The sequence below is a fragment of the Mobula birostris genome, chromosome 6 (assembly GCF_030028105.1).
Source record: "Mobula birostris isolate sMobBir1 chromosome 6, sMobBir1.hap1, whole genome shotgun sequence".
Taxonomy (NCBI): domain Eukaryota; kingdom Metazoa; phylum Chordata; class Chondrichthyes; order Myliobatiformes; family Myliobatidae; genus Mobula; species Mobula birostris.
In genome coordinates this window covers 179641190-179929547 of record NC_092375.1, presented here as the reverse complement: position 1 = coordinate 179929547, position 288358 = coordinate 179641190, and the positions used below count along the sequence as shown (strand labels likewise).

Here is a 288358-nt window from a genome sequence, read left to right as displayed (position 1 = left end):
GAACTATAGTCAGTAGAGCCAATGCGCTCCCTGACTACTACTTCAGTTACTTGCCCTATCTCATTCCCTAAGCAGAGGTTCACTAATGCACTCTCCTTAGCAGGGCACTCGAAATACTGATTAAGAAACTTTCCTGCACGCATTTCACAAATTACGCTCCATCCAGGCCTTTAATATTTTGGATTGCCTAGTCAATTCCAGGGAAATTAGTATCTCCTACTAATAGAACCCTATTAATTCTGTAAGTTTCTCTGCACACCTGCCACTCAAGTTCCTGCTGCCTATTTGGCGCACATGTGGGGGGTGGGGTGGGGTAGGAGATACAAATATGCCTCTCCAGAGTGGCCCTCTCCTTCGTGTTTCTAAATTCTACTTACATGTCATCACTGGTTGATCCCCCTAGAACATCATCTCAAAGTACTACTATTACCTCCCCCTTAACAAAAAGCTACACCCCTTCTTGCTTCCCGGAATCTCTGTCACATTTGTAGTATCTGTATCCTGGAATATTGAGCTGCCAGACCTGCTATTACCTCTTGGTCATGTTTCTCTTTTGCTGTTCGTTTCCATGGATGCTGCCGGACCTGTTGAGTTCCTTCAGTGTGTCGTGCGTGTTGTTTCAATCTGAGTCTCAGCCTGGAAAGGGTCCTGACTGTGGTAAAAACGTCATGTGTGGTCCCAGTACCCAAGAGGGGCCAACTGAATGACTACCAATGGTCCGGTGGCCCTGACCTCACACATCATGAACACCCTAGAGAGGCTAGTCCTGGCTCACCTCTGACCCCTGGTCAGATAAGCCCTCAATCCCCTGCTGTTTGCCTTCCAGGAGCACATTGGAGTCAACAATGCTGTTGAGCAGTGCCAACTCCCACCTGGATAAGCAGGGCAGCACTGTGAGGATCATTTTTTTTTATTTCTCTAGTGTCTTCAATACCATACAGCCCTCATTGCTGGGGGAAAGGCTCCGTTCAATGCAGGTTGGCACTTCCATTGTATCCTGAATGATGGACTACCTGACTGGCAGAACATAATCTGTGCAGCTTCAGAGCTGTATGTCAGACATAGGTATAAGCCCCACAGGGGACTGTACTGGCTCCCTTCCTGTTTATCCTGTATAACTCGGACTTTCGATATGACACTGAGTCATGGACTTTCGGAAGACCAGGTCCTGCACTGCTCCCTGTTACTGTTGACGGTGAGGACGTGGATGTGGTGAGGACCTACAGGTACCTGGAAGTGCACTGGGATGACAGACTTGAGTGGAGCACCAACACAGAGGCTGTGTACAAGAAGGGCCAGAGTCATCTCTGCTTCCTGAGGAGACTGAGGTCCTTTGGAGTATGCAGGCCTCTCCTTCACATGTTCTACCAGTCTGTTGTCACCAGTACAATCTTCTATGCAGTGATGCCAACTAGCTCAATAAACTGATTAGAAAGGCTGGCTCTGTTATAGGAACCAAACTGGACACACTGGAAGCTGTGGTAGAACAAAGAACCCGCAGAAAATCCTAGCAATTCTGGACAATGTTTCTCACCCTCTGCATGCCACTTTGGCTGAACAGAGGAGCACACTTAGTAATAGACTGACAACTGCGCTGCTTCAAAGAGTGCTATATGAGGTCATTCTTACCCTCAGACATTAGACTCTACAATGAGTCAACCAATAGCCAAGGAAGTGATGACCCCCTCCTGTTAGACTGTTTGTAGTAATTTATTTTTAATTCTTTCTTACTTCTCTTCTAATATTTGTATATCTGTGTACTTGTAATGCTACTGTGACACTTTGGGATCAATGAAGTATCTATCTATCAACCAAAATTGCGCTTGCATGCACTACTTGTCCTTGCAGCTCATTCATCACTTCCACGACCCCCTCATGTTCCCCTTAAAACGTTTTACCTTTCACCCTTAACCCATGACCTCTAGTTGCAATTCCACACAAATGTAGTGGAAAAAGCCTGCTTGCATTTACTCTATCTATACCCCTCATAATTTTGTATACCTCCATCAAATCTCCTCTCAAAATTTCATCTCCCACTTACATACAGGTACACTTTTGCCAGAAAACAGCCTGTCCCAATCCACACTTGCCAGATAATTTCTGATACCATCAAAATTGGTCTTTATCCAATTTGGCATCTCAACCCGTGGACTAGACATAATGTTTGCATATTTACTTTAAAACTAGTGGCATTATGGTCACTAGATACAAAGTGTTCCCCTACACAAACTTCTGTCACCTTTCCTGTCTCGTTGCCGAAGAGTAGATCCAGTATTGGACACTCTCTCATTGGGACTTCTACATACTGATTAAGGAAACTTTCCTGAATGCATTTGACGAACTCTATCCCATCTAGTCCTTTGACAGTATGGGAGTCCCAGTCAATATGTGTGAAGTTCAAATCACCTACTCAACAACATTATGTTTCTTGCAACGGTCTGCAATCTCACTGCAAATTTGTTCCTCTAAATCCTGCCAACTGTTGGGACATCTGTAATATAGCCCATTAATGTGGTCATACCTTTTTTATTTCTCAGTTCCATGCATAACGCCTCACTAGACGCGTTCTCCAGTCTCTCCTGATAGAGAACTACAGTGACATTTTCCCTGACTATTAATGCCATTTCTCCTCCTTTAATCCCCCCACCACTTTGTCACAGCAGAAACGACAGAACCCCGTAATACTGAGCTATCAATCCTGCCCCTTCTCTCACTAATGGCTACAATATCATAATTCCAGGTGTTGATCCATGTGGAAATATCCTGGACCCGACATACTGATGCAACTACAAAGAAGGTCTGGCAGTGGCTATATTTCATTAGGAGTTTGTGGAAGATTGGTATGTCACCAAAGGCACTTGCAGATTTCTACCGTGCAGAACATTTTAGCTGGGTGCATCACCATCTGGTATGGAGAAGCCACTGTACAAGATTGGAAAAAGCTGCAGGAAGTTACATCATGGGTACTGGCCAACCCAGCATCCAGGACACCTTCAGAAGGTAATAACTCAAAAAAGCAGCATCCGTCATTAAGGACCCCCCACTACCCAGGACATGCCCTCTTCTCATTGCTACCATTGAAAAGGAGGTACAGGAGCCCAAAGACTCATGCTCAGCATTTAAGAAATAGCTTCTTCCACTCCACATCAGATTTAGAACATAGAACATAGAAATTTACAGCACATTATAGGCCCTTTGGCCCACAATGTTGTGCGAACCTGTAACCTACTCTAGAACCTACCTAGAATTACCCTACCACATAGACCTCTATTTTTCTAAACTCCATGTACCTATCTTTAAAGAGTCTCTTTAAAGATCCTATTGTATCTGCCTTCACCACCGTCTCTGGTAGTGCATTCCACACACCCACCACCCTCTGCGTGAAAAACTTACTCCTGATATCGCCCCTGTACCTACTTCCAAGCACCTTAAAACTATGCCCCTTGTGTTAGTCATTTCAGCCCTGGGGAAAAAACTTCTGACTACTTCTGAATGGACAACGAACCCATGAACACTACCTCAGTACTTTTTCCCTCCCTTTTTGCTTTACTTATTTAATTAAATTCTCTTTTTTCTTATATATGTGTAAACATAAATTTGCCAGATCAAATAGCCACAGCACAAAAAGATCGTTACTTACATTTTCACCAGTTTATTTCTTCTATCCCCAGCCAGCGAGTGAGCTTGGTCCCGACATCAGGGGAGAAGCGTTCTTATCCCTCTGGCTGTTCAACAAGTTCACTGCCTGACATCAGAATTGTTACAAGTTATAAGGCCACCAATTCAAAAGAACACTCAGGTTGATACAAAAAAACAATCAGTTCAATAGACATCCCAGCTACTCAAACAGAGCAAAATTTAATAACTTAGATAAAAGACTCCACTGAAATTTAAATTTTAATTGATAAAGGAATGTCCTGTCATGGTCCGGTCTGTGAAGTCCGCATTCCGGTTCACGGTCCAGTCCATGGACTCAGGACTCCGGGTCTTCCAGCTGTCCCTTGCTTGAGTTAATCACAGGCACCTGATTCCCATCTTTGGGCTTGCAATATAAGTAGCCTTGGGAGTGAGTGTGGACTGCTGGTTTGTCTTGTTAGTTCTCCTTGGAGAAATCTGCTGATGGAAGGTTAGTGAAACAATTTGTGATTGCTAGGCCTGGTTGGAGGACCACTGCTTCATGGAGCCTTGTTGCCATTTGTTGGAGTGGTTTTTGTGGTATGGATTTGGCTACCCCAGAGCAGAGATGGAACTGTCTGTTGTTCTTTGGTGTTTGTCTCTTCTTGTCCTTGCCTCTGTGGGGTAAGTCAGGCTGTCTTGCTGTTGCCCTGTGGGGTGTATTGTCCTTGCCTCTTGGGTAAGTTTGGCTGTACTGTTACCCAACAGATGGACCTGTCCCACCTTGGTGTGGAGAAGTTGATTCCCAGCTTGTCAAAGGATTAAGCCCTGGCTCTATGTTGATGTTTAGTTCCCAGTCTGTCTGAGCTCCAAGTACCCGAGCCTTGATGATCCTGCAGCCAAGCTCCAAGTACCCGAGCCTTGATGATCCTGCAGCCAAGCTCCAAGTACCCGAGCCTTGATGATCCTGCAGCCAAGCTCCAAGTACCCGAGCCTTGATGATCCTGCAGCCAAGCTCCAAGTACCCGAGCCTTGATGATCCTGCAGCCAAGCTCCAAGTACCCGAGCCTTGATGATCCTGCAGCCAAGCTCCAAGTACCCGAGCCTTGATGATCCTGCAGCCAAGCTCCAAGTACCCGAGCCTTGATGATCCTGCAGCCAAGCTCCAAGTACCCGAGCCTTGATGATCCTGCAGCCAAGCTCCAAGTACCCGAGCCTTGATGATCCTGCAGCCAAGCTCCAAGTACCCGAGCCTTGATGATCCTGCAGCCAAGCTCCAAGTACCCGAGCCTTGATGATCCTGCAGCCAAGCTCCAAGTACCCGAGCCTTGATGATCCTGCAGCCAAGCTTGACCCAAGACCCCAGCCTCAAACCATGTCATGTCCTTGCCTGGTTCTGGGGTCTGAGCCTGAGGCAAGACCCAGGTTCTGGGTCCTTGTCCAATCTTGGGCTCGGAGTCCAAGCCTTGTCTCCTAGTCCTGGTCCTGCTTTCCCTAGCCCAAGTCTGCATTCTTGTCCCTGCTCCTGGTCTGAATCCTGTCATGTCCCTACTCTAGTCAAGTCCTGTTCCTTGTACTTCAGTGTCTGTGTCTTGCATTTGGGTCTGTTCCCAGTACCCCCTTGTGACATGTCCTGTCTTAAGCTCCATCAGCAACTGCCTTTTGTCCAAACAAAAAGGTGTGAAAAGTCAGAACATTTTTTCTTTACAAATCTTTTTATTGTTATATTATACAAAAGAAACAACATGAATACATTGAAGTAACAACACTTACAATATCTCAAAGACATTATCTTAAAGATTGGGGGGAAAAAAACTTGTGATAACAAAAAAACTTAAGCAGAAAAAGTGAGGGGGACAAAAAGAGCCCATTAGTTGTATAACCCTGGAGCCATGCATCATACAAAAGCTTCTAAAAATAAACATCAAATTGCCAGCAAGAAAAGAAAATGCACCAAAAAATTTACAATTAGATTGTGGAAAAAAAATCTATCAATTTGCTCAAATGATAATAACAAGCAAATGAGCCCCATCTTTTCTCAATCAAATAAAGGTTCAACTAATTTTCTCCAAACTAAGACATAGCATCACTTGAGAGAACCATTGTGACAAAGTGGGAACTGATGTATCCTTCCACTTCAACAAAATGGCCCTCCGAGCTATCAATGTAACAAATGCAATAACATGTTGGTCAGACACTGAAATACCATGAATATTTTGAGGAATTATTCCAAAAAGCACAGTTAATTTATTAGGGTTGTAGATTAATTTTAAGTGCTTTAGAAACTGTTGAAAAAACCGACTTCCAGAACTGTTCCAATATAGAACAACAACAAAACATGTGTCAGTGTAGCTATCTCAGTTTTACATCTATCACAATGACTATCAATATTAGAAAAGATTTTAGAAAGTCTCTCCTTTGTCAAATGTTAACGATGTACAATTTTTAAATTGAATCAATGAATGGCTAGCACAAATTGAAGAGTTAACCAACTTCAAAATCCACATCCAATCCTCCATGAAAGTCAAATTGAGTTCCTTTTCCCTATCCTGTTTAATCTTAGATAAAGGATGTTTATCCCATTGTAATAATAAATTATAAATTCTTCCAATAGAACCCTTGATCAAAGGATTTGTACTCATAATAGTATCTAACAGGTCAGCCTCCAATATGTAAGGAAAATTACTTAAATATTTTTGTAAAAAAAATGTCTAACTTGAAGGTATTGCAGAAAGTGGGAGTATGAAAGAATATTTCTCAATTAAATCCAAAAAAATTAATACCTTTATTTTACCAAAGTAAAAAAATTTGGATCACTCAAAGGAGGCTTAAAGTAATTTCAATAAATTAAACTACAAAGTTTAAATTTTGAGATTTTTATATAAAAAAAATTGCAGAACTGGAGCCAAATTTGTAAAGAATACTTAATCACAGGATATAGGTTTAAATTAACAACTTTAGCTAATTGCATAGGTAAAGCAGCTCCCAATAACGAGGTTAAATAAAACTGTTTTACAACTTTCAGTTCCAGGTCTACCCAAATTGGCCAATCACTCTTATCAACCCAATATAACCAAAAAGACATGTATCGCACATTAACAGCCCAATAATATATTGTGTATGTACATCTATTGATGCTTCTGGACACATCTTCAGTGATGTTCCTGGAATCATTGGGTGTTTCAGGTCTCTCAACATCATACAACCTCCTCCAGGTGACCCAGCCAGGGCTGATCAGACCCCAGCTTGTGTCCAGATGGCTAGCTACTTATGACTCCATGGCTCCCCTCTTTTGAGCCACAGCCATCTTGAGGCCCTCTCTGCTGCATCGGTGCTACTGCGGATGGCTCTCCTCTTCCTCTCTCCCTCGATGCCCAAAATGCTGAAGGCTCTAACTAAAGAATGGGCTACGAATCTCCTACAACTGACCTCCACTGGGAGACACCTCGCTCTCCATCCAGCCTGCTGACAGTTGCTGACCAGTCCTGCGTACTTGGAGAGCTTCCTTTCAAAGGCCTCCTCCAAGCGATCTTCCCATGGGACTGTCAGCTCCAGCAGCACCATTTGCTTAGTAGACTCAGACACTAGGACAACGTCTGGTCGCAGGGTGGTGGCTGCGATATGGTTGGGGAACTTCAGCTGCCGTTCAAGGTCCACCAACAGCTGCCAGCCCCTTGCAGAGGTCAGAATGCCTGCAGATGTTCTTTTGGCAGGTATTGGCCGCTCCCCAGCTCTGACAAAGGCAATGGTCTGCTTGGAGGGTCGGGACCACTTCACCCACTCAACTCCTGTGCTTCACCGATGGGCTTCAGGACCTGATCATGCCTCCACCTGTACCGTCCCTCACCAAGTGCCCTTGCACAGCCGCTGAGGATGTGCTGCAGGGTTCCTCGCCTGGAGAACAGTGGGCATGCAGATGTTGGATTAGGCAAAGCAAGACCTCCATCCTTTTTTAATTTTTGTCAGTGACATTTACTAATTCTTGGTCTTCTATTATTCCAAATAAAAGATAAAATAATAGAATCAATCTGATCAAAAAAACTTTAGTCAAAAAAAAAAATCAGGAATATTCTGAAATATAAAAATTTTGGTAAAATCATCATTTTAACTATATGAATATGACTAACAAGTGAAAATGTAAGTGGACTCCATCTACTAAACAAATACTTCATAGAGTCTACTAAAGGAACAAAATTGACTTTATAAAGGTCCTTATTTTTTTAGTAGTTTGTACTAACTAAACTTCTAAAAGAATCTGTGACTTTAAAAGGAGTATTATCATATATAGACAATCATTTAAAGGAAACAATTCACTTTTACTAAATTTATTTTATCTTGTAAAACCTCCAAATTCATTAAATAATTTTAGCAAGGCAGGAATAGATTCGTCAGGATTAGATACGTAAACCAATAAATCAGTGTAAAGAGATCTTATGCATGTTCTCATTCACAAAAATCTCATGGATATTTTTAGCCTCAAGAAGAGCAATAGCAAGGGGTTCTAATATTAAATTAAACAACAAAGGACTTAATGGACAGCCTTGCCTTGTCCCTGTGAAAACTGGGGGGGGGGGGGGGGGGAAAGGAGACCTGCAATTGTTACTGACAACAGTAGCAATAGGGGCTTTATATATCATTTTAATCCAATTATTAAAATTAGCACCAAAGCCAATTTTCTCAAACATTAAATAAATATTTCCATTCGACTCGATCAAACACTTTTTCAGCATCCAAAGATACAACACGTTGTGGGGTTTTAAGAGGACGAATATATAATGTTAAATAGTCTCTGAACATTTGAAAAAGAATAGCAACCCTTTATAAAGCCTGTTTGATCTTTAAAAATAATTTTACCCAAAATATTCTCCAACCGATTGGCCATTATCTTTGACAGAATCTTAGCGTCGACATTCAGTAATGAAATAGGTCTATATGAAGCACAGTCAGTGGGATCTTTATCTTTTTTAAGAATTAAAGCCTCATTAAAAAGTAGAGGGTAAGTCACCTTTCACAAAAGAATCTTTAAACATTTCCAATATATACAGAGAAAACAACTTTCCAAATTTTTTATAAATTTCTGCAGGATAACCAAGTCCTGGGGACTTACCAGATTGCATTGAAAAAATAGCTTTATGAATTTCGGCTTGTGATTTGAGCATCATGAATTTTTTGATCCTCAGCCGAGATTTTAGGAAAAACAATCTTTCGTTTAAAAAAAAAAGCATTCATTTCAGAGGAATCTAACAGATATTGAGATTTATAAAGTTCAGCATAAAAATCTTATTTCTTCATATTCCTGAGCCAAGGTACCATCTTTCCTATGAATTTTTATGATTTGCCTTTTGGCTGCAGCCATTTTTAATTGAGATGCAAGCAGTTTATTATTTTTATCTCCAAACATATAAAATTGACTCTAACTTAAGCAAATATCCTTCAATAGGATAAGTTAATAACAGGTTATATTGTGATTGAAGTTCCACCCTTTGTTTAAATAAATCAATATTGGGGGAAATTGCATAGATATTATCTAAATCTTTAATTGTTTTAATTCTATCTAATTCTGCTTTAGTCTGTTTTTTAAATTTAGCTGAATAAGAAATCTGACGATGTAAAAATGCTTTAAATGTATCCCATATAATTTAGACATACCCCCTATATCATTACAAAGAAAAAATAACTTATCTGGGTTTCACTGAACCTGACAAAGTCAGAATTTTGCAGTAATGTCTGAGACATGCAGCATGGTGGGCGGACAAGAATGACATCATCAAATTCAAAAGACAACTCAGGTGCATGATCAGATATAGCAATAGTGTCATATTCACAATTTTTAACATTAGGCAAGAAGTGGGGATTGATTATAATATAATTGATCCTCAAATATTTTTTATAAACATGTGAGAAGAAAGAATATTCTGTTATCAGGATGGAGATACCTTCACAAATCAATCAACCCAAAATCAATCAAAAAGGAATTAATAAATGACGTGGATCGATTTGGAAGTCGCTGATTGGTTGAGTTCTTATCAATCATAGGATTTAAGCAGCAGTTAAAATTCCTGCCTATTATCAGCTTATATTCATTTAAATCAGGCAGTAAAGCAAATACCTTATTTTCAAAAAAAAAAGATCATCTAAGTTAGGACCATACAAATTAACCAAAACAACTTTTCTGTTACAGATCGTTCCTTTAACAATTAAAAATCTACCATTAGAATCTGATTCAATATTCTCTTGAATAAATATATTAGATTTAATAAAATAGACATGCCTTTTGTCTTACTCCAAGTAGAGTGGAATTGCAAACCATTCCACCATGCAAAAAATGTATCTTGATCTCCTGCCCTGATGTGTCTCGAGCAAAAATTATCAGGTTGGAATGGGTTAATATTTTTGTCTTTTTTCATTTAATAGAATGATTCCAACCATGTACATTCCAACTTATTATATTAATGTTTAAATACCATACTATAATTTTATTCTACTTTATACATGCGCAGAGCACATACCAATATGGGATGATCAAAATTGGCAGTGATGAGGAATACAACCACATTAAAAAAAAAACATGTATGCTCCAGAACCACCCAATGGGGGGAAAAAACTCCTAACTCTAAACCCACCCACCCACCCACACCCAGAAGCCCGAAAAAGGCAAGCAATCTATGATAGAGTTCAAAGCTACTGACTGCTCTGTTTTCTTTCCCTCCCCCCAGTTAGTAAAGGAAGTAGTGACCTTGTTAAAAAAAAGACAGTCTCAGCAAAGAAAGGTATTTACATTCCATCATCTAATAAACAAGAACCAAAATAATGTTATCTCTTAGAGAAAAACCAGTGTCATCTTTAAGCTTAATATTAATTCCCTAAAAAAACTTTAAATTCCATTATAAAATGTTATAATAAAACAGAAAAAAAAGTATTTGGCCCAGCTGAATTTTCAAAAATACTATAATAATATAAGTAATTAAACCCTCATATATCCCTATTAGTAGGAAAAATAACTATCAATTAGCTGATTTTAAAAGAAACAAACCAAGTATTAAATTAAAGGAACAAATCCGCTTATCTTCTTTCAGTCAAATATTCAAATGATCATTTAGACAGTCATACTTGAGCCGTACGTTGTCTTTCCAAAGGAAAACCAACAATATGCAATAATGAACAACTCTCCTTGTCTTTAATTGGTCTCTCAATGAAATATACAAATGACCTTCATAAATCTTCTTTCCAAAATGAGTAATATACAGATAGTTCATTCAGCAGCAGCGTCAGTAACAGCGGTGGGTATAGCCTGAACAGTGTAGCTTTTGGATCAAAAAAAAGTACAAGGAGGAGAATTAGCAGGAAAAACTTAGTCTTGTTGGGTACCTCAGAGGGAAAGTTTTTTTTTATCATATGCCTGTTTCATTACCAGGGAAAATTTTGATCTTTGTTCCATTATCTTTCTTGGGTAATCTTCGTAAAATCGGAACTCGGACTCCATAAATCTAAAAATTCTGTTTTCTTGCCTGTTGCATTATTTGATCTTTAATTTTAAAGTGATGAAAGCAAACCAGAACAGATCTTGGTTTACTAGAATCCTTCAATTTCAAAGTAAACACCCTGTGTGCCCTTTCTGTAGCAGGCAGCTTTGATAAAATGGTACGAAATAAAGTGTGGAAAAGCTTACCAAAGAAAGCAATTAAAGCTCCATCTTCAGCTCCTCCTTGCAGCCCAACAATTCGTATATTCTTTTGGCAAGACCTAGTTTCCAGGTCTGTGATCTTATTTTGATATCTTTCCAAACGAGTTGTAGCTTGACAACTTTTGTTTAATTATCTTCAATTCCTCTTCATGTGTAATGACTTGAGTTTCCAGGTCTTTAAGTTTTCCCAGAAATGACTTCATTTCATTACTATTCTTTTCCAGCTGGTCTTTAATTGATCCATTCTGATCCTTAATTGAATTCAGTGTCTGAATGATATCTTCAGCCCACGATGGCATTTCATCAGATCTTTTGCACCTTTCCTTTCCCATTACCTTTATCACTAGATTCAGGTAAATTCTTCCCACTTCTCGTAGACATAGACGTATTGTTCCCCCTCAAGAATCAGCACATAAAAATTTTAAATTCAAAGTTTAAACTGGGGGGAGAGAAAAAACTAAGAGCAGCACAAAATTACTGCTACTCCATTTGCAGACAGGGGTTGTCCTCCAGGAGAATGTCTTTTGTGGAAAACTTAACAACTTTATGTGGAAAAAGTCAGGAGGTGTCTTCTGTGGAGAACTTAACAACTTTATCATATGCTTATGTAATTTATGGTTTTATTATCATGTATTGCAATGTACTGCTACCATACAGCAACAGATTTCCTGACATGTGATGTTAAACATGATTCTGATTCTGACATTGGCCAGGCTAGTACAAGGTCTTTATTACTTGGGATGTAGGATAATTAGAGTAATTAGGATAATTAGGGGTGACTGATAGAAATCTCTAAAATTATGAGAAACATGGATGAGGAAGACGGTCAGTCTTTTCTCCAGAGTAAGGGACTCCAAACTAAGAGGTATAGAGTTAGAGTAGGAAGGGGAAAGATGGTCAAAATGGCGCCAGTGAGCAACGATCCCTTGGGCAACATCTTCCAGATAGCTGATCTCTTCAATTGTTTCACTTTTTCAACAACTTCTGCTTGTTCTTTATGACTTGATTGTGTCATGGAACCTGTTGGAACTTGTGATGTGCCGTTTGGAACTTGATCGAACGATCTAGCTCTCTGCTGTGTCTGAAGAGCTGCCTCGTGGAGAAGATCAGAGACAGGGTCTCAAAATGGACTGAGAACACGAGCTGACTCCCGGAAAAGACTAGAGGCAGGGTACAGAGTCTTGAACGACTCCACTTCAAAGCGTTTGAAGAAGATTGAAACATCGAGGCAAATAGGGTGGGGGGGGGGGGGTGGCAGTCAGCGATTACTCAATGACCACCAGGGCAACAACCATCAGCAGATGGGTCAACAGCATTCATACCCAGCATATGGACTCTTCATATTCTTTGTCCATAACTAATAAAAGATGAATATGAAAAAACATATTACTTTATATAGTATATAGTCTTTATAAATATATGCCTTGCAAATTATCCCATTAGTAGTGCTAAATGTACCATATTGTCATGTTGGCATATAGAACTTCAAAATTCATTACCATTAATTTAAACTGAATTTGCTTTCGGAGGCATGATACAACCCAGCAAGGAACTACATGATTACTAGGCAATAGTTAATAAATTTTACATCAGCAAATTCAACATTTCATACATTTAAAGAATATCAATATTTATAACTAAAAACCTACACCATAAAGAAACTTTACTGATGACAATGGTTATTCTTAAAATGTTTCCTAGTTTACGTACCAAAGGACAAAAGTCAACTAAATAAATAAAGGCATCCGTTAGTCTTGCAAGACCATGGATCTGCACGTGGTAAGTCTTCACTCTCCAGGGCCCAGGCAAGGTTGTATGAAGACCAGCAGTTGCCCATGCTGCAAGTCTCCCCTCTCCATGACACCAATGTTGTCCAAGGGAAGGGCATTAGGACCCATACAGCTTAAGTCAACTAAAGCATTGGTATTCTTAAATGTTCTGCACATTCCACCAAGAGGACCACAGCCTTGTCATGCTTTGGAGGCTTATGTGCCTTAATCTGGAAAGCTATGTTGTCAGGGCTCTATGGTAGGGTCACCCATGCCAAAGCCAAATAGGTCAAAGGGTAGAGGCCAGTCCACTGATCCTCCAGGTTCAGGGGTTCATCTCGGGGCTAACAATCCTGACTGGTCAAAAACACAATTGTTACAGAAACAGCAATGAGGAATCCTTCTACATCTGAGAGTGATGATATTCCTGAGTCTCCACCTGGGACTTGCATGACTGACAGCTGTGAAAATCGAGAGGAAGTTGAAGGAAGCCTGAGCTCCACCAGAGATGGAGGACCTTTGTTGCTATCTTAAATGCCAGAGGCATAATGGACAGCAAGTAGAAGTAAGTACATTCTACGTGATACATGGAGTGAATCTACCTACAATAGAAAATGAAAGGGAGCAAAGTAATTGAAATCAGCTTGTATATATTATGCATTCTTTACATTTATTTTTCAAATAATTGCCTGTAATTGACTGTTCCAATAACTGTTCCAGCTGCTATCATTTGAAAAACGGTACCGCAGCTTTAAAACCAGGACCAACAGGCTCTGGGACAGCTTCTTCCACCAGGCCATCAGACTGATTAATTCACACTGATATAATTGTGTTTCTAAGCAATATTGACTGTTCTGTTGTATATCTTATTGTACATACTATTTATTACAAATGACAATAATTTGCATACTTTCAGACAGATGTAGCGTAAAGATTTTTACTCATATATGTGAAGGTTGTAAGAAATAGTCATTTCAATTCACCTGGAGGGATCAAATAAAGCAGTGATGTGGGGTTTCACAGGTGGAAGAAAAAAATGAGAATTCCTTCCACAGTTGAGGCTTATGATTCCTGGTTGGGGCAAGTGTCCATCTATATTATAGTTTGTTAAGACAAAAATGCCAGTTACAAGTTTCATTTGTATATTGCATATTGCCTCAAAAGTAAATCAATAAAAGTTAAAGTAATAACTTAACTGCTGCTGCAAAGAAAAGTTCTAAGAAAATCTATTATCAAAGTAGATATAGGTCACCATATACAACAGTGAGATTCATTTTTGTGGGTATACTGAAAAATCCATAATAGAATCATAACCTTAATAGAATCAGTGAAAGACCGCATGAACTTGAGTATTCAACCAGTGTGCAAAAGACAGCAAACTGCAAACACAATAATAAATAAATGAGCAATAAATATTGAGAACATGAGATGAAGAAGCATATATTCTAACAGGTTGTATTGTTAAGAATTTTTAATCTACAAAATATTGTAGACAAATATTCTAAAATCACCTTATGTCCAAAATGCAGCCAACCTTTTGGACACAAGATGCCTGGCAGATAACGGTCAATGGTGTGAACCTCCAGCGGTGATATATTGGGATATTTACATTTAAAGAAAAGGAATACAGCCCAGGCCTTGTGTTTGGTGTTTACTCTGTTACCTTGTTTCTTGTGTTTGTTTAGTCAGTTAATTTGCTTTTTAAAAAATCTTTTGTGTTTATTGTGTCTTAATCTGTTACTTATTTCCCAATCTAATCGGTTTAGGGATAACTCATTTTATACTGGCCATATGAAATTTGGTAGAAATTTGGGCAACTTTATTCCTGATATGAAATCCCATATTTCAGAGGAAATTGAGCATCTGCAGAGTAATTCCAGTAGTAATACTGTTTTTGTGTTTTCTAAATACCTAGTGACTAATCAGAAGCAAGTGCATTTGTATCTTCCTGCATTTAGAATGGAATAGTAGTGGATGCTGACTTTTGTGGGAGATACTGTGATATATTCCTGTGGATGGCATTTGAATTTGCACACCGGACCAATGGTTCAGATCACTGAATTTGTATGAAGACTCCTTACAACATCACAGAAGAGATGCTACTCATACAGATCCCTTTGACAACAAAGAAAAGACTGTTGGGGAAATTATCTGGCTCTTTGGGTTTTGGCTTTGTTTGGGGGAGCCAGGAGGGAGTAGTCTATTTCAGTCAACCTCAACCCAGAGTATAGTAACAGCCTTAAGGGACTTGAATCTTAATCGCCCTGGTGGAGTGAGTGCTTTAAGGGCTGGTATTTCCCTACGTACCATTTATATAATTGGAATGTCCTGACTCCTAAAGTGATTTCCCCACCTGACAGTGTTGGTGTAGCTGGCATATTGAGTACTGGTACAAGGTACAAGATGGATGGCAAGTGTGAGCAGGAACAGTATGCTGGGGCGGCCGTGTCTCTGCCAAAAGGTGCTGTGAAGCTGGGCACTTGTTGGACACTGAATGGCACCTACTGGATGTGCAGTTCCTGACCTACCCCTTGTTCCCACTGAGTGGTGCAGTTGAAATGTAAAGCTGTATGTATGCCACCTCAATACCCTGGATGAGCACCATAGAAAACCTACAGCACAATACAGGCCCTTCTGCCCACAAAGCTGTGCCAAACATGTCCTTACCCTAGAACTACCTAGGCTTGCCTATCACCCTCTAGTTTTCTAAGCTCCATGTACCTATCCAGGAGTCTCTTAAAAGACCCTATCGTTTCTGCCTCCACCACGGCTGCTGGCAGCCCATTCCACGCACTCACCGCTCTGTGTTTTAATTTTTAAAAAAAACTTGCCCCGGCATCTCCTCTGTACCTGCTTCCAAGCACCTTAAAACTGTGCCCTCTCATGCTAGCCATTTGAGCCCTAGGAACAAGCCTCTAACTACCGACACATTAGTCAGAGTCTGGTTGGTGAGAGGGCTATTACAAAGGAAGGATGTTCAAATGATAACAGGTATTCTGCAGATACTGGAAATTCAAGCAACACTTTTCGATGATTAAGTTCCCTGGCCCCCACTGCTTTATTGTCACCATGGATGTCCAGTCCCTATATACTTCCATCCCCCATCAGGAAGGTCTCAAAGCTCTACGCTTTTTGGATTCCAGATCTAATCAGTTCCCCTCTACCACCACTCTGCTCCGTCTAGTGGAATTAGTCCTTACTCTTACTAATTTCTCCTTTGGCTCCTCCCACTTCCTCCAAACTAAAGGTGTAGCTATGGGCACCCATATGGGTCCTAGCTATGCCTGCCTTTATGTTGGCTTTGTGGAACAATCTATGTTCCGTGCCTATTCTGGTATCTGTCCCCCACTTTTCCTTTGCTACATCGATGACTGCACTGGCGCTGCTTCCTGCACACATGCTGAGCTCGTTGACTTTATTAACTTTGCCTCCAACTTTCACCCTGCCCACAAGTTTACCTGGTCCATTTCTGACACCTCCCTCCCCTTTCTAGATCTTTGTCTCTATCTCTGGAGACAGCTTATCCACTGATGTCTACTATAAGCCTACTGACTCTCACTGCTATCTGGACTATTCCTCTTCTCACCTTGTTTCTTGCAAAAATGCCATCCCCTTCTCGCAATTCCTCCATCTCTGCCACATCTGCTCTCAGGATGAGGCTTTTCATTCCAGGACGAGGGAGATGTCCTCCTTTTTTAAAGAAAGGGGGCTTCCCTTCCTCCACCATCAACTCCGCTCTCAAACGCATCTCCCCCATTTCATGCACATCTGCTCTCTCTCCATCCTCCTGCCACCCCACTAGGAATAGGGTTCCCCTGGTCCTCATCTACTACCCCACCAGCCTCCGGGTCCAACATATTCTCCGTAACTTCCGCCACCTCCAAAGGGATCCCACCACTAAGCACATCTTTCCCTCCACCCCCCCCCCTCTGCTTTCTGCAGGGATCGTTCCCTATGCGACTCCCTTGTCCATTTGTTTCTCCCCCCCCCCCCCCCCCCATCCCTCCCCACTGATCTCTCTCCTGGCACTTATCCTTGTAAGTGGAACAAGTGCTACACATGCCCTTACACTTCCTCCCTTACCACCATTCAGGGCCCCAGACAGTCCTTCCAGGTGAGGCGACACTTCACCTGGGAGTTGGCTGGGGTGATATACTGCATCCGGTGCTCCCGATGTGGCCTTCTATATATTGGCGAGACCAGACGCAGACTGGGAGACCGCTTTGCTGAACACCCACTCTGTCCACCAGAGAAAGCAGGATCTCCCAGTGGCCACACATTTTAATTCCACATCCCATTCCCATTCTGACATGTCTATCCACTGCCTCCTCTACTGTAAAGATGAAGCCACACTCAGGTTGGAGGAACAACACCCTATATTCCATCTGGGTAGCCTCCAACCTGATGGCATGAACATCGACTTCTCTAACTTCTGCTAATGCCCCACCTCCCCCTCGTACCCCATCCGTTATTTATTTTTTTACACATTCTTTCTCTCACTCTCCTTTTTCTCCCTCTGTCCCTCTGACTATACCCCTTGTCCATCCTCTGAGTTCCCCCCTCCCCCTGTCTTTCTCCCTAGGCCTCCTGTCCCATGATCCTCTCATATCCCCTTTGCCAATCACCTGTCCAGCTTTTGGCTCCATCCCTCCCCCTCCTGTCTTCTCCTATCATTTTGTATCTCCCCCTCCCCCTCCCACTTTCAAATCTCTTACTAACTCTTCCTTCAGTTAGCCCTGACGAAGGGTCTTGGCCTGAAACGTCGACTGTACCTCTTCCTAGAGATGCTGCCTGGCCTGCTGCGTTCACCAGCAACTTTGATGTGTGATGTTCGAATGATAGTCCTTCTCAGTGTGACATGGCCAGACTGTCCCAGGACTGATTTTGATGTTCAGGATTTGCTTGCTCAGAAGGAAGGTGGCATTCGTACCAGTATTGGTCATGAACACCACCTACCTGCCTGATGGGATGGTGAACATCACTCACCTGGTTGGTCATACCTCAAATTCAGTGTGTAAGATTAAGTGGGGGACCATCTCATTGACTAATACACTCCAGGGTTGGGCTGGTGTCCTTTTGGGGCACAGGAAGGCTGGTGGACTACTGAAGTATACTGGGAGCTGACTATTGAGTTTACAGTATGGTTAGAAACATAGAAAATCTACAGCACAATACAGGTCCTTTGGCCCACAAAGCTGTGCCAAACATGTCCTTACCCTAGAACTACCTAAGCTTACCTATAGCCCTTTATTTTTCTAAACTCCATGTATCCATCCAGAAGTCTCTTAAAAGACCCTATCGTTTCCACCTCCACCACTGCTGCCGGCAGCCCATTCCACGCACTTACCGCTCTGTGTTTTTTTAATTTAAAAAAAAAAAAAAAAAAAAAAAAAAAAATTACCCCTCATTTCCTCTACCTACTCCCAAGCACCTTAAAAATATGCCCCCTCGTACTAGCCATTTCAGTGCTGGGAAAAAGCTGCTGAATATCCACATGATCAATGCCTCTCATTATCTTGTACACCTCTGTCAGCTCACCTTTCATCCTTCGTCACTCCAAGGAGAAAAGGCCGACTTCATTCAATCTATTCTCATAAGGCATGCTCCCCAATCCAGGCAACATCCTTGTAAGTCTCTTCTGCCCCCTTTCTATGGTTTCCATATCCTTCCTATAGTGAGGTGACTGGAAGTGAGCACAGTACTCCAAGTGGGGTCTGACCAGAGTCCTATATAGCTGCAACATTACCTCTCGGCTCTTGAACTCAATGCCACGATTGATGAAGGCCAGTGCTCCATATGCCGCCTTAACCACAGTCAACTTGCACAGCAGCTTTGAGTGTCCGATGGACTCTGACCCCAAGGTCCCTCTGAGCCTCCACACTGTCAAGAGTCTTATCATTAATACTATATTCTGCCATCATATTTGACCTACCAAAATGAACCACTTCACACTTATCTGGGTTGAACTCCATCTGCCACTCCTCAGCCCAGTTTTGCATCCTATCAATGTCCCGTTGTAACCTCTGACAGCCCTCCACACTATCCACAACACCCCCACCGTTTGTGTCATCAGCAAATTTACTAACCCATCCCTCCACTTCCTCATCCAGGTCATTTATAAAAATCAGAGTAGGGGTCCCAGAACAGATCCCTGAGGCACACCACTGGTCACCGACCTCCATGCAGAATATGACCCGTCTACAACCACTCTTTGCCTTCTGTGGGCAAGCCAGTTCTGGATCGACAAAGCAGTGTCCCCCTGGATCCCATGCCTCTTCACTTTCTCAATAAGCCTTACATGGGGTACCTTATCAAATGCCTTGCTAAAATCCATACACACTACATCTACTGCTCAACTTTCATCAATGTGTTTAGTCACATCATCAAAAACTTCAATCAGGCTCGTAAGGCACGACCTGCCTTTGACAAAGCCATGCTGACTATTCCTAATCATATTATGCCTGTCCAAATGTTCATAAATCCTGCCTCTCAGGATCTTCTCCATCAACTTACCAACCAGTGAAGTAAGACTTGCTGGTCTATAATTTCCTGGGCTATCCCTTCTCCCTTTCTTGAATAAGGGAACAACATTCACAACCTTCCAGTCCTCCAAAACCTCTCCCGTCCTCATTGATGTTGCAAAGATCATTGCCAGAGGCTCAGCAATCTCCTCCCTCGCTTCCTACAGTAGCCTGGAGTACATCCCGTCCAGTTCCGGTGACTTATCCAACTTGATGTTTTCCAAAAGCTCCAGCACATCATCTTTCATAATATCTACATGCTCAAGCTTTTCAGTCCACTGCAAGTCATCCCTACAATTGCCAAGATCCTTTTCCATAGTGAATACTGAAGCAAAGTATTCATTAAGTACCTCTGCTATTTCCTCTGGTTCCATAAATGCTTTCCAACTGTCACACTTGATTGGTCCTATTCTCTCATGTCTTATCCTCTTGCTCTTCACATACTTGTAGAATGCCTTGGGGTTTTCCTTAATCTTGTCCGCTGAGGCCTTCTCATGGCCCCTTCTGGCTCTCCTAATTTCATTCTTCAGCTCCTTCCTGCTAGCCTTATCTTCTAGATCTCTATCATTACCTAGTTTTTTAACCTGTCGTAAGCTCTTCTTTTGTTCTTGACTAGATTTACAACAATCTTTGTACACCACTGTTCCTGTACCTTACCATCCTTTCCCTGTCTCATTGTCGTGGCAGGCTGAAACCCCATGCAAATATCCCCTGAACATTTGCCACATTTCTTCTGTATGTTCCCCTGAGAACATCTGTTTCCAATTTATGCTTCTAAGTTCCTGCTTGATAGCCTCATATTTCCCCTTACTCCAGTTAAACATTTCCCTAACTTGTCTGTTCCTATCCCTCTCCAATGCTATGGTAAAGGAGATAGAATTGTGATTACTATCTCCAAAATGATCTCCCACTGAGACCTGACACCTGACCAGGTTCATTTCCCAATACCAGATCAAGTACAGTCTCTCCTCTTGTAGGCTTATCTACATATTGTGTCAAGAAACCTTCCTGAACACACTGAACAAACTCTACCCCCTCTAAACCCCTCACTCCAGGGAAATGCCAATCAATATTTGGGAAATTAAAATCTCCCACCACAGCAACCCTGTTAATATTACTACTTTCCAGAGTCTGTCTTCCTATCTGCACCTCGATGTCCCTATTACTATTGGGTGGTCTTAAAACAAAAAACACCCAGTAGAGTTATTGACCTCTTCCTCTAACTTCCACCCACAGAGACTCAGTAGACAATCCCTCCATGACTTCCTCCTTTTCTGCAGCCGTGACACTATCTCTGATCAACAGTGCCATGCCCCCACCTCTTTTGCCTCCCTCAGTATCTTTTCTGAAACATCTAAAGTCTGGCACTTGAAGTAGCCATTCCTGCCCCTGCACCATCCAAGTCTCTGTAACGGCCACAACATCATAGCTCCAAGTACTGCTCCGCACTCTAAGCTCATCAGCTTTATTCATAATACTCCTCGCATTAAAGTAGACACATCTCAAACCATCGGTCTGAGTGCGTCCCTTCTCTATCACCTGCCTATCCTCCCCTTCTCACTGTCTCCAAGCCTTCTCTATTTGTGAGCCAACCTCACTTCAGTTCGGTTATTGTACTCTTGTGTTTTATGCACAATTTAGTTGGGAGTTTGTAAGAGTCATACTGGTCTGAGGGTTGGATCATCACATTCACAACTTTTGAAGGGGCAAGTGTCCTGTGAGGGTGTGCCTTATTCTGATTATTGAATGTGGCTTCCATTGTGATGGGTTGGTATAGAAGCTACAGCTGCTTTTCCCATTGGATAGCTGCCTGGTGTCCAGTTTCAGATATCCTGGGTTAATGAAACAGCACATGGAAGGGGTTTGCTCTCTTCTTCCTTTGTTTAAGGCAAGGAAGCACATGACAGTTGAGAAGGTATGCTCTGCTGGCACTTTTAACTAAGTATGTTTGTTGAACATTCAGCCTTGTGTCTATAACTTGAAGAACGTAAAGATTTGGTTCAATTTTTATTGTTCGTAAATAAATGATGAATATACCTATCTGCAGAGAGTGCTTTCAATTGTGAACCTGATTGACAATACATCCACAAAACAGCTTATTCTTTTCTCATGTCTTTCTTTCCTTTTCAAGGTGGCTAGGGTTCTGTTTGAGTCTGATCTACAGCTTTAGCTCAAACTACGGTTCTCCATGTGTGGTGGGTCCTCATGTAGGATGGGCATGTGGTTTGATGTATCAATGTCTCCAGGAGCAGTCTGGAAGACGTGCACCTTTGGGGTGCAACCCTGTAGGTGACTAAATTCTTCCCTGATATCGCTGGCTGAAGAGTCGTGGCGGGCTGAAACATCAAGACTGCAGGCGGTGTGTGTGGCCATTAGAAAAAGGCCCCTGTACTGGAGCAACCATCTCTCTTGTTCTCTTTTTGATGGTGAGTGAGAGCCTGACAGTTCTTGAGTCAGGAGGTTTGAAGAAGCAACACTGAAGATTATAACATCAGAACAGTGAGCTGCTTGTCCCCACTCTCGTTGCAGGAGTGATTGCTCTCTCCCTCGCTAGCGAGGGACAGAGGCTGTCTGACACTGAAGTGTTGGGTTATGGACTATAGATCAAGGTCTCTCTGGGGAGGCTATTGCAACTGCTTACATGATGTAGGGGAGGATCAGTGTTTTTGCTGTTGCAAGTCAGGGAAGGGGGGGTTCAATACTTTGCCTCATGTGTGAGGGGGAAGGGGCCTCTGGGGTTCTGATGTTTCTGTTCATTCTTGTGGCTGTCTGTGGAGAGTAGGACTTTCAGGTTGTACACTGTATACATTCTGATAATAAACAACCATTTGAAGTGGATGAACAGCAACTCAGTGGCTTCTGTATAAACCTACACACAATTTTGAAAATGGAGCTTTCAAGTGTTAAAATCTTAAATAAACTTGACATTTCCTGTAGTTAGACTACGTTTGTAAGATTAATTAAACGATTCCTTTCTTCAGGTCTATGGAACACAAATTTTGTTGACACATGACATGCAGTGCCACCCCTTGATGCTTTAAACTCCACGCATAATAAAAATACATAATGATTATCTTTACTGCTAAATGAAGCAGTGTATGATTTTTTTACAACCCAAGCAGTGAGATGTTTTTACAGGAAATATCTCACACCTACTTGGAACCAGCAGATGCTTGTAAGAACATATGATGTCAGATTATACATTTCAAAATCCTGGTGTACACATCAGTATTTGAATAGCAAATGGTTGGGCCAGTTGGCATTGGTTTCACCCTGCTTACATTTTTTCCTCCTGTTATTTGAGTGAACACAGACTATTCAGTGATAATAATGGTAAATATTGTGCGTGGTTTAGCACCTCCAAGAATATATTAGTAAAATTGTTATTTATGTTTATTGTTGAGATTTTTAAATTGTTTACCTGTTCCAGCTTGTTCAGAATGTCAGATACAGTATACCAGCAGAGAAATCTTCAAATGATAGAAGAAGCAGCAGAGATGTAATGTAGTGAAAGATTTGGCATGATTAAAAAGATGCATCTTATGTTCTGAAACTGTGGTGTGCAGGACTTCCTCTTTAACGGCATTATGAGACTATAAATAGCTTTGCAAGCTATAACAAAAAGTGCATATTTTGCAAGCAATCAATAACAAAGAAATGTATTTTTATATTTGACTTCATTCTTGATTGGTCAGGACATGAAGGGATATGGAGAGAAGGCAGGCGATTGGGGCAGACAGGAAAAATGGATCAGCCAAATGGCCTAATTCTGCTCCAAAACCTTATGGTCTTATAAACATTTATTTCAGGTAGTTCCAACTTAGTTCCTGCTAGTTTTGAAATTTCAAGGATTATTGCTCAACACTGAAAACCTCTCAGTAATTGGGAGTATGTAAAGAATCATGGCTAGAGTGTGCTCCTTTATGATGGTTCTCCAGAAAAAGAAAAAAAAATATTCAGCATACTAAGGATTTGCCAGTAAGTAGAAACACAGTAAAAGATAGAATATTAATGACAGGAACAAACATAACAGGCCAACTAACAAAAGATATCAATTCATGTAAATTTCTTTCCATTTGTCTTGATGAGAGCACTATTGTTAGATAATCACCTAGGCCAGCCAATATTGCTGAATTTTGTGATGAAATATGCAGTGCTAGTTAATTGGGTAACATTATTTTAATATACTACAAATGCTGAAACATGTAAGGCAGCAATAAATGAATTGTCTGGTCACCACTTTCAAAAATGGTTTCTGTGACAGTCAGTAAAGAGGAAAGGCTCAATCTGTTTGCAAAGTACTGTATTTTAGACACCACTAATAGGCTTTCATTGCAGAATACATGAGGCAGCTTTATTTGCTAAAGCTGGCCTTAAGGAATTTGAATAAGTGATGAAAATTATAACCAAGGTATTTCATTTTTTTTTGGCCTGGATCTGCTTTGTGAAAGCAATTTGGGAATTTATAAACACAAGAAATTCTGCAGTTGCTGAAGATCCAAAGCAACATGCCCAAAATGCTGGAGGAATTCAGCAGGTCAGGCAGCATCCATAGAACTGAACAAACAGTCAATGTTTCAGGCTGAGACTCTCCTTCAGGACTGGAAAGGAAGGGGGAAGTGCCCAGAATAAGTGTTGGAGGAGGGGAAGGACAAGCCAGAAGTTGATAGGTGAAGCCAGGTGGGTGGGAAAGGTAGAGCTGGAGAGGAAGGAATCAGAGGAGGGAAGAGTGGACCATAGGAGAAAGGAATGGAGGAAGGGCACCAGGGGGAGGTGATGGGTAGGTGAGAAGTAAGAGGCCTCAGTGCACAATAGAAGAAGAGGGGAGGAGAGTAAACTTTATTTTAACCAGAAGGAGGAATTAATATTCATGCCATCAGGTTGGAGGTGACCTAGATGGACTATAAGGTGTTGTTCTTCCACCTTGAGGGTGGATTCATCACGGCACAAGAGGTCATGGACCAATATGTAGGAATGTGATTGGGAATGGAATTAAAGTGACTGAATGCTGCAAAGTTCCACTTTTGGTGGACGGAGTGGAAGTGCTTGAAAAGGAGGTCCCCAATTTACTATGGGTCTTACCAATGTAGATATCGCATCGGGAGCATTGGATACAATAGACAACTGCAGTGGATTTGCAAGTGAAGTATTGCCTCACCTGGATGGACAGTTCGAGGTTCTGAATGGAGGTGAGGCAGGAGGTAAATGGGCAGGTGTCGCATTTTGGCCGCTGGCACGGATAAGTGCCGGGGGGGGGGGGGGGGGGGTGATTGAGGGGATATGAATGGACAACAGTTATGGAGGGAGCAATCCCTATGGAAAGTGGGGAGAGGGGGTGATGTAAACATGTGCTTAGTAGTAGGATCCCTTTGGAAATGTGAAAGATGTGGAGAATGATGTGTTGGATATGGAGGCTTATGGGTTGATGGGTAAAGACAAGGGGAACTCTTATTACTCTTAAGGTGGTGGAGAGTTGGGCTGAGCGTGGATGTCTGGTAAATGGAGGAGATGGAGGTGAGGACAGCATCAATGGTAAAGGAGGGAAAACCTGGTTCTTTGAAGAAGGACATTCCTGATGTCCTGGAAAGGAAAGCCTTATCTTGGGAACAGGTGTGACCAAGACAATAGAACTGAGAAAAGGGAATAGCATTTTTTCAGGAGACAGGGTGGGAATCAGTAGGTTTATCAAAGATGTTGGTCAACAGTTTGTCTCCAGAGACAGAGATATTGAGAAAGGGGAAGGGGGTGTCTGAAATGGACCAAGTGAATTTAAGGGCAAGGTGGAAGTTGGAGGCAAAATTGACAATTTTAGCATGAGTGCATGAAGCAGCACTAGTGCGTAGGAAAAGCTGGAGAGTATTATTGGGGAAGGCTCGGAACATGTTCTCCATAGCCGATGAGGCAGGCTTAGCTGGAGCCCATGCAGGTGCTCATGGCTTGCCCTGGAGTTTTTAGAAAGTGGACGAGCTGAAGGAGAAATTGTTGAGGGTGAGGACCAGTTCTGCCAGATGGAGGAGGGTGGTGGTGTTGGAGGAGAAATTGGTTGGTTCTTGAGAAAAAAGTGGGGATAGTCATGTATAGGGACTATACATCCATGCTGAAAATGAGACGGTCAGGACCAGGGAATTGGAAGTTAGTGAGGAGACTGAGAGCATGAGAAGTGTCATGGATGTAGGTAGAAAGGGACTGAACCAAGGAGGTTAGAATGGAGTTGAGGTATGAGGACATGAGTTCAGTGAGGCAGGAGCAGGCAGAGGCAATGGGTCCAAATAGTCAATCAGGTTGATCTTGGTAGAAAGTAGATGTGAGCAGTGTGGGAACTGAGTTTGGTGGCAGTGGATGGGAGTTCTCCAGAGTTAGGTCATTAATGGTGTTGGAGGGAGTTTACTGATGAGGTGAGGTCCTCTTCAAGAAGTAGGTATGAGGAGATGTTTGAGAGTTGCCAGTTGGCCTCAGCAAGATAGAGGTCAGTGTGCCACTCAATAACAGTATCTCCTTTATCTGCGGGTTTGATGCTAAGGTTGAGGTTGGTGCAAAGAGTGGAGAGCTGAGCATTCAGAGGGGGCTAAGGTTAGAGGAGGAGAGAGGAGTGCTAAAGTTAAACCAGTTGATGTTTTAACAGCAATTAGAGATGAAATTTAGGAATTTACTGAGCAAGGTGAATTCGATGTACATAGGGCTATTTATGTCTAACAATGTTCATTGGCTGAGTAGAGGTTCTTTCCTTAAGTGATATGTTGAATACTTTGATGAAATTCATCTATTTTTTGATGAATAGAAAGTTTTTTTTGTCAAGAATTGTATGACATAGTGTGGATATGAATACTGATGTCTTTTTGCAGATTTCTTCACATTTGAGCACAAATTGTAGGAATCTAATGAAACACTAGATATTTAATAATATAAAAGCTTTGAAATGAAACTGGAAGTGTTTATACATGCTGAAAATAGCACTTTTCAATATTTCCCAAACCTAAAAAAAGATATGGCAGATATTGAAATTCCTGAGAAGTCAGACATTCAGCTTTCCATGCAATTTTTGATCATCATTGGTTCAACTAATGAACAATTTTCTGTAAGTTTCACTGAGTTTGGGTCATTTGAGGAAACTGCAACATTGATAGTGTGCAGACTGTGCAACATTATACAAACTGAATTAGGAAACATTGCAGTAGATTGATTTGGATAACTTCAAAATGCAATTAATTGATTTATTTAAAAAAAAAAACAGATCAATTTGCAGGCAAAAATTTGTCAACTTAAGAGCTAAAGTAAAAAATATTGAAAGAGGTTGATTAGTGACTGGATCTAGGCATAAAAATCCAGGCAATGAGGTTCACAAACTCTGGAGCTCCATACCTGAAAAATCTTAATGGTAATATTGAGATGTGTGCATGAAACATGTGAGCTTCAGTAATGAACTTGATCAAGTCTAATCATCACAGTAGACTTACTGATGAACTAGTGTTTCATCCATAGCTCTAAAACAACAAATACAAGCCAGGTATGAAATATTTGTCATTGTTAGTGCAGCAACAAAAGTCTTATTCAGAGTAAGGTATGCACAATGACAATACTATTTAGAAATGATGCTATTTCTCAATTATCCACTTAAAAGCTTAACATTAATAAATTCTGAACAGGTTTTCTAATACGCTTTTATTTCCAACTGTCTGTTATAATGTTATTAATAGTAAAAACAATACACAAGTAACATAACTTTAAAAAGTTCAATTGTTTCTAATCCATTAATCACTGATGATCTCTGCTCAAAATTACAATGACACATGAAAGAACAGTTTTGAAAATTATTGCCAATTTTGACACACTTTGAAAAAGGTTCACCATCCCCATACATGTGTGTACACACAACTTTGCTATAGGGGTGAAATTGTCCTCATTTTTTTTTTCCAAATCATTATGACATGATATTTTAATGCATTTGTCCTTGTCTCTGGAATCAACTACATCTAGAACAAAAACATCAAATAAAGAACAATAACAGGAATTCTGCAGATGCTGGAAATTCAAGCAACACAAGTTGCTGGTGAACGCAGCAGGCCAGGCAGCATTTCTAGGAAGAGGTGCAGTCGACGTTTCAGGACGAAGGGTCTCTGCCTGAAATGTCGACTGCACCTCTTCCTAGATATAAAGAACAATATCTTGTTTAAGCTCTCACATTCCTCAGTCATTTCCTAGAGCACACCCTACTATAATTTCACAAGGAATTGGACAAACGTCTTTCTAACGAGTTGAATGCTTGTATCTGAATTACTGAAAAGAAAGTTTGAAATGTGGGAAACTTTGTTCGGGCAACTCAAGAAAAAAAAAAAAGTCCAAAACTAATGAATAAACAGTTTTTGTAGCCTGTGTAGTTATTACTTGGGATTAGTTACAATGAAGGAAAGCCATATAGAAGCATCTGTAGATTTGTTAGCAACGTTACTATTGCAGAGTGACTTTGAGCAATTCAATCCTGATGAAGGATCTCAGCCCAAAATATGGACTGTTTATTCCTCTCCATAGATGCTGTCTGGTCTGCTGACTTCCTCCAGCATTTTGTGTGATTTTTTTTTTGTTGATCGTTTAAGAATGCAAATGTATAAGTATGCTAAAATTACTAACATTTGAGTACGCTTAAATACGGTTATACTGCTTATTTCATATCATTAATTTTAGTTTCAACAGTTTTTTATCATTATCAGATTGTTCACCTTTGGTTTCTTAATAAAGGATCAAACATACTTTCTTCCACATAAATCTTTGCTACTCTTGGAGTGTGTCACACTGTATTCACACCCCACTTCCTACCCCATAATCAGACTCTTGAATGGTTTTGATTTGTTTTCAAATAACTGCTACAGTAGGCATTTGTAAACTGGTGTACTTGTATTATGAATAACTGTCCATGGATTGAAACCTGAGATATGCCTCTAGGCATAGCTTACCTTTCAGAAAATGTTTGTTATATGTATCTTTCAACCACAAACTGTTTGACAATTCTCTGCAATTATAAATCGTTTGAATTACTATTACTGTTTGAATAAATAGAACTGTATGCATATAGCAAGCAGAAAGCTTTTTTTATGGACATGGAAAATTACAACAAACTTAACCTTACAGCTACAAAATCTTTCATTTACATATGAAAGATGGAGAAGAAAACAATAGTATTTTTCAACTAGTAAAACCTACAGCTATACTGCAGATGTAATCTGGTTAGGTAGCATGTTTAACACCAATGGTAGTAAAGACTAAGCTCACTTGAAGACAAAGTGAGGAGCATTTATTTAAAAAATCTAAATCAAAAACCAGAGGACCATTTATTAAAAATACTACCTTGTAATAAACAATCCAGGAGTTTCTTTTAGATATCTTTTAAAATATCCACTTTGTATTTTAAAATCTAGTTTTGGTGATCATTTAAGATTATAATGGTGCTAAATATATGAAAAAGTTAAGTCTGTACCTTTTAAGGATTTCCAAGGAAAAGGCATAAACTACCTTTTTTCCTGTTAATTTTATAAATGTCAAATATGTTTTACTAAGTAAGTGTTATTTATTGCCTCTAAGCATCATTTGTCACACTCTATGAATTTCATTTGAAGTAACGAGCAGAAATATATAGGCAGGGAATTGTTAAGTACCAAATCAAAAACTGAATTTATCATTTCCCACACAGTGCTTCTCAGCAAATTTATGGTATTAACCTCTACTTAATTTGGGTAGATAATGTAATCATGAAGTCTGAGGAATACTTTACACTTTCAGAAGAAATTTGGATTATTTTCATCCTTTAATCTTAAACAACTTAGCATCTGCACCACTCACCCGTCCCCAACCATTTTCCCTGATCCCCATCTTGAGCATCAGCTTGTTCATTTTCTTCTGTTGCACAATGTCATTCACAATTATATGTTGATTGTTAGTGTAGAGAGCAAGTCTTAGAAGATCAATGAAGTAACATTACTGCTTTGGGACCACAATCTTTGTACTTTTGCATTTGCCACTGCATGCATTTAAACCATTAGTCATAGAAAATATTACATTAGAATTGAATTAACTTCATTACTTACATCCTTCAAATACAAGGAATAAAAATCTTTGCACATTTGAATGGAGACATAACAATGTACAATTATAGTAATTTATAAATATTATGTATGACAAGATAGTCAATATAACATAGAAATACAGTTGCATCAGTACAAATTAAGCAATCCGATGGCCCGGTTGAAGAAGCTGTCCCGGAGCCTGTTGGTCCTGGCTTTCATGCTGTGGTACCATTGCCCGGATGGTAGCAGCTGGAACAGTTTGTGGTTGTGGTGACTCGGATCTCCAATGATCCTCCAGGCCCTTTTTATGCCCCTGTCCTTGTAAATGTCCTGAATAGTGGGAGGTTCACATCTACAGATGTGCTGCAGAATCTTGTGATTGAGGGAAAGTACAGTTCTCATACCAGACAGTGATGTAGCCAGTCAGGATGCTCTCAATTATGCCCCTGTAGAAAGTTCTTAGGATCTGGGGGCCCATACCAAATTTCTTCAACCATTTGAGGTGAAAGGCGCTGTTGTGCCTTTTTCACCACACAGCCGGTATGTACAGACCATGTGAGATCCTCGGTGATGTTTATGCTGAGGAACTTAGAGCTGTTCACCCTCTTAACCCCAGGTCCATTGATGTCTATAGGGGTTAGCCTGTCTCTATTCCTCCTGTAGTCCACAACCAGCTCCTTTGTTTTTGTGACATTGAGGGAGAGGTTGCTTTCTTGACACCACTGTGGCAGGGTAATGACTTCCTCTCTGTTGGCTGCCTCATTATTATTTGAGATTAGGCCAATCAGTGTAGTGTCAGCAAATTTGATTAGCAGAGTGGAGCTGTGGGTGGCAACAGTCATGGGTATTCAGAGTAGAGGGGGGGGGGCTTAGTACACAGCCCTGAGGGACACCTGTGTTAAGAGTCAGAGGGGCAGAGGTGAGGGAGCCACTGTTACCACCTGCCAGTGATCTGACTGGAAGTCCAGGATCCAGTTACACAAGGCAGGGTAAAGTCCAAGATTTCTGAGCTTCTTGTCGAGCCTGGAGGGAATTAGTGTTGAATGCTGAACTGTAGTCCAAGAACAGCATTCTCACAAGCATCCCTCTTCAGATGTGTAAGGATGGTGTGTAGAGCTGTGACTATTGTGTCATCTGTCAATCAGTTGTGTTGGTAGGCAAATTGTAGGAGGTTGTGTGGGTGGTAGCATGCTGCAGATGTAGTCCTTGACAACCAAATTATTGAGGTGAGCGGGACAGGACGCCAGACATTCAGACATTACCTTGGTCTTTTTAGGTACAGGGACAATGGTGGATGTTTTGAAGCAGGAGGGCACTCTACACTGGTATAGAGATTAAAAATGTCTGTAAACACACCTGCTAGTTGTGCCATGCACATCCCAAGTACTTGCCCTGTGATGCCATCTGGTCGCACAGTCTAGCGACTGTCCACCCATTGGAAACACCTGCATACTTCAGCCTCTGAGATGACCAAGAAGGTTAGCTAGATTGTGCTAGTCATAGCATGACTTAGCATATCCTTGTATCTTTTCCGTATGGAATGGGACATTTTGAAGGTGGGGACTTCAGAAAGCAAGATGATTGCCTGACATCTTTTAGATTATGAAGACACTTGGTCCTTGTTTATTGTCACTTAGAAATGCATGCATTAAGAAATGATACAATGTTCCTCCAGCGTGATAGCACAAAAAAGACAAACCAAAGACTAACACTGACAAGACCACATAATTATAACAGTTACTGCAGTGCAAAGCAATACCATAATTTGATAGAGCAGACCACGGGAATGGTTTTTTTAAAAAAAAAAAAAAAAGTCTCAAAGTTCTGACAGACTCCTGATGGTCCCTGATAGCAGGCGGCTGAAAGGAGAAACACTCTCTGCCATAAACCTCCAGGCACCGACAACCGTCGATGCATTGGAAGCACCCAACCACAGCCGACTCCAAGTCCGTCCGAAAACATTGAGCCTCTGACCAGCCCTTCAGCACCGAGCACCATCTCTGCCGAGTGCTTTGACCCTGTCCCGGCCGCTGATCTACAAGCAAAGCTGAGGATTTGGGGCCTTCCCCTCCAGAGATTCTGGATCACAGCAAAAATGGCATTTCAGAAGTTTCTCCAGATGTTTTTTCCACTCTCTCATCTGTCTCCATCAAATCAGGATTGTGCACAGCACCCTACTTGACAGATTACAGATATTCATCACCGGAGTGGCTGCGCAAGCTGCGTCGCGCCGCCATCTTCTCCTCTTCCTCCAGTACATTCAGTATAGACTTGATTTATTGAATGGTAATTATCACAGGAAGATGCCCAATTCTCATAATTATGGAAAGCAATGTTCATATGTGGATCTACAAAACTGAATTAGCTGCTTATTTAGTATGTCACTGAACTGGATGTATTTCATGGTCACCTTCATACTGCTGCATTACAGAGAATACATTAAAATGGTTTGATGGCATCCCAGTATTCAATCTGGGATGCAGAAGAGCTCACCACAAATCATCTTTCAACTCCTTCCCGTGCTGCTCTGAGATCCTCAGATGGCACTTGGTTTTTGATTGATTGTGAAGAGTCCCTTGGAGCAGTTTGTCAAACAGGTATATGCTAAAATGTTTCAAAGATCATGCATTGATAGCAACAATTAGTGATGCACTTCTTTAGTGGACACAAGTATACGCTTTAGTAATGATTTTAAATTATTAAATGCATCTGAAGCCCAAATGACAAATCTCAAATTTAGTGGTTCTGAAAATATGCACAGTAAATAACTGAGTTTTGCAGAGGAGGATGATGCAATATTGGATATTTTATCTGTCCTGGGCCCAGCAGGTAAGTGCAACGACGAAGAAAGCACGGCAGCACCTCTACTTCCTCAGGAGTTTGCAAAGATTTGGTATGACATCTAAAACTTTTTGACAGATTTCTATAGATGTGTAGTGGAGAGCATATTGACTGGCTGCATTACAGCCTGGTATGGAATCACCAATGCCCTTGAGTGGAAAACCCTACAAATGTAGTGGATAAGGCCCAGTCCATCATGGGTAAAGCCCTTCCCACCAATGAACACACTTGCGTGAACCATTGTTGCAGGAAAGCAGTATCCATCATCAGGGACATCCACCACCCAGGGAATTATTTCCTTTCACTGCTGCCGTCAGGAAGAAGGTACAGGAGCATCGGGACTGACATCAGCAGGTTCAGGAACAGTTATTACTCTTTCACAGGGCTCTTGAACAAAGGGGACAACTTCACTTGCCCCATCATTGAAATGTTCTCACAACCTATGGACTCACTCCCAAGGACTCTTCATCTCATGTTTTCAATATTTATTGCTTATTTTTTTTTTTGTATTTGCAGTTTGGAAAAGAGTACAGTTGATGTTTCTAACAGAGACCCTTCATCAGGACTGGAGAAAAAGAGGAGTTTGAGTTAGAAGGTAGGGGGAAGGGAGGAAGAAACACAAGATGATAGGTGAAACCAGGAGGGAGGAGGGGTGAAGTAAAGAGCTGAGAAGTTGATTGGTAAAGGGGACTAAGGGCAGGAGAAGGGGGAATCTGAAAGGAGAGGACAGAAGGCTATGGAAGAAAGTGGGGGGGGGGGGAGGAGCACCAGAGGGAGGTGATGGGCACATAAGGAGAAAAGGTGAGAGAGGGAAAGGGGAATGAGGAATGGTGGGGGGGAGGCATTACCAGAAGTTCAAGAAATCGATGTTCAAATCCATTATGTAAGCTTTATATATAAATATATTATGTATACTTCATTTTGGCCAAAGTTCCTGTGTAGGCTTTGAAACATTTTGCTGCCTTTAAAGGATTTGGATTAGATTAGATTAGATTGAGGACACTCAGTCCTTGTTTATTATCATTTAGAAATGCATGCATTAAAAAATGATACAATGTTCCTCCAGAATGATATCACAAGACACACCAAGACTAAAGCTGACAAAACCACATAATTATAAAATATAGTTACAACAGTGTAAAGCAATACCATAATTTGATAAAGAGTAGATCATGGGCACGGTTATATTAAAAAAAAAAAAAAAGTCTCAAAGTTCTGATAGTCTCATCTCACGTAGAAGGGAGAAGCTCTCCCTGCCAAGAACCTCCAAGCGCCACAAACCTGCCAATGCCGCACCATTGGAAGCACCCGACCGCAGCCGACTGAGTCCGTCTGAAAACTTCGAGCCTCCGACACTGAGCACCATCCTCTGCTGAGCGCTTTGACTCCACCCTGGCTGCCAAGCAACAAACAAAGACAAGGGCTCGGGGCCTTCCCCCTCCAGAGATTCTGGATTACACAGTGGCAGCGAAGCAGACATTCAGAAGTTTCACCAGATGTTCCTCTGTGCTCTCACATCTGTCTCCATCAAATCAGCATAACAGACATCACCACCAGAGTGGCTGCTGTGAGCTGCATCATGCTGCCATCTTCTCCTCAGAGTTTAATAAGTGTGTGATGAATGGTCATATGAATAGCTGATGCATATCACAAGTCCTGATTATGCAACCACTGAAGCCAGGCAGACAATCTCTGAATTGTCTTGTAAAGACACTGCCCAGACGGCAGCAAAGGAAAACCACTTCTGTAGAAAAATTTGCCAAGAACAATTATGGCTATGGAAAGACCATGATTGCCTGCGTCATATGATGTGACACGATGATATAAATGAAATTAGTTTTGAATCTGAAATAGGAGAGACAAAGAACAACAGAGCTGTGAAGCATTTGAATAATGATTGACACATTCTGGGAGTGAATTGCTTTTTTGTATTTGTAAGAGGATTTTATAAAAGATTTTCTTGAAAATCAGAAAACTTAAAATCGTAACTCCAGAATAGGCAACAGGTCTGAAAATCTATGGAGAGAGAGAAATAGAATCGATCAGTATTTTCACCATTTCTTGTTTTGTCAAATACAGTTATTGTAAAAATGTCAAATGATTTCTCCCAATCCTGAAGAAAGGTCTCAGACCAAAATGCAGACTATCTATTCATTTCCATAGATGTTACCTGACCTACTGAGTTCCTCCAGCATTTTGTGTGTTGCTTAGGATTTCCAGCGCCTGCAGACTTCCTTATGTTTAACACTGTTTGGGAATCTTCACTTTTTAAAAGATTCTAATATGAAATTAATTATGGTAAACAATAAAAAATTGTTAACTACATTCTGAGAAAGACAAAATAAGATTATAATTAAAAATAAAGCAAAATTATACTTTGTTTAAAATCTACTGAACCTGGGATAGAAGTGTTGAAAGCAGAGGAGTAGAAAGAAATCAGAATAGAGATTTACATGAAAAATGTAGAGATGACATGACATATTATGAAATAAAGTATAAAGTTAGGATGGTCCTGTGAAGAGAAAACTAAAAGTTCATCTTTTGACCTAATGCTCTTAATAAAATATTATTAACCTGATGTGTCAGTCCTGTTTCTTTACAGTCTGATCTGATTATATATAAAATAGGAGAATCCTATCTGCAGGCTGAGAATAAATGGAGAAGACATAAAATAAGTACAAAACTTTTGCTGCTTAGGAAGCTGAATGACACCAGATGGCAGGTGCGACATGGACATCAAAAGAAGAATAGGGATGGCAAAACCTTTATGAGAATGAAGAGTATACTGACAACACTAAACTAGGCATGAAATGTTACGTTTATCCAGTTATGTTATATGGTTCACAATGTCGGACAATATCTAGTAACATGAGGAAACGAATTGAAACAGCAGAGATGTGGTTTTTGAGGAGGATGCAAAGAATATCATGGATGAAATGAATATCTAATGATGTCATGAACAGAACAAACACAAAGAAATGTATGAGATCATGAAAAGGCAATGTAACTTCATTGGACATGTGATTAGGAAAGAGGAGTTAGAATGCATGGTAATTATGGAAAAGATTGAAGGGAAGAAAGCAAGAGGAAGACAAAGACAAATGATGATGGAAACAGTAGCCAGAGAACTGGAAATGAATGCCAATGATTTGATCCACTTGACCCGAAACAGGAGTGTGTGGGCCATGGCAGCCAAAGCTCACACTGGGCATGGCAGCTGATAATAATGATGATTATATTTCCAAAAAGACCATTGAAGGAAATCTTCCAGCTTGGCAGATTCACTGTCACATGCTGTGTAGCCTTGCCAAAGTCCATTTCTTTGCTAGTTTGAAATGACAGCAGTGTGTTCCAGAATGTTGCCATATAGAGACAAACAGGGCAGCATAAGCATTAATAGAATATCCTGGCTCTTCAGCTTACAAACCTGCTGATTAGTCTTGTGCCATGTTTACCCTAGTGCAAACAGAATATTTGTTCATGTTTATGACTGTTTGGGACACATTTGGCACATATTTCTGTTCTCTTCCCTCAGAATACCAAATGGGAAATGCAACAGTGCCCAAATTCTATCTATCTATTTACTTATTGATTGATTGAGAGACAGAGTGGAAAGGGCCCTTCTGGCCCTTCAAGCCACACTGCCCAGCAATCCCCTGATTTAATCCTAGCCTAATCTCAGGGCAATTTATGATGACCAATTACTGTACCAACTGGTATGTCTTTGGATTGTGGGAAGAAACCGGAGCACGCAGAGGAAACCTGCGCAGTCACAAGGACAATGTACAAACTCCTTACAGGCAGCAGCGGGAATTGAACCAGGGTCTCCGGTACTGTAAAGCATTGTGCTAACCACTATGCTACTTTACCATCCTCACAACTGGGACAGCTTTGCTGATAACTCTGGTTGTTGTGGTAGTTAGTTATTATGTGGCATCTATGGAAGTGGAATCAACATTCTATTAGAAAAGCATCTTATAGACAGCTTGCCCCTGAAGCTTCTGACAATGATGAGAATATTCTCATTTTTGCCTTTGAAAGGAAAGGTGGAAATTGAACAAGTGAGTAGATTGTATTTATAGGCAAAAATGTCTTGTTGAATTAATGTGGTGATATAAATGTTCAACAATATCGGTCATTTAATCATGAGTATGCTGAATTTGTTGTTATATTGTGCACTCAGTACATGGATAACAAATATTTTTGAGGCTAAATAGCAGCAAGTGATTAGTCTATAGTTTTTACCAAATGATTCAGTGCTTCTATTTTTTTGTACTGTAGCAAATTGTCCAGTTTCAGTTCTGAGGTTTGATGACTTTTCACATAGGTATCTGTGCAGATGGATATATCTCGCGTTTGGTATGTCTGATGCGTCTCCATTATGTGCATTGATTCAAAATGGGAATTAGTTTTGGGTAGTGCAGGCAGTGCCAGAACATGTTGCAATTTCTGTTGTTCAGTCAATGATTGAATTCCCTTGATGTCCTACCGAATCAAGAGAAGATACTCTAAAATTTGGATTAATTAGAAAGAGGGTAAATACTGGAACATGGAAGGAGATCTTTATTTAAATATTTAGATATAACCAGTCATTTTGAGGCCAACATGTTCTCATTAGTCAATCACTCAGCTGGTGTTGCTCCAGTAGGGAGTAATATCGAATTAGACTGACAGTAGTTTAAATATAATCATTACTAGACCAAAAAGGACTGCTACATACCATTTTGATTGTCAGTTTTGGTATCTGTTTGGCAGAGGGAATTATAGTCCTCTCCCCACCATTCCACTCTGGCCATTTGTACTAGATGTTAGGAAAGAAGACAGACGTTGTAGCCATATGTTAAATATGTCTGGAATTAAAACTTCTGAACTTAAGTTATGTATGAAGTAGGTGGTTTTGGCCTGAAACATTGACTGTACCTTTTTCCGTAGATTTTCTCTTGTTTGTAACATTACATTCATTGCTGATATTAATATGACCCTTCAGGGTTCTCAACCTTGCTTAATGGTATTGGTCCACATTCTAAAAAAGGTTTGGAACCCCTGCATGATTCAGATTGGTATTTTCAGTCTCTTCGTTCGAAAGTATATGTAGTTTTGAGGAACTTTGAGAGGAAGAGCATCACTCCAGGTTTAATTATAATGTGCAATTACATCTGAAGCAAAGCATCAAGTCAAAATATTTTAAGGTTTGCTCACTGAACACCCGCAAATATTAAAAGAAAATGGGTGAACTAACATTGCATTTATCACTTGCAATTAAAGAATTCAAATCTGACATTTCACTGCTGGTTTTGCTCTAATTTCTACATCCATAAACACAGGTGTAGTTTGTCCTTTCATCCCATATGGTGAAGATGAGCTCTTCATATATAAAGCTCAATAAACCTATTTCTGCTGAATAATTAATTCTAGTTTTAAATCCTATTAAAACATTTGAGATAATGCTTGTAAAATCTACTATTGAAATATGTCAGGAATATTATAAAGTTTGTTCATTATACACCATGCTGTATGATATGGGTAATCATGGTCTTTCCATGACCATGATTGTTCTTGGCAAATTTTTCTACAGAAGTGGCTTGCCATTGCCTTCTGGGTGGTGTTACAAGACGGGTGACCTAAGCCATTATCAATAGCTTTCAGAGTCTGTCTGAATGGCATTTGTGGTCGCATAACCAGGATGTGTGATTTACACCAGCAGCTCATACAACCATCCACCACCTGCTCCCACGGCTTCACATGAACCTGATTGTGGGGCTAAGCAGGTGCTACACCTTGGCCAAGGTTAGCAGAGGGAAGGATTGTCTTACACCTCTTTTGGTAGAGACATTATCTCCAACCCACCACTCAAGCTAATAAAGAATATTTTTATTTAGATTATGCAGATTTTTTCATTGTTTTATTGCTATCATGATTCTGATTCTGCATTAAACTGAAGATGGGCATACTGTAAATGTTGGGTGCACACCAGAAGCTACTACAAATAAATGTTGTTCAAGTGTGATTTTTTTCATGCGTAAAATGTCTGATTTGTTTATATCCAACAGCATAGATAATGTCTGCAGTTAGGCTCGATTTCTCTAGGAACAGGATGTGCTGTTCAGTTATGTTTATTTTTGCCATTTTAATTATGCCTTGCCTGAATTCTGACTTTGGTTTATCTCCAGTCTGCTCAGAGTCCTTTATCCCTGCTAACAAGTTTTTCCAAACCCCACCTTAGATTTACATTAAAGGCAGCTTTTGAGGAAAATTGTCTCACTATCTTTGGACAAACTTGGTTTCACTCTGAATTGATATGACTGCAATTTTTTTGAAGATTACACCACTTGTTCTGGAATATGACACTACAGGAAATAACTTTGTAAAACCCTGTTTAAAATGCTCCAATGCTGTAACTAAAAAATACTCCAGTCTTCTGAACTTAACCTCAAGAAATTGCTGTCATTCTGGCAAGTCTGCATTGAAAACCTCTCTACAAGTCCATTATATATAGGTTAAGACTTTATTCCTTGGAACGTAGAACATTGAGAGGAGATTTGATGGAGATATACAAAATTATGAGGGGTATAGATGGGGGAAGTGCAAGCAGGCTATTCTACTGAGGTTGGGTGGGACTCCAACTAAAGGTCATGGGTTAAAGGTGAAAATTTTAAGGAGAACATGAGGGAAAACTTTTTCAGCACAAGCTTGATTTCAACATTCAATAAAGTTTGGATAGGGACATGAATAGGGGTATAGAGAGTTATGGTCTGGGTGCAGGTCAAATGGAGTAGGCAGCTTAAATGGTTCAGCACAGCTAGATGGGCAAAAGAGCCTGTTTCTGTGTTGTACTTCTCTATGACTCTATAGCTCTATATTTATATTCTGTATAAGGGAAATCAATCAAAGACTGAACAACAGAACTTGCACCATATTCTGGCACTGTCTGCACTTGCCAAAACAAATACCCATTTTGAATCAGTGTACATAGCTTATACAGATTAGTCACACCAACCAAGAGAATTTTCCAAACATAAGCAGTACATTTATACAGTATATATTTACTGACTGGTGATCTCCTAACCTCCGTACTCCCAATGTCATTTGATAATGCTCTGCAGGAAGCATCATCTCCTCATTTTGATATCCAACCCTACTATCCAACTATTCTGTTGCCAGTCTTACTTGATTACTTGGGCCCTTTGCTCCTCCGTGGAGCACAGGCCATTGATGACCTCCCATCTCCATTGTCCAAAGTTGATGGTACGGTTGGAGTTCATCAACACTTCTGCAATCCATTGCATGCACTGGACAGAGGATTGGCTGTCACAGCTTCACCAGAGCCTCTTTGACTGGCCTTATAGTCTCCACCTCTCACGATGGGGATGTATTTGGACTTCGAGAGGCCTGTTGCCATTCTACTTTTTCTTAAAGGATGAGAATGAAATAAGATACACTGTGCGATAAGATCACCTGACAAATGGGATCACTGATTTGACTTGTTGGCCAATTGAACACAAAAGTTGTTGTATACTTTGATTTGCAATAAAATTCTGGCTTCAGTAATGAAGACGCATAGCCTGAGTATTACATGCAACCCACATCAAAGTTGCTGGTGAACGCAGCAGGCCAGGCAGCTTCTCTAGGAAGAGGTACAGTCGACGTTTCAGGCCGAGACCCTTCGTCAGGACTAACTGAAGGAAGAGCTAGTAAAAGATTTGAAAGTGGGAGGGGGAGATCCAAAATGATAGGAGAAGATAGGAGGGGGAGGGATGGAGCCAAGAGCTGGACAGGTGATTGGCAAAAGGGATATGAGAGGATCATGGGACAGGAGGCCCAGGGAGAAGAAAAAAGGGAGAGGGGGGAAAAACCCAGAGGATGGGCAAGGGGTATAGTCAGAGGGAGAAAAAGGAGAAAGAATGTGTATGTATATAAATAAATAACTGATGGGGTACGAGGGGGAGGTGGGACATTAGCAGAAGTTAGAGAAGTCAGTGTTCAGTCATTACTTACTGAGTATTATATAATGATTTTGTGACTGTATGTTGCAAATCACTCTCTATAACTTCATTTATACTTTCACTGTTGAATATATGTAAAAATGTAATCTTAATCACAGGGGGGTGGTGTGGGTGTGGTAAACCATGTATATATGTTGTAACTTGGTTACCTGTCTGGACACACACCTCTGCTGACTGCCCCTGTGGCTCCTCCCACAGAGTCCTGTATAACGGTTTTTGCCTTGCCCCTCCCCCTCAGTCTGGGGGCAGACACTCACTGTGGAGGTCGTATTGTACAGCGAATAAAAGCCTTTCAGTATTTTACCAAACCTCAGTCTTTTGGAGTAATTGAAGGTGCTTCAGTGGGTGAAGTCTGCTTTTATCAAGTGTACTGCAGAAAAATATGAAGAATTGGATATTTCAAGAGTTGTTTAATTAACAAACAATTTTTTCCAGAAGTTAATTTTCTAGAATGAATTTTTCTATTGTGTCCTGACGAAGGGTCACGGCCTGAAACGTCGACTGTACCTCTTCCTACAGATGCTGCCTGGCCTGCTGTGTTCACCAGCAACTTTGATGTGTGTTGCTTGAATTTCCAGCATCTGCAGAATTCCTGTTGTTTTTTTTCTATTGTGTACTACTTTAATTAACACATCCACTAACTGTATATTCCATTGTTTAATGACTTTGTTGAATATGAAATGTTGCAGTGTTTGTCACGTTCACTTTTACCCAGTTATCAGTCAAAGGGATCTGCAGTAATGTGCAAGAGCTTTAGGCACGTATACGGAACATAGATAAGGTGCCTAAGGTTTTTTTTACAGTACTGTATTTGTCAACATGGAGCGGGGAGCAAGTTGATAAAACAGGAGAGGGTGGAGGGGTGTGGGATAGGTGGCAGAGAAGGAATGCCAGGGGCAGAGGGTGGCATGGGTGCAGACACACCCAGTCCTGAGACACCAGGGAAGGTCATTTGATTCCAAACAACTGGTTTATTGATCATTACAGAATATCTCTCTGGTGCTTCCCACTCCCTCCCCTCTCTATTCCCCTATTCCCAACCATGATTCCCCTCTCCCTGCCCCTTCCCACTCTCAGTCTACATGAGAGACCCATTCCAGAATCAGGCTTATCATCACTCACATGTGTCCTGAAATTTGATTTTTTTTTTTTGCAGCAGCGGTACAGTGCAATACATAAAATTACTACAGTACTGTGCAAAAATCTTAGGTATCTTAGCTATATATATGTGCCTAAGGCTTTTGCACAGTACTGTACCTATTCTCATGCATTGAAAGTTTGAGAGCACTTGGTACCAAATGAACTTTTATGACACTTTTATATGATTAACCAGATGAACTTAATAATGAGCTTTTTTATCTAATGTTATCAGATTTCTATCTGCAAGGGACTGGCAGCTGTTGGTGGACCTCGAAGGGCAGCTGGAGTTCCCCAACCATATCACAGCCACCACCCTGCGACCAGACATTGTCCTAGTGTCTGAGTCTATTAAACAAGTGGAGCTGCTGGAGCTGACAGTCCCATGGGAAGATCACTTGGAAGAGGCCTTTGAAAGGAAGCTCTCCAAGTACGCAGGACTGGTCAGCAACTGTCAGCAGGCTGGATGGAGAGCGAGCTGTCTCCCAGTGGAGGTTGATTGTAGGGGATGCATAGCCCGTTCCTTAGTTAGAGCCTTCAGCATTTTGGGCATGGAGGGAGAGAGGAAGAGGACAGCCACCCGCAGTAGCACCAATGCGGCAGAGAGGGCCTCAAGATGGCTGTGGCTCAAAAGAGGGGAGGCATGGAGTCATAAGTAGCTAGCCATCTGGACACAAGCTGGGGTCTGATCAGCCCTGGCTGGGTCACCTGGAGGAGGTTGTATGATGTTGAGAGACCTGAAACACCCGATGATTCCAGGAACATCACTGAAGATGTGTCCAGAAGCATCAATAGATGTACGTACACAGTACCTGGACCTCAGAGGAAAAATATCTTGGTACTTCATTTACCCATGATTTCCTTGATATTCTTTGTATTACAGAAAACATTTCAACTTGAGTCTCTTGCATATTTTCAATTTTTTAAAACTCAAACAATTTAGACAATTGTTTACTATGCAAGGCGTAGTAAAGAAAATTTAGTGTGGCCTTGTTCTATTGAAGTTTCACTACAAATGTTTTAATAACTTAATAAATATTGTGGCTGAGAAATTACTTGGTAAATAATACATTTTTGGATTTACACACAATGTCATGTCTATCCTTCTGACTATACTATCCCCAATTACTACTACATTTCCCTTTTTCTCCCTTCTTGAATGGCTCCCTGAACTACAGTGCCACAGTCAGGTTGCTCATCCTTCCTACAGCCCCCACTCTCATCCTTCCTACAGCCCCCACTCTCATCCACACAGGGAGCAAGAATCTCAGACCTGCTGGACAAGCTCAAGGGCTGAGGCTCCTCTAGCACTGTCTCTTGGATCCCACCACCCACTTCACTCGCAGTCACACCCTCTTGCCCCTGACGACAGACCAAATTTGAGGCAGTTAATCTAATTGGTGTGACTACCTCCTGAAACAGAGAATCCAGGTAACTCTCCATCCCCCGCATTGCGTATCACAGGTGACGCAGTGGCATGATGACATAGGATGATGATGACGTCGATTCACACCTGAGAGGCCAGCGTCGGGCATTTTCATGCCTTACAAGGCGCGGTTCGAAAGGCTGTGTGGGGCGCCTCTCCTCGCACAGACATTTCGCAATATTATTTCACGAGGCCAAGTTGCGAGCTCGACATCAACCGGGCGTGGATGGAGAGCGCGCTCAGGGGCCGTCTGTCATTGGATCGAACTCGGGAACCTCCGTTCTCGAGTCCGGCGCTGATCTCACTGCGCCACCAGCCGACCAAATTCCGTTCACGTATTTTGTATGTATAACCATAATGAATTATTTAAACAAAGAATGCTTAATCAAACAATATATTTACAATATTACTCAAATAGTACTGATATATAAAACACACAACAAGAAGTTTCTCCTTACCCGGTGCTGCCACATGGCCCATGTGGTAGTTCAAGAAACCTTCGGGTTGTAGTGCTGTGCTAAGAGAATTGGGAGTGAAGCATATCTCTGTGAAACAGAGTACACAGCAGTCTCTGAAGTGCCTCTGATAAAGAAAGCATTCTTGTTTTCTAGAAACTGCACATTAGCTGGAAGGGTGCTGGAGAGGGAGGGCCTTAAGAACCTGCACTTGTCTTTTCTGAAGCTCTCCCCATAAACCATGTTTTCTGACCCAAAAGAGGCTTCCATCTGCTGTAATCGCCTTCTGGGTAGTAGTTCCAAGTACGCCCGTCCTGTCTAGGGTTTAGTGATTTAGTCATTTAGTGAATAACTTTAAAGCACGTTGTTTGCTGGAGTAGTTTCCATGGCAGTTTTCGGGTTTAACAGGTCAGATCTGGAGTATGAAGCTGTGTTGCTGTCAGCTGCCAGCAAAATGTTGCCTCTCTCCTGCACCACCTTTCAAAACAGAAAGGATCCAAAACCTTTGCCAGGTCTGGAGGACCTGGGTTATCAGGAAAGATTGAGTAGATTAGGACTTTATTCCTTAGAACATAGAAGATTGAGAGGGGATTTGATAGAGGTATACAAAATTATGAGGGGTATAGATAGAATAAATGCAAGCAGGCTTTCACTGAGGTTGGGTGGGACTACAACCGGAGGTCACGGGTTGAGGGTGAAAGGTTTAAGGGGAGCATGTAGGGAAACTTCAGAGGATTGTGAGAGTGTGGAACGAGCTGCCAGCACAAGTGGTGTATACGAGCTTGATTTCAACATTTAAGCAAAGTTTGGATCGGTACATGAATAGTAGGAGTATGGAGGACTATGTTCCCACTGTGTAAATGGTTATGGCATGGACTACGTGTGCCGAAGAGCCTCTTTCTGTGCTGTACTTCCATGATTCTTTACCATAAACCGAACTAATCTCCCAAAGCTAACAGCCTGAATACCAACCTTTCAAAAAAGCTGGTTGAATTGTCGATAATTGTCCAGGATTTCCTGTGTTTTGGAGCAGTCCCATAGGTGAGTTATTACAAAACTATTTTTGTTAGCAACATGATAAGGAACAATCATTACAAAGAAAATAGTATGCAAGTATCATGCTTAATCCATCAATTAGCCTGTTCTCAGCTTCCCAAACATTTTCTGCTGTCGGGTTTAATTGTTCAAGGCTCCGTAGGATCATTTGACCAGAGGTCAAGCTGTGTTTGCCATCATGCAAGGTGGAGAAGACCACAAGAGATCATTAGACTCCAGTACTCAATCCTGTAGCCTCGATCCTGAATGCCCCACTGGTCTTCGATAACTCACCATAATCAACAGCCATCTGAATAGTTTTTAAATGTATCTAACAATAATGGAACTTATTTGAAAAAAAGTGAATAGTTATATAAAATATATTTTATAAAATTAAATTTCAGAAAAGTAAAATAAAGACAAATTAATGTTTTTAATCAAGATCAGTAAATTTGAAAGGTTACAGGGAGAAGGAAGAAGAATGGGGTTGAAAGGGGAAATGGATCAGCCATGATAAAATGGTAGAGCAGATGATGGGCTGAATAGCCTAATTCTGCTCCTATCTCTTATGGTCTTATAGACTTTCTAACCTATACTTACATCATCATCAAATTTGTGACAGTGCAATCTGTCCCTTCATCTAAAGTAATAAAGTAGGTTGAAAATATTTGGTGAAAACAAAATTAATCCCAGTATCTCCCCACTAATTATCGCCCTCAAACCTGAAAATGACTGATACATTTATCCTAACAACCTGTTTATTAAACGGTAAGTTGGGGCACCATTGCTGCAATGGAATTAATGGCAGATCTAGCACAATCTGTCACTTATGAAGTCCTGAATCACAGTATTTGAAACTAAATGTAGAGAAGTCTGTCATTTCACAGCTAATCAAACCACTAAATACAGACAGTTCCAATTAGAAATACAGGTCATATACCTTTTTAATTTAAATTGTGGCGTCAGAAGAAACTGAGTCTACCAAAAAAACATTAAATATTATTTATGCGGTTAAGCATGATTAGGCAACCAGGAAGACAATCACACTAAGTTCCTAATGTCAGCAGACAACGTCTAGATTGGCAAGACTTGTCATGCATCCTGTTAACTTGTTGACTATTATCAACTAGTCTAGGTCGAGGTTAGGCAATTCACTACACAACTTTTAATTAATCAAACCTTGTGCATAATTGTTTCTGCACAAGCAACAAAGTAACTATGTTGACCCCAGGCCCACAGCTTAAAATATGAATTCTACTATCCTCCCTGTACCAACACTCACTAAGACCACTTCTCCGATTTATAACACCAGATCTCCCAGTGGCCAAACAATTAATCCTCTTTCTCCCAGGCCCTGGCATGGGGTTCTTTCTTGCGATAGTTAGTCTCTGGACTTCTTGTCGCTTTGCATTCGAAGCCCCTTATTCTTATACTCTTTCCTTATCTGTTCAAACACTACATTTCAATCTTGTTGGCTCGAGGTCATCTGATTGACCTGTGTCACATTCCCATTGGATCTAGTCCAAGCCAGCATCAATTTATTGCCCTCCTGCAAGTGACAACTTATAATTAATGTCTCTTTGTTCTGAATCAGCTGGCTACTAGTCTCCAGTTACTGAAGTCAGACACAGAGTCCCCTATTCATAAACCTGTGTCTCCTAGAATACCAAAGAACAACTCACAAATAACCTCTTCTTTGGAAAATTTCTCTAGTTCAGCAGATTATCAGGAGCATCACTGTGTCAACTTTAAAGCACTTTGTTTGAACGATTCCTGAGCAAAACTGGTTCACAAGACTGCTCACACAATGGAGGTTACAAAGCAGCTTCATAAAATGACAGCCTCCATTCATTCAAGCACATGGCAAGAACAATGACATCTACTTTGCCTACTTCCATTGTGCTTGACCCATCTGAGTTTGATGCTTTTTCCATATTTTAATTCCTTCATGGCCAACAAATTTACCACCTAGGAACATGTGGAAGAACTGATTGAATTTAATTTCCATCTGACAGGCAGAAATAGCTTATCAGAGTCATAGAGTCAAAGAAAAGTACTGCGCAGAAACAGGCCTTTTGAATCATCTAGTTTGTGCTGAGCCATCTAAACTGCCTGCTCCCATCGACCTGCACTGGGAGTATAGCCCTCTATATCTCTACCATCCATATATCTATCCAAACTTCCGTTGAAATCGAGCTTGCACGCACCATTTGCATTGGCAGCTCATTTCACACTCTTACGACCCTCAGAGTGAAGAAGTTTCCCCTCATGTTCCCCTTAAACTTTTCACCCTTCACTCTTAATCCATGAAATCTAGTTGTAGTCATACCCAAAGTCAGCGGAAAGAGCCTGCTTGCATTTACTCTACCTACAATCGTCATACTATTGTATCCCTCAATCAAATCTCCCCTCAATCTTCTACATTCCAAGGAATAAAGTCTTAACCTATTCAATTTTCCTTATAATTCAGGTCCTCCAGAACTGGCAACATCCTTGTAAATTTTTTCAGTACTCTTTCAACTTTATTTACATCTTTCCTATAGGTGGGTGACCAAAACTGTACACATCATTCCAAATTAGATTTCACTGATGTCTTATACAACTTCAACATAACGTCTCATCTCTTGTACTCAATACTTTAACTTATGAAGGCTAATGTGCCAAAAGCTTTATTTATGAACTGATCACCCTCTGACGCCACTTTCAATGAATTATGGACCTGTATTTCGAGATCCCTTTGTTGTACCTACTGTGTAAGACCTATCCCAGCTGGCCCTACCAAAGTGCAACTCCTCGCACTTGTTTGCATTAAGTTCCGCCTGCCATTTTGCCAGCTGGTCCAGATTCCACTGCAAGCCATGATAGTCTTCCTCACTGTCCACTACATCCCCAGTCTTATAATCACCAGCCTATAATTTCCTGACTTATTTTTAGAGCCTTTTGTAAATAGCAGAACAACATTGGCTATCCTCCAAATCTCCAGCACCTCACCTGTCACTAAGGATGATTGAACTATCTCTGCTAGGACCCTGGCAATTTCAGTAGTTGCTTCCTGCAGGATCCCAGGTAACACCTTGTCAGGCTCTGGGGATTTATCCACCCTAATTGGCCTGAAGACAGCAAATACCTCTTCCTCTGTAATCTATATAGAATCTAAGAGGGTGATGCTGTTTTGACTTACTTCTACAGACTCTGTGTCCATCTCCTGAGCAAATACAGGTGCAAAAATGCACTTAGTACCACCATAAGACAATATAGGAGCAGAAATAGGCCAGTTGGCCCATCGAGTATGCTACGCCATTTCATCATGATTGATCCATTCTTCCTCTCTGCCCCAATCTCCTGCCTTCTCCCCGTATCTCTTCATGCCCTGAAAAATCTATCAACCTCTACCTTAAAAGTACATAAAGTCTTGGCCTCCATAGTTGTCTGTGGCAACAACTTCCACAGACTCGCCACCCTCTAGCTAAAGAAATTCCTCCTCATCTCCGTTCTAAAAGGACACCCATCCATTTTGAGGCTGTGTCCTCTGATCTTAGACACCCACACCAGAGGACAATCTTCTCCACGTCCACTCTATCAAGGCCTTTCACCATTCGATAGGTTTCAATTAGGTCACCCCTCTTTCTACTAAATTCTAGTGAATACAGGCCCAGACCAATCAAATGCTCTTCATATGACAAGCCATTTAATCCTGGAACCATTTTCATGAACCTCCTTTGAACCCCCTCCAGTTTCGGCACATCCTTTCTAAGATAAGGGGCCCAAAACTGCTCACAATACTCCAAGTGAAGCTTCACCAGTGCTTTATAAAATCTCAACATTACATCATTGTTTTTATATTCTAACCCTCTTCAAATGAATGCTAACATCACATTTGCCTTCCTCACCACAGACTCGGCCTGCAAACTAACCTTTAGAGAATCCTGCACAAGGTCTCCCAAATCCCTTTTGCCTCAGATATTTGCATTTTCTCTCCATTTAGAGAATAGTTAACCCCTTCATTTCATCTACCAATGTGCATGACCATACACTTCTCGACACTGTATTCTATCTGCCATTTCTTTGCCCATTCTCCTAAACTGTTTAAGTCCTTCTGCCTATTTCCTCAAAGCTACCCTCCCTCCACATATACACGAGGAAATCTGCAGATGCTGGAATTTCAAGCAACGCACATAAAAGTTCACCAGCAACTTTTATGTGTGTTGCTCCCTCCACATATCTTCATATCATCTGCAAACTTTGCAACAAAGCCATCAATTCCATCATCCAAATCATTGACATATAAAAAAGAATCGATCACAACACAGACTCCTGTCGAACCCCACTAGTCACCAGTAGCCAACCAGAAAAGGGTCCCTTTATTCTCACTCTTTGCCTCCTGCCAATCAACCAATGCTTTATCCATGCTTGTATCTTTTCTGTAATACCATGGGCTCTTAACTTGTTAGCACCTTGTCAAATGCCTTCTGAAAATCCAAGTACGCAACATCCACCAATTATCTTTTGTCTAGTCTGCTTGTTATTTTTTCAAAGAATTCCAACGGATTTGTTAGGCAAGATTTTCCATTGAGGAAACCGTACTGAATATGGCCTATTTTATCATGTTCCTCAAGTACCGCAAAACTACATCCTTAACTATCAACATCTTCCCAACCACTGAGGTCAGACTAACCTTTTATATTCCATCTTACCTTCTTAATGACTTTTTAGTTGCCTTCTGTTGGTATTTAAAAACTTCCCAATCCTCCAACTTCCCACTAAGTTTGTTCTATTATATGCTCTTTCTTTTGCTTTTATGTTGGCTTTGACTTCCCTTGTTAGCCATAGTTGTGTCATCTTGCCTTTAGAATACTTTTTGCTCTTTGGGATGTATAAATCCAATGCCTTCTGAATTGCTTCCCGAAATTCTAGCCATTGCTGTTCTTCTTTCATCTCTGCCAGTGTTCTTTTCCAATCAATTCTAGCCACCTGCTCTTTCATGTTGCTGTAATTTCCTTCACTCCACTGTAATACAGATACATCTGACTTTAGCTTCTCCTTCTCAAATTTCAGGATGGATTTGATCATATTATGATCACTTTCCCCTAAGGGTTCTTTGACCTTAAGCTCTCTAATCAATTCCAGTTCATTGCACAACACCCAACCCAGCTTAGTGGGCTCACAAGCTGCTCTAAAAAACCATCTTGTAGGCATTCTAGAATATCCCCCTTTGGAATCTCACACCAACCTGATTTTCCCAGCCTACCTGCATCTTGAAATCCCCATGACTATTGTAACATTGTCTTTTTGGCATGCATTTTCTATCTCCTGTTGTAACTTGTAGACCACATCCTTACTACTGTTTGTGGCTCTGTATATAACTCCCATCAGGGTATTTTTACCCTTGCAGTTCCTTAGGTCTCTCCACAACAATTCAACACCTTCTGACCCTATGTCACCTCTTTCTAATGATTTAATTTCATTTTTTAACCAACAGAGCCATGCCACCCTCCCTGCCTTCCTATCTGTCTTTTCAATACAATGTGTATCCTTCAGTATTAAGCTACCAGCTGTAATCTTCTTTCAGCCATGATTCAATGTTGCCTACAACATCATATCTGCCAATCTGTAACTGTGTGCCCCCATGTCTTTTGGATCATGGATTATTATTCTGATCTCCCAAAGGACCATTTTTGTCCCTTGCAATCCTCTTGCTCTTGATTGGTATCTGAGTAGCCAGGGCATCAAAGGTTATGGTGAGAAGGCGGGGGAGTGGGATTAAATGGGAGAATGGTAAGATGGCGGAGCAGACTCAATGGGCCGAATGGCCGACTTCTGCTCCTTTGTCTTATGGTCTTATGGTCTTAACATACTTGTAGACTCCCTTAGGATTCTCCTTCACTTTGACTGTTAAGTCATAGTCATAGTCATAGTCATAGTCATACTTTATTAATCCCGGGGGAAATTGGTTTTTGTTACAGTTGCTCCGTAAATAATAATAATTAATAAAACCATAAATAGTTAAATAGTAATATGTAAATTATGCCAGTAAATTATGAAATAAGTCCAGGACCAGCCTATTGGCTCAGGATGTCTGACCCTCCAAGGGAGGAGTTGTAAAGTTTGATGGCCACAGGCAGGAATGACTTCCTGTGACGCTCTGTGTTGCATCTCGGTGGAATGAGTCTCTGGCTGAATGTACTCCTGTGCCCAGCCAGTACATTATGTAGTGGATGGGAGACATTGACCAAGATGGCATGCAACTTAGACAGCATCCTCTTTTCCCTAAGGCAACGTCATGCCTTCTTTTAGCCCTCTTGATTTCTCCCTTAAGTGTGTCTAGCATTTATTATACTCTGTAAGCACCTTATTTATTCCTACCTGTCTTTACCTGCAATTCCCCCCTATTTTTGTTTATCCAGGGTCTCAATATCACATGGTATCTTTACCTTTTATTCTGACAGGCACATACAAGCTTTGTACTCTCAAATTTTCACCTTTGAAGGCCGCCCACTTACCAAGTGCACCTTTGTTAGGAATGGGACAGGGCAGGTGACAGAAGTTTGTGTAGGTGTGCAGCCTAACAGCAAGAGATCAAAAGACCCTGCTGGACGTTGCTAATAGGGAATTAGCAAGTGAGATTCACTGATTTATTGGCAGACAGCATGGGAGCCGTGTGGCCTCGGTCGTAGCGAGGACTAATCCTAAAGCTGCAGTGTCACCTATTTACAGCCACCCAGTAGGGAGGCACCAGAGTCAGCACCCTCCGCTGGAGGCAGTATGGTGCAGCATGCAGGCTGGAGTCAGTGCTGCACCCCTGTGTTCGCTTGGCAGAAGTATTGTGTTCGTCAGCAACATTCCTTGACCCAGGAACTTGGACTATATTTTTTGTGTGACTGTACTTCGTGTTGTTCCTCACTGTACCTTGTGGCACATCAGTGGCAACCTTGCCTTTTCTTTAGCATTCGTCTATTTTTTACAAGGCCACGTTGCTGGCACAATGCTCAACCCAGCGTGGATGGAAAACATGCTAGCAGCTGGCTGGATTGTTTGACAGCTAATTGAATTTATAAATAAAGGCCAAATACTGAACGTGTTTTCTGTAAATCGGCTATTTTGTTAACTTTACACTGGAATTCGGGTGGAGATACGCCTCTACCAAAGGGCACCCTCGGGCAGGGGTAGCACCCACTTAGCCCCCTGATCAGACTCACGTGAAGCCATGGGAGAAGGTAGTGGATGGTCGTATGAGCAGCCAGCGCACATCACAAGCCCTGGTTATGTGACCACAGAAGCCAGGGAGATAATCTCTGACAACAGGAATTCTGCAGATGCTGGAAATTCAAGCAACACACATCAAAGTTGCTGGTGAACGCAGCAGGCCAGGCAGCATCTCTAGGAAGAGGTACAGTCGACGTTTCAGGCCGAGACCCTTCATCAGGACAATCTCTGAAGAGTATTGGTAATGGCTGGGATCATCTATATTGTAAAGACGCTGCCCAGAAGAAGGCAATGGCAAACCACTTCTGTAGAATATTTGCCAGGAACAACCATGGTCATAGACCATGATTACCCACATCATACATCACGGCACATAATGATGATGATGACATTGGAATTGGGATTGGTTTATGGTCACATGTACCAAGATATAGTGAAAAGCTTGTCCTGCATACTGTTCATATTGATCAGATTATTACACAATGTATTGAAGTAGAACAAATTAAAACAGTCACAATACAGAATAACGTGTCACAGCTATAGAGAAAGTGCAGTGCAGGTAAACAATAAGGTGTAGGATTATAATGAGTTAGATTGTGAGGTCCGGAGCCCAATTTAATCTAAGGAACTACTTGGAAGTCTTATAACAGTGGCATAGAAGCTGTCCTTGAGCCTGATGGGACATGTTTTCAGACTTTGTGTGCTCTGCCTGATGGAAGAAGGGTGGGTGAAGTCTTTGACTATGCTGGTTTCTCTCCTGAGGCTGCAAGGTATAGACAGAGTTCAGAGAGGGGAGGCTGATTTCTGTGAAGTGCTGAGCTGTGTCCATAGCTCTCAGTAATTTCTTGTGTTACATGAAGATCAATTTCCATACCAGATAGGATGGTAACTGCTATACATCCAAGTAGGATGCTTTCTATAATGCATTGATAAAAATTGGTAAAGGTCAATGGGGACATGCCAAATTTCTGTCATCTCCTGAGGAAGTAGAGGCATGGGTGAGCTTTCCCTGCATGATGTCTACGTGACCAAGGCAGGCTATTTATTGGTGATGTTCATTACTAGGAACTTGAAGCCCTCAACCTTCACGACCTCAATACTGTTGAGGTAGATGAGAACATGTACAACTCCTAGCCGCTTTTGGGAAGTTAATGACCAGATGTTATGTTTTGCTGACATTGGGTGACACCATGTCACTACGTTCTCTATCTCCTTCCTGCACCCTGGCCCATCGCTATTTGAGGTATGGCCCACTCCAGTGATATCAGCTGCAAACTTGTAGATGGAGTTGGAGAAGAATCCGGTCACACATTCATGAGTGTTCAGAGAGAGGGAAGGGGCCTGAGGGTGCAGGCTTGTGAAGCAGCAGAGTTTAGAATAACCAAAGCAGAGGTGTTGCTGCCTATCCCTACCGAATGCAGTCTGCTGTTCAGAAAATCAAGGGTCCGATTTCCAAAGGAGGTCTTGATTCGCAGGGTCCAGAGTTTGGTGATGGGTTTGTTTGGGATTAGTAGTCAATAAACAATAGTCTGACACAGGTGTCGATACTGTCCAGATGCTCCAGTGATGAGTGGAGGGCCAGGGAGATGGTGTGTACTGTGGACATGTTTCAGTGTGAGGCAGACTGCAGTGGGCCAAGGTTGTCTGGAAGACTGGAGTTAATATGTGCCATGACCAGCCACTCAAACTATTTCGTCATGGTAGATATCAGAGCCAATGTAGGAATATTATCTTGTTTCTCATGAGTACTGTACCAGGATGGTAGTGGTCCTCTTAAAGCAGATGGGAACCACAGATTGAAGCAGGGAGAGGGTTAAAAGTGTCTGTAAATACTCCTGCCGGCTGATCTGCACAGAATCGAAGGACACCTCCAGGGACACCATCCGGGCCAGGTGCTTTCTGTGGGTTCACCTCCAGAAGACTGATCTTATGCATGCAACATGTCTTTCTATCGATTTCTGTTCTCACAATCTGAGGTACTTCAGTGATATTGTATACATTCTGAACAAGATGAAAATGGAACAAATACAAATATATTGGAAACACTCAACTTTCCATCTGTGGAAAGAGAAACAGAGGTCGTGTTTCAGGTCCTGATGAAATATTAAATGCCACTTCACCTGAGGATTGTCAAGCCTTCTCCCGCACGCACCTCCCAGTCGCCACCCAGCTAACAGGATTCACCTGCATCCTATTTAACCCCACTCATCAAGCAAGCTGGCCTCAACCAGTGGCTTTAAACGCAAACAACAGGAATTCTGCAGATGCTGGAAATTCAAGCAACACACATCAAAGTTGCTGGTGAACGCAGCAGGCCAGGCAGCATCTGTAGGAAGAGGTGCAGTCGACGTTTCAGGCCGAGACCCTTCATCAGGACTAACTGAAGGAAGAGTGAGTAAGGGATTTGAAAGTTGGAGGGGGAGGGGGAGATCCAAAATGATAGGAGAAGACAGGAGGAGGAGGGAAAGAGCCAAGAGCTGGACAGGTGATAGGCAAAAGGGGATACGAGAGGATCATGGGACAGGAGGTCCGGGAAGAAAGACAAGGGGGGGGGGCGGGACCCAAAGGATGGGCAAGAGGTATATTCAGAGGGACAGAGGGAGAAAAAGGAGAGTGAGAGAAAGAATGTGTGCATAAAATAAGTAACAGATGGGGTACGAGGGGGAGGTGGGGCCTTAGCGGAAGTTAGAGAAGTCGATGTTCATGCCATCAGGTTGGAGGAATTAAAATGTGTGGCCACTGGGAGATCCTGCTTTCTCCGGCGGACAGAGCGTAGATGTTCAGCAAAGCGGTCTCCCAGTCTGTGTCGGGTCTCGCCAATATATAAAAGGCAACATCGGGAGCACCAGACACAGTATATCACCCCAGTCGACTCACAGGTGAAGTGTTGCCTCACCTGGAAGGACTGTTTGGGGCTCTGAATGGTGGTAAGGGAGGAAGTGTAAGGGCATGTGTAGCACTTGTTCCGCTTACATGGATAAGTGCCAGGAGGGAGATCAGTGGGATCTCCGCCACCTCCAACGGGAAGAATTAGTCCTTACTCTTAATAATTTCTCCTTTGGCTCCTCCCACTTCCTCCAAACTAAAGGTGTAGTTATGGGCACCCGTATGGGTCCTAGCTATGCCTGCCTTTTTGTTGGGTTTGTGGAACAATCTATGTTCCGTACCTATTCTGGTATCTGTCCCCCACTTTTCCTTCGCTACATCGACGACTGCATTGGCGCTGCATCCTGCGCGCATGCAGAACTCGTTGACTTTATTAACTTTGCCTCCAACTTTCACCCTGCCCTCAAGTTTACCTGGTCCATTTCTGACACCTCCCTCCCCTTTCTAGATCTTTCTGTCTCTGTCTCTGGAGACAGCTTATCCACTGATGTCTACTCTAAGCCTACTGACTCTCACAGCTATCTGGACTATTCCTCTTCTCACCCTGTCTCTTGCAAAAACGCCATCTCCTTCTCGCAATTCCTCCATCTCCGCCGCATCTGCTCTCAGGATGAGGCTTTTCATTCTAGGACGAGGGAGATGTCTTCTTTTTTTAAAGAAAGGGGCTTCCCTTCCTCCACTATCAACTCTGCTCTTAAACGAATCTCCCCCATTTCACGTACATCTGCTCTCACTCCATCCTCCCACCACCCCACTAGGAATAGGGTTCCCCTGGTCCTCACTCCGGGTCCAACATATTATTCTCCGTAACTTCCGCCACCTCCAACGAGATCCCACCACTAAGCACATCTTTCCCTCCCCCCCCCGCATTCCACAGGGATCGCTCCCTACGCAACTCCCTTGTCCATTCGTCCCCCCCATCCCTCCCCACTGACCTCCCTCCTGGCACTTATCCATGTAAGCGGAACAAGTGCTACACATGCCCTTACACTTCCTCCCTTACCACCATTCAGGGCCCTAAACAGGCCTTCCAGGTGAGGTGACACTTCACCTGAGAGTCGGCTGGGGTGATATACTGCGTCCAGTGCTCCCGATGTGGCCTTTTATATATTGGCGAGACCCGACGCAGACCAGGAGACTGCTTTGCTGAACATCTACGCTGTCCGCCAGAGAAAGCAGGATCTCCCAGTGGCCACACATTTTAATTCCACATCCCATTCCCATTCTGACATGTCTATCCACGGCCTCCTCTACTGTAAAGATGAAGCCACACTCAGGTTGGAGGAACAACACCTTATATTCCGTCTGGGTAGCCTCCAACCTGATGGCATGAACATCGACTTCTCTAACTTCCGCTAATGCCCCACCTCCCCCTCGAACCCCATCTGTTACTTATTTTTATACACACATTCTTTCTCTCACTCTCCTTTTTCTCCCTCTGTCCCTCTGAATATACCCCTTGCCCATCCTCTGGGTCCCTCCCCCCACCCCTTGTCTTTCTTCCCGGACCTCCTGTCCCATGATCCTCTCGTATCCCCTTTTGCCTATCACCTGTCCAGCTCTTGGCTCCATCCCTCCCCCTCCTGTCTTCTCCTATCATTTTGGATCTCCCCCTCCCCCTCCAACTTTCAAATCCCTTACTCACTCTTCCTTCAGTTAGTCCTGACGAAGGGTCTCGGCCTGAAACGTTGACTGCACCTCTTCCTACAGATGCTGCCTGGCCTGCTGCGTCCACCAGCAACTTTTATGTGTGTTGCTCAACCAGTGGCTCCTAGCTTTTCCTCTCCGTCTAAAATTTACCTTGTTGTCTCTTGTGCTTAGTTTCTGTTCTCTCTTGTTCTGCGGCCCCTTGTGACATGTTATTTTGTAGTCTATTATTAAAGTTATTGTTTCCTGCTACATTGTTTCCACTGCTCTGCTTTTGGGTCAAGCCTCCTCTACATTTCCTGACAAGTATTTGTAGCATTTTCTGTTTTTATTTGGAATTTGGAATTTACAGCATTTGCAGGTTTACTCTGCACATTAGAATGGGTTTTTAACCCAGGAAGGAGGAGAAGATGGCGACGCGATGGCAGCGCGCGCGGCCTCTCCAGTGAATATCTGTAATCTGTCAAGTAGGGGACCGTGCACAATTCTGATTTGATGGAGACAGATGTGAGAGTACGGAGGAACATCTGGAAAACTTCTGAAATGCCCGCCTCGCTGCCGCTGCTACTGTGTGGTAACCGGAATCTCCGGAGCAGAAGGCCCCAAAATCCTCGGCTTTGGGTGTTTCAGCGGCCGGGGTGAGGTTGAAGGCGCTCGGCAGAGGATGGCGCTCGGGAGGCTGTATCAGAGGGGCCGGTCGGAAGCTCGAATTTTTCGGATGGGTGGACTCAGTGTCGGCTGTGGTCGGCTGCTTCCAAGGCATCAGCAAGTTTACGGTACCTGGATGTTTATTGCAGGGAGTTTCTCCCCTTTGCCAGGAGACGATCGACTCGGGGACTTTGAGACTATTTTTTTACCGTGCCCATGGTTTGTTCTTCATCAAATTATGGTATTGCTTTGCACTGCTGTAACTATATGTTATAATTATGTGGTTCTGTCAGTGTTAGTCTTTGGTTTGTCCTGTTTTTCTGTGATATCACTCTGGAGAAACACTGTATCATTTCTTAATGCATGTATGCATTTCTAAATGACAATGAAAGAGGACTGAGTGTTCTCATAATCTAACAGTGCTCAGGGCTTGCTTTGTACCTCATAAGAGATGAGAGTGGCCGGACTTGATATTCAGCAACATAAGTACATCAAAGAGCACTGGACATCAAGGGTAAAACTCTCTATAGTGGGAATCAAAATTCATACCAAATAGAAAAATTCATACCTAATAGTGCTTATTTAAGGTCAATTATCACATCTCCAGAAGTACCTTTGGACAGACTGCTAGACCTGATCTTCTTCAACTGCTTCATTGATGAGCTTTCATAATTTTCTTTTGCAGCTGGAGCATCTCTGCAATGAAGTAGCCATGCCTACATGCATATGACAACGTTCAGATATAGTGTCAACACATCTACTATTGCTAGGTTTGAATCCTGAAACAGTGCCATGAAGTATCTTCAGAAAGACAACAGAAGTTTAGAAAGACTCTTTCTCAAGGGTAAATGTGGATGGGAAATGGATACTAGCCTTGTCAGTGGTTCCCAGATCCTGAAAACTGAATAAAAAAGTAAACTACAGTGGCTTCAGGTTAATTGGGACACATTGAGACTACTACACTTTGGCCCAATTAAGTATCTGCACCAGGTAGCCAAAGTTTCATGGAAATAGTTAAGAAGATATAAAAAGACAGTTGAGTAACAAATTATGCACTAAATGAAATACAGAACAAATTAGAACACTACCAATGCCACTACTGTACTACAAAAGTGTACATTAGTTCCTGATTAGTAAGCCTGAGCACCCAGAAGAAACACATGTGATCACGGGGAGAATGTACAGGCAGCAGTGGGAATTACAATTATCACATACCAGAGGAAGTAACTTTTGACCTTTTCCTCTCTGAAGCTTCATGACTTAATGAAAATTAAGATATTTATTTGGGTTGTTTGCTGAAAGGCAAGGACGTAAGTAATGCTACAAAGAAATCTGTACAAATATGTAACACACACAAAATGCTGGAGGAACTCAGCAAGTCAGGCAGCATCTATGGAAATGAATAAAAAGGGCTGAGACCCTTCTTCAGGACTGAAAAGGAAGGGGGAAGACACCAGAATAAAAAGATGGTGGTGGGGGGGGTGGGGGAGGAGGAAGGAAACCGAGAAGGGTCCAGTGATCACATTGCCATTAGTTGCAATATAATTATGGAGAAGGATAGGTCTAGACCCAGGGCTGAGATTTTTGATTGGAGAAAGGCTAACTTTAAGGAGATGTGAAAGGATTTAGAAGGAGTGTATTGGGAAGGATGTTATAGAGAAACGGAGATCATTTAAAGGTGAAATTTTGAGGGTACAGAATCTTAATGTTCCTGTTAGGTTGAAAGGAAAGGTTAAAAGTTTGAGAGAGCCATGGTTTTCAAGGGATATTGGAAACTAAGTTCAGAAAAAGAGAGATATCTACAATAAATATAGGCAGCATGGAGTAAATGAGGTACTCGAGGAATATAAAGAATGTAAAAAGAATCTTAAGAAAGAAATTAGGAAAGCTAAAAGAAGATATGAGGTTGCTTTGGCAAATAAGGTGAAGATAAATCCCAAGGGTTTCTACAGTTATATTAATAGCAAAAGGATAGTGGGGGATAAAGTTGGTCCCTTAGAGAATCAGAGTGGACAGCTATGTGTGGAGCCAAATGAGATGGGGGAGATTTTAAACAATCTCTTTGGTGTTCACTAAGGGGAAGGATATTGAATTGTGTAAGGTAAGGGAAACAGATAGGGAAGTTACGGAAACTATGATGATTAAAGAAGAGCAAGTACTGGTGCTTTTAAGGAATACTAAAGTGGATAAGTCTCCGGGTCCTGACAGGATATTCCCTATGACCTTGAGGGAAGTTAGTACGGAAATAGGAGGGGCTCTGACAGAAATATTTCAAATGTCATTAGAAACGGGGATGGTGCCGGAGGATTGACATATTGCTCATGTTGTTCCATTGTTTAAAAAGGGTTCTAAGAGTAAACCTAGCAATTATCGGCCTGTGAGTTTGACGTCAGTGGTGGGTAAATTGATGGAAAGTATTCTTAGAGATGTTATATATAATTATCTGGATAGACAGGGTCTGATTGGGAACAGTCAACATGGATTTGTGCGTGGAAGGTCATGCTTGACAAATCTTATTGAATTTTTTGAAGAGGTAACTAAGGAAGTTGACGAGGGTAAAGTGGTGGATGTTGTCTATGTGGACTTCAGTAAGGCCTTTGACAAGGTTCCACACAGAAGGTTAGTTAGGAAGGTTCAATCGTTAGGTATTAATATTGAAGTAGTAAAATGGATTCAGCAGTGGCTGGATGGGAGATGCCAGAGAGTAGTGGTGGATAACTGTTTGTCAGATTGAAGGCCAGTGACTAGTGGTGTGCCTCAGGGATCTGTACTGCGTCCAATGTTGTTTCTCATAAATATTAATGATCTGGATGGTGGGGTGGTAAATTGGATTAGTAAGTATGCAGATGATACTAAGATAGGTGGAGTTGTGGATAATGAAGTAGGTTTTCAAAGCTTACAGAGAGATTTAGGCCAGTTAGAAGAGTGGGCTGAAAGATGGCAGATGGAGTTTAATGCTGATAAATGTGAGGTGCTACATTTTGGTAGGACTAATCAAAATAGGACATTCATGGTAAATAGTAGAGAATTGAAGAATGCAGTAGAACAGAGGGATCTAGGAATAATGGTGCATAGTTCCCTGAAGGTGGAATCTCATGTGGATAGAGTGGTGAAGAAAGCTTTTGGTATGCTGGCCTTTATAAATCAGAGCATTGAGTATAGGAGTTGGGATGTAATGTTAAAATTGTACAAAGCATTGGTAAGGCCAAATCTGGAGTATTGTGTACAGTTTTGGTCACCGAATTATAGGAAAGATGTCAATAAAATTGAGAGAGTACAGAGGAGGTTTACTAAAATGTTACCTGGGTTTCATCACCTAAGTTACAGAGAAAGGTTGAATAAGTTGGCTCTTTATTCTTTGAAGCGTAGAAGTTTGAGGGGGGACTTGATAGAGGTATTTAAAATTAGGAGGGGGATAGAGTTGACGTGGATAGGCGTTTTCCATTGAGAGTAGGAGAGATTCAAACAAGAGGACATGAGTTGAGACTTAAAGGGCAAAAGTTTAGGGGTAACATGAGGGGGAACTTCTTTACCCAGAGAGTGGTAGCTGTGTGGAACGAGCTTCCAGCAGAAGTGGTTGAGGCAGGTTCGATATTGTCATTTAAAGTTAAATTGGATAGCTATATGGACAGTAAAGGAATGGAGGGTTATGGGCTGTGTGCAGGTCGGTGGGACTAGGTGAGAGTAAGTGTTCGGCATGGACTAGAAGGGCCGAGATGGCTTGTTTCCGTGCTGTAATGGTTATATGGTTATATAAGGTGATAGGCGAAGCCAGGTGGGTGGGAAAGATAAAGGGCTGAAGAAGAAGGGATGTGGAAGGAGAGGAGAGTGGACCATGGGAGAAAGGGAAGGAGGAGGAGACCCAAGGGGAGGTAATAGGCAGGTGAGTAGAGCTAAGAGGCCAGAATGGGGAATAGAAGAAGGGAGGGGGAGGGAATTTTTTGCCAGAAGGAAGAATCAATATTCATGCCATCAAGTTGGAGGCTACACAAAAAGAATACAAGGTGTTGCTCCTCCACCCTGAGGGTGGCCTCATCTTGGCACAACAGGAAGCCATGGACCGACAACAGATATGTAGTGTTTGTTTGAACAAAGTCAGCTTTGAATAATTAAATACAATAAACAATGTGAACAGAGTGAAAGTGACACAATAGCCAGTGTTACCAAATCGCCAACAAGAGAAAATCTGCAGATGCTGGAAATTCGAGCAACACACACAAAATGCTGGAGGAACTCAGGAGGCCAGGCAGCATCTGTGGGAAAAAGTACAGCCGATATTTTGGCCCGAAACATCGACTGTAATTTTTTTCCATAGATGTTCCCTGGCCTGCTGAGTTCCTTCAGCATTTTATGTGTGTTACCACATCATGTTTGATTTTTTTAAACTTCTTTTGGGCTAAATTATGATCATAATATGTGCATAACTATGATCTTACTGTTCCTTTTAGTCTGCTATCTAATTTAGCCCAAAAGAAGTTTTAAAAAAAAATCAGACATGATTTGGTAACCCCCCGCATCCCACTGGGCTCATATGAAAACTTGCCTCATTAGCCGGTTCTGCTAACAGCCATGGGATTCAGCAGTGAGAAGGCCACCCTTTATAAACAATATATGTCTAGGGTCGGTATAATTCGGGGTTCAGCCAAACGAGAATGTCATGATGTTCCAATTAAAGCAACCTTCCGAACTTCGCTTGAAATCCATCTTGAACAAATGGGCTTCCTCTTGCAAGTATTGGTCCTTCCTCCTTGGAGCCATTCATCTGCTCAAAGCACTGGGGACCTTCCTTCCCACAGCATTCTCAGCCATCTTCCTTCCTGTCCTCTTCGCGACTCCCACCAAAAAAGACCGCAAACCCCACCAGTGTCAGTGACGTGTTTCTGCGCCCAATTCTCTCTAGAACCTTTTCCCATTTCCACCATCCTGGTTGGTGGAACAGTTCCTGAGTTGAACATCATAGCCCCTTATCTTTAGCCGAAACCAAAACATTCTACCAGCAGGACACACTGTTTTTGCAGAAGCTACTAAAATGAAATATCTGCAGCATAACAGTAGAAATCTTAACCAGGGCATTGCATAACACTTGCCTTTTAGAATAAGTTTAAAACATAACCAAGGTTTCTGCTCTCACCACACTATCATGGCTTCTGTACCCTGTCAGCTCTAATCATACAGGTGGTTATATTCATCATTATCCATGAGGTCCATTGAAAGTGGTGGTGGAATTAATTTGACAGGTTTGACAAATTTTAAAGGCATCTGTGGGTCTTGCGAGACCATGGATCTGCGCCTGGAAAGTCTTCACTCTCCAGGGCGCAGGTCTGGGCAAGGTTGTATGGAAGACCAGCAGTTGCCCATGCTGCAAGTCTCCCCTCTCCACGACACCGATGTTGTCCAAGGGAAGGGCATTAGGACCCATACAGCTTGACATCGGTGTCATTGCAGATTAAGTGCCTTGCTCAAGGACACAACATGTTCCCTCGGCTGGGGCTCAAACTCACAACCTTCAGGTCGCTAGTCCAATGCTTAAACCACTTGGCCACGTGCCCACACCAGGTTTGACAAGGCCATGATAAAACATGGTCAAGAATAGATTCTCCAAAATTTGAATGAGGTCTTCATTACGCAAAGGGAGGGAGTGAAGAAGATCTAAAATGTAGAGATCTAGGAAGCACAATGGAAAGTCAGTGTAACAAGTGACTTCCCAAAGACATGGCACCTCTCTGCAAGAACTTTTATGGCGTCATAAGCTTAGTCCAGGTCATATAACATGGAATTAAGATGGCAATACTGAACATCATTTTAAAACTGCTGCATTTGTGAAGAGAAGAAAAGCTCTATGGTGATATTGGTAAAGAAGCCAATATTTAAACCTATGTACTAGCAACAAACGAGTGCCGTATTTCCAAGCTACTGTTGTGAATGGTTGGAAAGGAATCTAAGCCTATATGTTCTGTGGATCTCAAATTCAAGTTCAGTGTCATCTGACTGTGCATATATACAACCAAATGAAACAGCATTCATCAGACCATGGTGCACCCACAAAACATACATCGCACACAGCACATAAACCAAAATATTACCATAATTAAATTAATAAATTTTAACTCAAAATGCATGCAGTGCACAGCACAAGTAAACAGCTTGTTATTCTAAAGACGAGAACTCGGAGCTGGCAAGGTATTCATTAGTCTCACAACTCCAGGAAAGAAGTTGTTCACTAGTCTGGCAGTCCTAATCCTGATGCTACTGTACCTCCTTCCTGATGGTAGTGGGTCAAAGAGATTCTGGGATGGGTGGAAGGGATCCTCAACAAAGCTTTGGGCCCTTCATCTGCAATGGTCCTGGTAAAGATCAGAAACAGGGGGAGAGAGACCCCAAAGATCCTCTCGCCAGTTCTAACTGTACTCTGTACCATCTTGTGGTCCGTTGCCTTGCAGCTTCTGTACCACACACTGATGCAGCCGGACAGGACACTCTCGAGGGTGCTCCTGTAGAAAGTTGTTTGAAGGGGGACGGGGAGCCTTCCATGCCTCCATCTCCTGTAGAAAGTGTAGATACTGCTGTGCCTTCTTGGCTAGTGAGGAGTTGTTGTGGATCCAAGTTAGATCGTCCAATATGTGCACACCAAGGAACTTCGTGCTCTTCACTCCCTCCACAGCAGAGCCATTGAAGTGTAATGGAGAGTGGTCGACCTGTGCCTTCCTGAAGTCCACAATCTTTTGTCTTACCCACATTGATACTCAGGTTGTTGTCCTCACACCATTTGACAAGCCTTTCTACTCCTCTCTCTATGCCAACCCATCAATGTTGCTGATGAGGCCAACCACTGTAGCATCATCAGGAAAGTTGATGATGCAGTTTGAACTGGATCTGGCAACTCCGTTGTGAGTCAGCAGTGTGAATAGCAGGGTACTGAGCGCACAACGCTGAGTAGCACCAGTGCTCAGCGTGATCTTGCTGCCAACTCGGACTGATTTGGGTCCTTCCATCAAGAAGTCAAAGATCCAGTTACAGAGAGGTGTGTTGAACCCCAACAGGGCTAGTCTGCCCACTAGCCTCTGAGGGATAATTGTGTTCAACACCAAGATGAAGTCAATGAACATCATCCTGCCGTATGAGGAATCATTTTCTAGGAGCAACAGGACAGAGTGACTGGCCAAAGCTATGGCACCATCAGTAGAAAAGTTTGCAGTAGGTGAACTGGAAAGGGTCCAACATGGCTGGAAGTCGGGATTTTATATGATCCATTACCAGCCGCTCAAAGCACCTCATGAATGTATAGTTGAACTGTCTCTTCTGGGGGATGGTCATTGTTTGACACATGTTAGTAAATGTTGCCTGTCATTTATCAGGCTATGTCTAAAAGTTTAGTTCTTGCTGAGTGTATGAAGTGCTACATTTTTAAAGGAATGGTAGTGAACACCATACATTCATCAAGGTTGTTGTTACTGCTTGTATTGTTTTGTTGAGCATTATGGGTATGGTATGTTGGCACAGGAATACTGTGATAAGCAGAATAGCCCAGTAAAACTCTGTTGAGCATGATATGGACAAGTACTGGACACATTTCACTGTATGTTTTGATGTACATATGATAAATAAATGAATATAAATTTGACTCTGAAGTAGGTGCTGCTCAAATGGACTGAAGCTGATACCTTTCATCATTCTGGTGATAACTGACACTAGACTACATTGGGCTGTAATTTATTGAATTGGATTTGCCCTGCAGTTTCAGGACAGGCCAAATCTCGGCACGTTTCCTTGCTTATGGTTTGATATCAGTGTTGTAGTCATTACCATCAACAACTACGAGCTGGAGGTAGTTCACGAGTTTACATACCTTGGCTCCACCATCATGGACAGCCTCTCCCTAGACACCGAGATCAATAGACGGATCGGACGAGCAGCCTCAACATTCTCCAGGCTGACAAAGAGAGTCTGGGGGTACAGAAAGCTGACGACGCACACCAAGGTTGCGGTCTACAGAGCCTGCATCCTCAGCACACTGCTTTACGGCAGCGAGACCTGGAGCCTCTGCTACAGACAATAGCGGCGTCTCAACGCCTTCCACCTTCGCAGCCTGAGACGCATCCTGGACATCACGTGGACTGACCGAGTCACCAACAATGAGGTCCTGGCCCGCGCCCAGATACCCAGCCTCATCACCCTGCTCCAACGACGCCGTCTCCGCTGGCTGGGCCACGTACACCGCATGTCAGATGGGAGGATCCCGAAAGACCTGCTGTACGGGGAACTGGCCTCCGGCAAGAGAGCACAAGGGTGGCCCCATCTTCATTTCAAAGACGTTTGCAAGAGAGACATGAAGTCACTGAAAATGAACGTCGAGAGGTGGCAGGACATCGCAAGCCATCGCTCTCACTGGAGGCTGGAACTACGCAGAGGTCTAAAAAGAGGAGAAGAGGAGCTGAGGCTTGCTGCTGAAGAAAAGCGTACTCGTCGGAAAAACAGCACCAAGGCAACACTGGAGGACAGTGCCTTCAAGTGCAGCCGATGCAGCCGAGACTGTCACTCCCGTGTGGGCCTCTACAGCCACAACAGACGCTGCTCTAACACAGACTGAAGCAAGATTTTCCAGGCACAGATCTATGGTCTCGCGAGACTAACGGATGCCACCAAACAGCCATACTGAAACAGTTTGACTAAAGCAACAGCTGGTTTTAGAGAGCCAATCACCAATGCAATAGCTAGAAAGTTGCATGTTCCTGCAACCTTTGATCTCAGTTGTTCATTGATATCAGCTAGTGTGAATCAAGTTGGCTACTTCCTAACACAGTATAAATTACAAAATTATGAAGGGTATAGATTGGGTAAACACATGCATGCTTTTTCCACTAAGGTTGGGTGGGACTATACTCAGAGATCATAAGTTAAGGGTGAAAGGTGAAAATTTTTCAAGGAACATGAGGGGAAATTTCTTCATTCAGAGGGTCGTAAGAGTGTGGAACAAGCTGCCAGCGCAAGTGGTACGTATGAACTCACTTTCAACATTTCAGGGAAGTTTGGATAGGTACATAGATGGTAGGGGTATGGAGGGCTATGTTCCCGGTGCAGATCGATGGGAGTCAGCAGTTTAAATGGTTTGGCAGGGACTAAATTGGCCAAAGGGCCTGTTTCTGTGCTATGGCTCCATGATTCTAAATAATTAAAATTCCCATTAATTTTCCTCTTTATCATCTCAACCCTACAAATGCCAAAATACATAAATCAGATTCCATGTGATTCCAATGCACGCTGCTGCGTGACGTCCAAACCCCAAATGTGGCTGACACAATTTGCCTCTAAAGCAGCCAAGGAAACAATTGGGAATGGCACTGACATTCATCTGTGAGCAAATAAAAGAGGATGGCTGTTACATTATTGGTAATGTTAAGACGTAATCTATCTCCGAAAATGTTAATTTTAGTCCTCTTTCTGCAGATTCCACCTGGCTTCCTGAACAATTTCAGGGCTGATAGTTAACTTCACAATGAACTGGGAATAAGTAGGTGATGTTGTGATGTTTCTTCACATCGGTGGGTGAGAGTACCAATTTTTCAGATACCCTCTGATGTGAAACTTTCTACAGAAGCCAAGTGGGCAGGTCTGAAAGTGTTAAATCTGAAAAGCAAGGTTGATAAATTAGCAATAATCCTCTTAAAACTTTCTCTGAACACCATTTCTGGTGAAGAAACCTTTCTAGCATGTACTCAAGGCAACAGGACCATTGATTGGCACATTAAGTTGTCAGCTCTTCATGCACAGCACATTGCAGAGCTTAACAAATCATGGATTAAATTCAAAAACAGTGCTCATAATGAGCAATTAACATAGTTAAATTTGCAACCAACTTCTCCAAGTTTAGGTTGCCACAGTTTTTTGATAAGCTTAGGTTAAATCGAAAAGTTTGCAGATTCACGCTGGGTTTCAACTGATATCAGCTGTAGAATTTAACTGCTCCTCCACCTGATACAAATGCCATGGAATCTCAGATTAAAGTATCCTGCTCAGTTCTTGTTTCAGATTTCCAGCATATGCAGCTTTTTCCTTTCTCACAAAAATGCAGAAAACTAAATCTGCTGACCGGCGATTGTAAATGGACAGCATTGTTCCTTATTGTCTACCCACATGACTATTAATATCCTTATTCAATATTTAATTAACATGCTGCCTTGCCAGAAGTAAGTGATCAGCTGACATCTCTTCCACAATCCCAGTCACACGGGGAAGACCTACATGAAATGGGTGGCATAATTTTGTTAGTGTGGAATGTAAAGAGCCAATTAAATTTTGTGAATAGGTTCTGGCTTACTCATTGAAGCTTGGAGCTATTTGAGGCCTGAAGTGGGAGCTTTGTGCTGAGCGTGTGATTTTTTGCTTCTGATATGCATTATTCAGTACGTCATTAATACTCTCTGCCCATGAGGTGTTTAGAACTGGACAAATGAAGTTTCCACTCAAAGCACGGAGGTGAATATTTAACAATATTGCCCATACTTTCTGGACGAATGAGGAGGCATAAATGACCAAATTTGGTAGGCTACAGCATCCACCTGAAAAAAATAATGCAGCGTGGCTTCTACGGAAGATAAAGAATATGGAATTTGAAGGGCAGTGGAATTCTTTTAAGTGCCTTAGATAGCAATTTCCCCTCAACCAATATCACATATTATCAGGCCATTTAATTCACCACATATCCATTAGGTTCAACATTACCCAGCATCATAACACTTTAGCAGAGCTCCATTTGCTGCAAAATGCTTTGCAATTCCCTGAGGTCATGAAAATATGTATAGCAATCCAATTTCTTCCATGCAGAATCAATCGGAACTAATTAATCCTAAATCTTCTTCTTTTCCAAAACAGCTTTGTATAAACACCTTGGGCTACAGTTGGTTAGGTAAGTATGATTCTAAATGAATGTCTTCAACAATGAGGATGCTGAGGATAAGAAAAATTACTGTAAATAAACCTTTTAAAATCATGTCAACTATGACACATAAAGCATAATAACCTATCATTCATTTCACTGACAAATTGCACATCCCTATCAATAGCTACTTCCATCCTTTGCTGCTCAGTAAAATACAGAGCATTATTACAATTGAAAACACGAGAAAATCCGCAGTGGCTGGAAATCCAAGCCAGCACACACAAAATGCTGGAGGAACTCAGCAGGCCAGGCAGCAGCAATGGAAAAGAGTGAACAGTCGATGTTTCATCTGGATTGGAAAGGAAGTGAAAAAGTCAGAGTAAGCAGGTGGGGGGAGGGGAGGAAGAAGCACAAGGTGGCAGGTGATAAGTGAGACCGGGAGAAGGGGAAGGGGTGAAGTAAAGAGCTGCAAAGCTGATTGGTGAAAGAGATCAAGGGCTGGAGAAGGGTGAATCTGAGAGGAGAGGATAGAAGACCATGGAAGGAAAGGAAGGGGGAGGAGCACCAGAGGAAGATGGCGGGCAGGTAAGGAGAGAAAGTGTGAGAGGAAAACAAGAATAGGGGAGGGGGGGCAATTACCGGAAGTTTGAGAAATTGACATTCATGCCATCAGTTTGGAGACTACTCTGACGGAATATAAGGTGCTGCTCCTCCAACCTGAGTGGGGCCTCATCACTGCAGCAGAGGAGACCATGGACTGACATGTTGGAATGGGAATGGAAATCAGAATTGAAATGAATGGCTAACAGGAAATCCCACTTTTTGTGGCAGGCGGAGCAAAGGTGCTCAACAAAGCGGTCTTCCAATCAACGTCAGGTCACACTGATGTACAGGAGGGAGCACCGGATACAGTAGATGATCCCAACAGACCCACAGGTGAGTCTCACCTGGAAGGACTACTGGGGCCTAATTACTATTACAATTAGCTTCCTTACAGATATTGAGCAATGACATATTGCTTGGCTGGTATTTGCCTTAATTAGTAACAACAGACAGAGTTAATCAAGGTGAGAAATGGACACAAAGTATCTAATACTCCTGTTCAAATAAGACACAGTTCAGTTACTTCTGACCTTTGCAATTTATTGCATTTTAAATCTGACGAATTTTAAAGAGCAATCAACATACTCCCAAAGTTAAAAGTGGTAGAAGCATTCTGCTGTAAACTCCAGAATCATCTGAACATCATTATGATCATAAGTTAATTTACAACCTAGTTTCAATCTTGTAATATGAAGCAGAAATAAGGTTTGAAACGAAGTTATTTTCCAGCTGCTTCTATGAAGACGTAAATAATCAAAGTTCAAAGTCAATGTAAAATTTATTATCAGAGTGCATACAACCCAGCGATTCTTTGACCCAGAACATCAAGATGGCGCCGCGTACAGGGGCCGTGTTGCGAGCTCCATTCCAAATCTACAGTATACTACTAAATTCTACAATTTTCTTAGCATTTTCTGTTCGAATAGCTGTTAGTCACATTGGATACGATAGACTGACCCTTCTGAACTTTGGAAAGACAGCATTTACCCACTACGTGCCACCTTTCCAACACTGGGAACCCCTGCTTGCGTGATCCATGGGAGACTCATCCCTTACACCGCCAGTACCTCGGAAGAAGCTCCGGAGGTGAGGGAGAAGGGCCAGCGTCCTGGTGAGGCTGAGACAGCATGCAAATCGGCCACCACTCCCAAGCATACTCCTGGTTAATGTTCAGTCCCTGGATAGCAAGCTTTGTGAACTGAGAGTCAGATTCTCCTATCAGCAGGAAACAAAGGAATGCAACGTTTTGTGCTTCGTGGAGACCTGGCTGATGGAGGAGATACCAGACCATGCTCTCAAACCCTCTGGGTTCTCCCTGTTCCGGGCGGACAGACCAAAAAACCTCTCTGGGAAGAGTAAAGAAGGAGAGGTGTGCTTCATGGTCAACAATGTTTGGTGCAACCCCCAGAATGTGCATGTCCTCAAATCTTTTTGTTCTCCAGACCTGGAGCACCTGGTTCTGAGGTGCAGACCTTACTGGCTGCCTAGGGAGTTCATGGTTGTTACCGTCACAGCGGTGTACATTCCGCCGCAGGCTGATACTGACCTGGATCTCAAGGAACTGTACGAGACCATCAACACGCACAGGTGTGAGAAAAGGGCTCGGAGGATCATTGCGGACCCGAGTCACCCCTACCACAATCTACTCCAGCTGCTACCATCTGTGAAATGGTACTGCAGCATAAAAGCCAGGACCAGCAGGCTCCGGGACAGCTTCTTCCACCAGGCCATCAGACTGATTAACTCACGCTGATTTCAATGTATTTTTATTACACCTCTCAGCCAAGTTTTCAATCTCACTCCTGTATGCTGATTCATCATCCCCTTTGATACAGCCCATAATAGTGGTGCCATCATCAAGTTTGTATATGGTGCTGGAGCTGCACTTAGCCACAGAGTCATAGGTGTAAAGTGAATAGAGCAGGAGGCTAAGTACATGACCCTGTGGTGCTCCTGTGCTGATGGAGATTGTGGAGGAGATGCTTCTGCCAATCCAAACTGACTGGGTCTACAAGTGAGGAAATCCAGGATCCAATTGCACAAGTGGGTCTCGAGGCCCACGTCCTGGAGTTTACTGATTAGTTTTGAGGGGATAACGGTGGTAAATGTCGAGCTGCAAAGGATAAAGAGCATCCTGGTGTATGCACCTTTGCTGTCCAGATGTTCCAGTGTTCATCACGGGTAAAGACCTGTGTGTAAAGTTGTGTGAAGAGCCAACAAGATGGCATCTGCTGTAGACTTGTTGCTTCGGTAGGTGAACTGGAGTGGATCCAAGTCACCATTCGAGCAGGAGCTGATATGCTTCAACACCAGCCTCTCAAAGCACTCCATCACTGTGGATGTATGTGCCACTTAGGCAATAGTCATTTAGACAGGTTACCATGCTCTTCTTGGGCACCGGTATAATTGAAGCAGGTGGGTACCACACACTGCTGGAGCAAGAGGCTGGAGATATCTGTGAATACACCAGCCAGTTGGTTGCACAGGCCTTAAGGACTCCATGCAGACTGGATGCTTTCCTGTGATTCACTTTCTTGAAGGCAGCCTGCACATCACCTTCAACTGCTGAAACATTGGGAGACATGTGGTGCGCGATGGTTCCTCCCTGTTCTGGTGCTCAGAGAAAGCATTGAGCTCATCTGGAAGTGAAGCTCTCAAGATTTAGCTTTGTAGGAAGTTATGGCATTCAAGCCCTGCCGCAGCTGTCGATCATCCCTGGCTGATTCCAGTCCAGTCCAGTATTTGCACTTCGCCTGAGAGATGGCTTCCAGGAGATCATCCCTGCAGATCTTGCAGCATTTTTGATCTCCAGACTCGAATGCTTCTGATCCGGCTCTCAGCGAGGTCCGGATTCCATTGTTCATCCAGGGCCTCTGATTGGGGAAAGCCCTGAACAGCCGCATGTGGCCACACTCATCTACATTTGTTTTAATAAAGTCAGTAACAACCCTGGTGTAGTCACTCAGGTCCTCAGATGAGTCCTTGAACACGGTCCAGTCCACTGACTCAAGTCAATCCTGCAACCGTTCCTCAGCCTCCCACAACCACCTCTGAGTTGTCTTGATCTCTGGAGCCTTGCTCCTTAGCCTTTGTCTGCATGCAGGTAGTAGGAGAAAAACCAAAGGATTTGACCTGCCAAAATGCAGTCTTGGGAAGGAACAAATAGGCATTCCTTATCGTAGTGTAGCGGTGGTCTAGTGTGTTGGGACCCCTGGTGCAACAGGTTACATGCTGATGATAATTGGGCAGGGTTGTCCTCAAACAGGCCTGGTTAAAGTTGCCAGCTTTATTTTCAAGTGAATGCACATTCACCAACAAGATGCTTGGAAGAGATGCTTCAGCCTGGCTTGAATCCCTTCTCTCCTGCTGCTTTTTCTGCCACGACATCGACACTTAAAGCTGCCATGCTTTAACTGCTCCACATGTAACCGTCGGATGTGAGATCTGACGATGATTGACGTAATTCCTTAGTTCATTGTCAAGAGGAAATCTTCATGCTGCAGATTGAAGTGAAAGTGGGTTCAGAAGGAGCATAATTAAGCGGAAAACTGGTACAATTTTCTGCGAACAACAGGAATTATGCAGATGCTGGAAATTCAAGCAACACACATCAAAGTTGCTGGTGAACGCAGCAGGCCAGGCAGCATCTCTAGGAAGAGGCACAGTCGACGTTTCAGGCCGAGACCCTTCGTCAGGACTAACAATTTTCTGCAGCCCACAGAGAATTGCAGACATACATTATATATGTGCTTAAGATATTCTACTTAATTTTCTGCCCACCTCAACACTGTAAAATAGAAGAGTTAAATGACTTGCTCAACTTCCTGGGAGTACAGAAGAATTCTACACCTTATTTCTTAATGTACAATGTCTACCTCAATCCACCCTGATCACTAACTCAGGCCAGCCATCGCCTATACCCAATATATCCTTCCTCAAAGAATTGAGAGAGTTTATAGGAATTCAAGAGAAAGCAAAAGAACCTGACAAGATAGTTTGGATACCACAAAAAGGGAACTGAGTCCAAGAAAAGAAATTCCATAAAAACAATGCTGGCCCTTGCTTCCGTCCTTGATGCAAAGTCCTGATGATGATTCTCTGCCTGAAACATCTTCTCTTTTCTGTAGATGCTTCCTGGCCTGCAGAATTCCTCCAGCATTTTGTGTGTATAACTTTGATTTCCAGCATCTGCAGAATTTTGCAGGGGCATTGGTTATGTGGATAGCCAGAGGCTTTTTCCCAGGGCTGAAATGGCTAACACGAGAGGACATAGTTTTAAGGTGCTTGGAAATAGGTACTGAGGGGATGTCAGGGGTAAGTTTTTCACACAGAGAGTGATGGGTGTGTGGAATGCACTGCCTGCAGCGGTGGTAGAAGCGGATACAATCGTGTCTTTTAAGAGCATCTTAAATAGGTACATGGAGCTTAGAAAAATAGAGGGCTATGCACTCGAGAAATTCTAGGCAGTCTCCAGAGTAGGTTACATGTTTGGCACAACATTGTGGGCCATAGGGCCTGTAACATGCTGTAAATTTCTATGTTCTATGTTCTAAATAGCTACATACAAAACAAAGAAAACTATGGAGCCCATTCAAAGAAAACATCAAACACCCAACTCGCAAATAAAGAACAAATTGTGAAAATGGTATAAAATGAGCAAATAACACATTGAATATCAATCATCAAAACACAGAATAGGAACAGTCTAGGAATGTTCATTTTAGTCCAGTTTAGTGCTGAGTCATCCGTTGACTGCAGGCCACAGGCCCCGATCAAAATTGCACACAATAACAATAAAAAAAGGAAGGAATCCATGACCAAGTCTGCAGGAAAACACAACTGAATTCTCCACCCAATAACAGTTCTAGTCTTACTTTCCCTTTATTGTTGACCATCATTCCATTTCCACTTTTCTTCCTCATACTTAACCAGCTCATCCTTTAATGTGCTTTGTCTGTCACTCATCCATGTCTAAAAAGCATTAGCAGAAACCAACAAGTCTATTAAGGAAAGCTATGAAACATATGAAGAGAGAATCTAATGAGTGATGAGCCATATTGTTTGTTATTAATCAAATCAGATAAATAAGTCAAAAAATGAAAAAATCTCTAACTTTTGATAGGAATTAATCATGCACCTTAGAAACTATGTATCATGACTATACCTGACCATAGTGGCATTGCTTACAAGAATTTTACCCTTTGTTTGGTTCAGCAGTTGTAAAACAAAATGAGTAATTATATATTCAATTAGGGACAAAAGATTAGCAGACTCAGAATCAGAGGGAGAGCCGCACTAGCTGGTGCTTAAGCCTTTCTGAGTCAAAAGCTTGAAGACAACTCACAGCTGACTACAGCAGAGAAGAGTTATGGTAGTAGTCACTTCATCCCTTTCCTGCCACAAAGGTTAATATGGAAGGCAACCAGCCACCTGGTTCAAACTAGATCGGACTCCGTGAGGGCGTGGTATCACTTTTCAGGTGAGTTATTACCTTGGAAGTTCCCTCAATAAATGTTACTGTTCAATCATTGGTTGTACTGGAGTCAGATAAATTGCTGATATGAATGCATCTAGTTTGCTCTCTAATTCCCATCCCCACGTTCACGAAACTCAATTATAAGCCTAATGTGCAGTATTTCTTGCAAATGCAAATGTATCACATCTTCTACATTACCCTTGTCCATTCTTTCTGTTACTTCAAACAACTATAATTATCCATTTTGTAATCTAAGTCAATTCCTGCATTATGTATTCAGCTCTGATGTTTATTTTCTATTACATTTTTGTGTAGATTTCATTAATTTTCCTATAATTTAAGAGAAGGAGGCTATGATTTTTGTTTTGGTGTCCATGGAAATACTGGGTGTTCCTTTTTAAAAATATGAATGATATTGTGGAATCATAAGATTTTTGCAGCATAATATGATATTATTATTCCTGCTAAGTTTCCATTTGTTAGCCCCATTTTCCCTGCTCTTTCCCATCACCTTTCAAATTTGTCTCTTTTAAGCATTTGTCCAAAGCATTAAATAAATCTGTTTCCACCACTGCTGCACAGTAAATTCCAGAAATCAATTACTTAAAAATGTTTGCTTCCCATGCCCTTGTACTTCTGCCGTAATTTTTATATCTATGTACCCTGCCCTTGGGACAGGGGAAATGTTTGCCCCTGTCTATCCTATATAAACCATCCACAGTCTTGCACATACGTATGTCAGATATCTTCTCAAACTTTATTTTACTCCAGGTAGAATGATGCCAGTTTCTTGGAACCATTCCAGTTTTATTTTCTTGTATCTCTCCAGGAGCTTCAAAACCATTCTAGAGTTAGGTGATTAGAATTAGACACATTGCTACAACTGTGGCATTAAAATGTTTTATTTTGTTTCGTCTTCACTAGTTTTATATCTAGATTTTTAAAAATTTTACTAAACACTCTGTCAACATGCACTTTTGGGAATATACAGTATATCAAATATGATCTAATGATAATTTACATTTTAAATTACATAAGATTTCTGTTTCAGTTTTATTTCTTGACCATCTAATCTTGTACCATGATTCCTCTTTTCTTGATAGTCATAGAGTCATTGAGTTATACGGCGAGGAAGCAGACTGTTCAACTTAACCTATCCATAGCAACTAAGTTGCCTACCTAAGATAGCTCTATTTGCCTGTTCAACCTTCCTCATATGCCTCGAAATCTTTCCTAACCATGTACCAGCACAATTCTTATTTGAATACTGTACTTGTACCTGCCTCTACTATTTTTACTGGCAGCTCGTACCACACACCTTCTGTGTGAAAATGTCTTTCTTTCAAATCCCCTTTAGATTTCTTTCTATTCAATTTAAATCTATGCCTCACAAGTTATAGTTTTATAATAGTAAAAATATGGGGACCAACTTCCTAATTTTGCGTACCTCATCATTCTTTATATGCCTTGATAAGGTTACCTCTCAGCCTCCTATGCTCCATGAGAAAAAGAACTATCTAATCTTTCCTTATACCATGCTCATGCCATCCAGACCCAGTAACATCCTTGTGAATCTCTTCTGTACCCTTTCCCGCTCCTTCCTATAGCCAGACAACCAGAACTGTGCATAATACTCCATTGACTCTTGTCAATGTCCTGTACATGATGTGTTAACGCTTGTACACCATGTCCTGATATATCTGTATGCAAATATATATGGGGGGGGGGAGAGAGGGAGAGAGAGAAAGAGAGAGAGAGAGAGAGAGAGCGATTGATGGAGAGATTTCATTTGTAAAATGGTGTCATTTGTAAAATTATCAATCATGCCAACCATATTTTCATCCAAGCCAGTGATATTGATGCCAAACAACTGGGGACCCAAAGGTGATCCCTGTGGCACACCACTCATCACGGGCCTCCAATCTGTAAAACAACCCTCTGCTACCACAGTCTGACTCCTTCAAGCCAATTTTGTCTCCTATTGGCTAGCTCACTCTGACACGCATATGATCAGATCTTGGTCACTTTCTCATAGAATTCAGTCAAACTTGTGAGGCACAGCTAACCACAAAGCTAAGTTGACAATTTCTAATCAGTTCTGATAAAGGGCCTCGGCCTCAAACACTGACTGTTTGTTTATTTCCATAGATGCTGCCTGACCTGCCTGAGTTCCTCCAGCGTTTTGTGTGTGTTGCTTTGGATTCCCAGTATCTGCAGGTTTTCTCATGTTTCTAATCTGTCCTTGTTTTTCCAAATGCAGATAGATCCTACCTCAGAAATATTTCCACCATTGACGAAGACCTGCAGCTCTTCTGAACCACAGGCATAACATTCGCCATTCTTCAGTCCACATGTACCTCACCTGTGGTTAATGGTATTACAAATATCTCTGCCTGGTCCCCAGCAATTTTTTCCTTATCTTCCCATAATATCCTAGGATACATCTGATCAGGCCCTGGGGATTCATCCACTTTAGATCCTCTATCAGCTCCTCCTTTATAATGCGGATAGATTTCAAGACTTTGTCATTCTCTTCCCTGAACTCTTAAGCTTTCACAGTAACTCCTGACAAGAAATACTAATTTTTGACTTTGTCCATCTCCTATGGTTCCACGTAGAGACAACCATATTGATTCTTAAGGGGACCAACTCTCTCCTTTGTTTCTCTTTTATTTTTATATGATATATTTATATGATTTAAAGATTAAAGATTAGATTTATTTGTCAAAATTACACTGAAAATGTGCATTGCTTGCATCAAATCGAATCAGCAAGGATTGTGGTGGGGGCAGCCCACAAGTGTCACCATGCTTCCAGCACCAACATAGTACATATTGCCACAACTTATTAAACCTAACTGTAAATCTTTTGAATGTGGGAGGAAGCCACAGCATTTATATACAGTGGAGGGAATCAAACTCCAACTGGTGATCGCTGGTGCTGTAAAGTGTGCTTAACACTTCCCTAGCACGTTGTCCATTTCCTTACGTGCCAAAGCTATCTCCCGTCCTCTAGTCTCTCCTCCTAACTTCCCTCATTGTGTGTTCCTACCAGTGCATCGCGCCTGTGGTACACACAGTACCATCTAGAACATATCTGGTGGTGGTGGTGGCATCCATTAGTCTCACGAGACCATGGATCTGCGCCTGGAAGGTCTTGCTTCAGTCTGTGTTAGAGCAGCGTCTGTTGTGGCTGTAGAGGCCCACACGGGAGTGACAGTCTCGGCTGTAGCAACTGGACTTGAAGGCACTGTCCTCCAGTGTTGTCTTGGTGCTGTTTTTCCAACGAGTGCACTTTTCTTCAGCAGCAAGCCTCAGCTTCTCTTCTCTTTTTAGACCTCTGCGTAGTTCCAGCCTCCAGTGAGAGTGATCACTTGCGATGTCTTCCCACCTCTCGACGTTCATTTTCAGTGACTTCATGTCTCTCTTGCAAATGTCTTTGAAACAAAGATGGGGCCGCCCTTGTGCTCTCTTGCCGGAGGCCAGTTCCCCGTACAGCAGGTCTTTCGGGATCCTCCCGTCTGACATGCGGTGTACGTGACCCAGCCAGCGGAGACGGCATTGTTGGAGCAGGGTGAAGAGGCTGGGTATCTGGACGCAGGCCAGGACCTCATTGTTGGTGACTCGGTCAGTCCACGTGATGTCCAGGATGCATCTCAGGTGGCGAAGGTGGAAGGCATTGAGACGCCGCTCTTGTCTGTAGTAGAGGCTCCTGGTCTCGCTGCTGTAAAGCAGTGTGCTGAGGACGCAGGCCCTGTAGACTGCAACTTTGGTGTGCGTCGTCAGCTTTCTGTTCTCCCAGCCTCTCTTTGTCAGCCTGGCGAATGTTGAGGCTGCTCGTCTGATCCGTCTGTTGATCTCGGGGTCTAGGGAGAGGCTGTCTGTGATGGTGGAGCCAAGGTATGTAAACTCGTGAACTACCTCCAGCTCGTAGTTGTTAATGGTAATGGTAGGGGGGTGCTCAACGCCTTGGCTCAACACGTTGGTCTTCTTCAGGCCAATGGTCAAGCTGAAGTCCTGGCAGGCTCTTGAGAAGCTGTCCAGGAGGTGTTGCAGTTACTCTTCAGAGTGTGTTGCCAGTGCCGCATCGTCTGCAAACAACATGTTCCTGATGAGTACTTCACAAACCTTGGTTTTTGCCCTCAGCCGGGACAGACTGAGCAGCCTCCCGTCCAATCTGGTGTGGAGGTAGACACCATCAGTTAACGTTCCAAAGGCGTGCTTCAACATGACTGCGAAGAAGATGCCAAACAGGGTGGGGGCAAGCACACAGCCCTGCTTCACACTGCTGCAGATGTCGAAGGCCTCCGAAGAAGAGCCGTCGAACTGAACGACACCCTTCCGGTCTGTGTGGAATGACTGAACTATCCTGAGGAGCCTGTACTGCAATTACCATCCAGATTACTCCAGTAGCAAATTCCAAGCCCATAATCCTCTACCTCAAAAAATAACTACATTAATGAAACGTATTTAACATAGGTCTCACACTCTTCTGTACTCAGTGCTTTATTCATTCATGTTGGATAATTTCTGACGACACACACCCAATCATACCAGCTTCTGGGGTTTAGACACTCTAACTCTCCAGAATATGGATAGCTGGCGCAGTGTTTTTAAAGATTCAGACCTACCCCACTAATTGGTGGCTACGTTTTGGTGCCATGCTTTTACTATTTAAAGAGCACCTGAACCGAAGTTCAATGCTCAATCATCAGTTCCACATTGGACTTTCACCTAGTTTCATCCTCCTTTCATGTCTCAATTCCATAAGACCATATAGGCATCCGTTAGTCTCACGAGACCATGGATTTGTGCCTTGGAAGGTTTCCAGGGCACAGACCTGGGCAAGATTGTATGGAAGACAGCAGTTGCCCATGCTGCAAGTCTCCCCTCTCCATGCCACTGATGTTGTCCAAGGGAAGGGCACTAGGGCCGATACAGCTTGGCACTGGTGTCGTCGCAGAGCAATGTGTAGTTAAGTGCCTTGCTCAAGGACACAACACGTTCCCTCGGCTGAGGCTCGAACTAGCAACCTTCAGATCACTAGACCGATGCCTTAACCACTTGACCACGCGCCAACAGCATAAGACCATAAGATCATAAGATATAGGAGCAGAAGTAGGCTATTCAGCCCATCGAGTCTGTTCCACCATTCAATTATGGGCTGATCCAATTCTTCTAGTCATCCACACTCCCCGGCCTTCTCCCCACACCCTTTGGTGCCCTGGCTGATCAAGAACCTATCTAACTCTGCCTTAAATGCACACAATGACTTGGCCCCCAGAGCCGCTCATGGCAACAAATTCCATAGATTTACTACCCTCTGACGAAAGTAATTTCTCCGCACTTCTGTTCTAAATGGACATCCTTCAATCCTGAAGTCGTGCCCTCTTGTCCTAGACTCCCCTACCACGGGAAATAATTTTGCCATATCTAATCTGTTCAGGTCTTTTAACATTCGGAATGTTTCTTTGAGATCCCCCCTCATTCACCTGAACTCCAGGGAATACAGCCCAAGAGTTGCCAGATGTTCCTCATACGGTAGCCCTTTCATTGCTGGAATCATTCTCGTGCATCTTCTCTGAACCCTCTCCAACGTCAGTATATCCTTTCTAAAAAAAAAGGAGCCCAAAACTGCACACAATACTCTAAGTGTGGTCTCATGAGTGCCTTATAGAGCCTCAACATCACATCCCAGCTCTAGAAATGAATGCCAACATTGCATTCGCCTTCTGTACCATCGACTCAACCTGGAGGTTAACCTTTAGGGTATCTTTCACAAGGACTCCCAAGACCCTTTGCATCTCTGCACTTTGAATTCTCTCCCCATCTAAGTAATAGTCTGCCCGTTTATTTCTTCCATGACCATACACTTTCCAAGATTGTATTTCATTTGCCACTTCTTTGCCCATTCCCCTATACTATCTCAGTCTCGCTGTAGGCTCTCTGTTTCCTCAACACTACCTGCTCCTCCACCTATCATTGTATCATCGGCAAATTTAGCCACAAATCCATTAATCCCATAATCCAAATCATTAACATACATCATAAAAAGCAGTGGTCCCAACACCGACCCCTGTGGAATTCCGGTCCCAGACAGTCCAGCACTTGGGGCCCTAATCATCCTTGCCTCAGTCTCTTGTCACATAATTTTTCTGAACTATATCTACTTTCCACAGCCACCAATCTCTTCCACATGAGGTGGAGGTGATATCTTGATGAGGTGAGTATGTCAGACTCCAGAAGTCAGGCCTAAGCAGTGCCAGGGTTTCCCTCATCACACTGAGGGAGACCCATTTGAAAACTTTGCCAGCCACCAAAATCCTACCCCAGATCTGTTGAACGTCGGAGCTGCCGAGAACTTTTAATAGTTTTTATTGTCTGACAAATTAAGGAAATAATTTCAAAATTAGAATCTATTCGTCATTTTACTGAAAAAATAGTCAGAAAGTTCCCTGGTTTGCTCAGGAGATGATTCCTCAACATAAATGCCCGGGAATCTCAACAGTGGGGAACTCTGCTCCAGGACCCCATCAGGAATTCAGAGGCAGAACAAAAATTACAGATAGTATTCTGAAGCTGTCTGTAGGTTACACATACCTTTGCCCATGCGTGCATAGAATTCCCAGACTTACTTCTTTATCAAGAAGGTAAAGGCTGACAATTCCATCCGGAACATCAATATTCACAAGATCCAGGCAAGAGGTTCTTTTTCTTTCTGTTGGAGTCTAATGATAATTTTTTTGTGGTACATTAATAATTTAAGATGACTCTATTGCAATCCGTGGCAGTGCAACCCAGTCCCCACATCACTAGATTATTTTGTCAATATCAGCGAGTGATGCTTTTTTGGCCTCCTGTATGATGTCAGGAGCATATTGATGCGGCGGGGCCCAGGTCCTGGGGGACAACCCTAGGACCTGAGCCTAAACTAAATTGTTTGGACAATTTAAACACCGGGCCAGATGGATTGAAAAGGCATGGTGTCAGGACCGGAAGAAAGGGTCGGGCCGATTCTGCTCACTACCCCCTGACGCTGAGGCTGTGTCCTGCAATGGCTGCTTCACTACAATTTGCCCCGCTGTGTGATGAACCAAGGCTGAGGTTATGGGTCTGTTCCAGCCTTTGGGTCTATGCCTTCTCTTTAGTTCTGAATGACGTTGCTTGTGTTCATTGTTTGCATGATTTGCATTTTTTTTCTTTCTCTCTCTGCGCATTGAGGTTGGTCTTTATTTTATTTTGGGGTTCTTTTGGGTCTCTTGTTTTGTGGCTGCCTGTAAGCAGATGAATCTCATTTCATAATAAATGTACTATGAACACACATTAGTGAAGGCAATGGAATGAAGGGCATTGTAACAGAATGGATAGAAAGTTATCAGGAACTGGAGAATAATAATGAAATATTGTTTATTGCTTCATATTAGTGGGTAGTGTATAGTGTCATTCCGCAGTGTTTTGTACTAAGACCACTACTTTTTATATTTATTGAGCCTAATATTATATAGACCTTCAGTACAGGACACATTTTCCAAATTTTCAGTTTTCACAGTTAGACATCATGAGAGTAAAGAGACTTACTGGTTATAGACTTCATGGTTACAAAGACAGGTTGAAGGAATATACAGGGTGGTGGCATATTCAAGATTCAAGACTGTTTTGTGTCATTTCCAGAAAGTTTGCAGATGGTGGAGATCCCAAAGCAACACACACAAAAACCTGGAGGGACTCAGCAGGTCGGGCAGCATTTATGGAAATGGACAAGTAGTCGACGTTTGGGGCCGAGACCCTTCTGGTAAGTGGTTATTACTCTGGATCTGATTCAGCACAAAACATAGTAATATAAAGAACACTATAATAAAAACACAGAAAATATAAATACATAAATTCACCTACATACATAGATTTTAAAAGATCCCTTCCCCCTCCCTCTTCCTCTATTCCCCACTCTGGCCTTTAACCTCTTCTCACCTGCCTATCACCTCCCTCTCCTTCCCTTTCTCCTATGGCCCACTGTCCTCTCCTAACAGATTCCTTCCTCTCCAGCCCATCACCTTTCCCACCCACCCAGCTTCACCTACCACCTTCCAGCTAGATTCCTACCCCTCCCCCCACTTTTTTGATTCTGGCATCTTCCCCCTTCTTTCTCAGTCTTGAGGAAGGGTCTCGGCCCCAAACGTCGACTGCTTGTCCATTTCCATAATGCTGCCCGACCTGCTGAGTCCCTCCATGTTTTTGTGTGTGTTGCTTTGGGATCTCCACCATCTACAAACTTTCTCCTGTTGATTCACTCATTGATTGATTGTATGTCCATAAGGTGAGGCTAGGCACAGAGTGTCTGTACATAAGATGTTTGATAGGAAATGAATGGGGGAGTGGGTGTAATGTAGAGAGGTGGACTAGTGCGTGGAGGTGGGGATTATAACTGTTCTTGAGCCTGGTGGTCCTAGCGTAGATGTTGTATAGCCTTCTCCCTGATGGGAAAGGGGCAAACAGTCTATGAGCAGGGTGGCTGTGATCTTTCATGATGTTACAGGCCCTTTTCTGGCATCTTTCTGCATATAGTATGTTCTTGATGGTGAGTAGGCTGGAACTGGTGATGAAGTGAGCAGTTTCTAGAGCATTGCACTGCAGTGCAGTTTCTGTACCATGCGGTGATACAGCATGTTAGGATGCTCTCTACTGTGCATCTGTAGAATGATATGAGTATAGATGTGCAAAGGCCAGCTCTCGACAGCCTCCTCAGAAAGAAGAGGCATTGGTGTGCTTTCCTGATTGTGGGGAGTGTGTTCAGGGACCATGAGAGGTTGTGTGAGATGTGAACTCCCAGGAGATCGAACCTGCTCACAGTTTACACTGCTGTGCCACCACTGTAGAGAAGGGTGTGAGTGGTGCAAGATCTTCTGAAGATGATAACCATATCCTTTGTTTTGTTGATATTAAGGAACAGGTTAGATGCCTGGCACCAAAAATGATAGTTAAAGCTGAAAAATATATTTTGATAGGAAGAATGAGGAACGGTGATATGAACAAAGTGTATGATTCTAAAATGTAAACAAGCAGAAAGATCTTGGAGCATTCTTTGCTGGTAGTGACAGGATTTGCTGAGAAAACAGTTACAAATCCATACAGGATCCCAGTCAGAAAGCCAGAAACTCCAACAGGAAGGACGTCATGAAGGGTCTTTATGAGTGAGTGAAAGTCTGTTGGTCCTCGAGACAAGTGACACAGCAGATTGTCACATTCAAACAGTGAGCTGCTGGCCTCCCTTCTCATTATTGCAGGACCAAAATCTCTCTCTCACTCTTTAGTGAGAGACAGTCTGTCTGGGATGTCCAAGCGTTGGGATGCACAGTAGTTTTTGATGGACTCTATATCATGGTCTCTTTGTTGACCTTGCCATGATGGGTGGTGGAGGCTGCTGCTTTGGCTGGAGTGTGTGAAGAGTTGGAGGGGGTAGGGTTGATGCTTTGGCTGACACTTGAGCATGGGAGAGAGAAAGGGGCTTTTAGGTTCTAATGTTTTCAGTCCTTCATTCTTTGGGGTTTCTTTTCTGTCCCATAGATGTCGTCGAAGAATAAGAATTTCAGGTTGTATACTGCATACATTCTCTGCTATTCAATAGAGCCATTGAACCATTGAAACATTGGTTTGGCCAATATTGGAATATTCTATCCAGCTTGCATCCCAAATATTAGACAGGCTGTAAATGAGATTTTCTAACACATTCCCATAGTTAAGAGATTCTAATAGTGTGGATAGACTGGTGAAGCTGTAGTTGTTCTCCAATCAGAGTCAGTTGCAAAGAGAACTTTAAAAAACAAAAGTCTAGAGAGAGCAAACCAGTTCCACTGTTGCAGAGGTTAACAACTAGAAAACATGGAATGAAGGTCATTGTAAATGTGACGTGAAGGGTTCTGTTTAAATGCACAGCAAATAGTTACGGTGAATTTGGAAACTGCATTAAAGGTTTTGACAGTGAAAGAACACTGGCTAACATTTAAAATAGTAATACATAGTTCTCCAGTAAAAAGACACAAATACTAATGAAAAATACCAATGACTGTTTACTCCTTTCCAGAGATGCTGCCTGGCCTGCTGAGTTCCTCCAGCATTTTGTGTATGTTGCGCTGGATTTCCAGCATCTGCAGAGTTTCTCATGTTTCTAATCATTCCTTGTTTCTCCAACTGCAGATAGATCCTACCTCACTAACTTTTCCACCATTGATGTAGACCTGCAGCTCTTCTGTACCAAAGGCATGTTGTCACAAATATCTCTGCCTGGTCCCCAGCAATTTTTTCCTTATCTTCCCATAATATCCTAGGATAGATTTGATCAGGCCCTGGGGATTCAATATGCACTTTAAAACTTCTAGCAGCTCCTCTTTTATAATGTGGATGGTTTCTAGACATCATCATTCTCTTCCCGAATTCTTATGCTTTCATAGCTTCTCCACAGTAAGTACTGACAAGAAATACTCATTTTTGACCTCATATGCAGTACCATCTAAAACTTACACTCCAATTATCCTCAAGATTACTCCAATAGCAACTTCTAAGCCCATATCCTCTACCTCAAAAAATAACTACATGAATGAAAAGTATTTAGCGTAGGTCCCACACTCTTCTGTACTTTGCCAGCCACCAAAATCCTACCCCAGATCTGGTGAATGTTAGACCTGCCGAGAACTTGTAACAGTTTTTATTGTCTGACAAATTAAATAATTTCAAACTTAAAATCTATTCGGCATTTTACCAAAAAAAAAATAACTCATTAAGTTTCCTGGTTTCCTCCAGGAGATGATTCCGCAACATAAATTTCCATGTTTCTATGTTCTATAAATGCCGGGGAATATCAACAGTGAGGATCTCTGCTCTTGGACTCCACCTGGAATTCGGGAGCAAAACAAAATTCACAGTTAGCATTCTAAAGCGGTCTGTAGGTTAAGCACATACCTTTGCACATGTGTGCATAGAATTCCCAGACTTACTTCTTTATCAAGAAGGTAAAGGCTGACAATTCCATCCGGAACATCAATATTCTCAAGATCCAGGCAAGTGATTCTTTTTATTTCTGTTGAAATCTATTGATCAGTTTTTTGTGGTACATTAATAATTTAAACTGACTCTATTGCCACTCCTGGCAGCGCAATCCAGTCCCCATGTCACTAGACTCTTTTGTCATTGACCTCCATTCAAAGTCAGCTAGTTTTTGATGCTGTTTGGCCTTATTTATGATGCTCAGAGCATATCGATGTGACAGGCCCGGGCCCCAGACGACGTGGTGTTTGCACAATTTGAACACCAGGCCAGATGAATTGAAGAAGCAGGATGTCGGGACCAATCTGCTCACTATTCTATGACGCTGAGGCTGAGGCTGTGTCCTGCAACAGCTGCCATGAGCTTTGTGTGTACAAGTTTTGCTACAGTCTGCTTCGCTCCATGATGAACTGAGGCTAAGCGTCTGCTCTGAGCTTTGGGTCTATGCACTCACTTTAGTTCTGAATGCTGTCGCTTGTGTTTACTGTTTGAACAGTCAATCTCTCTCTCTCTCTCTCTCTCTCGATAGTTGATGAATCTCAAAATTGTATAACTTATACATACTTTCATAATAAATATACTTTGAACATACAATAGTGAAGTCTATGGATTAAAGGGAGCTGTAACAGACTGTATAGAAAGTTATCAGGATGTGGAGAATAATACATGTTTCAAAAGGGACAGGGAAGGAAGCAAAAGAGGTGGGGGGTGGCATTGCTAATCAAGGATAGCATCACGGCTGCAGAAAGGGAGGAAGTCATGGAGCGATTGTCTGCTAAATCATTGTGAGTGCAATCAGAAACAGGAAGGGGATAATAACTCTACTGGGTGTTTTTTATAGACCGGCCAATAGTAACAGAGACATCAAGGAGCAGATAGGGAGACAGATTCTGGAACAGTACAATAATAATAGGATTGTTGTAATGGGTGATTTTAACTTTCCTAATATAGACTGTTATCTCCTTAGAGTAAGAGGGTTAGATGGGATGGAGTTTGTTAGGTGTGTTCAGGAAGGTTTTCTGACACAATATGTAGATAAGCCAACTTAAGGAGCGGCTGTACTTGATCTGGTATTTGGAAATGAACCTGGTCAGGTATCAGATCTCTCAATGAAAGAGATTTTGGAGGTAGTGATCACAACTCTATCTCCTTTTCCATAGCACTGGAGAGAGATAGGAGCAGACAATTTGGGAAAACATTTAATTCATTTAGGGGGAAATATGATGCTATTAGGCAGGAACATGGGGACATAAATGGGGAGCAGATGTTCTCAGGGAAATGCGTGGCAGAAATGTGGCAAACGTTCAGGGAACATTTGCATGGAGTTCTGCATAGGTATGTTCCATTGAGGCAGGGAAAGGATAGTAGGGTAAAAGAACCATGGTTTACAAAGGATGTGGAAAACCTAGTTAAGAAGAAAAGAAAAGCTTACAAAAGGTTCAAGAAACTAGGTATTGTTAGAGCTCTAGAAAATTACAAGGGTGCCAAGAAGGAGCTCAGGCTCTAGAAGGGGCTATGAGAAGGCTTCGGCAAGCAGGATTAAGGAAAACTCCAAGGTATTCTACAAGTATGTGAAGAATAGGACCAGCCAGGTGCGATAGTGGAAACATGTGCATGGAGCCAGAGGAGGTAGGGTAGTATATAATGAATACTTTACTTCAGTATTCACCAGTGGAAAGGACCTTGGCAATTGTGGGGATGACTTACAGCGGACTGATACACTTGAGTGTGTAGACATTAAGAAAGAGATGTGCTGGAGCTTTTGAAAGGTATTAAATTAGATAGGCTGCTGGGACCGGACAAGATATACCCCAGGCTACTGAGGGAAGCGAGAGAGGAGATTGCTGAGCCTCTGGTGATGATCTTTGCATCACCAATAGGAGCAGGAGAAAGACCAGAGGATTGGAAGGTTGCAAACGTTGTTCCCTTGTTCAAAAAGGGAGTAGAGCTAACCCAGGAAATTATAGACCAGTGAATCTTACTTCAGTGGTCTTACTTGTTGGAGAAGATTCTGAAAGGCAGGATTTATGAGCATTTGGAGAGACATAATCTGATTAGGGATAGTCAGTATGGCTTTGTCAAGGGCAGGTCATGCCTTACGAGCCTGACTGAATTCTTTGAGGATGTAACACAACACATTGATGAAGGTAGAGCAGTGGATGTAGTGTATATGGATTTCAGTAAGGCATTTGCTAAGGTCTCCCATGCAAGGCTCCTTCAGAAAGTAATGAGGCATGGGATCCAAGGAGACCTCGCTATTGGCTTGCCCACAGAAGGCAAAGGGTGGTTGCAGGTGGTTCGTATTCTGTATGGAGGAGAGTGACCAGTGGTGTTCCGCAGGGATCTGTTCTGGGACCCCTCCTCTTTGTGAAAACACACACGGCTCGAAAACACGCCATTAAACCATAGTTCACAGGCTCCAACAGTAGCAGAATCACATTTAAAAGAAAAACATGTAAAAGAAGTGATAGAATCTGTTTAATGGAAGAAGATAGAAACCTTCCAGAAATGATGGAGTAAATCAGATCTATAGTATACGAGGAACTGAAATAAACCTGTGCTTGTTTAAAAAAAGTAGCAAATATATGGATTGGTCAAAAACCAATAGACACACATGATTGCCTGTATTCCAATACATTGTAAGAGATGGATATAAAGATAATGAAAGAACTGGATATCTTTTTCCTAATTCCACACTTTCTTCAGCTGTTCCCAGAGATCAGAAGGAAGCAACTACCCAAAAAGTATTAGAATATTTTTTGAAAAAATCTCACAATCCAGAAAGTAGGAAGAGGGAAATCAAAGAATCATAGATCCATTTGTCTGACATCTGTGACAGGGGAAATGCTGGAGAAGAGTAACTTATAAATAATAACGAGGCTAGGTGGATGTCATGGAAGAGAAATCACATCTGACAAATCTGTTCAACTCTTCTGAAATTGCAGCAATCAGAATAGATCTGAAGTAAGGGGCATTTGGACTTTCAGAAGGCATTATATCAGGTGCACACAGAAATTATTAAATAAAAATCCATCATTGGGGATTGGAGGGAATACTCCAGTGTGCAGACAGAATTGATTAATGGACAGTAGATGGTCAAGAGGAATAAATGGGACATTTTCAGATTGGTAGACTGATTGATGATGTACTGCAGGGAACAGTGCAAGGCCTTATTTGTTCACCTTAACTTGGATGAGAAGAACATACATATTATTTCCATGTTTGCTGGGGTGCACTGTTCCCCACACAGCCAGTCACTGGGGTGCACTGTCCCCGACACAGCCAGTCACCGGGGTTCACTGTCTCCAACACAGCCAGTTACTGGAGAGTACTGTCCCCCACACAGCCAGTCACTGGGAAGCACTATCCCCCACACAGCCAGTCACTGGGGTGCACTGTCCTCCACACAGCCAATCACTGAGGTGCACTGTCCCCCAAACAGCCAGTCACTGAGGAGCACTGTCCCCCATGCAGCCAGTCACTGGGGAGCACTGTCCCCCACACAGCCAGTCACTGGGGAGCACTGTCCCCCACACAGCCAATCACTGGGGAGCACTATCCCCCACACAGCCAATCACTGGGGTGCACTGTTCCCCACACAGCCAGTCACTGGGGAGCACTGTCCCCCAAACAGCCAGTCACTGGGGAGCACTGTCCCCCATGCAGCCAGTCACTGGGGAGCACTGTCCCCCATGCAGCCAGTCACTGGGGAGCACTGTCCCCCAAACAGCCAGTCACTGGGGAGCACTGTCCCCCAAATAGCCAATCACTGGAGAGCACTGTCCCCCACACAGCCAGTCACCAGGGTTCACTGTCTCCAACACAGCCAGTTACTGGAGAGTACTGTCCCCCACACAGCCAGTCACTGGGGAGCACTATCCCCCACACAGCCAGTCACTGGGGTGCACTGTCCTCCACACAGCCAATCACTGAGGTGCACTGTTCCCCACACAGCCAGTCACTGGGGAGCACTGTCCCCCAAACAGCCAGTCACTGGGGAGCACTGTCCCCCATGCAGCCAGTCACTGGGGAGCACTGTCCCCCAAATAGCCAGTCACTGGGGAGCACTGTCCCCCACACAGCCAGTCACTGGGGAGCACTGTCCTCCACACAGTTAGTCACTGGGCAGCACTGTCCCCCACACAGCCAATCACTGGGGAGCACTATCCCCCACACAGCCAATCACTGGAGAGCACTATCCCCCACACAGCCAGTCACTGGGGAGCACTGTCCCCCACACAGCCAGTCACTGGGGAGCACTGTCCCCCACACAGCCAGTCACTGGGGAGCACTGTCCCCCACACAGCCAATCACTGGGGAGCACTACCCCCCACACAGCCAGTCACTGGGGAGCACTGTCCCCCACACAGCCAATCACTGGGGAGCACTATCCCCCACACAGCCAATCACTGGGGTGCACTGTTCCCCACACAGCCAGTCACTGGGGAGCACTGTCCCCCAAACAGCCAGTCACTGGGGAGCACTGTCCCCCATGCAGCCAGTCACTGGGGAGCACTGTCCCCCACGCAGCCAGTCACTGGGGAGCACTGTCCCCCAAACAGCCAGTCACTGGGGAGCACTGTCCCCCAAATAGCCAATCACTGGAGAGCACTGTCCCCCACACAGCCAGTCACTGGGGAGCACTGTCCCCCACACAGCCAGTCACTGGGGAGCACTGTCCCCCACACAGCCAGTCACTGGGGAGCACTGTCCCCCACACAGCCAATCACTGGGGTGCACTATCCCCCACACAGCCAGTCACTGGGGAGCACTGTCCCCCACACAGCCAGTCACTGGGGAGCACTGTCCCCCACACAGCCAATCACTGGGGAGCACTATCCCCCACACAGCCAGTCACTGGGGTGCAATGTCTCCCACATAACTGGTCACTGGGGTGCACTGTCCCCCACATCACCAGTCACTGGGGAGCACTTACCCTTACTGGGAATTTAGCTGTTCGGCATTGTAACATTACAGAGATTCTACCAGCCACTGACCTATTTAGAGTAGGGGACATTTCGCTCAATGAATCCTTGCAGTAGACGTAGCTGAGAAGATTACTGTCCCCCTCTGCAGGTCAGTGGGGTCAGTGACGATGAGAAGTATGTTGTTTATTTGAGCTGAAAGGACCACCTCTATGCCTGGTCATTGTAGACCAGCGCCGTTAGCCTCCTTCAATTAAGCTGGGAATGGCTTTAGGCAAAAGGAAGAGTTGCAAGGTACGGTGGGGCTGTGAGGGGTGGGTTGTCTTTATGCAAAGATTTATAGGTGCCAGAAATGAATTGCTGGGATACCACTGTGGGCAGGCAATTAGGTGGAGTTCAAGAGGCTTTGAGAGAGTCAAGTGAGTATGAAAGGAATGGAGGGAAATTGATGATACTTTGAACAGGACGTAGTATAAATTGAAATCAAATCTGGCACAACTTCGTGAGCTGAATGCCCTGTCCAGTGCTGTATTCCGCTATGATTAAAAGCTTGGCTCTGAGGGTGATATGGCTTCAAGGTAATATTGATTGGCCCTCCATTGGTTGGGCCCAACCATGAATATTGCCTCTTAGCTGTCTACATGATACAAAAGCCAGAGCAATATGATATGGAGAGCAAGTTGTTGCCCATGCAGCAAGCTCCCCCTCTCCACACAGATGATGAATCAAAAGGAATGGCAGAGACCAATACAGTTCGGTACCAGTGACATCACAGAAGTTGCCAGTCATCATTGAACTCAACATAGAACTGCCTTAGGAGCTCCAGCTCCAGAGTTTTCCTCGGGGTTTACTCCTGAAGCCTTCCCCCACGAGCAGGTATATCCACAAGGCAGCAGATGTTTGAGATCAGAGTTTTTCTTCTAGTTGAGCTCCCAGCCATGACTGAGGAGACCCATCCACTCAATGCGAATGGTTTTAGGGAGCCAGTAACCCACTTTTTCCCCTTCTCTTGTCAGTAGGAATGGTTCAGCTGGACTTCGTAGCAAAGCCACCCATGAAGGCCAAGAGCTGAACTTGGTTGTCAGAGGTTATTTGAGGCACATGCCATTGGGAGCATTTTATAGGTATTGAGAGCTTATTCCCACTAACTCCCCCAGCTATGACAATCCTAAAGAACTGATATGGGTGATATGGACAGGCTAAAATTGATGTGCAGGGCCATGACAGATGAAATGTAAACCAGAACAGTGTACCACAGGAATAAGCCCTTTGTTCTGAGGTCTAAGATCTAAAATCTCATATTCTCGATATCACTGCTCAACAAATTTTTTTAAAGTGTTGCTTCCTCAGAATCGTTTTTGTTTGCGATAGACTGCTTGAAGCTGAATTCAACTATAATTTCAGTCTATTTGTGTCACGTAGGACATTGAAGAAACAAGAAATGATCTTTTATTGAATATAATGCATTTTATTGCATAGTAGTGCTGATGCTTTGCAATAGATCAAATAAGCTAAAAATGTTTTGTTGATGATTTCCATTTGTACTTACTGTCTGAGGTTTCTTGCTTAAGCGTCCCACAATATTCAGCCAGGATTGATGAGTTCCAGTTGTCCTGATACTGTTTCTCCATGACTGCAATGACCTGGTGAAACCTTTCACCATACTCGTCACTGACAGCACCAAAATTTGCAGGGAAAAAATCTCAATGGGTCTGCTGAAAATGAATCTTTAGTGGCATGTTGCACTTCAAGGTTTTGTATGCTTGAGGCCTGTTGTCAACCAGCTGCACCTAGTTTAGTGCTCTGTAGTTCCCAAGAAAGCTGTCAACAACAACCTGCCAACCAATTTTCTCCGGTCCCAATAGATTTCCTGGTCTTTGATGACCTGTTTGATTTGTGGACCAACAAAAATACCTTCCTTGATCTTGGCATCATTTATTCTGGGAAACATCTGTTTCAGATCAGAATCAAGTTTAATATCACCAGCATATGTCATGAAATTAGTTAACTTTGCAGCAGCAGTACAATACAATACATGATAAATATAGAAATAAAGGAAAAAACTGAATTAACTGAAGATGGTTTCGATATATATATAAAATAGTTAAATTAAGATAAGTAGTGCAAAACAGAAAAAAAAAGTAGTGAGGTAGTGTTCTTGGGTTCAATGTCCATTTAGAAATCAGATGGCAGAGTGAAAGAAGCTGTTCAGGAATCACTGAGTGTGTGCCTTCAGGCTTCTGTACCTTCTTCCTGATGGTAACAATGAGAAGAGGGCATCTCCTGGGTGGTAGGGAGTCCTTGATGAGGTGAGCTGCTTTTCTGAGGCACCCAGCAGCAAACTATGCTGTCACATGGAGAACATACCCAACCTCCTTACAGACAGCAGTGGGAGTTGAACCCAGGTCATTGGTACTGCCACCTTGAAGATGGCTTCGATACCTTGGAGGCTAATACCCATGATGGAGCTGAGCAAGTTTACAACTCTCTGCAATTTACTTTGATCCTGTGCACCCCCATACCTGATGGTGATGCAGCCAGTCAGAATATTCTCCACAGTACATATGTAGAAGTTATCGAGTGTTTTAGTTGACAAACCAAATCTCCTCAGACTCCAATTGAAATATAGCCGCTGTCTTTCCTTCTTTGTAGCTGCATCAATATGTTGGGATTAGGTTAGATCCTCAGAAATATTGACTCCCAGGAACTTGAATTTTCTCTCACTCTCCACTTCTGATCCCTCTATAAGGTTTGGTTTGTATTCCCTCATCTGCCCTTTCTGAAGTCCACAGTCAGCTCTTTGGTGCCAGGTTGTTGCTGCAACACTACTTGACTAGTTGGTATATCTTTCTCCTGTACACTCTCTCATCACCATCGAGGTTCTGCCAACAATGGTTTTATCATCAGCAAATTTATAGATGGCATTTGAGCTATGCTTGGCTACACAATTTATCTTGAGTATAGAGAGGGTAGAGCAGTGGGCTAAGCACACATCCCTGAGGTGCGCCAGTGCTGATTGTCAACAAGGTGGAGATGTTATTACTAATCCGCACAGATTGTAGTCTTTGGTTAGGAAGCTGAGGATCCAGTTGCAGGGGCCCAAGTTCTGTAGCTTTTTAACCGGGGCTATACAATAACGGTGTTAAACGCTGAACTATAATCAATGAGCAGCCTCCTAACATAGGTATTTGCATTGACCAGAAGATCAAAGGCCACGCGAAGAACCATTGAGAGCATATCTGCTGTAGACCTATTGTGGCGATAGGCAAATTGCAGTGGGTCCAGGTCCTTCCTGAGTCAGGGTTGATTTTGGCCATTACCAACCTCTTAAAGCATTTCATCACCATTGATGTGAGTTCTACTGGACGATAGTCATTGAGGAAGCTCACACTGCTCTTCATGGGCAACTTGTATAATTGTTGCTCCTTTGAAGCAGGTGGAAACTTCCGATTGTAGCAGTGAGAGATTGAAAATGTCTTTGAATTCCCCCGCTAGTTGGTCGACATAGGTTTTTAAAGCCTTACCGGGTACTCCATCGGACCCTGCCACCTTGCGTGGGTTCACCCCCCTGACATTGGCCTCTGAAACACAGGATCACTGGATGCTGCAGAAATCGTCTTAGCTGTGGTCTTATTCTTCCTTTTCAAATGAGCATAAAAGGCATTGAGCTCATCTGGTAGTGAAGCATCGCTGCCATTTATGATATTGGGTTTTGATTTACTGCTCAGATCACGTTTAAAACTCCTCTCTTCCACTTTAAGCCTAAACCCTCTAGTTTTGGACACTCCTACCTCCGGAAATAGTCATTTGTTACCGTCACAGAATAAGCCCTCCTAGCCCGTCAAGTACGCCACCCAGTAATCCTCCAACTTAATCCTAGCCTAATCACAGGATAATTTACAATGACCAATTAACCTACCAACTGGTACATCTTTGGACCGCGGGAGGAAACCACAGCACCCGGAGGAAACCTTTGCGGTCACATGGAGAATGTACAAACTCCTTATAGACAGCAGTGGGAATTGAACCCGGATCATTGGTACTGTAAAGTGTTGTGAGCAACACACACAAAATTCTGGAAGAACTCAGCAGGCCAGGCAGCATCTAGAAAAAGAGTACAGTCAACATTTCGGACCAAAGGGTTTCGGCCCAAAACATCGACTGTACTCTTTTCCCAGACGCTGCCTGACCTGCTGAGCTCCTCCAGCATTTTGGGTGTGTTGCTCAGATTTCCAGCATCTGCAGATTTTCTCTTGTCTGTAAAGTAATGTGCTGACCACGATGCTACCATATAATGCAATCCAGGGTAACATCTTTGTGAGTTTTCTGCACCCTCTCCAGCTTATTTCTATAGAGCCTACAGTGTCACTTTTGTGATGGTAGTCCTTCCTATAGTTTGGTGACCAGAACCACAGACAATACTTACTTACTGGCTGGTTCTGCCACTAGCATTTAGTGCAGCAATGAAGGTCCTCCATCTCCATCTGTCCATACTGTCGCACACAGATAAAGAAGGATTCTTCATTGCTGTTTCTGTAACTATACGTTTTTAACCTGTCAGGATTGTTAGCTCTGAGCTGAATCCCCAAACCTGGAGCATGCTCAGTCTGGCCCCTACCCTTTGACCTGTTTGGCATGGGAGACCCTACCACCAGCCAAAGCATTAAGCCCTGACTCCAGCCAACATAGCTCTCCGGGTCATCTCGGCGCACAAACCTCCAAACCCCTTGACGAGGTTGTGATCCTCCTGGAGGGCATACAATACTCTTAAGCATTAAATACGCAGAACCAATGGCTTGCACAACTGTAACACGACATCAAAACCCAGATGAATACAGGCATGCCATACACCTTCTCACCACCTTGTCTGCACATGTTCCCATTTCCAGGGAAGTACGTACGTGTACCCAAGGGTTTTCTGTTCAACCACACTCCCGATGGTGCTGACATTCACTGTCCTTTCCTAGTTTAACCCAAAATACATCAATTTGCACTTGCCTGAATTAAATTCCACCTGCCACCCATTACCACTTTCCCAGTTGGTTTACGTCCTGCTGTAAACTTAGACAATCTTCTTCACTGTCCACTATATCAACAATTTTGCAGAATTCATAATCATTCCACCAATGTCCTCATCCAGATCATTAATGTCTACAGTAAACAACAAAGGGCCTAGGAAAGGGTCCTGAAAAAGGGTCTTGACCCGACATATCAACTGTTTATTCATTTCCAGAGATGCTGCCTGACCTGCAGAGTTCCTCCAGCAGTTTTGTGTGTGTGTTGACTTGTATTTCCAGCATCTGCAGACTTATTTTTGTGTTTATGAAGGGCCCAGCACTGATCCCTTTAGCATACAACTTGTCATTTGCCATCAACTTGAAAAGCAGCCTTTCACTAACACTCAGCCAACTTTGTATTGAATTTGCTGGCTCACCCTAGATCCCTTGACTGTAAGTACAGACTGGAAGTATTTATGTAGTAGTAGTAGTAGTAGTAATAGTGCCATGGTTGGGCTGTCTCATTCATTCATTCCTTTGTAAGATGGACCTCAAGGTTGTATAGAGTGTACATACTACCATAATAAATGTACTTTGAACTAATACAGACTGGATGTATTCATTTACTACCTCTCCCATTTCCTGAGCTTACAAACATCGACGACAACACTGATCCTTAGAGGACCGACCTTTTCACTCCCTGGCTACCCTTTTGCTCACAACATTGTTGTAGAATATCAAACCTACATTCTCATCCTCTCAAAATTAACTTATTTTGGTCTTATTTATGTTTTTTTCATATTAATTGCGTCATTAACATCAGGATGAAAAGACGTTGTTGGATTGTTTTCAGTTTCGTTAAGGCATTGGAACTGAGTGAGGTCTCATCCTAGAAATAAAAGCTCAGTGCTTGCTCAATTCAAGCAGAGATCGCTTGGCTATGTGTGTGTTTGCTTGTGCCTGTACCACAGCTTGAGCTGAGGAAACATTAAACATACAAGAACAATAATAATAAAGTTTATTTATAGAGCACTTTTCATGCAAGTGATATAGTTCATAGAGCTTTATAGGAACTCGAGGGGAATTTTGGATGGCGACGGCTTTCACTTTCGAGTTCGTCTGCTGAACGCGATGCCAAGCCGTTTAACCAACGAGAACCTGCTGGCTGAAATACTTTCTGCATCCACCAATCAACTGCGGCGTTGCTTGTGAGGAGGAAGAGAGAGGCGAGGATGGGCTCAGTTAATTTCATATTCTGCCGGCATCACAGTGGGAGCACCCGAAATATTCTGGAAATCGCGTAGGCATGAAGAGCTGGTGTACCGGACAGATTTCTTTTTATTTTATTCTCATATCTGATCTCTTTCTTGTGCGTCGTGTCGTAACAGCGTCTCAGACCACAGGTGCGGTTAAGTTTAGTGTGAAAATATATGTGTTTTGCTGCTCTAGTATTTTTAGTAACATTATAGATTTTAAAAAATAGTCATCGCGTTAACGCGTTTTACGTGCTATGCTAATAATATGTGTACAAAGATGATAAAGAAGAATAAACATTTATTTCTCTAGTGGCGTTATAGTCCTTGGCTCAAATCCAACAATTTCATAGTATGGGTGAAGAAAGAATTCGCCCGGCTGTTTACTTGCAGCTGGTTTCTTGTAAGGGTGGCTTGTGGTGATTTTCTGAATACCTGTACTGAGTTTTAACTGGAAGTTGGACTCTGCCTACATTTACCCTTTTTTTTGGCAAGAGCTTGTACTTTGCAGTTAAAACAACTACTCAGTTTCTCGGCTTAGATCTTTGTTCTGTTTCCCCCTCTATAGATGCTGCCTCACCTGTTGGATATTTCCAGCACTCTTTTATTTCAGATTAAGACTATCTGCAGTTTTATGATTTTAACGTTTAAGATTTGGACTTTGTGTGCCCCTCATTGCTTTGAAGTAACAGGTTCAATAATCTATTCTAGTTTAGGTACCTGAACTTAAAATATCTAAATTCCAGACAGCTTTATAACTACTTTATGCAGCACGTGGTACATTTGGAAATAGACAATGCCAGGAACTGTGTTGCCTCCTGCTCGGAGGCACCAGCTTGTTATTTAGTACTTAATATGACATTCTCACAGATAAACCTTTTCAGTGGCTGTCAACCTGTGCTAAACATTTGTGACCTGCTCTCACTTGACAAGTAGCAGTTGAAAGTAAAGCATCTCACTCGCTTTTGCTTCAAATCATACTTGCCATTAAATTCCAACCTAGTACATTGACTGTTCTATTCGGAATAGTTCCGCATCAGTTCAGGGTACTTCATTTTCAAATCATCATTTGTTACATTGTTGGCAAGAAGAGCTATTTTATTGAAGTGGAAAGATACCTCTGCTCCTGCACTAACTCAGTGGTTTTCCCAAGTAATGTTATGTCTTAGTTTGGAAAAAATTAGTAGAACTTTTGATCCCCGATTTGATTTTGAGAGAAGATGGAGCTCTTTTGCTAAATATTATCATTTAATTTGAATCAATTTACATGGTTTTCTTCCAATTTTATGTTATATAAATATGAAATGGCAGTTGTTGCTTTCTTTTTCTATATATATATTTGTAAGACGTATTGCTCCAGGAGTTAGTTCCTAATGTTTTTTTTCTTTTTTTGTTTTATAGTTAGTGGGGTTTTGTTTTAGTTAGCTGGGGTTCTCTTTTTTTCCTTCTCTTCCTTTTTATAATTTTTTTTTCATTATCATATATGTTTTTTTTCAGCTTTATTAATTATATACATACTAATTTGTTGAATTTCTGTATTTTATAGCTGTAGAAGATTATATATTAATAAAAAGATTTAAAAATGAAGTTCACTTTGATCAGGGTGCCATTTCATTGTCTTTCACCCTGATTGCAGAAGACTGGAGAAGCCTTGAGCTTTTCTGAAAATCCTTTGTGGTCTCCAGAGGAAGAAATGTGGCTAACGTTTCTCTGTCTTTTGACGAAGTACCTAATATTTTTCTGTTGCTTGTTAGGTTGCCTCTGCATTAGAAGGTTTAGGGATTGACACCTACTCCAAAGACTGGAATATAGAACTTTAGGCTGACACTACAGTTTTACAGGGGTTATTGTGTTCAGGATGTCATCTTCGTACGTGACAATAAATAAATTCTATTCCTCAAGTAGATACAGAAGAAAACTCAGGGCCACTAACATTGACAGTATTTATCCCTCAAGCAAAATAACAAAACTTGTCATTAACCCCTTGCTATTTGTGGGAAATTGTCATTCAGTAGTAGTTCATTCCCTTGAGGGCACTTTCTGGAATTTTCTGAAAGTGGTGTGATGTTAATTTGTACTTCTATTGTTTGCTACTCTATTAATTTAAAAGCAAGTGCATCATCTAATATTTTTATTAATATTCGTGATAGCCCTGCATTTTTATGCTGAGCAATTCTAGTTTCTTTAAATTTGTGGTCAGAAGGGTTACTGCTTCATTTCTAAAATGCCAGCAAAATTACTTGTCATCAAATTATTCTATCTTGAATAAGAATGCTTCGTTCCTCCAGTTCAGCATATTAATCCCTTACTCTGTTTTAACTTGTAAAATGCCATACCAGTCACTCGACAATCAAAGTGATACCCTTGTAGAAAATAATTCATAAGTTTGGCCTGAAAATTTGTGATTAGGCCATGACATCATTAACTTTTACTTCCTCAAGTGAGGAACTTCCTGTTTTGTGAAGTTACCTGGGTACCCACGTTTCACCTAACGATATTATTTGTTATTATTTCATCAAACTTTTAGTTAAACTGTATTTAATTGTTTTAGTTTTTCATAATTCTAACTTTCCTCTTGCCCCTTAGGTAATGGCATCTTTACTATCCAGCACCAAAATACTACAAAATGCCTCAAAGTAAGATCTTCTGGAATTACAATGGACGCATGCAGTCAACAAGAGGAGCTTCAGCAATGGAAGTGGGTATCCAGGCATCGGCTGTTTAACATTGGAGTTAAAAAATGCCTCGGTCTTGATACTTCCAACAAAGCAGAACCATTGAAAGTATTTGAATGTGATGCAGAAGGTATAGCTTTGTGGTGGCGATGCAAAGATAGAGCAGTATATAGTCGCTCCTCCAATAAACTGACTGTTAAAAACAGCTATCCAACAGTGGGCATTGATGCAACTGATAAGTGGAAACAAAGTGGCTCGGACAATGATGTTTGCGAGCAGTCTTATGAGGGTAAGTAATACTGAAATTTAAAGTTCGCAATGATATGAGGAATATTGTACGAATCAACTTATTTACATTGAACAGTAACATTTTGGAAAAAAACTGCATATTTGAACAACATTGTTAATCAGTTTTGTAGAAGATTGTGAAATATTCCTATTTTAGGAAAATTTTGGCCGAATTTGGATTCAGCTGTACATCCTAAAGATGCATATCTAAGTCCTATTCTTGTCAGGATTCCACAAACTTCTCTGCATCCTTGCCAGAAAATAGGTGAAATTTAAGGAAAATATGCTATAATTCTGGCGTCTTATATTTGTAAATCTTTTTAGTAGTTCAGAAACTGTCATATGGAGTGAGACCAGTTTTTTACCTACAGTCTGTTATGCCACTGGCGTTTAGGACAGCAATGAAGGTCCTCCATCTCTGATGGCATTCAGGTCTTCCTTCATCCTGTCAGTACATTTTTCTTGGTTTTCACTATTGTCAGTCAGGCAAGTCCCGGATAGAGACTCAGAAATACTGTCACATCAGATGTAAAAGAATTCTTCATTGCTATTTCCATAGCATATCTTTTACCTGTCAGGGTTGTTGGCCGTGAGCTGAACTCCCGAACTTGGAGGACTGATGGACCTCTTTTAGTCTGGCCTGTACCAGACTACTGTTCCTTTGGAGGAATACATTTGTAGAAAGAGGGAGAGGGAGAAGATTGTGATATTAGGCAATTTTAACTTTCTGGGACCCCTGTACTATAAAACTGGATTGGATAGAGTTTGTCAAAGTGTTCAAGAAAGTTTCCTTAGTCAATATGTGGAAGTCTCAACTAGAGAGAGTGCAATACTGAATCTCCTATTAGGGAACAAGACAGTTCAGGTGACAGAAGGTTGTCATTTTGAATTCCGGACTGCACACAGGTTTCAAGTTGCCATCTTAACTAGAAGAGCATGCATCTTTTGCAGCCATATTCCTACAGCATTTTATTTTAAATGGTGAGTGGTGTGTGGAGGTAGGCTTGCTTTGTGGACAGATGAGAAATGAAAAGATCAAATCTTGCTGTTATATGCTAGTAATTAATCAATCAAAAGTAGAAACGTCCCTGGTAATGGTCTTAGTTCTAAGCTCTAGGAAACAACATCCTGACATCAGTAAACGACAAGAAAATTATTCAGTTTGCGAGTTAGGAAATCCACAGCTTTAGGACTTCATCAATATTTGATAGCCACCTTATCTATACTGTTTGTTCAGTGTGATTTTCCTTCCACTTGTCTCATAGATTTGAGTGAGGTGGGGACATGACGGTATCTGACTTAAGTCTCCATATGAATAATCATACATCTAACACTTAATTTCAAAATGGGAACGAATTATAATGTGCTGATTTTACCATTCGCTAAAGGTGTAGTTTTTAACTATGAGAATGTAAAACTTCCAATATCAGGTCACAAGTTACTTATAAATTCTTTGGAGTTTGAACTTTGACCAAGACTTTGTTGGGAGTTCCTTCATTTAAGTTGTTGATTCAAATCGTAGAAAGTGAAAGCAGCTGGAATTTAATAGTGAGACCTATAGTGGGGGAATGGCGAGGCCTGAGTTGTGGTGCAGGCTAGGCCCTCATTCGATCTACAGGCCATGACGCTCAAGGACTTGGGCTATAATATTACTTTTTTGAAATATTATTTCTTTTTAACTGTCTTTTGCTGTCATAGTTATATGTGCTATATGTGAGTGTGGTTCTGTGTTTTGCAACTTGGCCCCAAAGGAATGCTGCTTTGGCTGTATTTGTGTATGGTTGAATGATAATTAAACTATAATTCTAAGTTGAAAGTTGAACTTGAAATTTGCTGTATGTTTCCCAGCTAACAGTGAAACAGGTTTGGGGAATGGGCAGGCAGGCATTGAAGGGTGATCATTTGGCTTTTTATTATTTTTGTAACTCTTTTCCACTTCATAATTTCATATACTATATGTCCCTCAAATTTTGTTCAGTTTCTCCAGCACAAAAAAATTGTTCAATGGTTATGGTAGACTCTATTCCTCTTGCTATTAAACTTGTTCCTAATATACGTACATATTGCCCGAAATGTTGACTGTTGAGTGGCCCAAGATGTTGAGTTCCTCCAGCATTTTGTGTATGTTGCATTGGATTTACAGCAACTGCAGATTTTCTCTTGTTTAGTCATCTTCTGCTTTTTCAATCCCTCTTATTGCATTGTTTTTCTTGATCTTTCTATATTGAACATGCCTTTCACTTTCATCTTTTCCTCCTGCTTTTCCAGTTTCATCATCACCATTTCTTCAAATTAGGTTTAAGGATTCATTTTCACTTATTTATCCCCTGTACATTAAATCATACAGCGAAGGTCAGGATGTCAGAAACAGCACAAATTACCCAGAAGGGTTAGAGAGTTCCATTTCACATTTTCCCTTCTTCATGACAAAATGGTGGGATCACTTGCAGTCTAGTAACATTAGGAGAAATTCCAACAAAATCTTGGCAGATGTTCAGTTTGTTAACATTGTCTCAATTATATTTGTTACTTAAGTTGTTTGGGTAGCAAGGTGGAGATGCAAGGAGGTGTAAGGTACTCTTTCCCTCCACTAGCCTGTAGCTTTTGCCATAGCCTACAAGGGCACATGAAGCCATGGGAGCACATGGTGAATGGTCGTATGTGCAGCTGATGGCACCCGTCTTGTAAAGACACTGCCCAGAAGAAGGCAATGGCAAACCACGTCGGTAGAAAAATTTGCCAAGAGCAATCATGGTCATGGAGAGACCATGATCAGCTACATTGCACAAAATGGCACATCACGAATGAATTGCTGACTTAACCTGGAAATTACCTTTCAGAGAATCCTGAACTAGGACTCAAGTTTCTTTGCAATTTTGTTTTCTGAATTTTCTCCCTTTATTCTTCCTACAGTTGTTCAAGACCCCACATTTCCCTACACTATATCCCATCTACCATGATCACCTACATCACACGACACGCACATAACATAACAAACAAACTTATCTTGCTAATACTAAAACTGAGGTTGAAGTATTAGTTTGGTGCTTTCTTTGTCTAATGTTTCGTCTCCATTGTTGACCATTCTATAGCTTTCTATCCTCTTGTATGCCTACCATAAAAGGTATTGTGATGCCCTGCCTTTCTAATGACCAGTACTGTTTATTCTTGTGTTAAAATGCTTTTGTGGGATCATGGTGGGAAGTTCCAGTTCATTTATTGTTACATTTTAGCTTGGGTTATACAGCTATTTGCTTGTGTATTTGTGGGTCACCCTAACCATAACCAGGGTCACCTCCCCCGACTGGTTGGGTTCACTCTTCGGGTCAATGTGCCCGGTCTGTTTTGTGTTTATCACAATAAAATGGTTGTTGAGTTAACGAGCTTCCTTATCTGTCATTATGGACCAAATGCTTGCCACATTGGTGTCAGGAGTGGGATGTGAGTTCGACAACAAGAGTGAAGAGCTATGACGTCGGATAGAGTGCCTTAAGACCTGGGAAGTCAGACAAAGGACCGAGCAGTATACCTCCTTTGCACCCACAGGCAGTGCTCGTGAAGACGAGACCCGGAGGGAGGACCTGGGAACGGAGCATTGTGCCTTTCAAGGAGCCCCGACAGAGCGAGCTTACCTGGGGGACAGAGCGGAGCGCATCACTCGCCTCCGTAGCGACCCACACCGGGGAACCCAAGACTCTGTAGCCATGGGAGGATGGGCACCATGGCAGTTGCCACCAGAGCAAGAGGAAGATCAAAGGGCCTCGACGATTTGCGCCTCAAGGTCCACCCTGAAGCTCCCCAGATACGATGGTACCAGCCACCTGGAGCCTTATCTGGCGCAAGTCAGACTTGCCGCGTAGCACAATGGGTGGAGTCCCACCGAGACAGTGGCACCTTGCCCTGGCACTGGAGGGAGATGCCCTGTGGGCCATCCTTGACCTAACGCTGGCAGAGCAGCGTGACTGCAGGGCCCTCGATGGAGTGGCGTTTCGAGCAGAGGACGTAGGTAGAAGCAGTGAGGGAAGAACCGTGTAGTGGATGGTGCCGTATAGGAGAAAGTCTGGGCATTGGCAGCTAATCTTTGCCACTGAGCTTGCCCTTCACTCCTTTGTAAAGGCGCTGATGCCAGAGTGCCTTCGGCAGCATGTTCACCTGACACCAACATTGTCGCTGGACAAGGCATTGGCCGAGGCAGAGAGAGCAGAAATAATTTTAGACCCCCCCCCTCCCCCCAAGGTGTTCCCGCATCACCCCGCATGCCATGAGCCTGGGCTTGTGTCACCAAGGCGGAGGAGGAAACTGACAAGGAGGAGCCGTGAGACAGGTCCGACCAGCACTAGGCCAACCCCGCCGCAGGCCACGAAACGATCTCTGCTGCCGGCGCAGTGAGGCAGGTCATTTGGCCCAGGACTGTCCCGCACTGGCACCACGCCACAGCTCAGCGCGGCCATCAGGAAACGCTGAGCGGGCAGCGCCACCCGAATCCTCCAGCAGAACCCCTCCGTTGTCACGCCTCTGGGTGGGCTGTTTGGATGAAGAGTAAGGCTTGTATGTGGACTGTATCGTGGAGGGCATCAGATGCTGTGTGCTGGTGGATACAGGGTCAACCATCACCGTCATCCGTCCCGGTGTTCTCCCCAACACGGACCAGCATCCCCGCCTGGGTGAACGACGACAGCAGCCCAGCTGGCTACGGTTACCAGCAACACGAGAGAAGAGGAGGCTGCGCATTGCAGTGGGAGAAAAACGCAGTGGAGCACAAGGTGTGGCTTGCCGACATCCGAGAGTCCTGCATCATTGGCCTGGACCTGCTGACCCGCTGGGCAGCCAACGTGGATGTGTCGGGGGCAACACTCTGCCTCGATGCTGACACTGTGGCTCTCCAGCAGGGCAGCTCCAGGAAGTGCTCCCAGCGTGAGCCGCAACCACCGCTGGTTTCGCAGCGGCCCACGGCAGCATCGCTGACCCACGGGCAAGCGACAGTGACTGTTCTTCAGGTGACAGCCAGTGACGACCCCCCCCACCCCCTGCTCTGGACCACGAGCAGCTGCGCAGTGAACAGGTGACTGATTCTGTGCTGGCCCCGGGTGAGGGAGGACAGCCGGAGTGGCCCTGAACCCAGAGACCAAGGCCCTGTTCTCGCAGTGGGGAGCACTGGAGGTCCACGAGGGGTTGCTGTTCCAGCGGTGGCAGTTGTCCGATGGCGCAGACATCTTTTGCATCCGGTGGGCCCCCGGGGGCTCCACACCATGATGCTGCGGTCGGTGCACGGGCTGGTGGGAGCTGGCCATCTCGGAGTGGCAAAGACGTTGGGCAGGCTGCGTGAACATTTCTACGGCCTGGGTACAGGCAGGACATGGAGCTGTTCATGCACAGCTGCGACGCCTGCAGGTCCCAGAAGGGGATGGGCCACCAGTCTAGGGTGCCAATGCAGCAGTACATGGTGGGAGCCTCAGTATGGGTCTACTGCCCCTTCCAGAAGAAGGGACTATCCCCCAGGCTCGAAAGCCACTGGAAGGGGCCGGGAGAGGTGCTCGATCACACCTCTGATGTGGTATATTGGGTGCAGTTGCCTGAGTGGCCGAAGGCAGTCGAGCTGCACCGGGACCAGCTGACACCGTTTCAGCCCTTGGCCACCGCTAACCCAGCGAGGCTGAAGGAAGGAAGTGACACTCTGGGTGCCCTGCCTCTTTCCTCACACAAACAGGTGGCAGTGTCGACGTCCACTGGAAGTTTTGGACCTTGCTATGGACTCTGGGGTTGCCGGGAACAGCTGACCCCCTCAGGTGAGGCAATGTGATGCTGTGGGGGGGTGCACGTGTTCGACAGCCCACCCCTGCATTTCTAATGACCAGCGCTGTTTATTGTTCTCGTGTTAAAACACTTCTGTGGGACTATGGGGGAAAGTTCCAGTTCATATATTGTTTAAATTTTAACTTGGGTTGCACAGCTATTTGCTTGTGTATTTGTGGGTCACCCTAACTGTAACCGGGGTGTGTGATGGTCACCTCTCCTGTCTGTGTAGGACTGGTTGGGTTCACTCTCTGGGTCATGGTGCCTGGTTTGTTTTGTGTTTATCACAATAAAGCAGTTGTTGAGTTAACAAGCTTCCTTGTCTGTCATTATGGACCAAATCCTTGTCACAGTATAATAACAGGGCTTGCCACTATATAACCCTGCTATAGCAAACTTGGCCTATTGTTTGTTGTCATCTACACTAAGGGGTAACAAAATTCCTTGCTTGTGTAAGGCTTATGATAAACAGAATACATTGTAGTTTGGTTTTGTAATACCTGATTTTTTTTTGAGTATTTTAAATTGGAATGAAACCTTGACTTAATTATGATAAAATAATTATACAGATGTGTTTACAGACTTTTGTGTTTTAATGTTGATTAATCATCATCATCATCATCATCATCAGGTGTCGTGCCCAGTTTGAGCTTTGACTGCCATGGCCCACACACTCCTGTTTCGGGTCAAGTGGATCAATTCATTGGTATTCATTTCTAGTTCTCTGGCTGCTGTCTCCATCATCATTTGTCTTTGTCTTCCTTTTGCTTTCTTCCCTTCAATCTTTCCTATAATTTCCATGCATTCTAACTCCTCTTTCCTAATCACATGTCCAGTGAAGTTACGTTGCCTTTTCATGATCTCATACGTTATTTCTCTTTTTGTGTTCATGACATCCTCATTAGATATTCATTTCATCCATGATATTCTTTGCATCCTCCTCAAAAACCACATCTCTGCTGCTTCAATTCGTTTCCTCATGTTACTAGATGTTGTCCAATATTCTGAGCCATATAACATAACAGGATAAACGTAACATTTCAGTACTCTGAGGCGGGTTGTTATGCCTAGTTTAGTATTGGTTGATTAATAAGCATTTAAATTTATTGCTGGTCAAGACGAAAATCTTTGCTTGTTGTAGAATTTATTTTTGATAGTTTTAATTTGAAGTTAAAGACTGGTTTCAACATGGCACAGAGCAGGAAGATGTAGACCTAATGACTATTGTGCAGTTTAATCAGTGCATTCTCGAGTTATTGCACCAATAAGCATTTCAGGAATTGCTAAATTGGTGTTGCCTTCATACTGTGAAGCTTGTAAAGGAAGTATTGTTCAGGCCTGAGAACTTGGGGTTCAGAGCCAGTAAACTGGGGATCCAGCCACTGTCAGAGTGAGGGTTTGTGTCTGGCTAGAAACTTCCTAGTGTAGGGCAGCATTCGTTTAAGTGGTGGTGGGAGGCCTTGAAGAGAGAAGGGCTGCTCACAGATTGCAATATTTGCCATTCAGTGGATTGGACAAGGGCAACTTCCAGAATAAGTAATGGAAACTATAACCTGTGACTGCGTGGGTTTCCTCCAGGTGCTCCTGTTTCCTCCCACAGTCCAAAGATGTACAGGTTGGTAGGTTAATTGGTTGTTGTAAATTGTTCTGTCATTAGGCTAGGACTGAGTCAGGGGATTTCTGGGCAGTGTGGCTCAAAGGACCGGAATGGCCTGGTCCATCCACATTATGTTTGCCTTGAGAGTTCTGAACAAACGATGCTTCATGACATTGTGAACAAATTTCTACAGCAGTACTCAAACGATTGTTGTACAGGGAATTCTTTCTTGTGGTATACAGCTGACATGGTGTGATGCCTGGTTCCTGATCTCAAGTACAATGTTCTTCCTTTATCTATATCTGTAAGTTCACGTAGTTCACGTAGTTCCTTCCTTTTGTGGTACTGTTAGCAAGGGCGACCTCAGCCACATGGGCGTAACATTAATATTTTTCTCCTTAAACCCACTTTTCAGGCAATTATCAAAACCCGTCTATTAGACCATAAGACATAAAGAGCAGAATTAGGCCATTTGGCCCATCGAGACTGTTCCGCTATTCAATCATGGCTGATCCTTTTTCTTCCCCTCCTCAGCTCCACTCCCTGGCCTTCTCCCCATAGCATTTGATGCCATGTCCAATCAAGAACCTATCAAGCTGTGCCTTAAATACACCCAACGACCTGGCCTCCACAGCTGCTGGTGGTAACAAATTCCACACATTCACTACCTTCTGGCTATTTTTTCATCTTTTGCCTAGTGTTCATTTACATGTTGATTACATGTTTTAATTTAGGATGTATTTTGGCAATAAGCTACAATACAAATGCTATTGCCGTTTACAAGATGCTGTCTAAGCCACAGGGTATTGCTAATTTGGGAAAGAAATATTTTTATTACAAATTATCCTGGCTATGGTGGGGGGGGGGCGGCGGGGGCAGGGTGGTGACTGGCGATACATCTCTACCAAAAGAAGTACAAGGTGCTCTTTCCCTCCGCTAGCCTGCAGGTCACTCTCGGGCAAAGTGTATCATCTGTTTAGCCCCTGATCAGGGTCATGTGAAGCCATAGGAGCATGTGGTGGATGGCCGTATGAGCAGCTGGTGCACATCACGTCATGGTTATGCAACCACTGACACCAGGCAGGCAACCTCTGAAGTGTATTCGTATTGGCTCTGGAGTCACCCATCTTGTAAAGACACTGACCAGAAGGCAATGGCAATCCACTTCTGTTTTTTTTTAAAAATTACCAAGAACTCACATGGTCATGGAACCATAATCACCAGCGTCATGCCGCACAACACATAATGATGATGATCATTCCAAAGAATCTAAGATTAGTTGGTTTGTTGTTTTTCTCTGACTTCTTAATTCATGGCACCATGGTATTGTTCTGGAATTGGCCTCTAAGAAATATACCTTTCCATATGAAAGATACCTCGTGCAGCTCACAGATTCTATTTTAACCATGACATTTAGTAGATGCATGGTAACCTGTCCCTCTTAGTATCCTCTTGGTAAAAGAGCATGTACTCCATTAACATTGTTGTAATTTCTATAGATATATTTACTGCATTTTAATTATTTTTGTCTTTTTTTTGTTGATCCTGATATCTTTGTTTCAAAAGTACTGTAGACACAAGGGTTTCTGCAGATGCTGGAAATCTTGAGCAACATAAGAGTACATGCTGGAGCAACCCGGCAGGACAGGCAGCATCTACAGAGAGAAATGAACCATTGACATTTCAGGCTGAGACCTTTTATCAGAATTGGAATGGAAGGAGGCAGAAGCCAGAACAATAAGGTGGAGGGAGGGGGACCAGTATAAGATGGCAGGTGTGTTCTTTCTAGGTCAGACTAGATTACCTCATATATATCTCATGTTGTTAGCCATTCACTTTATGTTAGGGTTTTTTTGTCTATACTGTTAGTGGCTTGATGTTACTCAAAGAAACATGGTTTGTTATTCATCATTAAGTTATGGCAATTGTAATTAATATTTCTTGCTTCAACTTGCATTCTTTTATGGCCAGTCATGTTTGAAAGCCCACCCAACATGGACGATAAACCAGAGTACAGAAGACAGCAAACTGTGCAAATACAAAAAGAAAGAAATAATAATAATAAATAAGCAACAAATATTGAGAACATGAGATGAAGAGTCATTGAAAGTGAAAGTGAATGATGAGGCGAGTGAAGTTATCCCCTTTGGTTCAAGAACCTGATGGTTGAGGTGTAATAACTGTTCCTGAACCTGGTGGTGTGAGTCCTGAATCTCCTGTACCTTCTCCCTGATGGCAGCAGTGAGAAGAGAGCATGCCCTGGATGGTGGGGGTCCCTGATGATGGATGCTGCTTTCCTGCAACTGTTTCATGTAGATGTGCTCAATGGTGGGGAAAGGATTACCCGTGATGGACTGGACCGTATCTACTACTTTTTGTAGGATGTCCCATTCAAGAGATTTGGGGTTTCCATAGCAGGCTGTGATGTGTCCAGTCAACGGACTCCCACTACACATCCATAGAAGGTTGTTAAAATTTTAGATGTCATGCCAAATCTCAGCAAACTCCTAAGGAAGTAGAGGCGCTGCTGCGCTTTCTTCATAATTGCACTTGTGTGCTGGACCCTGGACCGTCCCTCCAAAATAATAATATCGATAAATTTAAAGTTGCTGATCCAATTGCACAAGGAGTTATTGAGGCTGGGGTTTTGGAGCTGATTGATTATTTCTGGGAGGATGATGCTCTTGAACGCTGAGCTGTAGACTATAAATAGCATCCTGATATATGCATCTTTGCTGCCTAGATGTTCCAGAGTTGAGTGAGGAGTCAGTGAGATGGCATCTGCTGTAGACCTGTTGTTCTGGTTCTGCTACGTAATGTAACTGCCACCATCCCTTCCTGACACTTTCCCATGACATCAAGCCCTTGTGGTGTACTTGGTAGTGCTCTTAAAAATCTGTGCCAACAAACTGGTGGACTTGCAAGGATATCCTCAATGTCTCACTGCTGCAGGCAAGGTTCCTACCTGCTTCAACTGGATAACAATCAAGAAGAGCAGGGTGAGCTGCCACAATGACCATCACCCAGTTGCACTCACATCTACGGTGACAAACTCCTTTGAGAGGTTGGTCATGGCCAATATTAATCCTTGCCTAAGCAAGGACCTGGACCTTCAGTCACAATAGGTCTACAGAAGATGCAATCTCACTGGCTCTCCACTCTGCCTTAGATCACCAGGACAATCGTAATACTTGCATCAGGTTGCTACTTATTGATTACAACTCAGTGTACAACACAATCGTACCCTCATTTTTAATCTAGAAGCTCCAATACCAGGGCCTCTGTACCTCATCACTCTGCATCTTCCTCATCGGGAGACCACAGTCTTGCTGATTGGAAGTAACATCTCCTCACTGGCACACCTCAGGGATGTGTGGTTAGCCCACTGCTCTACTCTCTACATCCATGACTGTGTGGCTAGGCACAGCTCAAGTGCCATATGTCAACAGCAAATTTACAGAACTATTGTTGGTAGAGCTTCAGATGGTGGCGAAGAGATGTTCAGGAGTGTGATAGATCAGCTGGTGGAATGGTGTTGCAAGAACAACCTTGCACTCAATGTCAGTAAGGCCAAGAAATTGTGGACTTCAGGAAGGGGAGGTCAAGGGAACACGCACCAGTCCTAATCGAGGGATCAGCAGTAGAAAGAAAGGATGAGCAGTTTTCAAGTTCCTGGATGTCAACTTCTCTGAAGATCTATCTAGGCCTAACATATTGATGAAATTACAAAGCAAACTCAATAGCTGTATTTAACTAGGAGTTTGAGGAGATTTGGTATGTCACAAATGACACACACAATTTTCTACAGATGTACTGTGGAGAGCATTCTAACTGGTTGCAACACCATCTGGTATGGAAGGGCCACTGGACAGGATTGGAAAAACCACAGAAAGTTGTGAACTCAGCCAACTCCATCATCAAGGATATCTTCAAAAGGCGGTGCCTCAGAAAGGTGGCATCCTTGTGGCTTAATACTGAATTTTGAGTAAACTTTTTTCTCCTTTACTCCTCCCCCCCCCCAACAGCTGGTCTGACAAATGTGCCTCTACCTTTCTGTTTTTGTTTTTTCCTCTTACCCCCCGCCCCAGTCTTTGCTGATACGCAGTCCTCGCTGACTACTGATTTTTAATTTAATTATTACTTCTAAGCTTTGATCAGCATCAGGTTTACTCTCACCAGCACATGTTGTGAAATCTGTTGACTTGTGGCAGCAGTACAATGCAATACATAATAGAGAAAAAAAAACTTGCCTTCCTCTTTGCCTGTGCAGCTGCATAACCTGCATGTTGCCTTTTAGTGACTTGTCCCTTTGAAAATCAACATAAACTATTATCTCACCCTGCTTTTCAAAGAATACATTTTGTGCACCAAAAAGAATGGCTGTGCTGCAACTGCCACGTTATAACCTCTTAACATCCTCAACACGTGCAGTCCCATTTTGTTTCATAACACCAGCAAACTTGAAATACGAACTTGGCCCTCCAGTTGAATTACTGATATGCACAATCGTTGGGGCTCAAGCACAAACATCTATTGTACCCATTAGTCACAGTCTGCCAACTCGAGAAAGACCTGTTTATCTCACTCGTAGCTTTTTGTTGACCAGTCATTTCTAAATCCATGTCAATGTTACCCCCAACTTGCTATGCTGAATCCTTACGGACCAACCTTTTGTGTGGGATCTTGTATTAAATAAACTTGTCTGCCTCTGAAACTGCGTCCACTGGTTTTCACACCCCTGTCCCCACATGACCCGTTATGTCATTTAATAGAGACACCAGTATTTTTCCTGCTTCTGGTGTTAGGCTAATAGGTCAATTTTTCAGTTTTTGCTTCCACTTCCCAATCCACAGGCACAATTCCAGAAACTCTGAATTTTTCAAAAATAGGAAATAGAAAATTCACTTTCTCTTATAGATAAAGACTACTAAGTCCTTGGAATTTATTAGTTTTTATCACACTAACTCGTCTCGCTCTACTTTTTCTAATGTTGCTTATTCCCAACAGTTTCTTGCTTCTGTCATATCTCTGGCAGGCTTTGTGTCTTCTTTGAAGACTAATACAAAGTAGCTAGTTAATTCCTTTTGTCCATCATAAATCCTTCTTTATTTACTTATATGGGACCCACATTTGATGCTTATTTTCAATTTGAGTTATACACTCAAACTTCTTTAATCCATTTTTGTTTCTTGCTACTTTACATTTGTATCTCTCTTTTGTTCTTTCCAAATTTTTATCTTCCTTGTTTGCTGAGGTCCAAACTTGGGGATTGGTGATTACTATTGAAGGAATGATATGCTTTTACAGGTGCGCATTCCTTTATCCGAAATTCTGAAATCCAAAAAGCTCCGAAAACCAAAGTTCTTTTTCTCCAACAGCTGACGTCACTCAGGTGTGACGTGGTGGTACTGGCAGAGGCCACCAGATGTCAGTTGTGGCTCAGCGCTCGTACTAGTTACACGTGCATTTGCTGTTCACTGTTGACTTTGTGTTTAATTTCACTGTGAAAATGTCAAAAAGAGCTACAGGTACCCCTATGGGTAACAATGAGAAAAAGAGAAGGAAGCATCTATCATTATCAATAACACAGAAAGTGGTGTTATTGCAGAAGCTTGATCGCGGTGTGTCTGTGTGGCGTCTTACTGAAGAAAGTAGTGTCAGAACTACCACTGTATATGATTTAAATAAACAGAAAGACAAGTTACTGAAGTTCTATAGTGACAGTGACGTTCTACATTTATTCCAATAAGTCATTTACCATGTGTTTGACTTGGTTTGTTTGAAGCTATATATTTTTATGTTGAATGTTCTTGTTGGAAGTAAAATTGCCATTATTCCCTAAACAATATAGTATAACAACTATTTACATAGCAGTTACATTGTATTAGGTATTATAAGTAATCTGGAGATGATTTAAAGCATATGGGAGGATGTGCGTAGGTTTGGTGCACCGCTAGGTCCTAAAGTCCACCACACTGAGACAGATTAAATACTTGAGCATACGTGTTTTTTGGTATGGGGGGGGGAAGGGGTGGTGTCTGAAATCTGAAAAATTATGAATTCCGAAATGCAACTGGTCCCAAGGATTTCAGATAAGGGATTGTGGCCCTGTATTTGACTCTTGCTCTTCCCCACGGGTGCTGCTTGACTGTTTCCATTTTCTGGTTTTGATCCTTTGATTACTTTGCTAATCTTGTTGAAAAAATAATTAGGGTGCATTTAGAATCAAAGTTGAAAGTAAATTTATTATCAAGTCCAGGCAGTCCCCAGGTTACAAACGTCTGACTTACGGACAACCCATACTTACGAACAGACTGCCATAAAGCCTAGTATATTAAAAAGTTGAGTTAAATACAATGGTTCGTATTAACAAACACACACACTACTTTGTGATGCTCATGAAAACATTGCGCGGCTTCAGCAGTTCATCGGCTCGAGGAAGGAGAATGCTGTCCACTATTTTAAATCTGATCACATTGCCGTTAACACTGTGTTGAGTGTGTAACTTTGTATTTGGCTTAAATTTTTCTCTTATTTACCCTTATAACCATGCCTTCAAACTGTAATTCCGATGCAAGTGCTCGTGATCATCAAAGAAAAGGAAGAGGATCACAGTTGAAAATAAGGTGGAAATAATAAAGTGAATGGAAAGAGGTGAAACACCATCGGTCATTGGAAAAGCGTTAGGCTACAGTTGGTCAACGATCGGAACAATTTTAAAGGATAAAGTGATGATAGCATTTGAGGAAGAAGACTGGGACCTAAAAACTCCAGAACCGAAAAAGTTTTTGACAAAAGAGTTAGCTGAAGCCTTTCGTCTCGTTGAAGCAGGGATGGCAAAGTTAGAGGAGCAAGATCCTAATACAGAGAGGTTCACCAAAGTTTACCATACAGTTACCGAGGGCCTCAGCTGCTACAAGGCCATTTATGACGAGAAAATGAAAAGCTCTGTACAAAGTATTTTATATGCCTAGAAAGGTAAAATATATACTTTACACTAAGACAATTATTTGACTAACTGACGCTAAATAAGAACCTTATGTACCTGTTCGGACTTACCTACAAATTCGACTTAAAGACAGACTTAGGAACGGATCTCATTCGTAACCGGAGGAACTGCCTGTACATATTTGCCACCATATTCAACCCTGAGATTAATTTTCTTGCGGGCATACTCAAAAAATCCAATAACCACAAAAGAATCAATGAAAGGCGAACTAACAGGGCAGATAACCAGTGTGCAAAAGACATCAAACTGTGCAGATACAAAAAGGAAGGGGAAAAAAAGGAAATATAATCAGTAATAAATATCAAACATAAGCTGGAGAGTCCTTGAAATTGAGCCGACATGTTGTGGGAACAGTTCAGTGATGAGACAAGTGGAGTTATCCCCTTGGGTTCAAGAGCCTGATGGTTGTGGGGTGAAAACTGATATCAGCAGTGAGAAAGAGTGTGTCCTGCATGTTGGGGATCCCTGATAATGGATACTGCTTTCTTGTGACAGCATTTCCTGTAGATGTACTCAGTGGTAGAGAAGGCTTAACCCATGATGGATTGTGCCATCGAAGTGAAACCTGTGGTCATTGCAAATGCAATGTTCTGCTACTGCCGATTTCTCCAGGTAACCCAAACCGATACACCTCCTATGCTCCTTGATGAGGATTTCCACCGTATGCCCATCTGACCAATATACAGTGCTCTGCATTCAATGGGAGTCCTGTAAGCTCCAGGGGTTCAGAGTCCTAAGTCATCTTTGACCCACATAAACTGGGAATTGAGCTTCCTATCACAAACAAGAGAAAATCTGCAGGTGCTGGAAATCCAAACAACACACAAAATACTGGAGGAACCTAGCAGGTCAGACAGCATCTGCTATCTGAGTCCTGAGGAAGGGTCTTGGCCTGAAACGTCGACTGTACTCCTTTCCATAGATGCTGCCTGGCCTATTGAGTTCCTCCAGCATTTTGTGTGTGTTGCATTGATTTGAGTTTCCCTTATGGGTTTGTGGATTTCCCGGAGAAATCGGCTATAGCAGAACATTACAGATGCAATGACTACAGGATTGACTTTGACACAGAACTGCTGTGTTGTACCAGTGGTTTTTGGGACTACATGGTGAAGGAAGCCATTGAAATAAGACTGGAGAATTAGAATTTCAACAAAGATAAAGGTCTTTCTCTAAGGAAGAACTGGAATACGATTTTTAAACAAGGTGGGACAGTGGAAACCAGATTGGTTGAGGACTAGCTACTCAGGAAGGACGGATGATGGGGGTATATAAACCACTGAATTAGATGTGCCTAGGCATCATCCCTGATGAAGATAGTGGAGTTTGTCATCAAAATTGACACCTGCACCCAGTTGTACGTCACTGGTAGCCACATGAAGCATGACCTCTGGCTGTTCACCCTCCTACTTTAGAATGCCGAGGACTTGATCTGAGATGTCACGGGCTCTGGCACTGGGAGGCAGCATGATATTGGGGAATCTCCTTCTTGTCCATAGAGCCTCCTTTCTGTTCCCTGAACTAACTCGGGCTTCTGATCTCTCCAATTGAGCACTGCTCAAAGCTCCAAACTGCCACTAGGCACTGCATTTTCTACTCAGTCGGTGAACCTGAGTGAACTCCATCTTCTCAGGCTTCCAATCTCTCTGATTAGGGGCTGTTCAAAGCTGCTAAGTGAAGTTATCCTCTTTGGTTCAGGACCCTGATGTTTGAGGAATAATATCTGTTCCTGAACCTGGTGGTTAAGACTCCTGAGGCTCCTGTAATTTCTTCCTGATGAGAAAAGAGCATGACTTGGGTGATGGTGCTGGTCCCTGATGATGTAGACTCCGTGTAGATGTGCTCAGTGGTGGGGAGAGCTTTACCTGTGATGGACTGCGCTTACCTTTTCATAAATCTTTTAATGTCAGTTCCTTGAAAGTCTTGTTCTATTTTCATTGGGCCAGGTGAATGGGCAGGGGACAACAACAGGAATACTTTTGACAGTTGGGAAGAGAAATGTAAGTTTCTGAACTCTCCTGCTCTGGGGAATTTTACAAAGTTATTTTCTGAACAAATGTTTACAATGAATGCTGTTATACAGAAATCTCACGTCCATCTGAGGAAAATCCCCAGAGGTTATGTCACCTGGAAAGGCCAGAAATGGGCTTTGACATAGTTGACTGGTTGTCTTAAATTATTTACTTTTAGCAAGGGTGTAATGTAGAAATACTAACAAGTTTAAACCAGCTCCCAATCATATCTTCTACAACTTTGTTGGCACTGAATGAATAGAAAAAGAACAACAATTGATAAGGAGAGAATTTGGGATTAATAAGAGCATTACATTTGTAATAAGCAACAGAGAGGAGCCTCTTTTGGCAGTGGAGAACCAGAGGAACAAAATGAGGTAGGCCTCTGAACAGAAAATCCTATAAAAGGTAGTGGATTCCAGTACATCATGGGTAACCCCCAACCATTGAGCACATCTACATGAAACGCTGTCGTAGGATCTCAAATTTAAAGACTCTATATCTTGTTATTTCTTGCTCTCATTATTTATCGCTATTTATTTATATTTGCATTTGCAGAGTTTGTTGTCTTCTATGCTGTACCTGCTTGTTCACTGATCCTGTTTTATATTTCTATAGATTTGCTGAGTATGCCCGCAGGAAAATGAATCTCAGGGTTGTATGTGGTGACATACATGTGCTCTGATAATAAATTTTACTCTGAACCTTCCTGAATGTTCCCAAAAACACAACTGTGAGGGTTCTCCTCTTCAGCTGGAGCCTGCTTTTGTGTTCTTTTTCCCCTAAATTAAAGTGAAGTTGTTATCTATGCCTCTATTCCACAGAACCTAATGTCTCAATGATGAATTATCTCCTTGTGCTGACATGCATCAGAAATTTAGTCAGTTACCCTATTATCCCACAGATATTTGATTTTTTTTCTCTGTAAATGACAAGTTTGCTATGACTACCTCATGTTTTGCATTTGAAAATTTCCTCATTCATCTTGCTTTACCAGCTTTGGAGTTTGATTCAGCTGTTAAAAGATTTCAGAACACGTTTAGCTTCATCTATTCCATTGCTGTTTGTGTGTGTTGTTTTTCATTTGTCTCAGATGCAAGCCCTTTGTGAAAATGGAATACCGTGAGAATCAGGTTTAATATCACCAGCAATTTTGTGAAATTTGTCTTCACAGCAGTAGTACAATACATAATATTAGCAAACACATGAATTACAGTAAGTATATATTATAAATAAATAAGTTGTGCAAAATAGACATAAATAAAGTATTCATGGGTTCATTGTCAATCCAGAAATCAGATGGCAAAGGGGAAGAAGCTGTTTTTGAATCATTGACTGTGTGCCTTCAGGCTCCTGTACCTCCTTCCTGATGTTTGCAATGAATACAAGGCATGACCTGGGTGATGCCTTGTGAGAAACAGCTAAAACTAATAAAGCTAAGGAAATGAAAATATGAAGTACTCGTGCAGACACGCATAACAGATTAGGAAAAAGACTGAGTTACAAAAATAAAGTATGAGTGGAAAATAAATGCTGTAAACTTATAGAAGTGATCATTGCACATGTGGATAGATTTACTGCTAAAGTACTTGACAAACTGTACTTCAATTGTGTGCATGTATCCATGATTCTGATGCTAACTTTCATCTGACCTTATCAGAATGACCTGTGTTTTTTCTGCTTGGTGTTCATTTTAGCGTCCCAAACACCTTGCGGCTGTAGACGCCTTTTAATGCTCATTTAATCTCTTTCATGCATCTGTGCTATTTGCTGTAAACCTCTTTCTTCCACTCCTGAATATAGGAATTATTTTTCTGGATTTCCTCATTGGTTTGTGTCTGTCTTGTTTGGAATCCTTGGCTTTCATCTCAAAATGCTGAATTTTGACATTCATTGAACAATCTTTTGATGTACGTGTGACAAATAAACCTAGTTGTCATGGTCTTAGAAAGTAAAGTTAAAACATAAAACACAATAATGTTGCATTGAAGTTAGTTATTTGCATGATTCCAAAGGGATGTGGGATGAAACTAGAACATTCAGAGGATGCCTGTGCAGTCACAAGGAGAGCATGCAGACTGCCACAGAGCAGCAGAAGTTATGACTGATGCTGGGTTGCTTTGGCAGTGAGGAACATCTCTGCTAACTGTACCACTATTAGCTTATTGTGTTAATATCCACACCATCTTCTCAGTATCTACACTTTCACATTCCATGAAACTCCAACAGAAGAATCAGGTTTCATACCACTGACATATGTTGTGAAATTTGTTGCTTTTGAGGCAGCAGTACAATCCGATATCTAATAATAAAAACTGTGAATTTTAGTGAGTACAAGCCCTGCCAGCATTGATGTGCATCTGTTTCCAACTTCAAGCTTGTGCAATGTTGCAATTTAATCCCTAACCTGTCCACACCAATTTGTGCTCTTGCAGTGGGACTCGTAGAGTGATGATCAGGAATAGGAAAGTCAGCCAATTAATTCTTGTCTGATCAAGAGGTACAGAGGCTTTTTCCAGTGACGGTCAGACAAAGCTTTTTAAGTCCTTTATTTTTTTAAATTTATTTCTTTGACATATTGTGTTCAAAAAATGTATATTAAAGATCTCAATAAAATGGACATGGAGAGGATGTTTCCTATGGTGGGGGAAGTCTAAAGTCAGAGGGCACAGCCTCAATATAAAGGGAGGTCCTTGCAGAAGAGAAATGAGGAATTTTAGGCAAAGTAGTGAATCTGAGGAATTCATTGTGGAAGCCAGGTCATTGGGTATACAGGTGGCCCCCGTTTTCCGAACATTGACTTTATGACACCTTGCTGTTACGAAAGACCTACATTAGTTACCTGTTTTCGCTAACAGAAGGTGTTTTCACTGTTACGAAAAAAGGCAGCGCACACCCAAACACACAAGCTCCTCCTCCGGAACTGGATTCTAGCCGCCATTGCTTAAACACATGCTTTATCTCGATTTATTTTGTGCATCCTTTAGCAAGATGAGGTTCTACGGTATCGGAAAAGCCTAAGAAAGCTCGTAAGGGTGTTACACTTAGCGTAAAACTAGACATAATTAAGCATTTCGATCGTGGTGAATGAAGTAAGGACATTGTCCGCGCGTTGAACTTGCCTGCATCCACCATTCGCACTGTTTATACACAGAGAGAAAGAATTTTGAAATCTGCCGGTGTTACTGTTGGTTCTGCTCGTAGCAAAGTGGTCTCTCTTAGTCGGCATCCAATAATGGATAAAATGGAAAGTCTATTGCTTGAGTGGATTGATGGGTGTACAAAGCGTGGTGTTCCGTTAAGTTTTCTTATACTTAAGGGGAAATCAGTCAGTCTTTTTAATAAGCTGAAACAGAAAGCACTGGACGATGGTGATGAAAGGGTTGCGAAAGTGGAATTAAAAGTGGGCGATTTGATCGGTTTCTGAGGCGAGGGCAGCTTCATAGTTTAAGCAGTGGTCCCCAACCTCCGGGCCCCGGACCAATACATTGCGGCAAAGAATGCAGCGGTAGTCACAACGCACCCAGCACATCTTTAAGAAAGAAAGCCAAAATAAACAAAGCTAATTAATTAGGTGCCACCTGGCACGTAAATGTCGGCCCAGATCAGAGGCGATTGCCGATTGTGCCAGATGGTTATTTGTATAAGCAAGTGTTTAACTGTGACGAAACTGCAATTTATTGGAGTCTTCCCGATTCCGGTAAGTGAAACTACACTGTACATGCATTATTTCTACTTTATATAGGCCGTGTGTTTTTATGTGTTATTTGGTATGAGTTGGCAGCTTCATAGCTTAAAGGTTACTGGAGAAAGTGTTTCTGCTGAGAGTGCTTCCGCGAGATTTTTGCTGCACTAGACAGTGCTGCAGAAAAGTATTTCTACTTTATATAGTCTGTGTATTTATCATATCATTCCTGCTTTACTATATGTTATTGTTATTTTAGGTTTTATGTGTTATTTGGCATGATTTTGTAGGTTAATTTTTGGGACTGGGAACGCTCAAAAATTTTTCCCATATTAATAAATGATAATTGCTTATTCACTTTATGACATTCCGGCTTACGAACCATTTCATAGGAATGCTGTACCTTCACATAGCGGGGGAAACCTGTATTTAAGGCAGAAGTTGATATATTGTTGATTAGTCAGGGCATGAAGGGTTGCGGGGAGAAGGCAGGAGATTGGGGCTGAGAGGGAAATGGATCAGCCATGATGAAATGGTGGAGCCTACAATGGGCAAATGGCTTAATTCTGATCCTTTATCTTCTGGTCTTCTGGAAAAGCTGGAGACACAGACCTGAATGTTGGTTTATTCAATCATGCTTTGGATTAAATTTATTTTGACCTTTTCATGATGCCATATTATGACACAAGGCCCAACTGCTGCATAAAGCCTCCTCATTTTGGACAGGGAGCTTGCCCCTCAGTGAGTCAATTGATCCACACCAGTTAGTGTAAAGGTTTCTATATACCCACAGTGGATAGCTTGCTGTCATCAGGAAGTTCAGTTCAAGAACAATTTTGTTTCAGTCTCTGTAGCTTCCACATATTCTGTCTGATCTACTCTGAATAATATGCTTACCACCAGAACCACACTACTACAGATGTCATACCATCTGCATGCACCTGGCCCCGATACACCTAGAAAGCAAGGACTCTTGTATCAGAATGTTGTTTTTGGATTTCAGTTTAGCATTCAACACTGTTGTCCCACAGACAAACTCCTACTCTTTGGCCTAAATACAGTGGCATGCAAAAGTTTAGGCACCCCTGGTCAAAATTTCTGTTACTGTGAATAGCTAAGCAAGTAAAAGATGAACTGATTTCCAAAAGGCATAAAGTTAAAGATGACACATTTCTTTAATATTTTAAGCAAGAAAAATTTTTTTATTTCGATCTTTTACAGTTTCAAAATAACAAAAAAGGGAAAGGGTCTGAAGCAAATGTTTGGGCACCCTGCATGGCAGTACTTAGTAACACCTCCTTTGGCAAGTATCACAGCTTGTAAATGCTTTTTGTAGCCAGCAAAGAGTCTTTTGAATTCTTGTTTGGGGGATTTTCGCCCATTCTTCCTTATAAAAGGCTTCTAGTTCTGTGAGATTCTTGGGCTGTTTTGCATGCACCGCTCTTTTGAGGTCTATCCACAGATTCTTGATGATGTTTAGGTTGGGGGACTGTGAGGGCCATGGCAAAACCTTCAGCTTGCACCTCTTGAGGTAGTCCATTGTGGATTTTGAGGTGTGTTTAGGTTCATTATCCTGTTGTAGAAGCCATCCTCTTTACATCTTCAGCTTTTTTACAGACAGTGTGATGTTTGCTTCCAGAATTTGCTGGTATTTAATTGAATTCATTATTTCCTCTACCAGTAAATGTTTCCTGTGCCTCTGGCTGCAACACAAGCCCAAAGCATGATCGATCCACCCCCATGCTTAACAGTTGGAGAGGTGTTCTTTTCATGAAATTCTGCACCTTTTTTCCTCCAAACATACCTTTGCTCATTGCGGCCAGAAAGTTCTACCAGTATTCAGAAGGTTCAAAGGAACGTCTAAACAAGCCTGATGCATTTTGGAAACCAGTCCTGTGGACTGATGAAGTTAAAATAGAACTTTTTGGCAAACATCACACCGTCTGTAAAAAAAAAAAGCCAAAGATGAAAAGAAGATAACTTCCACAACAGGATAATGATCCTAAAGACATCTCAAAATCCACAATGGACTACCTCAAGAGGTGCAAACTGAAGGTTTTGCCATGGCCCTTACAGTCCCCTGACCTAAACATCATCAAGAATCTGTGGATAGACCTCAAAAGAGCAGTGCATGCAAGACGGCCCAAGAATCTCATAGAACTGAAAGCCTTTTGCAAGGAAGAATGGGTGAAAATCCCCCAAACAAGAATTGAAAGACTCTCAGCTGGCTACAGAAAGTGTTTACAAGCTGTGATACATGCCAAAGGGGGTGTTACTAAGTACTGCCATGCAGGGTGCCCAAACTTTTGCTTTGGACCCTTTTCCTTTTTTGTTATTTTGAAACTGTAAAAGATGGAAATAAAGAAGTTTTCTTGCTTAAAATATTAAAGAAATGTGTCATCTTTAACTTTATGCCTTTTGGAAATCAGGTCATCTTTTACTCGCTTAGCTATTCACAGTAACAGAAATTTTGACCAGGGGTGCCCAAACTTTTGCATGCCATGGTACATCACTGTGCAACTGGCTGTTGGTTTTCCTAACCAAAAGACCTCAGATATTCAGCATGCATAGTTTCTACTCCCTCCCCATCATTCTCAACACAGGTACCCTTCAGGGCTGTGTGCCGAGCCAAGTGCTCTTCATTCTCCTCGCACGTGACTTTATGTCCAAACACTTGAGTAATCACATTGTCAAGTTCGCCGATGACACAACAGTAGTGGGGCTTATCACTAGCAACAATGAGAGGAGGTGGAAGAGATCAAGGCCTGGCAAATGATCTCTTCCTCAGTGTCAACAAGACAAAGGAGAACTCATACCAGTCGCACCCCTCGTTACATCGGCGGCACAGCAATGGAAACTGCAAGCAGTTTCAAAAATCTGCACGATATCTTATGCTCCCAGAACACTTCCTACACAATCAGGAAAGCTCACCAACGCCTCTATTTTCCATGAAGGCTGTAGAGAGTTGGACTATGCACATCTATACATGTCATTGGCCATAGAGAGCATCTAACAAATTGCATTGTTGCATAGTACAGAAACTGCACTGTGGCGCATAGGAAGGCTCTACAATGAGTTGTCAAACTGCCCAACACATCACTGGTACCAGCCTACCCACCAGCAAGGACATGGGTACAGAAAGGTGTGGGGTAAAGACCAGAATCGTGAAAGATCCCACCCACCTTGCTCATGGGCTGTTTGTCCTACTCCTATCAGGGAGGAGGCTACATAGCGTCCATGCCAGTACAACCATACTCAAAAACAGTTGCTTTCCCCAAGCAGCAAGGCTGATCAGCACCTCTGGCAATTAATCCACAACTCCACACTACTGTATCATTTCCTGTCAGTCACCTTGAGAAAAGACACTCCAGTGCCTAGTGTCACTTTATTAACCTACAATCAATCTGTGTCTACAAGCTATCCTTATATTTATTGTCCTGATGAAAAGCCTCTGCCTGAAACGTTGACCATTTATTCCCATCCATAGTTGCTGCCTGACTTGCTGAGCTCCTCCAGCGCATTGTATGCATTATTCTAGATTTCCAGCATCTTCAGTACCTCTTGTATCTTATATTTCTTGAGGTTTTTTTTGAATTATTGTGTTCTTTATATTATTGCATCAGATCTGGAGTAACAATTGTTTCGTTCTCCTTTACACTTGCATACTGGAAATGGCATTAAGCAATCTTGAATCTTTTTAACACCATATTGTGTGTGTTTATCTTTTTCAATTCTTTGTATATATGGAAGTTATTTATCATCTTTACAGTTCATTACAACTAACGATCATTGAAGCAGATTTGGATGTCCATGAGGTGACAATCACCATTTTGTATTTGTAAAGCAAATACAATCAATGTATTTGTAAAATAAATACAGTGCTGTGCAAAAGTTTTGGGCACATATATACAGCTAGTGTGCCTAAGACTTTTGCATAGTACTGTATTTGTCGATGCAAAGCAGAGAGTGAGTTTGTAAATCTGGCAGGAGCAAGCAATGTTAGGACTGGCGAGAGTGGGGTGCTGCTGGACGGGTGTGGGAAAGGTGGCAGAGGACGAGTGCCAGGGGAATGGGGGTGGGGGGCCGTGGGTTGCATGGCCTGGGTGCAGACACACCCAGCCCTGAGACGCCAGGCAAGGTCATTTGAGTCCAAGTAATTGGTTTATTGATCATTGCAGAATGTCTCAACTCTCCCTGCTGCCTTTCCACAGTCATTCTACAACAGAGGCCCATATCACAATCAGATATATTATCACTCGCCTATATCATGAAATTTATTTTGTTATTTTCTGCGGTAGCAGTACAGTGCAGTACATAAAATTACTGCAGTACTGCGCAAAAGTCTTGGGCACCCCAACTCTCTCTCTCTCTCTATACATATATAGTTAAGGAATGCTGGAGAACTCTCTCTGATATAAAATTGTGCAGTTCCTTCACTTAACAGGCCCTAAAATTTGTATTTATGTAATGTATTCTTCATTTAACAAATGCTTGGAACTAAATTAATGCATCTGTTTACATTCTTGCACTTTATTCATTTAAATGATTTTTCTTGCTGCAGAAATTTATACGACCGATGGGACTGCTTTTGGAAAGCCCTGTGATTTCCCTTTTAAGTACAAAAGTAACTGGTATTATGAATGCACCAGGGAAGGAAATGGAACAGTGGAATGGTGTGCTACAACTGATAACTATGACAGAGACAAGACGTGGGGGAAGTGCTTGAAACCAGGCAAGTAACAAATTCACACTCTGATACTATACGTACACATTAGCTGTTTAAAATGTATTGACAAGGTTATGTGAACTTGTGTGTGTATATATTCCGTGGTACTTGTGTTTTTAAATGAATTCTGCAAAGTGAGTACTAAAATTACCACAGAATTTAAAGAAGTTACTTGCTGTGTCAATAATATCCAAGTTATTGCTTGGGAAAGCCGTTTAACCACACTTGATCAATGCTAAGTCTATAGCTCTGCATCTGTTTCCTGTTCACACCTATCAAGCCATTTAGATACTCATTCCAAATGATCACCACTCTGCATGATATCAACCCTAATTTAAAATACAGATTACAGATAAGGGGGTGTTTGCTGTCCTGAGGCCCAGGGCCCAGCAAGGTGTTCCATTGGATCCTGTGGGAGGCAAACGCAAAAATTGCCTGTGCCCTAGCAGAAATATTAAAATCATCCTTGGAAACAAACGAGGTGCCGGAGGATTGGCGGATAGCTGGTGTTGATCTGCTGCTTAAGAAAGGCAGGGTGTAGAAAGGGTAAACACAAGGAGGCTTCTTCCACTGAGGTTGGTTAGGACTAGATTTAGAGGTTGTTGGTTAAGGATGAAAGGTGAAAAGTTCAAGGGGACTGTCTTCATTCAGAGGGCCGTGAGAGTGTGGAATGAGGTGCCAGCACAAGCGGTCCAGATGGGCTCGATTTCATCGTTTAAGAGAAGTTTGGATAGGTACACCGATGGTAGGGGTGTGGAGAGCTAAGGTCCCAGTGCAAGTCGATGGGTGGGAGTAAGCAGTTTAAATGGTTCAGCACGGACAAGCTGGGCCGAGGGGCCTGTTTCTGCCCTGTACTTTTCTATGACTCTAACATTTAACTGCTTTAAATTATTTCCTATGTGCTACTCTTAAATTAGTTAAATAGAAACATAGAAAACCTACAGCACAATACAGGCCCTTCGGCCCATAATGCTGTGCCGAGCATGTACTTATTTTAGAAATTACCTAGGGGTTACCCATAGCCCTCTATTTTTCTAAGCTCCATGTACCTATCCAGGAGTCTCTTAAAAGACCCTATTGTCTCTGCCTCCACCAGCGTACCTATCTGTAGTTTGCACATCTTTCCTGTAGTGAGGTAACCAGAGCTGAGCACAGTACTCCAAGTGGGGTCTGACCAGGGTCCTATACAGCTGTAACATTACCTCTCGGCTCTTAAACTCAATCCCATGGTTGATGAAGGTCAATACACCACATGCCTTCTTAACCACACAGTCAACCTGTGCAGCAGCTGTGAGTGTCCTATGGACTCAGACCCCAAGATCCCTCTGATCCTCCACACTGCCAAGAGTCTTACTATTAGTAGTATATTCTGCCATCATATTTGACCTACCAAAATGAACCACCTCACACTTATCTGGGTTGAACTCCATCTGCCACTTCTCAGCTCAATTTTGCATCCTATCAATGTCCCGCTGTAACCTATCCACAATACCCCCAACCTTTGTGTCATCGGCAAATTTACTAACCCATCCCTCCACTTCCTCATCCAGGTCATCTATAAAAATCACGAAGAGTAAGGGTCCCAGAACAGATCCCTGAGGCACACCACTGGTCACTGACCTCCATGTAGAATATGACCTGTCTACAACCACTCTTTGCCTTCTGTGGGCAAACCAATTTTGGATCCACTAAGTAAGGGCCCCTTGGATCCCATGCCTCCTTACTTTCTCAATAAGCCTTGCATGGGGTACCTTATCAAATGCCTTGCTGAAATCCATATACACTACATCTACTGCTCTAACTTCATCAATGTGTTTAGTCACATCCTCAAAAAATCCAATCAGGCTCATAAGGCACATAAAATTAGTACATGGCCTTTGACAAAGCCATGCTGCTTATTCCTAATCATATTATGCCTCTCCAAATGTTTATAAATCCTGCCTCTCAGGATCTTCTCCATCAACTTGCCAACCACTGAAAAGTAACACTCACTGGTCTATAACTTCCTGGGCTATCTCTACTCTCTTCCTTGAATAAGGGAACAACACCTGCAACCCTCCAATCCTCTGGAACCTCTCCCGTCCCCATTGATGAAGCAAAGATGATTGCCTGAGGCTCAGCAATCTCCTCCCTCACCTCCCGCAGTAGCCTGGGATGTATCTCATTCAGTCCCGGTGACTTATTCAACTTGATCTTTCCAAAATCTCCAGCACATCATCTTTCTTAGTGTGTAGATGCTCAAGCTTTTCAGTCCATTGTGAGTCATCCCTACAGTTGCCAAGGTCCTTTTCCATAGTGAATACTGAAACAAAGTATTCATTAAGTACCTGGCCTGCTGCGTTCACCAGCAACTTTGATGTGTGTTGCTTTCATTAAGTACCACTGCTACCTCCTCCGGTTCCATACACACTTTCCACTGTCACACTTAATTGGTCCTATTCTCTCACGTCTTATCCTCTTGCTCTTCACATACTTTTGCACTTAATAAATTTTGTTTTCTTTTTAAGTAACCATTATAAACCTGTAGAAAATGATCTCCCATAGATCTTAAATAGATGTTTTGTGTTTGGTGGAGAGAGAAAGAGGCGATGTGGAATTGTTGAAGCATTTTGGAAACTATCGGTGGCTTCCTGTGATTTTTAAACACTGGAGATTTATTTCCTACAAGATATTGTTTGTTTTAATGACAAGTTGGCTGGGCCACTCCTCTGTCACATCTTGATTAGCCACCTGATAAACTATAGTTTGGTCTTAACAATCCACATTATCTTCTCCAGGCTACAGTACCCAGGTTTTTTGTTCAAGTCAGATATTTTGAGACAGCCTTCACCTATTGGAGTCAGAGTGCACAGCACAGCAATGGGCTTTTCACCCCGCCCTACCCTTGCTTCCATGGAATGCCCATCACTTGGTCTTCCCTGCATTGATCCCTGCTCTTGAATATTTTCTGAAGCTGCAACCAGAACTTGTTGTTGCTCTGACAAGGATATTACAACATTTGACAACCAAAAGGCTGTTCGACATGCTGTTGATTTCCCCCCCCCACCGCCATTAGCCTAAGGTTTAGTTTGCTTACAACTATTTTTTTTTCAAATCAATGTGCTATTTTTCTGAAAACCAATTAAATTAGTAATCGCTAAGATTTAAAAGGGGGTGTCTGAGAAGGGGCAATATACAGGACACTAACATTCAAAGTTCAAAGTAAATTTATTGTCAAAGTACATGTGTGTCACCATATAAAAACCTGAGACTCATTTTCTTGTGGGCATACTCAATAAATTGATAATAGAATAATAACATAGAACATAGAAACCTACAGCACGTTACAGGCACCTTGGCCCACAATGTTGTCCCGACCATGTAACCTACTCTAGAAACTGCCTAGAATTTCCCTAGTGCATTGCCTATTATGACCACAATAGAATCACTGAAAGACCACACCAACTCAGGTTTTCAACGAGTATGCAGAAGGCAACAAACTGTGCAAATACAAATGGAGAATAATAATAAAAAATAAGCAAAAAATATCAAGAAAGTTAGTCCTTGAAAGGGAGTCCATTTGTTGTGGGAACATCTCAGTGATGAGGCAAGTGAAGTTATTCCCTTCAAGAGCCAACATTATATTGTTGGAACTTGATGATGGAAACTTTTGGTCACATGATATCATTCACGGCATTAATATTTTACATCTGCATGATCGTGAAAATTTGATATGGAAGTTAAAATACTGGTACATTAGATTGTATTTTAATTTTGCAGAAAGGTGTTGATGTTCATAGATGTCTGTGTGCACTTCCTGTTGTTTCCTCCCTTGTACCACCCCACCAAGTAATTTTAATGGATGAAAATTTGGAAACTAAAGAGAGAAGAAACAGAAAGCCCAACTATAAGGATACTTCCGTGAATTTAAATGACTGTCAATTAATTTAACTGGAAATGAGTGCATCTTTTATATCTCGTCTTCGTATAATGGAGAAAAAATGTTGAGTTGAATTTGGAATGGGTAATTATTTATAATCTGTTGCAGAAAATCTGCAAATTCTAATTGAAAATCAAAAATACTGCAGATGGCCTGATTCTGAAATAAAAACAAACAAAAAAAGCTGCTGGTGGCGGTGGTGGAAGCGGATACAATAGGGTCTTTTAAGAGCCTCAGATAGGTACATGCAGCTTAGAAAAATAGAGGGCTATGCACTAGGGAAACTCTAGGCAGTTTCTAGAGTAGGTTACACGGTCGGCACAACATTGTGGGCCGAAGGGCCTGTAATGTGCTGTAGATTTCTATGTTCTATGTTTAAAAAATATATATATTTCAAACCACTCAGCAGAAATTGGAGTGGACTCTACAGGTTGAAGATTCTTCATCAGAACTTCAACACTTTGTATTTGTTTTCCTACTGAAAGCCGCTTGCTGAACAATCTGAAACGTCATTCATCTGAACAATGGAATCACTTGTACAAGTACTGAATTGGGTCAAAGAATGAAGAATGTATTGATTTATCAATTAATCATTTGCAGAGGAAGAAAAGCCACTTGCTGTACAGTTGTCTAAAGGGTGGCATTTTACACACATTATAGAAGTAAGATGCAGCATTATTCCCCAGTGTTCAGTTACCATTTCTTAACCAACCCTAGGTGAAAAGGCACGTGCTTGGTTGCTCCTGACATTGCCTTCCTTGCATGATCATCATATATTTTGGAAAGCCCTGCCTTTTTGGGGGTTGGGGGGAGGAGTCTGGTAGTTGCTTGTCTAAAGCATATCTTTGTTCAGTTAAGGTCCTGGTGATACAATCAGAAGCAGGTACATCACTTGTGATCTACCAGTCTCCTCCAGAGGCTACCTTGTATCTCCATTGCCTGCATTTATTGAGATCGGAAGTTTGTCATATGGCCTTCAGTATATTTTACTTGTGTTTGCATGCCCATGTCAAGTCCTTGTTCTAGCTTAGCTTGGGCCCCTGGTTACTGTGGAGATGACATCTGGATACGCAGGAGTTATCTCTGCGTCCATAGAGAAGTTCCTGATCTGTTATATATTCAGTGCACGTCAAAAGCATTCACCCCTCCCCCCCCCCACCGGAAGTTTTCATGTTATTTTACAACATTGAATCACAGTGGATATAATATGTCTTTTTTGACACTGATCAACAGGGGAAAAAAAAACTCTTGTGTCAAAGTAAAACCAGATCTCTACAAAGTGATCTAAATTCATTACAAATATAAAACACAAAATTTTGATTGCACAAGTATTCACCCCTTCAAATCAGTTGTTAGTAGCTGCACCTTTGGAAGCAATTGCAGCCTTGAGTCTGTGTAGATAGGTCTTTATCAGCTTTGCACAACTGGACATTGCAATTTTTCCCCATCCTTCTTTACAAAACTGCTCAAGCTCTGTCAGATTGCATGGGGATCATGAGTGAACAGCACTTTTCAAGTCAAGCCACAAATTATCAATTGGATTGACGTCTGGACTTTGACTTGGCCACTCCAGGATATTAACTTTGTTGTTTTTAAGCCATTCCTGTGTCGTTTTGGCTTTATGCTTGGGGTCATTGTCTTGCTGGGAAACAAATCTTCCCTAAGTAGCAGTTCTCTTGCAGACTACATCAAGTTTTCCTCCAGGATTTCCCTGTATTTTGCTGCATTCATTTTACCCTCTCACTTCACAAGCTTTCCAGGGCCTGCTGTAGTGAAGCATCAGCACCATGATGCAGCCAGCACCATGCTTCATGGTGGGGTTGGTATGTTTTTGACAATGTGCTGTTTTTTTTGGCTTGCGCGTAACATAGCATTTAGTCTGATGGCCAAAAAGCTCAATTTTGGTTTCATCAGAGCATAGAATCTTCTTCCAGCTGGACTTCAGATTCTCCTATGTGCCTTCTGGCAATCTCTGAGATTTCATGTGAGGTTTTTTCTCAACAGTGGCTTTCTCTTTTCCCCTTTCCCATAAAGCTGTGACTGGTGAAGCACCCAGGCAACAGTTGTTGTATGCGCTATCTCTCCCATCTCAGCCACTGAAGCTTGTAACTCCTCCAGGGTTTGTCGTAGGCGTCTTTCTTTTGATCAGTATTTTAAAAAGCCAAATTAAATCCACTGTGATTCAATGTTGTAAAACAATAATAAAACATGAAAACTTCTAAGGAGGGTGAATACTCTTAATAGGCACTGTAATTATATTAAATGAAACACTGCTACGGTCTTATTGCTTCCTGTGATGATAAGAGTTATCTCTGAGGTTCCATGCTTGGATTTTCTGTTTTACAAATTTCTGATATCAGCTGTATTTTGTTTTTTATATTACCAACAAACTTGTTTACCCTGTAAAGGTTCAAAGGTTCGTTTCATTGTCAAAGTATGCATGTATAATACATCTCTGATATTTGTCTACTGCAGATAGCTGTAAAATACAGAAAGACCATGGAGGTTGATGAAAGAAAAGGCATCAACTCCTCTCCCCCAACAGACACTAAAAAGAAAAGAAACAAAATTCACAGATTCCAAAATCAACCCCCCTCGCCCGCAGCAAAAATCAGCCACAATAACAATCAACACCCGTCTACACATAACAATCCCCAACCCCATCACTCACAGAAAAGAATAACATCTGTAGCACCAAACCCCCAATCCCCCTCTTCACAAAAAAAATTGACAGATCACCCACCCACCAGTCGTTCAGAAGAAAACAGCAAGAATCTGAAGGAAACCAATATACAGTCCAATCACATAAATCTCAGAATACGGGAAACATCTTATTGCTGCATACTTGGAGAGCAGCTGCATGAACTCAGTCCTTCCGTAAAGAGTGACTGCTGAGCTAAGGTCCAAATGCCGCCAACCCGAGGTTGAATACACCAACCTGGCTGATGACTGTCTCGTGCCGAGCCATCGCTGAACCCCTCCACTTTCACCTTGATGCTTCAGTCTTCCTTGCTGCTTTGAGACAGAGTCATTCATGACCCGCGCCTCGTCTCTGGTCTTTTCCATGAGTCAGCTTGTGTTGTGGGACCTTTTCAGCCCCCCCTCCCCCGTCTCTGATCTCCACAAGTCAGCTCGCTGGACACAGCACGGTGCTGTATCCTTCGACTGAGATTCAAACTGTACATCTTAGGCACGAGCAGTTTCCATGACTCAAACAAAACAAAAAGAACAAGCAGAAAATGTAGAAAGAGTGGAAAAATTGGAAAGATTTGCTACCTGGAAGATGTCACCCGACGGATCATTGCTCACTGGTGCCATCTTTACCGGAAGTATGCTATCTCTTGACCAGAAGTACAGTATTTACTATATTTTTGTAATTACTAAACTTCATTATTATAAAACTGGTACTGGAAGTCTGCTTTTTTTTTAATCCAACCTGCTTCAGGCAGAAAATTGTCTCGAAAGCTGTCTTTTTGCATTACTTTCCCTTCACTAATATCACTAAGTAAACCCATGGATTGTAATACTGTTTGCATTTATTCAGCATGACTAAAATTATTTATATTGCTTATTATTTTTCAGATCCTGGATGCAAAACTTTATGGGAGATAGATAATTCAGGACAGACTTGCTACCAGTTTAACTTTCAGTCTTTTCTTTCTTGGAATGAGGCTCGTCTTTCCTGTCAGAGGCAGGGAGGAGATTTATTGAGTGTTCCTGATTCACAAATTCAGAAGTACATTGCTGGTGAGTTAAAATGTCAAATAAGGAGACCATCCCTTAAAAGAAGCCAATACTCTTTTGTCATGGTAAATACGTTAGTGTCACTTTCCAATAATGTATAAACAGTATGCAATCTGAGATCAACCTGAACATATTTCTGTGTGAAATATAATTTTCAGAGCTTTGAATTTGGTCAGTGCCTCTATTTTAAACAGGATGCGTCGTGGCCAGTGAATGTTTGTGGATGCACCGTCCTACAGCTCAGTAGTGTGTGAGGCTCAGGGCCTGAATGTTGGCCTTGTACGTGATACATTGAGGAGCACAGAGGACGTTGGGCATGACTAGGTATTGGATAGAGGGGGAGAAGGAGAGAGATCCTGGGTTTGGGATGAAGATCAGGAGCCGGGTAAGTTAAAGTAAGGATTTGGAATAAGGGAATAATAGTTACAGTTGGATTGTGGGGGTAGTAAGGTGAGATTTTTTTTAGATTATTGAGTGTGATGACGCTTGAATTGTTGGGTTGAGATGGGTCAGGTGATCATTCCCCAGCAGGAGGATGTGAGCTGGTCACGTGTGCTGGCGGCCATCTCTAAGTGTGGTTGCTGCCACAGATAGTAGCTGGGATGGAGTACAATATTGGCCATGGTGGGTTCTGAGTGCAAGGGAAAGGAGTTAATTAGATGTTACTTGGGGTATTAAGTAAGAGAAGATCGTACTTTTGTGGGATGGAGGTTAATGCCCCAATACAGACAACTACCAGTGCTATTATATATTATCTTGTGCTGTCTCTCAAAGTTGAGGATGACTTGTTTCCACTCCAGTTTGGTGGAGCTGAGGTGCGAGGCTGTGGGCCAGGTATTTCTTGGAACTGGCTAGAACGTTGCAATTTTTTTTTTTGAAAGAACTGAAATATTTTATTTGTCCTTCAGAATATCTCTTGAGATTGGAGTACAATTTTAGGTTTTGGAGGTTCTGGAACATTCATTGCTCTGAAGTATCAATGGTAGAATTTCGGCAATGTGCCTTTACACTTAATTACCTGATAGCACCAGATGGCATCAATAGATTGGGAAGTGAATCCATTTGTGTGTTTAGCTGTTATAGCATCTTCTTTCTCCTTCAACTCTCCCATTGCTGCTACCTCACAACAGAAGCATAGTTGTTCTACCTGCATGGATACCCATCAAAATAAGTTGAGAATTGCCTCTACACATTACCAAATCACAGGAATGTGCCTCCTCTTGCAACCTGAATGTTGATGTTACACTTCCATGAGATGATGGGGAGCTTGGGGGGAATGTTACTTAAACCATTAATCTAACTCTATTATAAAATTCCCATTGCATGGATTATGACAATGTGCGTAAAGTGTGTCCCATCTTAGAGATGCGTGACCATTTCCGTCAGGGACCCACAATCTTATTGGAAGTCTAGTTTAAATATTAACTTTTAGCTGTTCTTGCCAGAACTAGTAAAACTTGGCGGTGGAAACTGACAACTCCAAAAGTTAAGCCTTATCCCCCGACTTCCTCTACAACTGCAGAGGTGGGGGTCATCTTCCCCAGACCACCAGAACAGTCATGATCCATCATCAGCTGTTCTTCAGTCACAGGCAATGTTTTCCCATCAGCTTATCCCACCTATAGAGCAATTAGCTGTCTGTCCAGAAGTTAGTGTCTCATATCACTAGTTTTGTTTGACATCCTGCTTGGCATAAAAATTCTATGGCCAGTTTTGTTCCATTCATTGACAATTCTGCTCTTGGACACCCATTCCATTTACAGGAAGTATCTGAGGCTCAAAATCAATTTGAAGCACTGGTTTGGAGATGGTGTAGCAAGTTCTCCTGTGTACAGAACTACTGCCTAAACCAGAATAATTCACTTTCAACAGAAGACTGGTATCCAGCGCTTTTAAATAGTTCTTTAAATTATGTAATTCAATACATCTCTTGTTTTTTTTTAAACAGAGCAACCAAATACTCCACGAAAAGTATGGATTGGTCTGAATCAGCTGAACATAGCAGGAGGTTGGCAGTGGTCGGATGGAACGCCTTTAGTATTTGTCAATTGGGATGATGGTAAATAAGTACTTTTCAGATACGAGCTTGAATTATATATATATATTTGGGTCAAAATATGTGTTGTGTAACAGAAGAGATGTTGTTTCCAACAATCAGGACACTTTGCTGTCACAACAAAATAATACTTTTTTAAAACATAGTTTAGTGGTGTGGCTTGGATAGTAACCTGATGAAGGTCATTTTCTGTTGCCCTTTTATTTTTATTCTGGTAACATTGACTGCTGTAAGCTCCTCAGTTTTCAAGGTCTTTTATTTTATATTTGTTTTTTTAAATTCTAGTTAATTTCATGATCTTGTTTCTTTCACAAAAACATAAAATGGGGCCAAGAATAGGCCACTTGCCCCCTTATTTCATTATCATCATGACTGATCTATGCTGGCCTCAACTCCTTTTCTGTGCAAGTTTTTATAGTGCTCAATTCTCTGGTCTTTCAATTATTTATTGCTTTCACCTTAATATACCTAATGGTCTGGCTTTGCCAACATCTAGAGGTTCATTTCCCTCACAGCAAATTTATGCGCACTACATTTTATTTTGGGTGGTTGAGTGGAGATGCGTCTCTACCAAAGGAGGTGTAAGATGCTCTTTCCCTCCACTAGCCCACAGGTGACCCTTGAGCAAGGTGTGGTGCCTGATTAGCACCCCCCCGCCCCGATTAGGGTCACGTGAAGCCATGGAAGCAGGTGCTGGATAGTTGTATGAGCAGCTGGTACATGTCACAATTCCTGGTTTTGCATCCTCTTGACACCAGGCAGACAATCTCTGAAGAGTATTGATAATGGCTGAGGTCACCTATCTTGTAACGACACGGCCCAGAAGAAGGCAATGCCAAACCGCTTTTGTAGAAAATTTTGCCAAGAACAATCATGGTTGTGAAACCGTAATTGCCTACGTCTTACGGCACAACTCATAATGATGATGGTACTTTACTTCCACAGATTCTCGCGCATATAATTCCTCCATCCTGCCTACTTGTTTTAATGAGTTAGTTGGAGTTGATCTTTTTATGGAAGATGCAAACATGCCTTTAATGTTGATTTATCTAGTAAATACTAAAAGTTTTAAGTGTTGCAATTTAAATTTAGGTTTGCTTGGGTTATTTCACCCTGAAGAATCCAGCTGTGCTATAATGAACTCTGATTCTGGATACTGGCAAATAAGCCCTTGCGAAGCTGCTCTACCATATATATGCAAGAAATCATTAAAGCAAACACAGTTGGAGAATGGTGGTAGGTATAATATTGTTTCCTTTTTCTGAGTGGTCTAAAATCCATGGAACATAGTTTAATGTACCAATGACTCTGCTTTAACTTTCTTTAGAACTTAAGGCTTTAATTTTCTCCTTCCTGATTCAGTAGCTTTTTCTTTCTTCACCCAGGTGAATATCTCAGCTAGCTTCCAGCTAGGGAAGAATTGGTATGACGGTGACTTTGGTTTTTGCATTATTTGATTGTGAGGAAAATCTGGTCATTAACTGCAGCATGTTTACAATATAAAGACCTGAGAGGATTGAAAAAGTCATTATTGAAGTAGAACTGGTTGTATGACACACGTGCAGAAATGAAATGCAATGTTTTCTGATGCTGTAGATGAGTAGCAGAGGAGGATACTTTTGGGGGTGGGGGGGGGAACAAAGACTTTTTGCATGACCCTGAAGCTTGCAGTGTTGCACGTGAACAGAAACTGTCGTAAATGGTCTTGGATAGATGGGAATGAAAGATTCCGGTAAGATAGCGGTGTACTTGGACACACTGGCCTTTCTGGATCCACCCAAAGGTGTGATTGCTCATCCTTTGTCTGCTTTCACAATTGCAAGACACTGCTGGATATTAAGAGACGTCAGAGTAGACATCAGATCTAGCTCCGTGCCACTGGATCCCTTACTGGGTTGAAGGCTTGCCCCCTCCTGTCAGTGCAGCCCTCCAGTCTTCACTCGTTGGCAGACCAGCTGGATTGCCTTCATCTGTGGATGCAAGGTTCTGTACATGTTTGGGGTACCACACAGATGCCAAAACAAAGAAATAGTTGTGATTTGGTTTTTTTTTGTGTATCACAGTTACTCAAGAATCCATTGGTTCAACCATCAGCTAATACATTGTAATCAGATTAACTAACAGACGGCATGTTGATACTGGTCTGCTTGCAAAACAGTGCGTATAAGATGGTCAGACCTCCTTATTTTGCTGCCTAACTTCATTACCTTTAGCTCCTGAAGTACAGCTGTAATGATTTGCATTACTGGGCTTGCAGCCTGCAAAGTATAGAGATAGCTTTTATATTGGTGTTTGTGCAGCAGAATCATCTCTGGGGATGCACACACCCACAAGCATTTGCAAAGTGTGGCTTGACTACTGAAGTTGAAGCAGCTTTGGTTCCAGAATTTGGTTGCTCAGTGACTGTTAACTGAAACAGTTTCATATTTGTTCTGGTGATTTCTGTGGGTGTTTTGCTGGAGGTGCAGCACAGAAATCTTGCTTAACAATTATCATCACTGATAACACTTTGGATTTGATTTGCATACTGCTATAAAGCTTATTTAAAATGATAATGATTAGTTTCTATGTGCAGACAGACTGGAGGAAGGTGTGGTTACCAGAGCTAGACATTCCCTTGAAAATGATCATGATTGTAGCTTCTCTGAGGACTGAAATATATCTTCTGCTGCCAGATGCTGTCAGTGAGACTATGGATTTGTGTCTGAAGCAGTTCACTTCCAGTTTTAGACTTTCAATGGGGATGCTGTCTTGTACTGAGACTAAGTTTTTTTTGGTTATGATTACTGGAATGGTCAGGAATGGCAGCGAGACTGGTCCAGGTAACCTGCTGTGAGATGGAGATGTATAAACACATGGAAATGACGGAAGGCTTTCAAAATAGAGTTGTAGAGAGATACAGAATGGAAATAGGTGCCTTGGCATATCGAGTCTATGACCACCAAAAATCTACCCTACTGACTTCCTCTGGGCTTCATACATTCACCTCTATTCTTGAGTGTGCATATGCTTATACTTTGGATGATAACAGCATTGCTGAAGAACAAACGTATGTCTTGGTCTCTGCTATCCATGCAATAACTAGCTCCAGCTCCCACTCACTCACTTGGTTTCACCCATTCTAATGTGCATCTCTATTAGGCAATTTAAAGCACAAACCCGAAATACAGAATTTTTTTTAGTAGGAAGTGGTTAGAATTTAAAGTTGCAAAAGGATATGAGCCATTTGATGTTTTTCATCAAGTTATTTTGGAATCTCAGCATTTTTTTTTTCAATCTTCAAAGGTTAGGTTTATAATTTAGCCAGGGATAGAATCACTTGAATGAAAGTGTAAACACAAGAAAGTCTGCAGATGCTGGAAATCCAGAGCAACACACACAAAATGCTGGAGGAACTCAGCAGGTCAGGCAGGGTCTATGGAAATGAATAGATGGTCAATATTTTGGGCTGAGACTCTTCTTCAGGATTGAGAAGGAAGGGGGAAGATGCCGGAATAGAAAGGTGGTGGGGGGCTAGGGAGGGTAAGTAGACTAGCTGGAAGATTAATCACATCAATTTTGTAAAATTTGTATGTTAAAAGCTGAACTGTTTTTGAAATTTACTTTGTTCATCAGCACTTATGCTTTGAATTTCTTGGAAATATTGAAAGCCTCAAGGTCTCCAAATGAAAAGCCGGAAAGAGAATACAAAATATTGGGCACCAAGCTTCACTTATTTAGCACAGGCTGCCTCAGCCAGTAATTGGCTCTTGAATGGATCTTGGAACCGTAGAGCTGCTTTCAGGTGGGGATTCTTAGGACTCGCAGTGGGTCATTAAAAGTATCAAAGCTGCAGGCCTACACCCCCTGACCAACTGAGTTAGTTCATTTTCCTTTCTCATGATAATTATTTGGATGACCAGATTGCAATTTAGAAAATTCACCCATGTAGACCTTTTTGGGGTAGTCCATTTCCTGATGCAAGTACCTAAAAAGAAATTAAATCCTTCATTAGTGTATGCTCATAAATCAGCATACACTGACACTTGAGTGGTCACTTGGTTTTAGTCTTGGGTGAGCAGTTTAATCTGACTGAAATATTCGTGTAACCAAAGTAAAATGTTATCATATAAATGTATTTCTTTTACTAAGTTGCTCTACAGGAGGAAAATTATATAATACAGAAATTGTTAACATATACTTTGGTTTGTAACAGATTCTTGGAAGTACTCCAATACAGGATGTGAAGCCAACTGGCTTGCATACAACGGCTTCTGCTTCTATATGCCTAAGGAAGTGTTGAATTGGGACGCTGCAAATAGCTTCTGTAAATCCAATGAAAGTGAGCTCATCAGTATACATTCTTTGGCAGATGTAGAACTGGTTGTCACCAAGCTTCAGAAAGGTAAGGTTTGGCACACAGTCGAGTCAATCCTGAATATGGTTTAAAATATATGCTTCCTGAAAAGTTCAAAGTACCAATGGTATATCTTTGGACTGTAGGAGGAAACCAGAACACCCTTCGGGAAACCCACGTGGTCATTTGTTATCAAAGTGTATATATATGTCGCCATATAAACTGTAACTCCCTGGGATTCATTTTCTTGTGTGTATAGTGAATAAACCCATAAAATAATAACCATAACAGAATCAATGAAAGACAGCACCAACTTGGGCGCTTAACCAGTGTGCAAAAGACAACAAAGTATGCAAATGCATAAAGAAAGAAAGAATAGTAAAAAATAAATAAACAATAAGTATTGAAAAGATCAGATGAAGAGTCCTTGAAAGTGAGTCCATTGGTCGTGGGAACATTTCAGTGATGGGGGAAGTGAAGTTTATCCCCTTTGGTTCAAGAGCAATCTAGCAATGTCGGATATGTTGACAGTCGCCAAGGAAATGACGTGTCAATAATGACCTGTATTAAAAGCTTGAGGTTTCAGAAAATGTCAGATGGAAAATGTAACAAGAATAGTTGCCTCCTTGGATGCTATTCTACTCTCTTCTGAAATTTGCAAAGAATGTCCTCTGTACATCCTTTTCTTTCCTAGACAGATACATAATCATTTTGCTGGAGTTTTCAGTTTAAAATTTCCAGGCAGTAGCTTGGACCATTTCTTTGTCCAAAAGTACTTTGAATACAGATTGCATTTCACAAAATACCTGTTTTCCAGAAAATTGTGTGCATGGAGGGAAATTCAAATGTCAGTAGAACAGTGCTCTCTTTCTGTGGGCTTTGGGTTCTGCTATAAAGAAACAGAATTTTAACATGTTTCTTTCTCAACTATAAGCATTGCAACTTTGGTAATAGATCTTTGAGACCCTCCATTAGTTGTGGTTGACCACGGAGGTTGCGTCCCAGCTGGCTACATGATACACAAGCCAATATGCAAGCCAGGGCAGTATGATATGGAGAGCAAGCTGTTGCCCGTGTATTAGGGTCCCCCTCTCTACACAGCATGAATCTAAAAGAATGACAGAGACCGATATAGTTTGGCATCAGTGGCATCCCAGGAGTTGCCATTCAGTGTTGCACTCAATATAGGACTGCCTTACTCCCAAAGCCTTCCCCATGCATGGGTATAGTCACAAGGCAGGGGAAGTTTGAGATCAGAGTTTTCCTCCTAGATGAGCTGCCAACTCCCTGATGAGCCCTATCTGCCTGAAGCAACTGGTATTAAGGTGCCAGTAACCCACCTTTGCCCTTTCTTCTGTCAGTAGATCCAATATTTTTAATGTTTAAAGTAATATTTTTAAAGTAATAGATGTAATATTTTAAATTAGTCATTTTTCTTAACTGTCACTGGCTTGCCATAGTGGCTTTTTTGAAAGTTAGAGGCACTGATTTCAAAAACTGATAAATCTCACCACCAATTTCAGCATGCATTCATAAAGCTGGATCCACTTCTGTCTGCTAGAACTTCCTTAGCCCCAACCAATGGTCACGTTTTCCTTTCAATAATCTCTCAGTTAATGCTGCCACTCTCTTTTATGCCATTCCCTGAAGCATTACATCCAGAACCTGCCCTCTCACCTTCCTCGTCACTGCAATCTACTACTTTCCACCTGCCTTCTCCTTTCTCTTCCATTTTTACCACTGCATTATGTTCAGCCCTACCTTCCGCCCTGTCTTGGCTTGCGGCCTCTTAAAGGTTGCTTGAGAGTTTCTTGGAAACTAATTTTTATCTCCTCATACCGCTGCTGACAACCAAAAAAATATATTTAATTCCTCCAGTTTTAAACTACGGCAACATTCAATTTCTCCTGTTCCATAACGTCACCAGCTGTGGACAGACATCCAGCTTGGTGACGTTGACACACTGACATCTCACTAAGATCTCTCCTCTTCCAAGTGGTCAGATAAAGGTCTGGTTGTCTGAGGCAAAGTTGAGAAACTTTAATGTAGAATGGAAAGAAGTGACTTGACTTGAAACAAACCTAAGTCTCTGTGGATGTGAGAGCATTTGGGGAATGCAAGTCAGAGATTGAGCTTTCCTTCATTTGGGCTGAAGAGCAGGGTTTTTGGAGTTTGCATGGTAAGGAACTAGAGTAATGTGATTTGAGTGCTGCTCAGTGTACTGTGTAGAGTAATAGCAGCAGCAAAATGGTCAGAACTAGTATGTTTAAATCATAAGACCATTAAGCAGAATTGGGCCATTTGGCTCATTGAGTCTGCTCTGCCATTTTATTATGACTAATTTATTATCCCTGTCAACCTCATTCTCCTACCCTATCCCAATGACCTTTGACACCATTACTAATAAAGAACCTACCAGCCTCCACTTTAAATATATCCAACAACTTGCCCTCCATAGACATCTGTGGCAACGAATCTCACAGATTCACCACCCTCTGGCCAAGGAAATTCCTCCTCATCTCTGTTCTAAGTGAATGTCCCTCTGGTCCTAGACTCCCCCACTATAGGAAACACCCTCTCCACATCCACTCTATCTGGTTTTTCAATATTTGATGTTTCAATGAGATCCCACTCTTCCACCACCCCCCCCCCATTCTTCCAAGTACAGGCCCAGAACATGACGTCATTGTATTCACAAGCAAATGAGGATCAACAGAGTGGAAACTGAGGGTTCTCTTTCAAGGAGGGAAAAACATAGACAGAGGAGTTGTCATTTTATTGTCATCACGTTAGCTGAGGTTAATCATCTGGGATGAGAATTGTAGTGGTAAACCAGGTTTTCTTTGGCAATCTTACCAAAGGCTGAAATAGAAACCCTTAATCTGCTGCATCTTTGCTCCTGTAATTTATTTAAGTTTTAAAATGATGAATTTATCTTAACAAATTAATCATGATTTATTTTCTTAGCTATTGTTATTTGTTCTTTAGCTGACAGTTTGGATGTGTGGACTGGATTAAGAAGTAACAGTTTCCCAGCCTTGTTTCACTGGTCAGATGGATCAAAAGTGACATTCACTTACTGGGACCAGGCTGAACCTAATATACCCTTTAACACCACAACGCACTGTGTATCCTATTCGAGAAAGGTAAGTTCTCTTTTTTTAATAATTTTTTAAAATAATCTTTCCGATATAATCTACTTCATTTGTTAATGCATAATCAGACTTAATTTTACTTGGGAAATAATCAACAGATCTGATTCATGGAAAATGAGGCCCAAGAATACTTAGCTTATCCAACACTTGGTTGACTATTAAACATCCTCACAATTGCACTTTTCATCCCCTTTCAGCATTCTGAATGGACTGCCCTTCCATAATTGCTGGACCAAAAGATCTTGAGGAGTAGAATTTAAAATCCTTTTCATTTTGACTAGTTCTGTGTTCTTATAATGTTCAAACTTCAAAATAAATTTAATATCAAAGTACGTATATCACCATGTACAACCTTGAGATTCATTTGCTTGCAAGCATCCTCAATAACTCCATAATAGAATCAATGCAAGACTGCACCAGCTTGGGCGTTCAACCAGAGTGCAAAATATAACAAACTATGCAAGTCCAAAAGAAGTAAATAATAAGAAGAAATAAATAAGCAATATATATCGAGAACGTGAGATGAAGAGTCCTTGAAAGTGAGTTATTAGCTTGTGGGAACATTTCAATGGTGCTTTTTTTTTAAATCAATTAGTGGATGACATTGGAGGGTGGTGGGATGGAGATACGTCTCTACCAGAGGAGGTGAAAGGTTATCTTTTCCTCCACTAGCCTGCAGACCACCCTTGGGCAAGGTGTAGTGCCTGCTTAGCCCCCCAGTCAAGGTCACATAAACCCATGGGAGCAGGTGGTGGATGGTCCTATGAGTAGCTGGTACAAGTCACAAGTCCTGGTTATGCGACCACTGAAGCCAGGCAGACGATATCTGAAGAGTGTTGATAATGGTCGGCCTACTTCATTATTTTAGGGTATAGTATTGCACTTGAAGATTATAATACTTGGAAATAATATTCCACTTATTTTCTTTGGATGCTCTGCTCTTTTTGTTGTGGCTTTAGGTAAATAGTAGCAAGAAGCTAGGCAGTAGTTCCTGATTATTTTAGATACCCTTGTGAGTTTAAAGGACTGAGTTCAGTTGGCACAGTGTTGAGCTAAGGCTGGTATTCAAGTGCTCCAAAGCAGTCAGCAGCTCAGATATGGAATAGCTTCAACAGCCTCAAATTTGCTCAGGTGAATTGGAATGCAGATATTATCATCCAAGGTCTGCATTTATTGTCCATCCTCAATTGACCTTTGCAAGGTATAAGTGAGATGCTCATCCTTTCTAAGATGAGGGGCCCAGACCTGCTGAAATACTCCAAGTGAGGCCTCATCAGTGCTTTTTAAAGCACTCTCACTGGAGAGTGTTCAAAGGAGATTCATGAAAATTACTCCAGCATTGAATGGCTTGTTACATGAAGAGCGTTTAGCGCTGGGCCTGTATTCACTAGAGTTCAGAAGAATGAGGGGTGACCTCATTGAAATCTATCAAGTGGTGAAAGGCCTTGATAGAGTGCATATGGAGAGGATGTTTCCTGTGGTGAGAGAGTCTTAAGACCAGAGGACACAGGCTGAGAATAGAGGGACACATTTTTTAGAATGGAGATGAGGAATCTCTTCAGCCAGAAAGTGGTGAATCTATGGAATACTTTTCCACAGGCAGCTGTGGATGTCGAGTCTTTATGTATATTTAAGGAAGCGGTTGATAGATTCTTGATTGGTCAGGGCATGAAGGGATATGGGGAGAAGGCAGGAGATTAGGGTTGAGGGGAATATTGGATCAGCCATGACAAAATGGCGGAGCAGACTCAATGGGCTAAATGACCTAATTCTGCTCCTATATCTTATGGTCTTACGGTTTTATAGATGTCATTCATGACAGTTCCCATCAAAGGAAGGAATTAATGTTTAAGATAATGGATGAGATTGAGCAGGCTGCATTTTTCAAGATGCTTTTTGAGACTTATTCGAACGGCAGTCAAACACTGGAGTAGAAGTATTCCATGTTACTTTTTGTAGATGTATGTGAAGCGTGGCTACTTGAGTGTCCGTGGGCCCATTGGGTTTATGGAGTCTGGAAGAGAACTCCTTCAAATCTCTCTTAACTAAAAAGAGACCTACCTTTCAAGTGCACTGCAATTCCTGGTTGTACCGTGTATATTCTAGACAATTCAGTCAAATGTCGTGAAACTACTTTAACATTTTAAATGAGCTTTCTTTTCATTCTTGAGAGGTCACTTGAGTTGCTCAATGGATGATCCTGGGAAAAAATTGATGCTTTCAGCAGTAGTCTCAACTTCAGTGGTTGGTAGGTGCCCGTTATTCCTCGGGTGTTATTCCCTACTTCAACTGAAATGTAGTCCTGAAAATTCAATCTACAAAGCAACCTGCTTAATGGTTTTGGGGTATGACATAAAAAAAGGTTGGGAACCCCTAGATTAATGGAAGCAATGAAGCATGGATTTTTTTTTTTTTACTAGTAATTGTAGTTCAGAGTAGGTTATCCTATATTAATTTTTTGACCTAACTGGTAAAAATTATCCTTGTGCAACACGTATGCCTGAATTTGCAGCATCTTGTGTTTATGATTATCCGTGATCACTTGTGCGGCACTGTCAAGAAGGCGACTCGTGCGAGCATCTCTGATGGGATCAGTCACGTATTCCACTTTCAGTCTGCTACAGCAGAGAAACTACATCTAAGGTCTGTACACTTAGTAACATCGCTTTAAGGCAATTTAAAAAATCACTACTCAAAGTCGACGGAACTGGAACGGACTTTGGTCACTTGCGAGGTTCCTTTTAAGCAGAAGGAAGGATGATTTGGTTTAACAGTTCATCTAAGAAAGCGTGGCTTACAACTCCCGATACCAACCATCTTCCTGGTAAACATAGTCCCTGGTAAATAAAGCCGAATATCTCAGAGCTAGATCGCTGTACCAGAGAGACATTAAAAGTTGTTGCATTCTTTGTTTCATGGAACCTAGGTTATTCCATGCCATTCTGAATGAAGTGGTATAGCTTGAAAGTTTCATAATATGTGGCCAGTATGGGACTGCTGAGTCTTTCAAAGGCAGAGGAGGTGGAGTTTACTTCAGGATTGACCTGTTGTGATGCTATCCTCGTCCTGCTCGTGCAACCTGGAATATCTCACAATCAAGTGTCATCTATTTTATCTGCCATGGGAGATTTCAACAATCATTTTGGTAGTGGTGTACATCTCACTTCAGGCTAGTGTCAAACAGGCTCTAGATAAACTGAGCAAAATAATAAACAGGCATAAAACAGCGTATCCTGGAGCCTTCCCCATCATTTGGGGGAATTTTAACCAAGCCAGTTTGAAAAAGTTTCTAAATAATAATTAACAACAAATTGCTTGTGGTACAGGAGGGACCAAAACGCTGGACCACTGTTACACCACTATCAAGAGTGTACTTCGACTCCCTGAGTATAGGCAGAGACTAAAGACTGCAGCACCAGTAGCGAGGATCAAACAGGAGTGCTTACAGGACTGCTTTAAATCAATGGATGGACTGGACTGCATTCAGGGATTCATCTTCAGGTTTGAATGAGTACGCAACGGCTGTCACTGACTTCATTAAAACCTGTGTGGATGAGTGTGTGCAGACGAGAACATGCTGTACGTAGCCAAATCAAAAGCCGTGGATGAACCAGGAGGTCTGAAGACTGCTGAGGGCTAGATCTGTGACATTCAAGTCGGGCGACCCAGGTCTGTACGAGAAAACCAGGTATGCCTTGAGGAGGACCGCCTTGAGCAAAAGAACAACTCCGAGCAAGGTTGGAGGTGGAATTGGATGCAGGTCAACTTTGGTAGGGATTGTAGGCCATTACTTATTACAAAGTAAAACCCAACATAATGAATGGCTGTGATGCTTCACTCCCAGATATGCTCAACCCCTTTTATGCTTTGAAAGGGAGAATAAAACTACAGCTAGGAGGATCCCTTCTGCACCCAGTGACCCTTTGATCTCTGTCTTAGAGGCTGTCGTCTTTTGAGGGGGTGAACCCTCACAAGGTGACAGCCCCGAAGGAGTACCTGGTAGGACTCTTGTGTAAATATTCAGGCTTATGGGAGCAACTCCCCTTCCATTCCAGGGACTGAACTTGTCCCTTTTCTCCTCGAGTAAGGACATCCTTCCTTAAAGGCTCATTTGGTGTAAGTGAAGAGGGAGAGAGGGTGTGGTTGTAGTTAAGTGAGGTGTATTACTGATGTTTTCGAGCTGTTGTCCTAAAGGTCTGATGGTATATACCTGCATTTTCTCTCTTTGTCATTTCACCATCTTTTGCACTGGAAATATTTTTGCATTTTGTTTAAAAGTTTTTCCACTTCCGGCACACCATAAACACCTCTGCACTGAATGTACTTTAATGTCCCGCTGTTGGATTTTTTTAAAAGTCCACACCTTCATAAGGGCACACAACCCTCACCAAAACCCTCGGTATGACAGACCACATCACCCAGGTCATGCCTTGTTCTCATTGCTACCATCAGGAAGGGGATAGAGATGCCTGAAGGCACACACTCAACAGTTCAGGAACTGCTTCTTCCCTGTCATCCAATTTCTGAATGGACATTGAACCCATGAACATTACCTCACTACTTTTTTGTGTTTATTTTTACACTACTTATTTAATTCAACTGTCTACTATATGTATGTATGTATGTGTGTATGTATATATGTTTATGTATATATTTACTGTAATTCACTTTTTTCTCTATTATTTATTGCATTGTACTGCTGCTGCAAAGACAACAAATATCGTATGCCAGTGATATTAAACCTGATTCTGATACCAATTTTGAGATGTCTGTAATGCAATGTAACAGAGTTTGGTGGCTCAAAGTTTATGTAACCCTGCAAATCTCAGTGAAAGGACTTTTCATTGCTTTGCAATCTATCATGCAGTAATGGACACTAAAAGGAAGCTTCAAGGTGCTGAGTTTGTCCAATGTGAATTTGATGGGAATCAAAAATATTGTTGAATTCCTTCCTGGTGCCAATGAAGAACACAATAACTAGCCAGCAATAGAAATCCAGAATTTTTTTTTCATTTAATGTTTGTGTGAAGCTGGAGAATGAAATGTATTCACCATCCACAAAGTTTTCAAAATATCTTAGAATAAATAGCAAACAATTCCTTAAAGTGCCATAAGTAGGATCATTTTGTGTGATTCCTAATCTTTCAATAGAGTCATAGAAAAGCACAGCACAGAAACAGACCCTTCAGCCCATATAGTCTGTGCTGAATCATTTAAGCAGCCTACTCCCATCAACATCACCAAAACCATAGTCCACCATACCCCTACCATCCACATACCTATCCAAACCTCTCTTAAAACATCAGAATTGAGCTCGCATGTAGTACGTGTTGGCAGCTCACTCCACGCTCTCACGACCCTCTGAGTGAAGAAGTTTCTCTTTGTGTCCATATCGACACCCATCATAATTTTGTATACCTCGATCAAATTTCCTCTCAATCTTCTACATTCCAAGGAATAAAATCCTATTCAATCTTTCCTTATAACTCAGGGGGTCCTCCAGACCTGGCAACATCCTTGTAAATTTTCTCTGTACTGTTTAAATCTTATTGCTGCCTTTTCTGTCAGTAAGTGACCTAAACTGCACACAATATTCCAAATCAGGCCTCACCAATGTCTTGAACAACTTCAGCATAACATCCTATCTCCGATACTCAATAATTTGATTTCTGAAGGCCAGTGTGCCTCCTATGGACCTGTATTTCCAGATCCTTTTTGTTCTACTGCACTCCTCAGTGCTCTAACGCTCATTGTATAAGGCCTATTCTTGTTGGCCTTATCAATATGCACCACATCACACTTGTCTGCATTAAATTCCTTCTGCCATTTTTCCAGCTGCAAGCTCCGATAGTCTTCCTCGCTGTCCACTGCCCTCCCCCCCCCACCCCCAAAATCTTGGTGTCATCCACAAATTTGCTGATCCAGTTAATCACATTATCATCCAGATCGGTGACAAACAACAATGGACTCGGCACCAATCCCTGTGGTACTCCACCAGTCACGGGCCGCCAATCAGATAGTCCACCATCTATGACCTCTCTCTGGTTTCTCCCACAAAGCTAAAGTCTAATCCAATTTAGTACCTCATCGTGAATGCCAAGCAACTGAACCTCTTGACCAGCCTCCCATGCAGGATCTTGTCAAATGACTTACCAAAGTACATGCAGACAACATCCGCTACCTTGCCTTCGTCCATTTTCCTGGTAATTTCCTCAAGCTCAAGATTGGTTAGGCATGACCTATCACACACAAAGTCACACTGACTGTCCTTATTCAGTCCATGTTTATCCAAATACTTGTATATCCGGTCCCTTTGCATACCTTCCAATAACTTCCCCACTACTGATGTCAGGCTCACCAGCCTATAATTCCCTGGTTTACTTTTAGGCCTTTCTTAAACAATGGAGCAACATTGGCTATCATTTCAATCCTCTGGTACCTCACCTGTCACTAGGGATGATTTAAATATCTCTGCTAAGGCCCTGGCAATTTCTGCTCTTGCCTCCTGTACAGTCCGAGGGAACACCTTGTCAGGCCTTGGGAATTTATCCGCCTTAGTTTGCCTCAGGACCGCAAACAATACCTCGTCTGTAATCTGTATAGGATTCATGAAGTTGATGCATCACTTCTATAGACTCTGTGTCCATCTGTTTAGTAAGTCTATGGAATCCTAATTCTAAAATCTATTCCTGAACAAAAGGGATCATTTTTCTTAGTTAAAAACTATAAGGAGACAAATTATTCATTCTTTCATTGGTCATGTATTCTAATTAATAATGTGATTTGAGTTCTTTTTTCCATCAATTGCAGTTCAAGTGTTTTTAACTCCATCTCCAGAGACCCGAGCATAAGAAGGTTCAGGTGGGCTGCCAAGACAGGGCTGGTGATATTTGGATGAATCCTTAAATAGTTGTGAAAACCACTGTGATATAAAGAAAGAACACAAGAATCCTCATGGTCAATTGGCCAAAATCTTTCCATCACTAAAACAGATTGGTTGAACAGAATCTCATAGCAGTTTGAGTGAAATCTTAATTATGTTTTGGCAGAATCCTCCAGGTTCATTGGAAGGACTATTAACATTAGTGTCTTCTCCCAGGCCATGTGACACTTGATGAGTTACACTGGGTAGATGAAGTTGTTTGTAATGCTGATGCCAGACTCCTGAAGTAGGTGTTCTGCTCCAAGTTCTGTCGTGGAAAGAGATACGAGGCGGATGGGAAAAGTTTCAAGAATATGTTCCAAGCCTCTGAAGAAATGTGAGCTTCCCACTGCCTCTTTAAAATCCTCTGGCCCATGATCATTCAGTCTAAAAGAAGCATGTGAGAATGTATTGAGAATCATGAAGTCGAGAATTAGAACCATACATAGTAACAGGAGTGGGCTAGCTTACAAATTACCCACCTGCTAGTTCTTGAGCCACTCAAGAACCTTCAATCTGAAATGGAAGTAATTTTGTTTTGATCCAGAGGAGAAATTTAAAGGAACTTTGTGCAAATCAGCAGCCATATTTTCTCCATTGCAACATTGGTCCCATTTCAAAACTTCATTGACTGATGAAACCATTTGGAACAGGCTGAGTCTTAAAGTGCAATGTACACTTAAACGCCACTTTGTTAGGTACTTCCTGTACCAAATGACGTGGCCACTGAGCGCCCATCCACTTCAAGGTTCAATATGTTGGCCATTCAGAGATGTTCTTTTGCACACCACTGTTGATATTGCATGGTTGTTTGAGTTGCTGTTGGCTTCCTGTCAACTGGAACATGTCTAGCCTTTCTTCTCTGTCTCTCATTATCAAGGCATTTTTGACCACAGAAATGCTACTTAGTGGATGACTTCTGTTCCTCACACCATTCTCTTTTAATTCTAGAGACTTGTCTGTGAAAATCCCAGAAAATCAGCAGTTTCTGAGATACTCAGACCACCCCATCTGCCACCAATGATCAAAGTCACTTAGGTCACATTTCTTCTCCCTTCTGATGTTTAGTCTGAACAACAACTGAACTTCTTGACCATGTCTGCATGATTTTACGCATTGAGTCGCTGGCACAGGATTGGCTGATAAGGCATTTGTATTACCAGGCAGTTGCACCTGATGAAGTGATGGCTGAGTGCACGTAGACTTCTTTAGATATATATAGAGTATTGTATTCAATAAAAATTAATAATTTATCGGTTAAACCTTTAAAAACTTTTATATTTTGCAGTTGGGTCGATGGAAGTATAAAAATTGTGACAACAAGCTGTCATATGTTTGTAAAAAGGCAGGGAAGATTAAGAATGAATCCAGCCTCTCTGATGTAGGGTGCCCTGAGAATGAGGTAATTATTATAACCTTCAAAAGTGCATCTTTGATTCTTTTAACTTGGCTTTAGAATGTTTGTTCTGTTTACATCTCTAAATATACCAAAAAAAACCCCTTGCAAACAGCTTTTCAGCTAACAATTAAATGTTACATGGGTGTTATTTTCACTATATTCACTCAGTCGTATTTAGAATATTGTCTTATTCGGTGACACCTTCTACTGCAAATAGTATTTTCTGCTGTGCCTTTTTTCTGTGTTTCTATTATAGCATCCTGTTCTACAGACTAATAAACCAAGAACTTATGCCTACAATTTCACTGATAATCTTAGTTATGTCACTTTCGAACATTCCATAGGAGAGGGTTGATTTGTATTAGGTTAATTTTACAAGGAATTGCAACAGAATTCTGGTATGTTTGAAGCACGGCCAATCTTGATTTATCCAGACAAGAGAATGGGCCTCACTTTTGCATTCAATAAAGCAAATGTCCTCTACCCAACTTTCATGACAATAAAAGTCTATGATAAGACCCAGAAATTGTGGATCATTTATCATACCTCAGAACCTCTCAATGAAGGTGAGATCATGAAATTTATCATCACCGTAAGAGAATCAGTACAGTTTTTGCCATTAATTGACTTGCTACAAATCTCATTATCTACAGATTCATGAATAGCCACCCTGTTCTTAGTTTTTTTTAATACAGGAATTGATTCAAGGATCTTCTCAAAGTATCCTTGGGGATGGTGTATCTTTTTAACTTGCAGGAATCCCTAAACCATCACTGTTCAAAATGGGAAAGGAGTATTGGGTGATGTTGAAATATTTGATCTGTTTGTCAGGAGCAAAGACATCCCCAGTGTGAATGTTGGAAGGAGTGTATCACCCCCAAAATGGCATACCCCAACCCATGTTGTTCTGCTCAACCATCACACATTGAATTGATCAAGTCACTCTTGCTACCGAGCTACAGTCAAGGAAGTAATACACAGCAAGTTGGATTGGGGATGGAGCTTCAAAAAAAGCGGCATTGATATTTTAAATGAAAAATCAGAAACCTGCAGAAATATGGGGTGGGGGGGGAGAATACAAAACTGAAAACACACAGCAGGTCAGTCAGTTTCTGTGGGAGAAACGGGTAGAGTTTCAGATCAAAGGCTCTTCAGCAGGAATGGGAAAGCAGTTCAATTTTAAGATGCAGAGAGGATGAAACACAGGTTAGAGCTTTTGCAATGAACTGAAGAGGAAAGGAGAATGTTGGAAATGTCGAGCAGGCAAAACAGGTATGGGAAGATCTTCGTCCTCTGCATTCTTCTCCCACCTTCTCTGCAACTCTAAGCCAACTTGTATTACGTTTTCCCAATTCTAATGTAGACTCTCGACCTGTGACATCGACCACGCACCTTCACCCACAGACACTGCCTGGCCAAAGTGTTTGCAGGAATTTCTGATTTTAAACACCTTGTATGCACTCAGTGGCCATTTATCAGATACTTCCTGTAGCTAATGATGTGGCCACAGAGTGCATGTTCCTTGTCTTCTGCTGTTGTGGCCCATCTACTACAAAGTTGAACCCATCCATTCAGACTTGCTCTTCTGCATGCCAATGTTGTAACGTGGTTATTTGAGTTGCTGTCAGCTTGAGTCAGTTTTGCAATTCTCCTGTGACATCTTTCAGTTCTGTGATGCCTTCACTCACAGAACTGTCACTCACTGGATGTCTTTAGTTTTTTTTTTGCACCATTCTGTGCAAACTCTAGAGACTCTTGTGTGTGGGAATTCCAGGAGATAAGCATTCTCTGAGATACTCAAACCATCCCATCTGGCAACAGCATCTATTTCCATAGTCAAAGTCAGTTAGACCCCATTCCATTCCTTCCACATTCCGATGTTTAGTCTGAACAACAATTGAACCTGTTGAACATGTCTGCATGCTTTTACGCTGCCACATGATTGGCTGATTAGATATTTGCATTAATAAGCAGGTTTACAATAAAGTGGCTACTGAGTGTATATAGTTATTAGAGGTTTATGTAAATGAGTACAAAGTTTGCCCATTTAAAATTAACTTTAGTTCAAGAGGCAGAAAAACATAAACCAGTAAAATTTGAAAAGGTGTAACCTGTTTAATTTTTGAAGGTTGAAAATTTTATTTTCTTCCTTTTTTTTTTAAAGAACTGGAGAAGGCATGGAGATTACTGCTACAAACTTGATTCAGCAGAGGTCAAATTTGAATCCAAATGTCACCTAACAATACAAAACAGGTATACAAGACTTTGCAATTTATTTTTTGAAAATGTTTACATTTTAAAAATATTTTTATTCAAACACAACATTTTTATGTAAAAGTTTGACATAACTTTTGTAGTCTAGACGTTAATTTGCGTTTTAGCCGGTGTTTTCTGAAAAGCCCTGTTTTTGTATGGGGGGTGGTCCATATTGGTGCATTCTTTTATGCACTTTTTGTGAAATAATAGAAACCAAAACTTGGAAAGTAATAATATGCTTTCAGAACAAACAGTGGACCAAAATTTAGCTTGATGATTTTAAATCTAAAACAGATTACTACTTTGTTTTGTTTCTATTGTGAGGGTATTTATTTCTGCTTATGCAAAAGTACCAAATATTACAATTGTGGTGATTGCATATATACACTAATGCCAGCAACTCACTAGTTTTTAGGTGCTTGAAGCTGTAAGGCATGCAATTCTCCCAACCTTAATGGAGGTCAGCTGTCAGCTTTTCTAGTGAATCTGGAATATTGCAGTAATCACATGATTGTTTTCATGTGTGCAGATGCTGCCAAACTTGCATCCCCCACTCGTAGATAGCTGAAAATGTAATTCAAATCGCTGCTCTTCAGGTCTTTCAAAGTTCCAAGTAAATTTATTATCAAGGTACACATGTCAACATGTACAACCCTGAGATTCATGTTCTTGTGGGCATACTCATTAAGTCTGTCGAATAATAACCATAACAGAGTCAATGAAAGATCACCTAACTTGGACATTCAACCAGAGTGCAGAGGTCAACAAACTGTGCAAATACAGAAATAAAGAAATAATAATAACAAATAATAAATGTCATGAACTTGAGATGAAGAGTCCTTGAATGTGAGTCCATTGGTTGTAGGAACACTTCAATGATGGGCAAATGAAGTTATCTCCATTGATTTCAGAGCCTGATGGTTCAGGGGTAGTAGCTGTTCCTGAACCTAGTGATGTGAGTTCTGAGGCACCTATACCACCTTCCCAAAGGCAGGGGTGAGAAGAGAGCACGTTCTGGGTGATGGGGGTCCTTGATGATAGATGCTGCTTTCCTGTAACAGTGTTTCATGTACTGCTCAATGGTGCTGAGAGCTTTACCCATGCTGGCTTGGGCCATATCCAATACTATTTGTAGAATTTTCTGTTCAAAGACATTGGTGTTTCCATACCAGGCTGTGATGCAGGCAGGCTTTATACTTGTAATGAGAAAAGGAAATGTATTCTTGACTGTACATATGGTTTTATATATTGACAAGAGTCTGCTGGACTCCAGGAAGTATTTGTACCAGAGGAGGATGACTCGTATTTTGTTACAAACTCGGTTCAACATGTCTTAATGGTACCATCTTCCAGTAAAACTGTATTCCATAGGACTAATGTACCAATGCTCACTCTGCATTATTATGCAACTTGGATTCGGATAAGAACAGGAGCAGGAGTCGGCCATCTGGCCTATTGAGCATGCTCCGCTGTTCAATAAGATCATGGCTGATCTGGCCATGGACTCATCTCCACCTACCTGCCTTTTTCCCATAACCTTTAATTCCCCTACTATGCAAAAATCTATCCAACCTTGTCTTAAATATATTTACTGAGGTAGCCTCCACTGCTTCATTGGGCAGAGAATTCCACAGATCACAGCACATATAACTCTATAGACCTGTAACAGAAGGTAATCAAACTCTGGTAGTGTTATTCTATTGAACATTTATAATGAAAATTTTTTGAAATTTTGTCTTTGTTTTCTAATTCAGCAGCAAAAGGTATCAAAGGAGGCACTGAACATGTATTAAGGTTATAACTTACCTCCCATTCTGCCGTTGGCATTTAGGGCAGCAATGAAGGTCCTCTATCTCTGTGTGTCCTTGGCCACTCAAATGTTGAAGGATTCTTCATTGCTGTTTCCATAACAATTTTTTTTTGTCCAGTCAGGGTTGTTAGCCCTGAGCTGAACCCCGGAACCTGGAGAACAGGTGGATCACTCTTGGTCTTTCCTCTACCCTTTGACCTGTTTGACATGGGTGACCCTGCCAAGAGCCAAAGCATAAAGCTCTGACTCCAGCCAACATACCTCTCCGGGTCATTAAGGTGATAAGAAATTACTTCATTAAAGTTATGTAAAGAATAAAATATAGAAAGAAAGAAAAAATGGTTAATAAATTAGTAAAAGAGACAAGATGATATTTATCAACCAATGACTAAGCCATGTCGCACAATAATCTGTCAGAGGGAACTGCAGGTGTCCAACAGCTTTTCCAGTCTTCCTTCCCTCCCAGTGTCTGTCTGTCTGGCTCTCTCGCTCTCTTGAGGCTAGTTGTGATACAGCCTAAGAGAAGATTCCCACTTAAAGAAATTGTCCCCTTTTTATACCTTTCAAGATGCCTTTAAAAATCTAATATAACTTTTACCCCAGTACTTTTCCAGTGGTACTGGCCTGTATTTAATTCTTACAGCTTTTAGCCTAGGCACATAACAGGGCAGCACAGTAACGTATTTAGCAGAATGCTTTACAGTATCAGTGGCTGGGGTTCAATTCCCACAGCTGTCTTTAAGGAGTTTGTACGTTCTCCCCATGACCACATGGGTTTCCTCCAAGTACTCTGGTTTCCTCCATCAATCGTTGTAAATTATCCCATGATTAGGTTAGAGTTAAATCAGGTTGCTGGGCAGCGTGACTCAAAGGGCCAGAAGAGCCTACTCCGCACTAATTCTCAATTAATCAATAAATAAACCAATAAACACTTGACAATAAGGAGGAAAACAGTCTTCACCAGTATCTCATCTCGAAGATGCATGTTCACGCACCGCTCTAAACTATTACCACATTCCAAGCTGACACCATTTTGTCTTCAAAAGCTTCTATTTTGTGTTGCACATTTTAACATGTACTAAGGAGGAATCAAATCTTTTCTTACAACTATGTTCTCACAAACTAGCTTACAGAAAGACTACCCCAACAACATGTCAAGTATCGGACATTAGCCAAGTTTCTCTTGTTCCACCACTTACTGGTAATATAATGATGCTGTTATCAAAATGTAACACAAGTTCTTTTACTTATTTCTTTTGTGATGCACCAGGTAGTAGGCCTTTCTGGCCCTTCGAGCCACACTGCCCCATCAAACCCGATTAACAGGAACCTAATCACGGGACAATTTACAATGATCAGTTAACCTACCCGGTAAGCCTCTGGACTGAGGGAGGAAACCGGAGGACCCAGAGGAAACCCATGGGGCGGACGTACAGAGACTCCTCACAATGTCATACTGGAGTTGAATGGCGAATTCTGGAATGTTCTGAGCTGTAATAACGCTACGCTATCTGCTGCACTACCGTGGTATATTGTAGTTTCTAAATGCCTCTGTTTAACCATTCAATCATGCTTTGCTCAGTAAATGGATATTATTTCTACCAATCCCTTCTCACTAAAACCCCCGCCTTCTTCATCATCATCATCAGCCTTGGGTCATATGACTTAGGAGATTATGCTTCCATGACCGTGATTGTTCTTGGCAAATTCATCCATAGAAGTAGTTTGCCATTGGCTCCTGAGCAATGTCTTTACAAGATGGGTGACCCCAGCCATTATCAATACTCTTCAGAAATTATCTGCCTGGCATCAGTGGCCGCATAACCAGAACTTGCGATGTGCACCAGCTGCTCCTACGACTAATCCACCACCTTCTCCCATGGCTTCACAGACCCTGATCAGGTGGGTGGGTGGGGGGGCTAAGCACCTTGCCCAAGGGTGACCTGCAGGCTACCGGAGAGTAGGAGTACCTTACTCCTCCTTTGGTAGAGACGTATCTCCACCCTGCCACCTACCTTCTACCTTCTCTAAAACTAACTTGTTTCTTTCCTATTTTCCAGTTCTGCTTAAGGTTCTCCAACTGGAGATGATAACTCCGTTTCCTTTTACACAGATGCCACCTAATGTATTTGATTTTATCAGTTTTAATTTTTATTTTAGATTTCCAGCACCTGCAGGCTGTTGAGTCTAATGGAATCTGAAACTCCTGCAATACCATGTGGGAATCATACTTTGGAATGCTGAATGAATAGTACTACATTACGAGAACTCGTAGTCCAGCTTAGATTTATGATTTTGGTTGGGACCGGAGATAAAATAATCATGCCAATGTACAAGGACTGAGGTGCTACAGTAGTTGGAGATATCTTAGTCAAGCTTGGAATCTATAGGACAGCAGAAGAAAATTCAACCAAATAAGCAAATTTCTGCATGTCCAGAAATCTGAAATTGAATAAGAAAATGTTAAAATATTCAACAAATCAGGCAGCTCCTTTGGGGAGAGAGAAATAGCGTTGAAGTTTGATTTCCATGAACTTTAATTGTAAGCAGAAGTTAGAAATGTAATTGCTTATGTAACCGAGAGAGTTGTAGTGTCGTGGTTAGCGTAACACTTTACAGTCACAGTGATTCCATTGCTGCTGCTACCTGTAAGGTGATCGTTCATTCACCCTGCACGGGTCTCCCCCAGGTGCTCTGGTTTCCCCCTGCAGTCCAAGGACATACTAATTGGTTGGTTAACTGGTCATTGTCAGTTGTTCCGTGATTAAGCTAGAATTAAATCGGGATTGCTGGAAGGCACAGGTAGAAGGGCATTTTCTGTGCTACATCTCAATAAAAATTTAAAAAGGAATAATGGGAGTGTGTTAGTGACAGATAGAACAAAACCAAGAGTGTGTGGAGTCCTGGACTGTATGAATAAACCAAGTGAAAGTGATAGCAGAAATGAGAGGAAATAGCAGGTAAGGAGAGAAGAATCAAACCTAGGAACTCTGGAATTTTGAGTTGTCTGTGAAGCTGTGAGGCTTCTTTATTTTTTACAATGTAAGTTATCTGTAGAAATCTATTGAAAACTGTATATAATGCCTCACAGCTTCAGCAATAACTCAAAGTTCCAGGATGCTGGGTTGATTCTTCTTTCCTCTCACTTCTGCTATTTTGAATGACATTCATCTCCAGTAATTCACATCTGCTCCATTTGCCATTGGTATCACTCAGTTTATTTAAACATTCTAGGACCCCACCCAGTCATGCACTCTTGGTTTATTTCTATCTGTCACTGCCACGCTCTTATTATGACCCATAACTCTCTTGGTTACCTAAACAATTATGTATCTAATTTTTTTCTGTTTACAATGAAAGCTCATGAAGAGCAAACTTTATCTCTCGCTCTCTCTCCAGTACAAAACCAGAACGGCTGATCAAGTGTGGCACAGTAATCTAGTGGTTAGCACAACACTCCAGTACAGTTGACCGGGGTTCAGTCCCCATCGCTGTCTGTAAGGAGTTTGTATGTTCTCCCGGTGACTGTGTGGCTTTCTTCCGGGTGCTCCCGCGGTACAAGGACATCAGTTGGTAGGTTAGTTGTAAATCGTCCCATGATTAAGCTTGGATTGATGGCAGCATGACTCAAAGGACTGGAAAGGGCTATCTGTGCTATATCTCAACAAAATAAAAAAAATAAAGAATCTGTTGTATTAATCAGTCTGGAAGATGGTAATCTGCTAAGGCAGGTGATGAGCTGCTGTTAGTTACATTTCCAGAAAAACTCAATGCTGCCTGCAGGAGGGTGAATCTGAGTTTTATTCTGAATGCATACTTTGATCATAAATATTCTTTGAACTTTTAAACATAGGTTAAAGATAGGTCAGAGTGAGATAGAGAGCAAGTGAAATGCACCTGGAGCTTCAAGATCAGCCTTAACTGAACACAGATGCTCTGCAAAGTTGTCATAACATGGAAACCAAATGCAGACTGTGAGAGGAGGAAGTATAGTAAAAAATAAAAATAAATCGGTTATGAGGGAAAAGAACAGAGGGTCCACCACAATAATCCAGTTTGTAGATTGTGGACATGGGGTACAAGTAGGCTGTTTGTGGTTGAAGATTGTGGGGAGAAGATCTCCAGAAGAAATTTTCAGTGCCAGAGTTGTGGTATGAAGTGTTGGAGAACTGGCTACCGGCTTCGCAAAGACCTAGGTTTGTTCAGTGGACATGTTCAGAGAGTACATGTCATGACAGCAACGAGTGAAGACACTTGCTAATAAAGTGGTGGAAGGAGAGCTCAGTGTTAATGTTGAACCTATGGTTCATTACTATGGAGACAGATCAAAGTCTGTTCAGCTCAACTGCTAGGCATGGTTGGAGAACGAAACAGCTTTCAGATGGGGTATTCCCTGTAATTTTCCCAGACCTGACAGATTAGTTAGGATTAGTAGTTAAGCCCTCAGCGGAAATAAATTTCTTGAGGAGAAAGAGAAGATTAAAACAAAAGCTTGTGGGTGAAACGTGGATGCAAGAATATGTAATTTCTTTGAGAGCAAGTACTTTAGTCTAGCTTCCTGCTCTCAGTAAAAGACTTGCTCATGAATGACAACAACTGAAATATCTTCCTGTGCTGCTACGCCCTAAAATTACAAAACACCATGGTGGTTTATTCATCAAACCAAGATCTGGATGTTACACACATACTGCTACTTATTTGGCTAGCGGTAGCAATGTTATTTACATGCTGAATTAAGTGTCTGTATGGCAGCCATGTGCAGTTGGGCATTATGAGGGAGAGTAATCACTTGCAATCCTTTTGCTCATCACATATCTGCAAAGTCCTTCAGGATTCCCCTTCACTTTGTCTGCTGGGACAACTACATAGCTCCTTTTAGCTCTCCTGATTTCTTTTGTAAGTGTTCCCTTGCATTTCTTATACACCATAAGCACTTCATTTGTTCCTATCTGCCCATACCTGCTATGCACCTCCTTTGTTTCATTAACCAGTGCCTTAATATCTCTTCAAAACCAAGGCTTCCTACACCTGCTTTTTTTTTTTTTTGAACCTTTTATTCTGACAGGTGCATACAAGCTTTGTACTCACAAAATTTCACTTTTGAAGATCCCCCATTTACCAAGTACCCCATTGCCAGAAAACAGCCTGTCCCGATCCACACCTCTTATTACATCAGAGTTGGCCTTCCTCCAATTTAGAATTTCAATCTGCTGAGCAGACCTATAGTTTTGCATATTTACTTTGAAACTAATGGCTTAATGATGGATTTCTTTTTGAGGCTTTGCTCATTGAAGATGTTCTGGATGCTGGGGAGGCTAGTTATAAAGGAAGGTTATAATACACATGGGTCTTCAGGGGTATGCCCCCTCATCCTGCCCTTTCACCAAGCACAGAGCACAGATCTTGCTATCTCCAACCCTCTGCAGTCAACAGCAGCATCAGCCATGCTGAAGGATCTGTGAACAATTACGAATACTGGGTCTTCTTTGGAACCAATTATGTTCTTAAAAAAACTTAGAGGACGAATGTTTTCTTTTAAGCCCCCACAAATGATTGCGTGCAGGCCACAACAATGTAATCATTGCGAAACTGTGAATAAATAATCATGGTCACAAATCACAGTCAGAAAACACCTTGTTAGTCCTAGTTCAGTCAGGAAATGATTTGTGTGCACTGTACTGCTATTGACATCATCATGTACAAACCATCTTATGGGGAAATGACATTGTAATGAGTCAGAATTCGACAAGACATGGATGTAGTTATTTCAAAACATATACAAAGTTGGTTCTTAAATCTAGATTTCCTGTTATAAAACCTGTCAATATTTCTAGTTTCTAAGTATTAGCTTTTAGATATTCCTTGTGCTATTCTCTGTGGGGAAAATGAATCAAATACATTTATTGTGATCACCACACACAAAATACTGAGGTAACTCAGCCGGTCAGGCAGCATCAGTCGATGTTTCGAGCTGAGGCCCTTCATCAGGAGTCATAGGTTGTAATGAAGCAGGCAATCCTATTGGTGCAACCAAGACTGCTGATAGTGGGGACCAATAACTGACACAGTGAGTACAGGCCCAGAGTGTTTGATGGCTCTGGGCCCATACTCACTGGAGTTTAGACGATTGAGGTGGAGAAAATCTCATTGAAACCTATTAACTATTGAAAGGCCTAGTTTGAGTGGATATGGAGAGAACCGGATCGTACAGCCTCAGACTAGAGGGACATTCATTTAGAACAGAAATGAGGAGGAATTTCTTTAGCCATAGAGTAGTGAATCTGTGGAATTCACTGCCACAGATGGCTATAGGGACCAATTCATTGGGTATATGTAAAATGGAGGTTGATAGGATCTTGATTAGTCAACGTGTCAAAGGTTACAGTGAGAAGGCAGGAAAATGGGGGAAAGAGGGGTACTATATCAGCCATGATGGAATTGCAGAGCAAACCTGATAGACTGAATGACTCAATTGTACTCCTATGTCTTTATAAGACCATAAGACATAGCAGAATTAGGCCATTTGGCCTATCAAGTCTGCTCCACCATTCAATCATGGCTGATCCTTTTTTTTTCCCCTCTTCAGCCCCATTCCCTGGCCTTCTCCCCATAACCTTTGATTCCGTGGCCAATCCAGAATTCATCAATCTCCACCTTAAATACACCCAATGACCTGGCCTCCACAGCTGTCTGTGGAAACAAATTCCACAAAGTCACCACCCTCTGGCTAAAGAAATGTCTCCGCATCTGTGTTTTAAATGGACACCCCTCTATCCTGAGGTTGTGCCCTCTTGTCCTAGATTCCCCCACCATGGAAATATCCTCTCAACATTTACTCTGTCAAGGGCTTTCAACATTCGAAAAGTTTCAATGAGATTTTCCCCTCATCCTAAATTCCAGCAAGTACAGACCCAGAGCCATCAAACATTCCTTATATGATAACCCTTTCATTCCTGGAATCATCCTTGTGAACCTCCTCTGAACCCTCTCCAATGCCAGCACATCTTTTCTTAGATAAGGAGCCCAAAACTGTTAATAATAATAATAAAGGTGAGGCCTTACCAGTGCCTTATAAAGCCTCAGCATCACATCCCTGCTCTTGTATTCTAGACCTCTTGAAATGAATGCAAACATTGCATTTGCCTTCCTCACCACTGACTTGACCTGCAAGTTAACCTGGTGTTCTGCCTAAGGACTCCCTAGTCCCTTTGCATCTCAGATTTTTTGATTTTCTCCTCATTTAGAAAATAATCTGCACATTTATTTCTTCTCCCAAAGTGCATAACCATGCATTTTCTAACATTGTATTTCATTTCCCACTTTCTTGCCCATTCTCTTTATCTAAGTCTTTCTGCAGCTGTCCTGTTTCCTCAACAATACCTGCCCCTCCACCAACCTTCATATCATCTGCAAACTTAGCAACAAAGCCATCTATTCCATCATCTAAATCATTGAAATGCATCATAAAAAGGAGCGGTCCCAAAACTGACCCCTGCAGAACATCACTAGTCACTGGCAGCCAACCAGATAAGAATCATTTTATCCCCAGTTGCTGCCTCCTACCAATCGGCCAATCATGCTAGTAACTTCCCTGTAATATCATGGGTTCCTAACTAGGTGGCATGTGTGGCACTTGGTCAAAAGCCTTCTGAAAATCAAAATATACAACTTCCGCTGCATCCCCTTTATCTCTCCTACTTGTAATCTCCTCAAAGAATTCCAACAGGTTGGTCAGGTAATATTTTATGGCCTTGTGTATGTTGCAATATTAGCCTCCATGGAACTGAAAGCTACAGTAAAGGACTGGCTGCATCAACATGCAGCAGAATTCTAAAGCCAGTGGCTTTGCAGAGGTGTACCTTCCAGCATAAGTGCTAATGAACATAGATTCCTACTGCTCCAAAAGTGCTCTATGGGATTGCTTTTAGTTGAAAGAAAAGTTTTCTTTTACACAGATTATGGTTGATGCCTGCAACACACTGCCCATGAAAGTGGATGTGATTGCAACATATATAACATGTATGAATATAAAATGAGTCTTTATACACTCAGTGGCCATGTTATTAGATACCTCTTGTACCTTATAAAGTATACTTGTAAACCTGCTCGTTAATGCAAGTATCTAACAGCCAATCGTGTGGCAGCTACTCAATGCATAAAAACAAACGGATGGGCTGGCTGGTGGTTCAATGACATCGGCGCCAGACCCGGGAGCGGAGGTTCCCGGGTTCGAAACCAGTCAGGTCCGCTCCCGAGTACGCTTTCCATCCATGCCGGGTTGAGTGTCAAGAGCGCAACTTGACCTCGTAAAACAAAGGGAAAATACTGCGAAAAATGTCTGTGTGAGAAGTGGCGTGTGTGTGTGTGTGTGTGTGTGTGTGTGTGTGTGTGTCTCTCTCTCTCTCTCTCTCTCTCTCTCTCTCTCTCTCTCTCTCTCTCTCTCTCTCTCTCTCTCTCTCTCCTCTCTCTCTCCCTCTCTCTCTCTCTCTCCTCTCTCTCTCTCCTCTCTCTCTCTCTCTCCTCTCTCTCTCTCTCTCCTCTCTCTCTCTCTCCTCTTTCTCATTCCGTGCCTTGTTTTAAAAAAAACCCATGAAAAATCCATCATCACGGACGCATGCACGGACACACAGACGCACACGCACAGACTCGCACGCACACAGGCACACGCCTAAAATAATAAAGAAAAAAAAATGGACATCCTCAAGAGCTTCATTTGTTTTTCAGACGTGTTGGTGCCAAATGAGGTGATTTGAGTACCTTAGAAACTACTGATCTTCAGGGATTTCCACGTACAATTTCTAGGCAGGGGTTCCCAGCCTTTTTTAATGCCATGGATCCCTTCCATTAACCAAGGGGTCTGTGGACCCCAATTTGGAAATCCCTGCTCTAGAATTTACGGACAATGGTGCAAAAAGCAAAAGATATCCAGTAGTAGTAGTTCTGTGGGTGAAAATGAGAGAGGTCAGAGGAGAATAGCCAGATTGGTTCAAGGTGACTAACTCATCTAATCATGTGTTACAATAGTGGTGTGCAGAAGAGCATCTCTGAATCCTAAAGTGAATGGGCTACAGCAGCAGAAGACCGTGAATATACATGCAGTGGCCACTTTACAGAAAACACCTAATAATGCAACCACTGAATATATAAGAAATTTAGAGGAACGGGTAGGGAATGGAAGGCTTAGAGATATTGTGATCCTAGAAAACTGTTCAAAGCAATTAGTTACCAGAAAGCAATAAGATGATGATGAAATAGATGGGATTGTATCAGAAAAGTGGGTACAGTAATTGATAGAGATAGTGAAAGAGGTCAATTATGTGGCAGCATGTCAATTACAAAAGCAAGGCAACAGAGTAAAGCCTACTTTGACTCAAAAGTCAGTCACATAGAATTAAGCCCAGGACAATGAGTGATGATTAGAATACACCAACCACCTCATTTTTAAATCCAAGGCTTGCAGGGCTCTGTGAAAAAATAGGCAAAGCACATGTACATATCAGTACACATGGTACTGATTTCTCCAGATGAAAGTGGATGGTATCACATCATCCAGTCGAAGTTGGTGGGGAGATACAGGAAAGTTATCACCATCGGCATGTAATAATTGATGTACACAATGGTCCCAATTTTGGAGACTTGACAATCAATGTACATTGTAATCTTGATATGGAAAATTTGAGGTTGGACCGGTTGTTCCAAGTATAGGGTGGCCAAGGAGGAATTTTTCTATTCTCTCAGTCTGAGAATCAGGGGAGTTTTATCAAGAAAATAAAGAAAAAGAAGAAACATGTTGGCTCCTGTCTCCCCTATCCTCAAATGAAATTTGGTGGAAGAAATAAGATGGATGACTGGAGTCCGCAGACAATTGGGAGCCTAGATTGGATGGGCTAGAAAACAGATAGAAAATATGACTGATGATTGAAAATTGAAACTGGAAGTAAGGGTAGAAGTTACACTTGTGTTTTACAGGTTTAATTCAATATTATGAAAATAATGTAAAATTCATCAAGTAGCTGGAACCATACCAGAGTCTAAACGTAGTGAGACCCAGCATAACACAAAGGGGTAGGATCAGTATTAGAAGATACAGGGTAGTTTGTCGCTTTGGTGCCTGGATACCAGCATGTGTAGGGAATTTTTAAACTAACTGAAATAATGGTGCCTGAATGGTGCTTTTTGACAATGAGACAGTTATTTACTCACTTTCTTTAGAGACAGCTAAGCAGGAGTGAGTCTTAAGTTGGTCAAAAAGAGAGGACTATTGGAATTAGTGGAAGTATGTTGTGCATCAAGATTTTCAATGGTCAGTACTTCAGATATAGCAGAGTTAAGAAACCAGATATAGTCCCTTCAGCAGAAAATGTGGGATATAACTGGAGAAAATTAACGGAATCAGATACAGACCAGTCAAACACGACAGGGTATATCATGTGTAATTCTGGATTCAGTTAAATTTCTGAAGCCCTTCAAGATACCATGAGTTTAATAACTGGCGGCATCAATCTCATATCTGAGGGAACGCATGAAGTTGAGATCTGTGCTACCTATACTAGTTGGTTGCTCACCGTGATTGGTACAAATTTATTACAACTTGATGCACATCAAGTACCAAATTGGGGATCAGATGAGCAACTAAAGCAAAGGGCTGGGGAAAAGTGCCCATTTGTCATACTTGGAGTATTGTGAGCAGTTTTGGGCCCCTTATCTAAGAAGGAATGTGTTGACATTAGAGAGGGTTCAAAGGAGGTTCATGAAAATGATTCCTGGGTTGAAAGGCTTATCATATGAGGTGTGTTTGATGGCACTGGGCCTGTACTTAGTGGAATTCAGAAGAGTGAGGGGAATCTCATTGAAATCTACCGAATGTTGAAAGGCCTCGATAGAGAGGATGTGCAGAGGATGTTTCCTTTGGTGGGTGAATCTAAGACCAGAAGACACAGCCTCCGAATAGAGAGGTGTCCATTTAGAAGGGAGAATGGGATGAATTACTTCAGCTAGAGTAGGGAGTCAGGGATTTGTTGCCCGAGACAGCTGTGGAGGGCAAGCCGTTGGTATATTTAAGGCCGAGGTTAATAGATTCTGCTGCTAATACTGATCGTTTATCTTTTGTTCACTGATGCTCGGCTTACCAGCCCGTAGTTCCCAGGTTTGTCCTTCTGGTCCTTTTTAAATAAAGGAAAACATTAGCCCTCCTTCAGTTTCATAGTGTTTTACTGATGGCTAATAAAGGTACAAAAATCTCTGCCAGGGTACAGGCAATTTCTTCCCTCGCTTCCCACGATATCCTGGGATATACTTAGATCATAAAGCCATCAGATACAGGACAGAATTAGGCCATTTGGCCCGTCAAGTCTGCTCCACCATTTCATCATGGCTGATCCAATTTTCCTCTCAACCCCAATCTCCTGCCTTCTCCATGTATCCCTTTATGCCCTGACCCATCAAGAATCTATCAACCTCTGCCTTAAATATACATAAAGGCTCCCCAATATGCACTTCTGGAGGAATCCCCTCCAATCAAAACAATCCAAGTCATCAGGACTTGCAGATTTGCCTGGATTCCTTGTCCTGGGTCTGTACTGAGAAGCTATCCAGCCTCCAGATCGCTCTGGTTTTCACCCATGTGGTCTGACTCAAGTTTTCCAATGACGGAGAGATTTAAACTCGATCCCACAACAGGGACACCAATTCTGTTATCAGAATTCTACTCCTCGTAATAAATGATCAGTGAGATACAGAGAGAGAATCTGTAATTGCCGACAAATATTTTATTGTGTCAACAGAAGAACATCTGAACTTACACAACCAATCCCTGTGTACACACCAACTATGTTTTCCTAACCTTCCACGAACAGTCAAAGAACAGAAAATATAATACCAGTTAAACAGGAGTTTCTTCTACTGGCCACATTTCCCCATCATCCCATTTCAAATCTCCACATATCCGTGGGGCACATCACATCCACAATCGCTGCCCTGCTACAGAGTTACCACTGCCAGCACACTTCAACCGTCTGCTTTTATATTCAACTCCTAGCAATTAAAAATTGCGTTCCGGTGTCATTGGCTGTAGGTCATGTGTCTGACCTTTAACAACTTTTAATTGGCTCTGCTCCAGTCCAGCTTCATTTATTGCCCTCTTCCCAATAAGTGACAATTAGTAACCTATGGCTTTGTTTTCAATCAGCCACCAGCTTGAATCACGCAAACCAACACTCACAAACCAAGGAACACCTCACAAATAACTTCTTATTTGGAAATGATCCCTAGTTCAGCGGATTATCTGAGGCGTCATTGTGTCTGCTTTAAAACGCTGATCAAGCCAAGCAAATGACTCACAAAATGGAGAACCAAGTACTCTTCATAAAATGGCAGCCTCTGTCTCTTCCCTCATGGCAAGAACAAAGGCAATTGGTCCGTTAGTTTCCACTGTCCTTAATTCATTTGAACTCACTGACTTGCAGACTATAGTTCTTTCTGGCCAACACTGCTAACAATATGAATGAGAATATCAGTGGCAGGATTACTAAATTTGCAGATGACACCAAAATTAGTGGTGTGGATGGTGAAAAAGGATTACAGCAGGATCCAGAATCAGAAAGTGATTGAAGGATTGGCAGATGGAATTTTACTTTGTCAAGTATGAACTGATGTATTTTGGCAAGATAAATTAAAGCAGAACCTGCATAGTAAATGATAGGGTCCTGGGGAATGTTATTGACCAGAGAGACAATTGTAGCTCCCTGAAGATGGCAACACTGGTAGACGTGAAGAAGGTGTATAAAATGCGAACCTTCATCTGATGGAGCATTGAGTACAAGAGCTGGGACATCAGGTTGCAGCTGCTTAGGCCATCAGTGAGACTGCACCTGGAATACTGTGTGCGGTTCTGGTTGCCATACTCTTGGAAGGATGTGATTAAGCACGACGGGCTGCAGAATAGATTCACAGGGATATTGCATTGACTGGAGGGCTTGAGTTATAAGGATAAACTGGATAGGCTGGCACTGGCATAGTTTTCCCCGAGTGAAGGATACTAAGGGGTGGGGGGCATGGGTCAGGTGAAAGGTCACAGCCTTTTCCTAGGGTTTATTCATTCGTTTATGTGCCATGTCGTATGGCCTGGGCGATCATGGTCTTTACGTGACCATGATTGTTCTCTGCAAATTTTTCTGCAGAAATGGTTTGCCATTGCCTTCTTCTGGGCAGTGTCTTTACAATACGGGTGATCCCAGCCATTATCAATACTCTTCAGAGATTGTCTGCCTGGTTTCAGGAGTCGGATAACTAGGACCTGTGATATGCACTGGCTGCTCATACGACCATCCACCACCTGCTCCCATAGCTTCACGTGACCCTGATCGGGAGCTAAGCAGATACCACACCTCGCCCAAGGGTGACCTGCAGGCTAGCAGAGGGAAGGAGTGCTTTGATAGAGGCGTATCTCCACCCTGCTACCCAGGGTAGGTTGAGTCTAAAATCAAGGGAATGTTTAAGTTGAAAGGGGAAAGATTTCAAACTGAAGATAGTGGGAGGATAGAATTGGCTGCTAGAGGATGTGGTAGAGGTGTGCACTATTACAGCGTTTAAAAGTGATTTAGATAAGGTCATGGATAGGAAAAGATTGGAGTGATGTCAGTCAAATGCAGACAGATGGCACTTTGGTCACCATGGAATAGTAGAGCCTGTTTGTGTAATGTCTTATTCTATGACTTGATAGCCTTGAATACTGTTGTAATAAGCTGTTGTTATGGTCTTGCCGTTTCACAAATATTGCACATTGTATTGTGTATGCCTTTCATTCTTCTTAATTTAAACCTTATTAGAATTTGCCAATTTTAAAAATATTGGATTGTATCTTTACACACTTGCATTTCTTAATCATTAATTAAGGACTAATTGTTCCTGGAAGTTTCTTTAGATTTTCAGCACTTCCTTTCTCTTCAAAAGTGAGACTATGTGGTTTCTATGTTGGAAGCTCATTGCAGGACACAACACGCCTTTTCTGTTTCCTTCATTTGAAAAATGCTCTTTCAATTATGATTCACTGATGTTTCAAGGATAGTGAGGAGATTTATCAAATGATGGTTATTTTATATGTTGGAATGAGTAATTGTCTATATATACACACAGTAATGTAAAAAATATTTAAATATTTCTACACTCTCAAGCTGTCTGAGATTTCTTTCTGGAATTGTACCTTACTACTGTTTTATGGGTTTTTTGGTCTGAGTCTGAGGCCTTGAAGCTATCTAGATATGCAAGCCAGGTCAGAACAATGTGGAGAGCAAGCTGTTGCCCATGTAGCAAGCTCCACATCTCCACACATCTGACGAACCCAAAGGAACAGTTTGGCACCAGCAGCATCACAGGAGTTGCCAGTCAGAGTTAAACTCCACATTGGACTGCCTTAGGGTCTCCAGCTCCAGAGTTTTCCCTCTGGGTTTACTCCCGAAGCCTTCTCCATGAGTGGGTATAGCCGCAAGGCAGCGGAGGGTTGAGATCAGAGTTTTCCTTCTCCTAGGTGAGTTGCCTATCATGGCCAACAAGCCCCATCTGCCCGAATCGACTGGTTTTAAGGCACCAGTAACTTGTCTTTGCCCCTTATTTTAATAGAAACAGTTCCACTGGATTTAGTAGCTAATCCACATGTGAAAGCCAGGAGTTGGACTTTGTTGTCAGAGATTATTTGAGATGCACACCAATGGGAGCATTCAATAGGTAATGGGAGCTTGTTCCCATTACCGCCCCCCGGCTATAACAACTAAATTTTTTAGTAGTTCGTAAATATATCACGGCAGGTTTAGCTGTATAATTTGCCTTTATTTTCTATTGTTGTGAAGTCTCACCTTTCAACCTTAATGCAATTTTGAGTGAGAACTTATCCAAACTGTTTGAGCAAACTCATCGCTTAGCACCATATGGTAGGATGCAATCATTCTTTGGTGTAACCACAAATAATTTACATGCTAGCAGCAGAATAGTTAGCTCCTCTGTACATGTGTTACTTGTCATCACAGCCATTGAAAGGTTGTTATTTTGTGCAGTCTTTGTGCAATGAGAAAGATACAGTTGTATGTCAAGTAAATATACGTTTTCCCTAAATTACAGGTTTGAGCAAGAATTCATTAATAGTTTAATTGCAAAACATACGACGGAAAACGACAAGTACTTCTGGACGAGTTTACAGGATAAAAATGGAACAGGAGAATATACATGGTCAGTTATAAATAAGAAGAAAGAACCCGTAACATATACAAACTGGAATGCATATCAACCAGGTAGGTGCACTGAGTATTTCTGATAAAGCCCTTGATCACTCTTGTGTTTGTGTTCGAAACAGAGAAGGTACCACAGGCTTATTTCTTGCCACATTTGAAGCGGAGCCATAACTGGAGCAGAGGAAGCTACATAGGGCTCAGTGACCTCCGACCTGTGATAGCGGCAGAGCCGGCTTTATTATCACTGCCATATACAATATGAAAGTTGTTGCTTTGCAGCAGCGGTACAGTGGAGAAGCGTAAAATTGTTATGAATTACAAAATAAGTAGAGCAACGACAAGGAAATGATGAGGTGGTGTTCAGGGACCATTCATAAAGCCAAAGACAGTGGGGGAAAGCTGCCCCTGACTCAGTGAGTGTGGGTGTTCAGATTCCTGCACCTCCTCCCCGATGAGGTGTGTGTACTGGATAGTGAGGGCCCTCTATGATGGGTGCTGCCTTCTAGAGGCACCTCTTTGATGGTGAAAATGTTGTGCCATGATGTAGCTGGTGAGTCTACCAGCCTGTTGCCACCCTGTGAAGCCTCCATACCGGGTTGTGATACAACCAGTCAGAATGCTCTCCACTGTACGCCTATAGAAATTTGGAAGACTCTTGATGACATACCAAATATCCTCAAACTCCTAACAATGTAGAGGACTAACATGCCTTCTTTGGGATTGCATCAATCTGTTGGGCACAGGACAGATCCTCAGAGAAGTTAATGACAAAGAGCTTAAAGCTGCTTTCCCTTTTCACAGCTTACCTCACAATGAGGACTGGTGTATCTTCTCCCAGCTTCCCTTTCTTGAAGTCCAAAATCAGTTCTTTGGCCTTGATCATGTTTAGTGTTGTTGTTTTTGTGACACCACTCAACCAACCTATCTATCTCACTCAGTCCTGAACACCTCCTTTTTTGCCATCTGAGATTTTATCAGCAATGGTGGTGTCAACTGTGAATTTATAGATGCTGTCTGAGCTGTGCTTAGCCACACAGTGAGTGCAGAGAGAGCAGAGCAGTGGGATAAGCACAGATCCTTCATGTGCACCTGTGTTCATTGTCCACAAGGAGGAGATGTTATCACAGCAGTGTACTGGCTGTGCTCTCCCAGTAAGGAGATTGCAGAGGGAAGTACAGAGGCCCAGGCTTAGAAACTTGATAATTAATACTGAGGGAATGCTGATATTGAACACTAAACTGTAATCGATAAACTGCAGAGTCACATATGTTGTGCTGTTGTCTTGGTACTTCAAAACAGTAAAATAAAACTATTTATGATTTTTCCTTTGATTACTAGCTGGTGGTGGTCATCGATTAAGAATAGTGTTAGGTTTGATTTTGATACCTATCAATCCAACAGCTTAACTCATTACCCGAGCATCCTCACAAGCATTTAATACAGGAGCTTAATTGTATTCATTAATGAGAGAGGAGAAAAATGGAAGAATCAACAAGCTGTGTGTGATCATCTAATCAGGCTAAGGGGATTAACAGAGCAGTGTATCAAGTTAAGTATATGAAGGGCTGCTGCTCTTTGAACTAGTCACAGCCAGGACCCTCCAAGAGGACCATAAGCTTGTTGTGGTTTGGAGGCTTGTGTGCCTCAATGAGCTGGAGAGTATGTTGTCTAGAGTCAGGGCGTTATGCTTTGGCTCTTGGTAGAGCCACCTATGCCAAACAGGTCAAAGGGTAGAGGCCAGACTAAAAGTGGTCCACCGGTCCTTCAGGTTCAGATGTTCAGTGTTACGAACCCTAACTGGTCAAAAAAAATTGTTACAGAAACAGCAATGAAGAATCCTTCTATGTGGCCAAAGACAGACAGAAATAGAGGACTTTCATTGCTGCCCTAAATACTAGCAGTATAATGGTATTAAAAAATAACAAGACAGAGGATACACAATCAGTTATGAAACCACTTGCCAAGTAATTAAAGCATGTGATTACAATGAAAAGGAACTGCTTGAGCGATTGTATGACCCAGCGCTACACAGCAAATGCAGAGTTCAGTGATAAGTGTATCAAAGGTCAATCATTCATATGGGCACATAGCTCTACTGCATAAAAAACCTTGACAATTTGTAATTTGATGGTAAAGCCTTTGGAGCTGTTTCTCCACATGCATGTGACAAAACCACTTGCATCTGGAGACTTGGCCCCTAAGTGTCAATTATTGTTAGTTCAATGTGACCATTATCACCAAATAATATTTTATTCTTTTAAAAGTTCCATACACTATTAATAAATAATATGACAAATCTTTAAGTATTGATATTCTTTAAGAATATCAAACAAATGAGCAGAGGGAGTAGATATCAAACTAAGTACCATCCAAACTCAATTCAAAGTAGTCAAATCAATTTTTCATTGTCACATAATTGTGTAGTTACCAAGATCTGCATTAGTATTATGAAGTTAACTTTTCAACATTTATAATAGAAAGAAATAGAAAAAAATGTGCTACTGTTTCTAGTAGCAATTTCTTTGAGGTTGCATGCTGATGAGATCATTTGTAATGTCTCTCACTGGAACTGACATGAAGCAAGTTTGCCTCGAATGACTGTGATCTTCACCCTCACTACATTCATGACTAAACAAAAGGAGACTGTGACAGAAAGAAGTAGCCATACTTTGACAATTTTCCCACATTCAGCTGTGTTGGATTCTATACCAGAAAGCCACAATTCCAGAAAGCCTTCCTTCCAGGTTCGAATCCCATAGCAGTAATAATCACCTACATTACAGCAATTCCCACAATGGTTCTTTTATTAATTGCTGGAGAAGGCACTCTCTGTCACTGTGCCCTTCCCTAGATAAATATAAATGTTGCTGATATATGGTTCGGGCACATCCAATGGTAAAAAATGATAACCGAATTCCGGCTGGAATTGAAAACATGAAACAGTCTTGAGATCTGTGTTTGAGGCTTACTTGGCACAAGCTTACTCCCTCCTTCCTCACAATAACAGCAGTGATTCTAATTGATACAATAACTAGCCATTGAGGTGGCTTCTTCCCCGTGGCCACCCAGCTGCACGACATGTTAACAGATTTGATAGATCTCACACTTGAATAGATGAGTCATCTGCAGACCATGGTAGCATAGTGGTTAGCACAATGCTTTACAGTACAGGTGACCCGACTTCAACTCCCATCACTGCCAGTAAGGAGTATGTTCTCCCCGTGACCCCATGGCTTTTCTTCAGGTGCTCTGGTTTCCTCCCACAGTCCAAAGATGTACCGGTTGGTAGGCTAGTTGGTCATTGTAAATTGCCCTGTGATTAGGCTGGGGTTAAATCAGGAGTTGGTGTGTAATGTGGCTTGACAGTCTGGAAGGGCCCATCTTGCACTGTATCTCAATAAATAAGCATGTAGGAAATATACAAATGTCTTTGCACTCTTTAAGCATCATGTAATCAAAAATACAATGGTTTTCAAAAATATGAGAAACAATTTTGAAATTAATTTAAAATAAATAAACAATGAAAGTTATAATGAGGTTATTTACAGGAGCTCTTTATTTGTTTCAGAGCATCCAGGTGGATGTGTTGTTATGGCCACAGGAAAAGCTCTTGGACGGTGGGAGGTTCGAAACTGTATGACAACAAAAGCAATGTCCATTTGTAAGAATAGGATTGGCAATGACACAGAAACCGAAGACACACTCCCGACTGGCTCTTGCCCAGTTGGTTGGCAGACTCATGCAGAAGTTGCTCACTGCTACAAGGTGAATCACTGGAAAGCCAACTGTATGATGTATGCATGTGGGAGAAAGCGAGCAAAAGCCGATATACACAGCGGATGGTTACTTATGTCTGAGCATTAGAGGGTGAAAGAGTCAAACATGGTACCACATGGCATGTTTATGAAAGGATTTAGTAACATCCTTCTGCAGGTGGCATAGTGGCATCAGTGCCGGACTTCAGGACGAAAGGTCCTGAGTTCAAATCCGGCCAGCTCGCTTTCCATCCGTGCTGGTGATCTCCTTGGAAACTCACTCGGCAGAAAGCAATGGCAAACCACTGCTGTAACTTGCCTCGTACGCGGTTCCCCACTACATCAGAGAGGCGTGAAGGGAAATCGTCGCTCCGAATGCTACGTACCTTTTTCCTTCTGTGGGGAACATATAATTACAGTCCTATATATTCTAAAAAGAAAAGGATGTGTGCCCTCCCAACAGCCCCCTGCAACTGTAAAATTAAATTAATCATTTTATCATTCCTCAAGATACGAAGTGGAATAAGAAAGGAAACACAGGCATTTGATATTCCTATTTACTCCTTTAAGATGAATATACAGTATTGTGCAAATCACTTAGGCACATGTGCTGTATACAGCTCAGGTGCCTAAGAGATTTACACAGAACTGTATTGTCAATGTGGAGCAGAGAGCAAGTTTGTAAATCTGGCGGAGCAAAGGATATTGGGAAAGGCAAGGTTAGAGCGCAGTTGGAGGGGTGTGGGACAGGTGACAGAGAAGGAGTGCTGGGGTGGAGAGTGGCACAGATGCAGACACACCCAGCCCTGAGACACCAGACAAGGTTATTTGATTCCAAACAATTGGTTTATTGATCATTACCGAATGTCTCTCTGGTGCTTCCTGCTCCCTCCCCTCCCCCTCCCCCTTTCCCAACCATGATTCCCCTCTCCCTGCCCCTTTTCCACACTCAGTCCATGATAGAGACCTATAAAAGAATCAGGTTTATCATCACCTACATGTCATGAAATGTATGTTTTTTAGCGTCAGCAGTATGGTGCAACAATCTAAGGCACTCCTGCTATATTCATGTGCCTGCTGAAACTTGATGGCACAGTTTACTGGAGTGTCAGAGGGATCTTGGGGTCCAAGTCCATAGGACACTCAAAGCTGCTGCGCAGGTTGACTCTGTGGTTAAGAAGGCATACAGTGCATTGGCCTTCATCAATCGTGGGATTGAGTTTAGGAGCTGAGAGGTATTTTTGCAGCTATATAGGACCCTGGTCAGACCCCCACTTGGAGTACTGTGATCAGTTCTGGTTGCCTCACTACAGGAAGGATGTGGAAGGATGCAGAGGAGATTTACAAGGATGTTGCCTGGATTGGGGGTCATGCCTTATGAAAATAGGTTGAGTGAACGCGGCCTTTTCTCCTTGGAGCAATGGAGGATGAGAGGTGACCTGATAAGAGGGGTATAAGATGATGAGAGGCATTGATCGTGTGGATAGTCAGAGGCTTTTTCCCAGGGCTGAAATGGCTGACTGGAGAGGGCACAATGTTAACGTGCTTGGAAGCAGGTACAAAGGAGATGTCAGGGGTAAGTTTTTTACACAGGGAGTGGTCTTCTTCTTCATATCGTGTCCACACAGTCTATACATGGTCCCACCAGAACTGGACACATTTTTGTGCCTTGTTGTTGAATTCAACAAGATCTGCAGCAGAGAGTGGTGAGTGTGTGGGACAGGCTGCCGGCAACGGTGGTGGAGGCAGATACAACAGGGTCTTTTAAGAGACTTTTGGATAGGTACATGGAGCTTAGAAAAATAGAGGGCTATGGGTAACCCTAGGTAATTTTTAAGGTAAGGACATGTTTGGCACAGCTATGTGGGCTGAAGGGCCTGTATTTTGCTGTAAGTTTTCCTTGTTTCTATTTTGAATTTCTAAACTCTGCGGTACATTGTTTGTCCATGTAAAAGAAATAATGATTACCCCAAATTACATTTGTAGATATTTCATCACGAGAGAGTGGCAAGGAAGAGAACATGGGAAGAAGCTGAACGATTCTGTGAGGGATTAGGAGCCCATTTGCCAAGTTTCAGTCATAATAATGAAATGGTATATCTTCACAACTTGCTGAGAAGAACAATTACGTGAGTAAACCCATGAAAATATGTGTACCTTTAATTACTTATTTTTTAACTTCAATTTGTTTTTACTGTTTACAAACTGTAACTTTAAAAATGTTTCACATGTAGCAGAATGGAAGTTGGATATTGACTGGTAACAATGTTTGCCAAATTATTTAGAGTCATAGAAAAGGACAGTGCAGGAACAGGCCCTTCAGCCCATCTAGTTCATGCCAAGCCATTTAAACTGCCTACTCCCGTCGACCTGCACCCGGACTATAACCCTCCGTACCTCTGCTATCCATTTGCGCAAGTAGTCCCCAAAATCAAGAATTTGCCTTAAACTATAATGGTGAAATTGCAATTAATGGTAGAAAAGCACATTGAATTTCTATAGGAAGAGGTGCAGTCGACGTTTCAGGCCGAGACCCTTCGTCCTGAAACGTCGACTGCATCTCTTCCTACAGATGCTGCCTGGCCTGCTGCGTTCACCAGCAACTTTGATGTGTGTTGCTTGAATTTCCAGCATCTGCAGAATTCCTGTTGTTTGAATTTCTATATTGCACACAGCTTTTACATTCACAACGCACATGTCAGGTTGTTACATTTCATACTGTTGAGATGTCAGCATCTTCAAGATGAAATTTTTTGGTTCCTGCTGGTTTAAAACTCAGTGAAGCTTAAGTTGGCAAAAAAGCCAAGCTGCTGGAGGAACCCAGTGAGTCACGCAGCATCTGTGGTGGCAAAGGGATGATAGACCTTTTGGATTAAGACCTGGCAGCCTGATCCCAGCATCTGCATTCTCTTGTGTCTAGAGGTTTAAGTGGGCATTGCCTTATTTTGTCTAAGTACACAATTTAAACTTTGCTACTTGCTTTTGGGTGTTCCAATTTACATCAGAATTTTTGACGTGTTGTGTCATTGCGATGTAGGAAACACAACAGCCATTTGTGATCAACAGGTTCACATAAAATGCCCTGTAGTCCTCATATTTCTTGCTTCATTTTAAATTTATTTGGGCTGTAAATCAGCTTGGGTGGTGGGCTAGAAATAACATCTCAACCAAAGGAGGTGTAAGGCCCTCCTACCCTCCACTAGCCTGCTTAGCCCCCCCCCCCCAAATCAGGGTCACGTAGAGCCATGGGCGAAGATGGTAGACGGTCGTATGAGCATATTGCAAGTCCTCATTATGAGACCACTGATGCCAGGCAGACAATCTCTGAAGAGTATTGATAATGGCCGGGAGGGTCATCACCCAGTAAAGTCACTGCCTAGAAGAAGGCAATGGCAAATCACTTCTGTAAAGGAAAATTGCCAAGAACAATCATGGTCATCATGATCGCCTACGTCAATATGAAACAGCACATAACAAACGAATGATAGATCAGCTGCTGCCTCATAGAGTTAGCAACTTTGATGGACTAAATGGCCTGTCTTATGTTTTTAAACATACTATTCATTCCATCCTTTGCAGTGATGAACGCTGGTTTTGGGTTGGATTAAATAAGAGAAATCCAGATTCTAAAGGCACTTGGGAATGGAGTGACGGCAGGCCGGTAAATTTATCTCTTATAAAGTTTAACAGATTCTGTTTGTTGATAAAAGCTTTGTGGAAGTCCATCTTTATGCCAGACTGTTTCAGTTTCAGTGGTTGTGTGTCATAAGCATGTACTCATGATTTACTCCCCTGGTGATTGTGTCTTTTTCTTTAATGATGAACATTGAACAGGACATCTGCTCTTCTTCATGAAGTCGAGAATTTAGCCAGTGATTTAACACCTCAGTCAAATCTGTCACCGAAGAGTGAAGTATTCCTTCAGTACTGCACTGGAGTGTCTGTCTAGATTCTTGTGCTCAAGTATCTGAGGTGGATCTTAACCCTTAAAGTTGTAAACTCAGTCAGCTCCATCATGGGCACTGGCCTCCCCAACATCCAGGACATCTTCAAGGAGTGACGCCTCAAAGAGGCAGCATCCATCATTAAGGACCCCCACCACCCAGAACATTGCCCCCATCAGGAAGGAGATACAGAAACCGTAAGGCATACACTTGACATTGCAGGAACAACTTCTTCCCCTCTGCCATCTGATTCCTGGACATTGAACCCATGAACGCCACCTCAGTACTTGTCCCCCCTGTTTTTACACTACTTATTTAGAGTCATAGAAAAATGCAGCATGGGCACAGGCCCTTCAGCCCATCTAAACTGTGCCAAACCACTTAAACTGCCTACTCCCATCAACCTGCTCTGGGTCCCCAGCTCTTCACAAACCCACCATCTATGTACCTACCCAAACTTCCTTTAGGTGTTGAAATCAAGCTGGCAGCTTGTTGCACACTCTCACGGCCCTCTGTGCGAAGAAGTTTCCCGTCATTTTCCCCTTAAACTTTTCACCCTTTACCCTTAACCCAAGTCTTTTAGTTGTAGTCTCACCCCACCTCAGTGGAAAAAGCCTGTTTGCATTTACCCTATCTATAATTTTTTTGATATATACTTATAATTTACAGTAATAATAATGGTTTATTATTATGCATTGCAATGTACTGCTGCTGCCTAACAACAAATTTCACGACATATGCCAGTGATATTAAACCTGATTCTGACTCTGAAATATAGGACATCCTGATGCACAGATGGGAGGGCATATAAGGCACACTAAAGTAATAGGTTGATTCAACAGTGGCCTGAATTTACAATGACATTTGCAAAGGAAATGCTGGGTATTTGAGTAAGGAAGTATAATTGAGAAAAGGTTTCAGCTTCTTTTGTTACCCATTGAGACTTAAAAGTGGTTCATCCAGTCTGTACACATCTGTTCTCTTGCCCTGTATGCATTTCAGATTCTTTTTGTTAATTAACCATTTGCTGCCCGAGAAGTTTAAAAATGGCACCACTTGCAAGTCTTACACAATGCACTGATTAAAATAATCTTCCACCGTGTATTTGCATTTAAACTTAATCAGTGTATCATTTCATGGTGTGTATTTTCCCTTATTTCCCACCACTTTTTGTAGACATCTTAGATAACTTTGTAAACCCGATAGGAATTTACAGTCACAATGTGGATCTAAGATTCCTTTAGCTGATCTGGCCTCTATGGTAGCAGCTGTACAGAAAGAGAATAGAAGAAGCCTCAGTAACCCAAAGTTTCTGCTAGGCTGTTGTCTATCTGAATTAGCAGGCCATCCCTCTGCTGAACCTGTTCTTACCTGGAACAAGTCCACTGAGTAGGCATCTGCAAAGGAAATGACTCTGATCTTCTGATCTCTGGGCGCCACGGTAGCGTGGCAGTTAGTGTGACGCTATTACACTTTGGGGCATTCCAGAGTTCAGAGTTCAATTCTGTCGCTGCTCTGTAAGGAGTTTCTGTGCGTCCTCCCCATAGAATACGTGGCTTTTCTCCAGGTGTTCTGGTACAAAGATGTACTGGGTGGGCTAGTTGGTTATTGTAAATCACCCAGTGATTAGGTTAGGTTCGGGGTTGTGGGGTACCTGGACTGGCGTGGCTCGAAGGGCTCAAAGGGCCTACTCCCCGCTATATTGCTAAATAAATAAATCTTTTCAGTAGGCCATCTATGCTGCTATTATAATAAATGGCTTGAAAAGCAGTGACACTGTGCCCCAGCCCTAACCAGCAGTCAAAGAAAAAAACAGAGAAAGCCTACAGCACAATACAGGCCCTTCGGCCCACAAAGCTGTGCCGAACATGTCCTTACCTTAGAAATTACCTACAGTACTCCAAATAGTGTCTGACCAGGGTCCTATATAACTGTAACATTACCTCTCAGCTCCTAAACTCAATCCCACGATTGATGAAGGCCAATGCACCATAAGCTTTCTTAACCACAGAGTCAACCTGCGCAGCAGCTTTGAGTGTCCTATGGACTTGGACCCCAAGATCCCTCTGATCCTGCACACTGCCGAGAGTCTTATCATTAATACTATATTCTGCCATCATATTTGACCTACCAAAATGAACCACCTCACACTTATCTGGGTTGAACTCCATCTGCCATTTCTCAGCCCCGTTTTGCATCCTATCAATGTCCCGCTGTAACCGCTGACAGCCCCCCACACTATCCACAACACCCCCAACCTTTGTGTCATCAGCAAATTTACTAACCTATCCCTCTATTTCCTCATCTGGGTCATTTATAAAAATCACAAAGAGCAGGGGTCCCAGAACAGATCCCTGAGGCACACCACTGGTCACGAGCCTCCATGCAGAATATGGGCAAGCCAATTCTGGATCCACAAAGCAATGTCCCCTTGAATCCCACGCCTCCTTACTTTCTCAATAAGGCTTGCATGAGGTACCTTGTCCAATGCCTTGCAGAAATCCATATACACTACATCTACTGCTTTTCCTTCATCAATGTGTTTAGTCACATCCTCAAAAAATTCAATCAGGCTCGTAAGGCATGACCTGCCTTTCACAAGGCCATACTGGATTTTCCTAATCATATTATGCCTCTCCAAATGTGCGTAAATCCTGCCTCTCAGGATCTTCTCCATCAACTTACCAACCACTGAAGTAAGACTCACTGGTCTATAATTTCGAGGGCTATCTCTGCTCCCTTTCTTGAATAATGGAACAACATCCTCAGCCCTCCAGAACCTCTCCCGTCCCCATTGATGATGCAAAGATCATCGCTAGACACTAAGCAATCTCCTCCCTCACCTCCCATGGTAGCCTGAGGTACATCTCATCCGGTCCTGGTGACTTATCCAACTTGATGCTTTCCAAAAGCTCCAGCACGTCCCCTTTCTTAATATTTACATGCTCAAGCTTTTCAGTCCGCTGTAAGTCATCCCTACGATCGCCAAGATCCTTTTCAGTAGTGAATACTGAAGCAAAGTACTCATTAAGTACATCTACTATCTCCTCCAGTTCCATACACACTTCTCCACTGTCACACTTGATTGATTCTATTCTCTCACATCTTATCCTCTTGCTCTTCACATACTTGTAGAATGCCTTGGGGTTCTTTGTAATTACAAGAACTTGAAAGTTTGTAGGTGCAACTGCTATTCATAAATATCCAAGAACTATTACAAGTTAAATACACTACTTGAAGAACACTTCTTCTAAATTAAAAGTTATGACAGTAGAAAATTATTTAGGTTTAAGTGTAATTAGTTAATTTTAAAAATGCCTGCGCTTGCTACTCTCCCTTTTAATTCCTGTCCATTGAAGTGAATGCTGTTGCTGAATTTGGATGCAGTTTAATTTGGCAGATTTTGTTTTAATTTAGGAATACAGCATGGAACAGGCTGCACCACCCAGCAACCGCCCCCCCCCCCCCGATTTAACACAAGCCTAGTCACAGGACACGTTACAATGACTATTTAACAGACTAAGTGGTATATTTTTGGAATGTGGGAGGGAACCAGAGCACCTGGAGGAAATCCATGCACTCACTGGAAAGGCATACAAACTTCTTACAGATAGCATTGGAAATTAACTCTGAACACCAATGCCCTGAGCTACGATGGCACCCCAGATCTTTCAGTCTAAGTGTTGGAAAAGTACAGAATCTTTGCACTCTACAGTTTGTGAGAAGTTCATTGTCCAAACACAGTTAGGATGACAGTGACAACAAAATGTCCCTTCCCTGAAATGTTGGCATTTTACAGTACTATGCAAAAGTCTTTGGCACATACATATTGCTAGGGTGCCCAAGATTTTTGCACAGTACTCTAATCATTCTATGTATTGCACTGTACTGCTGCGGCAGAAAAAAACCAAACATCATGACATATGTGAGTGATGATAAACCTGATTCTGATATGGGTCTCTATTGTGGATTGAGAGTGGGAAGGGGACAGGGAGAGGGGAATCATGGTTGGGAAAAGGGGAAGGGAGAGGGGCAGAAGTGGGAACCGGAGAGACATTCTGTAATGATCAATAAACCAATTGTTTAGGATCAAATGACCTTGCCTCATGTCTCAGGGCTGCGTCTCTGCACCTTCGCCACACCCTGCCCGTGGCACTCTTTCTCTGCCACCTGTCCCACACCCCTCCAGCAGCTCTCTACCCTCACCATTCCCAACATCCTTTGCTCACATCAGATTTACAAACTTGTTCTCCGCTCCATGTTGACAAATACAGTACTGAGCAAAAGTGTTAGACACCCTGACTGTATATATGTGCTTCATACTTTGCACAGTACTTTACAAAAAGGTTTAGGCTCTTACGTATATCCGCTGTGTTCTAATACTTTACTATTTTGTAGGTTTCCTTGGTTGTCTTGCCTGTTGAATTTAAGGAAGACTATTATGCTGTTCGAGACTGTGGTGCATTTCAGGTAAGTCTCCAGTCTTAATTAGTTGAGCAACACCTTGTATTCCACTAGATATAAACACTGAATTTACCAATTTCAGGTATCTAGCAGCCCCAGTATTCTTTTTCTGCTCCTACCTATCCACCCAGCTTTTTTGGCACCTTTGTTCACTTTTTCCATTTCCGTCTGCACGTCATCCCTGCATTAGCAGCTTCCACAACAGCTACCACCCTTGTTTCTACCTGCAGCAACACACACAAAATGATGTCAGACAGCATTTATGGAAATGAATAAACAGTCAACATTTCAGGCCGAGACCTTTCTTCAGGTCCGAAAAGGAAGGGAGAAGATGCCAGAATAAGAAGGTGGGGGGAGGGTAGGAGCCTAGCTAGAAGGTGATAGGTGAAGTCAGGTGGGTGGGAAAGGTAAGGGGCTGGAGAGGGGAGTGGTGCACTTCACCTGGTTCTATTAGTTGCTTACCAGCCCTTGTCTTACCCCTCCCTCTCACCTCCTTGTATCAAACATCCTTCTTCCACAGTCTCATTCATGCTGGAGGAAGGCATTGACAATCCTTTGCCTCAGTCAGACCCTGCTCAGCCTGCTGGGCTTCCAGATTTTTTGTTCAAGTCTCCAATCTTATTTTCTGGATGTCATTTTTGTTGAGGTACCATGTCTATGCTGAAGGCAGGTTTGTTACCTAGTATCATAGGTTCTGATAAGATGGTAAATTTCACTTGTGCTGACATTTCATACCACAATTGTGTTCCTATGATGTTGTTATGGGTGGTGGGGTGGAGATACATCTCCACCAAAGGAGGTGTAAGGCACTCTTTCCCTCTGCTAACCCACAGGTCACCCTTGCACAAGGTGTAGCACCTGCTTAGCCCCAGATCAGGGTCACGTAAAGCCATGGAAGCAGGTGGTGGATGGTTGTATGAGCAGCTGGTGCATATCACAAGTCCTGGTTATCCAACCACTGATGCCAGGCAGATAATTTCTGATGAATATTGATAATGGCTTGGTTGGGGGGGTGGGAGGGGTCATCTATCACCCAGAAGAAGGCAATGGTAAACTACTTCTCTAGAAAAATTTGCCAAGAATAATCATGGTCGTGGAATGAGCTTGGTCGCCCATTTCATACAACATGGCAGCTAACGAACGAACAAATAATGTTACAGGTGGTTCTTATTGTGGAGTTCGCAAGACTCGGCGAGCACCTAAGTAAGAACGTTCGTCCCATACGTTCTGTAGCCCAGAGTGCACTTACAGTTGAGGGAATATTTATCCATGCAGAGACAGGGAAATAAATACAGCACATTGCTCAATTCTTAACGGGGTTGTTTTTTGAGTGTTTTATAATGGTAAAATCAGGTGAACAGTGAAGATTTCATTTCATTTCTAAATCTAGTGGATTCAGCCCAGTACGTCGCCGGTAAAGCCCTCTCAGCCATTGAGCATGTTTATGTGAAACGCTATCATAGAAAAGCAGCATCCATCATCAGAGATCCTCACCACCCAGGCCATTCTCTTTTCTTGCTGCTGCCACCAGGTAAAAGGTACAAGAGCCTCGGGACTCGCACCACCAGGTTCAGGAGCAGTTACTACCTCACAACCATCAGGCTCATGAACAAAGGGGATTACTGCACTCACTTGTCCATCCATTGAGATGTTCCCACAACCAATGATCTCACTTTAAGTCTCTTTATCTTGTTATTGTTGTTACTTATTACTATTTATTAAAATTAACATTTGCACAGCCTGTTGTCTTCTGCACCCTGGCTGATCTTAGATTGATCTTGTTATAGTTACTATTCTACAGATTTGCTGAGTATGACCACTGGGAAATGAATCTCTAGGTTATTTGGGGTGATATCAGAGTGAATATACATACACACACACATATATACATACATATGTGTATATATATATACATATACATACACACACTCTGATATTAAAATTTACTATGAACTTTGAAAGTGGAGAGCATCTGAATGGCTGAGTTGTTCTCTGCAGCCTGCTTTTGAAAGCACATAACGATGTGACTAGTCCAGTTCAGCATCCTGTCATTGGTGAAGATATTCACTTGCTTTATAAAATAGTTCAAGGAAATGTTTAGCCCTTTGGTTGTTCACAACTGCTATTGTCAGACAACTGTGTGTGTGAGCGCTGTCAGCTTATGATCGTACAGTATATCTGCATTGAAAAATTACATATTGCAAAAGTCAGTGAATTGTGTGATTATATATTACTGCTCATTATGCCACTAGCATTTAGGGCAGCAATGAAGGTCATCCATCTCTGACGGTCTTCAGGGCTTCCTTCTCAAGCCCTCTCAATTTTCATTAGCTTCCTCTCAATTTTCACTATTGTCAGTCATCCCAGGTGGAGACTCAGGAATACTGTCGCACTCAGATGTAGACGGATTCTTCATTGCTGTTTCTGTAACAATTTTGTTAGGGTTGTTAGCCCTGAGCTGAACCCCCGAACCTGGAGGACCTCTTAGTCTGGCTTCTACCTTTGACCTTTTTGGCATGGGTGACCTGACCATGAGGCAAACCATAAAGCCCTAATTCCAGCCAACATAGCTCTTCAGGTCATTGAGGCACACAAGCCTCCAAACCACAACAAGGCTTTAGTCCTCTTGGAGGTGAATTGTGTGAGTTCTGAACTTCAAACTAAAGAAAATTTAAAAGCAAAATTATGCAACTGATGGAAATCAGAGAGTGCATCTTTAGTCAATTCTAGGTTGGTATTGCAACAGCACTTGATGTGCTGCTCACATACATTTCAAACAGATGATTGATAAATTGTGTGCCATTATAAACACTTTAATCATCATTCCCAATTACAATATATATATTTATATTGTGGCTTGATGTAGAAGTCTATCTCTAGAGGTTTTAAAGGGGGCATTACAGGGTTCCTGAGGTTATAACAAGGGAGGTGACCAAAAGCTGGGTCAATCAAGTAAATTTTAACAAGCCTCTTCAACATAAAAAGCAATAAACAGAAACACGTTTCCCTCATGACTTCTTAGGCATCCACTGCCATTCAGTTAATTTAAAGCTAGTCCATAATACCCTGCCCATTCACTTGATTTCCTAATTAAACATAAATCCAGCTATTTTGTCCTTGAATATAATCAAAAGCTGATCATGTACTGCTTCTTAGCAAAAAAATAATTTCCAGGAGTAAAAATAATCTCAGTATCATTGTTATATTATTTTATCTTGGGACTCTGCCCCTTAGTTCTGATCATTCCAACTAGAGTAAATGGTCTCAGCATTTGCACTGTCTGTCCCAGTCTTGTTCAGATTAAAGTGTGCATATCTTATTCTTTCAAATTCCAGTGTGCATTGGCCCATCCCCTTGAATCTTCCTATAGGAAAGTTCCCTCAACTTTGTTATTAGCTTAGTATTAGTATCAGAATCAGATTTAATATCATCAGCATATATCGTAAAATTTGTTAACTTTACGGCAGTAGTACAATAAAGTACATGATAAATAAATGTAGAGAAATAGCTGAGTTATGTAAAGTATACATATGTCTGTTAAACAGTTAAGTTAAATTAAGTAGTGATGCAGTGTTCATGGGTTCAATGTCGATTTAAAAATCTGATGACAGAGGGGAAAAAGCTGTTCTTGATTCCCTGAGTGTGTGCCTTTAGGCTTCTGTATGTCCTTCCTGACGATAACAGTGTAAAGAGGGCATGTCCTGTGTGGGAGAGATCCTTAATGATGGATGCCGCTTTCCTAAGGCACCGCTCCTTGAAGATCAAAGTTCAAAGTCCCAGAGTACATACACATCACCACATACAACCCTGAGATTCTTTTCCTGTGGGCATACGTAGCAAATATAAAGAATGGTAACTGCAAACTGTAAATATCAGGAACTGTTAACTGTAAACAAATTGCGCAAATGCAGATATAAATAAATAGCCGTCAGTAATGCACCTGAAATAACAATATAACAGAGTCATTAAATGAGTTCTTTTATGAGTGTAGTTATCCCCTTTTGTTCAAGAGCCTGATGGTCGAGGGGTAGTAACTGTTCTTGAACCTGGTGGTGTTGCGAGTCTTGAGGCAATTGTACCTTATATCTGATGGCAGCAGTGAGAAAAGAGCATTGCCTGGGTGCTGAAGCTCTTTGATGATGGAAGCTGCTTTTCTACAGCAATGTTTCATATACATGTGCTTAATGGTTGAAAGGCCTTTACCTGTGATGTACTGGGCCAAATCCACTAGAGTTCTTGAATACTAAGGAGGCCAGTACCCATGAGAGAGCTGGCTAATTTTAAAAGTTTTTGTGGCTTATTTAGACCTTGTGCAGTAGCTCCTTTCCCCCCCCATACCAGATGGTGACGCAGCCAGTCAGAATGCTCTCCACGGTACATTGTAGGTTTTCGAGTGTGTTAGTTGACAAACCAAATCTCCTCAAACTCCTAATGAAATATAGCCACTGTCTTGCCTTCTGTATAATTGCATCGATATGTTGCGTCCAAGTAAGGTCCTCAGAGATATTGAAATCGTGTCACCTATCTCATTGGGTTTTGCTTTGCAGGGGATATTGCCATTGAAGCCTTGCCACATTCTTCTGTTATTCAAGTTTGGTCCAGAATTGCCACTTCACATGTGAGATGGCTTTCCAGGACCTCTTGTGCTTTCTTGGATGATCAGTCCTGAACACCACCGATAAAGCCCTCTGCAAATTATGAATCTCTTGGTTCAGCCAAGGTTTCAGGCTGGGGAACACTCTGAATGATTGTGAGGGTCAAACTCATTAACAGGTGACTTTATAGAGTGTGTGACAGCCCTGGTATATTCATTCAGATCCCCTGAGTCCTTGAACGTCGTCCAGTCTACTGAATCAAAGCAATCCCTGCTCCTCTGCCTCCCATGACCACATCTTTGTTGGTCTTACCTCTAGTGCTTTGATGTTCAGCATCCGCCTGGATGGAGGTAGGAGGAGGGCTACCAGATGATCAGATTTCCTGAAATGCAGTTTAGGGATGGAATGATAGGTATTCTGCTAGTAGTGTAGCAGCAGTTGAGTGTGTTGGGACCCAGGTGCTGTACGTGATATGCTGATGATAATTGGGCAGTGATTTCTCCTAAGCAGTTATTTCCTGTAGGATTTTGGCTAGTTTCTGGTGCAGGGCTAACTACTCACCAAGACCACAATTTGACCTTCAGTATTTAGAGCTAAAACCAATGTTTTCGATTTCTAGCCCCAACTTTGGTTGCCACCTACCAGAAATGAGTAGTGTTAGGCAATGTGCATGTTTGGTGCTCACACAAATAGTTACTGGAAAATGGTCAACTTCAGTACTTTGGCACTTTGGGGAAGGGGCAGGGGAGATCAGTCCCAATAAGGAAGGCCCAGGTGGACATTAGGCATCAGAGGCATGTAGCTTTTTGTCCCCACATGTCTCCCATTTTCAGTCATTGAATCTTAATATGAGGTACAGGTGGGTTTTGCTGAAAACTGGTTTTAGTTTCTAAAGCTAACGTTAATTAAAATATTTATGATTATGGAATGGGTCACAAAGAGACTGTAACTTTAAACCTGAGCAGTAATTGTTTAAGCTCATACTTGACTAAGCTGCAATGGAGTAAGTTTGACTACTTTTTGGTAGAATTCATTATCAGTAATAAGTGAGATGAGCACATTCAGCAAGAGAGTATCTCTCTTTTTTGGCTTCTTTGCTATTGGGAGTTGTCGGCTGTTAACTGGCATCAATTAGAAGTATCAAATGTATTACAAACTTTCTAGATGAAATGGAACATTATCTCAAACTTTTTTAATATATATTTTCACAGACGCAGAAACCTTTGTGGCACTATTTTATGTTTGAGAGCAGAAGGAAATTTGATTATCACTTGATGCCTTTCCACTGTGGTATTAAACTTGAATGGGTGTGCCAGATACCAAAAGGTAATTAATTACTTACCTTAGTAAACTGATTTTATTCACTGCACTTCAATGAAGTTATTGCTGTAATTTTTTTTGCAACTTTTAATTACTAAACATTTAGTGCGGCAGATCCTGTTTCACTATAGAAATTGTATGGCACTGAAGAACTTTCAGCCCATCATTTACAGCCTGACTTTAAGAAGTCATTTGGCTTAACTCATTTCCGTCTCTTGGTTCATAACTATACTGACTAAGACAAGTTATGTAGTTTGTGTGCATACTCTTATACTGGCTGATAATGGATTCTGTCTCTATCACAATGAAAATGCAATTTCCAAATTTCCACAAGTCTGGATGAAGTTTTTTATCCACACCTCTCCTTTTAAGTCTTCAGCAAAAGAAAACAAAATGTCTGTTTTCTCTAAGTGCATAACCACCCACTTCCCTGGATTTGAATGTTATTTGTCTCTTCTGCCTCTCTGTTCAATCCATTGGTAACACCCTACAGTGTCCAATTTGCTTTCTTCCTGTAATGTACTTGACCTATTACTGTCAAACCTCTTAATAATATATGAAAATTAGCAAAACTGCACACACTGAAGTAAAGACAGAAAATTCTGGAGAAGCTTTGCAAGTCAAGTAGTATCTATGAAAATAGAAACAGATAATGTTTCTGCTCAGAATTCATTCACCACACTTAAGCAGGTTGTTTGTTAATTAGCACTGTGAACTTCTCTTTAGTAATTTCAAGTGAAGTCAAGTTTATTGTTGTGCACCTGTAGGGAAGGAACAGGTGCAATGGAAGACTTGCTTACAACAGCATTACAGGCACATAGTTTGAGACAACATACAGATTACGAATTACAACAGCATTACAGGCACATAGTTTCAGACAACATACAGATTACGAATTACAACAGCATTACAGGCACGTAGTTTGAGACAACATACAGATTACGAATTACAACAGCATTACAGGCACGTAGTTTGAGACAACATACAGATTACAAATTACAACAGCATTACAGGCACGTAGTTTGAGACAACATACAGATTACGAATTACAACAGCATTACAGGCACGTAATTTGAGACAACATAAGATTACGAATTACAACAGCATTACAGGCACGTAGTTTGAGACAACATACAGATTACGAATTACAACAGCATTACAGGCACGTAGTTTGAGACAACATACAGATTACGAATTACAACAGCATTACAGGCATGTAGTTTGAGACAACATACAGATTACGAATTACAACAGCATTACAGGCACGTAGTTTGAGACAACATACCGATTACGAATTACAACAGCATTACAGGCACGTAGTTTGAGACAACATACCGATTACGAATTACAACAGCATTACAGGCACGTAGTTTGAGACAACATACAGATTACGAACTATACAAAGCAGTGAAGATGGACACAATGGCATTCCTTGACCAACACCCTTTGCGGGGGCATTTTGGATTTGATTTACCACTTCCTTCAGATCCCATGGTCTTCTATCTTCAACCATGTGAGACCTTGTGGAAGTCTCTTATAAAGTGCCACATACATTATGATATTAACCCCAAAAAGATAAGTCAAATTGGTCAGGCAAGACCGTCCAGAAGGAATTTACTTTGGTTGTCCTGGAACACGCAATCCATGGATTCTAATTCTTGGTTAATTATCTTGTTATTTTATTTTTTTTCCATTGGTTTGACTACTACTGAGGTTGGCCTGAATAATCACAATTACTTGTTTGAACACTTCTTTACTTTTTAAGCAACAGTATGATATTAAGAATCCCTCAGTATCAAACCTGCAGCCAGGAAGGATTAGAAGTGCCCTTGCCATTTCCTCTTTCCTCCTTAATTTCACTTAATAACCTAAAATGCATTTCATCAGCATCCGGCAGATTATCGTCCCTCAAAGTTGTTAAATTCCTCTTTCACTGCTCAATCTATTCTCCTTAATTACAATATTTGCACGGCCGTTCCCCCTTTTCAGAAGTCTTAAAGAACCATATTCAGATCTTTGTCCTTCATGAATAAAATGATAAGGTGATCTCTGATAGATGTTTTTCTTTCCAGGGTTACCTATTTGTTTTTAATGTATTTGTAAGATGTCCTTAATTTTACATGATGTTTTTTCTTTCTTTTTCCCCTAATTCCTGTTTGTAATTTTGTTCCTAATTGTTTCATATTGCCCTTGTACCTCTGCATATTGAATTCTCAATATATGATGTAAGCTTCTCTTCTGTTCTACATTCTATTCTGTGATGTTTAGGAGATGCTATATTTGCTAATCATACCTTTTTGTTTTTTACACACTTACTTACCTAAACCTTACTTTCTCCAGCTTAATTTTTTAAGTAATATTTGGAGTAATTTTCTTTACATATCACACCTCAGTTTTGCTAAATTTTGTATTCCCCAAAATGATTAAGAGCATTTAATCCATGTATCCTTGTCAATTTCCATTGCTGCACTGTCACAGCTGCATGCATTAAAATGCCTCCTGTCCATTGTCAGTGTTCATTGTCCAGAACTGCCAGAAAGCCAGTTGCTTTCTGCAAACTGGCTACAATTCTCCCAAAAGGAATGTTATTATTTCTGTAGCCTTTGTACCTTCTACATAATTCTGTCATAGTTAATACTGGTGTTGTCAAATATTGCAAATATGAAGAAAATTTATGATTTATTTAATCCTGTTTTTAAAATTGTTCTCTTTTTATTGTTTAAAGTGGTCTGGGGAAAGGAATTGTAGCAGGATTAATTAATAATTCTGTTAAAGAGTGCTAATATTAGAATAGATGTCCTGGGAGCATCCATGGGTTCTCCCCAAATATTTTGGTACTTGAGGGAAAATTGGCAGCCTAAGTGGCCATGCAAACCCACTGATATGTATTCTTAAAGAAGTTGGCCTAGGTAACAGAGAGGGATATAGAGAAATGATATTGAAACACAATTTGACCTTTGATATAGTGATACCTTTTTATTAAATCCATGCTTCATAAGTTGAAATAAAACATTGCCACTATGTAATGTATTATACTCTTTCTTTGGCAGGTGTTCAACTGAAAACTCCAGACTGGTATATTCCTGGTAAGTTAATTTGCCAAGAACCTAATCGGGGTCTGAATTGCACTGCATGTATTTTAGAACATAGAACATAGAAAAGTACAGCACAGTACAGGCCCTTCAGCCCACAATGTTGTGCCAACCCTCAAACCCTGCCTCCCATATAAGCCCCCACCTTAAATTCCTCCATATACCTGTCTAGTAGTCTCTTAAACTTCACTAGTGTATCTGCCTCCACCACTGATTCAAGCAGTGCATTCCACGCACCAACCACTCTCTGAGTAAAAAACCTTCCTCTAATATCCCCCTTGAACTTCCCACCCATTACCTTAAAGCCATGTCCTCTTGTATTGAGCAGTGGTGCCCTGGGGAAGAGGCACTGGCTATCGACTTTATCTATTCCTCTTATTATCTTGTACACCTCTATCATGTCTCCTCTCACCCTCCTTCTCTCCAAAGAGTAAAGCCCTAGCTCCCTTAATCTCTGATTAGTCTCTATACTGGCTACAATTCTCACTATACTGGCTGCATACTCTCTAAACCAGGCAGCCTCCTGGTAAATCTCCTTTGTACCCTTTCCAATGCTTCCACATCCTTCCTATAGTGAGGCGACCAGAACTGGACACAGTACTCCAAGTGTGGCCTAACCAGAGTTTTATAGAGCTGCATCATTACATCGCGACTCTTAAACTCTATCCCTCGACTTATGAAAGCTAACACCCCATAAGCTTTCTTAACTACCCTATCCACCTGTGAGGCAACTTTCAGGGATCTGTGGACATGTACCCCGAGATCCCTCTGCTCCTCCACACTACCATTTACTTTGTACTCTGCCTTGGAGTTTGTCCTTCCAAAGTGTACCACCTCACACTTCTCCGGATTGAACTCCATCTGCCACTTCTCAGCCCACTTCTGCATCCTATCAATATCTCTCTGCAATCTTTGACAATCCTCTAAACTATCTACAGCACCACCAACCTTTGTGTCGTCTGTAAACTTGCCAACCCACCCTTCTACCCCCGCATCGAGATTGCTAATAAAAATCACAAAAAGTAGAGGTCCCAGAACTGATCTTTGTGGGACACCACTAGTCACAATCCTCCAATTTGAATGTACTCCCTCCACCACAACCCTTTGCCTTCTGCAGGCAAGCCAATTCTGAATCCACCTGGCCAAACTTCCCTGGATCCTATGCCTTCTGACTTTCTGAATAAGCCTACCATGTGGAACCTTGTCAAATGCCTTACTAAAATCCATATAGATCACATCCACTGCACTACCCTCATCTATATGCCTGGTCACCTCCTCAAAGAACTCTATCAGGCCTGTTAGACACGATCTGCCCTTCACAAAGCCATGCTGACTGTCCCTGATCAGACCATGATTCTCTAAATGCCCAGAGATCCTATCTCTGAGAATCTTTTCCAACAGCTTTCCCACACAGACATAAGGCTCACTGGTCTATAATTACTGGAACTATCCCTACTACCTTGTTTGAACAAGGGGACAACATTTGCCTCCCTCCAATCCTCCAGTACCATTCCTGTGGACAATGAGGACATGAATATCCTAGCCAGAGGCTCAGCAATCTCTTCCCTGGCCTTGTGGAGCAACCTGGGGAATATTCTGTCAGGCCCCAGGGACTTAATCTGTCCTAATGTATTTTAACAACTTCAACACCTCCTCTCCCTTAATATCAACATGCTCCAGAACACCAACCTCACTCATATTGTCCTCACCATCATCAAGTTCCCTCTCATTGGTGAATACCGAAGAGAAGTATTCATTGAGGACCTCACTCACTTCCACAGCCTCCAGGCACATCTTCCCAACTTTATCTCTAATTGGTCCTACCTTCACTCCTGTCATCCTTTTCTTCTTCACATAATTGAAGAATGCCTGGGGGTTTTTCTTTACCCTACTCGCCAAGGCCTTCTCATGCCCCCTTCTTGCTCTTCTCAGCCCCTTCTTAAGCTCCTTTCTTGCTTCCCTATATTCCTCAATAGACCCATCTGATCCCTGCTTCCTAAACCTCATGTATGCTGCCTTCTTGCACCTGACTAGATTTTCCACCTCACTTGTCACCCATGGTTCCTTCACCCTACCATTCTTTTATCTTCCTCTCCGGTACAAATTTACCCCTAACATCCTGCAAGAGATCTCTAAATATCGAGCACATGTCCATAGTACATTTCCCTGCAAAAACATCATCCCAATTCACGCCCACAAGTTCTAGCCTTATAGCCTCATAATTTGCCCTTTCCCAACTAAAAATTTTCCTGTCCTCTCTGATTCTAGCCTTTTCCATGATAATGCTAAAGGCCAGGGAGCAGTGGTCACTGTCCCCCACTGAGAGATCTGTGACCTGACCCGGTTCATTACCTAGTAGTAGATCTAGTATTGCATTCCCCCTAGTCGGCCTGTCCACATACTGTGATAGGAATCCGTCCTGGACACACTTAACAAACTTTGCCCCATCTAAACCCTTGAAACTAATCAGGTGCCAATCAATATTAGGGAAGTTAAAGTCACTCGCGATAACAACCCTGTTATTTTTGCACCTTTCCAAAATCTGCCTCCCAATCTGCTCTTCTGTATCTCTGCTGCTACTAGGGGGCCTATAGAATACCCCCAGTAGAGTAACTGCTCCCTTCCTGTTCCTGACTTCCACCCATACTGACTCAAAAGAGGATCCTGCTACATTACCCACCTTTTCTGTAGCTGTAATAGTATCCCTGACCAGTAATGCCACCCCCCTCCCCTTTTTCCACCCTCTCTATCCCTTTTAAAGCACTGAAATCCAGGAATATTGAGAATTCATTCCTGCCCTGGTGCCAGCCAAGTCTCTGTAATGGCCACTACATCATAATTCCACATGGTAAATGCGGGCTCACTCTTAAGTTCTAAGAATAAATACCAAAATATGATGTAAGACGTTATTCCATGCTGTTTCTCACAGTCCCCTGGACAAGATACATATGCAGACAAAATATAAGAAAATTTAAATTAAATTAACCAGACCCTGAGCATAGATTAGTACCAAGCAAAGGAAATAGCCATTGCATGATTTTTAGCAAATTCCCACCTGAACAATTTTAGTCAATGCAGATGTTAACTAAATAAATTTACTTTGAAGTTTGAACAATACTTACTTGCTGCCTGTTACACCGCTGGCATTTAGGGCAACAATGAAGTTCCTTGATCTCTGCTGATGGTCAGGGTTTCATCGTGTCACTAACTTCCTCTTGGTTTTACTACTGTCAATCATGCAAGTCCTGGGTGGAGACTCAGGAATACCGTCGCACTCAGATGTAGGAAGATTCTTCATTGCTGTTTCTGTATCAATTTTGTTTTACCAGTCAGGGTTGTTACCCCTGAGCTGAACCCCCAAACCTGGCTAACTACTCTTATTCTGTCCGCTGTGCTTTAACCACTTACATGGATGGCCCTTTCAAGAGCCAAAATATAAAGCCCTGACTCCAGCCAACACAGCTCTACAGATCATTGAGACACGCAAGCCTCCAAACCCTACAATAAAGTTGTAGTCCTCTTGGAGGTTTGAACAATAACTTTAAATATTGTCAAATCTATTTTGCTTATAAAATGACAATTTAACAACTGGAAAAATAGAGATTTGCCTATATTTTGCAGAGAAGTCATATATACAGTAGATTTCACCAGTGCAGACCATAGAACCATAGAAACATACTACAGCACAGAAAACAGGCCATTCAGCCCTTCTAGTCTGTGCCGAAACTTTATTCTGCTAGTCCCATTGACCTGCACTCAGTCTGTAACCCTCCAGACCTCTCCCATCCATGTATCTATCCAATTTATTCTTAGAGCTTAAGAGTGAGCCCGCATTTACCATGTCAGACAATTATGTTCTTGCATACACTGTTCAGAAATGGACCGTGTCATCACATCCTGCTCTCGGTCCATATTTAATAGAGATAGCTTTTAAATAATCATCATACTTGCAAATTTAGTGCCTTCACTCACTAAGTTTATAAATATATCTCCACAGATATAGTATGTGCAAGACAAAGAAGAAACTATGTTTAAGTAGTTAATAGGGCATGATTTTGCAAAAGATAAACAAATCATTTCTTTCAGATTGTTAAGTTGTCATGCTATGAGCAAAATAAATTTGAATATTTTAAAAGTTATTGTTCAAAGTGCAAAATAAACTTATTATCAAAGTACACATATGTCACTATTTGTAACGCTGAGGTTCATTTTCTTGCTAGTATACTTTATAAATCCAATAACCCTAATGGTATCGAAGAAAGGCTGCACGAACGGGGCTGACAATCAGTGTGTAAATACACTAAGAAAGAAAACTAATAATAATAATAAATAAGCAATAAATATCAAGAACATGAGCTAAAGAGTTTTTGAAAGTGAGTCAATGGGTTGTGAGAATGATGGGGCAAGAGAAGTGATCCCCTCTGGGTCAAAAGCCTTGACGGTTGAGGGGTAATAGCTGTTCTTGAACCCGGTGGTGTGAACCCTGAGGCTCCTGTACCCTCTTACCAATGGCAACAGCAAGAAGAAATTTTACGTAATCATAATGAAATGTTTTTTTCAAACCAGCCCCATCCAAGTAAAATCAAATCCAAGTAATCTTTTGATATTCATTGCATCTTTGATTGTTTCATCAGGGTCAAGTTGCAAATATAGGAAAGGTGTCAGACATTGCAGTTCCAATCTTATTGCTGACAAAAACAATTGAAGAGTATGTATTGAACAACTCAATAAGGAGCAAGATGTAACCCCAGGATGGCTTAGTGGATCAGCCACCCATTATTTACCTTCCTGACTTTCTCTTCCATTGATTTCAATAGAAAGTTTTAATAAATTGCTTATGAGTGGCCAGACAGTTACTGCTGGTTTTGTAATCTGCTGAGGCTGAATTCAATTGTAATGTATTTGACACAACAAATTCATAAACTACACTCCATGTTACACTGCAGATTCACTGTAGTGTCAATATTTGGAAGTTTAAAGATGCAAAAAAAGTCTGACAGAAAATGAAGGACACACCCAATGTTCTTATCGCCCCAGTGTTTCGCTAGATTTTCCCCTTAGACAACTGCTAGTTGATCATCCGTACTTCCTGTTCACCCATGTCTCTTAACTCTGAATTTAGAGGATTTTACTGTGTCACATGGTTTACAAATGAATAGCTATGTGGGGCACTGTTTGGCTGTTTACTAAAGAGGTGTCCTATCATTGCCACAGAGCGCTTGAAAAGATGTGCAATATTTTTTCAGGCTTTGCATTATTCATGCACTGTTTAAAATGCCAACCAACTCCTCCTCCTCTTCAACAACTTTGAAATACAGTGACTAACACAAGAGCAAAACACTACAGATACTGGAATTAAAAAACAGAAAATTCTGGGAATATCAGGAAGATTGGGGACTTCTGGAGACACAGACTTTGTACTTCAGGGCTTTGATTTCTATTCAAATGTTGTCACACTGAAGCTTTAATTGCATCTTCATTGATCATTTGTTTCAATTGCTCTTTACCTCTGGTGCTTTGACCATTAAGAACTTCCTGGCAAAGCCACCTCTAGCCTCAGCGGTGATACCTTGAACTATTATAGTGTGTTCCACACACAAGTCCTGTTATTGGGGAGATTTGGGGGAGGGGCTGCAGGGGTAGTGGGTTGAAGGGGGAAAGGAACCAACAACACTGCTGAAAAACTTTGTTAGCCAGCTAAGCTTGGTGTACACCAGCTTATCAGACTATCAAAGCCAATTTTTATTTGATATTCAAAAACCTTCGGAACTAAGTAAAGGTATTTCAGGAAAAAACTTTTAATATGCAATCTCAAAGGAAAAAAAAATGGAAATTGATATATATTGATCTACACACACACACACACACTTGCTTTAAAGCCACCAAGCATAAATTGTTGAAGCAGATTTTCCAGCCAAAGTGGTGGAGAGTTGCCACAATTTGCACTGTGCTGCTGAAACCTTTGGGTGCAACATTCACCTAGCACAGAGCACGGAGAAACTTTTGGACACATACTTGGATACATCTTCTTGCTGCTGCCAGCAAGAAATTAGGTACAGGAGCCTCAGGACTCGCACCACTAGGTTCAGGAACAGTTACTACCCCTCAGCCATCAGCTCCTGAAACCAAGGGTTTCACTTAACTCCATTTGTCCCATCATTGATATGTTCCCACAACCAATGGACTCACTTTCAAGGACTCTTCAACTCATGTTCTCAGTATTTATTGCTATTAGATTTGCATTTGCACAGTTAGTAGTCTTCTACACTATGGTTGAATGCCCTAGTTGGGTGGTCTTTCATTTGTTCTGTTGTAGTTAATATTCTATAGGTGAGTTGAGCATGCCCACAAGAAAATGGAATCAGAGTTGTGTATGGTGACATATATGTTCCTTAATAATAAAATTTACTTTGAACTTTGTCTGGCTACCTTGAACCTGCAGACATTTGCACGGAGAAATAACAGTCATTGTTTCTGCCTTCGCTTGTGAAATTTCTTTGAGTGGCTGCTCTTCCTTCCCTGTCAGTGTTGTCTGAATTGCTAAGTGTTTCCATTGTCCTTATTTTGAAATGTAATAGTATTGCTGTTTTCTTGCATTAAATTGGGATTAATAAAGTAAGGTATTTTGAATAATTCCTGCTTTGTGCCAAGTCACTTGCAGCATCTGCCATTATTTTCAGAAGATGCTTCCAACTTCAGGGTGGGAGGCAGATCAACTCTGACTAATAACCGAATGTGACATGCAGCCAGAAGTGTGGAAACCTAGCCAGCTGTCTCTCTTAACTTGAAATGTTCCAATTAAATGACGTTTACTATACAATGTGTAATTTTTAAGGAATGATGTAACAGTGCACAAATTGATGAAATCTTGCTTAGTGCCTGTACTTTTTTCACTTTTCTATAAGCCTACCAGGGTGTTGGCTTCCAGTTGGAGCCAAACTCTGTGGAAGTCGTTGTCTTCTGGCTGCAGAGGGAAACAAAAATAATCTGAATTACTTCAAAAGTCAAAGTACATTTATGATCAACATATTTATAAATGATACAGCCGTAAGCTTCATCTCCTAAGAGGCAGCCACAACAGAAAAAAAAAACAAAAGAACCCATTAAGTAAAAAGACTAATGAACACCCAATGTGCAGAGAGAGTAAAAAAACACAAATTGTGCAAACAGCAGCATTCAGAACTGAAGTGAGTATGTTGTCACGAAGCCCAGAGCAGGGTTACATCCTCTGCCTCAGTTCATCACGCAGTAGAGCAAAATGGAGCTCGCGGACACGCAGACGCACAGACGGAGCAGGCTCACAGTGGAGCAGTGAGCTGAACAGGCCCAACCCTTCCCTCAGTCCCGACACCCGACCTTATCAATCCATCCTACCCAGCATTTAAATTGTCCAAACACTGGGTCATTCCTCGCGCTAGGAGCCGGGCCCTGTCACATCGATACGCTGTGGGCCTGGACCCTACGGTTTGCATTTTCTTATTTTTGCAAACAAAAACCTGGCAGAAGCTTAACAACGAACTCAAAGTGAAATGTAGTATGTTGAACTAAAAGGGTGTCGTTCTGCTTTTACAAAAAAATCTAATACTGAGATTCTGTGTTTTTTTTAATTGTAGCACCATTTTTTTGTTTGCATTTCTTTAGATGGAGAGAGTATTCATGGACCCACAGTTGTTATTGATAATAATGAGTATTGGTTTGTGAACAATACCATGCTAACTTACCAAGAAGCAGAACTGTATTGCTCAAGAAATGACAGCAAGTTGGCTTCTATATCATCCAGACCTGCAATAAAAATGATCAAGGCTCATCTTCAAATGGTAAGCTGCATTTCCCATGTCAGGACAAGATGAGATAGTAATGAAGATCAAAGTAAATTTTATTATCAAAGTACATATATGTCACCATATACGTCCCTGAGATTCATTTCCCTGTGGGCAAACTTAGCAAATCTATCGAATAGTAACTATAACAGGATCAATGAAAGAGTACAGAAGACAGCAAACTGTGAAAATGCAAATATAAATAAACAGCAATAAGTAATGAGAACATGAGATAAAAAGTCCTTAAAGTGAGATCGTTGGTTGTAGGAACGTTTCAATGATAGGGCAAGTGAGTGTAGTTACCCCCCTTCTATTCAAGAGTTTGAGGGGCAGTAACTGCTCTTGCAACTGGCAGTGCGAGTTCTGAGGCTCCTGTACCTTCTACCTGATGGCAGCGACAAGAAGAGAACAAGACCTGGGTGGTGAATATGTTTGGATTTTGTGGGGAAGATACAAAAATGGAGGTTGGCAAATGTTGATGTTATGAGATAGGAGCTGGGGGAGATAATTGGGAGCAGCTGTTATCAGGTAAGTTCTCGTCTGACTTAAGACCATAAGACATAGGAGCAGAATTGGGCTGTATGGCCCATCAAGTCTGTTCCGACATTCAATCATGGCATTCCTTTTTTCCCCTCCTCAGCCCCACTCTCCAGCCTTCTTCCTGTAACCTTTGATACCATGGCCAATCAAGGACCTACCAAGCTCTGTCTTAAATATACCTGACAAACTGGCCTCCACAGCTGCCTGTGCTAATAAATTCCACAATTCCACCACCATCTGGCTCAAGAAATTCCCGGCACCTTCGTTTTAAATGGACGCCCCTCTATCCTGAGGCTGTGCCCTCTTCTCCTAGACCCCCTCCCCACCATGGAAAACATCCTTTCAACATCCACTCTGTTTCGGCCTTTCAACATTCAAAAGGTTTCAATGAGATCCCCCCTCATCCTTCTAAATTCCAGCGAGTACAGACCCAGAGCTATCAAACATTCCTCATATGATAACCTTTTCATTACTGGAATCATCCTTGCGAACCTCCTCTGAACCTTCTCCAATGCCAGCACATCTTTTCTTAGATGAGGAGCCCAAAACTGTTCACAGTACTCAAGCTAAGGCCAGTGCCTTATAAAGCCTCGGCCTCACCTCTCTGCTCTTGTATTGAAATGAATGCTAACATTACATTTGCCTTCCTCGTCACCGACTCTGCCTGCAAGTTAACCTTCAGGGTGTCCTGCACAAGGACTCCCAAGACCCTTTGCATCTCAGATTTTTTGATTTTCTCCCCATTTAGAAAATAGTCTGCACATTTATTTCTACTATCAAAGTGCATGACCATGCATTTTCCAACATTGTATTTAATTTGCCACTCTCTTGCCCCTTCTCCTAATCTGTCTAAGTCCTTCTGCAGTTTAACTATTTCCTCAGCACTAGCTCCCCCTTCACCAATCTTCGTATCATTTGCAAACTTGGCAACAAAGCCATCTATTCCGTCATCTAAATCAGTGATATACAGCATAAAAGGAAGTGGTCTCAACACTGATCCCTGCAGGAAACCATTCGTCACTGGGAGCCAACCAGACAAGGATCCTTTTATTCCCACTCGTTGCGTCCTACCAATCAGCCAATGCTCTAACCCTGGCCAGTAACTTTCCTGTAATACCATGGACTCTTAACTTAGTAAGCATGTTGTAGGTGTTGTTTAAAGACCAGCTGATCAAACTCACTGCCAGCATGTCCCAGTAAGGAGGAAGGATTGCAATGGCAGGGCAGCAGAAATTTGAATGACAAGAGAGGCTATGAACTTGATCAAATACAAAAGGGAAGTGTATGCAAGATTAAGAAAGTTAACATCAGTCAGAGTCTTTAAAGAACAGAGGGGATAGCAGGAAGTAGCTCAAGCAGAGGATTAGAAAGACTAAAAGGGGCCATGAAATGTTCTTGGTAAGTAAGGATAAAGATAATCCCAAAGCGTTTTATACTTTCATTAAAAACAAAAAAGATTATTGGTGAGGATGGTAGGACTACTTAAGGATTAAGGAGGAAATTTATGCTTGGTATCCAAAGATGTGGGCGAGGTACTAAATAAATACAGTGCCTTGGAAAAAGTATTCAGCCCCTTCAACTATTTTCATATTCTATTGTCTCATTTTCTAAAGTTAACATATATTTAAGTAGGATTTTTTGAGCTGATCTGCAAAACATTGTGCATCATGTCAAATCAAAAGAAAATTTTTTTAAAAAGTCAACAATTTACTAAAAATTATAAGCCAAAATTGTGACACTGAAAACGTATTCATCCCATTTGTAACTATGACACTAATTTTCCTCAAGTGCGATGTACAATATTACTTTACCAGCTCACCCAGTTTGTTGATGTAGAAACTTGGAGGATCACCTGTTTTCAATCAGTTCATTACAATCAGTACTCCCTCTCTCTGTAATGTCCAAGAGTATGTTAGGTTTTCAACAGACCAAAACAAAATGAAGGCAACGGAGCACTCAAGGCAAGTCAGGGAAATGATAATAGAGAAGCATAAATCTGGAAAAAGATACAATACTATCTCAAAGGCACTGAACATATCTCAGAGCTCAGTGCAGTCCATTGTGAAAATGTGGACAAAATATGAAACCACAGCCACACTGCCTAAGTCAGTCTGCCTCTTTAAACTTAGTTGCCAGTAAAGAATGGGACTTGTAAGAGAGGTTACTGTGATGCCAACAGTCATTGAGTGAGCTGCAGAAGTCAGTGGCTACAACTGGAGATGATATTCATGGCTCCACAATCTCCAAGTCCTTGCACAAAAAGGGCATTTATGAAAGAGTGGCAAGGAAGAAGCTCTGGCTAAAAAAAAGAATTGTATCTTTGTCTGCAAAGACTTTGCAAAGTGTAAGCTAAAAGATACTGCAAAGATGTGGAAGAAGGTCTTGTAGTTGGATGAGGCTAACGTGGAACTTTTTAGCCTCAACACTAAGTGGCACATGTGGCGTAAAATCAAATACTGCACATCAGCCAGGTAAGATCATCCCTACTGTAGAGTATGCTGGAGGTAGCATCATGCTATGGGGATGCTTTTCCTGCAGCAGGAGCTGGAAACCTGGTCAGGGTTAATGGGTAGATAAATGCTGCTAATAACAGAGAGATCATGGATAAAAATCTGCCAGCGTCTGTCCAAAAATTTAAGCTTGGGAGGAAGTTCGTCATTCAGCTTTCAACAACAACCCAAAGCATGCTACCAGGGCAACCATGGAGTTGCTTCAGTTGATGAAAATTGATGTCCTTTAGTGGCCCAGTCAGGGTCCTGATGTTAACCTGATTGAACATCTCTGGCAAAACCTTAAGATTGCTGTCCACCTCCGCTCCCCAACTAACCTGGCACAGCTTGAGCAATTTTGCAAAAAGGAATGGGCAGCTTTTGCTCCATCACATTGTGCAAAGCTAATAGAGACTTATCCAAAATGACTACTGGCTGTAATAGCTGCAAGATGTTGTTCAACTAAGTACTGAGCAAAGAGGGGTGAATACTTTTGAACTGCCGGCATTTCAGTTTTTGAATTTTCAGTCTTTCATGCTTGACAATTTCCCTGTCTTTTGGGCTCTACTGAGGAAAAAAAAAGGAACATATGATTCACGAATAAACATTCTCAGTGAAAATGATCAAAATCCTTGATTGAAAATCTCATTCATGTGAACAAAGTGTTGGGGGCTGAATGCTTTTGTAAGGCACTGTGCTTTGCAACATAATTTGCCAAGGAGATGGATGTGGAAACAGTACAGGGAATGCTAATGTGCCAGGGCATTCATAAATCTGACAGGAGATGGTACTCAGTCTCCTGAAAAGCATCAAGGTGCTTAATTCTCCAGGGCCTGATGGCATATATCCTAAGTTAATGAAAGAGGAAATAGAGGAGATTGTTGAAGTCTTGACAAAAGATCTTTGTAGCTTCACGAACAAAAATCAATATCCCAGAGTACTAGAGAGTAGCCCAATGTTATTCCTTTCTTCAAGATGAGGAATAAGAGATAATTCAGGAAATTATAAACTGGTGAGCCACACATCAGTGGTAGGCAAGCTGTTGGAGAGGATTCTTTAGGTATAAGATTTACATGCATTTGCTTAAATATGGCTTCATTGGGGATAGTTAAAATGGTTTTGTGCCTGACCGCTTATGCGTTACAAACTGGACTAAGTTTCTTGAGGAAGTGACAAACGTAGTTGAGGGTAGGGCAGTGGATGTAACTACCTGGACGTGTAGGGCATTTAACACGCTCTGTTATGGAGAGCTCATCTTGAAGGTTAAGGTGCCTGGGTGCCTTGGTAGATTGGATTCAGAACTGGTTGCCCATCAAAGACATAGGGTAGCTGTGGAAGTGTGCTATTCTGGCTCGAGACCCACCACCAGCGGTGAGTCCTCTGTTAGTTGTGATAATATGAGACTTGGATGAAAATGTAGATGTGCGGGTTAGTGTGTTTACAGATGACATAAAGATCAGTGGAGTTGTGAAATAGTGTAGGGAGCTGCCAAAGTCTACAGCAGACTTTAGATCAGCTATAGTCATGGGTGAAGAAGTGGCAGCCCACTTTAGTCCGAGAAGCGTGAGGTGTTGCATCTTGTGAGGTCCAATGTAAGAATAAAGTGTACAGTCAGTGGCATTGGTGGAAGCAGATAAGGTCGTGGTTTTTGAGAGACTGGGAGATAGTCACATGAATGTGAAGGCAATAGAAGTATATGCATCGATTGTGGACAGGCAGAAGAGAATTAGTTTAGTTTTGCATCATTTTCGGCACAGACATTGCGGATCAAAGACCCTTTCCTGCACTGTACTGTTGGATATCGTATTTACAATATATAACTGGGTTTCTTGAGAGAAAATCTGGCAATTCTCTGCTGTAAGATTCTGAGCCAACAGTTTGATTATTATCCTAAAGATTGAATCATACAGGGAACAGTCTTTCCTCTCAGCCAAGAGTTACAGAATGCTATGTAATCCTGGATGTGTGAACTTTAAGGTTCCAATAATGTATTAATTAAAATATTTAGCCTTTTTATATCTGTGATTCTCAAAGGAAATCATTGTGGACTTCAGGAAGGTGTAGATGAACCATCCCCCTCTGTGAATACATGGGTCCTCCTTAGAGAGAGTTAAGTGCACCAGGTTCCTGGGAGTTCACCTCATGGACGACCTCACCTGGTCCCTCAACATCACCTCCCTGAATAAGGTGTCACAGCGACGCCTCCACTTCAGAAGGAGATTGAGGAAAGTGAGGCTCTTCCCCCCCACCCCCACACCAGTTGCATTTTATAGGAGCACGGTTGAGAGTGTCCTGACAAGTTGCATCTCCATCTGGTATGTGAGCAGCCGAGCATCGGACTGGAAGTCACTACAAAGAGCTGAGAGGACCATTGGGGTCTTCCTACCATCCATCAAGGACATTTATCAGGAGTGCTGCATACACATGACCTTTAGTATTATTATGGACCCCACCCATCCATCCAGCATTCTCTTTGACTTTCTACCATCAGGCAGGAGACTCTGATGCATAAATGGTTAGAATGGGAACCAGTTTCTTCCCCCAGACCATTAGGCTTCTGAACCCCCTGCCACGTCACATTCAAAGTGTCACTGGTTATTCTGCTCTATATCCTACAATATTGAAGTTATACACTTTAGTTTGTTTATGTATAATTCATGTGTAGATTTCATCCTTACCTTCATAAGTTATTGTGTGTTATGTATAATATGTATACTACAGTCCTTTACACCGTGGTTTGGAGAAAGGTTGACTCATTTTGATGGTGTACATGTATATAGGTAAATGACAATGGACTTGACTTGACATGCAATTTCAATGATGTCAGGTTTTTTTCCAAACCCTTTGTTATTTTATCTTGTGTTGTTGTTACCAATGTTCTCTATGCTGATTTATATGAATTGCCTCATACAACTTGATCACCTGGGCCATTATGCCTACAGCTACTAATGATTTAACACTGCTGAAATAGCCTTTTTAAATGTTCAGGCAGTTAGAATTCACATAGTTGAGTGGAAGAAGGACTGTGTTACCTAAATCTTGATGGCACACCGGATATAATGTACCTTTTGAATTCAGAAAAATGAATCATTGACCTCTCTTCAAAAAAACCATTTGTTAATATTTATGTCTGCATTTGGGTTAGGATCACCAGAGTATATATAGGCTCATCTGGAGTAATGAAAATGCTGGACCAAGTTAAGGAAAAAGAGCTTCCCTATGGGTCAGAGACAGATATCGTGTCAAGAGGCAAAGCACATCACCAATCTCCCGAAATGGAAAGGAATTTTGAGATGATGAGTTATTTTTATCAAACAGAGAAATGGGATTGGAAGAAAATAATGTTCAGCTTGAAGCTGCATTGAATGAATATTTTGTTTTTATTATTTCATTTCCTCATCCCCATTCCTCACAGTACTTCCCTTCATTGACAAAGTGGTGGATAAAGAAAATCGATTACAGTGGAATGCATGGTCATTTGTAAGTATATAAATTATTATTAGCATAACTTTAATGCTCGTTGTGTTCCTTTCATTTAGTTTACAAATTCCTTCCACAATACAGTAGAATTGACCCATCTGATCTTCAGAAATGCAGTTTATTGAAATATTCTCACTCTTTTCTCTATTCTTTTATCTTTGTGAAAATTTACTTCAAATGCAATGTATGTTGTATTTATATAATATTATCTTGTAATGGAAATGGCGGTTTCAACACCAAAGCCCTGTGCTTTAGAGTGCTACCTAGTAGTTTAATTAAATACTTCTGCGCACTGGAAATCCATAACATCTCCACATGTAGTTATTGATCTAGTTGACCTTACTGAAAATGATTGGAAGTAAGTTATTGATTATTATCCAGTAATCCAATTCCAGAAGTAAATGTGCAAGTGTTGCTGTTAGCTGAGGATTTATTCTTGCTGACCTATCTAAGAACGAGTGTTTAGTTGATTGAGATAGTGATCAGCAACTAGTAAATACAACACCCTTTGCTTACTAGGATCAGTTTTAAATATAAATCACTTTATTTGTTATCATAAATAGCTTCTTAAAAAAATGATACTTCTTTTTTCAAAGGCAACTCATCAAATCAAAGGAACTTCCCTTGCTGGAAGCGCGAACTAAAAACTCGGGACGATGGAAATATTCAGCAAGCTTTTCACAGATTACTGTCTGTGAAAAGAAACAGTTAACATCTTGGGCCTCCAGCCCTTCGTCAATTAAATGATCATTGACCCACATCGTTATATCTGTTTCTCACTGAATACCTGACCTAATTGAGATCATTTGTTCACTTGCCTTTGTAATTTTACCCACTTCCCCTGCTCTGCCCTTCCTTACACTCACCTCCCATAGGTTCATCTCATCCACAACTGTTCAACCAGCCTTTTCAAATGTTCAGGCAGTTGGTGCTACTTTGACCTTGTTCCCTTGAAACAAGTGACCACCCAATTTCTCATCCTATTCTTCACATTATCTGCTGTTTTAATTGGTTTCCCTCATCACAGGCACAGCCGCATTCTCATTAAGATGGATGTAAGTTAAAACTATGCCCACCCCCTCTTTCCTTTCAATGTGTTGTCTATATCTCCATCTTGCAAAGTTTGGAACTTGGAATTGATATGATAACTAGATTGGAACTGACTTTCTGGCTATTCTGCAGTTGAATTTCCATCGCTTCCACCTGGGCTATGGGAGGGACAGAGTCACGTTAGTGGACAATGTGATGCATAATTGTTCAAGAGCAGTCCCTGTCTGAGCTCTCTAAAACAGTCTTTGTATGGATCAACTCTTTAAAAACTGATTGGAGCTGGGACACCTGCAAGCTGCCCTCTGAGCTGTACACTGTCTAGATTTGGAGATATTTCTCCGGTTCTGTGACACTGGTGGGTCTGCGTCCCAGCACTGTCTGCCTTGCAGCATTGTGGGAGTATGTTCGCCGGAATGACTACAGCTGCTCAAGAAGACAGCTTGCCATCACCTTCACAGAAGTCATGAAGAATGGGAAGGAAATGTTAGCCTTGCCAACATTGCTGAGAACCCAAAACAGTGAATAACCTTCAACCCTGTAACCATCTTCAAGTTTGACCATTACCATCAGTAAATGTACTCAGCTTACCCCTGCCTCATTCTAGTTGGTACTGAAACATTCCAATATTTTTGTGTTACTTCGAGTCATAGTTAGTTCAGTACTTCCAGGTTACCTTTCAATTCTCTGCCCTTAATAAACTTCAACATTTCCAAAGCTATGCGCCTATGTTACCTACTTCATTACATTAACACCCGAGCCAGTTACATATTTTGAACAATTTAACTGATAGGTTGGCTGTCTGAGTAAGCCTGTGGTCCCTAATTCCTCCTGCCCCACTAAACTTGTTTCCTCATACCTTGACTCCATTCTATCTCCCTTGGTTCCATCCCTTCCCACCTACCTCAGCAATGTTTCTCATGCTCGCAATTGCCTCAGTAACTTTCAGATTCCTGGTCCTGACCACCTCACCTTCACCATGGATGTCCAGATCCGATTCTCTTCTATCGCCCATCAAGAAGGCCTCAAAGCTCTCCGCTTCTTTATCAATAAAAGAATCAACCACTTCCCCTCCACCATCACCCTCCTCTGTTAGGCAGGACTGATCCTTGCCCTCAACAATTTTTCCTTCAGCTCCTCCCGCTTTCCCCAAACTCGAGAGGTTACCAGGAGCACCCATATGGTTTCTTGTTATGATTGTCTTGTCGCTGGCTATGTAGAACAGTCCATATTCCAAGCTTTCCCGGGTAATGCTCCCCATCTCTTCCTCCACTATATTGATGACTGCATTGGTGCTGCTTCATGCACCCATGCTAAGCTCATTAATTTCATTAACTTTGCTTGCAACTTTCACCCTGCCCTTAAATTCAGTCAGTCTATTTCTGACACCTTCCTTCCCTTTCTCAATCTCTTTGTCTCCATCTCTGGAGACAAACTGTCAACCAACATCTTTTATAAACCTACTGATTCCCACAGTTATCTTGACTATGCCTCTTCCTACCCTACCTTCTGTAAAAATGCTTTTCTCTTTCATCAGTTCCTTCGCCTCCAACACATCTGTTCCCAGGATGTAGATTCTGTTTTCAGGACATCAAAGATGTCATCCTTCTTCAAAGGATGGGGTTTCCCTTCCTCCTCTATTGGTGATGCCCTCAGCTGCATCTCTTCCATTTCCCGAACATCTACGCTCACCCTATTTCCCAACATCTTTGCAGAGAGAGTTCCTCTGTCCTCACCTACCACCCATGTGCCTCCACATCCAACACATCATTCTCCAGAACTTCTGCCATCTCCAAGGGTTCCTACCACTAAACGTGTCCGTACCTCCCCCCTCTCTCTGCTTTGCATGGGAATCACTCTCTCCGTCATTCCCTTGTCAGTTCATTCCTCCCGGCAAGTGGCCCAAGTGCTTCAGCTGCCCACGCACCTCCTCCCTCCCTCCATTCAAGGCCCCAAACAGACCTCCCAGGTGAGGCAACGCTTCACCTGTCAATCTGCTGGGGTTGTCTCCTCTAACTGGTGAGACCAGCCATAAATTCGGAGACAACTTCGTCGAGCACCTCTGCTCCATCTGTCATAAGCAGAACTTTCCGGTGGCCAAACAGTTTAATTCCAACTCTCATTCCTGTTCCAACATGTTGGTCCATGGCTGCCTCTTGTGCCAAGATGAGGCAACTCTCAGAGCAGAGGAGCAATACCTTATAGACTGTTTGGGTACCCTCCAACCTGATGACATGAATATCGATTTCTCCTTCTGCTAAAAATAAATAACCTCCCCCTCCCCTTTTCTATCCCCACTCTAGCCTCTTGCCACTCTCATCTACCTGTCATCTCCCTCTGGGTCCCCATCCTCTTCCATTTCACTTACGATCCATCTCCTCTCTATCAAGTCCCTTCTTTTCCAGCTCTTCATCTGCTTCACCCGTCATCTTCTAGCTTTCCTCCTTCCCCTCCCATTTCCTTTTTATTCTGCTATCTTCCCCCTTTTCAGTCCTGAAGAAGGGTCTCAACCTGAAACATCGACTGTTTATTCATTTCCATAGATGCTGCCTGACCTGCTGAGTTCTTCCAGTGTTTTGTGTGTGTTGTTTTGGATTTCCAACAACTGCGGACTTTCTCGTGTAGGTGATAGGAACACGAAAGAGTTCCAAGCTAATCCATGGCATGGAGTGATATCTTGCACAAAGGAAGATTACTGAGATTATTGAAAGTTAATTATCCCAGTCCCAGGCCATCATTGCAAACAATTAGCCTTCTTAAGATTGGCACCTAGGTCCAGCCATTTTCATCAGTCTCCGTCCTTCTGGAATAAGGTCAGATGTGGGAATATTGATTGATGGTTACACGAGCTCAGTTCCAATTCTAAATCCTCAGCAAATGCTTGCATAAAGCAGTGCCTAGGCAACATTTACCACTTAAATAAAAGGCAATAGCCCATCGTTAACAAGAGAGTCTAACTATCTACCATTGACAATTAATAGCAATGCCGTCATCAAGACCACTGCCATTAATATCCTGAGAATAGTCAATGGCCAGAAAGTCAATTAGAACAGCCACATAAATTTTGTCGTGACAAAAGCAGCTTAGAGATGGGAGTTCCTATCACAAACACACTTAACACCAAAAGGTCTTTCTACCATCTATAAGGTGCAAATCAGGAACAAGATGGAATGTTCTCTAAATGCCCAGTGGTGTAGAGCACCAAAGACCCTTTGTGTGGGCCTATTCAAAAACACTTGAGTACTCCAATACACACAAAATGCTGGAGGATCTCAGCAGGCCAGGCAGGGTCTATGGAAAAGAATGCAGTTGACATTTTGGGTTAAACCCTTCAGCCGGAAATCATATTCATGCCATCAGGTTGGAAAGTACCCACACAGGATATAAGGTATTGCTCCTCCACCCTGACGGTGGCCTCATCTTGGCAGAGGAGGAGGCCACGGATCAACACTTTGGAATAGGAATCGGAATCTGTAAGCTTTCTTCAATTAAACAATTTAGTCAGCTTGTCTGTTATGAAACAAGCCAAATTAAACAATCCATTATACTGCACCTTTTGAACAGCAAAATACCAGGTGCAGTAACCAACATTCTACTTTCTACAGACAATGCATCTGCTATATACAGAGCTTGTTTGCAAAGTTGTGTTTTCAAACTTCAAGCTGATTACTGCTTGCCATGTTCAGTTTCAGAATTGAAGAGTCACTCTCGTTTACAATCAGAAGCTGAACAAGGGATATAGTTGGAAGTTTAACCTACAACTGTTTGATCTTACAAGTGACAGCTGTTGTGTTTAGAAAGCTGAGGTTGGCAAAACATGAGGCCCCTGGCCCAGGAAGTGAATATCCAACACAGCCTTTGCTGAATTGCATTGACTTCCAGACCTGCAGATCCTCAAATTTGAAAGTTTAGTCCTTTTGGTTAGACATCTGTAATTACCCTCCAGAAGTACACTGAGATAAAGGATGTGCATTCTATCTGCTCCTTGACATACTTCCTTTCCTTTTCCCCCTCTTCAGTGATCATACAATCATTCACTTATCCCATGCTCTAGAATATGTTTTCTGAATCCCTTGCCATTCTCCCAACTCCTTTTTTGAGATCCTCTTTAAAATCCACTTCATTATTTGCTTCTTGTAATATTTCTCTTTGGGCTACCTACCCATTTTTTTCTCTTTGTGCTGCTGAAGCAGTTTGTTGCAATTATATATATATATAGATATAGATATAGATAGATACATATATATTTAAAATCTTAACCTAAAGCAATTTAAAAAAACAAACAATTGTACCTTTATTTTGACTGTGACCTTACGAATTTTCTTCCTTTCTAGTTTAAGTCCATATGACATTTACCATCGGTTTATCTCCTTCCACAACCAGTACCGGAATTGTTGGTTTATAACTTCTCATTATGTCAGATGGAGAGGTAAGTAATCTGTGTGTAATATTTTAATTATGATTCCGGTTACTGGTTCATTGTTCTCATTGATAGAAGTATAGTGTTTAAGATGGTGGTAAATATCGGTAGCTCAGGTTGAGGCATGTGATGTTGTGGCGTTCGCTGAGCTTGGCAATTAGCTTACAGACATTTCATCACCAGTCGAGGTGACATGCTCAGTGTGCAGTTGCTGGTGTTTCTCTCTGGGAGCGATCGCATTTATATAGGCCCCCATTCATTTGCCTCGATCCTGATTAGCTACCCTTTCAATTGACCTTTAAATTCTATTGGCTCACATTTTTTTTACTCTTAGGAGTTTGTAGACAGCGTCTATTTCTATGTGCTTGTTTATGGAGTTATCAGAAGAGAGCCATGCTTCTAAAAATTCTCATGCATGCCTTGTGTTTGCCTGCGCCAGAACCTCCACAATGTTCCACTTCACGTGGTGTCCTTCTTGGTCTTTGTGTACCGAGATCAGTGACAGTGCTATCTTTTCTAGCCTTTCAATTCCACATTTCAAATTTGAAGGGCAGGTTTATAAGCAACTCAAAGAAATGCCAGTTGAATTACCGATATCCGCTTCGTTGCCGAGGCAGTTATGCAAAGGCTAGAAAGGATAGTGCTTCCAGACCTCAAACCAAAACTCTGGGTATGGTATGTAGATGATACCTTTGTCATGATCAAACAAAATGAAATATAGGACAGCTTTAACCAAGTCAACAACGTAGTCAGGGACATTGTTTACGAATGGAAAGCAAAAGTAGCAACTGGCTCACGTTCCTGGATATACTTGTCACAAGAAGGACAGACAGTACATTAGAGACGTCTGTCTACTGGAAGTTTGGTATTGACCTACCATAGCAACTACCCAGCCTGCCACAAGAAAAGCATTCGCACCCCATTTGAGAGAGTACTAATGCACTCCAGCACCACCGAACTTTGAGCCAGAGAAGAGAAGCACTTGTACAAAGTGATTACCCGCGGAATTTCATCAGAAGATGCTTACTAAGGAGAGAAAGTTGCACAGACCGTACTCGACGCACATCGAGTGTGTGACCTTGTCCTACATCAAAAGTATCTCAGAAATGACAGCTCAACTGCTCAAACCTCTCAGCATCACAATTGCTCATAAACCAGCAGCAACTTTAAGGAGCTTGTCTCAAGAACCAAGGTACCGGTAAAGACAACCGATAAATGCAATGTGGTGTACAGGATCACCTTTGGAGACTGCAACAAGAACTACATCGGACAGACAGGACGCAAACCCTCAACTCATTTATGGGAACACAAACTGGCGGTACATAAACATGATCCACTCTTGCTGATCTCGGTAAGTGAAGACCAGGGAGGACACCACATTAACTGCGGCATTGTGGAAGTTCTGGCGCAGGCAAACCCGAAACAGGCATGGCAATTTTTAGAAGCCTGGTTCCCTTCCGATAACTCCATAAACAAACTCAGAAATAAACACCATTTATGAACCCCCTAAGAGCCAAAAAAAATATGAGCCAATGGAATTCAAAAGTCAATTGAAGGGTAACCAATCAGGACCAAGGCAAGTGAACAGGAGGCTGTATAAATGTTAGCACTCCCAGACAGAAACACCAACAACTGCACACTGAGGATGTCACCCCGACTGGTGATGAAATGTCTGCAAGCTCAGTGAACGCCACAATATCAAACAGAAAAATAATATAAAATCTTCTGCAATTGTATTGGTTTAAGTGTCATCAGTTATCCTTCTTAACCAATTGTTTCTCCCTCAAACACGAGAAAATCTGCAAATGCTGGAAATTCAAGCAACACAAACAAAATGCTGGTGAAACACAGCAGGACAGGCAGCATTTTGTTTGAATTGTTTCTCCCTTTTTTTGTTTGATTTCGCTCCATGCTGCTGAATTTCCTCAAGATAATTATTTTTGGAGCACCACTGATAACCATGTGAAATGCCGATCATGTTCAGGCTTATAGACAGATCAATGGAATGTGTTTTTAATTGCATTAGTTCGTCACTTTTCCACTGCGTAAGGGTAACATTAATCTGCCTTCTCCCTATCCTTCATTGACCAGGGTAATTCATTCCTATTTTTTTCTCAAACTGGTTTGCAGCTTGAATTTCCTTTATATATTAGTGGGTTCAAGCTGCTGCTTACACACAGAGTCTCGGATAAGATCTTTCTGTTATGGTACGACCGCACCAGCCTCCAGGGTTTTAGATGCTCCGATTCTCTAGAGTATGAATAGATGCTCCTATTCATCTTTAAAGATTCATGTTTTGGTGCCAACATTTGGACATTTAAAGAGCACCTGAACCCAGGTTGGCACTCAATCGTCAGCTCAACTTTGGTTCAGTCTGCGAACATATTCAGGATTTCTGTCTTGCTTGGATTCTCGTCTAGTCGCATCAGGTTGTAGGCTAGCCTCTAGTTAAGAACCCTGTTCTCATCTCAGTCCTGCAATCATGTCTCAATTCTAGTCTCTGTTATGCCAGCACTTGAGTCCTTACCATCCCCACCTCGACCTCTTGTTGCACTTTTGGAACCCTTCTTTCCTGTCTCATCCTCTTCCTGATATTTTTCATAGGATTATGTATCATATGCTGTATGTAACGAATGCAGTTCATTTAGCCCAACAGGTCTACAATATCATCATGTTCAAGGTTTCTCCCAATATTCCCTATTAAACTCTATATTCCTTCCTCCTTTATATGCTTTTCTAACCTTTCCTTAAACATAATTTCACTATATTTGCCTTAACCAATTATGTGGTGGGAAACTCCACATGCTCAAGCCTCTTTCTGTAGTTTCCTCTGGGTTCTGTAATAGATGTTTCCTTTCATTAGGGTTCAAAGGATTCAAAGATTCATTTATTATCAAAGTATGTATGCAGGATACAACTCTGAGATTCGTCTTCTCCAGATAGCCACGAAATAAAGAACAATGCGATCAGCAACACCCCCCTCTTCTCACACATGGAAAAATATTGCACGAACAGCAACAAAAACATCAACCCTCCCCCACACATAAAAACAAATCATGCAAATGCCATGAATATCAAACTCCCAAACACCCTCTTGCATTAAAAAAAAACTAACAAATCATGCTAAATGGTAAAAAGAAAGCACAGAATATAAAAAACCTAAAGCTGAAAGGGACCAATTTGAGCTGCAGTCCACAGTCTTTCAATCTATAAACATAGAAAACCTACAGTACAATGCAGGCCCTTGTCCTACAATGCTGTGCCGAACATTTACGTACTTTAGAAATTACCTAGGGTTACCCATAGCCCTCTATTTTTGTAAGGTCCATGTACCTATCCAGGAGTCTCTTAAAAGATCCAATCGCATCCACCTCCACCACAGTCGTCGGCATTCCATTTCACGTACTCCACCACTCTCTGCGTAAGAAACTTAACCTTTACATCTCCTCTGTACCTACTTCCAAGCACCTTAAAATTGTGCCCTCTCGTGTTACCCATAAATCGCAGAACTATTCTCCACTTTAAGAGTTTTCCCAAGATTTCCTACACCATTCTTAATTCTCTCCTTCACAATGAAGACCAATATGTCATCTCCCTTCTCAACTACCTGTTGGACCTGCCAACTAACTATGTGTGTTTAGTGCACTGAATCACCTGGATCCTCTGGGCTTAACTCTTTTTCTCAGTCTTTCAACGTTTATATAACAATTCGCATTCCTGTTAATGAACTGCAGGACCTCCTAGATCACCATATTACACAGTTAGGTGGCCCCCGTTTTCCGAACATTTGCTTTACGACACCTCGCTGTTACAAAAGACCTACATTAGTTACCTGTTTTCGCTGACAGAAGGTGTTTTAACTGTTACGAAAAAAGGCAGTGTGCGCCCAAACAGACAAGCTCCTCCCCCGGAACCACATTCTCGCTGCCATTGATTAAACACGTGCTTTATCTCGATTTATTTTGTGCATCCGTTAGCAAGGTGAGTTCTAAGGTATCGGAAAAGCCTAAAAGAGCTTGTAAGGGTGTTACCTTAGCATAAAAGTAGACATAATTAAGTGTTTTGTTTGTGGTGAACGAAGTGAGGACATTGTCCGCGCGTTGAACTTGCCTGCGTCCACCATTCGCACTACTTATACGCAGACAGAAAGAATTCTGAAAGCTGCCGATGTTACTGTTGGTTCTGCTCATAGCAAAGTGGTCTCTCTTAGTCGGCATCCAATAATGGATAAAATGGAAAGTCTATTGCTTGAGTGGATTGATGGGCATACAAAGCGTAGTGTTCCGTTAAGTTTTCTTATACTTAAGGAGAAATCAGTCAATCTTTTTAATAAGCTGAAACAGAAAGCACTGGATGATGGTGATGAAAGTGTTGCAAAAGTGGAATTTAAAGTTAGTCATGGGTGGTATGATCGGTTTCTGAGGCGAGGGCAGCTTCATAGTTTTACATTTACCGGACAGAGTGCTCCGGCTGATACTGAAGCTGCCGAAAAGTTCCCGGCAGAACTGAAGAAAATAATTACAGAAGGTGGTTATTCATATAAGCAAGTGTTTAACTGTGACGAAACTGTAATTTATTGGAGTCTTCCCGATTCTGGAAAGTGAAACTACACTGTACATACATTATTTCTACTTTATATAGGCTATGTATTTATCATATCATTCCTGCTTTTACTATATGTTACTGTTATTTTAGGTTTTATGTGTTATTTGGCATGATTTTGTAGATTATTTTTTGGGACCGGAACGCTCAAAAATTTTTCCCATATTAATAAATGGTAAATGCTTGTTCACTTTACGGCATTCCGGCTTACGAACCGTTTCATAGGAATGCTCTACCTTCGGATAGTGGGGGAAACCTGTATTGCGCAGTCACTAAATCTATCTCAAATCCAATTGCAGAATCATTACATCCTCATCACTATATGTCCTTCCACTTAATTCTGTATCATTGGCAAACTTGGAAACCTTTTACTTCATTCCTCTTCCAGATCATTAATGTAAATAATAAACAATGGAGAGTCAAGAACCAGCCTCTGGAGTTCTCTTCTAGTTAAGGACCCATTTATGCCAATTCCATGTTTCTGTGACAGTGAGTTTTCAATCCATGTTAGCACCCTTCCTCCAATACCATTGGCATTGGCCCAGCCTTTCAAATGCTTTCGAAGAGTTTTGGATGCTGCAGTACTCTTGATGTTGTTTGGAGTGGAAGGATGGTGGTTTCAAACAGAAAAAAAGTGATGGGGAGACTAAAAAAAAAATCAGATGTTTCCCAGGGAGGTGGAGTGCCAAGTCATCCAGATATATGTGGGTTAATCTGAATTTTCAAAAGCATAGTACTGTTTTATTTTAGTGCATGGGAACAGATTTCTAGTCCTTTGTGCCTTTAATGTTTCGGTGTTTCCCCCTCCCTCCCCCACAGAATATTACGAAGATATTGACTGTTTAAGACGTCTTCCATTTATTTGTCAGAAGATAAACATATCTTCTCTGGAGCCATGGTCTCATGAAACCAGTGATAAAGATAGCCCCTGTACAGGTGATTGGATTCCTTTTGGAGATAAAGTAAGTCAGGACACCTATATGTCACTTCGAACTTTAGCAATAAGGAACTCTTACTCCATAGAATTTCTAATTTTAATTGAATTTTCGTGCAGTTTTGTAAGATACTGAAAAGTAACGTTTAGGATGATGCATCACAAAAGACAGAATTAAGAAACGATAAGGAGGGTTAGATCCAATTGTCTGGCATCGATCCCGAATGATCCGACCTTTACCTCCTTTTTTCAGTGTTGTTTGGGGTGCAGATTACACTTGTGTTTGCAAAGCCTCCAGAAAGGAAGTCTGAATTTTCCTGATTTTCTTTCATCATATAGTTGGTCCTTTATGCTTTTCTCATGACATCATCTCTTGTGAATCTCCATTCACTTGCCTTTACTTGTGACTGTGGTTCAGTGCATTGTCTCCAGCAGTGGAACAAGCATGGCACAGGCTAGCATGCCAGCTCTTCAGCATCTGGCAATTGGGAAGATGCTGTTAGGAGTATTTGCAAAAATGGAATTGTATTGTAATCCTGATCTTGTCTGTAAGGAGTCTGTCCCTTCTCCCCATGACCATGTGGGTTTCCTCTGGGTGCTCCAGTTTCCTCCCACAGTCCAAAGAGGTTCGAGTTGGTAGGTTAATTGGTCATTGTAAATTATCCCGTGATTAGGCTATAGTTAAATTGGGGGCTGCTGAGCAGCACGGCTCAAAGGGCCAGAAGGACTATTCCTTGCTGCATCTCTAAATAAATAAAATAGACAAAAGTAGGAAAGCTATGTTTTGTATTCTCCAAATACATTATGTGATTTTGTTTTTTTTTTAACTTTGTATATGCTAAACCTTTTAATTATTGCAGATCACTCACAAATATTTCTGATTTAAGATTTTGATACCAAGCTTGCAAAGTTGTAAAAGAAGTGCTACTTTGCGAAAGGAGACTTTTTTTCCAAAGTGTTCATGACTCTGATCAAAATAATCACTTCCAAAAAAAAAGTAAATATCAAAAGATTCCAATAATAATTTAAAATTCTTTGTTCAAAATAATAGCATTATTATTAGTCATTATCCCAACTATCATTGAGGCTGATAGCAAACTAACTTCTTGATTTAACACCTACCTTGGATAAAGTACTTCCCCTGTATTATTAAGTAATTTTGTTCCTAGATTTTGGCACCAGTGATGATAGACAAGAATGGATTTCCAAATTAAGATGCTGTGTGACTAGGACAGGGGATCTTGCTTGCTGCCTACAACTAAAAGATCATGGGTTTGAAAAGTAATTTTGAATAAACTTGGTCAAGTTGTTGAGTCTTGCTTTGGTGTGCAGTGCAGTCCTGGAGAAGTTTTACTTTTCAGGCCAGTGGAGGGTGCCCCAATCAACAATCTTGTTGTGTCTCTTGACTGCTTTTTTGGAGTAGCAAAATTATATTGATAATGATGTTTATCTAATTTGATCTAGTGCTATAACTTTATAAAGCCACGATACCTTTCATGGGAAGCAGGACGACGTTTCTGTCAGAGCCTTGGTGGTGACATGCTAACGATAGGCAATTCAGTAGAGCAAGGTATGTTATTAGTTCAATGATATTGTAAAAAAATTTGCAATTCCTAAAGCATTGTGTTTTGTTTCCTTTACAGAAGATTTGCAGCAATTTTTAATGTAGTATTTTAGCAACGTAGTCTAGCATTTGGGTGCCACCTGTAAGCTTTCTTTCGGTCAGGTAATTAAACACATCTTCAGTCTGGTGGGCTTGAAGTGTGAAGTTATTGCAAATTAACTTATAACTGAAGACAAAACATATCCATAAAATACATGTGAAATCAGTGACCTAATATTCATCTGACAACAAGAGATTCAGTTGCATAGAACACCATTGCATAGAACATTCTGTCTACATACAACCTGTGAAGACAGCTGCACAATTCAGACAATAAATTAAGTACTTAAAGTATATTTTTCTGAATGTAGCACTGGAAAGAGCTAAGATCCTAGTCCCATTGTAACATCCATAAAACATCAAAAAAGAGTAGATCATGGATTTAGCCCTTTGCATTTACTTTGCTTTTTGGGGTTAAAACTGATCTAATCTTAACCTCAGCACCACCTTCTTGCCTCTTCTCCGTCATTCTTGGTTTCCCTGCAGTTCAAAAATCTATCCCTCTAAGCATTGAATGTATTCAAAGACTCAGACTTCACATTTATCTTGTGTTCCAAAGATTCTATGAACGTTTTTTTACGAATCTCATTTTGAAATAAGTGATCTCTTGTTTTGAAATGATATTCTGTTCTAGATTCCCTCATGAGGCAAATTGTCAAAAACATCTAACTCGCTGGCTCTTATCAAATACAGCTTGTGTTTCTCATGCAACTTAGGTTGACGTTTCCTTAATTACTTCATCAGAATCAGGTTTAATATCACCAGCATATGTCATTAACATTTGTTGTCTTTACAGCAGCAGTACAATGCAATACGAAATCATAGGAAAAAACTGAGAATTACAGTTAGAATTACAATTTACAGAATCAAATAGTTAAATAAGTAGTGCAAAGATAGAAATAAAAAAAGTAATGAGTTAGTGTTCATGGGTTCAATATCTATTCAAAAATCGGATGGCAGAGGGAAAGAAACTGTTCCTGAATCATTGAGTGTGTGTCTTCAGGCTTCTGTACCTCCTTCCTGATGCTAGCAATGAGAACAAGGCATGACCTGTGTGATGGGGGTCATTAATGATGGATGCTGCTTTTTTGAGGCATTGCTCCTTGAAGATGTCTTGGATACAATGGAAGCTGGTGCCCATGATGGAGTTGACTGTTTACAACTCTCTGCAGCTTATTTCAGTCCTGTGCAGTAGCCCCACCACACCACCCCACCCCCCCCCATACCAGACAGTGATGCAGCCAGTTAAAGTGCTCTCCACGATGTATCTGTAGAAATTTGAGTATGTCTTTGGTAACATACCAAATCTCCTCAATCTCTGAATGAAGTATAGCTGATGTTGTGCCTTCTTGGGAGCTGCATTGACGTGCATTCCTTAATTGCTACCATACATCACTAACCAACATTGATTTCCCGGTGTTATTACTAGCCACAATGTCTTTTAAGGAATTGAATCACATTGTCTCAGGTGAGTCGTAGTCATAGAGCTTAGAAGCAGGGCCTTGGACAGTCCAATTTGTCCATGCCAACCAACTTACTGACCTGAACTGTTTCTGTTTGTCGATATACCTCTTAAATGTTTTGTATCTATGTACCTGTCTAAGTTCCTTCTGAACATTGCAATCCTTCTTGCCTCTAATCATTTCCTCTAGCAGTACATTCCATTTACCCAAAACCACAAAAATCCATGTGAAAAACTTGCTCCCTCATGTTCCTCTTTAAATGGTTCCCTTTTCACAGATTTATGTTCTCTCCTTTTAAACTCCTCTCTCCTTTGAAAATGACTGCAACATCCTACTGACAACAGGCCCACATGACTTTATATATTTCAACGATCACCCCTTAGCCTCCACCCCTCCAGGGGATGAAACCGAAGCTTATTCAGTCTCTCCTTTATAACTCAAGCCTTCCAGTTCTGGTGACATCCTTGTGTATCTGTCCTGTCCCTTGATGAGATTCTCCCCAGAGAGTGGCAATCAGAACTGCTCCAAGTGTTGTCTGACAGAAGGACAACCTGAAGGTGGCATTGACAGCAGTGCCAACTTTCACTGTGCCAGCTGGGCTGCTCATTGCTCTCAAACTGTAATTCCTGACCCTCCGCAGATTCCAGTCGTTAGTTATGTGGGTTCTGACCAAAGGAAAAATGGCTGGAGTCGCTTTGCTCTTCAGCACAAGGGTGTTTATCAGGTGCATCAAAAGTCAAACTTATTTAAAATAGTGAAAAGAAAAGTATCAATATTTACAAAAATATATCCATCAGAAAACACTATGATACCTTTGTACTTCACCCAGTGTGAACTCCTGGCAGCCTTGATATATATCTATCTCTCAATCTCTCTGTCTCTATGTCTCCCCATCTCTCTCCCCCCTCCCCCTCTCCCGAGAGCTATGAGCTCCTTTTTGTTCGCACCAGGACATAATCACCTTTTGGAATTACCAACAAAATTAACTTAAGACTGCAGATGAATTAGAATTTGAGTACAGAATAAACAGAAGTTTTGACCTTAAATGCAGTGTACAAACAACATATACACATTTACACATCCCCATTACTAAAGAAATGGAATATTCTGCTGTGTAAGGTGGGCAAGGCAGCATAAAGCCAACCTGAGTGCGTCAGCTCGATTTATGACTATTATGAGAATATACCGGGGAAGGTGTTGAAGTGCGCACACTTAACACGACAGCAGAATGACAGAATGTTTGTGTGTGGCGGGGGTGGGGGTGTAAATGCACGTGTGTAAGGAGTGTGTTTGCCAAGTGCTCTCCGTTGCACTAGTGCAGAAGCAGGTACCTCATCTGGACACCTTTACAGTGGCAAGAGTTGATGTCGTACTTCACTGGCCATGGTTAAACGTTTTAAAGATCCCCAGGGGCCTGTGGAAAGATGGGGCCAAGCTTCAGAAAACCTGCAGTAAGGGCAATCCATACGGGGAGGGAGCATCCGTTATTGTGGGAGTTCAATAGTCCAGCATCCAGGGGAAAGCGTAGGAAGAATTATATGGAGATAAAGTGGGGAAGTATAGTTAATTCTTCGTCAATGATACTGAATAGGAAGCAAACTACAGTAATTTGTATTAGTCCTTCCATGGGACATGTGCTTTATCATATTGAATGTCAAACCAGTCTTGTTTACCCAATTTCCTCTGAAGTTGAGCAACACACACAGAACGTTAGAGGAACTCAGCAGGTCAGGCAGCATCAATGGAAAAGAGTAAACAGTCGACGTTTCAAGCCGGCACCCTTCATCAGGACTCTGTTGATCTTGTATGTGTGTGGGGGTGGAGGGAAACTTTGAAGTACTGAGAAATGATACCACTTTGCACAGTAGTTTATGTTGCCCTGAGACCTGACTGTATTTTCAGCAGTGCAATCTATGGCTACAACTCCACAATGATCAGCGATTCTAAGATGGCTGGGCAGTTCGCAGCCATATCAGTGCTGGGGTGATGGGGGATTAGCAAAAGGTTTTGCTGGAAGGCAGGCAGTGGGAAGTGGTGCATCATGGGAGTAATTCAGAGCCAAGTGAGGTCTGAACAGAATACTTGAACCATCGTGTATAGTGCTCATTTTATTGAGTAATCATCCGCTACCTGGCAGTGCCAATTATGTAGTAGGCATTACTATAATTCTGCAACATTTTAAAATCCAGCCAGATTAATGGTATGACTGCCCCCATTTCATAGGCTTTTTTCCCCCTGAGGCTCCCAAATGAATTGGCTTTGGCAGCTTCAAGTTCTTACCTCACTGGCGCATGTTCACAGTGATGCAGTAATTGCATCCACCTTGACCTGTGAAATTTGCATCATATCCCTGCAATGAAATCACTTCAATGAATGTTAATTCTGCTTGACATGTTCAGAGTAGTGCAAGGTAGGAATTAATGCAATACATCTAAGTTTTCTGCATTTCTTTGTGTTGGCTTTGGTTCCATGTTAGTAATTTCTAAGTTTTTTTGGCGCGGAGTCTCCAACAGCAGTTGCTGAAGAATGGAATGAAGTTTGTGTGGCCAGTTAAATCAGACTGCTGTTTATGATTATAAGAAGATATCCCAGCTGAAGTGAAGACATATGGTTTGTTTGGGAGAAGTAGAGTAAAATTAACATGGATATATAGTTGAGACAATACTTGTAGTGTGCTTTTCAAAGTACTGAACAAATGGCTTCAGTAGAAAAGTGACAAGAATTAAAGACAAGAGCATAAGAATGCTCAAGAGCAGAATTAGGCCATTCAGCCTATCGAGTCTGTTCCACCATTCTATCATGGCTGATCCCGGATCACCCTCAACCCCTTACACCTGCCTTCTCACCATACACTTTGATGCCCAGACTGATCAGGAAACAATCAACTTCTGCCTTAAATATACCCACAGACTTGGCCTCTACCGCAGTCTGTGGCAGAGTGTTCCACAGATTCACTACTCTCTGGCTAAAAAAAAATTCCTCCTTACCTCTTTTCTAAAGGGTCACCGCTCAATTCTCAGGCTGTGCCCTCTAGTTCTGGATACCCCCACCATAGGAAACATCCTCTCCACATCCACCCTATCTAGTCCTTTCAACATTCAGTAGGTTTCATTGAGTTCCCTTGCATTCTTCTAAATTCCAGTGAGTACGGACCCAAAGCTGCCAAACGCTCCTCATATGTGAACCCCCTCATTCCTGGAATCATCCTCGTGAACCTCCTCTGGACTTTCCCCAATGACAACACGTCCTTTCTGAGATATGGGGTCCAAAACTGTTGACAATACTCCAAGTGCAGCCTGACTAGTGTCTTATAGAGCCTCAGTATTACTTCTTGCTTTTATATTCTATTCCCCTTGAAATAAATGCCAACATTGCATGTGCCTTCTTTAGCACAGACTCAACCTGTAAATTAATATTCTGGGAGCCTTGCTCGAGGACTCCCAAGTTCCTCTGCACCTCTGATGCTTGAACCTTGTCCCCATTTAGATCATAGTCTGCTCTATTCTTTCTTTTACCAAAATGCTTTATCATACATTTCCCAACACTGTATTACATCTGCCGCTTTTTTGCCCATTCTTCCAATTTGTCTTAAGTCCTGCTGCAAACGCATTGCTTCCTCAGCACTACCTAACCCTCCACTTACCTTTGTATCATCCATAAACTTGGACACAAAGACATCAATTTCATTATCGAAATCATTGACAAAGTGAAAAGTGGCAATCCCAATACTGACCCCTGAGGAACACCACTAGTCACTGGCAGCCAACCAGAAAAGGCTCCTTTTATTTCCGCTGGCCGCCTCCTGCCTGTCAGCCATTCCTCTATCCATGCCAGTATCCTTCCTGTAACACCATTGGATTTTATCTTGTTAAGCAGCCTCATGTGTGGCACCTTATCAGATACCTTCTAAAAATCCAAGTGAATGACATCCACTGCCTCTCCTTTGTCCACCCTGCTTGTTACTTCCTCGAAGAACTCTAATAGATTTGTCAAGCAAATTTCCCTTTACAGAAACCATGCTGACTTGGTCTTATTTTATCATTAGTCTCCAAGTACCCTGAAACCTCATCCTTGATGAGGTTAAGGGAGGGAAGTTTAGGGGAGCCATCAGGGGTAAGTTTTTTACACAGAGGGTTGTGGGTGCCTGGAATGACTTGCCAAGGGTGGTGGTAGAGGCTGAAACATTAGGGGTATTTAAGAGCCTTTTGAACAGGCACATGGATGAAAGAAAAATAGAGGGTTACGTGGTAGTGTGGGTTTAGTACTTTTTTTTGGAATATATGGGTCGGCACAACATCGAGGGCCAAAGGGTCTGTACTGTGCTGTAGTATTCTAGTGTCTAGTGTCTTGATAATAGACTCTGACACTTTCCCAACCACTGAGGTTAGGCTAACTGGCCTATAATTTCCTTTCTTTTGCCTTCCTCCCTCCTTATACAATGGAGTGACATTTGCAATCTTCCAGTCCTCTGGGACCACGCCAGAATGAAGTGATTCTTGAAAGATCATAACCAATGCATCCATTATCTCTTCAGCAATGTCTCTCAGGACTCTGGGATGCAGTCCATCTGGTCCAAGTGACTTATCCACCTTAAGACCTTTAAGTTTGCCTAGCACTTTTTCCTTTGTAATAGCAATGGCAATCACTCCTGCTCCCTGACCCTCACGGATCTCTGGCACACTGCTAGTGTCTTCCACAGTAAAGACAGATGCAAGATATCCATTAAGTTCATCTGCCACTTCTTTGTCCCTATTACTACCTCACCAACATCACTTTCCAGTGGTCCAATATCAATTCTCACCTCCCATTTTACTCTTTATATAACTGAAAAAAACTTTTGGTATCCTGCATTATATTATTGGCTAGTTTGCCCTCATATTTCATCTTTTCGCTTCTTACAGTTTTTTTGTTGCCTTTTGTTGGATTTTAAAAGCTTCCCAACCATCCAATTTTCCACTCACTTTTGCTACCTTATTTGCCCTTTCCTTGGCTTTTATGTAATCCTTAACTTCCTTTGTCAGCCGTGGTTGCCCAGCTGTGCCATTTGAGAACTTCTTGCAGTATGAATTCAATCATATTATGACCACTGTCTCCTAAGGGTTCCTTTACATTAAACTCCCGAATAAGATACGAGTTACGACCCAAGCCTTTCCCTGAGTAGGCTCAAGCACACCTGCTCTAAAAAGCTATTTCGTAGGCATTCTACAAATTCCCTCTCTTGCGATCTGGCACCAACCTAATTTTCACAGTCCCCTTGCATATTGAAGTCCCCCATTACAATTGTGTCATTCCCCTTATTACGTGCCTTGTCCAGCTCCCTTTGCCATCTCATCCCCACATATTGGCTACTATTTGGAGGCAAATATATGATTCCCATAAAGCAACACACATCAAGGTTGCTGGTGAACGCAGCAGGCCAGGCAGCATCTCTAGGAAGAGGTGCAGTCGACGTTTCGAGCCGAGACCCTTCGTCAGGACTAACTGAAGGAAGAGCTAGTAAGAGATTTGAAAGTGGGAAGGGGAGGGGGAGATCCAAAATGATAGGAGAAGACAGGAGGGGGAGGGATGGAGCCAAGAGCTGGACAGTTGATTGGCAAAAAGGATATGAGAGGATAATGGGACAGGAGGCCTAGGGAGAAGAAAAAGGGGGAGGGGGGGGAAACCCAGAGGATGGGCAAGGGGTATAGTGAGAGGGACAGAGGGAGAAAAAGGAGAGGGAGAGAAAGAATGTGTGTATAAAAATAAATAACGGATGGGGTACGAGGGGGAGGTGGGGCATTAGCAGAAGTTTGAGAAGTCACTGTTCATGCCATCAGGTTGGAGGCTACCCAGACGGAATATAAGGTGTTGTTCCTCCATCCTGAGTGTGGCTTCATCTTTACAGTAGAGGAGGCCGTGGATGGACATGTCAGAATGGGAATGGGATGTGGAATTAAAATGTGTGGCCACTGGGAGATCCTGCTTTCTCTGGCGGACAGAGCATAGGTGTTCAGCGAAACAATCTCCAGTCTGCGTCAGGTCTCGCCAATATATAGAAGGCCACATCGGGAACACCGGACGCAGTATATCACCCCAGCCGACTCACAGGTGAAGTGTCGCCTCACCTGGAAGGACTGTCTGGGGCCCTGAATGGTGGTGAGGGAGGAAGTGTAAGGGCATGTGTAGCACTTGTTCCGCTTACAAGGATGAGTGCCAGGAGGGAGATCAGTGGAGAGGGATGGGAGGGACGAATGGACAAGGGAGTTGTGTAGGGAGTGATCCCTGCGGAAAGCCGGGAGAGGGAGGAAAGATGTGCTTAGTGGTGGGATCCCGTTGGAGGTGGCGGAAGTTACGGAGAATAATATGTTGGACCCGGAAGCTGGTGGGGTGGTAGGTGAGGACCAGGGGAACCCTATTCCTAGTGGGGTGGCGGGAGGATGGAGTGAGAGCAGATGTGCGTGAATTCCCATAATGTGTTTTTTTTAACCCTTGCAATTTCTTAACTCCACCCATAAAGATTCAACATTCTCTGCCCCAATGTCACCTCTTTCTAAAGATGTAATTCCAGTAATGCCACAGCACTGCCTATGCCTTCCTACCTTTGATGTTAAACTACGGCCTTCTTTCAGGCAAGACTTAGCGGTGCCTACAATGTCATACCGACCAATCTCTAATTCCACCACGTTTGTCCACCTTATTCTGAATGCTACGCACATTTAAATACAGCACCTTCAGTCCTGCATTCTTCGTCCTTTTGAAATTTGCTTCTGTGGTACAATTTAACTCTTTACTTTATACTTTATTGTCGCCAAACAATTGATACTAGAACGTGCAATTATCACAGCGATATTTGATTCTGTGCTTCCCACTCCCTGGAGTACAAATCGATAGTAAATATTAAAAATTTAAATTATAAATCATAAATAGAAAATGGAAACTACAACAGTGCAAAGAAACCGAGAAGCAGGTCCGGATATTTGGAGGGTACGGCCCAGATCCGGGTCAGGATCCGTTCAGCAGTCTTATCACAGTTGGAAAGAAGCTGTTCCCAAATCTGGCCGTACGAGTCTTCAAGCTCCTGAGCCTTCTCCTGGAAGGAAGAGGGATGAAAAGTGTGTTGGCTGGGTAGGTCGTGTCCTTGATTATCCTGGCAGCACTGCTCCAACGGCATGCAGTGTAAAGTGAGTCCAAGGACGGAAGATTGGTTTGTGTGATGTGCTGCGCTGTGCTCTGTCTGCATTTGTACCCAATCATTGGTTTGTCCTTCCTTACATTCATATTACATCCATCATCTACTTGTAAATCTGCTTCTTCATCATCCTCATCTCTATCATACTGGTTCCCATCCCCCTGCCATGTTTGTTTAAACCACTCCCAACAACTCTAGTAAACCTGCCTGCAAGAATATTGATCCCCCTCAGGTTCAAGTGCAACCTGTCCTGTCAAGTGCAACAAATGTCTTTAAGTACGGTGGAGTGACACAGTGGCGTAGTGGTTAACACAGTGCTTTACAGTGTCAGCTGTAAGGTCAGCTGATTGCCACTGCTGTCTGTAAGGGGCTTGTGCATGCACCCCGTGACTGTGTGGGTTTCCACTGGGTACCTCACCTTCCAAAGACATGTGGTTAGGATTAGTGCGTTCTGAGAATATTGTGGTGGTGCTGCAGACAGCACAATTCACGCTCTTTTAATTTGATTTGGTAAAACAACACATTTCACTGAACCTTAAGGGTTTGAATGATTTACTGCAATTCCATAAACTGAACTTCAACAATAAGGTACCTGTCTGAAATCCAAATTAGCTTTATTTCTCATATGCACATATTATGTATCTTGTGTACAGATGAGAAATAAAGCGCATCTTTGCTTGGGCCCACTAAATTAAAAAGAAGACGGCTGAATAGTTAATCTTAACCAGCAGGGGACAGTCTTGGTATGTGTCTTTAAGAGGTACACCAGTTGTATACTTGGGTAGTAATAGTATCTCAAAATTAGATATGCTGTCAGTTGGCAATCACAAAGTTTCAACATGCTGCTGAATGCACCAAAAGCAGTCCAGTTGATAAAACACACACTTTGGGAGATGGAAAGGGGAGATGTGTGGGCTACCACTGTTTATAAAACTTGTCTTGTTACTGTTGACTGAAGTTCACATCTTAAATCTGATGCATCTTTTTACAAACAGACTTTATTGTATCCCGTTTACCTTGGCTGTCGCAAAAATTTTGGCTTGGTATCCAACCTTCAAATGGAATTGAATACAAATGGGTGACAGGAAGACCAGTTGACTATGCAAATTGGTTACCATCATTTGACGTTAATCAGGAACTAAGCATATCTGTAAGTAAAATGCCTAATAAATTCTGCAGAGTATAAAATACTGCCTCTCCAATAAAATGCAGATTTGAGATCGAACTAATACCTCAAAGCTGCTTCTGATTATGGCTATCATTCAAGTATTTCTTGCCAATTACAACTTCCAACTTAGAGTCATAGGAAACTACAGCACAGAAACAGGCTCTTCGGCCCATCAAGTCTATGCCAAACCATTGAAACTGCCTAGTCTCATCGACCTGCACCAGGACCATACTCCAACTGTCCATTTCCCTCTCCGAATTTCTTTTAAACATTGATGTCGAAATCGCATCCACCTCTTAACGCTGGCAGCTCATTCCACTCTCTCACCAACATCTGAACAGTTAATGCAAATTTTCCCTGATATCTAGCTATATTTTATCTCTAATCAGCATTATGCCTTATGAATGATACTGTCTATTGAATAGTTTATATATATTAATGAAACAAAATTCGCTCTTACTCTATCAGACTATTCTTAGTCAGTCAGTCAATCCACCCTCATCTCTGATATCCAGTAGTTAGGTTTCAGAGGGTGGAAGAACATACAATGCAGATAGGTAAATTATCATATTTCAATCAATTGTGGATAGGCAATTTCAATTGGTCAATGTATTGTACTTCAGAATCAGGTTTAATATCATCAGCATACATTGTGGAATTTAATAATTTTGCAACAGCAGTACAATGCAATACATGATAATATTTTAAATACTGTGAATTATAGTAAATATACAGTGCCCTTTGAGAGTATTCAACCCCTTGGAAGTTTTCCTATTTTATTGTTTTACAACATTGAATCACTGTGAATTTAATTTGGCTTTATCGACACTGATCAACAGAAAAAGATTCTTTCGTGTCAAAGTGAAAACAGATCTCTACAAAGTGATCTAAGTCATTTACAAATTAAAAAAACTGAAAATAATTGATTGCATAAGTATTCATCCCCTCCCTTTTAAAATAACGCACCAAATCGTCACTGGTGCAGCCAATTGGTTTTAGAAGTCACATATTTAGTTAAATGGAGATCTGTTTTTGGAGACCTGTGTACAGTCAAGGTGTTTCAATTGATTGTAGTAAAAATGCACCTGTATCTGGAAGGTCCACCTGCTGGTGAGTCAGTGTCCTGGCAAAAACTACACCATGAGGACAAAAGAACACTCCATGCATCTCCACATAAAGTTAGTTGAAAAGGACAAGACAGAAGATGGATATAAGAAAATTGCCAAGTTACTGAATATCCCTTAGAGTACAGTTAAGTTAATCATCAAGAAATGGAAAGAATTTGGCACAGCTGTAAATCTGCCTAGAGCAGTCCGTCCTCAAAAACTGAAGACTGTGCAGAAAGGGGACTAGTGAGGAAGGCCACCAAGAGACCTGTGACAATTCTGGAGAAGTTGCCAACTTCAGTGGCTGAGATGGGAGAGACTGCACATAGAACAACCGTTGCCCGGGTGCTTCAGCAGTCGCAGCTTTATTGGGGAGTGGCAAAGAGAAAGCCACTGTTGAAAAAACTCACATAAAATCTTGGCTAGAGTTTACCAAAAGGCATGTAGAAGACTCTGAAGTCAGCTGGATGAAGGTTCTGTTGTCTGATAAAACCAAAACTAATCTTTTTAGCCATCAAACAAAATGCTATGCTTGGCATAAGTCAAATATATCACATCATCGAAAACACACTATCCCTACCATGAAACATGGTGGTGGCTGCATCATGCTATGGGGATGCTTCACTGCAGCAGGCCCTGGAAAGCTTGTGAAGGTAGAGGATAAAGTGAATGCAGCAAAATACAGAGAAATCCTGGAAGAAAACCTGATGCAGTCTGAGAGAGAACTGCAACTTGGGAGATTTGTTTCCAGCAAGTCAATGACACCAAGCATAAAGCCAAAGCTACACAGGGATGGCTTAAAAACAACAAAGTTAATGTCCTGGAGTGGCTAAGTCAGAGTTCAGACGTCAATCTAATTGAGAATTTGTGGCTGGACTTGAAAAGCGATGTTCACTCACAATCCCCATGCAATCTGACAGCTTGAGCAGTTTTGTAAAGAAGAATGGGGAAAGATTGCAGTGTCCAGATGTGCAAAGCTGATAGGGACATATCCACACAGATTCAAGGCTGTAATTGCTGCCAAAGCATCTACTAAATACTGACTTGAAGGGGGTGAATACTTATGCAATCAATTAATTGTGTTTTATATTTCTAATTAATTTCGATCACTTTGTTGGGATGTGTTTTCACTTTGACATGAACGAGTCTTTTTCTGTTGATCTGTGTCAAAAAAAAGCCAAATTAAATCCACTGTGATTCAATGTTGTAAAACAATAAAACATGAAAACTTCCAAGAAGGGGGCTAATAATTTTATAGCTACTCTATATATTTTTAAATAGTTAAATTAAATAAGTAGTGCAAAAAAATAGAGATTAAAAAGTAGTGAGGTCATGTTCATGGATTCAATTTCCATTCAGAAATCAAATGGCAGAGGGGAAGCAGTTATTCCTGAATCACTGAGTGTGTGCCTTCAGGCTTCTATGCCTCCTTCCTGATGATAACAATGAGAAGAGGGCATGTCCTGGGTGATGGGGATCCTTAATAATGGATGCCACCTTTTTGAGGCATCACTCATTGAAGATGTCCTGGATACTACTGAGGCTCATGCCTATGATGGAGCTGAGTAAGTTTACAACTCTCTGAAGCTTACCTCAATCCTGTGCAGTAACCCCCACACCCCCCCACCCCCATATCAGAGGGTGATGCAGCCAGTTGGTTTTGGTATGTCACCTAAGACACGTCTGCCTTCAATAAGGACTGTACTGTAAACATTAGAATGACTTACAACAACTGCATCAACCGAACTTCAACAATAAGGTACCATTCTGAAACCCACATCTTTGAAGAGGAAAGTTGAATAAATATTTCAAGTCTTGGACCTTTCAATTTCTTGTTTGTCAGCTTTCTAACATTAAACTTGATTTTTTTTGCTAAAATTGGTACAAAACTAGTTCAAGAAATAGGGGGGTACTTTAAACAAGTGAATTATTTACAACTGAAGATCAGAAACTGCAGTTTTATGTTTGTTTAATTTATTTTTATTTTCAGTTCTTTGATAACAAAAAGGAATGTGCTATCCTAATAAATGAACCAAACAGTCCATTTATTGGAAAATGGGATCTTGTAGCTTGTGATGATTACCAGTTTACTGCAGTATGCCAGAAACATAAAGGTAATAACATTTTTTATAATAGTTCCAAATAATCTTAAATGCTTAAATATTGAAACTGTATTTCAACATGTTTTCAAATTATTGGCTGGGAGTGTAAATGGGAGTAAGATGTTGTGGTGTGGAACAGCCAAATGAACATCTCTGTACAGTGTATTAAGGGCAAATTAGGATAATGAGTTCCTTCCAGATAGCTTCAGTTGGCACACTTGTATTAAAAGCTTGGAAAATGCAGGTGTTAGTTTGCCAAGAACATACTTAAATCACTGCATCTGTTAAAGGTATTAAACATATAATGAAAAGCTGATTATGCCATTGCATCTGAGTGGCATGAAGGTAGGAGTCCTCACTCCCTTGATCACCACTGATGTGATTTCCCCCAGCCCACTATTTCAGGCTGAAACAGACAGCTTGCAATCTAGTAGAAGAAGAAGACTGCCCGGTACGCCGCTGGCGTTTAGGGCAGCAAGAAGTGTCCTCCATCTTTGGTGGTGTTCAAGGCTTCGTTCATCGTGTCAGTAGCTCCGTTTTCACTGCTGTCAGTCGTGCAAATCCCAGGTGGAAACTCAGGAGTACCATCGCGCTCAGATGTAGAAGGATTCTCCATTGCTGTTTCTGGAACAGTTTTGTTTTGCCAGTCAGGGTTTTGACCTTGAGCTGAACCCCGGAACCTGGAGGACTGGTGGAACACTCTTAGTCTGGCCTCTACCCTTCGATCTGTTTGGCATAGGTGACCCTACCAAAAGCCAAGGCGTAAAGCTCTGACTCCAGGCAACATAGCTCTCGGGGCCATTGAGGCACTCAAGCCTCCAAACCCTATGGCAAGATTCTGGTCCTCTTCAAGGTAGTAATCCAGTGGACCCCAAGCAAAATTTGTGAAACCATACACAATCCAATAAAAGGATTCCTAATGTCATCTGTGTCAGCAAGTACTTCCTCCTGCTGCCTTTGGGGGGGAAAAGAAACTTCAGCCATACCAGTTCCTAGCCTATACCCACTGCTACAAGTTAACATTTATATCTTACATGTTTAAATCTTCTTTAGGGCTCTAACTTCCACAGTTCTAGCCGCACCTTTTTGAAGCTACAATTTGAGGATGATCCACTTTTCGAACATTGTTGCCAGGTAGAAAGTTGGAAATTGCCCAGCTCCCTCTTTGGTTGGGAGCAGTCTGAACCTGGGAGCAGAGGAGAAAAATAAAGAGAAACAATAAGGGCTTGCAATGGGAAGAGCACAGGAAAATGCAGAGCAGACTGGGGAGTTAATACAATAGTTATTTTACCTTTGGATTGTCCTACAAGAGTTAATAGTGTAAGTTAAATGCTAACTCTGTTACCAAACTCATTGGTTAGAAAATAAAATGTATTCCACGCATAAGTGCCTCCGTGAGAGCAGTGTATTTTATACTTAGTTCTACAGAGAGCTAGAGGTGAATGAATGTACCTGATCAGATTTTATTTGTTTAACAGTCAAAAGAATACCATGACATAAGAGTGTGTTCATTGCATGTTTGGTATAATTCAGAGCAGTAAGACCATCAATCAAGGTGACACACACACACACACACACACACACACACACAAAATGCCAGAGGAACTCAGCAGGCCAGGCAGCATCTGAGGAACTGAATAAACAGTCAACGTTTTGGGTCGAGACCCTTCTTCAGGACTAGTTAGGAAGTGGAGAAGTCTCCCCTTTTCCCCTTCCTTCCAGTCCTGAAGAAGTGTCTCAGCCTGAAATATTGACTGTTTACTCTTTTCCTTAGATGCTGCCTGGCCTGCTGAGTTCCTCCATCATTATTTTTATGTTGCTTTGGAATTCCAGCATCTGCAGATCTTCTTGTGTTTGTTATTAACTGAGATGAATCATTATTGAAATAAATTGCAACTTTGGCATGTTGGAACTCTAGTTTATTAGGGTCTGTTATGCAGCAACATGTGTGGCACATGGCCAAGTGGTTAGTGTGTTGGGCTCACGATCTGAAGGTTGTGGGTTCGAGTCTCAGCCAAGGCAGTGTGTTGTGTCTTTGAGCAAGGCACTTAACCACACACTGTTCCAGTCCACCCAGCTGAAAATGGGTACCGGCAAATGCTGGGGGTTAACCTCGCGATAGACTGGCATCCTATCTGGGGTGGGTGGGGGGGGGTAGTCTCGTACTCTCAGTCGCTTCACGCCACAGAAACCAGCATAAGCATCGGCCTGATGGGCCACAAGGCTCGGGACAGACTTTAACTTTAAAATGCAGCAACGTAGTTTTAATGTTAATTTCAGAAAACTGACATTAACAGAGATGCTTCAAACATCATTTTATGAGCAGTCACTGTCAATTTTTCATATTTTCTTTTGGAAGGCTCTGTCAATGGGACAGTCACTCAGATTTTAAATGACACCTTGAATTTTCTAAACCATACGTACATAATAATCAGGAAGAACCTAACTTGGGAAGAATCGCTAACAGAATGTCAGAAGAATGGTTACAAATTGGTTAGCATCACTGAAACCTATCATCAAGGCTTCCTCGCAGTTACTGTCAACACACTTGGATATCCAGTATGGATCGGACTGTACAGCCAAGATGTGAGTACCTGTTGCGTCATTTCCAAATTGTTATTTTATCCAATGGGAAAGGGGAGGTGAATATACAGAGGCATCTTTTTTTTTAATGGAGATGGATTATAATGAAAGCTCTTAAAATTTCAATGACAGTTAATTGTTCATTGATCCCCTTCAACCAAAAAGAGCAAAAGCAAATTAATTTCTGAATTGAAATATTTATTTCTTTAGTGCAGCAGTAATGTCAGCAGATGTCATGAATCATTGTTAATGTGATAATTATTCCTACAAGTCCGGAGCAGGGGGGAGGGAATGATGAGAAAAGTTTTCTCCAAAAATATAAGTACTAGCTTCATTCCATCTTGCTTTTCTGCTTTTTTGATATCTCTTGGAAACTTCAGCCAATATTTTCTGTATTTCTAAGTAATTGGAAAATGATAACTCAACATCATCTTTTTTATTTGAAAATATCTTGGTATACATTACTGTTTCATAGTTCAGCACAATTAAAATTGTCTGTCTGCTACATAATGAACTTCTTTGGTCAATTTGGCTGTTAGTGAAGTGGACTACTTGGCATTTCTTGGAGATACTGCAACAAGCTTGCAAGGTTGGTGAATCTTCATGAGTTTAATGACTTCCATGAACTGCTTACTTTTCAAATCTCGAAGTACAATGCTATTGATACACTTTTCCCACCTTGTATTCTGTTGTTTACAGATACCTTGTTGGAGATCTGAGATTCTTCAGTTCATTCTCTACTGTTCAGTGAATCATACTCCAATAATTGATTAGCATTTCCAGAACTGGGGAAAGCTGTGTTAAATGTGCATTTTGTGTAGTGCCTATACCAATCTCTATTTAGATAGATGACATTGATGCATGTATAAATCCAAGAAACTGTGCTTTTAGTGTGTTATATTTTGTAGAAGGTGGTAATTGATTTATTTATTTTATTATTATTTTATTTTTTGTCTTCTAGGTTATGTATTGCATTGAACTGCTGCTGCTAGGTTAACAAATTTCACATCACGTGCCGGTGATAATAAACCTGATTCTGATTATAATGTTTTATTTTCAATTCCAGGATGGATTATACTTTCGCTGGTCTGATGGAAGACACTTTGCATACAGTCATTGGAGTATGGACAATTCAGCACCTACTGATAACTGTGTGTACATGGATGTTGACGGGTACTGGAAAACTTTGGGTTGTGATTCAGTATTAAAAGGGGCTATTTGCCATCTTCAACAAAGTAAGTACCCCAGTTTTTCTGAAGGAAGTGTAACAAATATTTTCAGAGGAAAGATGGGTACCATCCTTTGAATTGGTTATAATACTCCAAATGGAGTCTGATTTGGTTGTAGCACTATTCGAAGAAAAGTTAGGGAGTTCTAATGGAGTTTCAATATTTCTGATATTTATCTCTGACCTATCACCAAGATTTATCTGAACATTTATATCGTCTGCAAATTTGCTGTCATGTGCCCCTAAATTACACAAGAAGCCGCTCTCAATTAATATTGAGTATGTGTAAAGTATTTTGGGCTATTCTGAGGACATGAAGAAAACCTGATAAATGTAAATTCTTATTTGTTTCTTGGGTTCAATCACCAAACAGCTTTCAGCATAGGAGAGGTGGCAAACTATAACATAGAATCTAATATGCAAATATTCTGAGTTAGAGCATCAAAATATCGTAATGAGACAAAAGGCCAGTGTTGGTTTTAAAGGTTAACAGGGATCTGTTGGGAAAACATTTCTAAAATCTTCAAAATAAGACTTATTGATTGTGATAATGGGATATTCTATCTCCACTTTCATAAACTGCTAAGGATAAAACTAGTACTTTGCATGTTTTAAAATAAATATTTTAATGTGACAGATGAACAAGAGCCAGAACCAACTAAGACTGAAACTGTGAGGTGCCCTCATAAGATTCAAGGAGCAATATGGATACCATTCAGAAATAATTGTTACACTTTTCTAAGTAATCCTGAAAGGACTAATATTTTCCAGGAGAGCACTGTCCACACTATGTGCAAGAATTTAGGTAAGAGCTATTGTGAATGGCACCTGTTATTCTAACAGGTAACGATTTGTAGGTTTGAAGAAATTCATTGCCACTTCACAGCAGGTGTGCTAAAGATCTGTTTATAGTTTGAATATTATTCTGATGTTTATATTGAAGAATGGAGTTGTTTATCTGATCCCTGTTGTCACATTTTTAAATCTTTCATCCTTCTAATTGAGGCATTTTGACTTGGTGAAAAGTAGAACTTACTCAAAAATCTTTGTCAAACAGATCCACGTGCCACAACATTGACTATTAGGAGTGAAGAAGAAAATAATTTTATCAGTGAGCAGCTTAAAGTTCACAGATACCTATACAAATTGGTGTTGCTGAATATTATAAATAGTGGTAAGTAATGCATGATATCTTTCTCCTGTTATTTGTTCTAATAATTTATTTCTGGTGTTGCAATTGATTATAGATGGTATGTTCTTTGAGCAGTGATCTTTGTTGTCTGCACGGCTGGGTATTTTGGCAAATAATGCGCAGGTTTTTCATACGTTGCTCAGCCAATAAAATTAACGTGCTTTCTGAAATGGCACTCATTATGGAAACTTGCAGGAGTCTGTTATCTGATCCATCACAGTTAGACCCTGCATGTTGCATGGTCCAAGGATGCAAAACAAAAACATTTGGCAAACACTAGTTCCAGCCATTTAAAAAAATATATTTCTCATCAGGCTCAAACTTCAGAATTCAGAATCAGGTTTATTGGGGCGGCACTGTAACATAGTGGTTTGTGCAATGCTCTACAGTGCTGGCAATCACCTATCAGGGTTCAATTCCCACTACTGTCTGTGAAGAGTTTATACGTTGTCCCCTGTGACCGCATGGGTTTCATCTGTGTCCTCCAGTTTCCTCCTACTTTCCAAAGATGTACAGGTTAAGGTTGGCAAGTTGTGGATATGAAACGTTGGTGTCAGAAGTATGGTGACACTTGTGGGATGCTCCCAGCACATCTTTGTACTGTGCTGGTTGATGACACAAAATGTGCATTTCACTGTATGTTTTGATGTACATCAGAATCAAGTTTACTATCACTGGCATATGTCATGGAATTTGTTGTTATACAGCATCAGTACATTGCAATATGTAACAATAAAAACTGTGAATTATAGCAAGAAATATATATTAAAAAGTTAAATAAGTAGGGCAAAAAATGTAGTCAGGTAGTGTACATGGGTCCTTAATGATGGATGCGGCCTTTTTGCAGATCGCTCTTTGACGATGTCCTACTGGTGTACATGATGGAGCTGACTGAGTTTATAACTCTCTGCAGCACATTTCAATCCTGTGCAGTAGCCCCACTGCCCCATATGGTGATACAGCCAGTTAGAATGCTGCACAGTACACCTATAGAAATCTGCAAGTATATTTGGTGACATACCGAATCTCCTCAGAATCCTAATTAAATATAGCTGTCGTTTGTAACAAATAAAACTAACCTCTGTCTTTTATCTTTATTGCTTTTTATCATAAAATGTGTTGTTTTGTGGCAGCTGTATATTGCTAAAATTATCATAAATAAATATACAGTGCAAAAAGGAATAATAAAATGTTCATGAATTCATGGACCATTCAGAAATCAGATGGCTTAGATTGTGTTCCTAAGTTGTTGTGTGTGTCTTCTATTTCCTGTACTTCCTCCCCAATGGTAGTACAAGAAGAAGGCATGTAGCAGATGCTGGGGTCTTTGCTGGTGAATACTGCCTTCTTGGGGAATTGTTTCTTGAAGGTATCATCAGTTGTGGGGAGTTTCCTTGTTGGGGTGTGATGCAATCAACCAGGATGCTTTCTACTGTACCTCCATAGAAGATAGCAAGAGTCTTTGTTGACATACCAAATTTCGTCAAACTCACAATGAAATAGAGCAACTTCTGTATCTTCTTTGTGGTTCCATCAATGTGTTCGACCCAAAACAAATTCTTCAAGATGTTGATTCCCAGGAACTTGAAACTGCATATGTTTTGTACTACTGATCTTTCAATGAGAACTGTGGCATTTTCTCCTGATTTCTCCTTCTTGAAGTCCACAGTCATTTCCTCAATCTTGCTGATGTTGAGTGTGTGGTTGCTACTGCAAAACCACTCAACCAGCCTATCTATCTCACTCCTGTAAAGCGGCCTCCTCTGGAGCACCTTGCTAAAATTGTGCGAAGGATGAATAGTGAGATAGTCGGTCTTTTTCCCAGGTGGAAATGTCAAATACTAACTGGCATGGCTTTAAGGTGGGAGGGAGATGTACAAGCCATGTTTGGGTTTACAGGGGCTGATTGGTGCCTGCAACATGCTGTCAGAGTAAGTAGAACGAAGACGAGAAGATCTGCCGATGCTGGAAATCCAAGCAACACACACAAGATGCTGGAGGAACTCAGCAGATCAGGCAGCATCTATGGAAAAGAGTAAACAGTCTGAGTTTCAGGTTTACTCTTTTCCACAGATGCTGCCTGGCCTGTTGAGTTCCTCCAGCATTTGTGTGTAGCCTGTTGGGGAGTGGTGGCAGCAAATATGACAGCAGCATTTTAAGACACTTTAGAGCAGGGAGCGAATGGGAGGATGTTAGAACATATATTGGTGGATGGGATCAGTTAAGTTGCATCTTGGTTGGCATAAAAATTGTGTATGAAAGAACACAGGAATTGCTGTACTGTCCGATGTTCTTATCTGTCATCATCATCATCATCATGGGCCACGTCATGTGACGTGGGTGATCATGGTCCCATGACCATGATGGTCCTTGGCAAATTTTTCTACAGAAGTGGTTCACCATTGCTGCCTTCTGGGCAGTGTCTTTACAAGACAGGTGACCCCAGCCATTATCAATACTCTTCTGAGATTGCCTGGCATCCGTGGTTACATAACCAGGGCTTGTGATGTGCACTAGCTGCTCATCCACCGTCTGCTCTCATGGCTTCATGTGAACCTAAGCAAGTGGTTCACTTTGCCCAGGGGTGATTTGCAGGCTAGTGGAGAGAAGGAACACCTTACACCTCCTTTGGTACAGATGTACAGTATCTCCACCCTCCAACCAATCTTGTTTGAGACTCTTCCAAGTGAGAACGTCCCAGCAACTACATAGTCATGTGCCCGCTTAGGATTTTGTATCTCAATAAGATTGCACCTCATTCTTCCAAAGACCAAAGAATATGAGCTATAGACCAGCAAGCTTTACACCAATGTTGAACAAACTATTGGAGAAGATTCTTAGAGACAGGATTTATGAGCATTTGAAGAAGCTTAGTCTGATTTGCCAGAAGGTAGGGGGTGGTAATAGATGGAGTGTATTCTGCCTGGAGTTTGGTAACCAGTGGTGTTCAGCAGGGATCTGTTCTGGGACTACTACTCTTTGTGGTTTTTTATAATTTACTTGGATGAGATAGTGGTTGGTGGTGTTGTGGATAGTGTAGAAGTTGTTGTAGGCTACAGCAGGACATTAATAAGATGCAGGGCTGGGCCAAGAAATGGCAGATGGAGTTCAACCACGAAAAGTGTGAAGTGATACACTTTGAAAGTTGGAACTTGAAGGCAGAGTACAGAGTCAACGGCAGGATTCATGTTGTGGAAGATCAGAGGGATCTTGGGGTCCACGTCTGTACATCCCTCAAAGTTGCCACGCAAGTTGATAGGGTGGTTAAGAAGGTTTATAGTTCAATGGTTCAATAGTTCCATTTAATATCACGGAATGTATACAACATACAACACAAAATTCTTGTTCTTCACAAACATCCATGAAAACAGAAGAGTACCCTAAAGAGTGACAGTAACAATGTTAGTAACAAAGCCCCCTCTACTCCCTCCCAACTTACTTCAGCAAAAAAAGCATCAGCACCCTCCACCCACCAAGCAAGCAATAGCAAAGCCTTCAAGAAAGACCATGATCTGCAGTACAACAAAAACTAATCGTTCACCCCAACAATTCGACATGCCACAGACTCTCTGTCTCTCCCCAGTAAAGGGACAAAGAGGTGTCATCCTTTCACAGCAAGAGGGAAGACATAAACAAATCAGGTCATTGATTTACAATGATAAAGTCTGCCATTTGCTTTTTTTCCCCAAGTTCTCCGACTCTAGAATCGGCAACACTCTCCCTCCAATGAGAGAAAGAGAAAGCACGCGATTCGCCAGATACCGAGCCCCCGACAGCTGATCTGATGTTCCATTTCCTCTCGTGACACTTCTATCAGTGATAGTGGCATAAAATCGGTTATGTCCACAAGGCCACAAACCCTCAGAACCCCGAAGGTGCACTCATCTTCTGGGCCACATCCTTGGAATATCAAAAAATGGCCAGCAGATGAGCTCTGGAAGTGGATCCCACAGCCACAAAGAACCAAAGACTGAGAGTAACTCTAGGCCAAGGTCTTCGACAGAGCCCCATTCAGCTCGAAAAGTAAAAAGAGGGACATTAAGTGTAGAAATTAAGCTGTTTCCACAGATGTACTTGAAGGAGTCACTGTCAAGCATCATCGTAGCCCTTCATTAGGGCTGTGTTGACTTTCATTAGTTTGGGGATTGAGTACAAGAGCCATGAGGTAATGTTGTAGCTCCATAAAACTTTCATTAGAACACACGTGAAATATTGTGTTCAATTTTAGTCAGCTCATTGTAGAAAGGATGTGGAAACTTTAGAGAGGGCACAAAGGAGATTTAACAGGATGCTGCCTAGATATGGGAGCATGTCTTATGAGGACAGGTTGAGCGAGTTAAAGCTTTTTGTTTTGTAACAAGAGGAGAAATGACTTGATAAAATTTTACAAGATGATAACAAGAAACAATAGTGACTTATTTTCCAGAATGGAAATGGCTAATACTTTAAGGTGATTGGAAAAGAGTATGAGAGGACATCAGAGTTTTTTTTTAACACAGAATATGGTAGGTGCGTGGACTGTGCTGCCAGGGTGGTGGTAGAGGCAGAAACATTAGAAACATTTTTAAAAGCTCTGAGATGCGTGAATGAAAGAAAAACGGAGAGCTATGTGAGAAGGAACGGTAAGATTGACCTTGGAGTGGGTCACAGCATCATGGGCAAAATGGTCTGTACTGTGCTGTGCTCTGCTTTACTATTTTCAAGTTTAAGTTCTGCCTTTGTTTATACCATTAAATTTCTTCCGTTTCATTTTGGTAAACACTTTCAGCAATCATCTGTTGTGCAGTTAACTGCTAAGTGACAGATTAATTGAAATCCAGCATATGATACAGGTGTTGATAGGAAAAATTCTCCTGTAATAATATACAGCAGTGGGATTTTCTTATATTGAAAGCCCTTCAAAGTTTCAGACTCTTCAAAGACAATCTGATTTGTTTTTTTTTGAATTAATATATAATAATTTTGTCTGATAAGCTATGCTTTTATTCTGGAAATCACGTTAACTGTGTTTGTTTGGTTTTAGGAAAGCATATGATGTGGTATGATGGTTCCTATGTGTATTTTTCTAAGTGGCAGTCTGAAAGGCCCAGCTTTGTCAACACAGATGAGCATTTCCTAGTGGCTGTCCTAGATGCATTTGGATTTTGGCATTTGACTCGCCATCCTTACTACCAGACAAAATTATCACTTCAGAGTGCCTTCGTTTGTAAAATTGAAAATGGTAAGACTACCAATCTCTGTCAGTTAACAGTGCTTAGAATCTGTTGCTGAATCTGAATATTCATTGACCTTGTTGTGAGCATCCAAATGTCATTTTGTTGAAGTAGTGCTGAAAACAATCTCATTTATTTGCACATCTGTAGATATTGATGCCATTCCAGTGAAGAATGCACTGATTTACAAATTCATGAATTTTATCAAACTAAGTACTATAATATGCAGCCTTAAGAGTACAGATCCAGAAAGAGTTTAACTTATAAGCTCAACAGTGCTATTTTGGAGAAGAGTGGGAATTTGAAATTTCAACAAAATACATCGGTTTTAAAGCTGCTTCAATAACTGCCATTTCTGTAACTTCCATTTTAAAGTTGAACAGATCAGGTTGCCTCAGTTCATAAGTGAACATGCAAATGTTTTTGTGTTAGTACAACTTTTGTTTTTTAATCCAGTTAATTATTTACTGAGTATTTAATCGATTTTAAATGAGTGTGAAAGTCAATTGTTAAAACAACTTAAAAGCAAAGGCATCTTTGAGAAAATGAAAGCCTCCAACACAGATTTGCCTCCTGTCATTGGTTATCACCCTCCAAGCAGATTACAGCCCCAATGTAGGGTTTGGGGCTTGCATACCTCAATGACCTGGAGAGCTATGTTGGCTGGAGTCAGGGCTTTAAGCTTTGGCTCTTGGTAAGGTCACTCATGCCAGACAGGTCAAAGGGTAGAGGCCAGACGAAGAGTGGTCCATTGTACTCCAGGTTTGGGGTTCAGCTCAGGGCTAACAAACCTCACCGGTCAAAAAAAATTGTTACTGAATCAGCAATGAAAAATCATTCTATACCTGTGTGCAAAGGTTAATGACCAAGGACAGAGATAGATGGAGGACCCTCATTACTGCCCTAAATATCAGCAATGTAATGGACAGTAATTAACTATTGGCTATCATGGGAGTTTCACAAATGACCAAGCATCCCAGACCAGGGTTCACGGAACCAATGAGATAGATTTTACACTTCCAGTTTGGATAATCACTGCTATTGGAATCATCCGGATAGCAAATCTGGGTGGGGAATGCTTCTCAGACAAACAGGGCCCTAAGATACATCATTTTGAATACCTACAGAAATGATTGAATTAAATTGCACAAGAAGCTGCAAATGCTGGAAGCTGAAGCAACAGACAAAATGCTGGATGAACTCAGCCCTACATAAATAACTGCCTGACCCATTGAGTTCTTCTAGCAATCTGTTCCTACCTCCTTTAAAATGGCCATTCATACTAAGTTCTGCCCTTCCTTCATTGACGCAACATTTGACAAATTGTGAATAAATTTCTCGGTATATTCTTCTGTGCGTGTGCTACATTTTCAATGTACAATTATTTCCACATTACACTTCTCTAAATATTTAGTTCTATTGAAGTTAATTAAAATTGTTTCAAATTAGTGTATTTTTTTCTTCTTAAGACCCTGATCCAATTCATTTTGAACATCCTCCTGAAAAAGTGGAATATGGAAACCACACTTATATGTTAATTCGGAAGAAGACAACGTGGTATGATGCACTGCAACAATGCAAAAAGTCTCAATATCAACTTGTCAGTGTCTATGATGAATTTCAGCATGTTTTCCTGAAGAATTTGGTGAAATCAGATGGTTTTCCTCTCTGGATTGGTCTGTTCAGCCAAGATGTAAGTTTTCAAATAAAAGAGCATGTTACCCATCTTAACTATATAGCCCTAATAGATATCAACCAAACATCAGTTTAAACATTATATCTAATCCATGCAAGTGTTTAATAGTTTTCGAGAGAACTTTGCTTTCTATTATAATATGCCTTTGCAATTACGCAAGTGAGGTCAGAAAGTTTACCTGTTCATTCAGAATCAGGCATCTATCAAAATTTGTTCTCTTTGTGGCAACAGTACAATGCAATACATAATAATAGAAAAAATGTGAATCGCAGTTAGTGTGTGTATGCATATATGTGGGAGAAAGAGGCATCACATAACACCAATGCACAATGGCTGAAAGACCTACAAGCAAGGCTCTGTAGTCTCCCAGAGGAAGAACCCGTCACCATCACAGTAGTAGATATCCAGCAATGAAGAACTGGATATCACCAGGGCCTGACACACAGGTTAAGTTGGTGGCGAGGAAGGCAAATGTAATGTTAGCATTCATTTCAAGAGATCTAGAAAACAAAAGCAGGAATGTGATGCTGAGGTTTTATAAGGCACCGGTGATGCCTCACCTTGACTATTGTGAACAAGTTTGGGCTCCTTATCTAAGAAAAAGTATACAGTTCGACCCTCACTAAGCTGGCACCACTGGGACCTGAGGAGTGCCGGATTAGTGAAAATGCCGAATTACATAAGGATCACATTAAGCATAATCAGTGCCGGATTATCGAAGGAACCGGATGACAGGTAGTCGGATTAGTGAAGGTCGACCTGTACTGGCATTGGAGAGAATCCAGAGGAGGTTCACAACAATGATTCCGGGAGTGAAAGGGTTATCATATGAGAAACATTTGATGGCTCTGGGCCTGTATTTGCTGGAATTTAGGTTGGGATTTCATTGAAACCTTTCGAATGTCAGAAGACCTAGACAGAGTAGATGTGCAAAGGATGTTTCCGATAGTGGGGAAGTCTTGGACAAAAGGGCACAGCCTCAAGATAGAGGAGCATTCATTCGAAACAGAGAGGCGGAGTAATTTCTTTAGCCAGAGGGTGGTAAATTTGTGAAATTTGTTACCACAGGCAGCTGTGGAGGCCAGGTCATTGGCTGTATTTAAGGCTGAGATTGATAGGTTCTTGACGTCACGGCATCAAAGGTTACGAAGAAAAGGCCAGGTAGTGGGACTGAGGAGGGGGAAAATAAAGGATCAGCTATGATTAAGTGGCAGAGCAGACTCGATGGGCCGATGGGCCAAATGGCCTAATTCTCCTATGTCTTATGGTCTTATGATCTACACCTATTGGCTGAAGAAACTAACAGCATTACATACATGGCTGGCAGCTCAAGTGAACCAGCTGCCTGAAGCAGATTCCCACCCTGACTGGCTAACTCGAGGAAGGACAGTACTCAGAATGAAGGATCCTCACAATGGAGCAACACCATCAAACTACCGGTCTATGAACTGCCTGTCAACAACATGGAAGCTCCTAACAGGCATCATAGCCCCTAAGCTGATGGAACATAATTGTAAATTCCTGACCCCTGCTCAGAGGGGGATGGGTAATGGAACCAGAGACTTCAAGCACCAACTACTGGTAAACCAGTCATGCGAGACTCCAAGACCAGGCAAACCAACCTAAGCACACGGCCTGGATCGACTACCAGAATGCATACAACTCAATGCGCCACACATGGATCCTGGAATGCCTGTCTCTATACAAGGTCAAAAAGACACTAAGGACCTTCTTCAAGAACTCAGTGAGCCACTGGAGGACAATGCTAGAAGTTAACTCAAAGCCAATAGCATAAGTGACCATCAGATGTGGAATATACCAGGCTGATGCACCATCCCCACTGCTGTTCTGCATAGACTTGAACCCCCTCAGCCAGATCATCTCAAGGGTATTAGTTCAAGAGTGGAGTGGAGTGACCATCAGCCACCTCCTGTGCATGGATGACATCAAGCTGTATGCCAGAAATGAAAGAGACATTGACTCACTAATCCACCTGACAAGGATGTACAGCAGAGACATTTAAATGTCATTTGGACTGGAAAAGTGCAGCAAGTTAGTAGTGAAAAGAGGCAAACTCATCTAGACCGAAGGAGTTAAGTTAACCAAAGGCCACATACCAGATGTACAGGACAGCTACAAATACCTGGGGGTCCTGCAAATGCATGGAAGCCCCAATGAGGACACAAGGAAGGCTGCAACATCCAAGTACATCCAAAGAGTTAGACGGGTCCTAAAAAGCCAGCTGAATGGGAAGAACAAGATCAAAGCCATCAACACATTCGCCCTACCAGTCATCAGATACCCAGCCACAATAGTGTGCTGGCCAAGGAACGAACTGTAAGCCGCTGACATCAAGACCTGGAAACTACTAACAGTACTTGGAGGATTTCATCCAGAGTCCAACGTCGAATGACTGTACACCCGCTGGAATAAAGAAGAACAGAAGTTTGGAAGTGTCAAGGCCACAGTCCTGGAAGAAATGCAAAACGTCCATGAGTATGTCAGGAAGATGGTCCCTAAGGACAGCCTGCTAGGAGAATACCTCAGGCAGCAGGCAGGGATATGGAAATGGAAGTGGGTGAAAAGCCCGAGGATCAGAGGTCATGGCAAGACAAGCCACTGAACGGGATGTACCATCGCCAGACATCAAAGATGGCTGACATAAGGAAAGTCCTACTAATGGCTGGAAATGGCAGGGCTGAGGAACAGCACAGAGGCGCTGCTCATGGCTGCACAAGAACTGGCACTGAGCACAAGAGCATTAGAAGCAGGGGTCTGTCACACCAGACAAGACCCAAGTTACAGACTGTGCAAGGAATCCACTGAAACCATCTAGCACATAGTAGTAGGGTGCAAGATGCAGGCAGGGATAGCATACACTGAACGGCACAACCAAGTTGCAGGAATTGTGTACAGGAACATCTGCACTGAGTATGGATTGGACACCGCCAAGTCCAAATGGGAAACACCCGAGAAGGTAGTGGGAATAAACAGAACTAAGATCTTGTGGAACTTCCAAATTCAGACTGATAAGCAGGTACAGGCCAAACCACCAGACATAGTAATACTGGACAAGGAACGTAAGAAAGCAATTGTAGCAGTACAGTGCAATACATAGAATTACTGTTATGTTTTGTAGCTTCAAAACATTAAACTAGTTCAAAGGAAGACACCAAAGTCCAGGAATGTGAGTCTAACTTCGTGTTTACTTTAAGCAAGGTGCACACATATCACATGGAAGCATGATAATGTATGCATTTCACATATTTGTACAAATAACCCGCAATGATTTATTTAAGGTAAATGAACAAGAATGCTTAATCAACTAATATATATAATAATACACACACATACAAGACTAATGAGATACTACTGAAATATTAAATGCACAACCATAACTACAGTATAGGTCGACCACTATGAATCTTGCAATCAGTAGTCTGGTTCCTCTGCTAGTTCAGAAATAATTTTCACTACCCTAATTTCAAATTTCCCACATTGCCCCCACAAACCATCACCACTTTTTGTTGGTGCCATTAACAGAATCAGCTGGTGTGGTGGCATGGTTTTTAAAAGAAGCAAGTTGTTCCTCTGTGTTGTTCTACATTTATTTTTATAAATCTTGCTTATCTAGCCCCAGTCATGTCTTCATTGAATAAAGAAAGTGCTTCTCGTGGTGTAAAGCTCAAATGCCATATGTTAACCGTATGTATAAGGTGAAAGTTCTGGAAAAAACTCGACAGTGTCTATGAAAATATGTGTTGGCGCGTGGCCAAGTGGTTAAGGCATTGGACTAGTGATCTGAAAGTCGTGAGTTCGAGCCCAGCTGAGGCAGCGTGTTGTGCCCTTGAGCAAAGCACTTAACCACACATTACTCCTGCACGTTTATAGCCCAGCGGCGGTGGTTGGTGCAGTATGGACAAGACAAGAGCGTATGCGACTTGAGTAACATTGGCTTTTCCACAGTTTATTTCTTTGCTGACAGCGAATCAAAAAACCCAGATGTGCATAAGGAAAACAATGAAAGATGGAAGATGTTCACAACTAGATAACATTCTCAAAGTGGTTTAAACTTTGCATCAGCGAAGGTATGGAACTGTCGGGAGAGACGCTGAAGGAACGAGTGAAATTATTTCCTGAAGAACTAGGATTATGAGTGTGATTACAATGAAGAGAGATTTCAGCATTTCAAGCAACAGCATGGCATAACATTTTGTGCAGTGTGTGGTGAGAATCAGACAGCTGCTGAGTTAGTTTCTTATGAAAATTTAAGTCCTGAGCAGGACTACAATGCGGATGAATTTGCCTTATATTGGCCTATTACAGCTATGATTCAGCAAAATCACTAATCTGGCACTACGCAGGTCCCAGTCATTCCGGATTTGTGGTGGTCAACCTGTACTGTGCAAAAATAATAGGCACCCTAGCTATATATATATGTGCCTATGACTTTTGCACAGTAGTATATAATACCCTCATTAACCTTTTGGTAAGGTTAGTAAGGGCAATTTTAGTAAGTATACACATAGATTCCTTTGCTGCCTTATTTTGGAATTTTGTTCTTTTAATTCATTCTTACTAGAAGATAAATGTAAGAAATCCAAACTCGGAAAGAAATGCATCAAGATGCAATCACCCGCTTGGTAGTATCTCAAAACTTACTCTGTGTCTGAGTAAGTCAGATCGACCTATCGAACATGTACAGCAATTCAGACAGGATCAAAGACAGGCATTACCTTATCACATTTGATAAGGAAGCTTGAAGTTTTAAGTTACAAATATCAGAGATTTTTTTTAAAAAGAAATCAAAAAATACATTTTGATGACTTCTCAATATTTGGGTAAAAGCTTTGAAAAGAAACAAAATGCAAATTTTCTAATTTTCTACGAGTAGCAATGTGGTCAGATCTGTATGAGGAAAATGCACTTTTCATTTAAAAGTAGAAAAAAACTATATCGACCAAGCTGTGGCAGTTAATGATGAGTCATGTTATATAAACAATAGTTTAATAAGCACAATAAATTCCTGGGAAAAATGAATTGCTAATGATTGATGGAAGAAATTAATATCTTCCACTATTGAAGATGTGGCCTCAGTTCAATGTCACTGCTGAGAGTGCACTCTTATTAATAATTAGTTCATTGCAATTGTTCATTTAATATTAATTTTCCTTTACCTGCACCAGGGAGGATCAACATTTGAATGGTCAGATGGAAGCAATTCAGATTACAGACCTTGGGAGTACTCCCATCTTAATTCAAACGGCAGTTGTGTGTACATGGACACAAAGGGCTTCTGGAACCGCACTAGCTGTAACGCAGAACGAGATGGGGCTATATGTTATGTTTCAGAGAATGAAGGTATGATTGCAATTTAGACAAAATAATATGCTCTTTCCTGTTATTAAGACAGTGCAAGTTAACTGATGTCACATCAAAAACTTCTTTGAAATTTATTTTAAGCATGTAACAAAGCATTACTTGTAAGATACAAATGTCAAACACAGAAGAAAAGTTAAAAGATTCTCTAAGCCATCTGATGTCTGTTGGAAATCAGATAGTTGGTGAATTATTAATTAGCCAAATTTATTGGAAACTTTTCATTTTTTTTTAATTTTTCATTTTCACCAGAGCATGTGTCCATTGTAAGCTTTATCTTATTGATGTCTTAATTCCATCACCAACACCCTGACTACTCTGCCTCTGGAAAATCAGACAGTTTCCAATCGATATGAACACGTTCATAGACAGACAATGACACGTGCCTATCTCCTCCCCTGGGTCCCCTCCTCCTTCCCTTTCTCCTATGGTTAACTCTGCTCTCCTATCAGATTCCTTCTTCTCCAGCCCTTCACCTTTCCCTCCTACCCAGCTTCACCTATCAGATTCTAGTTATTCTCCTTCCCCTCCCCCCTCACCTTTTTATTCTAGAGTCTTACCCCTTCCTTTCCACTCCTGAAGAAAAATTTCAGCCCAAAATGTTGACTGTTTTCCATAGACGCTCCCCGACCTGCTGAGTTCCTCCAGCATTTTGTCTGTGTTGCTTCATAGACAGTAGATGTTTTAGGTTGAGATCCTTCATCGGTACTTGGAAATATGAGGTGCTGTTCCCTGAATTTACACCTAGCTCAACTTGGGAGGTAGAAATAAAAAGGCTGGCCACCAGGAAATCCTGGCTGTTACAGCAGAAGGCATCGACAAGAAGATTCTCCTAATCTGCATTGGATCTTACTGATGTAGAGAAGGCCACTCAGGAAACACTGGATGAATGAATGACCCTGATAAGTTCACTTATTGGGTCCCTAAGTGGTGGTGAGGGAGGGGAGCTGTAGCAGCAGATGTAACAGTGTGATTGCAGGACTGAGTGCCCAGACAGGATCAGTAGGGAGAGACGAGCAGCAATAGAATCACAGAGCAGTTTTAATTCCGCTTTCCATTCCAACGCTGACCTCGTATTCCACTGAGGTAGTATCCAACCTGATGACAAGAGCAACAATTCTTCTAATTATCGGTAACCACCCTCTTTGTCACCCCTCTTTCCCTCATCGCACAGTCCCATCACCCTTCTCTTTCCTCTCCAACAACCTCTCAACCTGCCCTTCACCCACACGTCCCTCCCTCTATTTTCCTTCCTCATCTTTTTCTACCCTTTGTCACTTATTTCTTTCCCACTGTCCTCCTTCCCATCTGCCTATCCTCCTCCTCTTTCCGGGATACACCTACCATCTGCCTGTGCTTGCTCCACCACCTGCTTCGACTCTTTGATACCGAGGGCTTCTTCCCTCTTCCTTTCCAGTCTTCATGAAGGGTCTCAACCCAAAACATCAACTGTCCATTTCCCTTCATAGATGGTGCCTGTCCTTCTGATTTCCAGCAGCACTTTGTATGTTGCTCCAGATTTCCAGCAGCACTTTGTATGTTGCTCCACATTTCCAGCATCTGTTATTTTGCTTCTGTTTCTAGGAATATGGTTATGCTATCTTATATGAAAAAGTATGTTTTTGCTTAACACTTGGTAGAGAGTTTGTGCCTAATTGAGTTTAAATTCAAAGTTCAAAGTAAATTTATTGTCCAAGTACACACGTCACCATATACAACCCTGGGATTCACTTTCTTGCGGGCATACCCAATAATACACAAAATAATAACCATAGCGGAATCAATGAAAGACTGCTCCACTTGGCCATTCAACCAGTGTGGAAAGACAACAGACTGTGCAAATACAAGAACAAATAAGTGGTAGTAATAATAATAATAAATAAACAATAAATATCGAGAACATGAGATGAAGAGCCCTTGAAAGTGAGTCCTTTGGTTGTTGGAACATTTCAATGATTAAGTTGAGTAAGATTCAAAAGCCTGATGGTTGAGGGGTAGTAACTGTTCCTGACCCTGGTGGTGTGAGACCTGAGACTCCTGAACCTTCTTCCTAACTACGTAGGAATTCTTGAAGCTAACCTGCTCTATAATTACAAATGTATATTAATATAATAATCTGATAATACTAGCAAGTCTATACTATTTTCTTCCAAACTTTTTTGATGTTTGTGTTATTATAGATATTGTTTCATTGTCAGAATTTTGCCAAACTATTTGCAGATTACTAATTAATGAATATCTTAAGTAAGCATTTTGGGCGATCTCACTCAAAATGCATGGGTTTGCCCTGGTGCTCTGCTTCCCTTACACTTACCAAAGATATCCTGGTCACTAAGTTAATTTGCTGATGTAGTGGTTGGTAATTAGTAAGAGAATGTGATGGGCTGGGTTGATCAGACCCAAAATAACTTGAGTGTCCAAGAAATGAGGTAATAAGCATACAAGCACAACAAAGTAACTTAAGCCTAATTTATTATCAATAAATAGAAAGCACAAATAAACCACAAAAAAATATGTAAACAACAGGAATTCTGCAGATGCTGGAAATTCAAGCAACACACATCAAAGTTGCTGGTGAAAGCAGCAGGCCAGGCAGCATCTCTAGGAAGAGGTGCAGTCGACGTTTCAGGCCGAGACCCTTCGTCAGGACTAACTGAAGGAAGAGTGAGTAAGGGATTTGAAAGTTGGAGTCGACTGTGAGTTGACTGGGGTGATATACTGCGTCCGGTGCTCCCGATGTGGCCTTTTATATATTGGCGAGACCCGACGCAGACTGGGAGACCGCTTTGCTGAACATCTGCGCTCTGTCCGCCAGAGAAAGCAGGATCTCCCAGTAGCCACACATTTTAATTCCACATCCCATTCCCATTCTGACATGTCTATCCACGGCCTCCTCTACTGTAAAGATGAAGCCACACTCAGGTTGGAGGAACAACACCTTATATTCCGTCTGGGTAGCCTCCAACCTGATGGCATGAACATCGACTTCTCTAACTTCCGCTAGGCCCCACCTCCCCCTTGTACCCCATCCGTTATTTATTTTTATACACACATTCTTTCTCTCACTCTCCTTTTTCTCCCTCTGTCCCTCTGAATATACCTCTTGCCCATCCTCTGGGTCCCCCCCCCCAACTGTCTTTCTTCCCGGACCTCCTGTCCCATGATCCTCTCGTATCCCCTTTTGCCAATCACCTGTCCAGCTCTTGGCTCCATCCCTCCCCCTCCTGTCTTCTCCTATCATTTTGGATCTCCCCCTCCCCCTCCAACTTTCAAATCCCTTACTCACTCTTCCTTCAGTTACTCCTGACCAAGGGTCTCGGCCTGAAACGTCGACTGCACCTCTTCCTAGAGATGCTGCCTGGCCTGCTGCGTTCACCAGCAACTTTGATGTGTGTTGTTACAAAAAAATATGTAGTAGGTTACAAAGATTTCAGGGCTCACAATTTGTAATCTCCACTTGATTGTTGCTGTCATCATGGGACTTGATTTTTGCTGTCGCTGGAATTCCAACTTGCGAAATCACCCTGGTTCCGTCGAAGGCAAAAACGATCGTGATCCCTCAGTCTAGGTGAAGTCCCAAGAACCAAGCGTAGGTACGTCAATAAGTAAGGGTTCAATCCACAAGCAGAGTGAGACACACAGGGACAAGCAAACCATTTGGTCGCATGCCGTTGGTGCCTTGAGGCAAGAAAGAATTCAGCCGCTGCTAACAAACAATTTTAACAAACGTACAGTGTAAGAATCCAGCTGCTATTAGCAAACATTTAACAAACCTTACATGCTGTGAGCTCACAAAGAGTTAAAGTGTCACTTGGAATTGTTCAGACTTTCATCTAATATTTTTACAACATATAATACACCACAACACTGAGGAACAGCAGGTGTTCATGCATATGCGAGAGAATAGGTTACAGGGAAAGAGTGATGAAATGGAATTGATGAGAAAAATAAGAAATGAGTTGTAAAGACCAACTTAGTTTACAACTCATGTTTTCAGTATTATTTTAATTTGTGTAGTTTTTTTCAGCATGGTGTTTGTCAGTCTTTGTCTGTTAATACGTTTTTTTTTGTAAAATTCCATTGTAGTTCATTTTTCCTGTAAATGTCTGCAATAAAATTAATCTCAAGATGGTATATGGTAACATACTTTGAAAATAAATTTACTTTGAAATCTGAACAGTCAGGCAGTGTTGAAAAACAACAAGCTGTCTTATTGTGCTTCCCAACTTGGTCTTTGGTGTTTAATTTATTTATGATACTTGAAGGTGGGGTGGGGGGAAAATGAAATTTCCACCATCAGTTCATTCAGTAATGTACATTCAGATGGTAGCAGAAACTTCCGAAGTGTGATTTTGGCCTCTGTGATTCTCCTTCCCTTTTTCCTTTCTGGGAAGTTCTTATTATGGAAGAGATAAAAGAAATGTGATTGCAAGATGTATGCAAATACAACTGTGTTCAAACTGAGCACTATCACTATGCTGCTTACAGTGAGTTCTAACAAGGACAATCTTTTCAGCCTACATGTCATCTATTGATCTAACTCAATTTCAAAAAAATATAGCTACAACATTTTTTCTTCTAATCTACATTTAAAAGCTTTTTAAGGGAAGTACATTTGTATAACTGAAAATATATTTTTGCAGCTACATCCTCTAATGATCAGGAAGCAAGTCCAGAGTTCTGCCCCCAGAAAGATGGACAATCATCGTGGATCAGATACAAAGACCACTGCTATGCATTTGACATGGGGTTATACAACTGGTCTGTATTTACCATGGACGAAACTAAATCAGTTTGCCACGAGCTAGGTACGTTCCATTTTCACCTTTGATGCAACTAAAGTAGCTCTTGGTAGAACCTCAGGAAACCCCTGCATTGGTTTCAAAAATGTCTTATTTGTGCCTGATCTTTGATTAATTACAGTTATTGCTCATGTAGATTTATTCTCTGATATTATAATGTGCTTGGACAATAATACAACTATCTGTGCACCTAAGTAATCATCTGCGCAAAATCTTCAAAGAACTTGTGTATGATCTTGTATGTGGAATGTAGCCGATTAAGATTGAAGGGAGATTTGAAAGAGGTATACAAAATTATGAGGGGTATAGGTAGGGTAAATGTAAGCAGACTTTTTCCACTGAGGTTGGATGGGATTATAGACGATAAAACCATAAGATGTAGGAGCAGAATTAGATCATGGCTGAACCTTTTCCCCCCTCCTCAGCCCCATTCCCTTGCCTTTTCCATGTAACCCTTTAGACCATGGCCAATCAAAAACCTGTCAATCTCTGTTTTAAAAGCACCCAACGACCTGGCCTCCCCAGCTGCCTGTGGTAACAAATTCCACAAATTCACCACACTCTGGCTAAAGAAATTTCTCAGCATCTCTGTTTTAAATGGATGCCCCTCTATCATGAGGTTGTGCCCTTTTGTCCTAGACCCCGCCCCCACTAAGGGAAACATCCTTTCCACATCTACTCTGTCAAGGCCTTTCAACATTCAAAGGATTTCAATGAGTTACCCCCTCATCTTTCTAAATGCCGGAAAGTACAGGCCCGGAACCATGAAACATTTCTCATATAGTAACTCTTTCAAACCCGGAATCATCCTTGTGAGCCTCCTCTGAACCCTCTCCAAAGCCAGCTCATCTTCTCTAAGATAAAGAGCCCAAAACTGTTCACAATACTCAAAGTGAGGTGTCACCAGTGCATTATAAAGCGTCAGCAAAACATCTCTCTGCTGCTGTGTTCTAGACCTCTTGAAATGAATGTTAACATTGCATTTGTCTTCCTCACTACTGACTCTACTTGTAAGTTAACCTTTAGGGTGTTCTGCACAAGGAGTCCAAAGTCCCCATGCATCCCAGGTTTTTGGATTTTCTCCCTGTTTTGCCACTTTCTTGCCCATTCTCCTAATCTGTATAAGTCCTTCTGCAGCCTTCCTGTTTCCTCAACACTACTGTCCATAAAACCATAGAACCATAGAATATTACAGTACAGAAACAGGCCTTTTGGCCCTTGGCTGTGCTGAAGCATTTTTCTGCCTAGTCCCACTGACCTGCACCTGGACCATATCCCTCCAGACACCTCTCATCCATGTACCTGTCCAAGTTTTTCTTAAATGTTAAAAGTGAGCCCACATTTACCACTTCATCGGGCAGCTCATTCCACACTCCTGCCACTCTCTGTGTGAAGAAGCCCCCACCCCCAGTGTTCCCTTTAAACTTTTCCCCCTTCACCCTTAACCCATGTCCTCTGGTTTTGTTCTCCCCTAGTCTCTGGAAAAAGCCTGCTTGCATTCACTCTATCTATACCCATCATAATTTTATATACCTCTATCAAATCTCCCCTCATTCTTCTACGCTCCAGGGAATAAAGTCCTAACCTATTCAACCTTTCTCTGTAACTGAGTTTCTCAAGCCCCAGCAACATCCTTGTAAACTTTCTCTGCACTCTTTCAACCTTATTAATAACATTCTTGTAATTTGATGACCAAAACTGCACACAATACTCCAAATCTGGCCTCACCAATGCCGTATACAATCTCACCATAACATGCCAACTCTTATACTCAATACTTTGATTAATAAAGGCCAATGTACCAAAAGCTCTCTTTACAACCCTATCTACCTGTGACACCACTTTTAGGGAATTTTGTATCTATATTCCCAGATCCCTCTGTTCTGCTGCACTCCTCAGTGCCTCACCATTAACCCTGTATGTTCTACCTTGGTTTGTCCTTCCAAAGTGCAATACCTCACACTTGTCTGTATTAATCTCCATTAGCTGTTTTTCAGCCCACTTTTGCAGCTGGTCCAAATCCCTCTGCAAGCTTTGAAAACCTTCCTCACTGTCCACTACACCTCCAATCTTTGTATCATCAGCAAATTTGCTGATCCAATTTACCACATTATGATCCAGATCATTGATATAGATGACAAATAACAATGGACCCAGCACTGATCCCTGTGGCACACCACTAGTCACAGGCCCCCACTCAGAGAAGCAATCCTCCACTACCACTCTCTGGCTTCTTCCATTGAGCCAATGTCTAATCCAATTTACTACCTCTCTGTGTTACCTAGCGACTGAATGTTCCTAACTAACCTCCCATGTGGGACCTTGTCAAAGGCCTTACTGAAGTCCAGGTAGACAACATCCACTGCCTTCCCTTCATCCACTTTTCCGATAACCTCCTCAAAAAACTGTAATAGATTGGTCCAACATGACCTACCACGCACAAAGCCATGTTGACTCTCCCTAATAAGTCCCTGTCTATCCAAATACTTGTAGATTCTGTCTCTTAGTACTCCCTCCAATAACTTACCCACTACCGACATCAAATTTATCAGCCTATAATTTCCCGGATTACTCTTAGAGCATTTTTTAAACAACGGAACAACATGAGCTATCCTCCAATCCTCTGGCACCTCACCCGTAGATACCGACATTTTAAATATATCTGCCAGGGCCCCTGCAATTTCAACACTAGTCTCCTTCAAGGTCCAAGGGAATACCCTGTCAGGTCCTGGGGATTGATCTACTCTGATTTGCCTCAAGATAACAAGCACCTCCTCCTCTCCGATCTGTATAGGTTCCATGACCTCATTACCTGTTTGCATTATTTCCATTGACTCCATGCCAGTTTCCTTAGTAAATACAGACGCAAAAAAAACATTTAAGATCTCCCCCATTTCTTTTGGTTCCATACATAGCTGACCACTCTGATCTTCAAGAGGACCAATTTTATCCTTTACTATCCTTTTGCTCTTCATATACCTCTAGAAACTGTTCAGATTATCCTTCACCTTGACTGGCAAAGCAACCTCATGTCTTCTTTTAGCCCTCCTGATTTCTTTCTTAAGTATTTTTTTTGCAATTTTTATACTCCTCAAGCACCTTATTTGCTCCCTGTTTCCTATACATTACATCTCTCTCTTCTTCTTAATCAGAGTTCCAATAACCCTTGAGAACCAAGTTTCCTTACTCTTATTCACTTTGCCTTTAATCCTGACAGGAACATACAAACACTGCACTCTCAAAATTTCTCCTTTGAAGGCCTCCCACTTACCAATCACATCCTTGCCAGAGAACAACATGTCCCAATCCATGCTTTTTAGATCCTTCCTCATTTCTTCACATTTGGCCTTTTTCCAATTCAGATCCTCAACCCGAGGACCAGATCTATCTTTATCCATAATCAAGTTGAAACTAATGATGTTATGGTCACTGGAACCAAAGCATTCCCATACACACACTTCCGTCACCTGTCCTAACTCGTTTCCTAACAGGAGATTTAATATTGCCTCCTCTCTAGTTGGTACTTCTATATATTGATTTAGAAAACTTTCCTGAACACATTTTACAAACTCTAACCCATCTAGACCTTTAACAGTATGGGAGTCCCAATCAATATGTGGAAAATTAAAATCCCCCTACTATCACAACTTTATGTTTCCTGCAGCTGTCTGCTATGTCTCTGCAGATTTGCTCCTCCAATTCTCGTTGACTATTGGGTGTTCTATAATACAACCCCATTAATGTGGTCATGCCTTTCCTGTTTCTCAGCTCCATCCATATAGCCTCGTTAGACAAGCCCTCTAATCTGTCCTGCCTGAGCACTGCTGTAACATTTTCCCTGACGAGTAATGCCACCCCCCCCCCCCCCACCCTTCATTCCTCTGTCTCTATCACGTCTGAAACATCGGAACCCTGGAACATTAAGCTGCCAGTCCTGCCCCTCCTGTAGCCAAGTTTCACTAATGGCTATAATGTCGTAATTCCATGTGTCAATCCATGCCCTCAACTCGTCAGTCTTTCCCACAATACTCCTTGCATTGAAATAGACACACCTCAGAAGATTATTACCACCACACACAACCCTTCTATTTGTGACTTTGCATGAACTTTTAACATGATTTATTTTCACCCCCACTCCACTACCTGCTCTGACACTCTGGTTCCCATTCCCCTGCAAATCTAGTTTAAACCCTCCCCAATAGCACTAACAAACCTCCCTGCAAGGGATATTGGTCCGCTTGTAGTTCAGGTGTAACCTGTCTCTCTTGTACAGGTCCCACCTGCCCTAGAAGAAGTCCCAATGATCCTGAAATCTGAAACCCTGCCCCCTACACCAGTTCCTCAGCCATGTGTTCATCCGCCAGAGCATCCTATTCTTACCCTCACTGGCACGTGGCACAGGTAGCAATCCTGAGATTACCACCCTCAAGGTCCTGCTTTTTAGCTTCCTACCAAGCTCTGTATACTCACTCTTCAGGACCTCCTCATTCTTTCTTCCTACGTCATTGGTATCGATGTGTACCATGACATCTGGCTGATCACCCTCCCGCTTCAGAATGCTGTGTACGCGACATCCCTGACCCTGGCACCCGGGAGACAACAAACCATCCGGGAGTCTCTGTCACAACCACAGAACCTCCTTTCTGTACCACTAACTATCAAGTCCCCTATCACTACCACTCTCCTCTTCTTCCACCCTCCCTTCTGCACTGCAGAACCAGACTCAGTGCCAGAGATCTGGCTGCCACAGCTTGTCCCAGGTAAGGCATCCCCCCTAACAGTATCCAAATCGGTATACTTGTTGTTGAGGAGAATGGCCACAGGGGAACCCTGCTCTGCCTGCCCTCTCCCCTTCCCTCGCCTGACGGTAACCCAATTGCCTGTGCGCTGCTCCTTTGGCATAACTACCTCCCTGAAGCTACTATCTATAAACACCTCATTCTCCCGAATAATACGGAGGTCGTCCAGCTCCTGCTCCAGTTCCCTCACACAGTTTGTTGGGAGCTGCAGCTGGATGCACTTCTTGCAGGTGTCGTTGTCAGGGACACAGGAGGGCTCCCTGACTTCCCACATCCTGCAAGAGGAGCATTCCAACATCCTGCCTGGCATTCTCTCTAAACTTACTAGTTAAAAAAGAATGAGAAAACAACAACAACAACAACAACTTACCGGCACCTACCTTCACCTCTGCCTGTGTACGCCAAAGCCTTCCCACTCTGACTCAGTCCACTCCAATGATGGCTGCTTCGCTAGACGAAACTTCTTTTATAGTGCGCTAGCTGACCGGCTGTCTTCAGCTCCTCTGCTCCCAATTGGTTGGCTGTTTAAAAAACTGAAAAAGCCCACGAATCCTCTCCTCCTCAGCTCTGACCAGGAGTCCAGGTGTCCCTCCAGCAATCTTCATATCATCTGCAAACAAAGCTATCTATTCCATTATCTAAATCATTGATATACAACATAAAAAAATCAGGGTCCGAATACCGACCCCTGCGGAACACCACTAGTCACTGGCAGCCAACCAGAAAAGAATTGTTCTATTCCGACTCACTGCCTCCTACCAATCATCCAATGCTCTAATCATGCCACTAACTTTCCTGTAATACCATGATATCTTAACTTGGTAAGCAGCCTCATGTATGGCACCTTGTCAAAAGCCTTCTGGAAGTCCAAATATACAACAGCCACTGCTTTATTTATCCCACATGTAATCTCCTCAAAGAATTCCAACAGGTTCGTCAGGCAAGATTTTCCCTTAAGGAAACCATGTTAACTTGGTTCTATCTTGTCCTGAGTCATCAAGTACTCGATAACCTCAGCCTTAACAATTCACTCCAACATCTTCCTAACCACTGAGGTCAAGCTAACTGGCCTATAATTCCCTTTCTGCTGCCTCCCTTCTTTCTTAAAGAGTGAAATGACTCTCACAATTTTCCAGTCCTCTAGAACCATGCCAGAGTCCAATCATTCTTGAAAGATCATTACTAATGCCTCCACAATCTCTACCACTACCTCTTTCAGAACCCTGGAGTGCAGTTCATCTGGTCCAGGTGTCTTATGTACCTTTAGGTCTTTCAGATTTTTGAACACCTTCACCCTTACTAGTAATAGTAACTGCACTCACTTCTCTTCCCTCAAACTCTTCAACACATGGTAGACTGCTAGTGTCTTCCACAGTGCTCATTTAGTTCATTTGGCGTCTCCTTGTCCCCTGTTATTATTTCTCCAGTCTCATTTTTGAGCAGTCTTATATCCACTCTCATCTCTCTAATTTTACTTGAAAAAGCTTTTACTATCCACTTTGATATTCTTTGCCAGCTTGCTTTCATACTTCATCTTTTCCCTCATAATAGTTATTTTAGTTGCTCTCTGTAGGTTCTTAAAAGCTTCCCAATCCTCTCTCTCCCTGCAAATTTTTGCGTTGTTGTATGCCCTCTCCTTTTTCTTTTACATTAGCTTTGATTTGCCTTGTCAGCCACAGTTGTATTATTTTGCCATTTGAGTATTTCTTCATGTTTGGAATACAGCTATCCTGCCCCTTCCTCATTTTAACCAGAAACTCACGCCATTGCTCCTCTGCTGTCATCCCTGTCAGCTTCTCCTTCCAATTTACTTTGGCCAACTCCTCTTTCATATAACTGTAATTTCCTTTACTCGACTGAAATACTGCTATGTCAGATTTTACTTTCACCCTATCAAATTTCAAGTTGAACTCAATCATAATGTGATCACTGCCTCCAAAAGGTTCCTTTACCTTAAGCTCCCTAATCACCTCCAATTCATTACATAACACCCAATCCAGTATAGTTGATCCCCTAGTAGGCTCAACGACAAACTGCTCTAAAAAAAGCCATCTTGTGGGCATTAAACAAATTCACTTTCTTGAGATCCATTACCAACCTGATTTTCTCAATCTGCATGTTAAAATCTCCCATGACTATCATAACATTGTCTTTTTGACATGCCTTTTTCATTTCCTGTTGTAATCTGTGGTCCTCATCCCAGCTACTGTTTGAAGGCCTATATATAACCGCCAAACGGGTCCTTTTACTCTTGAAGTTTCTGAACTCAACCTACACCTTCTGATCCTATGTCACACCTTTCTAATGATTTGATGCCATTCTTTACCAGCAGAGCCACGCCACCCCTCTGCCTACCTTCCTATCCCTCTAATGCAGTGTGTAACCTTGGATATTCAGCTCCCAACTACAACCATCCTTCAGCCATGATTCAGTGATGGCCACAACATCATATCCGACAATCTGTAAAAGTGCAACAAGATCATCCACCTTATTTCTTATATTCTGTGCTTTGAGATATAACGCTTTGAGTGCTGTATTTGCTATCCTTTTTAATTCTGCATCCTTAATGCACTGATACTCACCCTGTTGACTGCAATTTTGTCTTATTATCTGCCTGCTCTTCCTGACAGTCTGACTGCATGCTATCTTTGCTTTTTTACCATCTGTCCTATCCTGAGTCCCTTCGCACTGGTTCCCATCCCCCTGCCAAATTAGATTAAACCCTTCCCAAAAGCTCTAACAAACCTGCCTATGAGAATATTGGTTCCCCCCTGGTTCAGGTGCAATCCATGCCTTTTGTACAGTACATACCTCCCCCAAAAGAAATCCCAATGGTTCAGGAACCTGAAACCCTGCATCCTACACCAGCTTCTCAGCCACTCATTTATCTGCCAAACGATCCTGTTTCTACCCCCTCAGGTAGCAATCCAGAAATTACCACCCTGGAGGTCTTGCTTCTCAGCTTTCTGCCAAGCTCTCTAAATTATCTCTTTAGGACCTCTTTGCTTTTCCTTCCTGTGTCATTGGTAACAATATGTACCAAGACATCTGGCTGCTCTCCCTCCTCTTCCAAAATGCTGTGGACGTGATCTGAGATGTTCCTGACTTTGACACCTGGGTGGCAACATACTATTCGGGTGTCCCGTTCATGTCCATGGAATCTCCTGTCTGTTCCTCTGACTACTGATTCCCCTATCGCTACCACAAACCACTTCTCCCTCTTTCCCTTCTGCACCATGGACCCATGCTCAGCGCCAGGAATCTGGTTTCAATTGCATTCCCCTGGGAGGACATCCCCCACAACAGTATATTTACTATTGAGGGGAATGGCCACAGGGGTGCTCTGAGCTGACTGACAGCAATCAGAGGTCATAGGTTAAGGGTGAAAGGTGAAAAGTTTAAGGGGAACATAAGGGGAAACTTCTTCACTCAGAGGGTTGTGAGAGTGTGGAAAAAGCTGCCAACACAAGTGGTGTATGCAAACTCGATTTCAACATTTAAGAGAAGTTTGGATAGATAAATGGATGGTCAGGGTATGGAGGGCTATGGTCCCGGGGCAGGTCAATGGGAGTAGGCAGTTTAAATGGCTTCAGCATGGACCAGGTTGGGCCAAAGGGCCTGTTTCTGTGCTGTACTTTTCATGACTCCACCACATTTGATCTTGTATAATATACTGTATCTTTCAACTCCATTTACCCTCTTTTTACTCAGATTTATACTGTTGATAGACAATATAATCTTGATCTTCAAAGCTCAGTTTGACCCAGTATCTGCAGTATTTCAGGGTATTGCAGACTTCTGCCACCAGATATACAGTAAAATTCTTCCCAGTTTCATTCTAAAATCTCCCTGTTCCTGTTTTAAATTTATGTGCCATGGTTCTTTTTCTCTTATCAGAGGAGATTGTTTTGCCTTCTCTGCCAAATGATCCAAATCAACCCATTTCTTATGAGGAAATCGCCAAGGCTATACGTTCGTTACACTCGGGGAAGGCTCTGGGTCCAGATGGATTTTCTGGAGAATTTTATAAGGCTTTTTCTTCATTAATTATACTGCAGTTACACTTAGTCTTTTTGGATTCTTTCAAATTGGGTAGTTTGCCTCAATCTTTTTATGAAGCTTCTATTTCACTTATCCTATAAAAGAACAAGGACCCAACTGAATGCTCTTCATATAGGCCAATTTCATTACTCAATGTTGATACTAAAATTCTTTCTAAAGTTCTGGCTCGTGGGATTGAAAATATTTTACCTTCTATTATTTCTGCTGATTAGACGGGATTTATTAAAAACCGACATTCCCATTTTAATATACGTCGTGTATTAAATGTTATTTACTCTCCTTCTCAGGAGATATCGGAATGTGTGATATCTTTAGATGCTGAGAAGGCCTTCAATCGGGTTGAATGGAATTATTTATTTAAAATCTTAGAAAAATTTAATTTTGGACCAGATTTTATTCAATGGATTAAATTACTTTATCGCCTTCTGCTCGGGTTCTTACTAATTTTCAAAATTCCAAACCATTTAAACTTCACCGCAGAATTAGACAAGGCTGTCCGTTGAGTCCTTTGCTTTTTGATTTAGCTCTAGAACCCTTGTCATTGCTTTTCGAGAATCTAATGATATCTGTGGTATTTTAAGGAGAGGTATCACCCACAAAATCTCGCTTTACGCTGATGATATATTGCTTTTTATCTCTAATGTTGAGACTTCGCTACCTTGCATACTTTCTTTACTCTCCCATTTTAGCCAGTTTTCAGGATATAAATTGAACCTACATAAGAGTGAATTATTTCCTTTAAATAATTTGGTATCAATTAATACTAATCTCCCTTTTAAAATTGTAAGGAATCAATTTACTTATTTGGGTGTAACAGTCACTAAGAATTACAAACACCTGTTTAAAGACAACTTTCTTACTTTATTGAACCATGTAAAAAGGATATCATTAAATTGGTCACCTCTTTCAATATCGATTGGACAAATTAATTCTATTGAAATGAATATTCTACCTAAGTTTATATATCTTTTTCAGGCTTTACCCACTTTTATTCCTACAAAATCTCTTGAATCTATTTTATCCTCCTATATATGGAAAAATAAACATCCTCGTTTAAATAAAGTTCATCTTCAAAAATCTATAAAGTCTGGAGGCTTAGCCTTACCTAATTTTAGGTTTTATTACTGGGCAGTTTATATATGATATTCTACGTTTTGGCTATATTATAATAATCGTGTAGATTGTCCGGTATGGGTTTCTTTAGAAGCTAATTCTGTTAATAAATTTTCTGCCTAATGTATTTTTAAAATATTTTAAACACCAAGTCAATCTATGGTAAAGAGGAGAATATAAAGAAAAGTCTTTAAGATCGCAGCCATGGCAGTGATCTAGTAATTTTGTATAGCATCTCTTTCAAAGCTACGTATTTTTCTTTAAGTTAAATTCCCCGTACCATATTTCCGATAGTATTTATACAAGACTCAATGCAATTGAAAATATTCACATTTAGTAACTGTTAATGTTAAATAACATACACTTGATATCATTTAATTTATTTGTTTATTTTTGAAATACAGCACAGAATAGGCCCTACTGGCCCTTCGAGCCACAATTTCCCCAATTTGGGATAATTTATAATGGCCAATTAACCTACCAACTGGTGTGTCTAGACTGCGGGAGGAGACCCCACAGTCATAGGGAGAACATGCAAACTCCTTAGAGGGAATTGAACCTGGGTCTCTGGTACTGTAAATTGTTGTGTGAACCACTACACTACTGTGCCACCCTATGGAAAATGCTAGAATCTTTAAACTATGTGGTAACGGGGCACTCAAAAAGTAATTCCAGAATTGGACAGTAAAATAGATTTATGAAAGTGAAATTATGTTAGGTAGATCTATTTTTTAAGGTTGTAATAGAGAGAATAGTTAATCACAAAAGATCAGTAATTTGTTACAATGATCAGTGGGGGTCTTGCTATGCTATGCACAGTCTATATTAATGATATGAATGAAAGGATTAATGTTAGTAGATCCAAGTGAAATCTGATTATGATTCAAAGCTGGGTACAGAGAGACTTCAGTGGGATGTAGACGGACTAAATTTGGATTTGGACTGAGCCCAATCAGGGAGTGGGGGCACGAGAAGAGAGCTATGTTTTCATGTAGATTCACACTCAAGGTTAAAAAGGCAGTGCTTTGTGGCAGTTTTTCAGATTTGGACTGCACTCAGTGAGCGAGAGCACAGGAAGAGTGCGACGTTTTCACTTAGGTTCACACTCAAGATTAAAAAGGCAGTGTTTCACAGCAGTTTTTTCCGATCTTGATGCCACCCAATCAGTGAGTGGGATTCAGTAGAAAGGATGAATTTTAAAAAAGGCAGCGGCAAGCGGATTTGGCCATTGTCGGAGCGATAATTGTTGTGAGTGGATTAGTGTTAGAGGAGTGAGGAGACTTTGGCTCATTAGGCTTGGGTGAGGTAGGTATCTGGTAAGTTTTGTCTTTATTCGTCATTCCTCATCGGTTAGGGCACAGTTAGTGCAGTAGGAATGGCACCAGGGGCAGTGTTTTGTTCTGTGTGAAATGTGGGAATTCTGGGAGACCTCCGGCCTCCTGAATAACCACATCTGCACCAGTTGCACCGAGCTGCAGCTCCTCGGAGAACGTGTTAAGGAACTGGAGCTACAGCTCGATTAACTTTGGCTCATAACGGTGACTGAGGATGTGGCAGATTGATAGGAGCCACAAAGAGGTAGCCACCCCTAGGTTGCAGGAGACAGATAAATGGGTGACTGTCAGGAGAAAGAAGGGAAATGGGCAGCCAGTGCAGAGTATCCCTGTGGCCGTTCCCCTCAATAACAAGTTTTGGATACCGTTGATGGGGATGACATGCCAGGGGGAGCAGTAGTGACCAAGTCTCTGCCACTGAGTCTGGCTCTGTGGCTCAGAAGGGAACAGAGGTGAACAGGTCTACAGTGCTGATAGGAGATTCCGTAGTCTCTTATCAGCACTGATAGAGAGGAGATTCAGTGAGCGCAATAGAGACAGCCAGAGGGTATGTTGCGTCCCAGGTGCTGATGTCAGGGATGTCTCTGATCTTGTCCTTGGCATTCGAAAGGGGGTGGGTGAACAGCCAGAAGTTTTGGTACATATTGGCACCAATTACATAGATAGGAAAGATGAGGAGGTCCAGAAGAGAGATTTTAGAGAGCTAGGTAGAAAGCTGAAAAGCAGGACAGCTGGGGTAGTAATCTCTGGATTTCTGCCTGTGCCACGTTCCAGTGAGGGTAAGAATAGGAGCACTTGGCAGATGAATATGTGGCTGAGCAACTGGTGCAGGAAGCAGGGTTTCAGATTAATGGACCATTGGGATCTCTTCTACGGAAGATACGACCTGTACAAAAGGAACAGTTTAAAACTGAACCCAAAGAGGATCAATATCCTTGTGGGCAGATTTGCTAGAGCTGTTCAGGAAAGTGTAAAGTAATTTGGCAGGAGGATGGAAACCAGAATGATAGTGCTGAAGATGGGATAATTGGTTTACAAACAGAGACAGTATGCAGTAAGACTGCTAGCAAGGAGAGGCTGATACAGGACAAAGTTGCAGTCGACAGGGTGAGGTACAATGTTGACAAAATCGAAAAGGGTGAATATAGGACTGAAGGTGCATGCAGTATACGGAATAAGGTAGATGAACTTGCAGCAGAGTTCGTCTGTGTTTGACAGTGTATGATATTGTTGCCAAACTGAATCATGGCTGAAAGAAGATTGTAGCTGGGTGCTTAATGTCCAAGGATGCACATTGCTTCAAAAGAACGGGCAGATTGGCAGAGGGGATGGGGCGACGGTGTTGGTATAAATTGAAATCATTAAAAAGGTGTGACACACGATCAGAAGATGTAGAATCATTGTGGATATAAGAAACAGCTGGAGTAACAAGACCCTGATGAGAGTTACACACAGATCTCCGAACAGTAGTAAAGATGTAGTCTACAAATTAGTAGCAGCATGGTAGCATAATGGTTAGCACAATGCTTTACAATACCAGCTACTCAGGTTCAATTCCCGTTGCTGCTTGTAAAGAGTTTGTATGGTAAAGGGTGGGAATGAAAGGAGTCTTTTCTGCTTGGCTGCTGGTGACTAGTGATGCTCCACGGGGGGCTGTGTTAGGACCGTTTCTTTTTTACGTTAATGATTTGGCCGACAGAATTGGTGGCTTTGTAGCCAGGTTTATGGACAATACAAAGACAGGTGAAATTAGTTTTGAGGAACCAGAGAGGCTACAAAAAGATTAAGAGGATGGGCAAAGAAGTGGCAAATAGGATATAGTGTTGGGTAGTGTATGGTCATGCACTTTGGTAGAAGAAATAAAAGTGTGGACTATTTTTCTAAAAGGAGAGAAAATTCAAAAATCTGAGATTCCACGGGACTTGGGAGTCCTCGTGCAGGATTCCGAAAAGGTCCATTTGTAGGTTGCATTGATAGTGAGGAAGGCAAATATGATGTTAGCATGAATTTTGAGAGGACTAGAATATAAAAGCAAGAATATAATATTTAGCCTTTATAAAGCACCGGTGAGATCTCACTTGGAATATTGTGAGCAGTTTTGGGCCTCTTACCTTAGAAAAGATATGCTAGCATTGGAGGGGATTCAGGGAAGGTTCACGAAAATGATTCCAGAATTGAAGCTCTTATCGTATGAGGAATGATTAATGGCTCTGGGCCTCTATTCACTGGAATTCAGAAAAATGAGGGGTGACCTAATTGAAATCTATCGAATGTTGTAAGGCCTCAGCAGAGGATGTTTCTTATGCTGGTGGAGTCTAAGACCAGAGAACACAGCCTCAGAATAGAACGAAAATGAGGAGGCATTTCTTTAGCCCGAAAGTGGTGAATCTGCACAATTCATTGCCGCTGGCGGCTATGGAGGTCAATTCATTGGGTACCTTTAAGGCAGAGGTTGACAGACTCTTGATCTGTCAGGCCATGAAGAGAAATGGGAAGAGAGTGGGGCTGAGAAGGAAAATGAATCAGCCATGATGAAATGGTAGAGCAGTCCTGATGGGCCAAATGGCCTAATTCTGCTCCTATATTTCATTGACTTTTGGTCTAAATGAATAAGTATGGATGTGGCAGGTGAAATATATTGAAAAATTAAAGATTATCCACTTGAGGAGGGAAAAATAGGAAGGTAGAGCATTTTATAAATGGGAAGAGATTGAACGGAGTTAGTGTTTTGAGAGACTTGGATGTCCTTGTACACAGAGCACTGAAAGCGATATCAAGACCGAGTCAATAAATAGTATAGCAGCCTTGATTACAAGCTGATTTGAGTACAAAGTTGGATATACCTTACTCTAATGAGACTACCTGGGCTATTGTCTCCATCAACATCTATCTACTTCAATAAAATGAATGCATCTCAAGTTCAGCAGGTTGATTTATGGGACGATGGGTTTGTTCTCTAAGTAGAGATTGAGAAGGTTGGGACTATAGTCTCTTGTATTTAGATGGATGGGAGGTTATCTCATTGAAACACCCAAAATTCTCACAGATGTTTTCCTTGGTTTGGGTGTCTGGGACCATGGATCCTGTTCTCAAAATAAATAGTTTGCTAAACTGGATAGTGATGAAAAGAAATTTTATTTCACCCAGTAAGTAGTGAATTGTTATCCAGGAGGAATATCAAGGTTTTGTGGCCATGTGTATTCAAGGTAGAGATTATTAGATCTTTGTATATTAACGGATGTGTAATTATGGCAGGTAAGCTGCAGGAAGGTAAAAGATGAACCGATTAGATTAAATGCCAGCCTAGCAGGAGAATTTGAATATCTCACTTCTGTATATTTTTAATGATCTTGTTTGTAACAAAATACAAATATTTTTAAATCTAGATTCTTCTGCTACTACCTTGAGCATAAAAGATAGAGAAGAAAATGATTTTGTAACCGGACAAATAAAGGAAGATCAGGGAATCACCGGACAGGTCTGGCTGGGAATTGTTAAAAATATGAAAGGTAAGGAAAGATTGCTGAGAAATAAAAAGAGCCTTGATATATGCTGAGCTGCAAATATTATATATTTGTATCATGGGCAAAGTTTTTTTACATTTCTTTTTGGCATTTTCATATTTCTTACTGCCTTTCTGCTGCTTTATCCTGAAAAAAACCCATCGTGTAGACAATAGATTAACTACTGGTTTTATTCAGAAATTTGGTTTAAGTTCTCATCTCTCCCTGCTTTCTCTGTGCATGTTTCTGTGCACCTACTGTTGATAGATGGAAACTGGCAGACAGAAAGTGCATCTGTACACTAAGTGGCACTTTGCATTGTTGCTCCAACAGGCAATTGTAGTTTATTAAAATACAACCTAAAACTTTATTTGTCTAGATTCTTTCACCAGCCTCTTCATTTTCTGGAAGCTCTTCATGTTGAATTACAGATTTTTTTACTAAACTAATTTAAGAGACATTTTGCACATTCCTACAGACAACAAGAAAATAGCATTAGATGACAATAAATAAATAATGTATACAGTTTAGTCTTGGAGTAGGAGCTCCAATCACAGTCTTTACATTTCCAGAATGCTATCAGTTATATAATAAGACTATAAGATATAGGATCAGAATTAGACTATTCAGCCCATCAAGTCTGCTCTGCCATTTTGTCAGTTAGAAGGATCATAAAAAATCAAATAGGATCGATGAGCTGTTTGTATATGAATTTGTTGGCTTTATGCAACCACATTAAAGCAAAATAAATTGTCAAATCTGAATTGTTGGATTTTATTGCCAGCATGGATTTGTTTTAAATTCTAGTTAGGAATTTCAAGTGATGTTTTTGTGCAGTTTTTATCAGTTAAAGCCCTAGGTATGTCCAAGATGGACTATTTCTTTTTTTGCAAAGGGATCAGGCAAGAATATGAACTTTGAAGCACAGGCTCAACCAAGATCTTATTGAGCCATATAATGTACTCCTGCTTTGATTTGTTTTGTTCTCACATTAAACATGTTAACCATTTGGATGAGCACGTAGGTCACAAGATCAATAAGTTTGCAAATGGCAGCAAAATTGGTGATGTCGTAGACAGTAAACAAAGTTGTGTATGATTACAACGGCATCTTGTCCAGCTGGGAAAGTGGACACAGGAGTGGCAGATAGAACCAGCAGATAAAGCTAAACTCTGACAAGTGAGAAATGGTGCATTTAGGAAAGTTAAAATGGGGCAGGAACTACACAGGACCCTAGGGAGTTGTAGAACAGAGGCTTAGCAAAACAAGGAAATGGTTCCTTGAAAGTGGCAGTGTAGTGAGACAAGATGGTGAATAATGCATATGGCAAGTTTGCTTTCACCAAAGAGCACAAGAGTTGGGGCATCATGTTACAACTGTATACGATATTTAGTGAGACCACATCTGGAATATTGTGTGCAGTTCTGGTCCCCGTACTATATGAAGGATGTGATTGAGTGAGAGAGGCAGCAATAAAGAGTCACAAGGATGTTTGCCAGAACTGTAGGGCTTGAAAAAGGACTGGCTGCAACTGATTTGCCTGGAGCAATGGAGGCTCAGGGGTGACCTTGAAGAATCTATTAAATCACAGTGGATATACATAGCTAAAGTGGATGGTGACAGTCTTTTCCATATGGTAGAGGAATTGAAAACCAGAAGGTATATGTTCAAAGCGAGAGAGAAAAGATTTCAAAGGGAACCTGAAGGTAAGGTTTTGGTGGTGGTTATATGGACTGAACTCAGTGGAAGTGGTAGGGGCAGGTGCCATTAACAATATTTAAAAGACATATGGACAGGTTCACGGAGAGGAATGATTCTAAAGGATAGAGATTCAGTGCAGGCAAAGGGACTAACTTAGGGAGGCACCTCGGTCAGCGTGAGTGAGTTGCTGTTTTTTGCTGTGTAACTCCTAAGATTGTATCTAAATACTTATTTTTAAAAAGTATAAACAGTGGGGTTTTCTCTATTGTGACAAATTATAATCTAACAAGTTTTGTGCATGAAATCATTCAGCGTGACAAGACCACCTTGAGAAAATGGTCAATAATCCTACACAGTTCTAATTAAGGTAGAGGTATTGCAGACATCTCACCCTGCAAAAACTCATTTCAGGGAGGTAGCACCATCAATTTGCAGGAGACTCCCGGAACTTGCGGGAGAGGTGGGATGTCTGCAATAGAGTAGCTCCTTAGCAGCTAGCCAGCTAGTTTAAATAAAGTTAGCTATGCTAATGAATGAATGACACCTGTTAAACTCACCTCAACATGTCTTTTACAGTCTTAACACACCATGGGCAATAGAAAAGTCACAGTTGCAAACAGTGTAGCGAGCAACACTGTCATTATTTTTGACCCCTGTTAGGCAGGGGTACACTTTAGTGTACTCTGGGGTGACATACGTTTTATACTTTCTTTTTTTGGAACACTCTGCTATAGGGCTCGCTCTCTCTTGATTTCTGTGATATTGTATATAATTTGCAGGCATCAGGGAGCCACTATTAATATACGGGAGACTCCCAGAACTTCCAGGAGAGATGGGATGCCTGGGTATTGGGTATAAATGTAGATAAGTTTTACTGAACCTTAATATAACACTAATCTGGCTTCCACTTGAGTATTGTGTTTAATTCTGATTCAGAGCATTAAAGCTGTTTTTGAGAATCATTTCTGGGATGAGGTCCAGTTGCAAGGGTTCAAAAAGTTCAAAGATACATTTAATATCAGAATAGGTATACAATATACAACCTGAAATTCGTTCTCTTCACAGACATCCATGAAACAAAGAAACCCCATAAAATGAATGATAGAAATATTGTGAAGTCCTGAAGCTCCTCCCTTCACACAAGCCGCAGGAAAAGCTTCCCCCTCCCCCCTTCCCCCGCCCGGATAGGATAAAGAGACAGGGATTGTTTCCTTGGAAGAAGGTTAAGGGGAGATTTAATAAATGTATAAAGATGATTAGGGGTCTGACAGGGTGTATCATGGGAGTCTCTTTACTTTGCTGGGGGTCTTGATGACTAATAGTGTGGGTATACAACAAAGGGGAAACCAGATTAAGAGCAACAGATGGGGAAAAACATCTGTGTCCGGTGTGTCGATGGAATCTGGAGTGCTCTGCCCACAACTCCAGTGGGGACCAGTTGTTACGGCTTTCAAGGAGGAGCTGAAAAATGTATGACAGAAAATTTTGCAAGGTTGCAAACTAAGGGTTAATGGATATAGCTGGAGACCGCCCTGATAAAGCATTGGCATGGGCATAAAGGGCCAGTGGTCTCCCTCTTGCTGACCCCATTCTGTAGCTCTACGAAGCTTCCTCTTGGCTTCTGGAGAGAAATGTGTGGCAGAGGAAATCCATTGTATGTTGTTGCTTGTATTTGCAAATCCCATTAAATTGACTAAGTCTGTTACCACAATAAACATAATGTTGGAAACATCATGGAGTTGGAGCTGTGGCTAAACGATGAAAAATAGTTTCCCATTGCTTAGCCACTAGTATATCAATACCTGTGCCATATACGCAGACCAAAATAGGTTTTGGCCAACTTAATTAAGCTAACAATATGCAGAATGTCACCTACAGGAATTGTAAGTTTTAATCTAGGAGGCTGAGAAATGTAAGTTAGCCATAATAAAATGTTTGATATGAAAGAGAAGATTGGCAGCTTGGGTTGGCTACTTGTTTGTAGGGTTGTTCCCCAAGCCTGGAGGTTAGGTCACAAATATTTCATCACCAGTTAAGGTGACATCATCAGTGTGCAACTAAGTGTTACAAGCACGAGGCTCTGCAGATGCTGGAAATCCAGAGCAACACCCACAAAATGCTGGAGGAACTCAGCAGGTCAGGCAGCATCTATAGAAAAGAGTAAACAGTCAACGTTTCAGGCCGAGATCTTTCGTCAGGACTGAAAAGAAATGGGATAAGTCAGAATAAGAAGGTGGGGGAGGGGAGGAAGAAGTACAAGGTGGAAGTTGATAGGTGAAACCCGGAGGAGGGGGGCTAGGGGCAAAGTAAAAGAGCTGAGAAGTTGATTGGTGAAAGAGATAAAGGGCTGGAGAAGGGAGAATCTGACAGGAGAGGATAGAAGACAATGGAAGAATGGAAGGAGGAGGAGTACCAGAGGGAGGTGATGAGCATGTAAGGAGATAAGGTGAGAGAGGGAAGCAGGAATGCGGGATGTTGGGAGAGAAGTGGGAGAGTGGTTCAGTTACCAGAAGTTTGAGATATCAATGTTCATCCCATTAGATTGGAGGCTACCTAGATGGAATATAAGGTGTTGCTCCACCATTCTGTGTGGCTTCTTCGTGGCAGTAGAGGAGGCCAAGGGCTGACATGTCAGAATGGGAATGGGAAGTGGAGATGAAATGGGTGGCTACTGGGAGATTCCGCTTTTTCTGGCAGGTGGGGTGTAGGTATTCGGCAAAGCATTCTCCCAATCTACATTGGGTCTCATCAATATACAGGAGGCCACATACCGGGAGTACCAGATACAGTAGATGACCCCAACAGGCCTGCAGGTGAAGTGTCGTCTCACCTGGAAGGACTGTTTGGGACACTCCTCTTCCCCCACCTCCTTATTCTGACTTCTTCCTTTCCAGTTCTGATGAAGGCTGTCAGCCCGAAATGTCAGCTGTTTACTCTTTTCCATAGATGCTGCCTGGCCTGTTGACTTCGACCAGCATTTTGCGTGTGTTGCTTCACAATTGGGTGCTATTTCTGCCGAATGCTCACCTTTATGTTGGCCAAACTCATTGTTCTGATTATTTGGCTGTTGCATTGGCTGCTGGTCCCGGCCAACTGGATAGCAGAGTGATCTCCGAAACAAATTACAATCATATCTTCATACCCACTCCTGGTTAAGGTTCCATTGTGTTTATCTAATTACTTTTGTGTTTCTACACAGATAAATCCTTACAGTGGCCTGATGGTTCAGTAATTTCTTATGCTAACTGGATGAATACAAGCCTCCAAAATTTGACTCAAGATAAATGTGCTGTTATATCATCAAAAACTGGATTGTGGATTCAAACCAGCTGCTCAGAGAGGCATAGCAGACTAGTGTGCAAAGCTCCATTACGTAAGTTTACAACATGGCTCAGCAAGTCTTTTATTAAACTGATCTTAATGACCACTCACTTTAGTGGTTGCCATAAGAGAATAACAGAAAATATGTATGTTGCAGCATAGAATCAGAATCGGGTTTAATATCACTGGCATATGTCATGGAATTTGTCAACTTTGTGGCTGCAGCACAATGCAGTACATAATAATAGAGAAAACATGTGAATTACAATGAAAGCAGGGCATTCCTGGGTGATGGGGTTCTTTGATGATGGAAGATGGATGGATGTTGCCTTTTGAGGCATTGCTCCTTGATGATGTCTCGGATACTGTGGAGTTACATTTACAACTCTCTGAAGCTTATTTCAATCCTGTGCCACCACCCTCCCTCACCAGATGGTGATGCAGCCAGATTGCATGCTGTCCACAATACAACTGTAGAAATTTTCGAGTGTCTTTGGTGACGTACCACATCTCCTCAAACTCCAAATGAAATACAGCCACTGGCATGCATTCTTTGTAGCTGCATCAATATGTTGGGCCCAAGATAGATATTCAGAGATACTGACACCCAAGAACTTTAAATTGCTCACCTTCCCCCCACTTCTGATCCCTCTATGAGGATAGAATAATGTTGGTAGAAAATACCAGCTGACAATTGACCCAGGCTTAAAGCGGATTTGATTGATCTTCTGTTATAGATTTGTGGAGACAGAATTTTGAATTTGCATGCCAGAAATTATGACTTAAAACATTGTATGGGGCTACATAAGTGAACTATATTTTACCTAATGTTGTAGTGTCTAGCTATTGGCAAGATTTGCAAATATGATCACGTTAGTGTAAGATGTGGGCAATGTACAGAAGATTTTGAATTAGATGTCTGTGATAAGAATAATGTAGATACTGTCTAAGAGAGCATTGAAAAAATGATTCAAGCTGCTGGTGTACCACACAACTGGCAGAATGAGCATGGTGAACTAACATTGCATTAGAAAATCTGGCTCCTCTTGAAGTTGTGAATATGGCAGCATAGTGGTGCTGCTCTAGTAACCTGAGTTCTCTATTAACCTTGAGCGATGTTTATGTGGTGTTTGCACATTCTCACCTTTCCCTCAAGCGATCCACGTACAAAACTGTGCAGAAGTCTTGGGCACATAGCTGTAGCTAGGGTGCCGAAGATTTTTGCACAGAACTTTATTTGTCAACATGGAGCGGAGAGCGAGTTTGTAAATCTAGCAGGAGCGAGGGATATTGAGAATGGTGAGGGTGGAGCACTGTGAGAGGGATGTGGAACAAACGGCAGAGAAGGAGGTGCCGGGGCAGGGGTTGACACAGGTGCAGACACATTCAGCCCTGAAACATCAGGCAAAGCCATTTGATTCCAAACTTTTGTTTATTGATCATTACAGAATGTCTCTTGGTTCTTCAATGGGCCAGTTTGCTCAATTCTGCTCCTATATATTATCATCTTATTATATCTTTTTATTATATTTTATATATTATATTTTGCCCAACGTCGGCCACCTGAGTCGACGTAGTAGTAGTAGTTATTATATCTTAAACACTTTGTGTCAATCGAAGGTGTTAGGTATCCGCCTTAGATTTTGGGTAAGCTTTATAAATAGAAGCTCTAAAACTCCCATTGAAATCAGCAATGACTTGGATCCTGCAACAGATCTAACCTGGCAAAGAATCATTTCAGGAACTTTGATGAAGTTTATTATCAGATTTGCTATCGTAAATCATGAAAAAATCACAGTCCTTGTGTGTGACTGAACAGGCGCCATAACTGTAGTGTTATGGGAAACACATACAAAATGTGCAAGCAGTGTTTGTTGTTACCTTTAGTCATGGAGATTGCTACTGTTACACTTGGTCATGCATGCCTAGTGTATGGGATCCATATATTTTTACATGTTAAATTTAAATTTTTTATATACTAGAAGAACTGCTGATTGTTCATTGACTTTGGTTTACCTTTTAATTTGACGTTCTATTATTTTATGTTTCCTTCCAGAATCCAATCAGAGAATTGCAGCTTTGATGGTTACAGCGATTTTCATCCTGGTTCTGATCGGTGGAATTGTGTGGATTTTATATAAAAAGAATAAGTGGCGATGGGCTAACCCTTTTGGGACTGTGCACTATGAGCGTAGTTATAATGATCCCACAGATAACGATAGTACAGTTATGATAACAGAACTTGAGGAGTACCGCGAATGAAACTTATTCATGGTTTTATCCCCAAACTACTCGAGAAATTTCAAAGATTGGGCCAGATCATGATAGCCTTGAACCCCTGCACCCCACCTGCTCCAAACCCCATGCTAAATTCATTTAGTTGCAGGGGGCTATTATAATCCCGTGGCATGGCTTGTGTACTAAAACATCCTCTGGTGACTGTTGAAGAGGGTCTTTCTTTAAAATGTCCATCAGTCTTTTTCAGCTAAATCAAAGCCCCAACCCCAATTTTGTCAGCTATAAAAACTTCAAGTGCTTCTTTTCAATCTTTTTTGAATGTCCCAAACATCCAGAGACATTAAAACTATTAAAAATTAAGTAAATAATTGTTGAAGATATTTTGAAAGCAAACTTAACTGTAAATAAAAATAAATAACACTGGACATTTTTTTTCTAAAGTGTTGTTTCCACAGAATTTTTTTCTTATGTTTATGATAGACCATTTGAAGCTGAACACAAGTATAATTTCAGATTACTTGTATCACATAGGACTTTGGAGAAACAAGAAATTAACCTTTATTGCATCTAATTGCATAACAGTACTGATGCTTTGCAATAGTTCAACTAAGCTAAAAGTGTTGATGATTTTCATTTGTACTCAGTGTCTGAGGCTTCTGGCTTAAGTATCCAACAATAATCAGCCTGCACTGATGGATTACAGTAACCATTTCTCCATGACTGCAATGTCCTGATGAAACTTTTCACCATGCTTGTCACTGACAGCACGAAGGTTTGCAGACAAGTTGTCTAAATGAGAATGCGGAAAATGAATTTTTAATAACATGTTGCACTTCATGGTTTTGTATGCTTGAAGCATGTTGCCAACCAGCTGCACATAGTTTAGTGCTCTGTAGTTGCCAAGAAAATTTTCAACAATATCCTTGAATGCCTTCCATGCGATTTTCTCCGATCCTTCAAGTTCTTAAAATTGCCTGTCCTTGATGACCTGTTTGATTTGTGGACCAACAAAAATGCCTTCCTTAATCTTAGCATCAATTATTCTGACTTGAATTATGAATTGAAATAACAAATATAGGTGATTTCAAAAAGAATGTTGCACCATAGGGAAATTTCATGGTTATTTTCAAGATCAGTAGCTCAAAAATCCATACGATACACCCAAAAGTGTTCAGGAAGCAAAATCTTTGTTGTCCAGTGTAATTAAACAACATTAAACTTAAGAAAAAATAACTTGGAAAGAAACTTATCTTTCTGCATTCTTCCGAATCTAAACCTTCAAAATATCCATTAGAAGCAGTGGGGTCTCAGATCCTACAATAGGTTAACATGACAAAAAATCTATTAGGGAATTTTGATGGAGCTAATTATCAGATTTGCAATTGTAAGTCCTGAATAAATCCCAAACTTCATACAGTTTGCGCAGCTATATGCTGCCAGTGCTGTACAAAATTGCCAGCAAATCTGCCCCATCAGTCGCATCATCTGAATAATCTTGCAGTTGTGTTAAATATTTCCTGATTTGCACTACTTATACTTTCAGATTAAAAGGCTGCTATGGGGTTACCACTGTAGCAGTTTGTAGAGATTGTGTTCTTTATAAGTATTTGCTTTAAGAACTTATTTTTATACTATGTAATGTAAACATTCCAGTGTTTGACAGAATCATAATATATGCAGAGAATGAACTACAAAAAAACTGTGCAATCTTTTCACCAATTATGTGTTACAATGTAATGCATTTGCTTTTATGGTTGGTGTTTATTGATTTCTTTGTGTATTAAGCCATTAGCAACTAAACATGAAATTTGCATATTTTAAGAGGTATTAAAGTCCAGAATATAGGTATGGGTTTGAGATAAGGTGTATAAACCGGAGAAAATTGTTCTTGTCTACAAAATCATCCTATCTCCTTTGTCAGTGCCTTGTAACTTCCTCCTTGTAGCTGAACCTCAAATTGAGGATTATTGCTCTGAAATGTTCCAAAGTGATAATACATTCATGGACCACAATAATAATCATATTATCTAATAAGTTCCTTTCTGGAGGATATGGGTTTATTTCTATAAAATACTCCTTTTCAAAGAGTATATGCAATAAAGAAATTGTTGTTTTCAATAAGGCCACTTGTTCTGATTTGGAAAATTGCAGTCTTTAAACTATATGGATATTCCAAGCATCATTTTTGAGGTTCTGCTGTGCTATTTATGCATATTTATAAAGCTGCAACTATTAAAAACTTAACAGTAGAGATTAATTACTGTAATTATTTTTAATTGGGGGATTTGACAGAAGCAGCTCTAATTGAAGAGCATTGGTCTACCTATAATTATACTGCTGTCAATTTAGTGAATGCCGTAATGCTGTTTTTGAATAAGAGTGTATTTACAAAGTGTGAAGACCAAAAAGTTGTAGAATTACCAGACTGATGATATTGTGGAATAAACTTGAGTATTTTTAAGTAGTGGCAAACAAATTCAGTAATTGTTCTATGGAAAATTAAACACAATTAACTCGGTATTTGAATGGGCAAGATAAAATTATTTTGAAATTTCGTGTAATTTTGTAATCTAAGATTTTGTTGCAAAAGCTCAAGTTCTCAGCTGTAGTATGAGTTTCCCATGAATGAATAGAAATATTTCATTCAATTCACCTCTCATAAAACATGTAAATTAGTAAAAATATTAAAGTATTATCTCTTGTGTGTGTATAAAAACTGCAGTCTGCTTTAAATTTCAATTTTAGTTACACACACAAAATGCTGGAGGAACTCAGCAGGCCAGGCAGCATCTATGGAAAAGAGTAAACAGTCAACATTTTGAGCCGAGACCCCTTATCAGGAAGAAAAATCAGGGTAAGAAGGGAAGAGGAAGTACAAGGTGGCCGGTACGGAAGAGGAGGAAGGGGTGAAGCAAAGAACTGTAAAGTTGATCAGGATAAAGGGCTGGAGAAGGGGGAATCTGACGGGAGGACGGAAAATCATGGAAGGAAGGGAAGGGCGGTTTAGTTGTTTTGTGCCATTAGGGCTACAGATTCTTCACAGTTATGTATATAGGGTATCTTCAGAGTTATACAGTTGTTGCTGAGCTGTTACTATTCTTGTCTTTTTGCACTTGTGCATAGAGGTGATACTAAGATTCTCCGATAAAAGGACTTCATGACCCTTAAAAGAGATGAAGCTCATTATAAGATCCCAAATAGATACTAGTTTATGATTCAAGAATTGAGCATGTCCTGTATTGTGTGGTGCAGCTTATTTCCTGTCCATGCTGTGGTACAGATTGATGGCAGTCATGGAGCAGATCTATTCAGCTTCCACTTCAAGATCTTGGCTTTCAAATTAACTTGAAAATGAAGTCTCTGCCTTCTGGTAAGGTCTTGTGCAATATAGCTTTGGGAGGGAGGGTTGGGTGAGCACTAAAATTCACCAGATAATTTGTTCCTTTTTTTTATGTTGAAGTTACAGAAATCTTTTTCATGTCATTGAGAAATTTATAATGGAGTTATCTTTATCAGTGGGGATTAGAGCCACAGCAGGACAGCAAGTACAGTGGATTCCAGTTAATTGGGACACATTGAGACCGGTACATTTTGGCCCAATTAAGCAGCTGTCCCAATTAGCTGAAGTTTTATGGAAATAATTGGAGGTGTAACAAAAGACAAACTACCGTTTAACTGAGTATTTAAATGAAATACAGAACAAATTAGAACACTACCAATGCTACCTCAGTTCCATAAACCTGTCTATTAGTTCCTATCAGTTATCAATGGAGGAATTCATTGGGTATAGACTGCCGGGTATAGTGTGTCCAAGGAGGGGTGGCACCTCTTAAGAGGTTTGTTGTGTCCATTCTCAGGAAGCTCACTTACCTTTGGTTCCAACCTCACCTCTCATCTGTGGCTCCAGGTAGCTGCTTGCATGTGACAGTGGTCACACCCCGGAACACCACTTCGACAGGTGGGCTCAACCAAGTCAGGGTAGCCAGCAGACCACATACACAAGTGAGCTAAGAGACATGCCTGTCCTAACACGTGAAGTCAGCTTCGGCAGACTGGGCGTATGAGACCAACAGTGAGATCCAACAGCCAAGAACGTAGTCTTGTAACTCTTCATGGAGAGCGAAGGGTGTGATAAGGAATAAAAGAAGTCATGGTTATCCACTGCAACCAAGGAAGACTCCAGTTTCTGTAACTACTCGTACCACTGAATCTGGACTTCTGAGGTCGAGAGGGCGGAACAGCCCCAATATAACTGCTTTTCCACTTCTAAAAACTCACTGTTGTTGTTGGAGACATGAACAAGCAACATGCTGCCATGTCCTTTCGACTGACTGTAAATGAACAGAATTAGTGCAGACACCTAGTGGGGATAATGGACTACTGATGTTTTGTTATTGGTTCATTTTCACTCCTGGCCGTTTCTGCCATCTCCAAGCCTGAATGCTTGAAACCACAGTAGGTGAATTGGTTCTGAACTGTCTTACTGGTTATTTCTTGCCAACTTTCAATTACAAAAATCACTTTTTTTAAACAAGCACATGTAACTGATGCTATTTTAAAATTGTTTGCGATAAGCACGGTGTAGCATCACGCAAGTGGGTACTTCTGACACTAGTTAGAAACTGTTCAGCAACAGTAGCCAGACCCAATTAAGTGGCACAGGGTCCCAAATAAACAAAGGGAATCCCAGCTATTTTCTCAAATTGTTTTTGTTTATTAAGAGCTGTCCCAATTAAGTGGCTGCCCTGATTAACCAATGGCCCAATTATCTGGAATCTGCCGTATTCATAAAGTGTAGGTTGATATAAATGCAAAATTCTTCTTCTCCAAAGCAAATATTTTTGATGTCAAAAAAGTATTCAAATGGATTTATTTGTTGTTATTTTGCTTTCATTGGAAGATGTGAAATAACCTGAGGAAAAAGAGTTAATGTTAGTAAATTAATTACTTTAGTGCCAACTACTGCTTCACATGTGTTACAAATATGATCTGTTAAAGGCTGTGTCATTTCTTTCATTTTATGGAAAAAACTGGAATGTTTGGGAATATGATGGTACAGCTGGTTAAAAATACTTTATTCCATTTTTATTGAGTAATCCTACTTGGATAGATGAATTTAAATATGTCAAAATTTAATGAGGATGTGGAACACTGCTGTGGTTTAACTAGTTTTCCTAATTATCACCAAAATAGCCACAAAGTAATGTATCTTTGTAAATGAAGTAAAGGTAGTGTGAAAGTGAAAGGGAAAGAAAATGGAATTGAAAACAGAGAAGAAAGTGCTTTATGAACAGCCAGCATAGAGAAGAAGACCGTCAACCACACTAACTTGAATAGGTGAGGGCAAGATTCTATGGGAGAATGCTTCAGAATGTAATGAGGAAATAAACAAAAGATACAGAGGTGTCAACATGAACACAGAGAGGGTTAGAAATACAATCTGAAATATAGTGCATAAGCAGACCTTTCAGCCCAGTTCATCCACAGCAACAAAATTGCTTACCAGAGCTGGTCCCACTAACCTGTGTTTGGTCTTTCCTACACATATATCTGGCCAGATATCTTTGAAAGAGTGTAATTGTGCCTGCCTTTACTCCTTCCTCTGGTAGCTCATTCAATTTACCAATCACCCTCTATGTGGAAAACCTTGCCCCCTCAGAAACCCCTTTAAGTCTTTCCCTTCTCAGCTGAAATCCATGCCTCTAGTTTAAGACTCATCCACCATGGGAAAAAGTCTGCAACCATTCAACGTCATGTAGAACTGTAACATCCCACCCCTACTTTTGTATTCAACTGATGAAAGCAAGCATGTCATACTCCACCTTCTGCATACTGTCTACCTGTGTAGCCTGGTCCTCAGTTCTAAAACACACCCCAAGGCCCTGCCAATCACTGTGCATGTTCCACCCCTTAACCTTCCAAATTGCGTCACTTCACACTTGTCTGAGTTAAATTCCAACTGCCATTACTCTGCCCATCTGAATCATGTTGCAACCTTGGACATACTTCTTCACTGTCCACTTCGCAAACAATGTTCATGTCTCCTGTAAACTTTCTCTACCTTTATGTGCCTCAAGGCTAACAATACTTCCTCTTTTGTATTTTTGATACGTTTCAGAACATTGTTTTCTTCTCTGAACTCCCTAGTTTCCATTAATTTCTCCACATTGAGAAGTACTCATTTAAGACCTCACCCATCTCCTGTGGTTCCACGTATAGATGACTGCACTGACCCTTAAGGGGGCCTACCCTCTCCCTAGTTATCCTTTTGCTCATAAAATACTAATACAATCCTTTAGGACTATCCTTTTACCTTATCTGCCAAGAATATTCACGCCACCCTTTTGCCCTCTTGATTTCCGTCATACGTGCACTACTATATCCCCTGTACTCCCCGAGGAACTCGCTTAATCCCAGCTGCCTTTAACTCACATATGCCTCCCTCATTCTCCAGACCACAGCCTCAATAGCCCTCGTCAACCAGACTTCCCTAATCCTGCCAACCTGGGCATTTACTCTAACAGAAACATGGGCATCTTGAACTGTCCCTTTCTTACTTTTTAAAAGCCTTGCAGGCATCCCTTTACCACTAACAGCTCTCCCAATCAACACTGGCAAGTTCTCTCCTCTAATCTTAACCCAAATTTAGATTTCAACTTGAGGACCAGCCCTTTTTCCAAGTCTATCTTATAGGATAAGATTATGGTCACTAGTCCCAGAATGCTCCTCCAATGACACATAAGGTATTTGTTCGGTCTTGTTTTCCCCCAAGAGGTGGCTGAGTGATGCCTTCTCTCTTTAGGACATCTGTGTATTTCTTCAGCAAACTTTCCTGTGCACGCTTAATAAGTTCAGCCTCCCAGATCACTCAGCTCTATGGCTGTCCAGTCAATATTCGGGCAGTTAAAAATGCTTACAGGTACAACTCTTTCAGTCCTATACCTATCTGTGATTGCTCTGCATATTTGCTTCTCTAAGTCTTGTTGCTAGTGAGGAACCTATAGTACAATCTCGTCAAAGTGATCCCCTCTTCCTTATTTTGAAATTGTATCACACTGGCTGCTCCCCCATAAATACCCTTTCTAATTACTGTGATGTTCTCACTTATCAAAATCATAGCTCCCCCTCCTTTGTTACCTCCACCTCTATCACACCTTGTGGCATCAGCACCCTGGAGCATCAAACTGCCAGCCCCACCACTCTTCAATCACATTTCTTTAATACCACAATCCTATGTGCCTATCCATGCATAAAGTTCACCTTGCTTTCACATCAGGCTGCTTGCATTAAAATAGATGCGATTTAACCTTCCTCACTCCCTATCCAGTCTATTCAACTTGCTCACAGAGATGTAACACAGACCATCATCAACCAAATACAATTATTCTGAAAATCTATCAGCAATCATTCCAGATTGTTGTGACCACATCTTGCTGGCAAGACAAATACTACCCCACATTTTGTGAAGCCATGAAACCTAAACATATTCAGTCTGCCTTCCCTTCCCTCCCACCCCACCACTATATGTCAGTCTTCGTCTTCTTGTTCTTTGTTATGTGAAAAGAATCCAGAGGGAAGTCAGAGTGCACTCTGAACTGTGGATATGTTTATACCTCAAGTGTGTTGAGGAGTGGCAGAAATAGTTGTGGCACAGACAGGAAGAATGAGTTACTTTAGGTTGGAAAAGCTGCAAAGTGCCCAGATGGAAGATTTAAGTATCTATATTGGATCTCATTTCAATAGAGCAGGAGGACACAGACAGAAAGGTAGATGGTGGAAATGGAATGCTGAATCAAAGACTTTGATTCTAGTTTGTTGGGTGTGTCCTACAGTCCACCACTACACTTGGATGCTTTTTCCCATGCCCTAGTCATCTCCGGGCATTTTGTTAGTAAAGACACCTACGCTAGACTATTTATTTGCTACAGCTCCACCTTCAACACTATAATTCCAAGCAATCCCATCTCTAAATTCTTAGACCTGCATCTCAAAACCTCCCTTTGCAAATGGATCCTTGACTTCCAGACCAACAGACCATAATCAATAAGGTTAGGCTTCCTCCACAACCATCTTCAACAATGGTGCTCCACAAGGTGGTGTCCACAGCCCCCAACTCTACTCCCTGTACGCTCATTACTGCGTGGCAAGATTCCATCCAACCCCAGTGACAGGTTTATAGATGATACCAACGAAGTGAGCAAAATCTCAAATATTGCCCATATCAATGGTGTTGAGGTCAAGAGGGTTGAGAGCTTCAAGTTCCTTGGAGTGAACGTCAGCAATAGCCCATTTTTGTCTAACCATATTGATGCCTTGGCCAAAAAAACTCACCTGTGCCTCTTCCTCAGGAAGCTAAAGAGATTTGGCATGTCCCTTTTGTTCTCACCAATTTTTATCAGTGTACCATGAAGGAGATAAAGAGATTGGTGACATGGTGTCATGACAATAATCTTTCCTCCAGTGTCAGCAAAACAAAAGAGCGAGTCATTGACCTCAGGAAGTGGGGCGGTGCACATGCCCCTCTCTTCATCAAAGAGATTTGCCGCGTCCCTTTTGATTCTCACCAACTTTTATCAATGTACCATACAAAACATCCAATCCAGATGCATCACAGCTTGGTATGGCTACTGCTGTGCCGAGACTGCCAGAACCTAGAGAGTTGTGATCACTGCTCTCCACATCAGAGGAACCAGTCTTCCCTCCAGGGACTCTTGTCTATGTTACTTGCTGCCAGGATTATCAGAGAACCCCACCCACCCTGGACATTCTCGCTTCTTCCCCCTCCCATCGGGCAGGAGATTCAAAAGCATGAAAGCATGTACTAACAGGTGGAACATAGACTGTTATAAGACTATTGAATAGTTCCCTGGTATGATAAGGTGGACTTCACATTCAACCTTGTTGTGACCTTGCATCTTACTGTCAACCTTCACCGCACTTTCTGTAACACTTTATTCTGCATTCTGGTCCTGGCGAAGGGTTTCAGCCCGAAACATCAACTGTACTCTTTTCCGAAATGCTGCCTGGCCTGCTGAGTTACTCCAGCATGTGTGTGTTATTCTGCATTCTGTTATTGTTTTACCTTGTACTAATTCAATGTATTGTTGTAATGACCTATCTATATGAAACATCATAATGGTGTCGAGGTCCTCATCGACGTCAACAATGGACAAACAACCATATGAAAGGTATGCAAGACAATTTTTTTTACTGTATCTCAGTCATTGTGACAACAATAAACCAATTTACCAACTTTTCCACAATGTTGCCTGCATTTACCACCAGCGTTTAAGGATGGAGGCATTAGAATCTTCCTGCAGCAAGCAGCAGACTCTCTTTGTCTGGTTACTAATGATCTCATTGTCACAAGGTCAGGATTATGTTGACAGTTCTACAATATTAAGCTTCAGCCATAATTTCTCCGTATTGTACCAGCTCAAGCTTGCCTATCGCATAATATCAGGTATCAGCTGACCCATATGCATGCCATGTGACTGTTATCTAATTGGTAATGTATATCTTCTCTTTGATATCAAATTGCATTAATGTTGTGTTTCTCATATAAGCACATTGGGAGCCTTAATTAACCAGATGTGCAAGTAGATTTATCCACAATAAAACTATGATGCTCAGGCAAAGACTGCTTTCTCTGCAACTAACAGCTCACTTGTTACCCCCTGAAAATCTTCCATTAAGAAGGCTTGGCAGCATCAATGTTAAATACTTAACACCTGTTGGGTAACCAGAACTGAATATTAAACTTAACTGATATATCTGCCATTAGACTCTATCTCCAATTTCTCTTTCACCAACATAATGAAAACACAGTGCATTCATTCTATAAGGACCAGTGCATTGAATTTGCATCTGACAAAGAGATGACTGTACAAGGAAGTAAAATGGAATATGCATAATTGTAAATGTATTTTCTACACTTTGTTCAGCTTATTGCCAATTTTTTTTCAGTCCAAGTAACGGTACCAGTATTAAAACAGTTCTCAGTTTGACTAAGCCAAGGAAAAACATGGAATATTGTGTTTGGAGGTATGTTGGTGTAAACAACATGCAGGTCAACGAACCATCCACATAAAGACTATCCATATGAGACCAGTAACAATGGAATTATTTAAACAAGAAATCAACAAGTGGAGACCGAGGGCAAAATACACAAAAATGGAAACTTAATTTCTTGTTTGTGAACACACAGCTGTCTTATTGCTTGTCTGTTAACTTCAAAAATATGGGACAGGTAAGAGTACGTAAGATTTTTATGTGTGACTTCTACCACTAATGGCAGTTAGAATCAAAGAAGAGACTTCAGCTGAACGCACACAAAATACTAGAAGAACTCAGCAGGTCAGACAGCATCTATGGAAATGAATAAACAGCCAATATTTCAGGCCAAGTCCCTTCTTCAGGACTGCTGTTTTTTTTTCAACTTTATTTTGGATTCAAAGACTAGTATGTGATGTGCTCCTTACTGCTTCCAAGAGTGCTTATTGGTAGTATTGGATGTCCAGGCTTGAAGACTTCAAAAGGTTCAGAAATGACATCACAAAAAGCTGTAATATGTTCAGTATTAAAAGGATGGTGAGCATGAAATGAAATGCAGATTGTAATGTATGTTTAATATTCTACCTTTGGCACCATTCAATTTCTCCATGTGTCAATTTTTATTGGAAGGGTAATATCATAATGTATGTTAAAGATCTCTTTCAAAAGGCCGACCTTCTGGAAATAAAGTTGGCCTACAAGTTTCCACAACTGCTTTATGAAAGTTGAATATATGTTATATCAATAAAGCATTGATGCACAAATAACACCATTAAACTTGTCTGTTCATGTTTGTTCCTGAAGAAATCCAGACTGTTGTTTTAATTTTAAATACAGTTAGTCTGCAGGAAAAGCAGTTTTGAATAGAGTCTCAAAATAAAGTAAAGGAGAAATGGTATTAATAATATTGAATATAAAATGGTAATTATATAAATGATGCCCAAAGGTTATTTATTAAACTGGAAAAGCACTGCTCACCCTGAAGGCACATTGCAATTATTTTCATGACACCTCATTAAAGCCTTTAAGTGAAATAAACGGCTGTAACTCGTGCTAATTTCCCTAGACTCTTCTCACACATATCCTGGCAGACAGTTACGGAACATCACTGCAGATGCCTGGAAGCAAGCCACCTGTCACCAATTCATCTGGTGAGCGATGAATTGGTGAGGTGTTTCTCTGTGGACAAGAGAAGTTTTCTTTTAAATGGGAATATGTAGCTGAAGAGCAAAATGGAAATACAGTATAATGTTTATCTTTAGTGTAAAAAAATCACAGCTCAAGTGGTGAAAGGCTTATTTCAAAAAATCTCATTTTATAAGTAAAGCATAGCAAAATTTGAGGCTTTGCAAGCCCCATAAATGGAACTAGTGGCTTTGCAGGTCCTTTTGTAATTTGTTCCATAATTTACAATTGCTTTGCTGAGAAATCAATGTTAGATTTGCCGTTTTCGATCAAAACTGTTGCCTTTAATTTATTTCAACATGATAGTAAAATCATATTCTGTACAAAACACCAATGAAATCAAATTCCTTAAATTTATTGTTATTTTTAAAGATGTCACTCAAAATAGTCTTCAGAAAAATGTACCATACTTGACCTTACAACAGATACAAAATGCTGGAGGAACTCAGCAAGCCAGGCAGCATCATTGGAAAAGAGTAAACAGTCGACATTCCAGGCCGAGCGCTTCCCCCCCCACCCACCTTCTTACTCTGCCTACTTATCTTTTTTTTCCAGTCCTGATGAAGGATCTTAGCCAGAAACGTTGACTGGTTACACTTTTCCATAGATGCTGCCTGGTCTGCTGAGTTCCTCCAGCATTTTGTGAGTGTCGGAAGGGATCTGGTGCTTTCCTGGCATATATGACAAATAAATTCTTCTCAATTTTTGTGTGTGTTGCTTGGATTTCCAGCTTCTGCAGATTTTCTGGTGTTTGTCATACTTGACCTTATGTCAGTACCATCATTCAGTTGGATTATAGTTGATCTGAACTGTAATTTTGTATGCCTTTGCTTTTGTTTCACTTGATATTGTTACACAGCCTTGAGATTTTAGTTCATACAACACCCACAATATTTAGTGATAACATTTTCATGGTTCAACCACCATTGTTTTCTTTTTTATCATTTCTAAATAATCTATTTCAAATTTAAGATCTCTGTTTCCATGTATGTCAGATCTTAAATGTGGGTTTGAGATGGTAAAGGATATTGGGAGAGGTGTTCAGCTTCTTGACCATTCATTGAGAGCACATGTGTAAACGGTGCAAGGAGAACAACGCCTCAGAAACTACTCACTGGTTGCCCCATTAACTTCTTTTTGCCCATCTAAAGGATTGTGAATTTCCCTCATGGGCCACCTCAGAACCCATAAAATATATTGAAAGCAAGTCATACTCAATATTGGGGAAGCAGTCTGAAATAAATATATATCCTTCCTAAGGAATAAAAACTCAACAGAAAAGTGGTCAAAACATGAGCTGAAGTCAGATCAAGGGGCAGCTTGTAATATGACTAAAAAGAGCAGTAAGCCCGAGAAATGGGAAAATTTCAGACTGTGAAAGGCAATGATAGGGTAATAGTCAACATCTTTTTCCCATACTGAATATGCCAAATGAGAGAGGGAACGGTTAAAGGAAATGTGCAAGCAAGTTTTTTTTTAGAAAGTGGTTGGTGGTCTATAATGCTACCAGAGAGATGGTAGAAGTGGATACAACCGCCTATATAGACATGCGAACTGGGAGAGAGTGAAGTGATATGGGCCAATGGGATCAGCCAGATTGGCATCACAGTTGGTGCAGGTATGGTGGACAGACAGGCGTGGTCTGGTACCGTGCTTTGTTCCATGTTCTAACTCAGCAAAGTGGAGGCAGCAATTTTGGCACGGAAACAGAGAAGAGAATTCAAGTTGCAGTCCCAGCCCTGTTCTTCTCAACTCAAGGTATCATTGTACGAGTGAATACTGCACTGGATACTTTCTTTCACTGTGTACTGTTTACTGCAGGTTTTTTTCCTTGTAATCGGTCAGTCTCTCTCAACATGAAATACGTTAATTTTTATGTGAACTTGCATGCTACGTTCTCATTTCCTGAACTACCTTTCCCTGGAAAATTGCAGTTTTTGTTTTGCTACTATCCCCATTCTGCCTGTCAGAGATTGAACTTTTCCTAGCATCCTCGCTGACTGAGCAACTCTGGTACTATAGTCTGGCAGCCTGTTACTAATGTCATTTGCTTCTCAGGCCTGTTCCTTGTAAACTTTAACTCATCCAGCACCAATCTCTAGCTCTGCAACATTGATATATTGGTTAAAATTTATATAATTTGTTAGTACCTTCCTGGATAAATTTAAATGTACTTGTTTGGTTGGGAATTCATGACTGCTTCAAAGACAGTGGTATTCTGTCCTTCAGTAATTTAAACCTAACTCTGCTTCGGTAACACACATAAAAGTTGCTGGTGAACGCAGCAGGCCAGGCAGCATCTCTAGGAAGAGGTGCAGTCGACGTTTCAGGCCAAGACCCTTCGTCAGGACTGCTTCAGTATACTCTTTTCAGTAACCACTGTCCTTCGAATCGGTTGACCATTATATTTAACCTTTATATTTCTAATATGTTATACAGGTATTCAGTTTACAATCTTAACATGAACACATTTAATGCTTAATAAAAATTCAAAGTTCTGGAAGCACTCAGCAGGTCAGGCAGCATCACTGGGAAGGAAAGAGTCAACATTTACTGACATAGAGTCATAGAAAAGTACAGCACAGAAACCAGCCATTTGGCCCATCTAGTCCCTGCCAAACCATTTAACCTGCCTACTCCCATTGACATGCACCGGGACCATATCCAAACTTCTCTTAAACGTTGAAATCGAGCTCATATGCACAACTTGTGCTGGCAGCTTGTTCCACAATCTCATGACCCTCTAAGTGAAGAAGTTTCACTTCATGTTCCCCTTAAACTTTTCACCTTTCACCCTTAACCTATGACCTCCCAGCCAACCTCAGTGGAACAATCCTGCTTGCATTTACCCTATCTATACCTCTCATAATTTAGTATACCTCTATCAAATCTCCTTTCAGTCTTCTATGCTCCAAGGAATAAAGTCCTAACCTATTCAATCTTTCCTTATTACTCAAGTCCTCCAGTCCCATGTCAAGCTTTGGAGTTCTAAAGTTTTTCAGTCATTCATTCTTGGGGGTTTTCTTCTGTTTCATGGATATCTGTGAAGAGAAAGAATTTCAGGTTGTATACCGTACGCATTCTCTGATATTA

The 288358-nt window shown here is 41.6% G+C and overlaps 1 protein-coding gene across 1 annotated transcript; it reads left to right on the top strand.

Annotated features, from left to right (window-relative positions):
• The first annotated feature begins 96049 nt into the window (after nucleotides 1-96049).
• Nucleotides 96050-276149, top strand: ly75 (lymphocyte antigen 75). Its single transcript, XM_072262014.1, has 35 exons — nucleotides 96050-96241; nucleotides 98678-99055; nucleotides 123709-123879; nucleotides 131375-131539; nucleotides 133485-133595; nucleotides 134685-134828; nucleotides 137788-137976; nucleotides 140917-141074; nucleotides 149294-149407; nucleotides 151569-151657; nucleotides 168582-168751; nucleotides 172260-172456; nucleotides 174433-174575; nucleotides 176026-176107; nucleotides 180789-180860; nucleotides 186661-186775; nucleotides 189820-189855; nucleotides 197503-197678; nucleotides 204126-204190; nucleotides 209572-209666; nucleotides 215079-215221; nucleotides 216658-216763; nucleotides 226483-226637; nucleotides 229752-229875; nucleotides 232223-232449; nucleotides 233513-233681; nucleotides 234312-234479; nucleotides 234732-234848; nucleotides 239890-240087; nucleotides 241549-241772; nucleotides 246962-247136; nucleotides 251798-251962; nucleotides 266651-266773; nucleotides 271668-271841; nucleotides 273846-276149. Exons 1-35 carry the CDS (start codon nucleotides 96145-96147, stop codon nucleotides 274049-274051), a joined length of 5241 nt encoding a protein of 1746 aa, XP_072118115.1. The 5' UTR covers nucleotides 96050-96144; the 3' UTR covers nucleotides 274052-276149.
• The last annotated feature ends 12209 nt before the right edge of the window (nucleotides 276150-288358 follow it).

Coding starts and splice junctions, on each gene's coding strand:
- ly75 (XM_072262014.1), top strand. CDS start 96,145: ATGAAGAGCTGGTGTACCGGACAGATTTCTTTTTATTTTATTCTCATA. Junction 234,480..234,731: donor CACTATGTGCAAGAATTTAG/GTAAGAGCTATT, acceptor TTTGTCAAACAG/ATCCACGTGCCACAACATTG. Junction 251,963..266,650: donor ATCAGTTTGCCACGAGCTAG/GTACGTTCCATT, acceptor TTTTAAATCTAG/ATTCTTCTGCTACTACCTTG.